Source organism: Cydia amplana, chromosome 4, assembly GCF_948474715.1.
Source record: "Cydia amplana chromosome 4, ilCydAmpl1.1, whole genome shotgun sequence".
NCBI lineage: Eukaryota > Metazoa > Arthropoda > Insecta > Lepidoptera > Tortricidae > Cydia > Cydia amplana.
In genome coordinates this window covers 16,647,583-16,935,940 of record NC_086072.1, presented here as the reverse complement: position 1 = coordinate 16,935,940, position 288,358 = coordinate 16,647,583, and the positions used below count along the sequence as shown (strand labels likewise).

General features: G+C 36.3%; 5 protein-coding genes and 4 non-coding genes across 21 annotated transcripts in view; 2 read left to right on the top strand and 7 right to left on the bottom strand.

Moving 5' to 3' along the window:
- LOC134647325 (myocyte-specific enhancer factor 2) overlaps positions 1 to 78,006 on the top strand; it is an 80,800-nt gene extending 2,794 nt beyond the window's left edge. Inside the window, exons 2-10 of one of the 11 annotated variants that reach the window (XM_063501631.1) lie at positions 19,754 to 19,897; positions 46,337 to 46,467; positions 62,764 to 62,901; positions 65,849 to 65,914; positions 66,614 to 66,917; positions 67,393 to 67,631; positions 68,270 to 68,394; positions 73,243 to 73,436; positions 73,794 to 78,006. In XM_063501631.1, the coding sequence (XP_063357701.1) occupies positions 46,414 to 46,467; positions 62,764 to 62,901; positions 65,849 to 65,914; positions 66,614 to 66,917; positions 67,393 to 67,631; positions 68,270 to 68,394; positions 73,243 to 73,436; positions 73,794 to 73,924 (1,251 nt within the window). In that variant the 5' untranslated portion in view covers positions 19,754 to 19,897; positions 46,337 to 46,413 and the 3' untranslated portion in view covers positions 73,925 to 78,006. Of the gene's footprint in view, positions 1 to 19,753; positions 19,898 to 46,336; positions 46,468 to 62,763; positions 62,902 to 65,848; positions 65,915 to 66,613; positions 66,918 to 67,392; positions 67,632 to 68,269; positions 68,395 to 73,242; positions 73,437 to 73,793 lie in introns of those variants that run through there. The other 10 variants (XM_063501634.1, XM_063501632.1, XM_063501633.1 and 7 more) reach the window with 10 other exon arrangements.
- Positions 69,234 to 69,305, bottom strand: Trnah-gug (transfer RNA histidin (anticodon GUG)). The gene has a single exon. It is a non-coding gene; the product is annotated as a tRNA-His (tRNA).
- Trnah-gug (transfer RNA histidin (anticodon GUG)) lies at positions 70,021 to 70,092 on the bottom strand. Its single transcript has one exon. It is a non-coding gene; the product is annotated as a tRNA-His (tRNA).
- Positions 72,171 to 72,242, bottom strand: Trnah-gug (transfer RNA histidin (anticodon GUG)). Its single transcript has one exon. It is a non-coding gene; the product is annotated as a tRNA-His (tRNA).
- Positions 78,007 to 78,169: 163 nt separating the features above from the next.
- On the bottom strand, positions 78,170 to 89,290 carry LOC134647321 (ionotropic receptor 21a). The gene is made up of 9 exons (XM_063501625.1): positions 88,345 to 89,290; positions 87,845 to 88,041; positions 87,281 to 87,412; positions 85,307 to 85,468; positions 84,704 to 84,945; positions 82,719 to 82,859; positions 81,900 to 82,101; positions 80,949 to 81,147; positions 78,170 to 78,737 (listed from the first exon to the last, which is right to left on the bottom strand). Exons 1-9 carry the CDS (start codon positions 89,074 to 89,076, stop codon positions 78,174 to 78,176), a joined length of 2,571 nt encoding a protein of 856 aa, XP_063357695.1. The 5' UTR covers positions 89,077 to 89,290; the 3' UTR covers positions 78,170 to 78,173.
- A 2,049-nt stretch (positions 89,291 to 91,339) lies between these two features.
- On the bottom strand, positions 91,340 to 233,267 carry LOC134647320 (mucin-2). 3 transcript variants are annotated; one of them, XM_063501624.1, is made up of 17 exons: positions 233,110 to 233,267; positions 105,011 to 105,227; positions 104,533 to 104,758; positions 104,133 to 104,416; positions 101,308 to 104,049; positions 100,794 to 100,945; positions 99,912 to 100,063; positions 99,715 to 99,761; positions 99,320 to 99,490; positions 96,848 to 98,824; positions 96,094 to 96,192; positions 95,515 to 95,708; positions 94,376 to 94,601; positions 93,782 to 94,074; positions 93,120 to 93,264; positions 92,734 to 92,932; positions 91,348 to 92,367 (listed from the first exon to the last, which is right to left on the bottom strand). In XM_063501624.1, the coding sequence occupies exons 1-17, from the start codon at positions 233,150 to 233,152 to the stop codon at positions 92,209 to 92,211; spliced, it is 7,326 nt and encodes a 2,441-aa protein (XP_063357694.1). In that variant the 5' UTR covers positions 233,153 to 233,267; the 3' UTR covers positions 91,348 to 92,208. The 3 variants fall into 3 exon arrangements, with proteins under 3 accessions (XP_063357692.1, XP_063357694.1, XP_063357693.1); XM_063501623.1 differs by lacking the exon at positions 101,308 to 104,049 and having other exon boundaries at positions 91,352 to 92,367; XM_063501622.1 differs by lacking the exons at positions 99,320 to 99,490; positions 104,133 to 104,416; positions 104,533 to 104,758; positions 105,011 to 105,227; positions 233,110 to 233,267 and having other exon boundaries at positions 91,340 to 92,367; positions 101,308 to 103,884.
- Positions 118,738 to 118,810, bottom strand: Trnaa-agc (transfer RNA alanine (anticodon AGC)). The gene has a single exon. It is a non-coding gene; the product is annotated as a tRNA-Ala (tRNA).
- A 30,011-nt stretch (positions 233,268 to 263,278) lies between the features above and the next one.
- Positions 263,279 to 267,502, bottom strand: LOC134647537 (uncharacterized protein K02A2.6-like). Its single transcript, XM_063501889.1, has one exon. It carries the CDS (start codon positions 267,395 to 267,397, stop codon positions 263,279 to 263,281), a length of 4,119 nt encoding a protein of 1,372 aa, XP_063357959.1. The 5' UTR covers positions 267,398 to 267,502.
- A 17,928-nt stretch (positions 267,503 to 285,430) lies between these two features.
- LOC134647536 (PAS domain-containing serine/threonine-protein kinase) overlaps positions 285,431 to 288,358 on the top strand; it is a 25,981-nt gene continuing 23,053 nt past the window's right edge. The window contains exon 1 of the mRNA XM_063501888.1: positions 285,431 to 285,460. Within this exon, the coding sequence (XP_063357958.1) occupies positions 285,431 to 285,460 (30 nt within the window). The remainder of the gene's footprint in view (positions 285,461 to 288,358) is intronic.

Genomic DNA, 288,358 nt, shown 5'->3' with positions numbered 1-288,358 from the left:
CATTCAAAATAATTATGGCGAATGCCTCTTCAACACTACATTCCTTGAGAAATGATATGCTTCTTAATGTAGCGAAGAGATTCGTTTTTGCTATTGGCTTATCTACCTCAGGAATTGGTTTGGCCTTGGTGAATAAACAGATTTTGAAAACGATTGAAAATTGAGAAAAAAAATTGTAAGTAAAAGTATAAATTGAAAGTCATGAAACAAATGGCAGTTAAAACCGAAATGTTGTAAGTAAAGAATGAAAAATAAACAGAAACATGTAGTAACGAACCTGCTCGAGTGGTGGCAGACGCAAGATCAAGAGTCGCCCGGTCGTTTTTGCTCGACAACGATGCGTGTGAGCAACATTTGCGGAGTGTGTGTAAAAACGCTTTTAGAGTTCCGTAATTTTCGTAGAATCGGAACCAGCGCTGCTTAATTAGCGCTCTTTCGGCGGAAAAGAGGTAACGTTAGATAATTAATGAGACTATTATCAGAATTGCGCAACATTAAAAAACTGCACATTAATGGAACAGGTGCAGATCATTAAAAGCTAATTGAAGATCATGTGTCAAATGAAAGCCTGATGATAAAATCAAATAATGATCTTTGTGACGAGTATTTGTCGTGCGTGAAGTGACTAAACAATGTCTTGCTTGTCATGTGATTCTTGTTTAAATTGATCTGCTCCCGGATCGCGATGCTCCCGTGCAAATGTAGTACAATATATCAACACCTTACAGAATGGATTGACCGAACATTCAAATAGTAATGACCAGAAATATTACTGCAGAATTCGTCCCGTCAACCAAGATCGCGCTTGGAACTTTATGTCCGTGTGTGTTAGGGCTTTACTCTGTGGTCTCTTCACGTTCTTGTGGATGTGCGTGTTCACCATATTTTTTATTATTTTTGCCTTCGTTAATATCGTCCGCTTTATTACTAAGTGCTATTTTGTTGTTATTTTGTAAATTTATGTTTTGAACATAGCAAGAGCCAGGTGGTGTGTCGAAAACAGATTTTTGTTTTACGAGATAACCTGTTATACTCGTAAGTTAGCTTAAACTTGAATGAACTCTTTAAGGTCACGTAGTATGACTGTAATTTGTGCAACAAATATCAATATTCGTTGACAATAAAAGGAAAAAGAGTGCTTCATGCAACTAAAATCACATCCCTAACAATATGTAGTTTTTTTACTCAGATATTAAATGTTCATCACTTAATACAAACGGGACATTTGCAAAATAATTGCAAATCTTGATTCTAGCCTAGACACGAAAAGTGCAGGAAAAAGCACGTTAGAATTCACTTTAGAGAAGGAAGCGTTTAGATTCCACCGCTGTTCAACTAACGACTTTATTGATAGTGGTTAAAAGGTCCTAAGTTATTCCCCCGCGCCGCCGAGACTTATACCTCTATTGTTCGAGACAATCGTAATAAGAGTCACGAGTAGTTGCGTAATATCGTTGACAGTGTCGTTGTGTTCATCTGAACTAACTATATCATCAAACGTGATTTGTCTAGTTTACTTAGCTTTTTAAACAACAATAAAATGCGGTTCTTCGTTAACTTATTAATATAATAGTGAATTAAGGTAAAATGTTTTAATTACAAATTAAACTTCAAATGCAGCAAACTAGGACAAGAAACACTAACATGGCTTAATTTCTTTTTAACCGAACACAGAGGAATCCTATCGAATAACTTTGTATATAATAAAAAAAGTTATTATCATCTCTCATAATTTAATTCAAATAAAAACAAAGCGCTGAGTTAACGGAGGTTTTTTTACAGAATACAATTTCATAATAAAGACAGTTTCCTTCCACGGTATAACAGATAACTTAATCTTATTCTATAGTTCCTATTAAGTGTACTTCTTTGCTACAATTATTGGATTTACATAGATTCCAAGGAAAAATTATCATTGTAGTTCATGCTGAAATGTCGTTAAAATCAAGTTCACTTTCAACACCTTCACTACCTTCAGGCAAGCCATATCCTTCCTTGTCTCTTATCTATAGGTATTGGTATAAATCGTATATGATTCCAATAAGAATTTCAAAGGATTTTATTATTAAAAGTCAAAAAATCTAGTTACTATATATTGTCCTCCACATCGATTTCTCCTTTCATGAAAATTCCTTTCGATTTTTCCTTTCCTGATATCTTATATTTGAAAGTGCCATCACATTAAACTAAAATGGATCTGAAAACACGCGAAACAAAAAAAAATACATGTAAAAAGTATAAACAAATATTTAGAGAATAAAAACAACGCAACTTATGCGTATTATATATTCAAAATCTTCCGTCTGGCGTCGCTCCGAGCATTGTGCGATAGATGCGAGTGATGGATGAGCCGTTATCAACGCTGATAACCCCGCGCCCCTCCCTCGTGACACTCCTCACCCCTTGTCACCCTGGCGACGTGTTTTAGCGAAAGTGCAACTATTTGTTCGAGATCACTTGCAACATGTTGTATTTACCGTTGGGCGCCATTTTTATGCTGACCTGGATGAATCTTGAGAGCATATTTGGCTGAATCATTAACCCGCCTTTTACCATTAATCTATCATCAAAGTTGGGCGCTTGCCAAATTAGTTAGGTCTTGGTGACAGAAGTGTGAAAAGATCAGTCAGAACAGCTTAGAACCTTATCGAAATTTATTGGAACCTCGGTTCTAACAATTGAGCAGGTCTCGCTGAATAACAAAATGATCAATAGATTTGCATTCCATTTCCATTGCCAAGGAGTTGTATACTTGTCACGAATCGTGGGCACGCCGAACTTGCCAGACCGGCTGCAGTATTCAGATTTCGTCGAGATTGAAACTGATTCGATCGGATAGTGTCGTCCTTTACAAACATTAGCGGTGTGAAGAGAGTGGATGTGTAGCACTTGTAAGATTCAGATGTAGTGTGACAGTGGATAGCAAGGCAGAACTGGCACAGTCTTGCTTGTGTTGTGTCCCCTATTCATTAGTGAACTTGGCGCTTGTCGCGCGTTATCGCACGCGGCGGCTAATGGCTCCATATCAAATATTGACTGTTTCACTATCACGTTACGTCATCCAGAAGTCTACGCAGGCTGTCATTTAAAAAATGGGTATTTGAAATAAGAACCATTTATTTAGAAACAGCTACTCCCTAATGAAAAAAAGCGGCCAAGTGCGAGTCGGAATCGCCCATGAAGGGTTCCGTATTTAGGCGATTTATGACGTATTAAAAAAAAACTACTTGCTAGATCTCGTTCAAACCAATTTTCGGTGGAAGTTTACATGGTAATGTACATCATATATTTTTTTTAGTTTTATCATTCTCTTATTTTAGAAGTTACAGGGGGGGGGACACACATTTTACCACTTTGGAAGTGTCTCTCGCGCAAACTATTCAGTTTAGAAAAAAATGATATTAGAAACCTCAATATCATTTTTGAAGGCCTATCCATAGATACCCCACACGTATGGGTTTGATGAAAAAAAAAATTTTGAGTTTCAGTTCGAAGTATGGGGAACCCCAAAAATTTATTGTTTTTTTTCTATTTTTGTGTGAAAATCTTAATGCGGTTCACAGAATACATCTACTTACCAAGTTTCAACAGTATAGTTCTTATAGTTTCGGAGAAAAGTGGCTGTGACATACGGACGGACAGACGGACAGACGGACAGACGGACAGACAGACAGACATGACGAATCTATAAGGGTTCCGTTTTTTGCCATTTGGCTACGGAACCCTAAAAACGATTGTTTGAAAAAGGTACCCATATGAAAATACCTTGTAGAAGTATTACATTTTACCGTGTTACGTTTTCTGAACCCAGATTGCAAGGCAGAAATTTCCTAAGGTCATAAGCAAATATTATTACAGTATGATAACGCGACCCCGCATTGTCTGTTTGCTGCCTTGCCAACCGTAGATATATGATCGGTTTGTTGATTGCATACGGATGTTATGTTGTTATTGTTAAATGTTAACGAAATAACTTAATTCTCCAATAATACAATAATAATGTTTAAATATTTAAAAATTGTAGCAAATAATAACAAACTCATTACCTAAAGCTTACGAAGTTATCCGAAGGAAAATTTATTAATTGAGAAAGCAAAATTGAATTGGAGTTAAACAATAATCTTAGTTTCAGTTTATATTTCCAACTTCGCTTCAGGATGTTTGTAGAAATTCGAAATCTGCCCACGTTCGCCCGTGGGCGTAGGGATCCCGATGAATGAAGGAGTTTCGTCGATTTTCGGCAGGCTTCGTGCGTCTCCGGCACCCAAGGTCAGCGGTGGAGGGGGGCGACCCCATTTCCACGGAGATCGATGGGAGCGCCCTAGAATCACCCCCGGATTTGGTGTTTCAGTTTTGTTGAGCGTGCGTTTTCAATGTCAAGTGATTCACTGGGAGTTAGTCAACCCCGAGCCGGCTCGGGGTAGAGCTCAATTATGGACTGTTTCCGTGACGGAGGCCCGCTAATGGCGCCCCAACACGATCTCGCTCGAATCCAAGTCAAAAAGCTTGTGATTGCATGTAAAAGACACCAAACCTACTATATAGAGCAACGAACACATTGTGTACAAGTTTTGTAAAAGCATTCCTTTGAAAAGTAAGGAATTGCTACAAATCCTTCAGCATTGAGTGTTTCACATATTGTCGTTTACCTGATACGAGCTAAGGATAGGATGACTCACGTTAGAACGGGCCGTGTCCGGGCCGGAGCTTCCGGAGCTTCGTTTTCTATGGAAAGCATCACGTGATCACCTGTCATATGTCATAGAAAAGTAAGAGCCGGAAGCTCCGGCCCGGACACGGCCCGGTCGGCCCGGTCTAACGTGAGTCATACTTAAATGAACCTATACATCGTGAAATCTTCATGAGGTTTCGATATTTGTTGCGAAACAAATATTCGAGATCTTAATTATAATTCTGAATTCTTAATATCACTATATTCGAGTTCCATTCAGACTCATAATATGTTACCGTAAAAATAAAAACCTGAAATGTTATGGATAGATCTATTAACTAGTTGAACTTTTGTAAACGTTCAAGGCAAAATTTAGCAAAAAAATTAATTCCAAGAGTGCTTTTAAATTGCAAAATAACAAAGAAATGTTGCTTTATTATGCACATGAGATTGCTTGTGAATTTTAAAGCTATAAATAGCTCTGATCAATTTGTGTCATCTTCTAGCATTATATTAGGGAGGCTCAACGCTAGCGTAGCGGCATAAGAAGTTTGTGCAGCAAAGATGACAGAAGAATTTATAGTGGACTAAATAAATAGGTTCCATTTTTCCATAGTTTTCATTTTCTAGGTTTGAAATATTCTGGCACTATGTTTCATTCACTGATTGAAACAGAAAGTCGCTCATGAAATTACCAACGTCAATATAACTCCGTACTTACATAGGTACTTTAATATGCCAACCCAACGTAATAACGCAAGTTGCCGGGAAATTGTCGGTCTCCCACGGAGGTGGTGCTCGCACTAAATTATACATTGTGCTGTGCATTTCACTAAGTAATACAAGGAATCGTATTGCAAATTCAATTTAGAAATAGCTATTGTCATGTTCATTTATTTTAACACATTCAGTGCCGAAAACCCGACTACCTATCGGGTATTTTATGGTTTCGTTTCCAGGCCGGACGTCCCGATAGTCGGAATCGTGGTTTTACTACATCTTTATAAATTTGATGAATTTTTTGTAGCCTGGCGCGGATGTCTTGTTTGGGTGGGTGGCAATGAATATGTTAAGTTTAGTACAAATATTACTGAACATTTATGCGAAGGCAAACAAAACAGCACATGATTGAAACTGAATGTTAATTTATGATGAATATGGCAACTGATAGAATATGACGATCTTCCAGATATGAAAAAACCGGCCAAGTGCGAGTCAGACTCGCGCACGGAGGGTTCCGCACCATCAACAAAAAATAAAGCAAAACAAGCAAAAAAAACAAGCAAATAAACGGTCACCCATCCAAGTACTGACCCCGCCCGACGTTGCTTAACTTCGGTCAAAAATCACGTTTGTTGTATGGGAGCCCCACTTAAATCTTTATTTTATTCTGTTTTTAGTATTTGTTGTTATAGCGGCAACAGAAATATATCATCTGTGAAAATTTCAACTGTCTAGCTATCACGGTTCGTGAGATACAGCCTGGTGACAGACGGACAGACGAACGGACAGCGGTCTTAGTAATAGGGTCCCGTTTTTACCCTTTGGGTACGGAACCCTAAAAACGAGAACACAAACAATCGGAAAGAGATGATAACACATCAAATAATGATATTACTGTAACTATACTGTAATTTTGATCTTTACAATTACTGTATACCCGTGTCAGTCAACTTTAAGAATCAACCAATCCACGAGCCTGACACAACACTTGTATTAACACAGCGCTGACGTAGGTTACAATTAGATATGCCTTTAAGTAATCAATATTTTTCAATATCGTATGGAATATTAAACTTTTTTCTACATGAATAGAAACACATTTGTGTTTTAAAAATGTATGTCTTGTGCGATTTACAAAGACAATGCTTCATTTTATACCTATTTAAACATTAAAATCCAATGAGTAGAACATCGTTACGTTAAGTAACGGTAAAGATAATATATAGTCTAATCGCTTTGAATTGAATGAAAGTAAAAAGAAAATATTAAAATTTTATCAAATTTATCAAAACAACGAAACATGATTATCTTTGTACCGCACGAGTAGTCGAGTACCTACAGTGTACTATCTGTTGATACTAGCTATCTCTACATCACGCGGCTCCTATAGATTAATATTTACACGTTTTGGCAGGTTTATCATAAAAGTAAATAAATTTTAGCATCTGCTCTTGACTAAAACAATGACACGACAATTACGTATAATAACGAATATTATTCGTATTCAAGTATCAGAGGCCCTACCGGGAACCACGTTCGAAATACTGCCTCCCTGTCACACTTACCTACGAATTTACACGTGCGACAGAGAGGCAACACGTCGAACGTGGTTCGCGGTAGGCCCTCAGTCCTCATGCTACTGTATAAGACAAGTCGGTAACAAAGTTTATTTAATTTGAAATCCTCGCAACGCTCAAGACCCCACTTTCCGAACCACTCGCTACGCTCGTTGTTCAATTTGAAGTCTTTTAAAGGCAATCTTCGAAAATCATTCGAAATTACCTATAAGTAATTTTTAATTATATTCGTAATCGGTATACTACTGCAAAATGATCTATACAAAAAAAAGCTTACCTACGCCATGTTTGCAGATTGTAAACTATTTTTGGAAACGAGTACATTTAAAAAAGCGAAAGTAGATGAAATGTGTTTAAACCTATCTAAATACGTTGAAGACTAAGACTATAATAAGACAAAAATACATTCACATGCAAGTAATACAATAATTCAGGTCAATTATCCACAACAACTCGAACTCGCACTATAATTTCCAGGACGAGAAAATTCATGTAGGTACACTATTACTGTGAATTTGTAATAATAATTACAGGCACCGACGGAGGCGGCCATTAAAATTGGATGAAACCTTAATGTCCCGGACAACGAAGTTATTATGACTTATTCAAGTTAATGTTTTACACGTCAGACGGGCCGTTCCTTCGACCTTGACCATGTCTTGACAAATTCAAAGGGAGACCTTCAACTTTATGACTTGGAGGTAGAAAGGCTTCTCAACGTTTACAGAACGCATGGACGTAGTTAGCCCGTGTTACTTATGAAGCGACGTATATATGGATTTGTAAAGTTATAAGTGAGTTATAATGTTAAATTGATTGCCTTAATGGTCTTGTGATTCTCCGAGCTGTACCGATTCTTTGGCCTTTAACAAGTCAGGGAAAATCAATGATAGTAAAGTACATAACTCTATTTTCCCCTCCATTTCAGCTTTTTCAAAAATGCTTTCGTATTGTCCAGGTTCCCGGCTGTTCTTGTCTACAGGTCGCATTTTTCAACCGATGCTCTTTAAATTTTGTGAGGGTTCGATAATAAGCTATACTTATGGAATTCTTTTTTTTTGGGGCCTTATGATTTTGCGAGGTCTAGAGCTCATAGAATCACTAGTTATAATTAAGTCAAAAGTTACTTTTATAAAACCTATAGTTTTGGTATTGGTACTAATGGTCTCTAAGTGTTAATGCAACCAGGCACGTCATCAGAATTACAATAATGGTCACCACGCCCATATCCAAGCGATCAACTTAACATATACACCTGCATGGCTAATGGTTTGATCGGCGGACGCTTCCTCCTCGCGCCACTTGCGAAACGGTCACATTGTCTTAACACATCCTCAACCTTGGCTCACTAACTATATGAAGCAAATTTAATATAATCAAAATGTTAATCGAATAAATTTGATAGCTAGTTTCCGCTAAATGCGACCTTAGGGGCTGACCGTGGAAAATTCACGAATCACCATGCTTTAAAGCCGGTTGACTGGATTCGTAATGTCCTCATTAACATTTGTATCTGTTTAGAGTTCGGTATACAACTACATTGAAGTTAAGCTGGTGTAGAATTCGCATTTTATTTGGGTTGATAAATTATTCATTCTAATTACTCGCCCACATGCCCGTACCTATTGTTTACTTTGAATTTCATTGAATCTCAGAAATTTCAATGCCCGTGGACGTTTCATAGCTGCATGAAAAGATGCAGGTCATCATTCAAAAAGTCCGCAATGCACTGCAGCACTCCATCGTTTCTACTTGCAGTTGATTACTTCATTTGATACACGGCACATTGAACAAAATGGTCCTTGAGATAATTCCTTGCAGTGTACCGAGCAATCAGAATCCCGCACTACGCAGAGTTTTATAACGTAACTAGTTGAGACTACATCTTGTTCTTGTATAAGGTCATTCAAAGCAAAAACACTGCCATAATGGCATAATTTAAGTTTTTCCGGAAACATAACACTTTTGCTACAAAAGTCATGTACGACAACATTTATTACATAAAATTAAAATTCAAAACCAGATACCTGACTTAAAGAACAAAAACAACCAGTCTGGGTATGAATTAATGCAAAATAATGAATAATCAAATGTGTTTTGGCCGGTCGAGCCCGAACAAGGTCAGGCGCTAGTTACTACGAAAGACTACAATTGTGTGTAGTAAGCGTTTGTCAACGAATTCGTACTTCACAAGTGAGCGTCACTAACCATTAGATAAGAGCGAAGCGATAGCTAATTCACATTAGCATTCATTAAGAGTACAGTGGTACGAGGGTGTTACAATTACATTACGTAACCCTCACGATGCAGTGGCGCCGACAGATAGCTCTCGACAAATATCAGTCTTTATTTTTGTTAATTAAAACGTTCTTGACGCTCTTAATGCCGTCTTGTAATTGTTGGCACTATATTGAATTTTGGAATGTAGAACGGTTATTTATAACTTGAGATGAGTCGTATGAGGTTCCTGGAAAGTCTGCTACCACATGATTGATTGTATTGTCTATTTGATTCCGGATTGTAAAGGCGAAATTGGGAGTCTTCTTATATTGCGGAGATTTAATGAAGTTCTTACTTTGGGTATATTCTTGTTCTCTTTTGTCTATATTTATGAACCTTTCAATCACACGCAATAGAAATTATCGGTGAAATCAATTTTAAAGAAAGATCAAAGCTACCCATTTGTGTACCTACGTGTCGCACTTGTACTGTTTAAAGTGAAGCCTCGTCTGTGCTGATCTCTACTTATACATTTTCTGCAACGCTTCACACGTCGAACAAACTGACATGTAAATAGGTACTTTAAATATTCAAATCTATAACAATAAAATGTTTTACCAAAGCTAATAGATCGTCAGTGTTTACCCATCCGTTAATACTATAACTATAATGAAGGTCATAGATAATTACGTACTTATAGCTTCTTCATTCTAACCAATGTTTGAACTACATGTACTTTTCCCAATTATCAAAAAAAAATATTACGCCAGATTCAATTGACACGTCAATACAACTTTTACCGAAAATCCACTTCTCGATTTGCGGAAACGTTAGTTTTTACACAGCTTCACGGTCAATGTCGACAGCCCGGCCTTGTGGCTCACTCGACCACGGCGCGCGGTTACCGCCGAATGTACCTGCTTATGTAACAGAGGGCCTACCGCGAACTACGTTCGATGTGTTGCCTCTCTGTCGCTCTTGTAAATTCGTACGTAAGTGTGACAGGGAGGCAACACGTGGTTCGCGGTAGGCCCTCTGATTAGGTGATATTCTGAATATTTTCATCTTGTGCTTGTCACCTTTGCTTTGCATAGTACATTTATAGTAAACGTAGTTGACACATAATTAATACATGCAATGAGTTTGCTTCGTTTCATCGGAAAGCGAAAATCAGCTTACTTATATGAAAAATAAAAACAAATATTTTGCCAGACTATATATGTATTATAAATTATAATTCCTGTTATTATGGGACTTTTTGCACTAAATGAGTCCCAAGGACTAGCGAATCCAATAGTGTTATTCTCTTAACTGTCGTAGTACGACATAATGACATCATCTGTTGTATTATGAGGTCAGAAACAGTCATTCGTTTTGGTCATAACCACCGCGCTGTGTCGAGAGGTTTCCTTGTTTTGGTAAAAAAACACTAACAGTAGGTAAATGATTAAACGTAGTTCACGAGCGTCACTGTAAAAGATTCCTATTTTGCTTAAAAAACGATTTCCGCGTCTTCAGGGTACATTCCGCTTCAATAAGCGATTTGCGTCATTTGCGTTATCATTGCCATCGTGAAATTCTTTTTATCCTGTGCGAATATTGCTCTTGCTTATTTTATTTGACATCTTTGGTATTTTCTGTTTTCTTTGATTCTATGCAAAAATACCGTTAAAAAATACATACGTCAGAAAATAACAATAAGATGTATTTTGAAGGCGTTATTATTAAAACGCCCACGAATATATATTTACAGTACATATGGGGTTACTTTTCCGCACTAGTGCATAAAATAGCACTTTTCGTGCGTATGTCGAAACTTTAAAGTGCCATATGTACTGTAAAACGTTGTTCGATACACGTGCGAATAGGTAATTCGCAACTCGTGTCGATTTACCTATTCGCACGTGTTTTATCGCCACTCGTTTCGAATTTCCTCTTTTTCGCACTTGTATCGAAAATAACTATTATCCTGTGCGAATATTGTTCTTGCTTATTTTATTTACCATCCGGCATTTTCTTTTTTCTTTGATTCTATGCATAAATCTGTTAAAAAAATACATACGCCAGAAAATAACAATAAGATGTATTTTGGAGGCATTATTATTAAAACGCCCGCGAATATATATTTCTGAAACCAGCCACATTATGTAAGTAAAGTACGCCGGAAAGTAATTTCTCACATAAGCACCGAGTAAAATGATATATTAACTTATAAAGGAACACAAACGTCTAGAATCCAATATACAATGCAGATAACAGTACGTCAATAATAACAACCAATGCAAGTCAACGACACTTACGAACTAAACATTAGTTATCAAGTACCCATTACTCGCCGCTGTATTTTTAGCCTAGGCCAAACTAAAAATAGTACAGTTACGTATGTATTACTGAATTAATATTTCTAAAAACGGACCGTAGACGGCAGTGATAACGGGCGATACCGCGTGACGTATGTCCGCGCGTTAGATAGCTCGTTCAATGACTATCTATTGCTAACATTAATAACATTTTAATGATTTTATTAAATACATACTTGTAATTTGCGGTATATTAAAAAGTTATGGTGATGAGCAAAGTCGTTGTAGTTAACTGAGATATTAGGTATGAATTATATAGAAGGTTTGAAAAATGAATTTGATTTGAAATCTGAATATTGTAGTTCAACGGTGAATATTACAAACTTATATGTATATTACGAGTAGGTACTCGTATCTACCAAGCGGGGTAAAGGAAAACCCAGACGCAGCTTACTAGACCAAGTGAAAGAAAAAGTGGGGACCGTGTCGTATACGCGGCCAGAAAGTCAAAGAGCTGGCGCAAGATAGGGAATGCTGGAAGATACTCCACCGACAAGATAATAACTCTTAAGTTAATGATGATGACTCGTATCTGTTAATGACGTTGATTTTTTATTAGTTTGTAGAACCTAGTCATAGTAGGTACCTATTTAAGCTGCATATTTTATAAGTGTAGTGTGTACGCACCTACGCAGTACGCACGTACGAGGGGCGTTCAAAATATTCTCGGTATTGATATCTTACAACCTCTTCTAAAATTTCTTTCGTTACTGGCCGCTAAGGTTTATTCATTGACATTAAAAAAAAGTATAATTCGAACCGAGATGTTCTTTTGTTTTTCTGCAATTGCTGAACAAACATGAACATCATGTGGGAATTGACAATGTTAACTAAATTAGAACATCGATGCGTGATAAAATTCTTGACAAAACAGGGTAAAAATCAAAAAACCATAAAAGAGGAAATGGATTGTGTTTACCGTGAGTCTGCTCCTTCTTTATCTACCATTCAAAAGTGGTCAAGCGAGTTTAAACGTGGAAGGGAGAGTGTTGAAGACGACCCTAGACCTGGCCGGCCTGTAGTAGCTACTTCACAAGAAAATATTGATAAAGTGGAAAAACTTATATTGGAAGATGGTCGAGTGAAGGTAAAATCTATAGCACAAGTAACCAATCTCTCTATTGGTACCGTACATGATATTATCCATGACCATCTTAATATGTCAAAAGTAAGTGCAAGATGGGTTCCGCGAATGCTGACTCGGCTTCAAAAAGACATGCGTGTAGCTTGTTGTTCCGATTTTATTGACCTGTGCGGTGAAAATCCCGATGAGGTGCTGCAAAGAATAGTTACTGGAGATGAAACCTGGGTTCATCATTATGACCCAGAGAGTAAACAAGAGTCCATGCAGTGGCACATTAAGGGTTCAGCTCATCCCAAGAAGTTCAAGGTCATCCCTTCAGCTGGCAAGGTCATGGCCACGATATTTTGGGATTGTGAAGTAGTATTACTGATCGATTATAAAGAAAAAGGTGTAAATATCACAGGACAGTACTACGCTAACATTCTACGTCAATTAAAGGATGCAATCAAAGAAAAGAGGCGAGGAAAGTTAACCAAAGGTGTTATGCTTCTGCATGACAACGCCCCCGTCCATACTGCTCATATTGCCAAGGCAGCTATTGTTGAATGTGGGTTTGAAACTGTTACTCACCCACCGTATAGTCCGGACTTAGCCCCCAGCGACTTCTTTTTGTTCCCCAATCTTAAAAAGGATCTGCGTGGAAATAAATTTTCCGATGATGAAGCATTGAAGGCGGCAGTGGAGGAGCATTTTTACACCAAAGATAAAAAATATTTTTATGCAGGATTAAAAAAAATAATTGATCGATCTTTTAAGTGTATGAACATAGGGGGGAGTATATTGAAAAATAAAAATATCAAACTTTTCGTACTTGTTTGTTTTCATTCTCATACCGAGAATATTTTGAACACCCCTCGTACATGCGGTGGCATTCTTTTAATGGAAATATAATTGACTCCTCTACGTTTATGTTAAAAATAGGCTTGAGGGAGTTACGTTTATGAGTAGGTTGCTGTACTTAATGAAAACCGATAAGTTAACCTACCACCAATCATACAACATCACTGGCAACATTATTTAGGTCTGTCACTGTTTTATAATTTCCGGTTATAAAGTATTTTATACTCGGTACAATAAATCTAGTTTTTTACAATGAGTGGATCTAAATAGATAATTAATAAAACCATTATTCTGCTTGTTTCAATTCCTTTCTTCAAATCTTTAAGTTTACGAAAGACCAATATATAAATGACTATTTATTTTTTAGCTATATAATAAATCACCATAAATAAATAAAAGTCATTGGCAACATGTTATATTTAGACCAAGAAAAGTCTGCAACGATTTTGATAGCACACGCAGTGCAAGTGTGTATGACGTACCTATAAATAACACTTGCACTGAGTGTGCTATCACACTTTGCGTTGCAGACTTTTCTTGGTTTAACTCTAGTCTAATTGAAATTTAATTAAGATTTAGGTATATAATATATACCTACTTATCAATTACCTTTACTTCTTTCTAACATTGCCAGCAGCAAACACTTTGCATTTTTGTGATTTTTGATTTAATATGAAACTAATTATAAACGTATGCTAAGTATTTGTATAATTTTATTAATTCATAAATTGTAGCTTAATGGTACATACCCGCAACTATTCAGATATTGAATCTCTCGTAAAAGTTAGTATTTATAATTAAATATGAATTCCAGTGGCTTCCCGGCTCCGGAGGTGTATATGCTCGGAGCAATTAAAATCGGCCACTATAAAACGGTTGTCTAACGGTGTTGGCGGGTCAAGCGTAAATCATCAAGAAAAACTAACAGTGAAATCATCGATACCTCAAACAAAACTTGCATATTATTACATGATAATTCCATAAGGAACAAGCTTTCTGATGGAAAGGTCCATTTATGCACATAAAGCATGAGGACCCTTCTCTGTTGGAAAGCCAGTCTAAGAATACCGTGTGTTCATGAAATAAACCTATTTGAACGGATTATATCGAGTTCACATCTCGACGTTTCAAACCCTTTACACATCACGTTTAATTTTAACATCAGGGTATATTTTAAATTCATTATACACGATTCATTATACCTGTTCAAATATGTACAAAATTTTATTTTACAGTAAAATTTGATCTTTAATCCAGCTTATTTCGCTAACTTTCAAAAGTATATAGTCCTATCCAGAAGAAAGCATGAAACTTGGCATGCATGCAGCTTATATAAATATGTAACAATAAAAATAGATGATACAACTTGTCAAGTGAATTCAGCTTTTTCACCAACTTTTGATGTTAAATACAAACCAAATTGGGTCGGTATGATTAATAAGTAAGACAATAGGTCAGCGAGCCTCACTTCAATTGAGCAGACTTACTCATAACGCTTATTTCGAGCAAGATTAAGCCAGTCTGAGAATAAAAATAGATTCGGGATTCCTGACCATTTAAACGGGGTTGGCAAGTCATTCAATATTAGTTTTCATCCACATATTACGTCACAGCAACACGGAGAGGGGGAGGGGGTCATGCCAATCGTATCACCTCTAGATTTCCTATTAAATTACATAGTCTATTCACACGTGAGAAACCAAACAATGGTCCACTGGTGTAAAGGATGACTCACGTTAGACCGGGCCGTGTCGGGCCGGAGCTTCCGGAGTTTCGTTTTCTATGGAAAGCATCACGTGATCACCTGTCATCTGTCACAGAAAAGTAAGCACTGGAAGCTCCGGCCCGGACACGGCTCGGTCTAACTTGAGTCATCCTTTACATCCAATAATCTAACCAGAAATAGACAAAGGGCTAAAAACTAATGAAAAAGAGAAATGTAATTTTCACCTCAGCAGCTCGAACAAACAAGGGTACTTTGCTACTTAAAAACAGTGAGCAAAATCGCATTTTGCTCACTGAGTGAGACAAAATGAGCAAAATGCGATTTTGCTCACTGTTTTTAAGTAGCAAATTACCCTTGTTCGAGCTTCTGAGGTGAAAACTTAATTGTTGGTATATCTTAAGAAAACATGAGTGATTAAGTGATGAAGAAGGAATACATTTTTCGGGTTCTTATGTTCCACTGTTATGTTCTCACTGCTGAGGTGAAAAGTTTTGTGAACTACACGAGATCAAAGTTATTTACATCTCGTGCGCTTTTGAGTCCCTTACTACGCTCAAGATTCTAAATTAGATTCACTCGCCACGCTCTGAATGAAGTGAATCTAGTATAGAATCTTTCTCTTGCACGGGACTCAAAATAAGCACTCGAAGAAATATCAAACTTTGATCTCTTGTTGTACAAATAACTATTTATTTACTTAATATAAATTCATCTGTAGTCGCCAAAACATGAAGTTGAGCGCTATCGCAACTCTTATACTACACAACGAGTAAACATGACCTAACGATTATCGGACGACACCACCCTATCCGGACCCGATAACCGCTCGGAACGGCACAATAAGTGCACATTTTAAACATACCAATTGTTTTCACGTTTATTTAAACATTTGTTTATAGATTGAGTTACCTACACACACCTGTAGAACTAAAATTGATGGGAAATCATTTTATTATATAATAAGTGGTATAAAATAAACTACAATTAAAATAACTAAGGTTAAAAATGCCTATCAAAATTTTGAGCCCTTGGTAGGGTGCCCATCACGCAGGCAGCGTTCCCGCGTTGGAATGCTATGGCCAATCTTTGAGCGAGAAAGCTGCCTGCGCGAGGGTCACCTGTAGCCTCCTAATGATGTTTCAAAATACGAAGAAGTTAAAATATGGTCAATTTAACATAACTAACAAAACCTCAGCTAATGGATTTAATTGAAAAGTAGGTATATCACACTTAATAAGCACAGTAAAGCAAAAAACCACAATAACATTCCTGTAACCGGGTAATTCGATGTACGTATCTTTAAAAATGCCTAACTACATAGTATAAAAAACAACGGGTTGCACTCCGGGAGTGCCGGCAGAAGTGAAAACTCAATGGCTAGTGCAAAATGCACTATGTATAATTGATGTTAACGCCATCTAGCGTTAGCGTTAATTACTTGAAACCCCTAAGCACATCACTGTTAGTACTCGAGTTATATTAATACCAGTTAGAGCGAAACCCACTAGATGCCATTTAAATCAATAAAGAAAAACTCAATGACATTACATGTAACAGTTTTTCGATCAGGTCACGTGTCCGTCTTACGGTCACGGTTACGGTTACGGTCACATTTCGAGTACCAACCCATTTTTAGTAAAGATAATTATTTCAGTGTACATAGGGACAAAATTCAGACAAAACAAATACATGTATCCATTTGTGTCATTCAAACTCATTTTTTTAACGTGCGTTGAAAAAGCTGCCGTGCGAATGGGGCCTTACGCTATCTGCAGCACTATGTATAATTGACCAAAACTTTAGTTCCGAAATTGCTGATGTTTAAAATTCGAAATTCAAATTTATAGCGCCTTGCAGACCTCGCATCCAAATATATTTGGTCATGGTATTATGAGTTTTATTCACCAGTACTAGAGTTCACTTTTATGTATTAGCGATTTCATCAAGATGTACCTTTATTGAATTATGTCATTGAGTTTTTCTTTATTGATTTAAATGCCATCTAAATGAGTGGTCATGTGGTCCTTACGGTCACGTGATCGCCTTACGCTGTCTCGAGTTTATCATTTTTTCCCCACCTCAAAAAGTGCCCAGCGCCGCTAAAGAAGTTTTCACTTCAACAAAGTCGCTTCCCGCTGTCTGTCTGTCCCTATGTATGCTTATATCTTTAAAACTACGCAACTGATTATGATGTGGTTTTTTCAATAGATAAAGTGATTGAAGAGGAGGGTAATGTATAATTTGTTAACCCGTGCGAAGCCGGGGCGGGTCACTAACAAAAAATAAAACACACTGTTCTAAATATCATATTCAATATTATTTGTATATCTACGCTATCAATGTAAGCTCGTTTTTTCATCATAACAATTTAACCTAAAACTTTAATACATTCTAAGCTTTCCTAAATAAATACCGTTTCCAATAGATCCTATTTAAGACTCATTCCTTAGCAGACCAGCCTAGGCAAATAAAGCAGTCAAGTACGTGACACGACCTGCCCTTCCCCACGTCACCCTCGGCCCTGTCTGCCTGGAAACAGGTCACGCATTTTATTTCACTTATGGCCACTTGCACCATTTACTAACCCGGGGTTAACCGGTTAAACCTGGAGTTACCATAGTTACCAGTACAATTTGACACTGGGTTAACGGTTTAACCGGTTAACCCCGGGTTAGTACAAGTGGCGCTTAGGCAGGTACAATTATTAAGTACCTAAGGGAGTTAAGCTAAAATGAAGTATGAAGAGAAACTAAAAATAACATAAGAAAAATAACAATAATCTGAGAATAGCGACAAGGTCAATAACTGTTAAGATAGTGGAAGATGTTCGCTACGCGAGATGTTTAATTAGCAATCTTAATTTGTAATAGTTAAGCGGAAAGTACTACACCCATACACCAGTCTACTATTAGGATCGAACATTATTATCTTAGGGCCGATGCAAGCGGACTGCAACCCAACTGCAATGGAACTGCACGCCGACGTTGCAGTTGGCGTGCAGTTCCCATACAAACTGCAGTCGCGGTGCAGTCCGTCTGTACCGGCCCTTTTACGCATTAAATACAGTCAGCATCAATAGTGGCGAATGAGACTACGCGTCAAATTTATCAACCGTTCTCTAATTACTTACAATTTAATAGATAATGTTGTATATAGGTATATGTAAAACATACAGGGTGGCAGATATATTATCATTTTATATAACATTTAACTATTGATGCTGACTGTACTTATAGTAAAACTTCTATGTACTGAAACATCTTTTTCCATCAAAGTTTTTCCTCCCGTATTCGAAAGGAAGTTTCGGAGAACAAATCCTTTAAAAATATAACTAGAACACGCTCAAACTCAAAAGTCAACTTAACGCCAAAGTTTCAGTCTGTGTAGTTTAGAATTTTAACAGACAAGCGCATATATGTAACAATAAAAGTAATAAGCCCCATTTTTTTCGCCTAACCTGTTCGCAGGGTCGCGTGTTAGGGAAACTGCCTCCACTCACGATATAAACCTAGAGATAACTTGCTCAGCGCAAGGCTTCAAGCCATATAGTTTCTACGGTAACAAGCATTTTGGTGAAACTCGCCTCCATTTACATACATAACACATGTACCCTACCTACCTTTGAGTATAATCTGCATAGCAATCTTTTACGCATCAAGCCTTGTTGTTGTCTTGCCTTTGTATAGTTTTCTAGCAATCAATAATAAGTATACTTTTTTCGGATGATACATAACTCCATATTTATTAATTACGATAATTCTATGCTGTGTTTTCTTTATTTAAAATATCTCTTATATTTCGTCATGGTATAATAATATACTCCGCCTGGTACTCTCTTCCGAGATTCGCGAATGACCTAACTGTCACTTGCCTACGTCATCATGCTGTTTACAGGTTCTCAAACTTTAAAATGTGGGAGAATTTTAACCAACGGTGAAAATTATTTTAACGGCATTAATTTTAAGTTATTCATGTAGAAACATAGTAAAATAAAACAAATCTATACTGCCCTTTTCACTCCTACTCTTATAGTTCCGAATATAACAGCCAACCATTTTCGTAACAAAACATTAATTACCAAGCTTACGACGTGAAAAGTTTGGAAAACACTGCGACTGCTGACACTGAGCGAGAAGGAAATAACAATTAACACGCGTTCGACAAGGATGACGGTCAGGGACAAAATGGCGGATTGTCAAATGTGACAGCGCTATCCTGTGTTGCCAGTAGTGTAAACAGAATTACCCGAACGTCTGAAATTTATTTCGTGAATCGGAAGATATTGCTAACGAATAATTAAAAATGACGTGTTATTGTAAAATTTAAGATAAAATACATATAATTGAAAATTATAAAATTATAAAGAAATATTTTAACTTATAAACCATAGATATAATGTACCCATGTAACATGTTATGTTGAAATAAAGTGGCAATGTTATTATGACGTAGGCAAGTGACACTCTGGGAAGAGAAGACCATGTTTTATTAGACCATGTATTTCGTTTTAATAATACTACGCACTAGATTTACAATCGTATCTTTGTTTCAGGTATGTTCTGATCCAATCGACGAAGTAACCCGGCCAAATCCGCAAGCCACTTGTCGGATACCGTATCGGAAAGGACCAAAGCCATCAACATTTAGGCGGGTTGTAACAAATTTGGCAAAGCCGGTTGATGACGTCACGAGCTGCGTGAGTATTGCTTGGTACAATACTTGTTTGTGCGTGTAACATTGTTCATTAAGTGACCCGTTAACATAAGCAAGTGATGTGCAAAGGTTATGATAATTATGATAAACAAAGAATGTTCTTAACTTTTATGCTTTTACACATGCAGAACGATGCATTATATTTTTGCCAAATGTGTGCCATTATTGGTAGCACGATGTGATTATAAATAGATGACAATCAATAATATCACAGAGCCTAACCTACCTGCTTATATGTATGTAGTCATAAAATAATAATCAAAAAGAATGTTTTGATGAAGAAGTAAACAAAATATTTTGTTTACTTCTTCTAACTATTTAGTTAGTGCGATTTAACTTTTTTTGCTCCGCGTAGGTACACAATGATTAAAAGAGATAAAAAGCAATTTGCATCTATATTACATGATTACGGTTTGATTCTTGATGATCAACAAGCATAACTTATTTCCAATCATTGTTAGAATCCCAATAAATTGTTCCTCATCAAGAACTCCTTAGCGTAAAAAGATTTTTATATTACCACGATTCCTTGAATCACCTCGCGTGACTCCACTTGCTTCTGATTGATTGAATTTCAAATCAAATAAACATCAAATGTCATATATACATTGTCTCTGCCCTAACTTGAGTACCTATATTCGACGAATCGAATGATTTTCGAAATATTTTTTCATAATCCTGTGAGGTGATTGAATTTGCAAAGTGTTTGACTTTGGAAGTTTCTAGTTATGGACAATTACTTATGGTAATCTTCGAAGTTCGAAACAAGTTTAGGTATTTGTCCATTTTCGTTTTTTTTATCATCTTCTTGCTTAGTATTAAGACTATTAAGTATTAACGCCATCATCTCAGGCTGTAACTCATAAACCGTGATAGTTGAAATTTTCACAGATAATGTATTTCTGTTGTCGCTATAACAACAAACACTAAAAACAAAATAAAATGAATATTTAGTGGGGGGGATATAACAAACGTGTTTGTTTAAAAAAAAAACTTGCAGCCATTACTAATACTTCAACTCGTTTGTATATCAACGATCGATATTATCTCATCAACAAATTACTATAGTAAGGAAACGTAAACAATTTGTATAGATGTCACTATCGTTAAGGTGATGTCAAAGCTTGTTTGCTAGTGCGTGGGTCTCCATGATATCATTAGGTATGCATTGGGCAACGTATCTATTCGATTCCATCGTTAAATCGTCTTGCAATTCAATGCGTTTCGAACGCTGTATTATCATATTGTAAATTATATTATTTATATGTGCGTTGAGTTCATCTGGTTTTATGTGCACTATTCGTTAAATTTGCAATGAAACTTTAAATATTACCTATCCAAATTTAAACAACTGTTATAAGAGACATAATGTGAAAAATATATATATTACAAAATTATTCATAGATACAAAGTGACTCGTTAAATATTACCTTTTGGTCTTGAAAATACATATATTATAGGTATAGTTTCGGGAAATTTCGAGAAAATTATTAAATGTTGTAAACAAACGTACAACAGTAAAACAAACGATTGAATATTTTATTTACTTGTCCCAAAGAAAATTTCGTTATGTTCGTATCGTTCGTATTAAAAAAATCAAACTTGTAAAGGAGTAAACGCGTTTTATATCCTAGTATAATAAAGAGGCACTTAAACTCATACTAAACATCAGCAACAAACTTTATGGGCTGAGTGAAAATGCAATTATTCTATGCGATAAAGGATTGAAAGTAATAATTTCCCTTGAGCGAAGCCTATCATCGAAAGGAAATATTTTGACATGTATTGTGCAAAACAATAATATAAACAGATACAATAACATTCGGGAAGTAATTATAAGATTTCTAATAGGCTAGGATTTAATACATAAATACACTATTTTAAACGCTTTCTAAACGAAAAACAAGATTTATGTTAGACCTCCCCCTTGATTAATATTAAGCTTGCGCGCGAGTTGATTACTCGTTAATCCAACGCAGTATGCAGACGTCAGGCGCCAGCGCGTCGCTGTCGCTTAACATGTCCACCGTATGTACATTTGAAACCCCATTCAAATATGTACCTTGTTCTCTTAGAATAAAGTATATAATCCAACTAATTTCCACCTGCACCTAGGTGGATGTGACAAGCGCGGGAGATCGGGACTGGCAATTTAGTGTCGTTGCTACTGTGTGGTGAGAACCGGGCCCACTGGTAGCAGGGATGATACTGCTGTTATAGGTATTTATAATATAAAAGAGAATAGAGTTGAAACTCTAGGTCCATGGGGACCCAGCGCGCATAAGTTGTTCGCAGAAATCGCGAAGCGTCTGGTTGATGTAACTGGTGACCGAAGAGCTGGCGGCTACCTCGCACAACGTATCAGCATTGCGATACAGCGAGGAAATGTCGCCAGCATCCTTGGTACAATGCCTCAAGGGCCTATTTTAGATTTAAGCTAGTTTTTAATTTATTTTAGTAATACACAGTATATATCTTGTTTGTAAATAAAAGAGAATTAGATTTTATGAAAATGTATGATGCTATAAAAACTGATAAAACAAATGTTTTTTTTAATTCGCAAATAATGTTTGCTCGAAATTTAAATGTATCTCTGTTTTTTTTTAACCGCGTGTATAATTTTCTTAATGGAAAATTTGTACAGATGTAGAGCATAATACTTTACCGTCGTGTTTTAACGGAAACGCACGAAAGTGCTATTTCAGTCAGTCTCAGTACAAAAACTACTGAGGTTGACTGAAATAGCATGATAAATACGAACGTTTCCGAGAAAATACGATGGCCAAGGATTATGCACTACATTTGTACATTTATATTTTTGATTTAGATCGACCGGTAAATGAGGTTTCTTTTTTATCCAGTAATATCATATTACATACACAAATGAGTACGTACCTATTGTTAATTAAATTTACATATCGAATATTAGTTTCTAAATTTTAATCTACGTTATCGTAAATGATAATGTACATACATGGCACATCAACTACACATCTTTCTAGTTGTTACTATATAATCGTACCCCTGTGGTTTTGAAACGCAAACCATGAGCTAGGCTGCAAACCTGTTCACAAGCAATTAAGTGACACTACATACTATTTATAATATCTTATAGGTAGGTACTTCTTTCTATATGGGGTTCATTTTATCTTTTGTCACTTTATTAATCAAAGTGATAAGAGGCCGAAAAAGGGATAAATTGAATATTAAATTCGACAAAAGTTAAGCGATAGGTACCTAACTTTCGCGTCTAGGATAGTGACAGGTGCAACTAAGCCGTTTATGGTATCCAGTATCCCAATGCGTGCGGAATGCACAAAAAGCTACTTTATAACCCACGAAATAAGGCCGAATAAAGCGCACTGAAACGTTGAGCTTGCGTTCCCAGGAGATCGTCGCGTACTGCACGCCTGTTTTTTTGTTTTTTTAAAGACTCGTCTACAATGAGGCGATTCTGGTTTTGCAAGGCGACTCGCTATGTCGATATTCGATACAGCTTTTCGATTTAATATTAACCGATTACACGGCGTTTATCACGCTAGGTTTATAAAATGTGTTTAAAAAATACTGGCGTTAATTTAATTTAAAAAACGCAGACGCGTTCTACCGTGTATAGTTTTAAGCACATATACTCGTACGTGTGGAAGAGGATTTCCTATAATTATTTATTACGTCTACATTATCTATTTTAAATTGCTCTTTTATGTAGATAAAACTCCTATCGATTATTACATACATATATTACTGATCCTGGCAAATTAAATTAATCGCTCTCCGTTAATATTACAATATTACATATTTATGAATTATTTCAAAGCATTTAGTTTTAATTGTTTTATAATATTTGAAGCATAATAGTTCCGCATGTTGGCCCATTAATTCATATACATATAACATTAGAATTAACATTAACTTACCGTCTTTGGGCAAATACTTTATTTAAAAACTTTACCATGGCCAGCTCTATCGTAAACCTAATTCTTTTGCAGTACTCCAATAGTAAAGGGCCACATTCATATTGCCATGGTTGTCCCTAGTGATGCTTTTAAAACCTGCGGTTTTGCAAAAGCCTGAAGCGATGATTAAAAAGTGTAAACGCCCTCGAGACTAGGACAGCTTCTTGCGGCCTTGGTGGCGGCCATTTTTTGCCCGGTCAATGTTACCAACACGGCTACATGCGCGTTTTTACGCAAGCCTATATGGCTGACAGAAATGATAATTCGACTTCGAGGATTCGCACGGAGAATTTATCTTAACTACTGTTTAGTCTTGCAAGATAAGCGAACGGACAACTCTAGATAGTTCGTTATCACTGAAGATATAATTCTACTAACCGCGTTATTTTCTTTTGATAACATTGCAATTAATGGTAAGGTATTATAATTACATCACTAGTTTGTAAGTAAATAGTCGCTTTATGGCCTTAAGTTCAATGAATTCTATATACGACCCAAATTATCTAAATAATATGGTGTTTTACTCGTAGATAATTCTTTTTTATCACTGCAAAAATATCAAAATCTGTAAGTTTGCACGGTATCGATAATGATAAGGATACGCTGCTCGCTCTTCCGAGGTGTTTATTAGGTATACATATTGATTTACATGGATTTGGCAGCAGCGCCGTTTCCCAATATTTGTTATCTGTATCACAGTCGAGAGGGCTCAGTAATCCTCCTCCTACTCAGGACGCCACGTAACCGATCCATAAACGAATTTCGCCAGTAGAGCGTTAAGATTAAGCGAGATTTAGTTGCTGCTAATCCGGAATTGATCACTCTCTTAGCGTAGTTACCAGATTAAATCCAAATATCGATTGCCTGCTTCCTTATTCATCTTAGTACTACAATCAGAAGCCCCTATTCAATCTTCTTTTCGTCCACGACACATCGTTAGCACCATTCAAGGACAGAAACGATAACAACCACAAGGGCGTAGCCGTGCTACCCGTAAGGACGTCACTCCAGGAAATTATACCTTAAGATCCAGTGGTACGTGCCATAGTTGGTCGGAGTGCGGGCGCGACTCTCACGCGGCAGATTGAATAAACTGCTTGACACAGATTCGCGTTTCGGGTCAGACGGGTGCCCGTGCCCAGTAAACAAATGCCCGTTACAACATCTTGCGATTGGGAGAAAGAATTCGGCCTTTGTTCTCCTGTTCGTGACGCAATACTTGAGATTTATTAGTTCGGATTTGCGGCCTGTTTAACTACTGCAGTACCTACCACACTGACATTAATGTACATATTAACATTGTCTCCTTCGACACAATGCTATAAAGCTAAATGAGTTTAGTTATATACGTTCAAGAAGACTACCAAATTACAAATTAATTACAAATTACAAATCTACCACAACACTTAACACTCCAACAATTTATTGGCCGTAAATCAATAATTTAAAACATTTAATAGGTAAGCTCCAAAACCCATTGATCGGGCCCGGTTAGTGGCGAGGTCGAGTGAGCTATCACTGTATGTAATTAGGAATAAATTAGTAACGAGTGATGGTACATGAACGATATAGGTTAGTACATGTGTCTACAGTCAAGGTGAACGATGTTGCTGTGGAGAATTTAAAAAAATTAACGTTAAAGGATCGTTAAGGCATTTTACAGTTTTAAACCAGTTTAAAACTAGTGTTGCCTACCGATGCTATCGCGGTTAGCGTTGGCGCCATCTTGAGTTTCCATTAGCATGTGAAGAGGCGCTCCATCGGGTTACACTTTAACGTTGTAATCTCCAACAAAGAACTGACCTGACATCTTCTTATCTCCCACTTGCAACGGCACTCAATTCAAGCCAAAACATTTTTTATCACTACGCTTTAAGATACACATTTGAATGCGGCTGGTTGACATGAATACGCATATTGGTTATTCAGAATCTGATATGTTCTTTCAATAGAGACAGAAAACTATAGTTTAAATGAATAAAGCGCTGTGTGAAAACAATGGCTTTCTCAAAAGAAATGATTTTCTTTAGTCCTGTCAGCTGTAATATTTTCCTGCTACAGTTGACACATTGCATTAAGTCTCGATGCGCAGTTTTCTTATAATCTGTTGGAGGAGTACTATTCATTTATTTGTTCCTCAGAAATAATTACACTAATCTCCACAGATTATGACGTATAAGTAGGTAGGTATAGTTATCTATATCCTTCTCTTATATTTATTTGCATGTTATTAAACAACCAAAGTACACAATATAAAAATAAATAACTCCATCGTTTTAAAAAAAACACTGTCGTATATAGTACGTAGTAGTATAAGTAGAAATAGTATTATACTCAATCACGAAACGAAATATCAATAATGAATGAAACACTTATATTAACTACGAATGCATCTGCATTATTGTATTTATAAACCTTAATAACAATAAGTAAATGAAGTTTAAAATTTGGCAACTCATCACATTCAGCTATGAAGTTCTATTACCTATTCCAACAAATAAAACATGTGATTGGAACTATTGCCTTTCTGACGGCTTGAAAAATTCTCTAGAGTACACTGTAATTATTGTATGTGATGCCTGTGTGATCAAAGCAGGAGAACCGTCTAAAATAAAAAGTACAAATTATAGGGCACATTGGGTTCCAAACAAAAGAATGATGTTTTATGCAAGAAGTTAAGGCTTTTACAAATGTCGCAGCAATTTCGATATCACTACAGAAAAAGTAAAGCTGAGTTGTTTCTTATTTACAAAGAAGATGGTGAGTGACACTCTACTTCCACTACACTGTAATATCATTAATAAGTAGCCTCTTTTATACACGTATTTTTTTACTAATTCTATTGTTGCAGTGTCATTAAATTGTCAAATACCTAACTTTGAAATCTGAACGCTGTAAGTAGGCGAAAATTGACGTGCGACATTTGATTCCATACTATGTTACTTTTAAATTAATAAAACTCTATCTCTATGCCAATGTATAAACTCAGTCGCTAAACCAGAATTAGGTACGGCCTGATTCGAACTTTAAGATAGAAGACGTTTCTTCAAACAAAAACGTCACTTTGACACTGACACATCTAATCCAAATCGTTTCTAGATCTATTAATTGACGTTTCTTAAAGTTCGAATCGGGCAGTAGGTAGTATTTTATTTAGTCGTAAAAAGATAGATTTAGATATCTAATTGTACAGTTACATTTTTTAAAGATGTCCAAATTTCAGAAAGAGCTTGTATTAAAATGAAATTCGGACGCCGTAATAAATTCCTACGATGTATATGAAATAATATTGTTGTAAATTTCTAACGTTGAAAATTAATGCCTTTATCATGATTCGTTATGAGTAATTTGAAAAGTAATTATAACTTGTTAAGGATGTGTTACACGTGTTTCGAGTTGTCAGAGCCAACAAGCTGGTACTAATTAATTAAATCATTACGGTGTTATTACTACGATCCTCGAATTATCACTCGAGTGCGAAAGATCACGTACACAAAATATAGAAATCGATAATATAATAAACGAATTTTCTTTATTTACAAACATAAACATATAAAAACAGAAATAATACCTACAAAATTAAAATTAACTAAAACTATCTACCTATATACACATATTTACAAATAAAAAATGGGAGCTAGCTCGGCGCCGGATAGAAGGGTGTCCAGAAGGCTGGTGGCGTTGCCGCGCTGAATGGCGATGCCGATTCGTTGCGCAAGGAAGTAACCAGAGGGGCTACCGCAAAAACCGTTTTTCGCAAATTGCGGGGATCTTTCTCTTTTACTCCAATGAAGGCGTAATTAGAGTGACTGAGAAAAATGCCCGCAATTTGCGAACTTCTATTTTCGCGGTTATAGCCCAGCCCTCTGGTCACCCGTAGCCATAGACTAGGAATCCTCTAGACTGAGTTTAGTGCAATTATTTCATGAAACCGATGCTGCCAAAAATACGGGGGTGCGGGGGGATGAGGTGAGCGAATCCCGTGCCGTGATTGGTCCGTTCTAAGACACGGACCGATCACGGCACGGGATTGACTCGAAGATGGAGTAAAACTACCGTATAAGTGGCAGAGGGGGTAGCGTTACTATGCTCAGTCTAGAGGATGTCTTGTCTGTGCCCGTAGCATCAGTGAGACGCGTCGCTAGCTCCTTAAAAATGTAGTGTGCTAAACGAATTGAAAGTTCTTGATGCAACAATATAAAGAGAGACTTCTACAGCATGTGGCCTGTAACACGGGCGAATAATTAAAACGTAGATTCTACTCCTCAAACAATAAAACTTTTGTTTAACAACTTTTTGAAATTATGTAGTCTTAAGATTGTCCCTTTTTCAAACAAACTAAATAATATTTTCAATGTACTTTAAATTCCGTCTAATTGACATTGCCTGACAGTCTTGTCACCGTACAGGCATACTTAATCAATTTCGTAATACATTGCGTGTCGAATAAATTTTAAAATGTTTTAAAATCCAAACCACAAGTTATTTTTAAAAGTCGCTGAACAAACATTGCCTAGTTTGAGGAGTAGAATCTACGTTTTAATTTTTCGCCCGTGTTACAGGCCACACACTGTATAAGGACTTAAGTATAGACCTCTCGTACAACTCTTATAAGTACTAAAATGAAATTCCTTTTTTCTTAGTAAAACTTGAGTTCGTGGTAGTATTTTATTATGATTTCCTGTACTCTTTACCGACTTCTAGTAAACTAACCGCACTTATATTTCAGGTCAATATAATAAGTTCAGAACGGTGAACATAAAAGTTTTGAGACCTTGTTTAAAATATAAGGGCGTTCAAATGGGGCGGGTGTCAAGCCGGCATTTTTTGAAAATTCGAAAATTTGAAATAAAACAGCACACATACTCATATGGGTAAATATACAAATAATAAATAGGAGTGCAAGAAACTTTTGTAACGTTTGTATTTTCCGTGATCATACTGATCATTTTTAATTAGTAGGTAACAAAATATAATTTCTATAATCTTTCTCTTTGCCAACAATTCAAAAGAACTTATCGGCTTTTTGGTGTCAGATAATTTTTTCTTCTCGTCTGTAGTAATTTGATGAAGATTACTGCCAGCTTTTCAATTTCCTTTAGAAAATCCGATTATCTACAGGAATAAACTTTTAATTCTGTCTAATTATCTTTACCTTTATAATCTCTCTGTTAACCGATATTTTTAATAAATATTTTTATTAAAAATAACGGTACGCCTACCGGCCTAATATTTTTTAGTATATATGTATTTTATTTAGTTTTTGTACTTACATATTGTATTTATATTTGACTATAAAATTAATATTATAAATTAGGTAAGTAATCCAATATCAAAAACGAATAGTGACGACAGTCTAATAATATTTATATTATATTTTTAGTCTTTCGGGTCGGACGGACTCCATAGCTCAGAAATCGGACATACTGTGTCAAGGGCGATGATGATACGACACCTATGGCGAATGGTTTCTATGACTACCGTGTTTGTTTGCTACACAATTTGTATTACACACTTGCGAATAATTCATTTTAAAAGTTTAAAGCCTAAACAAATGGCAATTACAATCTTGACATGAAATTTTAAAAGCAAATATCCATCTGGCTTACGGCCATGATTGAAGATAGTATATACTTACACCTAGGTTCTTAGTAATATTTTTAGTTTTACACTAAAACATAATTCTAATTGTTGCTTTTCGTTTTTTTCACTTGACCAGTGCCTGCCAGCGCTGTGGATAACAACTTAAAGAAGTGGTAGACATACGAGTAGGATCTTTATATGGAATTTTCTTACAAAGATTCCCATTTTAACTACTAGTACAGTCCCTCACGCCGTTGCTTACGGGGTCCGTAACTTCAGTTGGAGTGAAATACAAATGGATAAATTCAGTTTAATTACAATCGTACGATCGTCGTTTTAAATGTGTGCTCAACACATGCAAGTTTCGTTTATGTTGACGGACGCACACATTTGCCGTTTTCATTATCAGCGTTGGGCCGTGGCTGCCTGGATGACGTCATGCTCAATTGTCATCTCTGTCACGGCTAACAGCCGGCACTCGGTCACCGAACGGTTGGTTCCTTAGTGCGTAATCTGCTTCTGTTTTAATTTTAAATTTTAACGTTATCAAACTTATTACAGTAAAAGCAATCTATTTTTGAAAATAAAGTTTTAACAATTTTTTTAAATTATTCTGCCTCGAATACCAAGTTTACATAACATTTGTAAGTGTACAATTCGTTTTTTTTCTTCAGAATGTTTTCAGCGCCACTTCAAAAGCAACGTGCTTCAAACTAAGAATGGCTTTGTACAAATAATGATCCACTTTCGTTTTCATTGAACTTGAACATAACCACGCTCGCACTGATGTCATGTTCGCGCGTTACGCGATTTTGAATCGTAAGCTCGTGGAGTTTTTACACACTTTTCTCAATTTTCCCGTGACATGTGGTTGACATTTCTCATTTCTGCGAACTCAAGGACGACCCTCGATTCGGGTCTGAGGTCTTTCTCTGCGGGAAGTGACGCGGTCGTCGCTCGGCCCTGAGACCTTGCCCCCCTCCCCCCTCCCACAGTGACGTCACGAACGCCATCTTGCTAGGACAAGAATTCGTTGCCTAGCAACGGAACGCGCTACCCACCTCGATGAAGTTGTTTTGTAATTTTTAAAGGAAAATTTGAAATATGTTGAGTTTTTAAATTAATTTACGTAAAAGAGTTTTAAAGGTGCGACCATTTTTGAGATGATTGAAATCGAAAAAGCATGTTATTCATAGAGAGACCAAGATAAGTCTGCAACGATATTGATAGCACGTCACGCAGTGCAAGTGTTTTTATACGTCATTGAAATTATTCATAGAAGTTTGAAGTTTAAATTAACACTTGCACTGCGTATGCTATCAAAGTCGTTGCAGACTTGGTCTAACGACATTTTTCACAAAAAACTTGTAACAATGCCATTTTTTTAACAATATGTCTAACTATGATCCCACACCAACTAGTAAGAACTTAGTTCTGAGGCAAAGTTTCATAAATGGCGGAAAACACCCAGAAAATACTAATAATAACATAGTATTCGTACTTAATTAAATGTTGAACTTGTGGACCAAAGACTTATATCGATATGAAGGATATGAACCGTGATTACCTTTTGTATTGTACAAAAGGTAATCACGGTTCATATCCCGGTCGATATAAGTCTAGTGAAACTAACCGTGAATCATTGTGAACCATAGTTTTAGTATTAGGTGTTTTTACGGTAGGTAGTCGAAAAGATACTGTACTAGTCACGTACTGGTTATCAAGGAATAAGTCAAGTGTAAACCGAATCTGTTAAAAGCGTGATGTGCAAATATTTTATCAATAAGTACCATTGTGATAATTTTTATCTCTATTATAGTTATCATTTAGACCTACGTATGTCCGCGTCAGAGCGCATTTACAATTCGACGAACTAAATAATAAGATTCAAATATAATTCTGATGTGAATGTACAGTCACCACACGGGATTGCTACGCCATTTAGGGTCCTAGCTAAATTGGTTATTCCATACTTACGCTATGGAAGTTCCAATTTAGCTAGAACCCTAAATGGCGTAACAATCACGGAGCGTGACTGTACGTACGAATTGGCCTGTGTGTCGATTGCCACATTAAACATTACAGTCAGTTTAAATCCTATAGGCACCATGTTGTCACCAGTTTTATTAGCTTGTGACATTTATATCAGACCTTTTAAATAATTAGAATCTCTTTCCTACACAGGAGAAACATAATTAAAAAAGCACGTAATTAATGTAGTGTATTTGAAATACATTCTGGAGCCCCAAAGGCCAATTCTTATCATTAACATATTATTAAGGTTTTGATCTAGTTTTGACACGGCATCTCGCTCAAGCTCATTAATAATGACACCAAAATAGCTAACAATTTTATTTTTTGCATGAGTGCGTATAAAGTACACAATTATTTATAAGAAATCAATGACAGTGTCACAGTGTGATATTTTTAAACATCTAATCGGCTGAAATTGCTTGTAAATATAAAAAGTAATAGGTACATACATAGGTACATCGGCACATTCTGCATGCTCAATCAATTTCAGGATACTTGTGAGTTTGTTAATTAATCTGACACGAGTTTCAGTTGCAGTGCCGGGTGTTTACTGTTAGATTAAATAAGAAGAAGAAAGCTGATTAAGAAACTCATGTATAATGTTAAGACATATAAACAAATGAAAAGGTACTTACAATCGTTCGTAATTTAAAATATAATTACCTAATAAAGTTACGATTTTACAACAAAAAAAAACATAAAACTTTATAAACCTCAATTGATTAATTTACACTACACATACACAGGAAGTCATTACATATACGATTGATAGCAAATTACTTAATAACCCCATAAAAATCTTTAATATTTCAAATGTTTTAGTGAAAATGTCTCGGCTACAGTGACTTGGAATGCTCAGATTGACAGTAATATGAATATAATATAAAAGTGAGACAGTTGTTATAAATATCATCTATTTGCCAAAAGTTCTTCTCTACCATTAGGAATATATCAAACAACTCAGAACTCATATCGTTATCTACATTAATTACAAAATTACGACCAAGTTTAAAACAAAAGTAATTACGGAACTCAATTACTGTGAGCTATGGAACTAACTTATTATTTATTTTTTGTGGAAACGTTTTCCAATAAAAGTCTACATTGACTTTGTTAGTTTTTAGTTCATGGACGTAACAATCATCGTACCAATGTTATTTAAAACAGTAACTAATTTTAGTTATAGGAATGTTATACATACGCGCCTATAACTATTTATATTATAATGGTAATCATACGTTGAAATTAATAGCCCGGGATGACCATTATAGTTTATTGTCTAAATACTAAACTAATCGGCTACCTATGAAAATAAAGGTTTAAAACTATTGAAATGTTATCGAATGTTATTTAATAGTTACATCCGTATCCGTCTCCATTTAATAGTTACAACATGCTGCAATACACCTACACCTAAAAATAAACTAATACCTACTTAAAACTAAAATGTACGTTTAAAAAATCTGCACCTAATAGTCGAGTTTTAGTGTTTATACTTGTGTATGCGTTTTTAAATACAACTGAAGAACAAAAAGGTAGTACAGCAAAATAAAGCTTCGTCATATTGTCAAAATGTCATATTTCCTAATAATATACTCAATATTCAAAGTGTCCATTTAACAACCCTTTCAGGCTTTCATTTTATCATTAGCACACCAATACAAAACTAAAGTTTCAAGAGTTCATGGGAAAGCTAGCAGTTGCTATAATTATAGCTTACATCGCCTCAATAAACCTTTCTTGCACATCGTGTAACACAGTATTGTATCGTAGGTTTTTTTCTGGTACAGTTAAAAAGGCTACCTATTAACATTGTTTTTGTAGAGTTCCGTAAGCGATAATTTGCTGTCAAATATGATTTTTACATAGGTACATTTTTATCGCTGACTGCACATTACACACCCAAAGTATTTGACATGTCAAAAAAGAAAACCAAAACAAAATAACTTAATATAAATTCTTTTTTTAAAAAAGGGAACCGCCTTCAAAAAACCAACTCACTGAAAAGCATAAAATAATTGTTATATGGCACCCCTATACATGTCCAGTCCCTATATCCCGTCGTAAAGCAAATTTCTGCCAATAAGTAATTAATACCTAATAATAAGAAAATTAATAATCATCCGGGTAATTACTTCGTTTTTGAAGTCGGTGCCAAACCAAAATTTTAGAGAACCGATATTTTAGACAACGAAGAACGCTGCACGTACTTGCATTATAAATACATACTTAGTTTACTCATTAATTTAGTTCTTGTAGGTACTACATACTCGTATTTTTTTTTCTGATTGGTAGCAAAGAATGTTTTTGTTGGTTTGGCACCGCCTTCAAAAACGAAGTAATTACCCGGATGATTATTAATTTTCTTATTATTAGGTATTAATTACTTTTTGGCAGAAATTTGCTTTACGACGGGATATAGGGACTGGACATGTATAGGGGTGCCATATAACAATTATTTTATGCTTTTCAGTGAGTTGGTTTTTTGAAGGCGGTTCCCTTTTTTAAAAAAAGAATTTATATTAAGTTATTTTGTTTTGGTTTTCTTTTTGTTTATTTTTAAGTTTTTTATTATTTTTTACTTTTTAGTGATAGGTCAATCATTTATTTTAGGTTTTGGGCTAAAATACTAGTTTGTTAGGCTTAGTTTTAGTGTAATTTAGTATTAAGTTATTTTGTTTTGGTTTTCTTTTTGTTTATTTTTAATTTGTTTATTCTTTTTTATTTATTTAATTTTATTTTTAATTTTTAGTGATAGGTACTTCATTTATTTTAGGTTTTGGGCTAAAATACTTGTTAGTTAGGATCTCCATTTAGTTTTGGGCTAGTAAGTAACTACCTACCTACTAATGTTGCTGAACTGATGGCCTAACTCGATGATAATCGCGACAAAACATAAGATGACGTTTCGGTGCTAAACGATTTGTATTAATATTGCTCCCACTCCCACTGCCACTCCCACTTCCAGTCCCAGTCCCAGTCCCACTCCCATTCCCAGTCCGAGTCCAACTCCGACTCCTACTGCCACTATTTTATCTAAATCGGATTCAGCAACTTAAATTTGATGGTAGGTATACCGATAGCATTGCCACCTACCGGATCCAATTGGTTTTTCTAACCATCCATGTACTGTACACTAAAACTTTCTCCAGAATGTAACAAACACTTTTCCGAAAATGGCATCAAAATCGGTTCAGTCAAACACGAGATAATCACGAAGAAACATACATACAAACATACGGGTCAAACGGAGAACTTCCTTTTTTTAAAGGCGGTTAAAAATAGTTGATCGACCCACCTAGTGGAACTCTGCAACATAGGCACATGACGATAAGTCGGCTAACCAAAACAAAGTGTGCCTATGTTGCACCAAATCTGAGTTCCACTAGGTACAGCCAGGGTTCACCATCAGTTCTATCTAGGGTACTGCTCTCCCAAGTGCTCATCAAGATGTGACGGATGACCAAAATAGCGTGGGCCTATGTTGCACCAAACCTGAGTTCCACTAGGTACATCCAGGGTTCAGCATCAGCTCTATCTTGGGTATTGCTCTCCCAAGTGCTCATCAAGGCGTGTCGGATGACCAAAACAGCGTGGGACTATATTGCACCAAACCTGAGTTCCACTAGGTACAGCCAGGGTTCAGCATCAGCTCTATCTTGGGTACTGCTCTTCCATGTGCTTATCAAGACGCGTCGGATGACCAAAACAGCGTGGGCCTATGTTGCACCAAACCTGAGTTCCACTAGGTACATCCAGGGTTTAGCATCAGCTCTATCTTGGGTACTGCTCTCCCAAGTGCTCATCAAGACGCGTCGGATGACCAAAACAGCGTGGGCGTATGTTGCACTAAACCTGAGTTCCACTAGGTACATCCTGAGTTCCACTAGATACATCCAGAGTTCAGCATCAGCTCCATCTTGGGTACTACTCTCCCAAGTGCTCATCAAGATGTGACAGATGACCAAAATAGCGTGGGCCTATGTTGCACCAAACCTGAGTTCCACTAGGTACAGCCAGGGTTCAGCATCAACTCTATCTTGGGTACTGCTCTTCCAAGTGCTCATCATGACGCGTCGGATGACCAAAACAGCGTGGGCCTATGTTGCACCAAACCTGAGTTCCACTAGGTACATCCAGGGTTCAGCATCAGCTCTATCTTGGGTACTGCTCTCTCAAGTGCTCATCAATGCGTGTCGGATGACCAAAACAGCGTGGGCCTATATTGCACCAAACCTGAGTTCCACTAGGTACAACCAGGGTTCAGCATCAGCTCTATTTTGGGTACTGCTCTTCCAAGTGCTCATCAAGACGCGTCGGATGACCAAAACAGCGTGGCCCTATGTTGCACCAAACCTGAGTTCCACTAGGTACATCCAGGGTTCAGCATCAGCTCTATCTTGGGTACTGCTCTTCCAAGTGCTCATCAAGACGCGTCGGATGACCAAAACAGCGTGGGCCTATGTTGCACCAAACCTGAGTTCCACTAGGTACTTCCAGGGTTCAGCATCAGCTCTATCTTGGGTACTGCTCTCCCAATTGCTCATCAAGGCGTGTCGGATGACCAAAGCAGCGTGGGCCTATGTTGCACCAAACCTGAGTTCCACTAGGTACAGCCAGGGTTCAGCATCAGCTCAGATCTATGTATACTAAAACCTTCTCCAGAATGTAACAAACACTTTTCTGAAAACCGCATCAAAATCGGTTCAGCCAAACGCGAGATAATCGCGAACAAATATACATACATACATACATACATACATGCATACATACATACATACATACATACATACATACGGGTCAAACTGAGAACCTCCTTTTTTTTTGAAGGCGGTTAAAAAGGCACATAAGCCCAAGCTTGATAGATTACCTTAATATGCTGCTGTCGAGTTCTATTATCGACCTTCTTCCTGGCTTGATCGTTAGACTATAAGCTCAATAGTACCAAATTAATGTCCCTTTTGTCTTCTGAGCTACCTATACTGGTGGTATGGTTATTGAATGTAGGTTACTTAGTTGTAAATGAGTTAATAAAAGTTAAAAAGTGTAAACTAGTTTCGTCACGACCGTTTTCTTTAAGATTACAAACATTTTTGTCGACAAAATTTGGATGATTTAAGAAAAAATAAAATTATGTCGTGTGGTATGAAAATATTCATAGGAACTGACCAGTAAGTAATGATTTTGATGTAAAAGAACATTTAGGGATGGAACTACTTACGCATACTTACCGAAGTCAGATAACTGAAGGTCAAAAAATATGGTTATTAGCACACGGTCGTCACAACATGTGGCACAACATTTGATTACGGTAGGTAAGTAACAAAAGACGGAAATCCCTAATAATGGATATTAAAAACGCGAAAGTAATTCTATCTGTCTGTATGTTTATGTTTCTATTATCTCTTTACCGATTTAGACGAAAGATAGTTTGAATCCCGGGGAAGGACATAGGATAGTCCTTTATCACAGAAATCCTCATTTTACGCACTCAAGATCGCAGACAGGAGTTAGGTACCTTACTAAATCATTTCAACCTAAATTGTTCTCACGGGGGTAAAACAGACCAGTGACTCCGCTTGAAGTATAGTTCCCGAAGGAACGTGAAATCTTTTATGCACTTGAATACGACACGCACTTGTCAGTTCTTCATTATTCAGTGATTCACTAAGTGCACCTTTATGCTAGGCCTCTATAGAGTTTAAATTCATTTACCTCACACGTGATTCCCTTATCCAGCTATCTATTCTTCATGAATCAGATTTTCATGTTGACTTTAGTCTATGAATACAATTTCTAGGGTTCTTAATATATTTGAGTATATTGATTCGTATTTTATCGGTTGTGTTCTAGAAAATACTACGTTTATAACCGTGGATATTATATCCGTATCTAAATACGAAGTATCTAAATTTAGCACCAGATATCTGGGCACAAACTTAATAGGTATAAACTGAATTCATTAAATTAATTGAAGCTTCTGAACAGACTAAGCGGGAAAATGGAATCAAGTTCCGAGCAAGATGAAATAAACATCAATTAGCTTCCCAGGATTTCCACGTGTTCGCACACAGGCGGAAACACACAGACGCCTACGGAAACTACTACAGAGACAGGATACACAGACGGAAACCGACAGAAACGCCTACGAGACTACTACATGCAGCGGAGACAACCCTGCGGCAGAGTTGCCAGGCGGCCGAAAATATGTAGATCTATTAATTTTCCGGCGGCCTAGGAAAGCCTGTTTATTTCCTCAGAAGCTGTAGGATGAAGTGCTCAACTATAATAAATCAGGCAAGCTTGGTGAGAGTAAAGATCTTCGTTAATTGGAGCTTTAAGCACTGAAAGATAAAAACAATAAACTTTAATGAAACATTCTAAACTGAGCTACAAATATTTAGAGGGACGATATACAGAATGTCACATCCTTTTTAAACATTAAATATCCTAGAACTTTTATCAACGTCATCTGGTAACACTGTATACAGAAAACCTTCACAGGGTCGCAAAGTCTGCGTTTGTGTGCCGCCCACGCAATAACAGGGATGGCACGCTCCGGATATGTTCCGATAATTAGGGCCCGATCCGGATTTTGAACTAGACATCTATTAGATGTCTATTAGACATCACCAAGACATCTATTAGACATCACCAAGATACGACAACGTTATGTTTAAGATCTTGCCTGTCAAATTTGACATTTCTGCGATTCTGGAGATACTCTTGAACGATTTCCACAAGATATTATTACGATATTTTAACGTAAAAGTGACATTTGTTGCCCGAATTGAGCTGCAAAAGAGTACTAGTTGAAATCTAAACTACAACGTATCTAGTACATATCGTATCGTTCTCTAGTCTATAACGGATCTTGTTTTCCGAATACCGCAGTTAGTTGTAAAACATTTCAGTTTTAGAGTTGATGCCTAAGGACCTGATAATAACTGGTTCGAGAATTGTTTTGGAAATATTTTGTTTGGTGAAATATGCGCTTATAAGTTGGAGAAGTGAAGCAACACGTGGCCCTGCATCTAAGAACACTCCTCATTACCTACAATTGACTGTCATGATGATCAGACAGCGGTACCTTAGTCCGAACATTGACCGGGCGTGAAATAGCGTGCACCAAAATAGCTAAGGACACATATATATATAGTAGTCTTTAATTAACGAAAGAATAAACAATTACAGGTGTATTTTGAATAAGTACACGACGTTCTTACTTTATATCTATTTCCTTTTTTACCTAACACGAACTAAGCATGGCATGTCTCGGGCTTGAAACTAAGTAGCCGGTATTATTATTAATAGGACACGTATATAAATACGTGTTCATATATTTACTAGATATTTTATTAATAATTGGTATATTCTGTCTGTCAATTTATACATCTACAATAATTTACCCGTCATTGAAAGTGAAACGAACCCTAAACATATGATATTTGTCATACAATGCACCGTTAACTCTCACTGCAGGCAAGGCTGTGTGCACCCCCCTTGCCTCCCTGTGCCTCCCTTCCGACGCAAGGTCACATAACTGCGAGCTCGACTAGTCGGCAAACTAGTCGACCAGTCGGCAAACTTGTCGGCCAGAGAGAGTCGAGTGCCGGGAATTTTCTGGAAACGCAAGTTTGTTTTGACAAATAAATGAAATGAGTTTAATTCATGAGTACGTTTGGTGTTTTTATTTTTGGCAGACTACAAGCTGGGCATTCTGGGCAAGCTAGGAAAACACCCGCTTGAGGTAAAACGCATTTATGCTGAAATTTTTGTTTTGTCTGTGAACATAATATTACATATGAGATTTTCTTGAGTACAATATCGATCTATTTTATTATTTCGCGCCCAGGTTCTATTTATTTCGATGAATTAATCGAAGTTGTTCAATATGTTATTTGGGTATAGGTAAATATTTACATGTTTATATTTACAGGTATATTCAAATTGTTTATTTTAAAAAGGAACATCGGCCACATAATAAATTACATACCTACCTAAACTAACTGTAAACTAAACAAACTAAACTGTGTGTGTGTGTGTAAACTGTTCACAAAACGCTCGAAAAAAATAATTACCCACTGTAAGATATTGTCCCCACCTAAGTACGTTACGCTATCGAGGAGTTTATCTGTAAGATAAGCTCGCGAAAATAAACAAAAGCTCAATTTGTCTTATCATGAGCCTTCGGACAAACAGAATTGAGTTTCCGAATTTACTCTCAATTCCAAAGAGTACTAACACCCGCACGGCCTAAATTGAACCTTAGCATACCCTTTAAAAAGTCTGAAATCTTTCGGTCTTTACTATGTTGCTTTTTGAGTCTAAGAACGTGATGAACTTAGCGATATAGATGTCATACTGTTTAATTGTTTATCCGTTTCTGCGGTCCTATCAATAATACATATATTATTTATATCCGTAAAAAGAGTTTTTACATTTTTATTGTTTGACGGTATCTATTATGTCTTGTTTGTATATTGATAGCTCCACTTCGTATGTTAATGGTAGACTGGACGAAAACCAGTTGATATAAGTACTACTCAGAGATTAAAGTTTGGTACGGAGAACTAAAATCTACGAGTATTATCCAAACATGGCTCGTCAGTTTCCAATTCCCAACTGGAACTTTATTCATATACCTAAGTCAAATATTTAATAGTACAATATTCATTAAAGCCAACCAACTCAATCGAGCAAATCATTTGTTAACTCTACGAAAACTCCGGAACATTACGTTTGAATCAAAGGTAGCCACTTGCGAATCTGAGCGCGTTTAACGCTGGAGTGCGACCATGCATATTGCGTAGGCGAGCGTAGAGGGTTGTAAGTTCCAACGTATTAACGCATTACTACAGCCCTGACCAGTTTAAGCTGAGATCTCGAGACTATACCAACTACACGGAATCATAGAACATATTTTTACTGGTTCACCTGAAGCATATCGAGAGAGCGAATGAAATAACAGGACAGCCTACGCCTCGTCCAGAGTAAAGCTTTGATTATCGGAAAATGTACCGAACATCCCTTTTTAATGTCATTTATTTACGGGTAGGAGAGCAGGGATTGAGTTAGTAGCCCGCCATGCCAACCTATAAGTGCATGTCACTTTCGGGAAAAAATGTTACCGCAGAATTATTATAACAAATGCAACTATGCATTGGAATATCTCCACACTCATTTATGTCAATTAATAAATTATGGTAAGATAGATTTATAAAATATTAAAAATATGATTTACTATTTGGAGCCAAGTATGTAGGTAAACTTTTGCTGTAGAAGAACAAATGTTCAAGCGAAAAAGAGTTTTTCATGTGATTTGGTAAAATAAAATTCTATAGGTATATAATTTGTATTTTATAATTATTTTATTTCCAACAAGACAATAAACTTATAAGTAAATAAAATTTTGAAATATTTTACTGTGACTTACAACAACTTAATTTGGCGCCCTAAAAATTTTTTTTTAAATATTCACTTAACCTTTTGGACGCCAATGACCGATATATACGCACCGCAGGTCCAACGCCAAAGACGTATTAATCGGTCATAGACCACAGAGCAACATAGACCTAGGTGCATATGCATAAAGTTCAATTTCAGTTTTGACACTTCGGTGACGTGGCGTCTGAGAGACGGCTTTTGTGTTTGACACGGCGTCGAAAAGGTTAACAAAAAGAAATTGTCTTTTAAAATGTCGATTGCTTCTTAACGCTTTATCCTCTATTATAACACTGTCTGAAAAAGACTACGTAAGTAATGTAACTCCCAAAAAGTAAACATTATTAGAACTTGCAGTGAAAACTGTTTTCCAGAGAATTAGGTCAAGAAAAAGTTCACCCACATCCACACGCTGAAACGCTCGACAATCTCGACATGCACGTAGTTTCATGTTTCCGCGTGCCTGAAAGTGTTAGTGCAAACGATTTGCATAACTATGCCTGTATTGGTTTGCCAGAAAGAGAGTGTAAAACTCCCTTTTTAATATTTATACATATACCTACCTACCTACAGCAACACCTACCTACGCTCCATGCTTTTATTTAGATTTTTTCAAACATGTGTTTTTGCTGGGAACAAATATCAAAAGGTTACATTTTGCACACCCTACTCGTATTCTAGGATACGTATTATGTATTTATAACTACATGCATTTGTCAGCATATAAGTCATAAACTGTTTGTAGAACCTATTATTGTGTAGAATTTCAGTTAATTTACTATGTAATACTGGGAAATAACGCTTGAATTCATCCCATCGGTTATTTATTATTATATATCGTAAAATGGGGTGAGTAGGGTTCGCGCGGAGAGTTGGGTTATGAATGGGGAGAGAAGGGATGAAAGGGGGGTGAGATGGGTTTTTAAGGCTACTGCTACAAAAATAATATCCATAATAATATAAAGTATTCCAAATTAAAATGGAGCTATAGTAATATTCATAATAAAAAAAAATCGATCCAACAATCTTCCAAAATCACCTTTGTATGAAAACCCAACTCACCCCAAATACGAGGGACTATGGGGTGTGGTGGGTTTTCCTGTTCATCGTCAAATTTATGAAATGGAACTACCCAAAATAAAATAAAAACTAAAATACGAACGTCCGGAACACTTATTATATGTACTTATACACCATTCAGTTTGCATAAGTAAAAATAAAATGTTATCGAGGTTTGAATGTCAGTTTTGCACCTACTCACCCCATTTTACGGCACATTAAGGAAATTAAATATTCATAATAATCATAATCAGAGTAGAATTATAGACAAAAGTACAATAGGAGAAATTATATATTGGCTACCTTTCAAATAAAACACTATTATTATACTTGTTAATTGAGTTTTGCGTTTAAACATCTCGTGTTGTTTGCAACATTGCATTACCTTTTTTTTGATAAGAGCGTCAGTTTTACTACTTATTCCACAATGTTGTTTAATTTACCTGTTAACTCAATTTATCTAACTAATTCAGCCATCATAAAAAGTTACAGTTCGCCATTTAAAATTCTATGCCACTACGTAGCATTTACGCATTAGCAGCTTATCGCAGAACACAGTGAATCCATGAATATAGGGTGTCAGGACATGAGTTCCTATTCCTTACCTAGCAGGAAAATAAAACGCTTATGAAAACCAGTATATCTTAAGACCTCAAGCTTTGTAGCAACTATATTTCACTACACACGCTTGTGCTGGTTTTCTCGTGCCTAATGATGACGTTCAGATGGCAACTACAACTGCTTTACTGTTGCGACATTACTGTAGTCACTGTCCATTTCCTTGACAAAATGATTGACGGATTGAACGTCCTAATCGCGGCCATAATGCCTCTGCGATATCACTAATTTTATCAAGAAAATTGACAGTGACAGCGCCTTCGTCAAATCCACAGCGATAATGTTACTACAGTAAAGGTAACAGTCCATTTCCAACGACAGCTGCACTACTGTTCATTTTACTATGGAAATTGACAGTAACAGTGACGCGTTCAGTACCAGTAGTGCAGCTGCGGTCAGAAATGGAATGTTACCCTTATAGCCAATTTAGACTCTCGCGCGAGCCACGAGACGAGCCGCGAGCCGCGCCACGAGACGCGAGTCCACCGCTTACACTCGCGTTCGGCTTGTCATTCGGTTATAAACCTTATGCCGTGCCGTTAGTGTTTAAATTATATAAGCTCGACGAGCTTGCGAGCCACGAGACGAGCCGCGAGACCACTGCTTACACTCGCGTCTCGTGGTGCGGCTCGCGGCTCGTCTCGTGGCTCGCGCGAGAGTTTAAACCGGCTATTATGCATCTCCAATATCCGAATGTCACCTTTGACTCGGCTAGGCATGAAAATGAGCCCCTATTTAAAATGCGTCCATAAGCACCATAGCTCCAACATGCCACTTACGCTAACAGGCGGCCTAGCCAAGGTGACAATAGCTTGCGCTTCGCATCGCTTTGTGTCTCTACGTGCCAATCGCTAACGCTCCGTAGCGAACGAGATGCAACTGTCACTGTCACACTAATATGGAAGAGTGATAGAGAGACACAAAGCGATTCGATGGTGATGCGCCAGCGATTGTCACCTTGGCTAGGCCGCCTGGACTGGACCCGTAGACAACATGCCAATCGCTAACGCTCCGTAGTGAATGAAACGCAAGTGTAACCGTCACACTAATAAGGAAGAGTGATAGAGAATCACAAAGCGATTAGATGGCGAAGCGCAATCGATTGTCACCTTGGCTAGGCCGCCTGGACTGTTACGACTAATCACGCATCTGGTCATTACGGCGTATCGTTCCATATAAACACCGTGCAGACCTGTGGTTTGCATCACATATGAATACGATATTGTCTGAAACGCGGTTTGTTGTGGCATTAAGTGAAGTCTCAGACTTTCATGGGGCTTGGATAATGTATAGGTAGAAAAAGTTATTACGATTTAAGACAAAATGATAAATAACTTTTTAATGATTTAGCAAACAGTAACAAAATGTTTCTTTATATTTAAGTATTCATCTATTATAGATATATATTGTCATTGTCCAAGTATACCCACAACATAAACCATATTGAGCTTAAAGTGGGGCTTAGTCAATATTTATTTATTTATTAAAGTGCCCGGTTTCTGACTGTACATAACTCTCTCCGTTAAACGAAGCCAACAACATCATACCCTTTTTACTCATGGCTCAATAATTTATTTCTTGTAAGGGTAACAAAAGCGTAACACCGTGTAAGCGAAGTAAATGTGCGTAAAAATCTTTGTTAGAACAGAGGTGTTAGCTGAAAAACGAACGAGCTTAATTAAGCGAGTCTTTTTAGTATTAAAAAAAGCTAGCAAAGTTACCATGAAAGTGTTTACGCACAGGACAGGTATTTAGGTCGGAGAAAAAACATAAAGGTGAGAAAAACTATTCGTTTAGGGCATTTTCTAGCAAACGGGCACATAACAGCCCGTATGGGTACCTACGACGTACGGGTGAGAGTTGGATCGGCGTAACACAACATAGATATACATATGTGAATATATTTGTGGATATGGCACGCTAGATAAATTGCTGTTATTCCCAGCGCTTACCCTATCGGCACCATTATATAATATTATGGGCCTTGCTCGAGATCCATAATAAGTATATGCATAATAGTAAAACGCACGTCATTTTAACACTGCACTAAAATCAGAAAGTAATAAATAATTGAAGGGATGTTTACAAAAACAACATATAACTGACTACACTGGTTGACACCTGAAACGATTAACAATGTTATTAAAAAAGTGTCAACCGCTCTAAGCAGTTATGTTGTTTTTGTAAACATCCCTTCAATTACTCTCATAGAATTATAACTCTACGCATAATATATTCTAGAAAAAAACAAACGAACAAAAACCTTTATTTACTTACCAGATTGGTTATGCAATTGCTTGCGCGATTAAGAAACCGCTCGTCCCATAACATCGACATCTCCCGAACAATTTAGGAAACAAATTTTATTACTCGATAACACTTATAATAATAATAATAATGGGTTAGCACTGATTCGCTAGCACGTTATTATTTCGCGGATTAGCAAAGTACATACCTAATATTTTTGTTTTAACTTAAGGGCCCACTGATGACCAGTGCGCCGGACGATATCGGCCGGTCAGCTATTCGGAGCTGTCACCTGTGCGTTTAACTGACAGGCCGATATCGCCCGGCGGACTGATCATCCCCCTTTACACTTAAACCGGTTTGCCTGACATGATGCGCTCAGTAGAGGTTAGGAATAGCAGCCGAGATTTGCATAATGACCCCAGTATCAGCATTTTAGTATGGCACGACCTCGTTTTTACCTAATCGCACCAGTTTTCCTACTAACAAAGGATAGACACCAGATTTATGGCGCGCCAGCAGATGAGGTTTTTCCTAATGATAACGTCAACAACGTAGTAGTATTTGTAATTTCCTATCTAAAATATTGTATATAACGCAAAATAAATTTGAACATGAACACCAAGTAGTTAAAATCTAAACTATGAATAAACACTTTTTAAATTCATCCTAATAATTTAAAGCAAATCTTACAGTGCTCAAAAATAATCTTAAAGAAAGGCACGACCAAGTTTGACTAGAAAACCTCCAAGTAACATCATATTTTCGTATAACACATACACAGACTTCCATATTTCCAAACAGAGTTACCCTTTTTCAGTGCACTACAAGTTAGATTATAATCTAAATAACTGTAGCACTCTGTATAGTTTCATACAGAAAATAATAAAACTTATTTATTACGGCTGCTAATTTAACAAATGGTTTCGTTACACTTGTTTAATGAGAGAAATATGCTAATACACTTAAAATTTACTACAAAGAGCGCCTAATATGCTTTATTTTGACTACATAAGCTACTTTTAAACTTGAATTCGTTCCACTTGTTGTTTCTATTATTAAACCTTAATGACCAAAATAAAATGTATAAGATTCTTTACTAATAATATTTTAGCACTGCAGGTATGTTGACCGCAAACTAATGACATCTAAATTTGTCACACAATTACGCAATTCAAATATTTTCATTCACTTATCTCTGTTACATACCTATACAGACTACAATTTTCCTGCCATTTGACGTACACACTTTCAGGAGCTACGTATATATTTCGTATCATTGCGGAAACGTCATACTGTACGATGATCATATTGTACGAAATCTTCCTCATACAACCATTACTTTACCAGCCGTGAAACATAATACACGTATAATCCTTTTAAAAACCTGCAACGCAAAGTAAGACACCATAATTTTTTTTTTCATCGTTGAGAATTTTACTTTATTACTTAGGCTTACGGTTTGTTTTGGATTGTTGCAGAAAGCTGTTGACGTCCGCATAGCCAGCCCGGTTCGCTCTCGCCCCGCTCCTTCACCCCCTCCAAGATTGCTGCCACCATGGGTCGGAAGAAAATACAAATATCGCGGATCACAGATGAACGGAATCGGCAGGTTAGTACCTAAAAGTCAATAACCTAACTTAATTATGAGTATGTACTTCAATTTGAACTTAATTTACATGTGGCAAGGTTGTTTTTAAGTGCGCAAGGATTACGTTTTTTCAAAGGGATGCGTAAATAAACGCCTTATTTATACAGTTATACCTACTCAATGACTATACAACACGACGAATAACGACAAATGACCTTAACTCCAGCGCAGTGTCCAGTACGGCTACCATCAGTTTGTCAGTGACATAAACGCCGTCGAGAACGTAATTTACTTTCTATACATCTCGCTCGCACTCGCATATTAGTGCAAACGGGATGTATAGAAAGTAAATTACGTTCTCGACGGCGTTTATGTCAGTGACAAACTGATGGTAACCGTACTGATGTGGCGTATCAACTGCCGCTGCAAAACATCATACAAACTCGCCACATTTCTCAATCATTCAAAATTCAAACCTGAATCATGCAGAAAAAGATTCCTCTTCCAACACCCCAGCATGCCCCAGCTGAAGTTACGAGAATGCAAAAATTACTCCCGTGCAAAACATTATCAGAAAGGACAACGACCGCTCCCGCTGCTAATTTATTAATTATACGTTACGGCCAGCTTAATGTGACCCTAGAATAAGAATATGCAGGACTTGTGAGGGTTTCAGTTGTAATGGTTTGTAACAAGAGACCAGCAGCTGAGGCGAAAGTAGCCAAGGTCAATTATCTCCATGCAATGATTCCTTTGACATTGAATTAGAATGCCTACCTGCTAATACTAGGTTTTGTTGTCGTTTTTATTTGGTTTAACTTCACTTTCAAGGACGTTGGCATTACATTCAACGGATTTTGAATTAGCATAAAAACAATATTCATTTGTTCAAATTGCTATAACCAAAAACTAATCTAAATCACCATATGAGAAAACAAAAGAAAATAGATGATTGGATTGAAATATAAATTAATAAAAACAATGTAGTTATATTTAAACATAAAATAATATCAAACGAGTACTCTCAATTTACAACTAATAGCAATATTCCATTATAGTTAGGCTTGAGTTAGGTCAAATGATAATTATATTGACTCAGACAGTGCAATCATACATCTACATTGTTGTCATTAACCCAAAAGGTTACATTGACTATAACGATATGAAATATTCAATAGTGAAATTGTGGACACTCATGCAATTGAAGAATGCATTTACGTATTATTCATGACAGTGACCTAAAGCAAACTTCCATATTTACGTAAATTAGAATTAATGTACCTATGTTCCAAATAAACTAATGGAATTACGTTTTTGTAACAACTACAAATACATTCTGATTTAGTTTAGATCGTTATCTTTTTATTAGATTTATCTACATTTTCTTACCTATTGTTTAAAATAATAAAAAAACATACATCTAATTGTAGAACCCTTTTACAAAATGTCACGGCATGGACTAACCTATTAGGACTCGCAATCGCCATTTTGAGTAGCGTGACTTTATATTTAGTTCCCAAAAGTATAGCAGATGTCTCTAGTAGTGTCAAATGTTGCAATAAGTGTGATTCTGTATCAATGCCATGTGACGGGTTGGAATGACAACTATCGTCATGCTCTCGTCTTGCCTCAATGTTGATAATATATTTCGTGAGATGGCGCTTCGACCATACCCCGTACTGAATTCGTTTCATTTGACGCATTTTTTTTGGATGTTTGATATTAAAAAAATATAAATATATTCATTCATATAAAATATAAATATAATAGCATTAGCGATGTCTTACTAATTTTAATAACTCGTAATACATTTTTCTGTCACATAATATTAATGTTACCGACGCGCGGTAACACGATACATTACATTTATAGTACATTATTGCAGAGGCCGGGAAAGAGCAATTCGTGGATGAGTTTCGATTCGATTCGACAAAGAAGACGAATCCACGAATTGCTATTCCTGCCGAGGCATATATAGTGCTTTTCTCCAAACATGCGAGGAAATAAGCTCAAATAATAATTATTTAAGCATCAAGCATCACTCAAATCGAACCTTCACATCAAGAATGTCAAAAACAATTCCCCTCTAATTAATTTTTAAAAGTTAAAGGCACAAACTTATTCGGCCATTCAGTACCATTCAATATTCGTTCATTCAATATAATTGTGCAATATAGTTGGTCAAACCAATTTGTCAGTTAGTAAGAACCAGGAAAACTATACCCATCCTATTCTTTTGGGTGCTAGTACTAGAGTAAGACAAAGATAGTATGATTCTCTCTGTCTATGTTTGAAATGAGATAGTCCTTTGACAAACTATAAAAGCTTTAATATTAACACGGATTTAGATCCTTAAAAAATATATAAAAATAATCTTTGATTTTATTAAGCAGTATTCGCACGATCAGACACGAGCACAACGGTCTTGTAAGAACGAGACATGAAAGGCTTACTATCTCACTCTATCCTATAGCTTGAAATGATAGCTGATCGGGTCGTGTAGACGCGGCTCGCGGCTATAATAATTGGCTGTTTACGTTTTTTATTTTTAAAAAGTAAAAAACACTACAGTAATAAGTTATTACTGTAGTGTTTTTTTACTTCCCGTCCGCTAGAAAAGGACAGCGATAGTTTGATTTTTTTAAATTAGAGTTTGACAATAACGAAGATCTTCCCGTACTATTTTTGCTACAATAAGGTGAACATTTCCGAGCATATTGGAGAAAAGTATTTTTACCTATTTGTAATATATTTGATAAAGTTCTATTTTTTTATTGACATATTTATTTACACTGGGTACCATGACAACCTCAAATATTATACTCAACATATGTAACAAGTGCGAGTTGGACTCGCGCACGGAGGGTTCCGCACCATCAACGCGGCCAAGTGCGAGTCGGACTCGCCCATGAAGGGTTCCGTATTTAGGCGATTTATGACGTATTAAAAAAAAAACTACTTGCTAGATCTCGTTCAAACCAATTTTCGGTGGAAGTTTACATGGTAATGTACATCATATATTTTTTTTAGTTTTATCATTCTCTTATTTTAGAAGTTAGGGGGGGGGGGGGGACACACATTTTACCACTTTGGAAGTGTCTCTCGCGCAAACTATTCAGTTTAGAAAAAAATGATATTAGGAACCTCAATATCATTTTTGAAGACCTATCCATAGATACCCCATACGTATGGGTTTGATGAAAAAAAAATTTTTGAGTTTCAGTTCGAAGTATGGGGAACCCCAAAAATTAATTGTTATTTTTCTATTTTTGTGTGAAAATCTTAATGCGGTTCACAGAATACATCTACTTACCAAGTTTCAACAGTATAGTTCTTATAGTTTCGGAGAAAAGTGGCTGTGACATACGGACGGACAAACAGACGGACAGACAGACAGACATGACGAATCTATAAGGGTTCCGTTTTTTGCCATTTGGCTACGGAACCCTAAAAATAGAGCAAAACAAGCAAAAAACGGTCACCCATCCAAGTACTGACCCCGCCCGACGTTGCTTAACTTCGGTCAAAAATCACGTTTGTTGTATGGGAGCCCCACTTAAATCTTTATTTTATTCTGTTTTTAGTATTTGTTGTTATAGCGGCAACAGAAATACATCATCTGTGAAAATTTCAACTGTCTAGCTATCACGGTTCGTGAGATACAGCCTGGTGACAGACGGACGGACGGACAGCGGAGTCTTAGTAATAGGGTCCCGTTTTTACCCTTTGGGTACGGAACCCTAAAAAGGTAAGTAATGCATAAAGGCGTATCCAGACTAGTCAATTTTTCGCCAGTCTGATAAAATTCTCCGATCGAATCAGGCCGAGCGGACGCAAATACCAATTTGATTCCCCGATCAAATAAGCAGGTGCGGACACAAAAATGCCAATTTTCACAGTAATTATCTATGGAATGCAAATTGGTGATTTAATTTGTGTACCTACGTGTGGATGCTAAATGAGATTGGCCAATTAGTGGGTATCCAGACGGGACTGATCAAATCAGTCGATTTGTTCAGGAAAATATTTGGCCAATCTTATCTTGCCTAGCGTCCACACGTACAGAAATTAAATCACCAATTTGCATTCTACTATGAAATTTGTCATTTTTGTGTCCGCACCTGCTGATGTGATCGGGGAATCAAATTGGTATTTGCGTCCGCACGGCCTGATTCGACACGAGAATTTGATCAGATTGTAAAAAGTACGTACAGATCCTAGCATTCCATAGATACTAGCTTCGAAAATTGGCATTTTTGTGTCCGCACCTCCTGATTTGATCGGGCAATCGAATCAGTGAGCCAAATTGCCGTTTGCGTCCGCACCTCCTGATTCGATTCCCTTCCCTTCCAGATTGGTGAAAAATTGACTAATCTGGATACGCCTTTACGTATTTGACGTATCAAAGATATCTTTGAAAAATCGAATATAGGTATAGATCAGTAAATAGGAACAAAAAAAACTATACTCATCCTTTTCTTTTGGGTGATAGTACTAGTGTAAGACAAAGATAGTATGACTCTCTGTCCTAGCGAGCGCAACTTTGAGATATTCTGTCAGAAAACTTTCAAACGTGAAGTAAGTAAACATCGTAATAATTTCAATGAAATCTAATGATATTACAGTATAATTATTCGACATATTTGGACGACGGCTGTATTGACAATTACATTAGCATTGTGGTTTTCAGTTAAAATGAACGTGCTTCTGACGGGAACAGGGTTTTTCGTGCCATAACCCATGAAATTTGGTCGTTACCGGCACGTACTGGAGGTGCAAGACATCTGGCAAGGCGACAGGAGCTACATAATCAAAGCCCGAGTGGTTCGTCAAGCCTCTGTGACGGCGACAGCGTATAAGACAGCCTTAATTCGTAATATCAATCGTCATGTTACTAGAGTAACATGCGATTGTTTATAACAAAAGTGGCAAATTCAAGCAGCATTGCAGCACTAATTTACTACATCAATCATGAAGAGAGTTCCACCTAAACCAGCCAGGAACAAAAATGGGGCAAGCCAAGTGTTCGACAATTTACGAACGAAAAGTATTCCAAAGGGAGATACTTCCACGAAATGTATCCTACATCAAAGAAACACAAGTGTGAACCTTTTCAGTTCGATGTCACAGATTTAAAGGAAGATTGTGCCTTGAAACGTGTACTGGAAGTTGCTGAAATAAATTGTACAGAAGATATTGAAATTTCCGTTAGCAAGGTTGTCGGAAAATTTAGTAGAACAGACTGATAAAAAAAAAGAAGAATGTGTTACATGTCTTGAAAACTTTAGTATTTTTAGAAAAGAGTTTGATGTGTACAAAAGTGAAGCTAGACTAAAAAGTCATAGAAAAATTTTTTTTAGTCATAGAAAAAACATTAGAAAAACTTTTATGAAGCAAATGTTGCGTTGGCAGATAAAGACATTTTTAAATTCTGTAGTGACACAATAGAACAATCAATGTCTGAAGAGTGGTACTCGGCGAGGAGACTAAGAATTTCTTGTGTCGGAGTGATTGTTAGCAAAGATCAGCCTTGGTTGTGCACTAGTGTAGATGGTGTTGTTATATGCGATGAATGTGTCAGTGTTAGTAGAAGTTAAATGTCCTGTATGTTGTAAAAACCACCTATTGCAGATTTTGATAAACAAAAATGTAATGTCATAATGTGCAATATTCGCAGTTTGTGAATGATCAACCAGAATTAAAAAGAAGCAAACCATATTAACTTATACCCAAATCCAAGTGCAAATGTATGTCACTGGTATGACTATGTATGATCTCTTTATATATTCACCAAAAGGTAGTTGTATAGTAAGAGTAGACAGAGACAAAGACTTTATTAAAGCAGCAATTTTAATAAGTGAATAATTTTACTTCGCTCATTATCTACGGCTCTTGTATTCTACAAGAACAAACCAAACTTTGAGTGAGAAAAACCAGCCAAAGCGTAGTTTTACAGAAAAAATATAATCAATACAATGTTAGGTAATTAACTTTTCAAATAGTAGTATGTAGTAGTAGTATTAAGTAAAATAATATGTTTAAATGTTGTTAACTCAAAATGTTTATTACTGTTTTTTTTATATGTATAGTAAAGCTGAATATTGCAGTATCACGCTTTGTGAAAATTTGCAATACGCATACCTAGCTGGAAGGCCTGTAAGTAAGGAACTCAACATTTTTATATCTTAGAATCCTAGCATACCTAAATATTAACCTGACCTTATTTGATTGTTTTTGTTTTGTTTTAATAATCTTTAGCTTTAGACTATGTTTGATTCTGATGTATGTATTGTCCCTACCACATAAGCGTTTTGGCATCCTTAGCTGTAAGTTTATGCATGTGACTGAAATAAAGGAATATGACTAATGGTATGTACAGTAGAGTTCATAAATATGTATGCATTTCTTAACCTTAATCCATTGTACTTGACTTGACTGTACATTAGACTTATAAAAATGTTGATCAGTCCAGTGCTTGGACATATTAAACCCTAACCTGACTGACACATTTTCATAGGTCCACGGGCCCATGTTATAAATATGTGGTGGTCAATGCCTGTGGTTCCTTATGCTCCATGTGCATAAGGGTCCTTCAGGCATGAAAAGTCACATAATATTTACAGGTTTTATGTGTGAAATAAAAACAAATTTAAATAAAAATGCAATGTTTTAATAGCTTTTTAAATAATGTAAATATTGTAAAAATAACTGTTGTTTTATTTGTTTGAAAATATAGGTGGTTGCAGGTTTACTAGTACCCAACAATTAACCTTTTAACCGTCAGCAATTTTTGATCGAGCGTGCTCGTGTCACCACCGACAGTAATTGTACCACGCAGAGTAAGGTTGGCATAGTTACGGGAGTTATAAATGTGCTGTAAAAACCAAATCAGATCTTTATCTTATTCATCAGACTGTGGCGAGATGAGCTGGATATGTAATGTCTTATATATCAGACTCTGGCGGTTAAAGGGTTAAACATGTAATATATCATCAATATGATAAAATAACATACTAGAACAAATTAAATTATTTTTAGAAAATATTTTAATTTGTTATTATTTTGAGTAGTCACACTACTATATAAATTATAAACTGAAATAAATGTCATATACTCAGAAAAAGTGACCCTAGCCTCTAGTGCCCCAGGCTGGAATCGAACCAGCGTCCTCTGCTATCGCGGCAGGTGCCTGTTACCTCTCGATCTCGGTCGGTGGTCTCTGTTTTTTTCTGAGTATATGACATTTATTTCAGTTTATGATAAAATACATTTACAGGAATTTTATGTAGTATCTGATAAATTATTAAGTGCTGCATTATTCTTTCGACATGAATTCTGACTCGAGCTATTTTATAAGTTGCATCGGTCACTTCCCTTGTAAATTCACCTTTATTCTGGAGAAAAGGTGGCATAATAATAGTCTATAGGTAAATTAAACAAAAGTCGTCTCCTTCACGATTTTCGTCGACATCTCTTCTAAATACCTAAAACTGGTATGGATGTGTTCCTCGTGGTCTGTAGAATACGAATTGACCGGTTTTAGTTTATGGAGGGGGGGACGTGTCGAAAAAAAGGGGGGATAGTGGGCGGCCGACCAGCATTGATATGTTCACATCTTGAGTCCTAGGGAGCGTTCAAGTATTACGTAACGAATTTGGGGGTGGGGGGGTTCTTGTAAAACGTTACGATGCGTTACAAAGGCGGGAGGGGGGGTTTAAACTACGCGTTACGTAACATTGTTTTTTAACCCTTCAGAACTTTTCGCCACTTTACGGTACTTTACGCAACATAATTGTGGCCTTTAGGGGGGTTACAGAAAAACGTTACGGCGCGTTACATGGGGGGGAGGGGGGGTCAAAAATGTCCAAAAATTGCGTTACGTAATACTTGAACGCTCTCCTATGGGACCGATCGGTTCGTGTGAGATGTCGTTTGAAAGAGTATTAAACGTGGTATTATTGTTTCATAATAACCGTAGTCATAACTGTAGTCGTTTACAAAATATTGTAAAATATATGATTTTTTACCGTGCATGGATGGCATAAGTACTGACAAAACATGCGTCTAACTCAATAAATTATAACTTTACCGCAATTTTTTTTACATGTTTCGGTGGCTGCCATTCCTCAACCCACCAACGGAGCGGCAGCTGACGTCCACGAGGATTCATCATACGTAGCCGTTAATTGGTCATGGAAACCTGTTCGTGGCTCGCGGTCTATAAGTTTTAATGGTGTATGATATTATATAACCAAGTCATAACGTAGCGGCAGCTGACGTCCACGAGGGCTCATCATATATGGCCGTTAACCAGTATACGAGTTTTCACCCGGGAGGCGATGACTGACGAAATTTGCGCCTGGCTCGGGGTCTATTATGTTTTTGGTAAGCTAATGAAATGTCTCGTATATTTTGTAATAAAATAATTGCGGTATAGTTGTAATTTATTGAGTTAGACGCATAGTTAATCATTTCATTACTTATGCCATCCATGCACGGTAAAAACTCAAATATTTTAAAATATTTTGTAATTGACTACAGTTATTATGAAACAATAATAGCACATTTAATACTCTTTCAAACGACACCTCACACGAACCGATCGGTCGCATAGGACTCAAGATGTGAACAAATGTGCTATTATCATCTTTGAAAAGGGACTTTATTGCCGATGGCGCTTACGACACTGACATCGATAAGCAAAAAACGTAGTAGTTTAAAATTGGGGATTCTGGCACATGTTTAGTTGTTTTGATTCCCAATTTAGCAATTAAGTTTCTTTGAATACTGGAACATTCAATGTTGCTGTCTATCCAATGCGGAGGTAAATTTATGTTATGTGACGCTGATGAACTGATGAAGTCATGTTGTGTTAGAAAACTTAAATTGGATTTAAAGGTCCCTTTGTAGTTTTTTATAATTAACTCTTAAACGGTGGCCTGTAGCAAAAATGTTCTGATACATAAGTAATCTTCATAAAATTTTCTACATTAAATATTCTATACGCTTTTTCGCTAGGATCAATATTTAAAAAAATATTTAAGGGAGAAAGTTAATTATAATCAATTGTTAATATTTTTTGTAAATAACTCGTAAACGGTGGCCTGTAGCGAAAAATGTTCTGATACATAAGTAATCTACATAAAATTTTCTACATTAAATATTCTGTACACTTTTTCGCTGGGATCAATATTTAAAAAAATATAAAAGGGAGAAAGTTAATTATAATCAATTGTTAATATTTTTTGTTAATAACTCGTAAACGGTGGCCTGTAGTAAAAAATGTTTTGAAACATAAGTAATCTACATCCAATTTTCTACATTAAATATTGTATAAAAAATTCGGTAGGTTCAATATTTAAAAAAATATTTAAGGGAGAAAGTTAATGGGGAAGTTAGTGCACTGAGTTGTCCCTTTTGTCCCAGGCGATGCCGCTTGACACAATTGTTCCTTGGATCATACTTAATTGATCTGAAGTCTTAACCTGGATATTAACTTTTGGCTTCCCCCCAAAAAGGGAGAGGAGAAAAGTGGTTCCGGCTGTACACTGCGCTCTGTTTGATATAAAACCGCAATCCGATGATTGATTGACATAATTGTTCTCCCAGAAGCAGGTTCGTGGGGTATTTGTCTTTGGTACGGTCGTATAGAGGGCGGCTGGGTCACCTCCATAAAATTCCGACTTTTGGTCTACCGCTTCCGGTCAGAAAAATGTTTGACGGCCCGGCCAAACGGTCGGATTTAGGTGGGAGGTGCTCGACCAAATGTCATATTTTACCCTGGCAGATTTTGACGCCGCCATTTTTTTTTTCAAAATGGCCGACTTTATTTTTTTATTTTTTCAAGTTTGTCCTAGCGCGCCGAAATTTTGGTCACGAAAAGTCGGGGTCCCCTAGATTCCTATGAAAAATTTTTTTTTTGTAAAATGTTTATTTGCGGAAAAACTGGGCACTTTTATTTTGTATGGTAACTTTTAAACGATGGATGATAGGTGGGGGGTGCTCGACCAAATAACATAGAGGGCCTCGAGGGAAATAAAACTGCATTGAAAAAAAATCAAACTGGCCGACTTTTTTTTTTTTAAATTTCAAGTTGCTCCGAGCGCACCGAGATTTGGCATGGCAGGAGGCCTACGGCCTTCGGCCCGCCGTTTCGCTTGTCTAAGCCACTTTTACTATTGGGTCGTGTTTAAGCTCCAACTTCCCCCTCTCGTGTAACGCTTCGGGTCTTCGGCCCTACGCGGAGCTCGGCCTTCGGCCTTCGCGAACCTCGACGCTTCGCCAACGCTCGCTTATCAAGACAGTTGACTTGGTAGAACGCTTGGAAGCGCTGCATTCACGCAGCTCGGTTTTCGGCCTCGCTTTAAATTACTGGGGGTTGTACGCTTGGGAGTCGGTGTGAAGGCTCCGGGCCTTTGGCCCTCCGCCGGGGTCGGCCTTCGGCCTCCCAGCCTGAAGCTCGCCCTTCGGGCTCGCTTAACACAGTTTTTGTATAGGATTTTGCTTGGTTCGTCATTCCCGCAGCTTGGCCTTCGGCCTCGCCTAAAATTACTGGGGGTAGGCCACGCTTGGACACTCGGGGTGAAGCTCCAGGCCTAACGGCCCTCCGCGGGGTCGGCCTTCGGCCTCCCAGCCTGAAGCTCGCCCTACGGGCTCGCTTAACCTACTTGGAAATTTGACTTTTGCCCGTGTCCGCCGCCATGTTGGACTTTTCCAAATAAATTTTTCACATAGTATTCTTGGGCCCCCAGGCTTGTCGCATCCAAATCTCAGCGCGCTCGGACTAACTTAAAAAAAAAAAGGCCATTTTGAAAATTTTTAAATGCAGTTCCATTTTTCTCGAGGCCCTCTATGACATTTGGTCGAGCACCCCCCACCCATCTCGCACCGTTTAAAAGCTGCCATACAAAATAAAAATTACCATTTTTTCCGTCATCTTGGGTTTTATAAAAAAAAAAAAAAATTTTATAGGAATCTAGAGGCCTCTATCTCCTGCCATGCCAAATCTCGGAGCGCTCGGACCAACTTGAAAAAATTAAAAAAAAGTCGGCCATTTTGAATTTTTTTCAATGCAGTTTTATTTCCCTCGAGGCCCTCTATGACATTTGGTCGAGCACCCCCCACCTATCACGCACCGTTTAAAAGTTACCATACAAAATAAAAGTGCCCAGTTTTTCCGCAATTAAAACATTTTACAAATAATCTAGGGGACCCCAAGTTTCCGTGACCAAAATTTCAGCGCGCTAGGACAAACTTGAAAAAATAAAAAATAAAAGTCTGCCATTTTGACAAAAAAATGGCGGCGTCAAAAACTGCCAGGGTACCTCTATGACATTTGGTCGAGCACCCCCCCCACCTAGGTCCGACCGTTTGGCCGGGCCGTCAAACATTTTTCTGACCGGAAGCGGTAGACCAAAAGTCGGAATTTTCTGGAGGTCACCCAGCCGCTCTCTATACGACCGTACCAAAGACAAATACCCCACGAACCTCCTGGGAGAACAATTATGTCAATCAATCATCGGATTGCGGCTTTATATCAAACAGAGCGCAGTGTACAGCCGGAACCACTTTTCTCCTCTCCCTTTTTGGGGGTAAGCCAAAAGTTAATATCCAGGTTAAGGCTTCACATCAATTAAGTATGATCAAAGGAACAATTGTGTCAAGCGGCATCGCCTGGGACAAAAGGGACAACTCAGTGCACTAACTTCCCCATTAACTTTCTCCCTTAAATATTTTTTTTAAACATTGAACCTACCGAATTTTTTTATAGAATATTTAATGTAGAAAATTGGATGTAGATTACTTATGTTTCGGAACATTTTTTGCTACAGGCCACCGTTTACGAGTTATTAACAAAAAATATTAACAATTGATTATAATTAACTTTCTCACTTAAATATTTTTTTAAATACTGATCCCAGCGAAAAAGTGTACAGAATATTTAATGTAGAAAATTTTATGTAGATTACTTATGTATCAGAACAGTTTTTGCTACAGGCCACCGTTTACGAGTTATTTACAAAAAATATTAACAATTGATTATAATTAACTTTCTCCCTTAAATATTTTTTTAAATATTGATCCCAGCGAAAAAGTGTACAGAATATTTAATGTAGAAAATTTTATGTAGATTACTTATGTATCAGAACATTTTTTGCTACAGGCCATCGTTTACGAGTTATTTACAAAAAATATTAACAATTGATTATAATTAACTTTCTCCCATAAATATTTTTTTAAATATTGATCCCAGCGAAAAAGTGTACAGAATATTTAATGTAGAAAATTTTATGTAGATTACTTATGTATCAGAACATGTTTTGCTACAGGCCACCGTTTACGAGTTATTTACAAAATTATTAACAATTGATTATAATTGACTTTCTCCCATAAATATTTTTTTAAATATTGAACCTACCGAATTTTTTTATAGAATATTTAATGTAGAAAATTGGATGTAGATTACTTATGTTTCAAACCATTTTTTGCTACAGGCCACCGTTTACGAGTTATTAACAAAAAATTGATTGATTAATTGTTTGATTATAATTAAGTTTCTCCCTTTTATATTTTTTTAAATATTGATCCCAGCGAAAAAGTGTACAGAATATTTAATGTAGAAAATTTTATGTAGATTACTTATGTATCAGAACATTTTTTGCTACAGGCCACCGTTTACAAAAAATATTAACAATTGATTATAATTAACTTTTTCCCTTAAATATTTTTTTAAATATTGATCCTAGCGAAAAAGCGTATAGAATATTTAATGTAGAAAATTTTATGAAGATTACTTATGTATCAGATCATTTTTGCTACAGGTCACCGTTTAAGCGTGCAACTTCATGTGATGTTGAATAAAACTTTTCTATGTCTATGTCTAAGAGTTATTTATAAAAAACTACAAAGGGACCTTTAAATCCGATTTAAGTTTTCTAACACAACATGACTGATCAGTCCATCAGCGTCACATAACATAAATTGACCTCCGCATTGGATAGACAGCAACATTGAATGTTCCAGTATTCAAAGAAACTTAATTGCTAAATTGGGAATCAAAACAACTAAACATGTGCCAGAATCCCCAATTTTAAACTACTACGTTTTTTGCTTATCGATGTCAGTGTCGTAAGCGCCATCGGCAATAAGCTCCCTTTTCATAGATAATAGCACAAATATCAATGATGGTCGGCCGACATCTTTGCCCCCCCCCCCTTTTTTCGACCCGTCCCCCCCTCCATAAACCAAAACCGGTCAATTCGTATTCTAGAGATCACGAGGAACACATCCATACCAGTTTTAGGTATTTAGAAGAGATGTCGACGACTTTTCTCAAAACAGGCCGGTTTCCTCCAGTCTAAAAAAACAATTTCTTTTCCACTTTCATCAATTACATTCTTTATTGCCGGAAATCCCTTATCAGCCAAGACAATATCCCAATTTTTTAAGTAGTCTACTAATCCTGACTCGTTATTTGGGAGACACTTTTTCTTCCACCACATTCTTTTGACTTGAACGATATGAAGCCTCCCTGGAGTAATACCAATAAGCACTTTTGAGGTAAAACCCTTTTTATAGTGTGAGTAGCAATACACACGATTAGCAAAACTTGATGGTACTTCTATACTTGCTCTGTAGGTACTATAGGCAACTCTGTACTCTAGTGTTACTATACTCCGGACGGAAGCATTCTAGCCAAAAAACCAAATTTGATGTAACAGCTGCTACTTCTTCAACATACGGGCAGAATATTCTTGACACTGTTGTTCTATGAATACCGAACAAAACACTGAGTGCTGAAAATGTGACACCAAGTTTTATTTTCATCAAGAAAAGTAGAAGTCTATCTTTTTCGCTCACCATATAATTTATTTGTGTAGTTTTTAATAAAAAGTTGAAGTTGTTAAGAGTAACACCTGCAAGATCTACAAGCTGCGGCCGATTGCATAACAAATTACAACTTGCTACAACTAATATTACAAGCGGAACTCCTTTTCTAATTTAACTTATTAAATAAGGAGTTCCGGTTGTATTATTAGTTGTAGTTTGTTATGCAATCGGCCCCTGTTCGTTGGTTTTAATAAATTAAAATCCAGCAAAATATTTACTGTCAGTTATGGTGGCTAGATCCAGAGAAATACTTTTAGCAGTATTACAGACTTCGAGTTTTGTTATTTTAAAATGCTTAATAATCTTCGTACACTGGTACTGATATCTACATATTTCTGTTTGAACTTCGGCATCACGTTTTTTTACCATAAAATATGTACCTGTTGCACGTAAACGTCTTTCCTGGATTTTGTACACACAGGTGTACATACATATTTCTGTTTGAACTTCGGCATCACGTTTTTTTACCATAAAATATGTACCTGTTGCACGTAAACGTCTTTCCTGGATTTTGTACACCTGTATACAGGTCCACTTGACATTCACTATCAATATTTTGAAGTCACACTAACACTATTTTCCAGCAATTCAAAGTCACTTGTATTAGTTGTATTAATAGCACTAACAGCTTCTATTTTTTCGCGTTTCTTCGTTCCATATAACGTTGGAACCTCGATATTGCCGCATTTTCGTCAATCCGTCTTGATTTGTCTCGATTCTTGGAACATAGCTGGGACTGGCTTGTTCATCACTTTCATCAGCCTTTCTACCAACAATAAAGTAAGCACTGCAAATTCTGTCGTCCGGTTTTGAGTGCCATCGGGACTATAACAAAATAATTCACCGTTAAAACTTGATACGTTTACAACATAAATCAAATTTTTGCGTATTTAAGGAAGGTATGATTTTAGAGGTTAGGTTAGGTGACTTACTTTTTTTCTCCTTACGGCAATTATCCATTTATTGCGTGTTCTTGTTTCCACACTACTTTTGGAAATCTATAAAATTTGCAGTCACTATTTCTGCTAGTGTTTACACAATTAACGACAACACATCTTGCTGTGAAGACCATTTTTATCTAAAACATATACATTTGATTGCTATCTGTGACAAAAAACGAAAGTCAGCCCTAATTATAATAATAACAACTAACTCACACAATGACACGTGTACAGATGCGCTGTTCACACATAGAAACGCAAATGATGCGGTAGTATACTCGGTCAACCAGATCTTGACAGTAGAAAAAGGCGGCAAATTTGAAAAATGTAGTCCCATAGAAAATTTGAATTTCGCGCCTTTTTTTACTGACAAGATTTGGTTGACCAGCTACCTAATATTAAAATTATTGCGCCATCTATCCATTCGTTTAAGAAAAACTAAGAACTACACCTTAACAACTACAACGTCTACAACTCTTCTAGTGGCAGCGCCCTCTTGCGGAATGGGCTACACAACCTACAGCCCGCTGAATGACCGACGCCATCTAAGTCTAATACAAAAAAAATGTTTTCTTCCGGGGTACGCTACTCAAAATGGCGATTGCGAGTCCTAATAGGTTAGTCCATGGTCACGGGAATCGGTTGAGAGATGACGTAAAGGTTCAGCTTGACATACGAAAGGAGTTTTGCCCAAATAGAAACAGGAGGCCTACCGCGAAAACCGAAATTTGCAAATTGCGGGGACCTTTCTCTCATTACGACATAATTAGAGTGACAGAGAAAAATGCCCGCAATTGACGAACTTATTGTCGCGGATAAGGTGACAGTCCATTTCCAACCGCAGCTGCACTACTGTTCATTTTACTATGGAAATTGACAGTAACAGCGACGCGTTCAGTACCAGTAGTCCAGCTGCGGTCAGAAATGGAATGTTACCCTTAATAAGCCCAGAGACGCTTTACGCTCGCTCGCTTAGTTGATAGTTTGTAAGTACCTATGTCTTCTTCCTTTTCTTCCTCACGTTATCCCGGCATTTTGCCACGGCTCATGGGAGCCTGGGGTCCGCTTGACAACTGATTGTCCACTTGAAAAATTGACGTAGCCTTTAGTTTTTGCGAAAGCGACTGCCATCTGACCTTCTAACCCAAAGGGGAAACTAGGCCTTATTGGGATTAGTCCGGTTTCCTCACGATGTTTTCCTTCACCGAAAAGCAACTGGTAAATATCAAATCATATTTCGTAGCTACATAAGTTCCGAAAACTCATTGGTGGAGTCTGTGCGGTCGAAGAAAAGAGTCGTGGAATGTAGGGGAGCCCATACATTCTACGACTCTTCTCTTTCCGCACAGACCCTACGAGCCGGGGTTTGAACCCGCGACCTCTGGATTGAAAGTCGCACGCTCTTACCGCTAGGCAACCAGCGAATATTTGGGCACTTTTTGCAAAAAAATTACCCAAAAGTAATGCGTATTGTTTATAATTCCAGGTTACGTTCAACAAGCGCAAGTTCGGAGTAATGAAGAAGGCGTACGAGCTGAGTGTGCTCTGCGACTGCGAGATTGCTCTCATCATCTTCAGCTCTAACAACAAACTCTACCAATATGCAAGCACGGATATGGATAAGGTAAGCAACATCTTAGGCTGGTTTTAGTGTCACGCGGACCGTCCGTGCGGATCGCTCCGCACCGGACCAATATGTATTAAGTTCAGGGAGCGCTTTAGAGTGGCTTTCTCATACAATTTGGCAATCCGCACGGACGGTCCGCGTGACACTAAAACCAGCCTTATGATTCGTGTCTAGTTACTAGATAGTTTGTCTTTTCTTTACACGTGCCATGTTCATTTTATACCATATACCAATAATTATAATGCCTTATTCAGGGGACTGCGTAGTAAATATTACTTTTGCTAACTCGTATACATTCAAGGCTATCATAAAGAATTACAATAAGTAGTTATAAATAATTTAAATACCTAACATGTAATTTAGTTGAGCTTTCTTGTCCAAGTTCTTAACCTTTAAGGCATAGAAACGTCTATCGTATATTTTTGCTGCAAAGTATTTTGGTGCTTCTGAATGTTCTGACGTTTGTCAATAAATTTTATAAAATAAAAATACTTGTTTTGTGCTACTATTTACACGTTAATATTTAAAATTGTTCAATCTTTTGGATTAGCAAATGACATACGAAAATATACGCGAAACTTGAAAAAAAAACACATTAGGTAGGTAGATGTTTTGCATTCCGCAACAAAATCTTGTTTTAGTTCAAATGTTACAAATCATCTACATTCAGCATTAAGTACTAAGCATCTTACCGTAAAACTTGACAACGCCATGCTAGAACATATACCTACAAAACGTTTAATTATCAAAAATGTAAAATGCTACGAACTATATTATTGCTACAATCTAGCGACACCTATTAGCGATCTTTGGTATATTTTATCAGCCTGTTTAGGCAGCCACCTACTTATTTATTTGCTAAAAACAAAACGGGTTTCGAGTTCTTGTTCTGGTTTTTACTCAAGGCTGCGTTTAGGTATCTTCTAGATATAATTAATTATGAGTTGAAGAAGGTCATGGATTACTTTGTACCTAACTATAGTATATCAACTCAATCCAACGTACAAACAACCACCTTATATTGTATAGTTTTCTTTAATTTGCTTATAAATTAAAGCATTTTTAATTTGCTTATAAAAAACACAGCAAATTGTCAATAAAAATCCACATTTAAGGGTCGATTTTTATTTTGATGACGATTTTTTGTTTCATTACTTACATATGGATAAAATTTGGGTGGTTTGAAAAGCTTCTCATTCTGGGTGGAATAAATTATGAAATTACTATTTTGGGTGAAAAAACATTAAGCATTATATACCTATTCCGTTGATTTACGGAAAAAAGCGGCCCTCAAAGAGTATATAGTCATGTTATTATTTTAACAGTACGAATTCGTAGTAGAGAAATATATTATTAAGTACTCTTGGCCTTCTTACAATATTAAAGGATACTTTGTTACATATTGTACAATTTCGATAAAAAATTCAATTATTTAATCATTGAAAACATATGTCTGGGCACGTGTCATTCACATGGTTAGCAGATTGTAGGTTATATCTCAATCGAGTTAGAAACTAAATTGTACATTATGTAACCGGATGGATTGCTTGAATTATATTTAATTGTCATGGTGGTATTGATTTTCAAGCTGTTCAAACTGAGTTACGAACGTCGGATATAACGACAATCTAATAGGTATAATGAATAAAGTATAATATTGATTAAATATACCATCCTTATGTTGATAAATGACGGTGTAATACATACTTTTATGTATAAAGCAATTAGTAATTTATAAATGTAGGATATTGACTGTAAAATGTAGGTACATGAATTTAGCCTTCTTAATATGGAATATGCAAAATATTTAATCATATCGTACACTGTACGTTCATGAAAAAGGTAAACAACACACACACACACACACACACAACAACTCACAACACAACTTCAAGGGCGCTTAGAAAAATAAAACATACTGGGTAATTTTATCTTTCTTAGCATTAATTTTTTTTTTAATTCCATTCAGAGATCTAACGATAGTAAATGTTACCATACTGAATTGGCCTATCTATCAGCTTAGCACACAAAAAAAAATCAAGCATCTACCGCAATAATTCACGTCACCATAAATAAAAATCTCATCGTACTCGGCGATAGGTGAAAAATTAAAAAAAAACATATCTCCGAAAATACGAAAAATCGCGGAACATACATGGGGGTGATTCAGATAGCCCTCTAGGTCCTCTACCTCCCAGCTTCAGTATATCACTACTTCTTGGGACACCTTGTATATACCTACCTACTGAATTTTAATCAAAACATTTTTTTTTTTATATGTAACATTCACATTAATCTTGCTTCTTGACAACTTTATGTCAAAAGACTTTTTAAAAACTTATAAAACATAAATCATAGAAACGAAAAACATAGTTTGATTCGAAAATACACTCCTTTTTCTATTTTTGTTCATACCAATTGTGGTAGACCAACATTTAAATTTAAAATAGATGCGTTTGCGTCACGCGCCTGTAATGGAAAAGAACTCCAGTCTACTCTTAATCCATAATGTCACTTGAAGTAGGTACCTATATGTCTAAAATCACCATAAAATTTGTTAATAAAAACAAGTTATGTTTAGCTCGTGCCCGCACACCATAAACTTATGTGACCCCATTGTATTGTAATTGCAGTGTTATATTATTTGCTGAGATGAGAATCTCAGCTGACAGTGTATTGATTTTAATTTTCGTCACCATCAAGATAACCTCATCTTAAAGATTTTATTATTTTGAAAAAATGTACACTAGTTCCGTTAGTTTATTCGATTATGTTTATTGTTTACATAAACATCCATAGATTTATTCCTTATGAATTTCTATAACTGTCCCTTTATAAAATTACGGAATCTCAATTATCAAGTGATATTTTTTATTCCGAGTTCCTTAAATACATTTTGCAACTTACTTCAGATAAGTTTACTCACAGTGTATTTATTTTTCAGGTCCTACTAAAATACACTGAATACAACGAGCCCCACGAATCGCTGACCAACCGGAACATCATCGAGGTACATAAAGTACGGCGTCATCTGTGTGCCAGTGATCGCAATGCAATGTCCATGCAAAATGACTTACCCCTTAACCGCGTGCTTATACTTACACAAACCTAATGCAATTAATACACCAGTAGAATCCCCAGTAGACCGACCATATGTACCGTAATATCTTAATCCCCCAACGTGTTTAAAGGGTATCACCGAAAGATTATAGCCACTAGATAAACACCGAGTCGAGCAGCATGCGCGTAACATCCTGTTAAACCCCAACCAGACACCAAGTTTATACATACTAACATTTTATAACATGACTAGATACCCAAAATATTTATGTTATTTTTTCCTTGTACAGCATGGGTTTTATAAATATTGTTGTGTTTACTGGAGCTAACCGGCCGCTACCTGGCTCGAGGGTGAAGTCAGTTGCATCATTGCATTCGACACTACACACAAATGTACGCTAAAAAGTTTCACAAATTTACGTAGTAATACCGCTTTTTAGACTATTGAAGCACTTTTTGATTTTAACCCTCCACTACATACAATATTAGTAACAGTATTTTTTTAAAGATTTTTTCAGATATAACATTAATTATGAAGACTAATAGTGTGTAACGAGGGTGTCTTTAATGCATGGCTTATTTAATCAGTTAGCAGAATTATATTTTTGGCTCGTCAAGCCACCTGAGCTGGTTTCGCTGACACTTGCAGGCACTAACGAAGAAAGAGCATAAGAACGGAGTAATGTCACCGGACAGTCCCGAAGTTCCCGAATCTGAATACAACCTGACCCCCCGGACCGAAGCCAAATACTCGAAGATCGATGAGGAATTCCAGATCATGATGCAAAGGAACCAGTTGAACGGAAGTCGTGTCGGAGTTGGTGTTACCGGAAGCAACTACAATCTGCCTGTAAGCGTGCCAGTCGGGAGTTACGAACAGTCTCTGTTGCAAGCTAGTCCTCAAATGCATACGTCTATCAGTCCACGGCCATCGTCTTCGGAAACCGATTCAGGTAAATATTACTTACACTATAATGTTCAAACCGTTTCTATATACGAGTAGCTTTCATTATATTATTGCTATGATGACACAAGTCAGCTAGGGAAATGAAATATTATGTCAAATCAAAGTGTTTTGAGGGTGACATGCGCTTCATCAAAGTGAGGCCATAGCCGCTAATAGCCATGATGAAAATCATTTATCGACAGGTAAACGCCAATCGAAAAATAAAAACACATTGGGATGACAGATGCGATGAAGTCACGTCATCATTTCCATATGCATTAGGTACCTATATAAGTAACGATTGGCGTTTCTTTAAACGATTTTCGCTTGACTAGGCCCCCAACATGTACTTCAATTAATGTCATGTTCTTTAATGTCATTGGTTTCTCGGAAATTAGTAGGTATGATAGTAAATCAATGTCATCGGTACTTGATTGAAAATTATTTGTTCTCTCAACTTAACCATCGCTTGTTTCTTCCAGTATATCCAAGCGGCGGAATGCTCGAGATGTCAAACGGCTACCCAGGCTCAGGGTCCCCGCTGGGGGCGGGCTGCACCCCCTCCCCGTCGCCGGGGCCCGCGCCCTCCCCCCACCGGCACCCGCACAAGCCGCACGCGCACGCGCCGCCGCCTCACCACTCGCCGCGGCATAATAACTTGCGCGTCGTCATACCTAACTCGATGCCACCGCCCCAGGATGATATATCATACTCTAGCGAAGTGAGTATCTACGTCATCCCCCGAGACAGGGTTATCCTGTATATTCAGTCCACTGTACCCGCAGCCTCAAATTTCAGGAAAGTGAGGAATCTAACCTTCCTATTGAGGGCATCGGTTCCTGATAAAAAAAAATTATCACTTTAAAGTAATCCGTTACTAAACTTATTAGTAAATCGTTTGCAGTTTGCATCGGATTCAGAATAAGAATAATTTATTCTTATCATATGATTAACTGGTAACAAACACGCAGTCTCAAAAAGAGCATTCATCAAAAATATCTTAACGCATCCTTTGCAAATTAAAATGTATGTGGCAGGTACCAAAAAATATTAATAAATACTGCATCTAACGTACACTAGTGGCTCTGTGACCTGTAGACGTAGATACATGGCTTAAAAATCTATTTAATTATTGAACCTGCTCACAAAATTTCATGAAAATCGGTTGAGAATTGCGACCTCTAGAGTAGAACGGATGTGTGTCCGGATGGACATAAGTATAGCATTTTTGCCCAAGCTGAAACGCAGACCTTCGCTAACGCTCCATTAAAAATAACAACCAAAGCCCCATGACCACCACTCTGCCAAGAATGTTTGAATAAGAAGATTATAAAACTCATATGCTGTTACTCTTTTCAGACACCACTCAGCTATTCAGGACTCGGAAACTTCGGACCACAGGACTTCAGCATGACCTCGGACATGGGAATCGGACTATCGTGGGGCGCGCACCAGTTACAGACACTACAGCACAACAGGTACATGTCTGTGCCCAATTTTCATTCCTAATTATTCGCTTGTTAACAATCATACAACGACCACAAAGAAATTTTGCGTCATTGATTTATAATAATCTAGCAAATGCTTTGAATTGTTCAGTGTCATGAATTCACCATTTTTACAAGCTTTTAGTCACTTTAAACTGTCCTGGGGCCCGTATCTCAAAAGCTTGTAACTTTTAATACAAGCGGATGTCACTTTTTGACAGCCTTCCACTTCCACTTGTATTACAAGTTACAAGCTTTTGAGAAACGGGCCCCTGGTGTCTGTATTAAATCAAATCTTGAAGCTAAACTAGACCTAATTGAGCTGAATCTATAAACCTACATAATTATGTAAGTATGTCAACTGGGTGACAGTGCAATATTATGGTACTATGAATTGATCTGATGATGAAGACCCTAGGTGGACATAAGAACTCTGGGATAGAACAACGCGACCTTATTGTGTTAGCTAGAATTGTCTTGGTGAATATTAGTGAGCTGTTGAAAGAAAAGTACACTCAGTGAAAAACGCTTGTATCAAAGATGGAATTTTTGACAAAAACTTGTTCATTTTAAAATATTTCTATGTGGTCCATGTAGTATAAAGGTTTTCTTTAATCATTGAATCCAGCCAGCTAGAACGTATTTATTAAAACTGCTTGCTATGATTATTAACTTTTCGTAGACGATTTTGACGGTTTTACCTATTGTATTCGAATGTATCAGGTGCGGTTGGTACTTACCGTGTTTTTAAAACTGATAATAACATTATCGCATTCAAATGCACAAGGATTATTTATACAAAATAAAAATGTTCTCCGCCGCGACAGTGACATCACTGCCGTGACCAGGATTCGAACCTGGGTTACTACGGCCACAACGTAGGGTCCTAACCACTAGACGATCACGGCTACCGGAGCTGTTGCTGAACCTGCGAATTGAAGGCTTTCATTTGTAACATTGCTCTTGTTCTTGAAATAAAAATATTCGAAGTGACCATAGGCATGAAATACATATGCTTTTTCATTTCTGTGGCAATATGCACCAGTATTTATTGAACTGCCAACAGCCAGATATTGCACTAAATAGAGACGAGTGGAGGAAGAGGGGGGGGAGGCCTTTGCCCAGCAGTGGGACACAGTGGGCTCTGAATAAATAATAATAATAATAATTTATTGAACTGCTTAGTCCAGTTCATTTCTTACAAAATTGACCGTGCAAGGCGGAAGATAGTGAAAAACTTAAAATGGTCACTTGCACTTGCCGAATTACACGCAAACTTTCCTTTTTATTGGCTTCGCTTGGTTGCTTACTACGTTCAATACAAAATGTAGGTGCAGTTAGTTTTTTGTGTAAAAATTCAGAGATGGCGTTATTAAACAACCAAATGCTATTTGTCAAATAGTCTATGATCGTCATTTTTATACAAGACCATTCGATTTTTTCTTGCTTAAGCTAAGCTACTCTAGATACCAAATATGCAAAATTAGTACATTTCCTAAGCATGACTCATATCATATGCTATGCTATGGGTAGGATATACTAAATAGTTATTTTTATTATTTTCTAGTATTTAATCACTGATCAATAACAAAAAATAGAACTCCGCCGCGACAGTGACATCACTGCCGTGACCAGGATTCGAACCTGGGTTACTACGGCCACAACGTAGGGTCCTAACCACTAGACGATCACGGCTACCGGAGCAGTTGACGGTGGTAACGAAATTATTGGTCACTTCATAAAAGTGAATGGCTTTTTTTAATGGGCACTTACTCTTGCGCCGCTGTATGGCAGTATTAATTAACATTTCAAGATGGCGGGCCTGTGTTTTGCCTGCTATGTATAGCCTGTCCGATTTCTAAGATTAAGTTCGCCATAGATTTACTATGGCGTACTTGGTCTTAGAAAAGCGGATAGACTATAAATAAGTAAATGGTGAATGGCGCTTTTCGTAACTGTAATTATTGTGTCATTTTGATGCCATTCATACGAAAACGGAGGATAAAGTTACAAATCTTGTAACTGTATCACGTTGACCCGGTTATTACAGATGAAAAAAAAATAGAAATACAGTGATTACTATACATATGTATATGAATATGTGTATGAATATTCAGATTAAAAAAAAATAGAACTGACCAGGATTCGAACCTGGGTTACTACGGCCACAACGTAGGGTCCTAACCACTAGACGATCACGGCTACCGGAGCAGTTGCTTTAGCTGCAAATCGAACGTTTACATTCGCAGGTTACCATCCTTAAAAGAATAATGCTCAAAATAACTAAAAGCAAAAGTTACGTACTTACGCCTTTTCTCATCTGTGCAAAAGTCACCAGTAATACTGAACTGCCTCACCCCCCTCTTTTCTACCAAATGTAGGTGATGAAGGGAAAGGCTGTCTTAAAGAAATTAAAGTGGTCACTTGCCGAATTGCACTAAAACCGGAGCACTTTCATTTTTATTCGTTTCGCTCGATTGCTCACAACGTTCGATGCAGATGCTGGAGCTGTTAGCATTTTAAGTTACAATTCAGAGATGGCGTGGTTAACTAAAACCAGTGTAAAATTATTATATTTTAATGCTATTATTATACTTAATTATTTTTAAAGTAGGTATACCTACACAGAAACAAAATAACTGCTCGAGTAAAGGTATATAAGCAGTGAATCAGCAGGCAATAGTGTAATACGATACGATATGATCTTTATTGATAAAAAATAAATTTACAGTACATATGGCACTCCCTTAGAAAATATATCTCTGCCGCGACAGTGCCATCTGCCCCTCTCACTTTATATAAGTGACGATAAAGGGGGTTATGACTACTTATGACAGTCGCAGAAGGTATGATCACTTTGCTGCTTTGCGCTAGTTCGGTCTTGCGACAAACCAGTTTCAATAGCAAGCTGATTGTATCATGATTCATGACACTTGTACTTATTGAATGCCAAGATCATCTAGTGATTAGCCTATGAGTAGGTATATTAGATAGTCAAGAATCTAAACACGGGTCATACGTCACCAGGGCCGGATCTAGGGTAGAGCGAGTGGAGCGGCCGCTCTAGGCGCCGGATGGCAAGGGGGGCGCCAAAATGGCAAAAAAAGTTTTAAAAGACGCGAATGTGGCGAGGGGGGGGGAGGAAAATACGCTTAAAAACTTCAACGAAGGGCGCCAAAACCCGATTTCGCTCTACCCTGATCAAGGGCTCGGGCCTGCACTGTACGTCACAACAGCGTTTTTTATTTACTGAAGGAATAAATATATAACATTGTATCAAAATATAAAAAAGGTACATATGTATCTAAAGAAATTAGTTCCTTGAATAGTCAAATCACCCAAATCTTTATGAAACGTCAAAGCTATTTGCTGTTAGGGAGTTTTTAGGTAAACAATGACATCATCTTAAGGTCATGCCAGTAATTATCAAGTATTGATAACAATTACGTAGCAATTTTATGGGATTACCAAACTAGTTTTACGTGGTTTCTTCCCATAGTTGTGGATCTAAAGAAATTAGTTCCTTAAAAAATTAAATCACCCAAATCTTTATGAAATGTCAAAGCTACTTGCTGTTAGGGAGTTTTTAGGAAAACAATGACATCATCTTAAGGTCATGCCAGTAATTATCAAGTATTGACAATAATTACGTAGCAATTTTATTGGATTAGCAAACTAGTTTACGTGGTTTCTTCCCAAAGTTGTGGTTTACAAATTACTTAAATAGTTTTTTTTTGTATAAAAATATATCTCCGCCGCGACAGTGACATCACTGCCGTGACCAGGATTCGAACCTGGGTTACTACGGCCACAACGTAGGGTCCTAACCACTAGACGATCACGGCTACCGGAGCGGTTGAGATACCCGACGAAAACAACGCTTGCATTCACACAATTAACTTTATCGGCCAACTTCGATAAAGCTTCCCTGCCCCCCTCACTTATATAAGAACACGGCGTCAAAGGGGGTCACGAGAGCGGCTGAAGGTGTTACCAAATTACAATGTAGATCACTTTCGCTGTAAACGGTTGCGCATGAGTGCCCTCGTGATAATTGCACGCCCACATGCAAAGGTTATCAGTAAATGCGGGCCAATTTGTATCGTCGTTCGATTGTTCCAATTAAAAAAGTCTTTACAGAAAAACAAATTGGGTCATGAGGGTTGAACCGCCGGAATCGTCTTTGAAAACATGCTACTTGGTTCTTTTATCAATTGACGCTTATTTAATATGCATGGTGTAAAACACATGTTACCTTACATACATTTCTTTTCAATTACTTATTTGTGTTAAAAATTAAAGTAAAATGTTATAAAAGCTTGACACACCATTTATCAAACTGACCTATTTACTTGAATGTAATGTGAATTAAATATCGAAGGGAAGTTCACATTTTATTGTTATCTGAATGTACTGTCACTGTTTTGATTAGGTAGTATTTTGAGAATAACTTTTTTTTTTTTGTTAATAACGCTACTAACTTCAATTCAAAATTGGCATCACTGTCAACAAATTTTAACGATGGCATAGTTGATTTGATTACCTATGTGATTTATGTGGTTTATTTCAAAGTTGTAGAATAAATTACCCTAGAACTACTTACCTAATAAAAATTCCCATTATAAGAGCATTTTATCTTATATGCAAATTTTTGGAGAACTATAAATTCAATTATTAATATTACCAGTCTTAAAACTTTACTCGTACCTCGACTCAGTGCTGAAATTTATAAGAGGAATGACAAAATTTCTAATGTGTTTTGCTTTTCAACTGATAGCATTTTTCCTTCCTTTTAAATTGTATGTAAATGTAACTCTATAACTCATGTTATTCTTCTATCTACAGTAGCAGCTTGCCAGTGATCGGCGGAGGGGGCACCCCGCCGCCCGCAGCGTCGCCTAGCAACGTGAAGATCAAGGCCGAGCCCGTGTCGCCCCCCCGCGCGCCCGACCACCTCCACCGCGCCCCGCCGGCGCCCGCGCCGCAGCCCGCCCACCTCTCTGGAGTCATTGATGGTGTGTACTCTAAACCTAATAGAGGTAACTTGCAATTAACTATTTCGATCATCGCTTTATCATCGCTTGATGCATCGGTTGGGAAATTCATTATTGCTGCACATTCAAATGTTTTGCTAATAATGACATTTTTAATTTGTATCCCCAGTAGTTTCAAGAATATGCACCTTAATATTATTTTAAGCATTAAAATTAAAAATCATAATAATCTTTTATAAGTCCATGCTGCGTTTTAGTATCTGCGCATTACTTCATTAAAATAATTCAAAAATAACTCGAGAATATTAGCTTAAAAATACCAATTTTATAACATACCATTATTTTAACATAGGTATATTTAAACTAATTCCAAATGACTAACCATGACGTTTAATTCAACAGGTCTTTCGTACATTCCAGGTTCAGTGACGTCAAGTAACATGGGCTCACCGGGTCAGGACATGCGACACGTGCCGCTGGACTACGAGCAGCCCCACACCAAGCGGCCGCGGATCGAAGGCTGGGCCACATAGCCCGCCTACGAGGCCTTCGGGTCATACTCGAGGCCGTTACACCCGCACTGCTAGGCCGTCGGCCTCCACCGCCACCACGAGCTTCGGACCGTCCGCCGTAGATCGTACTCTTGGTGCTCGATTGTGCTAACCTTCCAAAAGTCTGGATACAAGGTGCAAGAAACAAAGGTACTCTCAATTTTGGCACGGTCCACATTGTACGCGGTACGAATAAATCTCATATCAAACGAATTTTATCAAGTTCAAATCGTTGAGATTTCATATTGTTACGATTTCTATAGGAATCGATGTGTAAAAGATAATTAAATGTTCAATCACAACCCTTATAGTTAATGTAATTCATAATGCACGAAGCGAGTACACACATAATTGTTAAGATTTGGACAGCGTTCGGACACATCGCGGCTTGCCTATTGTATTAATAGTGGGTTTGAACGTCGTATTTTTTGTACTTAGCGACCAAAGAATTAAAATGTAAGTCTCAGATTTGCATAATTTCTTGACCGCATGTTTCCGAACGAAGTTCAAGCGTTGAAGCATAGCTGCAACCTTTCAATGTTATACCGATCAATGTTACATGTAAGTACGTATAGATAGATTCTATTCCCCTGTACATAAATAACATTAAATGTGCAATCCGTGCCATTGTCTGTCTAGCTTAAAATTAGTCAATTTAAAATCAGTGACTTTATAATAGGATCAGAAAGTAATTGAAGAGTGGAGGAACTAAAAGCGGTACGTGGAGTGTAGTGCGCGATAAGACAATTAGTGTATTAGTGAGTGGAACACTAAATCGACTGTTGACTTTTTGTGTTAGTGTTTTAAAAAGTTTTTTGTGCCATTTTAAAATTATTATAATAGTGTGACATCCGAACTTTGAATCTTGTAAATTAAGTAAGCGTAGTGTCATCACAGAAGATAATAACTTGTATATTGTAAAATCTACTTTATCTATTGAGATATTTATACATGGAAAACATAATGATATTTACATAATATGTATACACGTCCCGTTAGGAACGAATGTTACGTAAGTAGGTAATGTTAGCTAGAGTCGAGTATATAAAGGTACCACACAAAGCTTTAAAATTTCTTATGAATACACTCGCACTTTTAAGCACTTGTAATTAAACAAACACAGTAAATATATGGATATAACACAGATTTGTATCACTTCTAGTGACATACGCATCGTATTTTTAAAGTGTTTATTTTCGAACCACAAAAGTATTTTGTTTTTCTCAGACAAGTTTTCTAAACATTTTTATCAGAATTTTATTCTTTGTGCGGGTTTATAATTTTCAGACCAAAATTTTATCGAGTCAATTTTATGAACTTATCATAACCATTATAATATAATTAATATACTGTAGTTGATGTTTTGATTCCATGCAAAAAAGATAAAAGTTATTGGTTATTGTTATTAGAATTATGAATACAAAATTCAGCGAACTCCAATTGATTTTTAGACTAAATTATTTTTAAATGTTAAATAATTCGTCATAAATAAATGTTCGAACAAGTGTTTAATTTTGATATTCATTGTTCACAATTAGGTACTCTTTTGTATGGAATTTAAATATTTACTATCTACTTGTTATGTATATTGAAATTGTAATGGGTATCGTCAGTGACTAAAGGAAACAGCAAGGTTGTTGTTAGTACATGTTTTCTTTTGTTAATGTGATCTGAAGTTTTTTTATGCTACTTAATATAATTTAACAAATTGTAGTAGTACGTAGTAGCTATGAACAAATGGAGAAGGATAAACGGACCTTTGATGTTATAGATGAGAACACAATTATAATTAATGGATAATATTAAGCTACTGGTTTCACTGAACTAAATATTTTGGTACAGCACTTTATTACACAGTCCGCCCTATTGTAGATAGATGTTACTAAATGTGTCGGGTGGGTGAAATAATCGTTGATCTTTATAATCGTCCATCGACTCCTGACCTAGCCTAGAATCATCGCCACGCCTCCCCCCTCGCCTCTAACTGTCCAGGGATCCTGCGCCTCCTCCGACCCCCTGAATCGTCTCACTGTAGTTGCCTTACTCACAGTGCCTAAATGTACCACATTTTTACCATTTTGTACCAAATTTGTATAATACGATAGCATTTATGCTTCAATATTTTTCACATCCCGGTAATTGTAAGTCTTTTAAGAAAAATGTTGAATTTTATGACTGTAGTGTAAAGATCGGTGTTCGATGTACGTACCCTCCGATGTACATAGAGCTCTCGGTCGCTGTTGGACTATCGCTAACCTACCTTATTGACACAGTCAAACTGTTATCGAAGATAAAGTGACGTTGTGATTGTAACTGTATAAAATACTGTAAGTAACGACCCACACTACAACATTGATATTAACGATCCTTAGAGTAATCCTTCAAATCACAATAACAAAATGTTAATGTGTAGTTGTTAAATTTGTACAGGGATGTAATCAGTTTTGACGTTCTAAAGTCTGAACACATAAGAAATGTATTTTCGCATTGTAAAATAATATACACGATTAGTATTTAACGAAGTAATATTTTAATACCGGAGCATAATGAATGTTGACCTGTAGGTAAGGACATTCGTGTACGCCTCGTGTAGGTATTGTTAGTGTTGTCGACGTGGTAAGAACACTGTTGCTCTCCTCTTCAGCCAGATTCTAAATTGTGTTGGTCGAATTGAACTCTGGATCGTTCGTTCCTAATTCGTTCCTTTCTCTGATGTTGATGTGCTTTGTTGGTTAAAATTTGCTCAATCAATTGATGGTGAAGCTAAATTTTCATAAAAAAATCTGTCTTTGTTATCCAACCCTTGACGTTAAGGCGTTTGTGTTGTTGTATTCCCGAGTGTGTGATTTATACATGTTACTGCAAATTTTATTGTAGTACTTAAATATTTGTTGCATTCTCGAAATTCAGGAGAATTAGTTATATCACTACTATGATACAGAAGTCACGCACTGTGGTGTTACCTAAATACCTATCATAATAATTGATGCACTGAACAAATTGTCCAATGATGATTATAACGTATATTAAAAGTATGCAATACAGTCTGATGCTGTCTTAGTGGTTATATTTGCACAAATAGAAATTATTATTTTGGTTAGCTCGATGGTAATGGCATATTAGTGAAGTTACATTGTTTATTTAAGGTAGACCACAAATCGTAAGGTTTGCCTGGCACGTCGCCCCCTGCCATCGAGGTAACCGACGTAATGTTTCGAACGAAGCTGGTATTGGGAGCATTATTTTCCGGGTTGTGAGGTTGCTATCGGAAATGCGTGCAAGATTAATTGTTAATTAAATATTATATTATAGTATTCCTCTGAACGCACAACCTTGTTGCGCATTATTGTAAATGGTTTGCTTGGTTTGTTTTGTAGATGTACCTACTTTTATGTATGTTTTACTTGTATAATCAACTGTGTGCCAATAGCAAAGAGCTTTCTTTTCAGTTAACATATAGGATGTTCATTGCATTTAAAGAGAATGTAGTCATAAGTATAAAGTACGTATTCGAGATCAGGTTCTGGTTTCGCGGCAGTAGATATAATGGTCCTTAAGTTTCCGACGTCTTTGCTATTGCTTCACAGCTAGTGACAGCCCAGATAGGATATAGGAATATAATACATATCCTTAATAAATACTCAGTCGATTTCACATTAAGTCCTCCTTAACATCAGTTGTGCAATACATATGTATCAAAATGCTTAGGTAGGTATTAGGTATACTTTCGTTTGAATTTACAAAATAATGCAAACTCTGTTGTATTTTATCGATATTTTTACTGATAATGGGAGGGTGGTCTTGAATTTCTAGACTGCCCTCGGGGATTTAAGTCATAGTTGTATAATTATTTTAAGATAAGGCCGGGCCAAATATTGCATTAATTTAGGTCTTACGGCGCCTTTATTTCTGTGTTGGGGCAGCCACCTCTGCCTTTGTATAAATCGTACGATGATAAACAACTCAGTGGAAGAATGAGATATTAATGTTTGTCGACAGTGTTAGAAAATTGTTATAAATTATTTTGATGACTGTTTGAAGGATAATAAAGAGTTGGATGTCAATTAACTGTTTAATTTATTATTACTATCCAGTTTAGGCTATATTTTACTAAACAAGAATAGGTACTCCAAAAACAAAATCTACCCAAATAATTAGTACTTAATAGTATTGTATTACCTTTATTTTAGTTTTGGTCAATTTAAGCCCAACTTGTTACATAATCTACTAGCTAATGGTCAGATAAATGATCACCGAAAGCTCCCTTGGAAGCAGTGGCCTCCCTTTGATTAGCCGTCAAAGGAACTGTTCCAGATTTAATTCTTCGTCTCTTTTCATCCTTTTCAAAAATCTCTTGAACTTCTCTATCAATGTCAACAGAGCTCGATCGTCTTGAATCCCAACAATCAGTGGAACCATGAAAATTGTTGTGGATTAAAATACTCTCCTCAGTAACATTTATAATAGCTCCTTCCAAACTATCTCTAGAGTCTTCACTGTCGGGTCTCGGATTAAGACGGAATCTGCTCTCAGCACTATCCGAAATTATTTTTATTTCTGAATCAACGTCAGATTTCGGTGTGGGTATCAGATGCTCTCTGGAGTGAGCACTAGAGGGTGCATCTTCCTTCTTTTGTGGTCGGCATTTTCGGGAACAGCCACCCATCCATTCGGAGATCAATGCGGCAGCTGCGAGGAGGAAACCAGCGGCCAGAAGGAGAAACATTCCCTGGGTGTCTGCTAAAGTTAGTCCCTTTTCTGTTATTGCCCCTAGCTTCAACGTACCTGACCCTGCCTGCAGAAATAAAAAAATAAAATAAGATTAAAAGAGAATATGTAGGAATTCGTTTAAGGTCAGATCTATTACTGACAGAAAATTCAGCGGCAATGCAAATTAAATTTACCTAATCTTTATAAAAAATATGAACTCTTGTAGCTAAAAATCTAAGGATTATTCTGATTGTAATAATAGGTTAGTTAGGAATATCATCTGGATTACGGATATGATCCGTCAGCTGTTAACAGTGTCATTTCTTCAACTAAAGCTGACCGATCAAATTCATAACCTGTTATTGCAATTAGATTAAGCCCCAATAGTTAACAAATTAAAAAAATATTGTTTTAAATTCTGGTGCGAAGTTAAGACATCCGTTCAATTCAAATACAAGTTCTAACCTAACCTAACTTAACTAGCATAACAATTTAAATTGATGGGGAAAACATGTCTTAATAACCTACTTCCACCGAATACTAAACTTCTTCAACTTCTTCAACTTCTTCAACATTTATTCAGCAAATAGGCCACAAGGGCACTTTTACACGTCAACATTGAATTTACATACAAGCAAAATAATAATAATTATACATCAACAATTATTAAATACAACTACAACTACCAAATCAAACTAACGTAATACAATTACTTAGAGATGTATAAGGTCTCTTAATGTCGAATTACATAAAAAAACTATAATAATAATATTAAAATAAAAACAAAACAGATACATGGAAAAAAAATCTAAACTTATTTAGAGTTGTAAATGTCTCTAAGTGTCAGAACTAAAAAATAACATAGTTTATCAAATTATCCTTAGAGATGTATAGGGTCTCCAAGAGTCACAATCCTGTATGATTAACACATTACGAGAAAAAAAAAACATACGAGAACCGAATGAGGCGTCTCACTGCAATTAAATTAAAACATAAAGTTACTAAATATATTCGTGTTAGCTTAAACAGACCCGTCTCCACAAACAGCACCCGTTCACGAGTACGACGCGTATCTCAGCCATCGCCTCCCTCAACCTTCATTCGGGAAAGTGGCGACCCGATCAACGACGCCACCGTAAGCAAAGACTTTTAAGCGAGCATGACATGTTCAAGCTACCGGCCTATATTAATATTAAAATAGTGATAACACTTAGCTGTGAGACACAGCATTTTGTGCTCGTATGTTACATAAAAGACGGTATAGCTTCACATAATTACTAGCCTAAATTGACTTAGAGATGTAAAGGTCTCTAAGTGTCCGAATCATTAAAAATATAAGTATGTACAATAAAATAAAAATATTAAAATGAATAAATACTTAGGGATGTAAAGGTCTCCAAGTGTCAGAATCATTAAAAATAAAATAAATAATTACTTAGAGATGTATATGGTCTCCAAGTGTCCAAAACTAAAATTAAATTAAACAATATAATCAAGCGAGAACATGATTGTCTCATGTGTCAATTCGACTGGACACTAGCATATTTAATTTACAATGAAAAAACAATATTTATTGAACTCTTATCATACTATCGAAATCAAGCTATAGGCTTAAAGGCATCTCTATCGTGTATAAAATCATTTACAGTGTAGTACGCCTTACTTAACAAGGAGCGCTTAATGTGTGACTTAAATTTGGTAAGTGGTAAATTCGCTATGTCAGTAGGGACTTTGTTATAAAAACGTGTACAGTTCCCGACGAAAGACATACTAACCTTACGGAGGCGGTGGGCGGGCACAGCAAGTTTATGTTTGTTTCTAGTGTTATAGTTATGGATGTCACTGTTAAGCTTGAATAGCTTGAATTCGTGGATGTTTTTCCGAACATACATAATATTCTCAAGTATGTATTGAGATGCAATGGTAAGAATGTTAACCTCTTTGAATTTCTCTCTCAGAGATACTCGAGCGCCCAGTCCATAGATGGAACGTACAGCTCGTTTTTGCAGCACAAATATTGTCTGAATGTCTGCCGCTTTTCCCCACAACAGAATTCCATACGACATAACACTATGGAAATAACTAAAGTATACCAGCCTGGCCGTCTCTACGTTTGTTAGCTGTCTGATTCTCCTCACTGCATAGGCTGCTGAACTGAGTTTGCCGGCTAGAGTGGCTATATGTGCATGCCATTGCAGTTTTGAGTCTAAAGTGACTCCCAGGAACCGCGTCTATTTGTCTTAAATATACCTACCACATACCTATAGATTAGTCATGTTGATTGTAATTTACTTACAGATAAATATTTCCCCGATGGCGTTCGCTGCATTTCCCACTTCACCTCATTCTCAATCTTGTCAATTAGACCACTCTGCACTATTCTTGCGATATCACCGCTAAGCTTGGATGAGTATAGGGAGTTATTAGGAAACGTCAAAGATACTCCAAACGGTACGAAGCATTCATTGGAAATATGAAGCTGGGCCTTTTTGCTTCTGAAAAGCCAACGATACTGCGATTTAATAATTGTAGCTACCTAGTTAATTCACGGTCCTGCTTACGGAAAAACAGAACTCTGATATTTTCTGATAAATTTAGAAAGTTATACAGGTAGTAATACATTCTAACACATAGGTAATGATAATATTATTGTTGTTATGTCCAAAGATTTCACTACATACCTAATGCAACGCGATTTGCGCACCAACGAACTGGTTCACTCCGTCTTTACGAAGTATAACTATATGTTGTTGTTGTCTATCCTAGGGCACCCCGGAGGTACATAGGGCCTCCACAAGATCCTTCTACGCCTTCCTGTCTTGAGCAACCGTCTTGGCCTCGTTCCAGCTCAGTCCTACGGCTGTCAGTTCGTTCTTTACGCTGCGCCTCCAGGTGTGCACAGGGCGTTTGCCGGGTCGCTTCCCGCCCTGAGGCCGTCACTCGAACGGGATACTGGCGTTGTTCGCAGATCCTCTTCGCAGGGTAAGTCCGATCCATCTCCACTTCCGCCACGCTACTTCTTGGGCGATCGGAGGTTGTCGGCACATACTCCACAAATCCTCATTTTTAATAGTCTTCGGCCAGAATATGCGGAGGATCGACCGGAGGGACTTATTGACAAACACTTGTAGCTTGTGTGTCAGCCCCTTTGTCACTCTCCACGTCTCACAGCCGAAGAGCAGCACGGACTTGACGATGGACTATATGCCTACTTAAAAGTTAATGGTTATGTGATATGTCAACTTACTTTTTGGTTTTAGTAAAATTTGACTGAATGATGTATTCCAGTTCTGCCCTAGATCCTAAAAAGGCAAAAGGCAGCAAGAAGAATGTTTTGGTTGTATTCCTGATTCCCGAAGGTACGTCGCCGACTAGTTGCAGTTTTTTGAGCAGTTTATTTGTTTTAGGGTCCGAGGAATTGAGGAACCATCTTTCCCAACCGCCGCGATCTTAAATGACACGAATTAAAACTTAGGACATTATTGAGGAAGTTTTTTGTTTATATTGTTACTTATGCTTCACTGTATTATAATCTGACATTTAATAAATAAAGTAATTACAAAAGAAAGCCAAGTTAGTTGCCAAGCGGACCCCAGGCTCCCAGAGCCGTGGCAAAATGCCGGGACAACGCGAGGAAGTTGATGATGACAAAAGAAAATAAAGCGAGTGAAGGTATTGTATGTGTAACTTCTAGGTACTCGTATCTACTTATTTTCCTTGTATTATATATTTTAACAACTAAAACCATTATTAGGTATACCATTCATAGTTCAGATATATAATATAATATATGTTGCTTGAATGCCATGCTTCATGTTATTTCAGCATGTCATTTTAAAATGAGAGCTTGTTTACTCATGATGTTTTCCTTTACCGAAAAGCTATTAACTAGTTAGACCGGTCACCGCTGAAAGTCTAAAACAAGTTGAACTGACAATTTGGCTAACAGCACAAGCAACCGTTAGTTATAGAGCGCATGGCCGGTCGTCGCAGGCATCCTTGAAGCCAACAGCAGTGGGCATCCTACAACTAATATTACGAAAATAAATAAAACTCTAAGTATTACCTAAAGTTCCAACTCGATAAAATCCATCCAATAATTGTTGAATGCTATCTACCGTCTCCGGAAACACGGGCAAGGTGACGAAGGCTATAATGGAACCGGTGTAGCAACTTGTGATGATTATTGTGAACAACCAGTACCAACCTGAAATTGATTCGTAACTTACAAACGTGGTTCATTCGTAAACATAATTTACCTAGGGATTAAAAAGAAATAGGCACCATTTTGGTATTGCATATATTATGTGCTTCACAGCTTGGAATCCCGGTTACGGGTCTTCGGCGTTCAAAGGGTTTACTGGAGATGAAAGGGGTAAGAGATGAGCAATAATATAATATTATAAATAGGGAAAATGTGGGACAGTTTATAAGTAAAAACACATAGATTAGAAACATATAGTATATACATCGCTGATTCTAGTCTAGATCACGACAAAGTCATAATTTGCAGCCATTTTTACATTGCACAGCGATTGTTCACCCGACCTACTCAGAATCTTATTTCAACGTCCATTAAATACTTTCACGTCGAAGTAATAGATTGTATAATTTGTAACCACGGATTTAGAGTTAATAAACTGGATCGAGTACATTGACCAAAAAGTGTGTCCACATGAGAAGTCAAACTAGAGCCCTGCATCTCGTTCTAATTAGGGTGACCATAAGACATCTGTATGTGGGATATTAGGATAACATGGAATATATCAGTAGGGTGTGTCATTTTCTAAATAAAGTGAAATTTTAAGTGGTCAGGTTTTTTTTCATTTGTAGTCGGCCTCTTTCGCACTCACTCATGGTATGTTCATAAAGGTAGGCTTCCCTTTTGTCCACTTCAGTTTTTTTTTAAGTGTAAGCGTCATTGAAGATCCGTTTAGCAAATATGACGTTTTTTTTAATGTTGGTGCCTTTTTTCTATTGACGGAAATGTGTCCTACCTGTAAAGTTTCGATGTCATATATAAACAGTTTGACACACCTAACAAAATATTATGTATAAATGAGAGTCTGTAATGTTTAAGGAGTTAAGCACTTTGGTTGTAAATTTTGGCAATTGAAGGGATGTTTACAAAAACAACATACCTGACTACACTGGTTGACACCTGAAACGATTAACAATGTTCTTAAAAAAGTGTCAACCGGTCTAAGCAGTTATGTTGTTTTTGTAAACATCCCTTCAATTATTCTACAACAAATCTTAAATTAAACATGCCGAAATAAAGACATAAGGTACCTATTATGTTAAACTTACTTTTACATTACCTACGTTAATAATAAGAATTCCGTGAGACCGATTCAAAACGTGCCGACATCATAGTCACCCTAATGAGTTTGACAATGTTGTCTTGTATTTTTATAGTAAAATGTAATAATTGTGGTTTTCTTGTGAAACAATATTCCACAATTAGCAATTATTTCACTCCAACAACCTTTAACACAACATTTCTTCACAATTTTGAAGAAATTTCGCATTCACGTGTTTTGAAGAAATGTCATCAAGTTGGGGATACCAATTAATATTTAAAGTTACTACAACTTCTACCATACTAAAATTTAGTTTTTTTTGCTGTGTATGCGCTTGGTTTAATCAGTTAATAATATTGGCATCATAATTATTTACAAATTACTTAAAAGATATCAGAACTGTAGTCTGAATATAGCACTAAAATTCTATAAGAAGGTAATTAAATTCAGTAGTTTATTGATATAATTTCTACCACAATGGTATCTTTTTAACATTGGCAACATGTGCGAGTGAGACACAGGGCTCGGGTTTTTCTATCTCAAGTGGACCGTTTTCTCTAGTCTGGTACGAACAACTTTCTGTCTCGGTGATAAGGTTCAAATTAGTATGGCAAAAAAAGTGACAACTCGCTCCAGTTTAAAAAATATAACTTCATGTTTGTAACCTACTAAAGCAGCTAAATTCCAGTATCAAGTTTTACGATTACTTTAGCACTAATTCTCTTTACTGCTTTTGCTGTGGTCTTACCGATCAATAGCCTCGTTGTTATCTTCGTAGTTTTGCTCCAAGAGTTCTTCCCAACAAAAGTGAAACAGTTGGTAAATGTCCCAAAAACATACCAAAACATATTCTCAACTTCACCGCTGTTGTGTAACAAGTGTCTTAAAGTATGTTTGTCTGAGAACGCTAAAGGGAAGATGCCAAAGAGGTATGTTAATGTAAGTGCCAGCCAGACAGTCCAGTGAAAAGGACCTAAAATGGCTCGATATCTGTAAAAAAATATACGATGTAGGTAATTCAAGTTCTTAAAAGGCACTTTTCCCAAAACCACGGAGTACAATGTTTTGGGGGCAATTCTTTATAAAATCAATAAGTTCTACTAATCTCAGAAATCAGTAGACTCTGACCACGCTAAATTTGCAGAAACTTGGCAGTAAGAATGTATCCCTTGTCATATCCCTTAAGCTCCATAATTAACGTACCACTTGTAAAGAAAATTTAGAGTGGTCCAACTCTGAGGATTCCCTTCAAGTGATTTTTCCTGGTTATACAAGTCTTGAAAATCTCCATTCCTAGAATAAACATATAATTTTATTTTAAAGAAACTTCAGAAAAAATTGTTTTTGATACCTTGGTAGGGCTGTGGACATGAGGGTGACAAAGACGGCGCAATCAGATGAATGAAAAAAGCTCATATCCGTATCTCTGATTCGGTCACTTGTCAGATAAATACCAGCAACCCCTATGTCAGCTCTGCCACCTGTGATTTCTTTCAGCACTGACTCACCAGGTCTAGAAATATGAGGAGGTAGTTTTCATTTATAATTTGTGACACAATATGGTAAACCTTAAATGATATACCTGAGGGCGTTTTCACTTAACTACTTATATCATGACAAAAGCTGATGGTCAATATCAAAACATGACTTAAACACAACTTAAGGTGCTGTGAGTTCAGGTCCCCTAGTCAACATGCCAATCGCTAACGCTCCGTAGCGAACGAAATGCAACTGTCACTGTCACACTAATATGGAAGAGTGATAGAGAGACACAAAGCGATTCGATGGCGAAGCGATAGAGATTGTCACTTTGGCTAGGCCGCCATATTCTTCACACACACACATCTGTGTATCTATAGTATCTACTTCAAATGGAATGTAAAATAGAGGTGTGGTATATGCACTGACTTAATATAAAAGAAATAGACACACAAAGCAGAACAAAAACGTCAAGAAATGTGGATCCCAATGACGTTTCGCACCATTTGCATTGATGATAAAAACGCTTACGTAAATTTTGAGTCAAGATAAATGTTTCGTACAGAAAAGAGCTTAATGTCGTAAGCATTAAGTGTCAAATTTGCATACATAAGTACCAACACTGTTAAAAAATTTAGTCCGATGGCACTAAACGTAACGTATTTACGTCAAGCAACGTCAAACGAGAATAATGAACGAATGGAGTCACTTTGGTACACTTGAATAGGTATTACTGTACAGAAAAACCAATTGAAGTAATAAATAAAACAAATTTAATTTAATCGGGAGTTTAAATAAAATTAATTCGTGGTTCAAATTGAAACAAATTAAATTTTTAATAAGTAAGTATACGTCTTTAAATACTAATTTCGTTGAAAAAAATTCAACTTATTAAATAAAATAACTGTGTATTTTAGATCTACATTTACTCATCGCACGGGTGCACGGGGACATTTAGGTACTGATTGGATTTTTTTTTATAAAGTCCATATTTTATAAAAAAAATCGGGTTGGTCCCACTAGTTACCACCAAGTTCATATCAGTGGTAACTACTAGGATTTTTTTTTCCCACCTTTTACCACTGGTAACTACTGCGAAAAATAATTCCCACTAGTTACCACCAAAGCGAGTTGGTGGAAATAACCCAAAAAAATCCTGTGGTTGTCACTGTGTTCAGACAGGTTTAGCATTTACAGTTAGTCGGTATAAGCCCTTATTGGTTGTCGGAAACAGGGAAATGGGCCGATCACACAAGTGCCGTCTTGCTTTGTTTAAAACTGCATCACCCCTATCTCTTGCTATAATTAAATAGCAGTCCACTTTGCACGTCGCATAGGTTTTCTTGGAAATCTTGAATTTAAACATAATATTATTCCTTACGAATTCCATATAAAAATAAAAATAAATATTGACCTCACATCGACTCATTAGATTTTTGTTCCTTGACATCCCTTCTTTGGTAAGCAAATTAATTTATTCAAAACCATAAAATTACCACCAAATTACATAAATTATGTAATGCTATCCAAAGAACTAACCGAAAGAAATACATTCCATCCTTTTTCCTTGTTTTATCATTGTTATTTTTATATATTTTAACGGCACATTTCGTAATTGTTGACAACTTCACATTTGAGCGTTTCAAACAAGACTAAACGAAAAAGTAACGCGTGATCTGTTTCAACGTTACTTTTGTGGGGCCATTTTTTGCGGCTGATTGGGTATCCAGTTCTTTATTCTATATCAATGGGTATATGGAAATAAAGTGATGAAGCTGATGAATGAATGAAATAATTTAAAATGATGACAAATTGAGAGCGCAAAATTCTAATGCTGTATTCATACCCCAAATGTGGTTCTTGAGGTTCCTTTATTTCTATGGAAAAGTTATTTCTTTGAGACAACAATGTGAGGAGCCTTATTTCAATTCCATCCCACACGACTCTTGGGTTGCCACCATCGGCATCCGTTTTTATACTGTATGATAAAACAGACATCATTAGGGATTTGTAGTTGATTTGTAGGCTCTAGAGACATTTATAGAGGAATAAGTAGTAAAACCGATATAATTAGTCAAACCAAATTTTTTGTAAATAAGAACAAAAAAAAACTATACTCATCACTTTCTTTTGGGTACTAGTACTAGTTAGTGTAAGACAAATAAGTTAGTATGATTCTCTCTGTCTATGTTTAAAATGAGACACTCCTTTGACAAACTATATTTTATTGAAACTATACGAGTATAAAACCTTATTTTAGTAGGTAACTATCAACAAAAAAAAACTTTTAGTTGTCACTTCAAGCAAGACTTGCTGCAAGGTAAATTATTTTATTACTTAAACTTAGAATTTTTGTTAAGTAAGCAATATGAAAATTTACGCGCATAAGTTTAGATAATAGGGATCTTACGTTCGGAAGACATAAGGCGGTTGGTTAGCAGCAGCGACCACAAATCTGTGCCCCGCATAGCCCTCTGTCATCTTGCGGGGGAACAGATTGACCTGCCTGGAGAACTTGCCGTGGGACCACGAGTTTAACACTACGGGTCGACTGGCTCCGAGACCGTCGGTGTACAGCTTGTGGGTGTATAAAATGTAAGGCGCTTCCTAGATAAGTAACGGTAAGTTTTACAAAAACATTATTCCTTTTTCAATCATATTAAAAAAATATTGTTTGTCATGTAATACCTACAACTACATTTAAGCATAAATTACTCCTACTTTTAGATATCGGTAATTTAGCGAGTAGGATTACTTTTGGCGAGCTATTTCTCTAGTACCTGTACCTACATAATTGGATTGGATATAGACCGATTAATTGCCTACTATTAGAAGCAAAATTAACCGCGATATCGGGCCTTTACACCAACAATCTTATATTAACGTGAAAAAAAATATGTTCGTACTTACTAGTGCATCATCATCGCCATCTTTAAAACTCTGCCCAATGACAATTAAATTGATAAATAACCTAGATTGTGGCCCAGCTAGGAACTCCTGCACGGCCCATTGCGAGGACCTGGCAATTATGACCACTTTGCTTTCCGCCTGCTTCCCCAGTATCTTAGCACTATTCGTCACGTCAGACAAGAAAGCAATAAAATGGAGACACTCTTTTGTAGCACGTACAAGTTTAGGTTCTGCTAATTCATTGTCCTCATTAATGTACCCATGGACATATGCTATCGGGAAATCTTTAAACAAGTTCTGAAACAAATAACTTTCCTTTGACTTTACTTGACTGTCATAAAGAATTATAGGGATACAGTCATTTAGATAAGTTAACGTTATATTGTGTATAAGACTTATCAAAGAAGGGGTTTGATCGTAGGCCAAACTTTCGTTGATAATGCGTTCGTTCCATAATTCTTCTCTGGTCTTTGGATTTCCATGAAATACTGGGTCTACTGCTCTCTTTTGAGTTTTGTTTTTTGTTAACTCTGGATCGTATTTGTTATTAAATTTTCTCCATTGTGCTTCTCTTTTATACATATCATGCTTATGTTTATAAGGCTCCGACTTTAATTCAGAAACTAACTCTCCTGCAAATGAAGAAGCTTGCGAAGGATAATACTCGATTTCTTGACTTATGACGTAATGGAGTAAAATAGAATTAAAGAACGCGATTGCCAAAAACCTCATTGTGCTTTGTTCCGGTGGTTCTGAAAGTATAGGGTGTCGATGAAGCGCTTTTTATAGGGCTTTGTTTTTTGATGGGCCTTGGTCAACAAAATGTCATCAGGCAGGTGTTATGATTGGAATTGAATTTTTGATGTTTCGGCCCTTGGCAGTCACGGTCTGTGACCGTGACATAATAGAAAGTAGCTAATTAATATTTTGTGAGTATCGGGCCTTTACAGACTATTGTTTTTTTTGCTCAAGATATATAATATATAATATCGATTTGAACTTTATGAAAGTGCTGAACGGGACAATACCTACTGTGTTTGTGTGGTTGTGTATTTAACATTTGTATGTATGTATCAGTATGTATATGTCGTAGTCAGATCGTATAATCCGCCGTATTACATTACGGCTAGCCGTATTACATTACGGCTAGCCGTTTTACAAAACAGGGGCGTTTTGAAATGCGGCGGTTCGACGATTAGCCGGATTGTCATTGCGATACGTTCTTCAATAAGGCGGCCTACGTTTAGCCGCATCGTATCTACTATTTAGATTGTAAAAGTGACCAGTTCTTTCGGTCGCCTACGTAACCGGAGTTTGTCAATGTTTGCAATTTAATTTATTTTTACCATTGTCCCACCACACTACATGTGTTTCTTTTCCAAAACATTTCCTTCACAACTTAAATAGACGGAGCCCCGCAAGCGGGGCTCCTATTTCTGGGCGGTTTGCCCTTCGGGCATCTGAAGCTACCTAACGAACCTAACCTACTTACCTACCTACGCTTTTTTCCCCAAAGTGTAATGTTTTCACGGACGTTTCACTAAATCAATAGGTAGGTAGGTTAGGTTTGTTAGGTAGCTTCAGATGCCCGAAGGGCAAACCGCTCAGAAATAGGAGCCCCGCGAAGCGGGGCTCCGTCTAGTTAAGTTGCGAAGGAAATGTTTTTTGAAAAGAAACAGTCCGACGAACTCCAGATTTGATGGACACCCCAGCATTTTTCATAGTTTGTTGTTGTTATGTCAGGCAGCGCCACGAGTGTTAAAAATGGGAACTAAAAACTGTCAAAGCGGCGGCTAATGACTCGCTGTATTACATTACAGCTAGCCGTGTTGAAGAACGTATGGCGCCGAATACATTCCGGCGGATTTTCATTCAGCCGCATTCAATCCGGCTAATCGTCAAACCGCCGCATTTCAAAACGCCCCTGTTTTGTAAAACGGCTAGCCGTAATGTAATACGGCGGATTATACAATCCGACTGCGACATATACACAGGGCGAGTCATATGGGTAAAATAAAAAGACAATATATTTATTTCAGTTTATTAAACAGCACTGGTCGCAATTTATAGCTCAGGCACACAGCTAACCTTTATGTAAACACATCGAAATAAAAAAAACTACCTCAGCTCAAATTGCACCATAAATGACCTCAGTGCTTAAAATCCTGTCCAAAACGCTCTGTATAGCCGAAAATACAAAATTCTTACAATACATTTCAAAGTGAAACTACCAATTTTAAATACTAAACCTATATTTACAAAATTAGGACTTAAATACTTAATAGGTACCTATCTAGATTTAAATAGATTCGTAGCAAGCGCTTCTTATTTACTTTAGTCTACAGCAGAATTAATATGAGACCAAAGCACTATCTCTAATTTATTTAATTTAACTTTATAGAAATAGCTTCGATCATCGAAAAAAAAGCGTTTGTTCTATTCTGCCTCATGAATCTCATGATTGACCAAATATACCTATAGGTATATGAGTTTATTTTAAAATAAAACTTTGATGTCTGCAGAACTTGGGACAAACTTAACCTTAAATATTATTACGTAGCAGTTCATGCAAGCTATTTGTAATTAATTTGTAAATATTAAATCGACATCATTATTTTATCATGTACTGTATATATTGGCATCAACTTGATTTAAATAGAGCATAAACATTAAACATTAATAAATCGAAGCAAAACGCATAAATTATTTTGTTCGTTTCAGGAAATTTCGATTTCAATCAGAAAATATGACCCTTATCAGAAACTCATACGGACTTAAACCTAAACATAGCGTTCTTAAGTAGCAGTCGAATAGACATGTGCTTCATCACTGTACAGCGATGTAGTCAGACATCTATCTAACACCGGAAATTTCCTATAAGATGTTTATTTTTAATTCAAACTTTATTGTTCGTTGTTGAAGTACATCAATCGGCTATTTTGTTTGATTTAAACATTGAAATATATGTATATGAGACGTCAGTTATATTCGTGATATATTTTGCAGTGTAAGAACGCTAATACACAAGTACCGACTAAACTAACTCTATATTTACAAATTTATATTAAAAGGCAGTGTCTACCACAAAGCTGGCAAGATTAGAAAATATGATTTTCTAAATTTTAATATGGCTCTCATATATAAAAATGAAAATGGTAATCTGTACCAGAATGTCGTTCAAATACTGAAAACTAAACATTGATTATCACTCTTTCTTATTTAAATTAAGGTACATTATAATCTAGGCCTCTTCTAGTCATTCAAAGAGTATTTCAGTATTATTAACTAGTACATACGAACACAAAATAGGAAAATAATATTGCAATAATGATTGCACTAAAATTGTTACAATATAAAATAAGTGTGACAATAATTATGATAAAATCGTTGATAACTTCACTCCAAATGATTGAAAACACTTAATATCACAGTTCCCAATACAACGATTGTTGTTGTTATGAAGGATAAACAAAATTGAACTAATGCAATCGAATCACATTCCGGCACGCGGTAGAAGTTTAACTCTAACATTAACATTTGCTTTGTGACCATCGAAATCTAAATGGCACTCTATTGGTGACAAAACAATTTTCACTGCAAGATACAGAGTTTGATCCTTACCGCTATACAATTTAAGCATACAACAGTATTGCTTAAGTAGCGTTTAATAAATTGACTGGTCTTATCCTTAGGATCAAGTTAGATATTGCCGCTGTTCTATGAGGTTTTCATTGACATATCATTAACGTTCGATTTTAACGTTTTGACATTCAATACGATCTAAGATTTTTTGATCCTCATAATCCTGCGGCTAACGTAATAGACAGTTTCGACCGCGTGACCGATTCTAGAGTAATTTGTTGTTTATTCCTCAATATCGTTGTCGATACGAGAGGATTTGATGCCGGTCTTGCCTGTCCAGGGGTAGATCTCGGGACAGGGCTGACACGTCCTCATGTACCGGACGCCGGATTTATGCCAAAGATTGCACACTTTAGGGTTGTTGCACTTCTTGGGACGATCCTGGAAAAAAACAGTAAATCTTTTATTTATTGTCACTTTCAATAAAATATAAGCTGCAACATGAGGCGCGTCTTGCTTGCACACGGGCGAATGATAATAAAATGACATGATTTTGATATCAAAATTTAAGTTCGAATTGGTCTCAAGGTCTCATAGTTTATCCTGTAGCATTAATCTTTAAAGTGTTGATTTGTCGTATTGTTTTAACCTACGCTAAACAATACGCCATACTAAATATACCTACAAGTATCGGCTTTTAAACCTTTTTAACCAATTGAGACATGACATAAAGGGTTGGATAAAAATTAAAACATACCAGCATATACCAAATGAAAAAATATACCCTGTAATAAAAACGATACGTACTTGGTAGTTGCATTGGAAAGGCTGGAAGTTGTTGATCCTGTTGATGGGCGTGGGGTCTCGCACCCACTGCAGCGCCTGCCAGTTGGTCACGATCCACACGTCCTGCATGCGGTTGATGAAGTCCAGGAACATGATGAAGCCCTCCTTGTGGTGGGGCTGCGTGAACCACGCCGCGTGGTAGAAGAGACCGAAGGGTGCCCTGGAAATTTTTAATTTAAATTGTTTACCAAGGTCACACAGTCATAATTTCTTGTAGGTATAGGCATTAAAAGCAACAGTTATAATGATGAGTAATTTTGGTCTGGCATAAGGTATTAATTACTGCCTTAAATAATAATTATCATTATGATCATAAGTTACAGACATTCAATTTGATCTTGACGTACCTGTTTGTAGTGTAATGTCTGTCAAAGTTCTTCAAAAGCATTTTATAGACTCCTTCAGCTTCAGGAGGATTAGCACAGGCATCACCCATAGAGCAACGGCCACCATTCAAATCTTGCCACATCACCATAGGTACTTCCCAGACGCCTATAGAGTAAATAAAATATTAATTTAATAACTTATACCAATTTTTACATGATTATGTAAAAATAAGGTTTTTGTCAAAAAGAGGCCGACTGTAATTTTTTTTTACCAGTTAACGTCTCCAAATTTTATGAGATTGCGTTGTTTTATCATAGATTTTAAGGCCATCTTCTCTAATGTACGGTACAGCAGGATGGTATTATAATATGGCATTGTCACGGTACTCTACGCCAAATTTTATCTCTATCGGCTACCAACAAGTGGTCAAATAATGGCTTGCAAATTTTCAAGATAACAATATATACCTACTTATATCCTTAATTTTCTAGTTCCTTTTAAAAGAATAAAATCAAATAATGGAATAAAAGAAGGTTCCAAATTCAAAACTGCAAAAATGACTCTGGATCTTAGGATAAGTATAATATTATTATTATCTATATAGTTACAGTTGATAGGTGCGAACGTTGATGATCCTTAAATATATATCAACATATTTAGGTGACAACGCGAATAATCTCACCTGGATATGATTTTGTAGGGCAAGGCGGGATCATGCAGTCGTGGAACAGTTTGTAGTCAAGAGTATAAGGCCAGCTAGGTGGTCTGTTTTCATAGACAGGCATCGAGGAATCGTACGTGAAGTTAGAATCGTACAACATCTTGAACATCTTGTTTCCTCCGACAGAGAGGAACGGAGCTCTCATTCCTCGGACATCCTCTAATTTCACACCACCGTATGCTGCTAAAATCTCTCTCTGTCCACCCACTTCTCTGTTCCATTTCTTTTGGGAGAATTGCTCTCCAAAACTATGACTGAAAAGTTTAACATGTAATATTAGTTACTGTTTTTCTTTATGGACTAGAAAACATTAGAAGTTAAAAATAAATAAAAAAATATTAAATTAAGTTAAATAGGTAGGTAGTAGAAAGGTAATATTAAATCAATTTCGAGAATTTTATGTTTGAGATAGTCTAATCTAATAGATACATAATTCCAAGTTATAAAAGAATTATTGAAAGACGGAAAAGGAGTTTGTATAAATTATAGTAAAATTTGTTTGTTTGATGAAGTGCGCTGAATCCTGTTTATGTGCAGTATTCTTCAAGGACTTACGAAATTGTGTGAGAAGCCATCTCATGTCCAGCAGAATAAAGATTTTGTACTTGGCTGTAATCGGTCCATTCGTGGGAGACATAAAATGTGGCTGAGATCGGACAACCGTTGGGGTTCACGCGACCCTTTTCGAAGAGGTCTTGATAAAGGACCTTGTTGAGGTCGTTCACGGAGTCATCGAATGTCAGAAGAACGATCTGGGGCACCGTCTCCACCTCTAGGTCGCCTGTTGTTTTGGGATGTTGGTAGTGGTCGTGCGTGTGGTGATTGGGTGTGTGAGTGAGTGCCAGGAAGAGGAAGAATACGAGACAAGGTATGGTAAGGATGGTCAGAATAAGAAGGAAAGAGAAGAAAACTCATGTTAATAAATTGTTGAAATACTGTTGAATTTTACATATTATAATAAAAATTGATACATAGATGGTCATGAATAATTGAATACGTTGTTAGTGGTATAGCCCAATAGGAAACATTGGATAGATCCACTACTGCTATTTTTCAGGTAGACTTACGATATCGTATGGGAGGCAAATTCGTGACCATCTGCATAAAGATTCTGAACTTGACTATAATCAGTCCATTCATGGGACACGTAGAATGTGGCAGATATAGGGCAGCCGTTAGGGTTGACTCTTCCATTTTGGAAGAGTTCTTCGTAGTATATTTTATTGAGATCATTTACTGCATCGTCGAACGTAATCAATACCATTTGCGGGGTTTCGTTGACAGGTATATTTCCTATATTATAAACATATTTAGTTTTAATTACGACACTGGTAAGAATAAAAATTGTATGCATATAATGCAATATACTATTAATCTAACCACAATAAGTTTGCAGTGCTTTATATTAAGTAAATATAATGTTTTCGAGATTTCTTTAAGAATCATTGCAGAGGTATACAATAAATCAAATTCTGCAATATGCTCCGTAAAAGTTAATAATTTACGAGTACAAGAAACACTTGGGGTCGGTATTTAATGTTAATGGTTGACGTTAAACAAACAACCTTACTATACGAGTGGACTTAACTGCAATAGAAATGCACTTCAAGAATAAATCATCATGTCATTCATGTCTTTGGCAAATATTGGATTTCATTGTCAACTTTAAATCCTTTAAATAATTATATTCGTACCAGGTATATCCTTTCCACCGCAGTAGCAGTCAGGTAGCAGGCACACGTCCTTCCTACACTTAGCTGCAGTCTTGTCCGGAGTCGGCTGCGGGTACACAGGCGCTGGTCTCCTCGGGGGATTCGTGTAGACGTCCACGAACTCTGTCGCCTTTGACACGATGGCAGTTGATGGCTTTAAAGTAGGGCGGCTGCGACTGCTCAGAAAAAGCGAAAGTTAGTAAAGTAGGCCAACAGTTAATTTACAACTAATTATCATTATATTTATTAACAATATATATTATATATAAATATACATAGAAAACACTATTTATTAACTAATATAAAATATGAGACGAAGCTGGCTAGTATAACTAAATAAAGTTGGCTGAAAACTATTCTACGTTGATATGCCGCGTAAAAACAGTATAATACGGAGATGCCATATTTGTAGAAAATTTAACAAGTAACAAAAAAAATATGATGGTGAAACATTAGGTATCAAGTTATTTGAGTGCAGTTTTTAAATACTATGCAATCAACTAAAAATGTGAAGAAGACTAAAAGCATAATGAATTCGGTATTTTCATTTGGCTTTCTAACGTTGGTGGGGTTCCTCTGTTGGACTGTGGCTGATCCAAGGTGGAGTAGTGAGCGGACCCTCTACCGCGGGTACTGCTGGGGCTTGGGCTGGGACTGGGTCTGAAATACATAAAAGTGTCATGTGAAAAGCTCGAAAGGATAGCCTTGGTTAGTACGCGTGGTTTTAAAGATGAAGCGTTTGGTCCTGATTGCAGACCAAATCAACTGTTTAGTTTATAGCCATCAGCATGTTTATGATAATATAAAAATATTCATTATTACAACAGTTGATTCTTGCTTTATTTTGTCGCTTTAACATGAAAAGAAAAGTATGAGTTAAAATGTAAGATAAATTCACATGCAAGTACCATATTATTTCCAGTGTCATATGGGTGCTCTTACAAACTACATGATGGGTTTGCTATGTGGTGCATGATAAGTTGATAAGTAGAGGTATAAACTACATTGAGGAACTTTCTACATATTATTTTACTACATCTAAAAATACATATTTTATTATGGACCATGGAGGAAAGGAATGGTCGCGTCAGGAGTTAACAATTCATAAATATTTAACTCAACCGACTTTAAGTCCCCCAATGGAAGAATGTTAAGCGATAGAATTTAGCTGTAGGTGCCATTAAACGAAATGTCTTCATGCTAGTTATACCGCGAGGCTGAAAGTAAGAACGTATAGATAGAAGTCGAAGCCTCCACCTTCCGTAAGTAAATTATATGAGAAATAGGCTGTTTAGGCTCTGGCCGGCGATTGTACCTCTGGTATTTGATTTCGTTGCATTTTGGATTCGGTTGCAGACTGTTGTCTGAAGAGCATTTCGTCGATTGGTAACTCCTGCGCCCAACTCCCGGGTTTGTCGCAGCTAACTTTATTGCGGGATTCACTCGAGAGGCACGAGTGGGGAAGGATAAACTCTTTTTCGTCGGCGTCACGTCAACTTTGTAAGTAGTGGTCGATTTTGTACTACTTGTTGTCGAAGCTATTTCGTTTAGGACTGAAGCTTGTCTGTAACGCTCTGTCTCAGTCGTTGTCTTAGTTGGTTCGGTCGATTTGGTCAGTTTTGTTACCTCATTGTCAATGTTATTATTGAAAGTACTGTCAATTTTTGTCAACTCTGTGGAAGGTTCTTCGATAATCTTAAGAAATTTGCGGGAATTTTCCGGCTGTGGTTTAACAGTTTTTTGTGTGTTTTCTGTTACATAATTGTTAAAACTGTTGAATTTAGAATCAGAATATTCTGTGTTGGGAATGTTGCGTAACACATTGTTACTTGGAGTTTGCAACATTGGCGTCGGCGTAGTTTCAGCATATTCAGCAAAAATTGAAGAAGCAGGCGTAATTGTAGTGGAGGTTCCTCTGTTTGAAATTGATTGACTAGGAGTCGATACGAAATCTCTTTGAGTATAATTGGGAGTATCAATAGTTGTAGGGCTAAATCTCGTAGTCGGTTGCTCTGTTATAATATGCACACGTTGAATATGATGGCGGGCAGGCTTCTCATCTATGTATTTCAGCATTTTCTTTTGGAAACCTATGTTTACGACTTTTTCTTCTTGAGGCGCAACGGTGTTCACTATCTGTTTTACTCTCTCCGTACTTGACGCTCCACCGAAATTGCTCAGAAAAGCTTTTATGACAGATTTTACTTTACCACTGAATACTTCGGTAGTTTGATCAGAGACTTCGTCATCATCGACTTTATAACTATAATATGCAGGTTTAGAACTAAGTAATTCTTGAGGCTTAGCAGTTGAACTCAAAATGACTTTCTGTGTTGTGGTATATCTAGTTGTCGAAGCAGTACTGGTTGTAAAGTCAATTGCTTCATTGTTTTCCTCATTGTTTCTGAGATTGTTTAGGGTTCTGTACGGTGAAACAACAGGTTTATTCCATTGTTCACTATGTGTTTCGTATTGTTCCCAATCCGGCAAATCTCTATTTATGGGAGTAGTTGATTGAGTCTGAGTATTTTTAACATTTCGAAGTCCGGTTTCAATCAATGCTTCCGTGTCAATTGTATTTTCAGTAGAGCTTTCTTTCTGGTCGTTGCTGTAAGTAAAAGGAGCTGGGGCCGGTCGTTTGATAACGGTTTTGAGGTAATATTTAGTAGTGGTTGTTGGCGGTGTCGCATAATCTTCTCTAGAATATTGGTATGAAGTTTTTGGCCTACTTTGGGGTCTAGAATAAACAGGTATATCCTCTTCAATACTAGAACGACGCAGTGAACTCTCTGATGATCCAACATTGTCCTCATCAATGAGTGATTCTACTGGTTTTTGAACATTTTCTAACTCATCGTGTCTTGTTTCTGTTACTTGTTGTTTTGTTTTTTCTTCGGGCGTGATATGCTTTCGACTATTATGGTAATTATCAAAAGGCCGGGTCAGAACTGTCAATGTGTAGGGATTATTAGTATTATTGGGGTTTCGCCTAATCGAGAACCCAGTAGTTAGGGAAACAACCTTTTTATTTTCATTAGAAGAGGTTTTCACCACTTCCACCGGAATATTATTGTTTTTGTTAGTCACTCGAGGAGAATGTCTATGGGTCAGTTTTTCAGATGGTAAGTTTTCTTTCAACCTATGAGTATTATCAGTCTTTTCAAAGGGCTTAGCAAAGGATGAAAGGTTTATTATAGGGTTTGAAATGGGAACTGTCATAGGGGACCCGTCAGAAGGGTTTTGGTCTGAGGAATTATTAGGATTGAGGTTAAGGTTCTCATCTGTGGATGATCTGTTGAATACAAACCAAAAGAAAACTTTCTAATTTAAGCTCTTAAATATTTCCTATAAATACTTAATATAAAAGTACGATAAAGAAGCCTAAATGACGTTTTCTTATTGGATAGTACAGTTTAGTCAAATTAAATAGCGGAAAGAGGGTGGAAATATTAAAAAAATTATAATAGTCGGGGATAAAGGATAAAAGATACCACAAAAGCTTAACAAAACTGTAGCACGTTACAGCCAGCTTTCATAAGCAGAATGTAGGAAGAGCCAAGATGTGAAATGTATGTACATGTTAACAAAATGTTTGTGAAACCTTTAAACTGAATTTTGTTCAAAATTTATAAATGATTATTAGTATGTTAGTTGTTACATAATAAAATCAGTTTAAAGATGATGATTTTAAATTTGAAACTGAAATGAATTTACCGATGTTAATGAGTTTAAAAATGTATGGAACAAGCTTGGATGAGTTCGTTGTTGACGATTCCTTTTGTAGTACCTTGGAGAGTATCTAGACGGGGTCATTGCTTCGGTGAAGGGTGCAGTAGTAGGGCGATATGTTGTGGTTGTGCTAGTGCTTGTCGTAGGAGTAGTGCTAATAGAGGTAGCTTCGTAAATCGTCGTCTTCACACTGCTAGGGTGTTCGTAACCCAATTCGTTACCTTCGCCCCTGAATCATTCGCAATCACGGTTAAGAATTGATGTTATTTAGTAACTACATGTTAAATGGCGTTATTCATAAACGCGCTATAAGCCTCAATTAGCTATTAATCGTGTCTTAATCTGTCACGTCTGTTTGACTTACATATTTGTAAGAAAGGAATAAAACACAAATTAACGAATTGAGGCTTATAAAAAAAAACAGTTATATTTAGAAGTCGCTTGACATCTTACCTTGTTGATTGACGGACCGGTGCTTGGTATTGATTCTGGTTGTTTATCTGAAAAATTAAATTTTACCTGTGTTGATAGGCGTTGCAGTCAACATTATCAAATTGCTTAAATATTACTAGTACTTAAAAATAGTCAATTTCTTCAAAAACAAAATTATAGAATTTAGCCTGCGAACAAACGATGTTGTGTTTTCTTACCTGTCCTTGGATAAGTGTGTCATCATAGTCGTCAGCGGACGGTCTCTGCGTATACTGCACGGGCTCAGGTCTCCTGGCCGGGGGCGGGGTGCCGCGGTAGGTTTGCTGCACTGCAGGGCGGAGCGAGGCCGTGTTATATTGCTGAACATAATCTGCCGACACCGCACCAACCGCCCGTTAGTTACCTTACCCAGTGTCCGTTGAGTCTGGCTTAATTTGTAATAGTGATGAAAGAATTGCCAATGCCGATGCTATTTAGAGTGTATATTAGGGTATGGGGAGTCCACCTCAATGATTTGGATGTATCAAACCAGAAATACCAAAAATTGTATTGTCGTAGGTGCTTTGAGGAGGGGTACAGATTTGAATAGTTTATCAGAAGGAGTATGAAGTAATAAACTCGTGTCCATGAGAGATGCTATGGTCAACAAATGAAAATACATAATGATTATGCTCGTAAACAGGTGATGATCTGATGATGAAGTGATTTAATTTGATAATTAGATTTGTGGAATTAGGATGTCACTTTTAAAATGTTTATCGTGTTTCTATACAACCGAATTAGGTCTGTGTTGACTCTTGTGCAAAACTTTCAAAATGCAGTGCAAAGCACACAATTGCCGTGAATTTCAGCAAGTGTACATGTGAAATCACACATATTAGTGAATATAGTGAATTACAAAACGATTGAACCATTTTGATTCCCATCCCAAAATTATCAGTATAAACATATCTCAAGTTAACAATATCTCAGTACATGATGTACTAAAACATGCAATTTCAGGTTAAACTCTGATCATGTGCATATTTATGCTTTGTAAACATTACTTAAATCATCATTTATAACTTATACGAATCTAATAATTATGCTTCATAACATACCTGTGTCTTTATATAATTCACCATCTTCATCGTAAACGGCGTAGTATGGATCAAATTGGTCAGGAGAGTAATTTTGAGTTCCATTATACAGCATTTTAGGACGTGGGCTGGCGGTGTATGTGGCTGGAGTTACGTTGTTAACAGGTTCCAAGCTAGAAATAAAATTTGTTCCAACATCCTAATATTTCATAGAAACAATATCAATCAAATTAATTCCTTTAGTACTTTCAGTCCAAGTTTTAGTCCACGTCCAGTCAATGTTAGTAAAATCATTAAATTGTGTAAGTGTGGTCACAAATCAGTCTGTATATTCTTTACAATCTGTTTATGCGTATTTGAGCGCAGAAACAAGAGCAAAAGGGGAAAATAATTGTTATTTATTTAGAACAGCCGTCATTTTAACTACTTATAAGAAAGTTCAAATCAATGGTTAATGGACAGCCTAATATAAAAATAGTGCATAGGAATTATGTACAAAGTGGTCAAGTATAGGGTTCTCTGTTGTCAGTCGTACCTGTTTGTCTTGTCATCGTGTCTAGTCTTAGTAAATCGAGTCTCCTGGTTATGATTGTCACGAGGAGTAGTCATCTTCGTCTGGGCTACCAGGTTGTGGTGTCGTATCCTGCCTCTATTCTGCTTGTTGTCTTCAGTTCGAGTAGTTTCTTTTACGGTAGTGGGTATAGCCAGCCTATGCCTAACTGTGTATGGTCTTAGAGTAGTCTGATTTAAATATTTTGGAGGTCTAGCAGTAAAAGGTCCAGGTTTTTTTATGTGGAACGTCTTATTCCTAGGTGAATGGTGAATGATTTCATAGTTTGATACTTCAGGGCGCATCAATACTGTTGGTGCAGGCGTTACAAAATCTACCATGACCGGAACGGGTATTTTAGTCTTTTGTCGCTCTTTGTGAGGAGCTTTTGTAACAACGGAAACATCATTATGGTTTTTAGTGGCTGATTCTGTTTTATAATTAGACGGTTGACGATAATTTGGTCGTTGGGGAGTAATATGAACTGTTCGTTCATCTTCATCACTTTCGTAACTCTCAGTGTCATCATATTCTTGATAATTTTGAGCCATCGGTGGTCTTTGTGGTTTTATCTCGGAACTGGGCATGTAAATTGATTTGACTGGCGGTTCATAATATTGCTCATCTTCATCGTCGTAGTAATAGTCGGCCATTTCGGGAGATGGTTTGGGAATCGGTCTTCGCTTTGCTGGTTGTTTCGGTATAGAAGTGACTGTATCTTTGGTAGTAATTGCGTTATTTTGATTTACTGTAGATTGCACCGATGGTCTTAATGTTTGTGCAAATAAGTTTTCAAGCTTTGGAAGATTTGAGAACGATGTTGGTCTTGGAGTTGAATGTAAATAAAATTCTGTCGATGGATGGTTCCAGTAATGTTGAAGAGCTGCCAGTTGTTCATTAGCTAAAGTTGTTAATGGTTTTAATGTTGATTGTTTGAAAGATAAATATGCATTATGAGGCTTAATTGATGATACAAGATATGGCTTTACAGTTGAAATAAAATATGGACGACCAGGTTTTTCTTGTTTTATCAAATATTGTAACTTAGGTGTAGAAAGTAATATCTTAGGCGCTCCTGTTCCCGTTTGTAGTAAATATGGCCTCTGGGTTATAGAATACACTTGCTGAGTTGCCCCTTTATGCTGTGTTTGGTTTAAATTAGGTATCTGTGTCGAATTTATAGGTTTGTTAAAGTTATAATTTATTGGTAAAATGCGTTCATCTCTAAAATTTGGCGGTTTCAGTTTAGGCAATGCAGCGTCTAATGGTATACCAGCGCTCTGTTGTACATCCTGGTTGTGGTCATTATTTAATCTAACTGTCTGCTGATGATGAAGCAGGGGTCTAAAATTCAACTGCTGTGATTGTTCAGGTTGTTTCGTTGTAGGCACCTTTGAATAAATTTGACTAGAACCAACAGACGCGCTGGGGAGATTAATTGAGCTAAATGGTCGAGGCGTACTCATACCCTGATAATTTAATGTGGATGATCTTATTCCAGAATTTTCTGATACAGAGGTAGGCCGTTCAGATGGTCTCGCGATTAATGCAGCATTTTGATTCACTTTTGGCTTCGGCGTTGTGACACCTACAGCTTCATAATGCTCATCCCTAAGTTTTTCTAAGAATGCATCAAAATCGAAATTGGGATTTGCAAATGGATTTTCAATGTCAGCATATTTATTTTTGGGATGTGTAAATTCGTAAGGTGGTTCGGGAAAATCAAATTTATAGTAACTTTTTTCCTCCTCATCATCTTTTTCTGAAGAGCTTTCTTCTGAAGACTCCTCGTCATCATTTTCATTTGAAGTGTCTTCATCATTATATTTTTCTTGTTCAGGTCTATTATAGGCATCAGGTCGATTTGATTCGCCTTTAAATGATTGTGATGGGCTTCTCTGTGCTTTGTTATATGGTGAAATGGTTGAAACTGGTTTACCAGTGACTACCGTACTTGGCAAAAGAGATGAGTCATGCACTATATTATGACTATTATGGTTATTAGTATAAAACGACTGAGCAGGATAGCGGTTAGTGTTTTGATTATTTTGTTTTGGAGCATTATTATAAAATCCTCCGGCCAATGCTGCAAAGGGGTTTTCACTATTTTTCAGCGCTGATATAGGTGGGCTTTTTGTAATAATGTGAGTCGCAGAATTCATAGGATTATGGGGTAACCTTTGACTGAATGGATCAGAAGGACTAGCCTTAAATGGCCTCTGAGATTGTGTGTTATCATTTTGGTACGCGAAAGGATTTGCAGTAGAATATATATTGTTAACGGCTGTGTAAGGTTTGCTGGACGCATCATACAAATTATTTTTATGAAGTCCGTTTAATGATGACTGGTGCCTTATATTTTGGTTACTAACATGAGGAGGTAAATCGATAAATTTGATAGGTTTTGAATTGGGCCAGCTTTTTACTGCAGTTTTAAAACCATTTTTTAAATAATATCTAATTTGTCTTTTTCCTCTTTCACTATCTTCATGTAAATCTTCTTCGTCATCCTCTTCTGTTGGATCCATTTCTATATATTCCATTATTTCATCACTATCACTCCTTTCGGAGATTTTATCTGTATTACTGTTAGAACTGTCGTTGGTAACTTCTCTTTTACTCCTTATGATAGGTTTTTCAATAACGTTATTTCTGTCTATCTCGTTCGTTACAATGTCTAACTGTTCGTCAAGAAGAGAGTCAGTAACGTTGTCACTTGTGTCCTCACTGAAATAATTATATGTCAAATTAGTGTATTTACCTACACTGTCAAAGATTTCTCCGTCTTTTAATACGCTGCAAATACTTACCGATAGGTCTGAGGTGCTTGAGTAGCGGTAGCTGTTCTTCTTTCTTCAACTTGTGTGCCAAAAGAGAAGGACCCTATTTTACCATTGTTTTGTGAAATAGATGCAGGAATAATATTATTGTTAATATTTCTTCCAGTGCTGGCGACTTGCGAAACATAACCGTCCCTGTCTTTCTGCACTTGTCCAATGGTTGATGGCTGTCCTCGATAAACACGTTGTTGTCTGTCGCTTTCGATTTCTTCAACTGGTGGTAGATCATCCTCAACATCAGCGTATAATTGTTGCTGTAAAATGAAATTATGCGATTTGATTCAAGATTCACAGTACCTATACCTAATTTATTTATCAGTTTTCTTCAGCTGTGTGCCTACAACATAGGATGTTGAATATCTCAACTGACCTTTTCGTATTCATCTCGGTTGAACTTGGGTTGTCCTCTAGAGGTAACGATAGGGTTGGGCTGCACCCGAGGAGGCGGCGGCGGGTTGCGGCGCGGCGGGGGTGGGGGCGGGGGGTCGCGTTCCCGCTCGCTGATGCGTTCGAGGTCGTCGGAGACCAGGGCTGCGCCGGTGCCGGTGGCGTCGCAGCCAACGTTGCGCGGCCAATCGCATGTTTGGAGCTCGTGGCTGGAATGGATTATACTCTGTAGGGTATCTCTGATTTACGATCTTAATGTTTAATTGCAAACTTTACAAAGTTTGGTGGTTGAAGTTGTTAGATACGGATAAAACATAAATTAACTAAAAGAGGAAAGTAAAGTTTTATGAGTACGAAGGCAAGAGCAAGGGTGAATTTGATGTGAACAGTGAATAGGTACGTGGAAAGAGCTGTTGAACTCTTAAATGAAACATGGATAGCTTAATGAAGAGTATTTTTACCTGTACATAAGGCCACCAGTGCAAGACTCAAGTAGAGCGCCGCCAAATACGCATACGTAGTATAAAGTGCAGTCGTTAGGGTGTGGGTAATATCCGAACTCTTCAGGGCAGTCGAAGTCGGCATCCCGTTTGATGTCAGCGGCGACAGGAACGCTTCTGATTGGTCCAGAGCGCCTGCTGTCGTGCCGTGAGCGATCTGATTGGGCCGCTAGGCATTCTGAAAATGAAAAGATACAATAATTAAAATTTATAGATATTACAATAAATATAATATATAAATATAACTCATATTTATTTATTAAGACATATAAAATTACAAAGAAAACTAAAAACAATGTGATCATGTAACTCATATTACAAATATGAATGTCTATTACTTAACACGAAACAAATGGCTTCAGTTTAGGTATATATTCAATTGGACGGGATGCGATTTGATACGCAGGGTTGGAAGCCTGTACGGGACGGTCCAAGGTTAGTGCACTTTCAGATGTTATGCCTGTAGCCACACTACTGTTTGTTTTTCGGGGGTAAAAATGTTAATTTCTAATCATCTGCACTCAAACAAGAACTGTAGTAAATCAAGACATCTAATAGCGGCAGTTTTAATTATTAAAACAGACGTGCCTCTATGTAAGGTCATTTTGCAATAAACTTGTATGTGGTCGATTCCCACGTTATTAAGCTGTCACACAGTTTTTTGATTAAATTCTTCACGTACAATCAATTCAACTCCATCTAGGGATTCTGGTATTCAGTGCTTGATTAAAAAAATATCTTAGAACGAGCGACAATCTATTTCAAATCAATTAGTAAATTATAATAGATTTTGTGCTTTAATATTTTTGTTTTGTTTCTATATTGGACAAACAGGGTACAGTCAGCAGCAGAAGTTGCTAAGCGGGCGAGGTGTTCAAAATTACCTTGACACGCTCTTATTCTCTTAAAAATTAAGTCGCGTCAAGATCATTTTGAACACCTGCCCCACATAGCAACTTCTGCTGCTGACTGTACCTAATCTAATACTTTCTTGAAATGAGTTCTTATTGGCTAAAATTACTTTGTCGGTTTGACATTCGCACTTTTACTTAGTATACTTATATAACCTTAAAATTAACTAAGGACTTAAAAATTCAACAATGTAGGTAGGCACTTGTGGTTCTAGCGACTATAACATTTTATCGTTACCAATTATATTAAAAGACGTCTATTTGGTAAACCAATGAGTAGGTATATATCAACAGTACACTATTATAGTAGTGCAACTATATACGAACGGTTCTAGCGACTATAACATTTTATCGTTACCAATTATATTAAAAGACGTCTATTTGGTAAACCAATGAGTATATATCAACAGTACACTATTATAGTAGTGCAACTATATACGAACACGAAGTATGCGCCTTGCGAAATTATCGTCCTTGTGCGCCAAAGTGCATTGTTGCTTACTAGGAGTTGTACTCGTAGATAAAATAATCTGTGTCGAGTTATCTAGATTTAAACAGTAAAAGGCTGGGCTCGCAGAATGCAGGCTTTGTTGTAATTAAATATGGTAATTTGAGATCAAGATGTTTAGTAGATTTTGCAGTTAAAATTAACAGGAAAAGACGCATATCATTTTAGTTTCTTTGTAAAAAAAACAATATGTTTTTTTATACTCAATGTATATTATACTCAATGTAGTAAATAATAATCGTTAGAGTGAGCCTTAATTTGGATGTTAAAGGTAGCTACCATAAAAAAAAAACATAAATTAAATTTAGAATAACAAGCAGCGAAAAATGTGTTAAACTAACAATGTTAGCAAAATCTCACTAAGCAATCTTCCAAAGTTTGTTCATTCAACTTTGGCTCATGGCGCAATATTAAAATTTTGCTCCGATTCCCAAAACTGTTGTCATTATCTCTTTACGCATTCACGTCAAGTATCACAGCATCAGACATTAAGAGATTTATCTCGTTGAGCTCTTTCTGTCACGTTTGCATTGCCATCACGAGCCAGTGTGGGATTTGGCACAAATACTAACGGGGCTTAAGGTCTGGTTGTAGTCATACGTGTCACCCGCAGAGTTCCCATATATATGGAGGCACATCACGTTATGATAGGTCACATAAATTTGTATAAAAATTGCATGAATTGAAGAAAAAAACACAAACGCTTTGTATTACGAAGATTCTCTGAGTACCTATTTTATATGAATACTATTTACCCACGTACGGTTTACAATATAACTTAAAATTACAAAATTAAAAATGTACACATCAAGACCCTGGCTTGACCATAAATTATTTGATCTCCAGTATCTAGTTTGATTCCTTGATTCGTTTATTAGTATTTTTACCATTATTATGTACCTAATATGCACTTCAGTACACACTACACACGCGATGTGCTATGGTTGCACATATCGTCTTTACGCATCATGCGTCAGTGTCGCTCTTACACATATTATTTATTTATTATTTATTTAATACCACAAGAACGGTTACAGTATACCAATTACACCAATACCAATTACACTTGCTACTATACAATTATATCAATAGAATTATAGTTTATCAACCACATCAAGACATCATTAAAAATTATACAAATATAACAACTATAACAATAAACTCTGGCATATTACAACTATTACAAGTATTACATTCATCATCTATTTTATCACACGTTCATTCACTCTCACAATAAACGAGGCACCTGGACATTAGTTTAGGCCACTTATCCATGAAAATATCCACTTGTGGATTCGTGCGCAGGAGCCCGTTGAGTGAGTTGATCATGTCGCACAGCGGCGAGTTGCGACGCGCAGCGGTCGCGCGCGGTCCTGTACCGTCCCACAGCTGTAGGTATGGTCGCCGGCGAGAGTTATTCGGAGGCACAACTATACAGTTGAGGACATATGTCATAAAGTGACGATAACGACGACAGACGATAAAACTGCGACCAATCGATCATCATAGATCCGGCAGTAGATATTATTAATATGTTTATCCATGACCTAACTAGATATGGGTTTATCTAGTAACGCTCTATCATACTAGATTAGGTTAGTTACGTATCGTAGGTTAGATTCTCAAAATAAATAGCATCGTTGCGTGATTGATTTATTTGTCCCGATGTAAACAAGATAACTTCTCTGCGGCTATTTCTACAATTGTAAATGTAATTGCATCAATGTTACTTTAATTCGTAACATGACTTATTTTACTTTCCATTCGGTATTTGTATGAACCGCAATCTCGTAAATCAGACAAGCAATAACTTTACTTTCTCACGTTTAATTACTTTTATCGAGGGCTTTGACTTGTTACATCACTTTAATCTTCACAGCTTTTTCAAGTTTGAAAACCGCATTACATTTCCTAATACGTTCTTTGTTAAGTGTTTCACGATTGAAATGTGAATGTAAATAAAAATGGCTGTTTATATACTTTGAAGTAAATACACGATATATACATATACATCTACAGTTACAATCAAACATCGGGCAGGGATATACATATGAAAACCATGAAGTCATTTCAAATTTCAAGCCGGAAAAATAATTAACAAGTTCTATGTACCTATCTATTTTTAAATATTTGGACTTAACTCTTCCGACTCCCATCATTATGGAACGCATAGATCTAAATATCTAGTTCCAAAATGTCTCGCGCGACGCGATGCTACATCATTTCGACCAACAAGACATAAGTACTAGGGCTTGCAAATATTCGAAACTTTCAGATATTCGAATATTCGACTTTTTCTGACGACGTATTCGAATATTCGAATAATTATTCGAATATTATAAATAATAAGAAAAGGAACGAGAAATCGGTTTATTATCGTTTTATTCAAAAGCTTTTTTCACATATTGCTAAAACTAAGGATATTTGGCAGAAATCCACTTAATTGACTAGATTTTATCATCCTACTATGAGATGCACATTTATAAAAACAAGTAAAACGCCAAAATTAGACGTATTTAATATTTCTAGATAAAACTTATTATAAATGCGTCGTTGTGTGAAATAATATAACTTTAACCATCCAAACACCTAGGTATGTAAGATATTTTTTTTAGTAGGTAATTATTTTCCGATTCAAATTAACTTGCAATCACTCAGAGGCCTGTAAAAAGGCCTTTAATTTCATTGTATTTTGAATCTTTATTGACTTTATTTGTTTTGGCAAGTTATTATTCCTAATGGTCGGCTAATTATATAATATTGGAATATTTAAGGGAAAAATTTAGTTGAATACTGGGTGGATTATTCGTCAGCTAAAGGTGCATGGCTAGATTACCAAGTTGGGCAGGTTTGGTATGATTAAATTTGAGAATTGCGATAAGTGGCAAGGTTTAGACTTCAAAAATTCGCTTAACGTACGCTTGTACTGAATAAACAGAATGACCCTTTAACTTAAAACTTACGCACCGTAAAAATAACAAACATTTTGATTTGGTTTTCTTTTAAATTGAGTTAGGTTTCACTGTATTCACGAAGTCTATCGAGAGGAATACAGTAAAAATATTATTTTCTTTCGTATTTGTGTACCTACCGTTCCTCATTCACTGTAAATACCCGGAAAACACACAGAAACTGTAACTACAGCGGATGACATAGCTTTTTTTATAGTAATAAAAAATATTCGAATATTCGAAACCTGAGCGGCCGAATATTCGAATATCAAAACAGGTCGAATACTCGACAAATTCGAATATTCGAATATTCGAATTGCAAGCCCTAATAAGTACACAGAATGTTATTGTTGCAAGTAGCTTAACATTAACCTACTTAAGGTATTAATTAAAAGTTCTACCAATGGTTTATTATAAGATACAGATCTACAATTAATAAATGCAATTATTAATAATTAAGAAATAAAATTCCTACATTTAATTATCAATGCATATCTCACTAGATATTACTTCTTAAGGTCCTTACACATGTTGCAACAAAACCTTGTCAGAACTAACATGAGAACATTAGCACCATTAAACAACAACAATGGTAACTAACTACCGACCAAGCATGCGTTTCCCACAACGCTCAATACGAACTAAAAGCTATAAAGTTCGATGATGTACTTACTTGAAACAATTGAAAATGACCTTTAGCATGATGCATTAGAGATAATAATGGGTTATGCGATATAAATTTCGCGGTGTACGCAAGTAATACAACGTAGGTCAGTGATTGAATGTGGCACTTTGTTTACAGATAGTTAGCGGTACGTCCAGATGAAGAAGGAAGTGCAGAAAGGGTAATGTAAGTTGTGACTTCTGTAATTTTGTAAAATTGTTTTGTTAAAGCATAATGTTTCAATGTAAACTGTACATGTGGGCTAAGGATATTGTAGGCAACAGTTTTCCATAATTAAGTTGAATATTTCTACTTTATTTTTGTTTTTGTAGAGTTTGGGGTAACTTCTTTAGAATTAGGTATAGGTAGCTAATCGCTAATAGATCCTAGTAATCTGATATGTTTAGTTTTTTGAGAAAATTTTAATATATTTATTATCCTTACATTTCACATACCTAATTTAAGATGACATGTATAAAAAAACATCGAAACAATGATTTCATAAATGGTTGCAATGCTGTCGTAAATACGAATCATTAATTTTCCTAAACAAAATTCGCAACAATTGCCCTACATTAAACAAGATTGACATTTAACACTAGATAAATGCCACTCGTAATTCACTATACCCCCGTTTTTATCAATAGACCATACAAACTTATTTAAACCTTCTCCATAGAGCTGCTTTATACATTCTCAAGCTTAAAAACATAGCAAGTAGAATAACTGAAGTGCATTATAAAAGTGGTCGGTCAATAATTTTGTCTGTCTCTGAAATAAAGTAAATAATACAATTTTCATTCTTAAAACCATAGGCATAAGGTTTAAATTAGCTAATGTGTGATGAGGTGTAGCCAGTAATGATCGTGTCGACACTCGGCCGTCATGGAACGTGCCGCGGGCTGCGCGCCCGCCGGTGGCCTAGCACCCTTGTAACAGTTTAATTCGACATGACATATTTAGGTATATGTTCCATATTAAGTACCCTAATTATAATTTAGGGTTTCTTAACCTATTTAATGCTAATCACGACACATAATTGTCCTTTGGTTATATGGCTGCCGAATGAAACATACCAAAAATACAACAGTCTGTTAACTCAGCTTTACAGTGACTACATAAATATTTTGCTCTAAATGTAATAAATAATTAACGTATGGTCCGAATCCAGTATTAATGGTGCAGGATATTACTAGTAATCGAATCAACACCATTCCTTCCACCCATTATCGACAGGACACGCCAACACCAAAAGCACCCATCCGAGCCAAATCAGTAACATCCTGAGTTGCATCGAAACCTAGAGCCGGAACACACGCCCTGAAGTTCAAGCAACTAGGCATTATCGAAATCGGCCCAGTTGCCGCAACCGCCGGTGTATCTACCTCGTTAATCAATCGACTGATTCCTTGATCGGTGTTGCAAATGGCTGTACTACGCCAATTATTCATCAGGCTGTGTGGGAATATCGAGATGATTTGTGATGAAACGTTTGATGGAGAGCATAATGATATAAGCCGGCCGGCTTATCCATAACATTATTTAATATATTTTGAAAAGGTCACTTTCAAGCCCTATATCAAATAGATAAAGATGACAAGCACTAAACGAAAGCACAGAAAATATTTGCATAAAGTGCAGTTCGTATCTTTGTAACAAAACTTTGAATCTTTGTCCTTTTTTAAAACAATATGCTTCTAAAGTACCATTCCGTGTTGAGAAACATAAAAATAGGTCTCAAGAAATTTTATACGCAGGATATGGCGGCACTTTGCGATAAATTTGCATTCTAAACCAATTTCGAAACAGACCGACGCCCACCAGACCTATGAATTCCTATAAAATGGAGCTAAAAAACGAGGTACGTACACAGTCTCGACTTTTAATTGGACCAGAAAAGTTGGTACAGGGTTAAAATAGAAGAAAAAAGATTCTTATGTTAATTTATTAACCTACTATGCTAGTAGCTATAAGTAGCAGTATATAAGTAGCAGTCGTAGCCGCTGCAAATCCCTGCCTTGTTAATGATTTAATTAGTCTATTTCGGCAAACCAAATAGGCAAATGGATAGGTACATTTATTTTGCACACCATTAAGGAAGAGCGAACAATCTCATATTATGTTATGTAAAAGAATTTCATCATTTGAGATTAAAATACAACGTAGTTCTTAAACAATTGATAAGTTCACCTTCAGCACAAGGATACTCCCAAGCGCTGTAATGTAACCTCCCTTTGCGTCAAGACCATCCCACCAAATAAGAGTAAAACACTAAAACATCAAAGATACAAGATATAAGCAAAACTTCAATCCGTAATCGGAATAATGCAACAAGAGCAAACAGACAGACTATTACAAGCAATTCAAGTCAATGCAATGAAGTCCGTAGATGTAGATCCTTACGTGGGTAGTAATGGTCCAGGATAGTCGTGGGTGGACCCAGGATATCGGGTAGGTGCACGGACAACACGGATGATTTATTGTATCTTTAATCTTACAATTGTAATGTCGCATAAATAAGAGGGGACGGCGTGGCTTTGAAAACCATCGGGCATTTTCTCAAGTCTAGATGGCCGGTGCCGTGTAGGCTGTATTGTCAATGACGCCGCTGATTGACAGCTGAGTTAACAATACCTGACGAAATATAAACATGCTTAATGAAATGACAGATCGTGTATATGGTATGAATGCTTGACCTTACTTTTTAATTCGATTTCAGATTTAGGTTATTGTGTATGCATTCAAATCAACGATACACGAGTCAACAGATTGTGATATCAAAATCAATCAAGCTTTAAAAACAATATATACTAAATTGATTTCTAAACTACATTTTAGCAATCGAAACACTGCAAATTAACATTGGCAATCCAATTTTGATAACTCATTATTTCAAAACTCATAAAAGACGTTAACAATTGGCCATACATGTTTACGGGCCATGCTCTCAATTAAGCAACCATAGTTATAGTTGCTCTCAAACAATGCCAAATCGTGCCCTGCCCTTTGTGTGACCTTTCGCTATACTGAACAGAACGGCTCCACCTATACAGGGTGTCTTTTCAACACCTGGACATACACCGAGAGCAATGTAGGTCATGCCTAACAACTTTTACCACAGAACCGACGCAAATATCTCTAAAAAAAGGATTGCTTCACCATAGAAAACTTTGAAACCTGATCAGCCGAAACGTATCTAAATATTTTTTTTAGCGATTTCGACGTTCGGCCCGTAGTAAAAGTTGTATAGTATGATACATATTCAACTCGCAATGTAGGTACTCGTAGCTAGACGTTGAAACACCCTATAATAAGAACTGGCCAGTCGTGGTCTGAACAATCGTTATGATATATCGAAGGCCTTGGACCTCTCACTAAATTCATTACGATTGTTAACGTAGGCTTTGGGATCGTTACATTTGACATGCGAAAATGTGCGCCTTAATTTATTTAGAGCGTAATGCGATTTATTTAACTTGTGGTTAAGTGCTATTGTGGGGCGATTGTTTAATATAGATAAATTATGTGTAGGCACAGAATAAATAATAGTACTAGGTACAGAAGACTCACTCTCTAACAAAACGCGTCTGTTACGATGAGCACAGATATGGCCGCTAGGTGGCGACAGCGCCACGCGCGGCTTATGGCCTTCCCCAAAATTGGGGTCGAACGGATGTACTTTTAGCTACCTGTAGCAAAGCGACGAAATCGCGGAGTGAGACACGCCTGGTGTAGGTAGATACAATTGGAATGCGAAAATCATTTACTATCAAGTATAAAACGTATTACCTATTTAATTAAAATAGTAACTGTTTCAATTAAGTATAAGCTAATACTAGCTAGTAATTAACTATACCTACCTATAAGTTATTGTTTTATCCTCTAGTTAGAAGTATCCTTGAATTTGGTTCCTAGCATAGTTTGGTCACCTCAGTACAAAGTCCACATTGACCGTTTGATACAAAACATTTTCTTGAAATCTTTAGCTTACAGAACAGGTACATACTTTGAAAATTCAGCATTAGCGGCAAAGCACTTTTGTGTCCATTCTCTCCTTAATCGTAAAAATTACTTAGATATTATGTTATGTTTCTGTTTAAAATTCTTAAAGGTAACATCAACTGTCCTGATCTCCTAAAATTAGTGACGTTTGGTTGTCCCCGTCTCCCCTTACGACCTAGATCTTTATTCCATGTGAGCTTTTCTCGTAAGAACTATGCTAGACATACCCTTTTCAGACGAGTCCCCAGTTTCTATAATAAACATTTGTTCTATATTGATCCTTTTAATAATTCCTTGTCTAGTCTAAAAATGCTTGTGAGACGTAATCTCTTTTAGTACCTCATTCCTAACTGTATCAATACATTTTGACATATATTATTACTGCACACTCAGGGCCATTGGGGATGGGTCTGTTTGTGTGGCAATTACTACACAGCGTGGCCCGTTTTCATTGTTCCTTGATTGTGTGCTTAGTTATGTATTCTTAAATTACTTACTACGTTGTTTTTACCTACCTTTTTATTTTATTAATATTGTGTTTAATGAACCTCCAGGTCTGTTTATATCACCTCTCAGTTTCTGTACATTGTGTACTACATATGTAATATGTTTATTATGACTGTTTGTGACAAAGTATAAGGTGACCGTCGAAAATTTAGCACGAAGGACAGCACCAATCTTTATTACCTATTATAGTACTCTAGTTGTCTTAGGTACTTATATTGATTATGATTACAAATGTAAATAATATAAGGCAACTAGAAAAAACTTGCCTTTTGGTCGCAAAGAAATTTGCAATGTGCATTACATTTCTCAAGTAAACATAGTTAGTTAGTTATGTACCTAGAATCAGTCCCGCGGAAGGCTATATGGACTGGTACAATAAATTGGAATTATCGTCAATAAAACAGGAATGCTGTAAATTGCTCCGAATGGTCGGCAAATTCTATTACGCTTACATTATGGCAATTCCGTTACGTAAAGGCGTAAAACACTGCATGTTGCAGATACATGGGTAGATATAGAATCATGTTTCATTGAGCCGTGAAATTAATAGATTTACAAATTATTAAAGGTAGGGTATTATATATGCAATATATATATTATGTAAATTAAGTATGAACAAACAAATCCAAAAACATTTTTTTATGTTACTCTTACTGTCTCCTCCATATATTGTTTACGTCGATATAAATCGTGTTGATTTTTTAACAAACAAATCCAATAGACACATATGACATGTGTCTCGAGATCATCTTTCACACTACTAGTGTCGAGCTAGAGATAGAGACATTTTAGCATTTCATTTTAGTGAAGCGGTTAGTGTGTACTTAGTGATATTAAAAAAAATATGAGCAGATCTTGAACGTGTTCGTTACATGATGGACAAAACTTTGTAAGAACTGTTAAGGTCGAGTTTGTCTATCGTTAACTTAAGTCACAAGAAATGTTTAGAAATTTTATATATGTACCTGTCACTATGTAAGTTGTAATTTAGAATTTTTAATAATTGCGACACTATAATAGTTTAGGCTATTAGGTAAATTGTGTAGGATGTGTACAGCAACACAGCCGCAGGCCGCTCTACGATGCTCAAAATCTCGGGTCTAATTAATAGTATAGTGGCCATTATTTTTCGAATATGATGCGTATAATAACCCGAGGCAAGTACTAAATGTTTTTGTAATTGACTCGCGCAATTTAATTTACTGTAGATTATATAAAATAATTTTAAAAGTTAAAACATGTTATTTGGACTTTCAAATCTGCTCGATAACTTTGTTTGAAGCAAGAGTACGAAAGAAAGTATCTTATTTGACTCACACAGAGACAAGGATCTTAATGAACGTGGGATGACATTTGAGACGTGATGTTATAATGCATAATCCTATATTTTGATATTTGCATCATGATATTATGGAGATCTCAGAGAATAAGTTTAAGCTAATGTGTTTGGATTTAAAGAACATAAATATGTCGAATACATTCTCCGTATGTAGGTATACGTTACGTTTATGATTGAAAAACGGCAAGATTGTTTATTAGCATCACATCACGTATTATTTAGCAGTAGGAATACTGGACTTTTAGCACGATCTATTTATCATATACCTAATTATTATATTTTTCAAAATGACGTACTTCCCTATTTAGTAGCAAACCTAAAGATATTAAAAACCTTTCAAATTGCTGGCAAACGAAATGAGAAATTACTTTACTAGTTTAGTAACAACAAGGAAGTACTTGTAATGTCTACTTGACAAATAAAATTGTCATTAATAATAGTCTATACTTCCGTTGTCATACTTTGAAACAAAGAATATATTTCGTCGATCGTTGCACTATATTACCACACGGCTTTCCCCACCACCGCCCTATAATTTATGCCCAAGTTATAAACACTAAGCGTGCGATGTACATAATATATGATATATTAAAAAAAACCATGCACTAATGATAATGAGCAATATTAACGACAATTTGACATTTGTAAAAGAAATACAAATCACATCACGATCTTACGAATCACATACGTAAATAAAATATGGTTTAGATAGAACCCCAGGAAGTTGGATCAATAACAGATCGAAGTAGTCCATACATTAAACCTACCAAAAAAAATCTAGAGGAGTGCGAGTCGGACTCGCCCACCGACGGTTCCGTACTTTTGAGTATTTGTTGTTATAGCGGCCACAGAAATACATCATCTGTGAAAATTTCAACTGTCTGTCTGTCTATTACGGTTCATGAGATACAGCCTGGTGACAGACAGACAGACGGACAGTGGAGTCTTAGTAATAGGGGCCCGTTTTTACCCTATGAATTAGATATCAAATTCTCAAATAAATATACAGTCGATCGCTCATAGCTTAAGGCACGCGTTAGTTCTGTCACGGTGGGCTGCGCTACCGTAATCGTAGTATTTTCACTTTTTTTCTATACACGACTTTAAGATATGCCTGCTCGGTTACGAAATACGGCCTCAAGGTTGCCGCCTTGCCGGGACACTCCTGACAAAAATTAACATCGCCAAATAAAAGAAAAATACGACGCATTCATTATCCATTGCGAAAGCATAAAAATGAGACTCGATGACCAGTATGTTTTGCATGTTGACTTGAAAGATATGTACAAATATGATTCTTACTCATTGTCAGTCAATTAAAACATGTACCCAAAGAATCTGAATTGATCTGAACATGATGGTTGTCATTGTGACGTGTTCTCTTGACTTATAAAGTTATATTATAAAGAGTAAAACCATCAGCTATTCTAATAGCTAGTACATGGTACTTAAATGCATTTACATAAGTACATATATTACTTTTGCCTCATGTTGCGGGACATAATAACTTCTTAGCGTTGATTTATTCTTTAAAATACTTAATTTTAAATTATAATAACATTGTTTGCGCCTACTATTACACATTTAAAATAATTCTGTCTTATCCTCTAGCGTCAAGAGGCCTATAAAAGGTCTCCCGTTCCATTCTAATTTGAATCTTTATTTGGACGAATCAAAATTGAATTTGTATTATAACACTTTAAACTCTCGCGTTTTGTACACATATTTAATTTCACAAACGAGTCTACCGCGATATAATTCGGAATCGGTCAGAATTTAAGGTAAAAACAATGAAATTATATCGCGGTAGACCCGTTTGTGAAATCAAATATGTGCATTTGTATTGGCAAGTTTTGATGTCTGGGCGGCTAGAGGATATACATATGTTTGTTATAATGCTCCATCGCATATTAATGTCAACATTAAACGTGATTGATCTAATCCGGTTTATATTCATTTGCACCATATGTAGAGCACTTGCGTATGAACGACCTTGGCATTTCGCCCAAGTATATATTATTATATCAATTTCCTGTGCGAAATTATTTCACGAGGACAAGGTATTTATGTGCCAATGAATAAAAAAAACCGGCCAAGTGCGAGTCGGACTCGCGCACGGAGGGTTCCGCACCATCAACAAAAAATAGAGCAAAACAAGCAAAAAAAAACAAGCAAAAAAACGGTTACCCATCCAAGTACTGACCCCGCCCGACGTTGCTTAACTTCGGTCAAAAATCACGTTTGTTGTATGGGAGCCCCACTTAAATCTTTATATTATTCTGTTTTTAGTATTTGTTGTTATAGCGGCAACAGAAATACATCATCTGTGAAAATTTCAGTTGTCTATCTATCTATCACGGTTCGTGAGATACAGCCTGGTGACAGACGGACGGACGGACGGACGGACGGACAGCGGAGTCTTAGTAATAGGGTCCCGTTTTTACCCTTTGCGTACGGAACCCTAAAAACCACTTGACGTCAAGAGGACTGGTATCCAGGATGTAGGACAAAGAACTATAAAGACAATATCGTGGGTGGTCGTGGCAACTTGTTTCAATCAACTTGATTCAAAGTTCAAGTTGAAAGTAAGCAAGTACGAGTGCGGTGGTAAAGGCTTTGTACTTTGTTATGGTTCCTACTAGAAGTGATTATTTTGTTTTTATATTGAAGGTGACTTACTTACCTACACAGAAAAGTACTGGTTTTCTTCACCACCTTATTTTCAGGTTAAGAAAATTGAGATTAGGGGGCTCGGGTCTTAGTGGGTTAATCTTATGATTAATTAATCAATAGTGGAAACATTCACTGTCTTGAGTGGGACTTGAACCCACGACCACTGGATCGCTAGCTCAGTGCTCTGTCAACTGAGCTACCAAGACCTTACCCAATACAGCGAATATTTCCAGATTTCCACCTTATATGTCTTGGTTGGTCTTGGGACTTGAACCCCAGTCCCACCCAAAACAGTGAATTATTCCACTTTTAATTTGTTTCTAAGCTTAATAGCATCGTTCGCAAACGTTTCTGCTTGATATAAAATTAATTTTATGATTGTTTTTTGTAATCGCTGGATAAAAATTCAAATCATCATCATTAAATATAAGTATATAAAAATTCTTCTATACTTAAACTAAAAATCCTATATTCATACTAGATATGAGCGCCGCGCCGGCGCGCCGCCGCCGCCGACAAAATTTTCGCGCCGCCGCCGCCGACGCTGCGCTATCGGCGTGGCATCGGCGTGACCTTGGTAGTTACTACTACTTTCAGAATCAGATAATATATTTTTAATCGAGTTTAGATCATTAACGGCGCCACTTCGAATAGTTTATAGGCATTCAAAAGTTATTTTAGGCCCATATAATTCAAAAATATCGAAGGCAAAGTCAAACTATCTATCTAGTAACCGCGCTACTAGTCTTGGGGAAACGAAATTATTTAATATCAATTTTAACATCAATATGCTTGTAATAAACATACTGATTTCCTTCCATTTTTATTGTGGAACGTTCCACATTACATTTTATAGATTGTATATATACACTAGACATGTCAATCACAATGAAAAAATTTACTGTGATCAACTCTGGCTAACGTGAGACTCGAACCCACATCTTTGGATTACCGATCCAATGCATAACTAATTTTGCCAGCTAACCATCCGTCATTTACCACAAATTTAACCATTGCAAGCATGGTTAAACGTCTTTAAAAGGTATAAAATGGGGTTAATTTTGAGATATTAAGCGTTTCCACGTCCAAATGTCCGGCCGTTGGCTTCGTACGGAAGGGCGTCAGAATCGGATCTCAATTAAACTTGGCCACTGTTGAAATTTCAAGCTTTGCTCTCTCGCAGCTTAATCTTCGGCCTTGCATCGCTCGCATGGAATTAGGCCGCTATCTGAACCTGCAAGTTTTTGGCCCTGTTTGGAGCTCAATTTTCGGCCTGTTTTAAAACGCTTTAGCATTGGTCCTTATCCGATCTTGGCTTCATTTCAGCTCAGCCTTTGGCGTCGCACGAATGCGCCCGCAGGAAAGCTCCAGATCTCTAACACTATGGCTTCAGTCTTTATCGGCCTGCACCCTCGCCCTGCTCTCTTGCAGCTCGGCCTCGCACAGAAGCGCGCCGCAATCGGCGCTGCAGGCGTTCAGCCGTCAGCCAAGCTTACACTTGGCGTTCGATTCTTAGCTGTATGCTTACCTGCAGCTCATCCTCTGGCCTCGCATTGGGAGGTGTCGAAATCAAGTCTTCGGTGTTACATGGAGCTCGGCGTTGGGCCTCACTTTTTGACATAAATCGGTTTTGTTGGGTCGATATTGGTTAATGACGGAGCTCGTTTTTTTGGACTGTCGACAAGACGTTTCCCTGATACAGTCAATCCGCAATTTTTAACTTAGCATAAAAGATAAGGGCCTCGCTAAGATCTTCCGGCCAAAGCCATGATTAAGACCGCCTCTGATGCCGCGCGATACCGCTTATCCACAGTTTATACGATATCAATTTTTTTCGTACTATTGTTCAATAAATTATCCTTGAAAATAAAAAATGCATTTATTTCATAACTTTCTTACATCAAAATCATGTTTTTTCGGTAAAATTTTGGTTTGAATTCTTTTTTCATTAATCGAAGGTGTTTCAAGGCCACGCCGCCGATTCGCCGCCGCCGCCGACCAATTTTGACCGGCGCGCCGCCGCCGGCTGTATGCCTATCGGCGCTCATATCTAAATTTCATACCTAGAAGCAATTTGGCAGACAAACAAACTATATATTCAGTTTAAGAAAAAGTTTCAGTAGGTAAGAGTTTTTATTTATTTAAATATTATAATTACCAAAACTTTGTTCATAAACTTCTTTTTTGAAATTTTTGTTTTGTGTACTCCATTGAAAGTATAAATCGTGGCAAACCAAGCGAAGCTAACTTCATTGTAGGTACCCAACATTACAAAATGTCTAGTATCTTGAGATACGCGTGGCTACCGGATCAATGCATCCAATGCAAACTTCAATGATGTCATTATATGTACAATATGTAAGGTGGCCACTCATAATTTAAATGGCATTTAAATCAATAAAGAAAACTCAATGTTATTTGACATTTATGTTGCGGACTCCTTTTCAAGACTCTTTACCTATGTTCAAATAATTTGACGTTGTCATGGCAGTATGTAAATAAACATGTCAATGAAAAAGTGTAATCTTATTTGAGAATGATAATAATATAGAATAAATAAATAGAATACCTCCGCTAAACTTCATGTATCGTGTTACCGGACGTCGGTAACATAGTGAGGTGAGTTTTCACTTCTATCGGCACTCCCGGAGTGCAACCGTTGTTGCTTTTTTTTGTTAAACGCTGTAATTTACAACTTTGATACAATACATTGATGGAACCGCAACGACAAATAGAAAAGATGCACCTATGTACAAGTTCTAATGATACTAACCTAAATTCGGTTAATTTGACCTACTGACATTCAAATATTTATTTAATTATAACATGATAACCATTGATCTATGAAGCAATTGTGACGTAACAAATACACCTAGACCTGTAACCTTACGATGACCTTCACGAAGGTTCCGTGACGAATCAGCCAATAAGTAACGTAATGTGTTGCGTGTGCATTTGATAACAAAGAAAGTTTCATTACATGAAGCATTTTCGTGGACAGCGGAGCGTGACCTATGGGTGTGGGTCAGACGATTCTACGTACGGCAATGGTGTCTTACAGAGAAAATACTTCAAACTACCTGCTATAAGCAATAGGTAATGAGGTATACATTTAATATTCCGCCCAACTTCGAGATCCGCTTTTCTATGATTTATGGTAGGCACTATTGCCGTTGTACCTCTTAAGATATCAAATGAGGATAAATACCTCTTTGGTAAACGTTAGTTTTCTTAAGTTGTATACTAAAGACTGGTGGTAGAAAGTTAATATAAAATTGCTTTCTCGCACATATTTAAGTTCACCTTATTGATACGCCCTTAGATTCTCCCTTCATACCCAGAGAAATGGATGTGATTTAAACAAAGACACGACATGTGATATCCAATACCTTGACAAAACAAGCCAAAAATTGTTTAGAAATCTCCAGCTGAATGTAAAGATATACTTAAATATCCTGATTGAAGGCCTTGCGTTTTCCTAATAATTTAAGTAAACTTGCAAAAAATGTTGTTTAATTCTTAGCGTAAATCATTATCTTCAGATTTGTAAAGAATTACATAAATTAAATGGGTACCTAATTAGCTGCATGATACGAAATAATTTACCAGTTTTCGCAACGTTCCTATTTTTACGTAAGCTCCCTAACGCCAAAATTACTCCGCGGCAAAGACGCCCTAATGTAGTTTTTTCAACAGTCAATTGTTTTCTATCACTGTATTTAATTTTCATTATTCCAACTCCGTACCTACATCAGCTAATAAAATTTAAAATGTATAGTGGGCGCAATCGTAAGATGAATTTGAATGGTATTATCAGCGCAGTGTGACAACCCAACGTGAAAGCTTAAATTTGAGAGATTCCTCCACTTTACGCGAAGTGAGTAGATTATTAATTAGCCCGATCATTAATGACGTGCGCGTGGGTTGCGCCAGCGGCAGCGGCCTTCTGCCACGCCTGCGCGTGCGCAACGGTGGGAACTGAATACGCATCTAGATTGTGGGAAACTGTGACGGCAATGTCATGATTGACCCTTAATGTCTTTATTAAAGGTTAGTGGTGACTACCTTTCTATTTGAGCACTTAGATTTATACTTAATGTCCATATTTTGACGAAATGTTTTTTAAATTGTGATTTCTGATTAAGTGCTTGTCCAGTGATTAATGGGCCAAAAAGTTGCGTAAACAGATACTTAAATTTAAATAAAAAATAAATTATTTTTCTTCAATTTCATATAACCTAAAAAAAATGTTACAAAACTTGGCGTATTTTATCAACAATATCTGGGAGACCGAGCTTTGCTCGGAAAACATATTAAAACTCATAAATGCGCGTTTTCCGAGAGATAAGACCTAGCTAAATCGATTTTTCGCCCCTGAAAACCCCCATATAGTAAATTTCATCGAAATCGTTAGAGCCGTTTCCGAGATCCCCGAAATATATATAAATAAATAAATAATCAAGAATTGCTCGTTTAAAGGTATTACAAGAATTGCTCGTATAAAGATATTAGATAGATAATAAGTGTAACAAAGTAAGGGGGTGCTGCTTCTTCTAGCTAGAGTTTGAATTTTTCCCATACAAAACGTGAACCACCCTAATATGCATACTTAATAGGTAATAGATGGCTGAAAGTAAATCATACATATTTTGATTGGATAGTAGGTACCTATATGTTGTGTAATACTTTTTTATAGTGTAATATCTAAACTATCTAAAGTACCTACCTAACTAACCTGAGTCAATCGTTGAAAAAGAAATGTACTTCTAGCTGGATACTTAGACAATAATCTCACCTTTAATCGTTTATCAAATTACTACGCAAGCACTTGATTAGAACAAGCATTCGATTAGCTTACTCTCATTACAACTAATCCTTTATTTCCGCTCCTGACAGACACCGTACGGGACAACGCAAATTAACCTGCCACGGTTGCCGTGTTGCAAGATCTGAGTCGCAGGCGCAACAATTGTCATTTCAAACACGGGCGAAGACTTAGCTAAACCAGTAGAATTGTACTCTACAATTACAAGTAGAACTTACGGAGTAGTAGGTCAGGTTATTTTGGTTAGGGTAACCAACGGGAGTAGACGGACAAAGCCGACGACAGACAGTGACACCGTGGTCGTGACTGTCGCAACAGCGCGCGGTGGTCTAAGGTAGGGCATGCGGAATTTGAGACATTTGGTCTAGGAACTATGAATGTCTAGGTATATGAATAGGAACTATGGCAATGGTAGGTTATTAGAATACACGGGGACTTCTCAGAGTTACCGTACAGGCAAAACTTTATCGCTGAAATGAAGTAGTGAAGGAGCACTATTAACTAAAAAAAAAAACATTTTACATACCTTCTCAGTTTATGACTGATACTATGATTTATGAATCGTGAATGACAAAGCAAATTTTTCAAATTTGACGAAGACCCACAAATAAAATAATTAGCAGAACATGGACTAGGTACTATTTGAAAAATGCAAAAGGCAATGCCATTTTGCTAGTTATTCGGGAATCGTAAACATATATACTAATGGCCGTTTTAGTTAGTTTTTTTTTATAATATGATAAGCTTATAACTTGAACCATAAAAATGTTTAGGTACTTACCTTAGAGAATGGATCAATATCTATAATATATCTATTAAGTAAGTCGTATCGTGTGATTACTACAAACGATTACTCGATTTAAATGCAAAGCGTTTTAAAATCCAGTTTTAACTCAATGAGAGATGTGATTGTCTCGATAATTTAAATCACGATATTTGATTGCGTAGTTACAAAACACTTTCGGTTTCTTTGTGAAACCGATTTTTTAAGTAGGTAAGTAGTAGACTGGTGGTAGCCTAGATAAATAGAATGGTTTCACTTTTTCGTTAAACGCCTGATTATGTACCTGAAATGAAAAAACAGTTGGTTAGTAAGCTCTGTTTATAAATAAATAAAAACGTACCTAATTGCCTCTCATCTACTTAGTCAAACATTATAGACGTAATTTTATATATGTAGATGAAAAGGGGGCTTCTTAATATTGTTTGAGCTACTATTTATTTGTGTATTACAAATAAATATTTGTTCCTGAGTTATGGATGTTTTCTATGTACTTTAGTAAGATATATAGATATTATAATGTCGTTGTATAGTAAACACAACATTGCGCTCACTGTGGAACTAGGTAGATTTGTGTAAAATTGTCGCATAATATTTTCATTATTCATTTAATGCAATTCACATCGCAGCAATTAAAAAACTGTAAATTAACCTTATTTTCTTATCATTCTAAAACTGCAACTAAAGCGATGAATAAAACCTCACTATATCCGGCTATATTAAGCCAACGCGGAAAACAAATAAGTACCTACATATTGCGAGCACAACACACATACAACAGAAAATAGGTTGCAAAACGGCGACTTATATCATAGTTTGATAACAATACATGTGTCGGCAGTTATACCAATTAGAACACCGCTCGGAGGCAAGCGGCCGCAGTCGTGAGTCGTGACATGACTCCGTACGCAGAGAAATGTGTATCACTTTCAACTTATGTAAAAAAGCTTAGATTGAGTGCATGCCAACCTTTTTGTTCTGCATTCTTTGTTAAAGCTACTGGTCACGGGACTTCAAGTAGATAAAGTAAGATTCTTGGAAAACTTTATACAATAAAGTTAGGTACGCACGTTCCCTCAATACTGTTGTAATTGAAAATTAAAAAGTTTTCTAATATTCCACATAATTTTTAATATTATTTACACATATAATCTTGGTTACCGCGACAGATATTAAATATTAATGATATAAAACGATTTAAACGCGATATCAACCATTTTATTTTATTTGTAAATCAATTCAATTTTATGTATAGACTGTCCATACCGTCGCTATTCGAAGTATAAGTAGGTATGTATTATCTTGGACCAATATTAAAGTGTATTTGATGTTTTTTTAATTTACTAAGTATATCTTACTTTGTCTCTAGCCAGTTTTTTTAATGTGTTAAAAAATATGAAATCTAGCAAAAAATCCGATTGACTCCATCAATTTACATATTACCTAAACTAGACCGACATTCGCTCTAAAAGGTTTAGAACTCCTGACACATGCCTTCCTACTACATTTCCGCCGCTATTCAATTCACTCACGACCTTGCTGTGTGCAAACACCGGCGCCGGCGCAACCGATCGGCGAAAGGGTTGCGACGAATTTCAATTTATGAATGACACAAGCGATTGATTAAAGTTTTTATTGTCTTCAAAGTATGTGCCAGCAAAAAGTGACTTGGGAAACAGTTTTTTTGGCTTTTACCATGGCATTTTTCGTGGCAAGAAATGCAGGCGTCACGATACCATTGTATATGTGCCAGTGGCAAACTCACAACCGAGTAATCCAGGGCTATAGCCGCGAAAATCGAAGTTCGCATATTGCGGGCATTTTTCTCTGTCACTTTAATTACGCCTTCATTAGAGTAAAAGAGAAAGATCCACGCAACTTGTGAATTTCGGTTGTCGCGGTAGCCAAACATGCCAGGGATATCTACATGCAAAGTCTTATATTTAAGATTATACTTACAAGTGTTTGTAATAACGCAATACTCAACAGTCAATAAAAAGTGATTTTATTTATTGAATTATAAATGAGTGCTACAAATAGGTATAACAGCTGTTTAGAAAAAAAAAACTCGCTGTCGTCAAGGTGTTGCTCTTTCTGGTACTGGATAAGTTTATTTTCAACATGCCATGCGCCATTCTAACACATCTTGCAATTAACTGAACTTACAACACGCGGCCTGACCTGTTACCTAAACATGTCTCCAATCTTCATCATAAGTTCCATACTAACTCTTGACACATCGACTTAAGTCTGCCACCAGTCATCCTATTTCGTGAATAAATGCCACGTCAATCAGCTAGGAAGGAAGTTGCGCCTGATCATTGCGCAATGCAGCGGTCGGCAACCTTTTAGCCAAGGGCCACATTGTAGTTAACGAAGTTGACGCGGGCCGCATTTTGTTAATATTTATGACTAGACTAGGCATAGCCAATATTACATACAAAATATCCAGGGAGGCTCGCGGGCCGCAAGTGACAGGTTCACGGGCCGCATGCGGCCCGCGGGCCGCGGGTTGCCGACCGCTGGCGCAATGCATCGACAGCTGATCGGTCAATCGGTGGACGTGCGGGTTTATAATACTTGGACATTGTTGGGCAGACAGCTAGATAATGTCATATAAGTAATGCATACGTTTCGTAGATATGTAAGTGTCATGAATACCTACTCGGTAACAGTGGCGGCGCGTCAAACATATCCATAGGCAAGCCGGGGCTAATTTGGCTTACATATTTCCTTTACAACTCTGCTTAAACGTCCAAAAACAAGCAAGCCGGTGGGAATCGGCTTTTATGGACGTGCCGCCACTGCTAGGTAACTAAGACGATAAAGATTAGACTTTAGAAATTGGCCGGTGTGTGGCTTGCGTCAGTAGCAACTGCAGTATGGATAAAATAGATTGGCCATTAAAGTTTAATGTAATTTGTTCGTTAACAGCGTTTATGAAATTGGACACTGATATTATACAATAAGTATTTATCTATTGAAACTATATTTAAAATAAAATAAAATATATTATTTTAACTTTTGCACTTAAATAAGTAAGCAGTTTAAATAAGTAACAGGTTTCAGTGTCAGTTAAAATTGTTTGATCGTCATAATGTAATTGAATATTTATTTTTATTTAATGTTAATAGAATGGGACATTGCTATAGGTATTTTATATGATGAATTTTTTTAATGAATAGAAATTACCGTAAGTAATTTATATGTATAGCAGGACTGAGTGCATCCGCTGCACAATTTCCTTTATGTGTAGGTTATTATCAAAATAGTTAATCATGGTTTTACCTACCTACTTAAATTCAAATAATTACTCAAATCTAAAGTCCTAATTTAATTGACAATTATATATTTATACTAGATTACTCCTACACCTAAAACCTAATTAAATTGAGAATCCATTATGCGAAAATACCTATTCCTATACGAGTTATAATTCCCATAGCACACGGGATGTAACCAGAGTTACTAAGCTTGATCAAACTATAAGCTCGGCGCGCCACTAGCAATTTATAGTCGGCGTAACGTAAGTATTGATATTTGACAGTTATGAATCGAATCTTTTATTTATATGAAGCTAAGATCTACCATTTAACTGTTAGCTTTATATGTATAAGGAACAATTCGTAACTGTATAAAATCAACCCTTACGTTGCTCCGACTATATGAACAATTTAGCGAAGCGTAACCGACCGTACAGAAATACCATTCTAATTCGCTGTCAGGCTGTCATCGTGACGGGACCTGCCGACGTGAATTGTGCAAGTTATCCGGCATGTGGCTTTACTATGGACCCACTATATAATATCAAGATGTAGGTTTTTGATAATAACTTAAGATACAATCTGCCAAAATTTTCAAAGTACCTATGTTTGAACCAGGGATCGGATACCGGTATTTTTTGTATGGTAGTAAAAAAGGTATTTTTTCCGCCTGTTCCACCTATCCCTACCGGGTTGTCTCCACTAATAGGGATGCATGGATTTTTTTCCATCTTTCCCCACTGGTAGGGATAGGTGGAACCTATTTAGACGCTCCTATTTTTAGTGGGGATAGGTGGAAATATCATCTCTTCTAAACATGAAGTGTTCTTGAGTGTCTAGATATGATACAAAAATATGATACGATAGATATGATACTTTCACGCCTCGTACAAGAAAAAATGTGCCCCAAAAACTCAATTCCAGACCGTCTCATTTCTGTATTGACTTTAAAAAATTTTTATGAACGTTACGCTCTGGGAACAAAAATCATACAACATTTTGGGTCACCTTTTTCATGTTGAAAGTACAAATGACTCTGAGTAAAATGAGCTTCATATGGCAATATTTTGGAGAATGGTTATTTCGAAGTTTTTGCAAAAACCGGTTCCGAGCTCTGGTTTGAACTGATATGAAGATTTATAATGACGTACCTAGTTACTTAATTACCATGTTTACACTTTTTACTATTCAAACAGTCAAATACAAAAATAACAAGCAGAAAAAATAGTCCGCTTAGTAGTTAATTAGGAAAAAGTGATCGTATTAACATTATAGACAGTAGTTATGTAATATTTATGGACCATTAATAACGCGTTATATTGTGTGTTTGAAACGCATTACGGAGATTAATTAATGATTTATTAGCGAAGCTCTAAATTTTTTAATTGGGGGATTTGTTGATAGTGCCTATAAAAGTGGTGCAAATACTTCAACCGAAACTAGACCTCCAAGCAGCCCTTTGCAACCTTATGCGGTAGGATAGATAAAGAGATCATTATTATCCAAGGTATTAAAAGGACCTAATCAGGGCTATAACCGCGAAAATCGAAGTTCGCAAATTGCGGGCATCTTTCTCTGTCGCTCTTTTAATTACGCCTTCCTTGGAGTAAAAGAGAAAGATGCCCGCAATTTGCGAATTTCGGTTTTCGCGGTAGCCCCTCAGAAACACAAAATATGAAACTAGGTAGGTACTTATAGTTTGACTTCTAGTTTTACAGTGTCACATGATTTCGGACACCCAAAAGGGCAACAAAAGCTAGATACGTGATACTAAAAACATGAATAGTACTTTGTTACATATTAAATAATCGTTTATCAAAGTATCTACTTAATACATCATAGTCAGCTAATCGTGAACGATTAACGGGCGACTGTTGAGCAATTTCGACACCGTCGTATCCGGTAAACCACGGCAGCCACTTCACACTTGCAACCTTAAATGGTGGTTAATATCATTTACCCGAGACAGACGTTATTAGTGCAAATGTGGTTCTAATAGTGGTGATTGTCTAGTAATTTACTATTGTCATGAGTCTGGTTAGGCTGGTATAATAGATTGTGGAAGTATACCTACTATATAGTTCGTTTTTTTTACATTAGAAATAAGGTAAACAATCTTGACGTGTCTTTTTATTGAAAACACGTTTTAAAAATAAATAATTGCAAATATGTAACAATTATGAATCTAATACGATCATTTATATTCATCTGCTTTCATAAGTAATAGTTACTGATTTTTAAAAAACGTTTTTCAATTAAAAGACGTGTCAAGATCGCTTACCTTCTTTCTAATGCTAAAAAAAACGAACTATAGCTGAAATAAAAGTTCGTGTTATGAAATACCTTTTGAAAACATACATAGCACTTATTTTGTTGGTAGGTAAATATTTAGAATTAACCATCAGTTTTAGACATAATAACCCAACTGCAAAAGTGCATAGTTACTTTATGAATGAGTTCCATTATTAATGTGTACATGCAATTTTGCAGCTCTCTACATTCTCTTCTGTACTCTCAAACTTAAAAGCTTACACGCATAATGCTTCGCATGCAGCAAGCAGACACCTCATACATCAGAAATGTTACATTATGGCTTAGCTGCGTAGGTACATTATGTCGGACAGGCGTTAAATAAACACAACGCCCCATAATTTTCAGCGCGGTTACATTTATGAAGATTTGTGTCCTATTCATACATATTAAATTAGTAAGTATTCGTTTTACATATAGGTACATACAATGTAAATTATTAAAATTAACACTCGCAGCTAGTGCTGAGATACTTGATATAAGAGAGATATTCAATATACATTTACATGTGTGATTACGTAATAAGCAAAATCTGTATTTATTTTCTGCTTTAGACAGTCATCATTTGCTTGATATACGAGGGGTATTCAAAATATTCTCGGTATGAGAATGAAAACAAACAAGTACGAAAAGTTTGATATTTTTATTTTTCAATATACTCCCCCCCTATGTTCATACACTTAAAAGATCGATCAATTATTTTTTTTAATCCCTCGTAAAAATATTTTTTATCTTTCGTGTAAAAATGCTCCTCCACTGCCGCCTTCAATGCTTCATCGTCAGAAAATTTATTTCCACGCAGATCCTTTTTAAGATTGGGGAGCAAAAAGAAGTCGCTGGGGGCTAAGTCCGGACTATACGGTGGGTGAGTAACAGTTTTAAACCCACGTTCAACAATAGCTGCCTTGGCAATATGAGCAGTATGGACGGGGGCGTTGTCATGCAGAAGCAGAATACCTTTGGTTAACTTTCCTCGCCTCTTTTCTTTAATTACATCCTTTAATTGACGTAGAATGTTAGCGTAGTACTGTCCTGTGATATTTACACCTTTTTCTTTATAATCGATTAGTAATACTCCTTCACAATCCCAAAATATCGTGGCCATGACCTTGCCAGCTGAAGGGATGACCTTCAACTTCTTGGGATGAGCTGAACCCTTAATGTGCCACTGCATGGACTCTTGTTTACTCTCTGGGTCATAATGATGAACCCAGGTTTCATCTCCAGTAACTATTCTTTGCAGCACCTCATCAGGATTTTCACCGCACAGGTCAATAAAATCGGAACAACAAGCTACACGCATGTCTTTTTGAAGCCGAGTCAGCATTCGCGGAACCCATCTTGCACTTACTTTTGACATATTAAGATGGTCATGTATAATATCATGTACGGTACCAATAGAGAGATTGGTTACTTGTGCTATAGATTTTACCTTCACTCGACCATCTTCCAATATAAGTTTTTCCACTTTATCAATATTTTCTTGTGAAGTAGCTACTACAGGCCGGCCAGGTCTAGGGTCATCTTCAATACTCTCCCTTCCGCGTTTAAACTCGCTTGACCACTTTTGAATGGTAGATAAAGAAGGAGCAGACTCACGGTAAACACAATCCATTTCCTCTTTTATGGTTTTTTGATTTTTACCCTGTTTTGTCAAGAATTTTATCACGCATCGATGTTCTAATTTAGTTAACATTGTCAATTCGCACAGGATGTTCATGTTTGTTCAGCAATTGCAGAAAAACAAAAGACTATCTCGGTTCGAATTATACTTTTTTTTAATGTCAATGAATAAACCTTAGCGGCCAGTAACGAAAGAAATTTTAGAAGAGGTCGTAAGATATCAATACCGAGAATATTTTGAACGCCCCTCGTAGGTGTGTATAACTATTCGTTTGAAATTTAATTTATTAATTATAAATACTCCTTTAAAAAACGTCTACGAACAAACCTTTATTGAAGTGATTATTTAATTAAAGTCATACATTCCTCTGTAGGCAGAGGTCAGCATCCTCAAAAATTAAAGTAATCAAAAAAAGTAAATATCTCCAAGGCATCGAATTGTTAAAAATCGTTTACTTTTATATTATTTGGTTCCTGTACAATTAAAATTAATTTTGGTAGCACTTTGATCAGTAATTTTATATTAATCGACCATCGTACGAATTTATGTTAATGTTATGAATGTTGTAATGAAGGTTGTCCTTATTAAGAGCATCAATATGCGTTTCGTTTCCTGCACTATTCCGTATTTGTAGCTGTTCAAGATGTTATTTTTTAAATTGCCGTAATTACTAGTTATCCTTAAAACTTAATGGAAACTGCGTATTTATTAATGAGAATTTATTGCCAGTTTAAAAGACATATAGTGTATAACATGTTATTTATAATGTTCATAATTACACTACAAATCGAAGTGCTATGTTTTAATAGATCCAGGGGCAAATGTATTCAATTGGTTAATAAAATCTTACAATATAGGCTTAATCATTAATTTTGAGATGAGGTTCAATTAATACAGGGATGAGATCAGCAGTAACTCATACTTGGGAAAACATTTCTTATGCACAAAATACGAACAATAGGTAAGTATATTATTGTTCGTAAATCGTAATGTCCTAATAGTTAAATACTTATGTATACTGTAACTAAAATTCACTCGTACATATTAACATTTAAAAGGTTTACTTAATAAGTCTTAATTAGAGGTAAGTAATAAATACCATACATTAATTACCATTTTTTTTTTATCCAGTTGTTTATAGTCTGCATTTATGTAAATATTACACTAGTTATATTTCATATTAGGTATTTCTAAATTCTATCAAAGTTCACGTGACCAAATCCAGTGAAACGCTAGTTTGTGAATTAAAGCCTAAACACCGAGGTAAATTACTAATAATTCATGCAATTACAAGAGATGCAATGACTGCGTTTTCGCTAGTTACCGAGTAGGTCAAGAACGGAGATTAGTTACTTCGTGAGTTAACACTTAGGGGCCTGAGCAAAGAATCTCTCCGCGGGAGCGAAACGAACGACAATGAATTTGTTGACATAGCCTCCTGAGACCCAGAGGCGTTTGTTTTGTTTTTTTAATTTGGAACCCTTAGTTACTCAATGAAAGTTAAAAATATTTTGAAAGATGTACAAAAATTTGTACGCAGGGACTTAGGAGGATTGCTATGGATTCTTAATATCTTGTTAAGGCCCACTTGCACCATCCATCAGTAACCCGGGGTTTAGCGGTTTAACCGTTAACCTAGTGCCTAATTGTATTTGTAACCATGGTAACTCTGTTTAACCGGTTAACCCCGGGTTAGTGATATGGTGCAAGTGGGCCTAAGTTGGTGGTAATACCGTCATTAATATTTATGTATGCGATTGTGAACGGAACCGAACATAATGAATTCTACAATATAATATTGAATTATCTTACTTAACTCGCAGAATACAATAGGCAAGCGAGTGGCATTTTCTTATATACTTTTTAGGGTTCCGTAGCTAAATGGCAAAAAACGGAACCCTTATGGATTCGTCATGTCTGTCTGTCTGTCCGTCTGTCCGTCTGTCTGTCCGTCCGTATGTCACAGCCACTGTCTCCGAAACTATAAGAACTATACTGTTGAAACTTGGTAAGTAGATGTATTCTGTGAACCGCATTAAGATTTTCATACAAGAATAGAAAAAAAACAATAATTTTTTGGGGTTCCCCATACTTCGAACTGAAACTCAAAAATTTTTTTTTCATCAAACCCATACGTGTCGGGTATCTATGAATAGGTCTTCAAAAATGATATTGAGGTTTCTAATATCATTTTTTTCTAAACTGAATAGTTTGCGCGAGAGACACTTCCAAAGTGGTAAAATGTGTGCCCCCCCCCCCTGTAACTTCTAAAATAAGAGAATGATAAAACTAAAAAAAATATACGATGTACATTACCATGTAAACTTCCACCGAAAATTGGTTTGAACGAGATCTAGTAAGTAGTTTTTTTTTAATACGTCATAAATCGCCTAAATACGGAACCCTTCATGGGCGAGTCCGACTCGCACTTGGCCGCTTTTTCAAAACATATAATATATTTTTGTTAGTTTTTTTTTAATGTCAACTTTTATTGTTTAAAATTCTAAAAGTAATAAAACAAATAATAAAAAGCCTTAAAATAAAAATTACAAACTAAAATTAATAACTAAGCTTAAAAACTAAGCATAAATATAGTATTTAAGTGATGTTACAGAATATCCGGTTCGAATTTCAAATAGTATAATTTTCTAAGCTTTATTCAAAAATCTTTTAATGCCCTCGCGGTACATCGCAAATAGGAACTTTAAATACGTTTCTCGGTTTTCCTGTAAAACACAGGAACCATTTTTTATTATATCTTGCATAACTGTTCCAAAACCACAATTTAAAACCTATTTCACGTGAAATAGTATAAAAAACGCCAATAATAGCGACAGTTTGCGCTCACAACTCTAATAGTTACTAGAGTTACTCTATCACACACAACTACTGTACGTAAGTGTTTAGTCAAGGATATGACACACGGATTTAGCTGAACCTTGATAGCTTGAGGAGATAAACCTTGGCGCCCGGACCTAGTCATTGTCACCGCAGATATTTAGGTTAGCACGAATGTATAATATGTATATGACATACATCGTTAAATCAAGGCTTTATTTGCGGTTTTAGTTGTGATCTCAATTATCGTTGAGAGTTAATTAAACCACTGGGTTGTTATCATGCGATCAAATGACATGAGTTTATAATGATTTTGTTCCTTGATTGAAAGTGTGAGTTTAGTCCCATATAATGTAACGTGTGGTAACGTTGTACACAGTGTAGGTATTTGAGCGACTCGTTGGCGAAAGCGAAAATATAGGTACTAAAATATTACTATATACTTTTATTATTATACATTTTTTCACAATACACATTTCAGCTTTAAGAAATTACCTATTCAATTCATACTCGTTAGTACGTCTTGGCCTTTTGCGTTGTAAGAACATAAACCAAATAACATTATTAATTGAGTAAACATCCGTTTTCTAACTAGTAGTTGTGAGTAAGTCGCGTGACAAGCTTCTAAACAATGGCCGCAAAAGGCATGCGTGTGGGTAGGCCATAGTTCACCGCAGAATCGCAGTTTTACACAATCACAGGTTTTCACTTACTTGCTTCATCAACTAAGATATTCCTCAGTTTACAACTTTACACGTGTCGGTTAACTTTACCTGTAACAAAAAATTCAACACATAAGCATCAATTGAATAGTACATAATTCGCAGCATTGAATTGAATTAATTGATATATCAACAGCTCATGTGCCAGCCACAAATGAACAATCTATCGTCTCTGATATTTATCCAAGGCAACAAATGAGCTTTAACGAATGATTTTCGGTAATGTTTACGATAACTAAACCTAAACTAAAATTAATTATGAATTTATGATTGGATTTTTATGTATGCGTCAGAAAATACTCTTATATTAGAATCACTCGGTTGATAAATACAATTAATTTTGAAACATAATTCCGTTTCCATGTTCTCCTTTAAATTAGCTAACAAATTTACGACAAAAGGTACATAATAGACCATAAACTGTAACATTAAGCTTGCATTTTAGTGAGATACAATTATTTTATACTACCTGAGAACTAGAACATCACAAAATAAGATTATGAAAAGTTACATAAAACAAAGCGGTCATGGACTAAGATTTGTTCTTATAGAATTTCCCACAGAACTAAAGAAAAACTACAGGATATTTTGTTGACTTTTCATGTCTCTGTCATAAAATGGAACAAATGGTAAACGTCGGTAAGCAACTATTGATTTATCGACGTTAAGATTTTACCACGAAGTCCTAATTCTACAACTCATTAGTAGGATTAAGTGCAGCATGCTCAACACCTGAAGTAAATTATAGGCATAGCAAACGTGCTAACAAATAGCCAAATCACGAGCGGGCCTAGTAAATTACTGTACGCTTACGAATCTGGAGCGAATAGGCAGTGTACTCGTATTGATGTATTCTCTTTGCATACTTAGTGAAACCATCGGTGAAACCAATGTAACTATAACTTCTAGATTAGTAACTACCAAAAACTACTAATATTTGTTTATAATTATCAGAAACTAAAATGACAGGACATACCTATAGGGTCAATTGGGCCAAGCGTCCGTGCTATGATCGCGCCCGTAATGTATAAACAACAAAAAAATCGTATGGCCTAATTTTGATACCACATGAGATATCAATTACTTGATAATCAACCGTCAAACAACGAATGTATCCCACAGTCGCAGTCGTGCAGGAAGCCCAATATAGTGGCTCGCCTTGCGTTAGACTCGCCCGTACCAAGTGAGCTGTCGGAATAGCCCCCTAATCATTAATCATTGGATATTTCGCACTCGCGTCGGAATAGGGAGGATAACTAGATGCCCGAGGTGATACATAAGGCGCCAATTAAAGAGCATTCAAACATACTTGTCAGTTTGTTTAGTTTAAATTCCTTTTACGATTTCAATTCCTGCTTATATGGCTGACGTCCGAGTTAAGCAAAAGCATGTGAAATGTCGCCCTTGCCCTTATAAATTATGTACAAAACGAATATAAGTGGCTTATAAAGCTTAAGCTATCATATTTTGGAATTATTCTTTGTGAGGTTATTAGTTTATTTTGGCGTAAAGTTAATTAGTTCTTTACGAGTGTTAAGTTTTTCAAGATATTTTCGCGAATGCATTATGTGATAATCCTTTAGTAATAAGGTACAGAAAGTTATGGGAAAGCTTTTAATAATTATCTTGAAAACCAAAAGTATTAATTTATCTTTATTTAAATAATCATGACTATACAAATTAACTAAGTCTGAAATTACTCTACATTCCATATCTGAGCATTCATATTTTTTGATCAATTTCACTTTTTCCTATATTTTATTTTAATTTGATGATTTTATTTGGCCATGGTGGTATGTGTAATTGTAATTGGTAATATAGCGCGTTCATTTCTAACATCAGGGGACATATTAATGAAATTACCAAACTAAAATGGAGTTGGGCAGGACATGTTGCTAGGCAGAGTGATGGCCGGTGGACTAAAATGTTAACAGAATGGTGGCCGTTTTCGGATGACAGAAGCGCCTGGCGTCCGTTGGCTCGTTGGGTGGATGACATCCGGACGATTGCGGGTCACTTCTGGATGAGATTAGCTCAGGACCGGGACAAGTGGCGTACTGGAAGAGAGGCCTATGCTCAGCAGTGGACGATGAAGGGCTGATATAATGATGATGATGATGATGATTAATGAAATAAGACATGGAGTAAAATGAATATTACTTCCACATAATTTTCGTAAGGAAATCATATTTGATGCTGACTACAGTTAGATACCATTAACAAAACACTAATCAAAGTGTTCGTGCATGAAACCATTCGGTTCCGGTTCTGGACTTGGGTTAAATAAGACATTTATCATGAATGACCTAATACGCTAGGTAGGTACCTATGCTTCGGTTGGCTAGGCCAGAGAGGAAGAAGTAGTACCTATGATTTTTAGTTTTTTAGATTATATTTATTATAAGTATGTATGTTAGTCTGTAAGATATATACCTATACCTATCTTTGGGACTTTGTTGCCTGATAGTAAGTAAATGATTTTTGACACAAATCATAAACCTTTATTTGAGCTTTGCTGTAGTCGGGTAAATATACTAATTTAGTAGAATAATTACCTAGTACATAAAATAAGAAAGACAACTATTACAGACTTTTAGGTTGCAGCCGTATTCGAACAATAAGATACGTCAAATATTAGATATTGAAACGATCTGGATCAGATATGTCAGTGTCAAAGAAGTGTCAAGTGAGGTTTTTGTTTGAAGAAACGTCACTTTTGACACTTGTTTGGCTGGCAGGATGGCTGTTAGAACCTGTCCTTATTCAACTAATGGCCTGATGAAATGAATTTCCACTTATTTATTGCCATTTTGTAAGGCACATTAACCGATTGCTAAACTATTAATAAACTGCGTATTTACGATTTAACATTTTATGCTAGACTGCCCATATACTTAATGGTATTATGAAGAAACAGTTAAACAATAATAACACTTTATTATGTTCGTTAATTTATAGCCATTTTTATCGAAATGTCCCATCGCGTATTTTTTTTATTTCCCGCAATCGTAAAATTACGTTGTTATAAATAATTAGGTACTATAATTACTGTTACGCACAATTCATGAAATGCATAGGTATAAAGTAACAATTCAATATGATATTATATGTATTATTAGGTAATAGAATGAAAAGCTCTTATATAATTATTATGCAGTTGGTTTGCAATACTATTGTGTGAGGTTCATTTTTAGTGTGAAATGAGTATCTATTTTATAAAATCCCTTTCCTGTCCTTATGAGTCATTAGGTATTAAGGACTTGGTAAAAATATTATGCAGGATTGCAGGTATGCGCGTGGGGAAGCCACTGTCGACAACAACCCAATACAAGCAAGAGAGTCAGTGACCTCGCAATTGTGCTACTAAAAGCTAAAAGTATCCTACTAATGCGAACTTACATCGACATTGTGAGATGATAAAATAAAACTGAATCTACATATTAATTACGTACCTATTTGGTATTATTTCAAGCAGAATTTTTATGACTATTATTTATAATATACTTATAACTAGATTATATATAAGTCGTCGTCTAATACCTACAACACAAGCCTTATTAAGCTACTATGGGACTATGTCGATCTGTGTAAAACTTTCCTATTTTTATAATGTTATAAAATGTTAATGAAAGTCCTCGCAATAATAAAAACGAATTTATCATCAACTTCCCTTCCCTTCCCTTCATAGGTACAGGTACATAGTTGCAGTGATCAAAATTATTAGCTGCGCTATAATACAAACTTGTCTAATCGGTTTAGAATTAGTAATATTAGGAATTTCCGAGTTTCCGTACTTACTTAAGATCATGATTAATAGGCAGAAGACACAGACAAGACATCCTCTAGACTGAGCATAGTAACGTTACCCCTCTGCCACTATATACGGTAGTTTTACTCCATCTTCGAGTCAAAGTATCAGAATCCCGTGCCGTGATTGGTCCGTGTCTTTGAACGGACCAATCACGGCACGGGATTCGCTCACCTCGTTCCCCCGCACCCCCGTATTTTTGGCAGCATCGGTTTCATGAAATAATTGCTCTAAACTCCGTCTAGAGGGTTCCTAGTCTATGGCAGAAGATTAACCCAAAGGTCAAGATTCCTACATTTAGAAAAGTAAATGCGCTGCCAATAAAATTTTGCTTAAACATTACTAAGTATCAGTATCACCACCTTCAAAATTCCCACCTAACAACATTAAGGTAAACCTTCACTTATAATAAACACAGATTACTTATTTAGATGCTTAATGTAGATGCTCCAAAAGATTAATATAGAATAGCGATGGAATTCGTAATAAATCGCGATTAAGTGCCGAAACAGAGGCTCTTTATTTTAATTATAGTTTCGGATGTTAACGAGATTTTACAGAGCAATATTATGCAACCTTCGTGATGGACTAGATGAAAAAAGTGTTAATATTGTGACGTAACGGTACACCAAACATCCGAACACTCTGTTATCCAAAAACATTCCTTAAAATCAATCTAATAACGACTGTTATTGAACGAAGCATGAACAGAATGTGAGATCCGCACAATGCAAAGATACGATATAATTGCCGAAATTGAAGGCTATATCAAATTGCAAGATAATTTGATAACAAGTAGGCCAAACAGTTTTAAACAAATTAAAAAAAATAAACTTCAGTCCTATGTATACTGTAACAATAAAGCGTGGTCTTGATATTGCATACCTACGTTATTGTTTATTTTCAGTGTTTAAAAGTTAAAAGGTCATTATCTGGAGTTTCTGAGGACTATACGAGTCAAAGAAAGTGACAGGTGTGACTTGGCTACCATTGTAGTAAAACATCTGGCTGGCTCATCTGTAGTAAAACAAAGAAAAATAACTATAAAGTAGCTAACCTGCCATTTAGATGACTTTGACGACTTTAACGTCAACCTCTTTTTGTATCACCATTAAATTAACTAAACAAGTGACTGTGAAATATTGCGATCTCCGGACACAACTGCTACTGACTAATTTACTAGTAAGCTACCGTTGGTTAACTTGGATTATTTAATCATAATCATAACATCGTTTATTGCCCCATGGTAAAGAGTTCTTACAAAAAAAAATACAAAGTATTAGTGTCTCATGGACCCTAGAGGGGTGTTGCAAATGTTTCCTTAAGCTAAGTATGAACAAAATAAACAAAATTACTTATGTATCTTTGGAACAAAAACAAGCCTTAAAATTAAAGGTACCTATGTCAAAATTATTTATATTACCTGTTAAAACTATCATTAAGGAATTCTGTGACTGAGTAGTAGGCTTTCTCTGTAAGGAACGATTTAAATTTTTTGCGTATATTGCTTTCCTCTGCCTTTATATATTTGGGGATTGATTATAATATAGGTATTTAGGTAGAGGGCTTTTTCGGTATATTTCTAGGTTTGGGACGGGTAATTCAAGCTTATATTTTAGTCTTTTATATTATTATATTTAGTGATATATCCTTGCTATAATACTACCTATATTTACTACTAATATCCGGTGTAACGTGCCTAAACTTTTTCTGCAGCAGGGACATTGAAATTGATCAAGGCATTTCTTGGATAAATAGCCCGCGAAATATACAGTTGAGCATTCTTCTATAGTTAGCGTAGAAGATTGTTGGCCAGCACTTTGGCTTGTTTTTCGCGTATATTCGACTGCTTACTGCTGCTGCATCTTTTGAACTTGAAGAAGTTAGAGCTTCGTTGTTTTCTTTGTCCTCTTCCTGTGTTAAGTGTTCAGTGGGGTCCTCTAGAATACTATTTTCAATAAATGTATCGTCATCTCTCAGGCAATTTGTTATCATAGGCGTTTTCATTAGGCCGTTTACTACATTACTCCTGAAAATAGTTCGTAAAACGCTTGCACTGGGATTTTTATTAAAACCTGCTCTTGATCGGTATATTGCAAATAGATTTTCTAATACATCCTGGTTTAAACGTGCCGTCGTAATATATTTTACATCACCTGACGATTCTTCATTAATCATTTGGATCGCTGTCTCAATTGATTGGACAAACCCATCAAAACATGATGGTCTTGATAAAATACTGTTGTCATTCTTCATTTAAATTTTTTTTACAGAATATGTATGCCTAACTTCATACATATTCAACACCTAGCTCTATTAGCTGTCTCACATTTCATTTTTTAAGTAAAATTATTTACTTACAATGAAATGTGCTTATTATTCAATGAATCAAGTTAAACAGTAAAAAAATATTAAATATTCGCTGACCAGAAAAAAATACAGGACTTACTGATCTTACTCGGCTAGTTCGAACGTCCAAAATATTGACATCCTATATAATAGTTTACACGATAAGAGATGACACTTGCGCGAAGTATCACTGGATACTGACCTACTGGGACTTTTGCATCAGTACAAAAAACAGCTCCGAGCATTTTCTAGATGAGCGGTATGCGCTGACTGACCGCGGAAGTGTGAGGGACAAGTGCTTTCCAACAATTCCTCGGCACTCACGTGTGGAGTGTAGTTTACTTCAAAGTGCTCTAATTTTAAAGACGGCTTACGACAGTTTACATAAGAACCCTTTCGCGATTTACGCCCTGCGATAGTCCGAGTTACGTGTATTATCTAAACCCATTAAAGCCTACTTGCCGTTATACGGCGACGATAAACCATTTCGACGTGTTCTGCCGCACGCGCCGCTATCTGTCTTTTTGTGGTCCAAGTTAGAAGAGAATACTACCAAAAGACGAAGATCATAAGTCATGATAGCTTGTGCTAATGCAAACATTGTGATTCTTTGGTTTAAGCCATTTTGGTGGAAATATTCGAACAATCCGCTCCAATGTGCATAACTACTGTATGTAGCATTGGCAGTGAGTTTTTTAATGTTACTTTGATGTTCGGTACGTTTATCGTTGTACGTCTTGGGCCCAAATAACATTACCCGCTACCTCTTGTAAACTAAATATAAATTTTCATACTCAGTAGTTTTCTGCATCTGGAAGGCTGTGTTTTGCCTTATTAACTAGATCAGTTTGCAAAGCGGTTACGTGTGTACTTGCGTAAGGAGATTTAGCTCGATCCGCCACACGACGGAAATTTGCTATTGTCGATAGGTTCCCCTCCAAGTGCCTGTTTAAATCATGTTACATGGCTGAATAAATGGTGAAGGGGTATTTAATAACAATATTAGAGCAAAGTAGTAAAGCCGTTAACTTTAAAATGGACGGTAATGAATGTAGCCTCAAGTGTAACTGTCGCAAACCGAATAGCTAACCTAACCTAACGTTCCTGGAGGCCAATTTTTGAATTTCCATCGCTCGATTTCGTGTTCTCCCTTTAATAATATCTCCACTACTACGCATTTCAATTCTATACTAGTAGAATTGAAAACGAGTGGCCAATACCACAAGATTTCCGATTTCTATCGCTCGTATTTCAAAAATAGCATTTCGCCATTTCCCACAGATTTTCGAGTGACGAAATGCGCTCGAAATTCAGAAGTAAAAAGCCTAGCACAGATGAAAATCATTTGCGCTACGACAACGAAACGCTGTCTCTTTATCGCACTAATATGGAAGAGTGATATAGAGACACAAAGTGTTTCGTTGTTTTCAAGTTTCTTTTATTTTCAATTAAACGGCTATAAGGTAAGTGATACTTTACACTTAATTATTACATCACTTTCCCAACCTATTGTTGATTGTTCCTAATTTACTAACAATAGGGCAGAGAACGGATGAATGGTTTTCGATACTTTTGTTCAAACCCGAAATTTAGATTGTCTAAGCATTATAGTTACAACATCAGGACGGAAATTGAATTCTTCGAAGAATTGGGAATTTTCTTGAGAAAACTAAGAGTGGTTTGTAGTTGCTATTATACCTTGATTAAGGTATAGCCAGGGCAGAAGTACCTAAGTAGGCTAGGTATCATCGCGTAGGCGTCACCGCATCCGGACACCCTCTAAGCGCCACTTGCACCATCCCACTAACCCGGGGTTAACCGGTTGAACCTGGAGTTACCATGGTTACCAGTACAATTTGCAACGGGTTAGTGGGATGTTGCAAGTGGCCCGTAGGGGCTTTATGTTTAAAACAATTTTAAACGGCTCTGTTGTCAAGCAAGTAAAAAAAGCGGCCAAGTGCGAGTCGGACTCGCCCATGAAGGGTTCCGTATTTAGGCGATTTATGACGTATTAAAAAAAACTACTTACTAGATCTCGTTCAAACCAATTTTCGGTGGAAGTTTACATGGTAATGTACATCGTATATTTTTTTTAGTTTTATCATTCTCTTATTTTAGAAGTTACAGGGGGGGGGACACACATTTTACCACTTTGGAAGTGTCTCTCGCGCAAACTATTCAGTTTAGAAAAAAATGATATTAGAAACCTCAATATCATTTTTGAAGACCTATCCATAGATACCCCACACGTATAGGTTTGATGAAAACAAAATTTTTGAGTTTCAGTTCGAAGTATGGGGAACCCCGAAAATTTATTGTTTTTTTCTATTTTTGTGTGAAAATCTTAATGCGGTTCACAGAATACATCTACTTACCAAGTTTCAACAGTATAGTTCTTATAGTTTCGGAGAAAAGTGGCTGTGACATACGGACGGACAGACAGACGGACAGACGGACAGACAGACAGACAGACAGACATGACGAATCTATAAGGGTTCCGTTTTTTGCCATTTGGCTACGGAACCCTAAAAAGTTGAGCATTTTTAGCAGAAACCTTTGCTGCTGGCTGCTTCCAAATATTTCAGTTGAACGATACTTTTTTTTGTTTTTTTTTTGTATAACTAGAAATTTACACGAATACATATTGAAATAACACAACTCATGATTCGTTTGTATAATATCATCTTTGTACATCCTACATGCCACACTAACCTTATTAGCAATAAACCGCCTTTTGAACTTATCACGTACGCACCTAATTATGAAAGACGTAGACTAGACGCCTACAAGTGACAGTGTCATATGTCATATCACAACATTTCCTAACTCCCCGCCCCCGAGATTAAACCGTAAAAATATCGCGCAGATGTAGTTCACCGATAAGTTTGTAGAGTGGAAATATTTTAGCCAGTATATTAACTACGCGATCTTAAAACCGAATGCTTTTTTATTTTGTTACCTGATTTAGGAATTTTGTCTATTAGGGGGAAAGCGCCCACAAGGTTTTTAATTAATGTAGCCGCAGGTTAGTGCAATTGACGCGTGACCCGAGGGCTGGGTCATATTTAGCACAGCGGATCAGCATTGCCATACAACGTGGTAATGCTGCTAATAGACGGCGATTGGGGCAGATTTTCTATTTGTATTCTATTTTTAATTTAGTTTTAATTTTAATTAGTGTATATTACAATGTTATGTATAGTAAAGACGAACAATTTTTAAATAAATAAATACTTAATGTTAACAATGCTGCAGAATTCCATATTCATTAATAAGATGGCCAAGCAATTTTGCGGCACATTCTTCATAGATGTTGGTAAAATTAAGAATAATAAAACTGGAAAAAACTTTAGCAAACAGGAATAATATTTCTAATTTCATAACGGGAGAGAGCAACTTGCTATTTTCAGTAATTAGCCTCCGGTACATACATAAGTACCTAAGGAACTGTATGAAGTTAAAAATATTTTTATGAATAATTTATTTTATTAAATACAGCAACTTAACTTACTTTTATAAAATACTTTGTGTATTGTACTGGTACGTCACTGAGTACTTAGTGTGTGTCTGTCTAGTACTCGCATAACTTGCGCAAACGCACGCCACCTAATGAGATTATGTAAAATGCAGCCTCAGCCATGCACGTGTTTTACTTGGATTGATTTAGTAGCTAAATCGATCCACTATAAATTGATAAAGCTATTGGATTCGAGACCACCTGTAGCTTAACTTGCCTTTAGCAATTTTACTGTAATACGTTTTAATCATTCTGAATGTAGCTTAATAAACTTCAAACTTCAAATATTTTATTGCCACAAAAAAAACTTACTAACTAATACATATGTACTTAATAATTAATCTATCGTTACAAATATTGTGGGGCAATAGGTTTCAGTCTCAGCATGTGCTGTGCCGGAGGCTCAGCGCTGGTTTTCAGACCGAGCCTTTGAGTTCGTACGTATAAGCGGTACGTATTCATAATACGGAACTATGTCTGGCACAATTTGTTATAAGGGGACGTTCAATATTCTATGATTATAAAATATACATTTTTCTTTAATTTTGGAAGATAAAATAATGGAGAGAATGATACAAAACACATATTGTTTTGCGGTTGTCCAGGTTGCAATGTGTCCTGGTTTTTATTTACTTACTCTGCTAAAGATGTTTTAAATCGTCTTAATTAATTTAATCGCCAATTATTGATTATTAACTAATTTATTAATGACCAGGATACCTAAAATACAGAATGTATTATGTAATAGTTTTTGGAATGTTTACTTTTATTTAAAATAATAATAATTGCGCTAGTCGTACGTTTATGTTTATCCGTCTCCATATAGCCTCAATGATTTATAACTCAAGATAGGTTATAGGCGTTCCAAAATTGAAGCGCTTTCCTTGTGACAAATTGTACAAGTTGCCTTTAGTCGCGGCTGGAAAAGCGAAAAATATGCACGTAACGAGCTCCCGCACACCGAAAGAGAAAGAGACGAGCTTATGTTTAACAACGAGTGTGACAAAGATGGATGGAATGAGAAAATTAATCAAAAGTAACAGATGTCTTCGTAGGCACAGAAATAAATATGGAAGTATTTTTTGTGCTCATCAAGTATGAGTATAACCTATCTATGGTTATATAATATCATTGTATAGCCTGGCAAAAAATACTTGAATAGCATATTTGGCGAGCCCCTAATGCTTAAAATTCATTAATCAATTAAACTTGTCCGATTTGGTTGTCAATGAGCCGGATAATAATTTTAAGAAAATATAAGTAGGTAAAGTCCTAAAATGGAAGGTTCCCTGACACGTTCAGTAAAATATTATTAAAAAAACTGGAATAAAAAAAAACACTAAACAGTTCACAGACGCTTAGGATTTTCCTCTTTATCTGATTGTTATTATTTTATTTATTTACAGAAACGTGAGGTACGTTTGTAAATAGGAAGTTATTCTCAAGCAAAATAACAGTTGGCACTACATAATTTATCTTCTTGGCGGTAAAAACGACTAGGTTTTACCGCACAATTAAATAAATGTGGAACTCATATTGACCAAAAATATGAATGATTGCCTGATGGCAAACCATATACAAACTGACGCTATAAAGTAACGCCACTTTATGAATGAATTTTATTGAATTTTATTCACAATGTGTCCATGGACTTTTGCAGCTCGCTGTACTAGGCAAGGCATGTTGTAGCTTTTGTAGCGTGCGCGTGCGCCAAGATTCATCACATTATCGTGGCAATATCAAATATTCAGCGAAACCGGGAACTGGCAAAATTATTATGGAAAATATTGCAACCTTGCGTAGTTTCAATATTAATTAACATAAATTCCAGATAAATTCATATTGCCTAAGGCCTACTTTAATTGCCATTTTAATATTCTTAAATGCAAATAGTATTAGTTTTCAATGATATAAAATGCATAATTATTCATTAACAAGATATAGTAGAATGACTACCACATATTTACATTGCTGGTTTTGTCTTGGTTCGCATTAGATTTCTGATAGGTTGTTGGCCAATCGAATTTGACCAACTTTGAATTTAAATGATGTAATTAACATTTTCCTTATCGTTGGGCATATAATAAATAAATATAATAAATAAACATTAATGGACATTTTTACACAAATTGACTAAGCCCCACGGTAAGCTCAAGAAGGGTTGTGTTGAGGGTACTCAGACAACGATAGATATAATATACAAATACTTAAATACATAGAAAACAACCATGACTCAGGAACTGTGCTCATCACACAAATAAATGCCCTTACTGGGATTAGAACCCAGGACCGCGGCTTCACAGGCAGGGTCACTACCCACCAGGCCAGACCGGTCGGTATACCTACTTACTGGATGACATATTGCTACTAACTGTAATAAAAAAATCTTGGTAGGTACACTTTAAATTACTTAATTCGTATCGTATCGAGTGATAATGTGTAGAAGCACTACCTAACCCGTTTTCGTTTCTCGTGAGTAGATGTGTAGGTAGTTTGTTGTGTAGTAATAAATTTACAATTTTTCATGCCACATTTGATAGGTAATTAACACTTTGGCTAGGGCAATTAGAGTAACTCGAAAGAGTCGTAAGTAAGGTAAGTATGCTTAATTACTTATCGCGCATTATTTTCATGGGGTCTTACAACCCCATGTTTAAACATACCTACAATGTATCTCTTAATAAAGTCGTGGTCGCGAAGAGTCGTGGAATGTATTGGGTATTGTATGTATGATTCCACGACTCTTCTCTTTCCGAACAGAATCTATGAGTAAAGAGTTATTGATTTGACTGAACTACCGACCGAACTGAAGTAAGCGATGCTGTACGGCGTCATAATATATTGTTTTGTGGTTATTTATTGGATGGCCAATCGTCAACTTTTGACAACCTAAATTACCAAATAAAGTACCTACAGAGTTGGACCTATCAATGCAGATTCACGACCATTTATGTCGCTCACTACTTCACTAGTCTAAATCGACGAAATGTACGAGTAAAATTTATTTCACAACGGCAATCCAGTACATTCATATTTCCACCACAGCGTCTATTTGACTGGATAAATATGCATATAGACATCAATGTAATGCGCAAATTGTAATACGAAATTGTTTCCTAAAATTGCTCTGTCTCAGTAATAGGCACACTCGCCGCAAAATTTAAATAACCCTTCTGTACGAGTTTTGTAGTTTGATTTTGAGGTTTCTTAAAAGAAGCACAGAGTCGATATTTCCGTGGACTAATTTATCCTTCATTTTGCGGGTTCACCTTGTTAATAAAAATACGAATGACCAAAGAACTCCTACAAAGTTACGCCATTTTAACATTAGCCACTTTGAACACCATGTAAACCTGATGTAAACCTACTTAAGCACTCACGACCGGTGACCTAACTGTCATTAGATTATGAAATGTTATAATTTTGGAGCACGTTTGATAGTTTTTGGTATTTTTCGCAACCGATTAGTTTTGCAATGCAAGGCTAAACAAAGTTACTGGGGTTTTTTGCGCGCGTACTAGATCTTGTGGTATTGACAATTAAGTATAAATTTCTTTAACTCAAACATACTATAGTTGTTGTACCCGTGAAGGTTCTTTAACAATTGTGTGAAGGAATTGATGTGTGTTTTTGTTGAACAACACGATAGAAGGACTAATTTGCAAAGTAAAGCTCAATTTGGTAACTGCGAGAATTCACGTAAACGATACAAATTACTCAATACGACCCTTCAACATCCTTCGCGTAACTAAATTAAGTCATTAACACACTTGCCAACCGTACTGTACCGAAACAAACAAGCACCCTTATCACCCTGCAGACAGGGTCTAAAATCCAACAAAAATGTAAACATTCCTGATGCTATCAAAATAACTCCTATCGTCTGATCATTACGGTTGGTAATCGATCAGTTAAAATCACCGATTAGTTGCGAAATCTCAATGAATTCAAACAATATCGCATCAAACTATGACGCATGAAAGGACATGCGCCATTTTTCTTCTATGTCCGCAATCAACATTGCACTCACGTAGATGCATGTAGAGAAAGCAAATTGCGACAAACGGAAGGACGGACCGCACTGCATACGTGTCTTGGGATAATTTGCGTATCCCGAGTTACGAAAGTTACGAAACCGCGTGCTATTAACATGCGTTATGCCGTGTTACGTGCGTATCTTTTGAGGAAATTGTAAACAAACGCAATGTGCGTAATGCTGGGAACCATAATTCTGGATGTTAAATACTTATAGAGTAAGTTACGACAGGCGTGTCTCACTCCGCGATTTCGTCGCTTTGCTACAGGTAGCTAAAAGTACATCCGTTCGGCCCCACTTTTGGGGAAAGCCATAAGCCGCGCGTCGCACTGTCGCCACCTAGCGGCCATATCTGTGCTGATCGTAACAGACGCGTTTTGTTAGAGAGTGAGTCTTCTGTACTTAGTACTATTATTTATTCTGTGGTTACGAGTATGAAATGTTTGCTGGTACCTATATAAATTGTATTTGGATTACTTCACTGTTATACCTTTACCATTTAATTTGAAGCCGTTTATTAATACTTAGCATCATCATCAATATTTAAGAGCTATGCTCTTGTCGGTGGAGTAATCGCCACTCTTCTCTTTTCTGGGAATACTTAGCATAAGCATTACAAATCTTGTGTAAAGCTATTAAAGGTAACTAGTTGCTAACTCAAATAAATTGTACTGAATGACTCTATTTTCTATGCTATATCGGTCTATAAAATTACGTCAACAACTCAAGAGGTTACCGCCCTTACCATCCTAACCTGGACCTGGAAGTCACGCAATCTTTTTTGATTCGTTGGCTTAATATTTATCTATCTAAATTGTCTTTTTTACGATGTTTTACTGGTCATCCTACATTTTGATAGGTAATGTTCACTACATTAATAGGTACCTGAGATATATATTTATTACGAGTAGTACTAACTATTGCTACAGATGCAATTATACCGTTTCGAAATACTAGGTTCTTTATTTTACCTCCACAACCGTTTTGTTACATAAAACGCATACAGTTATAGCCAACACTCATGATAAGTGTCTGTAAGGTCATTATTTTGGTATCTAGTTATCACATCTAGTCTGAGGTTCCTACTCACAAGAACTAGACTCCGTTTGGCTAATTGTTACATCGATATGTTACGCCTGTAGTTAATTTTACATGCTTCATCTTTAGAAAAATCACGATAAAAGCGACTCATATTTATTCGTAGTAATTTTTTAAAGTACGTAATAAGTAATTTTTTTAAAGAAATCCAAATCCAAAGTGTATTACAATGAAGCGAGTAAATCGCTTAGAACAGGCCAATTACAATAGTATTACGATTCGATGCGACCGTTTTATATTTATTTTATTGCAATTGGATATAGTAGGCCATCGTATAATGGACACTCGTAGATCTCAATAACATAATTATGACCTTCTTAAAAATATACCTAAAAATATTCTTACAGTTATTACTATTCCGTCAGTCAATTTTTTTATTCGACTCTCGGTCAAACGCCGGGAAATGGGAAAAAAATCTCCGTAATAATTCAATAAATACATAGATATACGATTTTTGCGACCGTGGGCTCGGCCAACGTAGGCCACCCACCGCGCGGCCGGCCTGTAGTTCTACCCACTGTAAACACATTTTATTTGACCCCGGTATACCCGAAAGAAATTAAATCAATAATAATGAAACTAAAAAATAAAGTAAGTCATGGAATAGACGAGCTGCCACCAATTATTTTCAAAAAATGTGTAGAAGAACTAACTTTCCCTTTACACTTTTTAATAAACCAATCTTTTAGTACAGGATTATATCCGGACCTTCTAAAAAAATCTTTAATTAAGCCAATACATAAAAAAGGTTCCAAAACTGACCCTAATAATTATCGCCCAGTGGCTCTCTTACCAACGACCTCAAAGATATTCGAATCCGCAATGAATAAACGCTTATACTCTTTTTGCGAAAAGTATAACATCTTCGATGACGCGCAAAACGGGTTCAGAAAAAACCGATCTACGACCTTAGCAGTATACAAATACGTTCAAGATATATTAACCACATTAAATGATAAAGAATACGCTATCGGAATATTGCTAGATATGTCCAAGGCCTATGACATGGTCCAACATGATATACTCTTAAACAAACTTTGGGGAATAGGGGTGAGGGGAATCACACATAAATGGTTCGTATCTTACCTAAAAAATAGACAACAATATGTAGAAATTGAAAATGTTGACTTGACAACAAGAGAAATTAAACGCTTTCGATCTGACGCACACTATATGACCCATTCCATCCCCCAGGGTGGAGTACTCGCATGTTTGTTATTCTTAATATATATTAACGACATTCCAAAAGCTATAAGAAACGACTATACCTGCGTTCTCTTCGCAGACGACGTATCTCTCCTTACTTCATGCAAAGACAGCACGAGCATCAACAATGAAATAACCCTAACACTAACTTCGCTGATAGAATGGATGGAAGACCACAATCTAAAATTAAACATATCCAAAACCAAAATCATTCAATTTAGGCCGCATCAAAAAAAACCCCTAGACATAAAAGTAACGCTTAACGGAGTGGACTTGGAATGCACAGAGACGGCAACACTGTTAGGGTTTGATATCGATACTAATATAAATTGGAAAAAGCATATCGCCAAAATAAAAACAAAATTGTCATCTTTTATTTATGCCTTGAAAGAGCTTAAGAGAACGACGGATTTTCAGTCCGCGCTTACCGCATACTACGCGTATACCTACTCGTGGCTTAAATATGGTATAATACTATGGGGAAATAGTACAGATGTGAAAGACTTATTTATACTTCAAAAAAAATGTATAAGAATATTAGCTAATATATACTGCCCAGAAAGCTGCTTACCGTATTTTAGGGAATACAAACTTCTCACGCTGACCTCTATATATATCTTGGAAATGGGTAAATTTGTTAGAGAAAACTCAAACCTATTTACCTATATCGAAGATCAGCCGCGACGATATGAATCCCGATTTAAAAATAACCTGGTAGCAATAACAGACTCTAAATTAAAATTATACAGCTCAAGTCCGTACGCTATGGCCATAAAAGTGTACAACAGAATAGATAACAGCATAAAAGCAGAAAAATGTAACAAAACCTTTTTGACTAGACTTAAAACTTATTTGATTGACAAATGCTACTACAATTTAGAAGATTTTTTTACTGACCCGTCCGTTTAGCAACACCACTAATTTTGTGCACTAATATTAAATTCGACCATTATTTGTAAGTAAGGTTAAAATGAATCAATTTGTTGACATACTGCATTAACCCACTTTTACTACATTAAATCTACATTCTGATTACTATATACTCATTAACTAGACATTACTTAATAATTAAATCGTTGCCTATTTGTATTGAATACACATATTGACAATTAATTGACTTATATACTTACTTTTATATTATACACATAGATTTAAGATTAGATCCTAAGCATGTATGTTTGCTATGCCCTCCCAGGGTCCATGTGGAACTACCCAAACATTGTAATATCTATAAAAATACCATGGTTGCAATAAATAAATATGAATATGAATATGAATATGGATATTTTGACTATGTTATAAATAAACTAACTTTCAAACCGAAAAGAACTTCAAGCGAGCGTTAAAAACAAGTTGAAAAGGGCAAAAACAATTTTCATTATTTTTTCTCACTATAGAAAACGACTAACCCTAAATTACATCACTGGATTACGTGCACCAAAAAATCGGATAAAGTTATTATCCAGCTGAGCACCTAATCTGAACATAATTAGTTAACCTTTACTTCACGCTGCTATATCGAATAATTGATTTATTCGGCATCTGCTGTCTGACGTCTGACCGTCGGTTTCCGCTCCATTTACTATAGAATTCAAATCACGACGTCTTAATCAGCGACATCTAGTACGACAATAGTGAAAGTCGTGGTTCGCGGTGAATATCGATCGAGTTATCCTGCGCGGCGTGGATCAATTGATGTTATGCAACTCCTTTTGTTGCCCCAGTTCTGGCTACTTAAAGGTTGTCAGCACCATTGAATGGTGTAGATAAGGAATATAATAGAGATATGATCTGGCTGGTTGTTTATTACCTACAGTCAATGCATTGCGATATCAACGATTACATATTATAGGCATGCTTTAGGGCATGATCGGTTACACATTTGAGTTCCACTATCATAATATCATCTAGGTGCCAAGACTGCCAAGTAAGGGCTGATTTGGTCAGCGCGCGAACTCGCATTCGATTTTAGTTACATTGCGAACTATTGGTTACGTTCAATTCAACCGACCGATCAAAACCCGCAATGTAATAAAACTCGCATGCGAGTTCTCGCATCGTCTAAATGGACCCTAAATCTCAATAGTAGCAAAGAGCAATGAAGACATCCATATAAAGTAACCCGTTTTTAATGCTCGTGGGCATAAGGAACTTAATAAACTATTTTATGTGGTTCAGATAGTAATGTCAGCTATGCCATTTTTAGAAATATTCCAACACTATAACAACGCTCGGTTTTCATTACTTCCTCGGAAACCTTTAGCAACAGACCCTATCGGCGCGGGCGCAATCAATGCTTACAAACCGAGCACGCGCGAGGTTGCACTTAAATATCTAATTATTCCGTTCTACTTTTGATTTCATTTTCTAGATTTACAAAGTAGATTTTTGTGATGTAGACTAACTTGGCTACGTAAAATGAGGATAGCGGTTCGAATTTTAACTAGTGTTAAATGTATGGTCTCAGTTGGCATAAAACTAAAAATATGACAAGAAAAGTTAAGGATGACTGACGCTGGACCGGGCCGGAGCCGGTCCGGAGCTTCCGGCGCCTCGTTTTCTATGGAAAGCACCACGTGATTACCGATCAGCCGTCATAGAAAATTGTCGGACGCCTCGGCCCGGACGCGGCCCGGTCCAGCATTTTTTTTTTCTATTTATTATTTAGGGACTTAAATCAGTTACATGAATAAGCCAGCCCCATTGTACCTTATACTAGTATTCTTACATGTCTACTTATGGGATAGTATTGTACCGTTTGAAAAAATCTATAACAAATAAAAAAAATCTTTTTAGCCTCTTCTGAGGTCGGTACAGTTAGGATACTCTGAAAAGCACCTATATCTAATCTATTTACCTTGAGGGTAGTTAGTAACGATTGTCTATCGCTTTCATTCCGTGCACATTCCATCAAAATACGCTGCACATCTTCAACAGAACCGCTAACTTGGCAATTTGGGGATGCTTCTTTTTTCATCAAGTAAGCAATTTTTTTTTGACGGGATATGCCCGGAACGCAATCTTAAACCTATCTTAATTAACTTAAATTACTGTTAGTAAAGAAGAGGAGGTTCCGTTTGCATCGTCTTGTACCACACTCCTTTTTCTTTCGAACGTTCATCAAAATATTCTTTCCAGACAGAATGAAGCCCGGTCCAGCATGAATCATCCTTTATACAAGAGAACTAGAGACAAGAATTAAAAAAATAGACATAGGTACAAGCTGAGACGAATACAGTCAATAACAAATTTAAACCCATAGTTATGTATGAACGAGCGACACTATTTATTTGTAAATGATACCTATATCAAACTCGCATAATCAGTTTGTATTAACAGTGACAGTAAAAAAGGTATTTGAAATATTTTAGAGACTACATCCTTAACAAACGTACATCGTAAAAGTAAGATCAGTCTCACTATCTAAACGGTCAAGATCTCACAGAACTGGATTGCCATGGCACTGACCATGGGCGAAAGCTGGAACCTTGTCAAGATGACATATCGGTCGAGACAAATTTACATATTCATAGGGTTTTATTAATATTAATAACAGAAATTAGAATTTGCAATGGTTATTAGAGCTGAAGAAGTTATGTTTCTTGCGGAAATTGAATTTCCTTGAAATACTTATTGGTAAACTGTTGGTTTCGTATTTTGCAATAATTAATTAATATTATAGTACATTTGCCGTGTGGTGGCCGGCTTTAGAATAGCGCCAACCCTCACATGGGATAAGGGTGTCGTACGAGGCGACTAAGTCCACAAACGAAGCAAAAAGCCGTTTCGTCACAGGGGAGATGGACCTCTTAGCATTGGCTTGCAGTCCATCTAGGAGAAGGATACTCCAAAATTAAATCCCGGTATGGAGTTACCGTAAGGCGCGAGTAGCGTCCAACCTGAAATAAGCGGCAGATTCCTGCAGCCGACCTGCCTCCACACGTATTGGCTCGCCTTTCCTGTGGGTTAAGACAGTGAAGCCGAGAGGGTAATGCAGGTGCTGGACATCCCTGCGTTTCTTTAATTCCGTCCCAGGCGGTGTTAAGTCTGGAGAGGTCATTGTCTCTCCGATTTGCACCATAAATCGTCTGCAATAGACGCAAAGGCCAATTGAGTACATCAGCCTACTAATAATATGTTATGTACTAATAAACTATTTAAACAGATAAAAATTAGGCGATTTAATATACCTACCAAGATTTGCCTGCCTATAATGGGCACAGTTATCGGCGTGACAGAAAATGTTACAATTTAACACCACACAATAGAAAGAGACCAACAATGGTATTTACGCTCTCACATAGATAACCATAATTAGATGTAGTCATGCAGGGGTTTATCATATTAGTGCATATGTGTTTTGGCTATGATACATTCACAAATACTACATAATTACAGGTATTTTTAATCCCATTTGCCCAGGCGCCTAATTTGAGGTCTGTTTTTTTAACAAACGCAACATGCGCAAATATTTACTTTATTTTGCGCTCTCTAATAGTTGATTAATCACTTTGTAAGAAAGAATTCAAACCGCATACTATTAGGTAGTAATAAGAATCCAAAGAAAACCAAAACTGGTCGAAAACGATCGGTTACAACATACAGTAATCATTAGTTACAATTAAGCACCGTTGTTTATATTAAGCAATAGATAGGCCTAGACTTGTTAGGTGAAAATGGTTGCTATTACCGGCAAATAAGGCGCATGTAATTATACGTAACAGTTGCGCACTTGTATCCTAGTAGCTCGACACGTAATATTTTATTACGTTGCTCGCATGCGTACAACTAAAATGATACAATTTGTATAGAAACATTGTAATGCTATAGGTAAAAGTAATGCCCTTTATTTATACATTTGCGTACTGAAATTCAAATATAGAACGTCTATTTATGTACAGACACATAATATATGTAATACCCATCTAAATAATATTACTATCCGCTTCTGTAGATAAGGGAAGATTTTAATGTATTTGGGCTACTACTAGACTCGTATAGAAATATTGATATAATTCAATAAATATAGGTAAATTTAAATTTATAATTATGTAGGTTACTAATTATTATCAATGTATCAAGAGTTGACCAAAAATTAGACGCATATTTTACGGTAAACGCGCACGGCCTTGAAACGGCACCCCTGTAATCCAGCCGGTGCGGCAACCATTTTCACCGCCGTCGAAACCCGGCCAGTAGAAAAGCGGTGCGAGGCCAGGCCACTATCGCTTTCACGGAATGGACTAGTACGAGTACTTGCTTAGTTAAACGCCATGTGTTGAGCGTTTTTGCGTTTTCGATTTCGTTAACAGAAAGCGAGTTGCTCTTGCTTTATTTTGGAAACTTGCCGTCAATAATTTTACCGATTTTACTTTTGTTATTTATCGTGTTTATTAGACAGTAGGGTCTAATTATGTTTTTGTCTCATTTTCCTTCGTAATTTATACTCCTTGATGAATGTAGGGAGGTACGATCTAGCTGGCTAGCTGACATTGGGCAAGAGTGACAGAGCTATTAGGTACTTAAACAGTGAGTTATATCTACAGCTCTGTATCCGTACAGTCTGTTCTCCTCAAGTGAGACAACGGTTATGTTCGAAATAATAAAATAAATATAAATATATAAACATATTAAGTATATCTATGAACATACATACATATTAAGTATAGATATTGTCCCAATTTAATCGTTCATGTCCTAAAATAGACATTAAGTATCCCGAATAAGCTTCAAAACTCCGTACCTAAATAATTTACTTGGACATATTAAGTATTTCACTTCTTACCGATGCGTCGCGATGTCCAATCAGTAATAAGACTTCCTTACTGCATAGAAACTAGTAACGTTAACGCGAAAGTATTTCTCGTATGATAATACGATGCGTTACTCCACAAACCTTCACACTCGAGCGGTTCGTGTTGAAAGAAAGAATGCAAATCAACTCGATACTATCGACCCTATAGTAATAGCATGCATTAGTTTGATGCATTCCGATGGTGTGATAGTGTAAATAAATGAACCTAATAAAACCTCTTACAAGACGGGCCAACGATGTGGTAATAGCTAATTGCAGGGAATCAGATAATTTAGGAAGTCTTTAATATAGAAGAGAACAGCTTTGGATTTCTTCGGCTGATATAATTAATAAAATCTCTAAACGTAGAACATATTATGTATGAACAATCTGATGCAGTCTTAGTAATAGTTGATGTTACTATACTTACACGTATAGTCCTGTACTGTATATATAATTGGTAGAAACTTAACCATTACATACAAGGTGTAAACAAAAATAGTGGGGATCCGTTTAAGGGCATATTAAATTTGGTATCGTATTCCGATTAGGAAAAAGTAGAAGAAAAACTTTTCGTATATACCTATGTTAGTAACGGAAATAACATAATATACACCAACATCCTTTATTACCTCAAATAATTACCTAAATACATTAATAACCTTCCGAATTCCTTGCCGGCGTCTATATTTCCGAGCTCATATAACCCGGCAACCTTCAAATCAAGGGTGAACAGGCACCTTCTGGGCAGACTCGCTCCATCGTAGGCCACGTCTTCGTCTCGGCTAGTCTGTGGCCACAAGTAAGCCCATTTTTAATAAAAAAAAAAACAAACAAAAATAATAAAACTCTCTTAAAACCTGAGTACTGTCAAGTAACCGCAAAGGGCTAGTGGTCAAACAAGACGTGCAGGTAAACGCATAAAGTTGAATGACCAGATTCAGCCTGGCAAATGCACCAGAAAGGTCAACTAGGGTCAAAGTGTTCTTTAGAAATAGTACTAGGTAAGAAGAAAACATGAGGTGTTTAGCATACTTAGCTTAGCATAGCTTCTCCATGTAGGGGTCTAAATTAAATGCAAGATTCAACTTTACTCCTATGACACTATGACATCGACTGCCACGCTACAAATGCCGTTTCTTTTAGATACATTTCAATTGATACACATGAAATGTATAATCCTTTACCATCGTATTTTCACGGAAACGTACGGACATGTCATGTTGTTTCAGTCACTCTCCGTACAAAAAGTACTGACGTTTGTAATATTTTCAAAATTGCACCTCATAAAAGTGTTTGATAAAAATCTTATGTTTACTTCTGTCCTTTCTGTGGAACAATTTCTACTGTTAACAAAACCTTGTTTCCATACTGAAAATGTAACGTACTTATATAAAAAAATTGTTTTTGTTTCGTAGTGTAATAGCATTTTTACACTGCTTCTAGCAATTTAAGCCTCAAGATCAAACCCTGTATTGTGCTGCAATAGAGTGCTGGCAATGTAAGAATACATTGCTCGACTCCATTGAACTTACGACATCTCCCGCGACGAAATGTAAATGACACCTCATCACTTAGCTTCTGTAAACAAACGACAACTTGACATGAACCTAATCCCCTAATAATACCGTTAGAACAAAAAGCCAATCGAATTATCGTTAGGTGTCAGGTTGTCGATCATGCGAACGCGGGTTCAACGATCGGTGATAAATGGTCTGCGGTGCAATTGCATCAGCTGCGGTCGGCCATCATGCTCGCATGGTGATTTGGCTACGATTCTCATGGTAATAACCATCGTAAGATATCATTATTACAACATCCATGGGCCTGGTAAGAACTGACTTCGTGAAAACAAATATTTACATTAACAGCCCAGAATATTTTTGTAAATATTTTTAGGACGTGTACAGTCAGTGTAAGACTTACGTATCTTCGTTTATTGTTAATAAATTGCACATTTACATCATTTAAGTCTTCAATCAATATATCGTGTTAACCATGTTTGGGTGAACAGCTGCGAGGTCATTTTGTAACCACATTATAAAATCGATGAAATCTAAACTGGCTTTTATAGGTTTTACTCACTTTCAATTTCAAGGTTTAATGCAAAACCACTTGAAATCAACATTGGTAATTTCTTGAAAATCGTCTCTGTCCTTATGACCCCAGTAAAATTGACAGTTAAAAGACTTCAAATAATAAAATACTGTACGGTGATAAAAATACGAGAAATAGCTTTGATTCGATATATTTTTTAATTTCAATATGTATTATATTATAGTTAATTCACACTGAAGTATCCATTTAGGAGCCCCATAACATGTCTGAGAAAAGTAGGTCAGCAGATTTACCAGAAAACTTCTTGTCAATAATTTGACCGAATTGTTCAACCTAAAGATGGAATGAGTCATCCACATTGTTATTCTAATTGTACTCGTCAAACTAACAGGCTTTGACAGCTTGCAATAGTGTCTGACAAGGTCAAGGCAGCAGAGCTCCTTCCCGACACGCCGCCAGGCTCGCAGTCATGACCTCTGATTTCTTTAATCAGCATGCATTGTCTCCTGCCAGTTCCAATGAGACTGACATCTCGTTAACTTGATTTGTGGTTACCAATTATAAGTGGATTGAATGTTGCGACATCTGTGAAATTGGTTGGGTGGTTACCAACTGGTGATTACCTCGCATTGTCTGGTATGTGGTTGCATTATTGCCCGTGGCTGATACCGTTTTAGCTAAACTGATTCAAATTACAAAAAGTGTTTGGATACAAATGATGAAATATGGAATTTCCAAGAGTCTCAGAATTTTATTAGTTTCTTTAATATCTTGGTAAATTTCTTTGTCAACATTAATCCAGTATCTGATGCAAGATCGAGCAGACGCACCCCGAAATGGAGGCCGTTTGCCTTTTATAGATCTTTTTATATGTGTAACACCAACCAAAATGATCGAAAACCAACCTAAGGCGACGCTGGGCTAAGAAAATCCTTTTAGGAAGATGTGGAAAGATTAAACAGAGGTAAGCTCATAGGTATGCGCATAAGCACGCAGTAAATGAAATTCCGGTACCATGAAGATCGCCCTGAGACCGTCATTTAAAATTTCATTATGCGTTGCACCATCGCCATCACACTAACTTGGGTAGACACTAGAAATTTTCAATTAAGCTATTACATACGGGTACATTAGACACGTTCCACGTGTGCAGGTCGTGTGATCGGGATCAATTATTGATGTGCTGTGGTCAATATTCCCATTTTAAGGAAAATCTTCCGCAATATTACCGATAAGTATTAATGATGCTTATGCTCCAAATTTTTATTACTCTAGGTAGGCACATTTTCTTTTTCATACTTACCCTCTTTTATTTACAAAGTTATATCTAGATCTCCTTCAATTTACTTATGTCCATGGTATAATAATATACTTATTAGACCATGCTTATGTCTTTCCTTTTTGTTTTGTGCTACATGGTGGGTAGCACAAATTTGGTAATCACACCAACGCATCAGTGGACTTCCTAGTGGGCGCTTATAGAAAAACAATAAAACAAGTGTTTCTGTTTACAATTCAGTCTAATTCAAAGATAATCAGTCATCACGAAGTCGAACATGTCTTCGACTTAAAAATTCGTAAGTAGCCCGTTTTAATACATTTTATATGTCTGTCTCACGGAAGTTTAGTTATTAGATTTAATAGTCCGCTAATATTGCTACTTCAAGGGAATATCGCCGGCAACAATAAATAACATTGTCGGGAAAAGCATGTTTCTGGGCACATCACTAGGGCTTATCACGACGATCTTGAAGTCGCGGTCGGTCAACCTTTGAGAGCACCGGACGCGCCGGCGCATCGATGGAGTGAAAGTAGCGATTACAGCAATCGACTTATTAGGTAGCCTGATGTACCTAATAATCGATTAGGTTTTTTGTTTCGATCTATTGTTATGTGTAAATTTAATACCTGAAATAATAGTGGGTGCGACGATTATAACAGAACATTGATTATCTTGTAGTTGTAGCTACTGTGTAAATTGTTTACATCAGGTAATTAGTCATGAAGTCGCAATGTAAACAAATAAAACGATATACTTCAATAAACTGTAATTGTTAATACATAATTTAAATAATTTTACACTTGAAGCACAGAATAAATAATATTACTAAGTCTTGAAGCGCGAAAGATAATTAATACAAATTGTTGCTGTGGTTAGGTAAACAAATTACTATTATAAATATTTGAGTGCCTTAGATTCATGATTCACGTGATTTACTTAAACGATAATGATTTTAAAAACCTATTACTTTATACATCCTAGTAAGCAATCCATATCTTACAGAAAGTCCATATCTTACAGAAAGAAATATGGCAAACACTCGCATGTAATGCAGATATAACTTTAACTTACGTAACTAAAGCTATAAACTATGTCACATCTCCAAGATAAATAAATACACCAAGTATTATTCAATAAAAAGTCTTATAAATCATCCTTCTGCTGACAAATTCGAACATAAAGAATTGCAAGCGCAGATTATCAGTTGTAAATTCAAGTCGAGTACCAGAACAAAAACATGCTGCATACAACATCCGTTACATTTTGCGTACCTACGTGCACAAGGCTCTTGCTGCTGATATATAAGGAATACTAACTATCTTTAACAACGGGATTTTACAAAGTTTTCAGACGACCTCAAAATAAACGGCACTAAAAAATCACCAAACACTTTATAACGGTGATGCAAAAGGAAACAAATATTTAAAGAATATAGGTTAAATAGCGATGAATAATGCAGGATTGGATACGCAAGAAATGAAATACGTACGTTCGTAACCGGTCAGTATTTCTGGGATAATAATTTAAAGACTCATTGCAATTCTGAACAGAATTGCAGCAGACACGTATGAATGCTGTTCCGAAGTGGGACGTGATTTCGATCGAAATATATGTAAAATTTAAATTTTCAAACAGCTAGTAACAGCTACGTAGCTGCTGACTTCAGCTTACCTACCTACCTATATACCTAGCCCCAGAATCTAAATATATGAAGCATGGAAGAATAATAATGAGCATCCAAATTCAATTCATTTCCCTGTCACATCGCTGTTTCCTTTAATTTGCACCAGTGCCGTGTCAAGTACAGGAGGTATGCTGGATGGATCGGCAGAATCAGATGTCATTGAGATAGAACTTACGATTGTTCACGCTATGGACGCCGCTAACAATGGTGATGGAGGCATTGTGCTGTCCGATTGAAGAATACCAGGGGAAGCTAAGGCCATGCATCTAAACCTTGGACGGGTGAATAGCGACGAATGGACGCACCGTGTCCTGATCGATGCTTTTAACACACAATAGCAGCTCAAATCGGCTGTCGGAAGAATTAATTGCTCTAAAACAAGCTTGGGTAAAATTGGAAGTGGAAACAAACTTATTTCCTCTCGCAGACAATGGGTACTTAGTTATCACGATGATGTTGTATAACGAGAGCAGTATTCTTTTAAGACTGATCTGATGAGATAAAAATTTGATCCGCAATTTAACGCTTCAATTGTGACTAGGCATTAGATAATCCAGCCTTTGTTTTTAGACGTTTAGTAACTTATCTAAAACAATGACACTAATCAATGAAAATTGAGATGTAATTGTTTTCAAGTTGTCATTCGATTTTACGATACAATAAAGATGAGGCAATAAATTTAACGATCGTCTTGATCAATGATGCTCTATTAGAGCAATTAAGTTAATTGTAAATCTATTCCATGGCATTATTCAACTAAAATATAATTGCAATGTAACTACACTAAGTAATGCTTAAACAATACCAGTTTGAGAATTTTCATAAATCTAGATCTCTGTCCAGCTAGTTACATCTGGTCTTTTTGCGACTAGATTAATAGACTGCGATATTTAAATGGTAAAAAACGGACCACACTCTCAATATAATCTAAAAACATCTCAAGGCAAAACGTTTGATATTATATTCTTATTACGACCTTCGCCCGCCTACTTTCAAGTATCTAGAACAATAATTCACTGGGTCGCAAAAACGATGTAGGAAATATTCCACGCGTAGGCAACGACAACAATTTACAATAAAAAATAATATCTTAAGAATATCAACGTACTTGCTGGTACAGTTCTGATGACACCTAAGAGTTAAGCAATCAAAACAATAATGCGGACTATAATCGATCAATTTCTGATCAATATGCAGTTAATCCGGTCAACAAATCTAAGGTCTATGAAAAATTGTTTTGTAGAAAGAGAATTTACATATAAAGTTACACCTTTGAGAATGAGTGATCATTCTGATCTCAAGTTAAAGGTCGCAACTTGCAACAAATGGAGTTCTGATTATGAATAATGATGTTCGCTGCAATCATTTTTTGCACTTGCATTCCTGACAAACTCATTCGTAATATCAAGTTCTTTGTTTTGTAAATATCTTGTTACTCGATGCGCTTTAAAATTACGATTACCTCTGAAATGGATTTGCCCTTGATAAAGAATATTGAAAATGATGTTTGCTTTTAGAGGAAATTGCATGCGAAATTGTTTTATGCTTGCAATCATCCTCCATTTCAAAAGATAACTATAGGTCAGTAAAATAGTCATTATTGTTTTATTGTAACAAGATTGGCAATTGCCTTTGCATCAAGTCTGTAACTTTGTAGACAGACTTCCTCATTCCCTCGTCTGTCTTAAAAACGTTTGTCTTCTATTCTACAATTCAAAGATAATCATTTATCGTTACAGAGATGTACCATAATTATATTTTGTGCATATCACATCATGAAACAAACTGAATGTTACCTTTTAAACGTATTTTGATGGTACTTTCTTTTTTTCCCGTAAGTATAATAAGATCCAACTAGCTAGATAATATAAACACATAGTTAAAAAGTAAAGTCAATAAAAACATGTTCAAATACTGTTTGTTCAATCAACAGCTCTGGTGGGGACTGCAATTCTCTTGTACCAAAGAGACTACGTTCAAGACTTATTGTTCCTACGGATGCTTTTTTCTTCAGCGTCCCCAAGACTTGTATCCCAAAATCAGCAATCGTTTATTCGCCCCTAGCTCAAGGTCACTCGCTATCTCCACAAAGGCCAACCAATACCTCTCTTATACAACCGTCAAGTTCAATGGCGTCGGATGTCGCGAACGAAGGTGAAAGTTCTCGGCCCCGCTTACGTCAGACATAGGTAATACCCGCGACACACGGATCGATCGATACGAAGAACACGACACGGTAGCAACGATGTGGTAATGAATTTGCCCTAATCGAGTTCCTTTCGCAGCTGGCATTGAAATAATAACCTTGAAATCCTTTTGGTCAATTACAAGTTTATATTGTTTATACCAAAAATAGAACAATTGAGTTACAAGATTAGACAATGTAAAAGATTACATTCTTTTCTTTAAAGTTAACACAAGTTCTGCTGATAATCTGATGTGGCTCCCATCAGCTATTTTACAGGAAAATTTAGGTCAGACATATACGAGTTCTTTATGTATAATTATGTTTCGCAGAATCGATCATTATTTTTCCAAATTACACTCCTAATTGCTTGGGATTTTCCCGAATCAATTATGCACTATTTACAATTAACGACAATACAGTCAATTTTGTGACAAACTGGTTCAAAGTCGAAGCCGGCTTTGATCGTAGCATGTCAAATTTACTATGATTTCGGCTTCGATAGACGAAAAGCATACACGATAAGGAACCAGTAGGTAGGTATAGTTGTTTATTTTAATTTTAATATAAATAGTTTGCATATATCTAGGTAATAGCTCCACTACCTATACCTGAAACTTTCCGTAAAACATGACCGTGACCCGTTTTCTCTTTAATGACTTAATTTTAATACATTCTTGATAGTATTTATTTTTATATTTATTAATATATCTAAATAATACCTAGTATAGGTACATCATTTTAAACCTTCTGTCACGTACCATGACTTAAGATTTAGGATTAATCAATTAGCACTTAGCAGTCTGTTGATGTAACATATTATAAGAGTTTGTAATATTTGTCCAATTTTACAAAATGGTTCCCTTCTACATGAAACCAAAGCAAGTTCCGCCTCAGTAAGACTATCCCGTGCACACAGCCGCAACACGATCACGGAGAAAGAAGCGGTCGGGTGACTTATTTGTATACGATTTTCTACGCCGCTTGCGTCGGTCATGAACTTGTTTCAGAGTGTTACAGCATCGTTAGAAACCTTACGCTTCATTACACGCAGATATATCTTGTTTGTTTAACAGCAATAAATACCCGTAATATAATATGAAACTTTAGAGATGCAGCCGGCCACTCTCTTCTCTGACAGGTTTACGAGTATGTTGAAACTGAACTTTCTGTTGCTAAGATTATCTGCTGGTTTCTGTTAAACTTGTACTTTATGACAGCATTAAGAATTATTTAATAAAATAAAGAATCAAATAAACTATTTAGTTGCACTTTTTCTGCCTTAAAAGTCTACAGAGCTATGTGTTGGTCTAATTAGTATTCTTAACAACGGCTGCTCGTTGTAAACAAGGCGTGATTCCCAAATACCTATTTATGACCCAATTGTGGTTAATTTTATCACTGGGTTTTACGAAAGCGATGACTCCATACAAAAACCAAATTCCGTACCTGAGAGGCATAACACTGTAAGTCCATTTTTTGTGATTTTCGGTTTTTTACAGTATCGTATATAATTTCTGATGCTCCATCGATCCATATAACTATATTTATCGAAAACACTACCAATTCCAAGTTTTTCAAATGCATTTTACTGTATGTGGATAACCCTCTGGGAAACATTTTGATGTAAGTGAAATACAGTAAAATGCTACTAGGTTCATTTTAAGGTATGTCCAGAGAGTTTACGGTTCTGAGTGCACATACACTATAATGCTAGGCATATTGTAAGGCATTTTACTGTATGTCCTGACTAAAATTAAAATTTCCAAATTATAATCAGTTTAATTTGATTAGAATGGTCATTTGCATTTAAACGGACTTGTTATTGTTATAACAATGATATTACAGTATTTTCAATCACGTTAAGGATCTTTAATATTACTGTAACTCCTCGAATTTGAAATAAGCTTAGAAGCAGAATACTGTATGTGGGGTAGTTTTTCTAGTTTTATTGAAAAATATATCTTTTAGGTACAAAATCATAACTCGAAAGTAACACATAATAATGTCAAATATATTTACTGTTGATTAATTTAAAAAACTGACAAAAACCTCTTGTGTGTCATTTTATGTTGTTCGAAAATCCTTGTAACACAAATGTTGACACAAAATCGCTTCTCCTGTAAAATTACTAAAATGGCACTTACAGTGTTATGCCTCTCAGGTACGGAATTATTAATAGTTATGCTGTTCCGCATTTCTTATTAGTAAGTATTTTAAATACCGACTCATTTTTATTACACACTAGCGACCTGCCCCGGCATCGCACGAGTTAATGCTAGCTAGCTAGTGACTATATAGCTTCTGCCCGTGACTTCGTCTGCGTGGGATGATGAAGATTATGATTGATATAAATAATCCTATGTCCTTATTCGGACCTCAAACTATCTCCATACCGACGGCCTGATTCTAATTTTATTAATGGTCAAAAAATACTAGCAAGGATTAATAATGCCAACTTAAAGCCAAAATGTCAAAGAACAGTTAACTTACTGGCTATTAGAGGTAAAAGACGATTGCACAAACATTTTGTGCAAGATACTTCTCAATAGCAAACAAAAGCTTCGAAACAACCTTGTACATTGTTATGTAAATTAAGTATTTATGAAATACATATTTATTCCTTAAAGGATGTTGTGAGGATAAGAGTATTACATGTTATCTTCGTAATCTAGTCATTTATACGTTACTAAATATCATTAATGTTATAAATCAACGTCAGACTTGCTTACTAGAACAAATTAAATTATTTTCAGAAAATATTTTAATTTGTTATTATTTCGAGTAGTCATACCACAGAACATATTAAAGAGGTTAGAACGGCTATCGCGCGCCTCTCCTCTCCACATTTCCACATTTCTCGCGCAACGGTAGTAAAAACTTGTGTGCCTGGTGAATGGATACGCCTCCTTTAGACAGATTTGATGTCTGGATTCTTAATCTGAACGTTATTGTGGCGCAAAAGGCATGTTTTTTATATATTTTTCCGGTCAGCGCGGGCGAGTACTAGCATGCGAGCTGCGAGCGTTTGCTCATAACCGGCGGCGACACGTACCCTGCTCGCATCGCCATTCTACTTGTTCTGTGAGTCATACACTCCTATATAAATTACTAGCTGTTGCCAGCGACTTCGTACGCGTGGATTTGTATATTGGTGGTTATATATTCTACATTAGCTTAGAACATTATGCAGCAAGAGATTGCGGTAGGACGGTTAATCATTTGTTAATTATTAATATTATACAAAGCATGAGACTTTGTCTTTCACAAACTACGAAGTTTCAAGCCCCTAACTGAATAAAATTGTCCTCGATATAATCCCTCTAAACCCCCTTAGGCCCACTTGCACCAACCCACTAACCCGGGGTTAAGCGGTTAAACCGTTAACTTAGTGTCAAATTGTACTGGTAACCATGGTAACTCCAGGTTTAACCGGTTAACCCTGGGTTAGTAGAATGGTGCAAGTCGCGCTTAGAAGATTTTCATGTCCTCTATTTAATAAAACCTACTACCTAACTACCTATTTACGAAGTTTGAAGTTCCTAGCTTTAAATAAAATTTGAACCCTATACAAACTTTCAACCCCTTTTTAACCATTTTAGGGGATGAATTGTTTAAAAGCTGAAATTATTTTTCTTGTATTCTAATAATATGCCTTCATATATATGCCTTTATACAACGATTCAAGTTCCGCACTCAAAAAAATGTTTGGCCTCCATACAAATTTTCAAACCCTTTTTCACCACCTCGAGGGATGAATTATCAAAATCTCTGAAATTCGTTTTCTTCTCTTTTGATAAAATACATTTTTACGAAGTTTCAAGTTTGTACCTTTAAATAAAATTTGAACCCTATACAAACTTTCATCCCCCTTTCGACCCTTTAAGAGATGAATTTTTATAAACGCTGAAATTACTTTTCTCGTACCTATTTTAATAATATACCATTTTACAAAGATTCAAGCCCCGCACTCACAAAAATGTTTGATCTCCATACAAAATGTTAACCCTTTTTCACCACCTTAAGGGATGAATTTTCAAAAACACTAAATGAGTTTTCTTGTCTTTTAATAAAATACCTTTTTTACGAAGTCTCGAGTTCCTAGCTTAAAATAAAATATACATATAACAAAATCCCTGATTCTATTAAAGACGTTGAAACTTATAATATATTTCGAAATAAACTCAAATCATGGTTAATTGCTAAATCATTTTATTCTTATCAAGAATTTATGGCATCTGACAATAGTGATACGACTGAGAATTAAATGAATTATTATTATAAATGAATTGACACTATTATTATTATTTTAATTGATAATGTATTGTAATGTCATCGGAAATATATTTGGATTATTCAGTGTAGAAATCAAAATTATGTTATGTTATGTTTTAAGGTAATTTTAAGTATTTAGTTTTTAAGATTATCATGCTATACCCTATTCAGGGTCCATGCTGTTACAATTTAAATGACTTAACAATTACCATGGATTGCAGTAAATAAGTGAAATGAAATGAAATGAAAATTTGAACCCCATACAAACTTTCAACTCCTTTTTAACCCTTTTAAAGGATGATTTTTTTTAAACGCTTAAATAACATTTCTAGTATTCCAATAATATGCCTCTGCACAAAGATTCAAGCCCCGCACTCACAAAAATGTTTGATCTCCATACAAACTTTCAACCCCTTTTTCACCACCTTGAGATATGAATTTTCAAAAACGCTGAAATTAGTTTATTGCCCGTTTAAAATAATACCTTTTTACGAAGTTTCAAGTTCCAAGATTAAAATAAAATTATAACCCCATACAAACTTTCAACCCCTTTTTAACCCTGTTAGGGGATGAATTTTACAAAACGCTGAAATAACTTTTCCTGTCTTCTAATAATATCCCCAAATAGAAAGATTCAAGTCGCGCGTTCGAAAAAATGTTTGATATCCATACAAACTTCCAACCCCTTTTTCACCACCTTAGGGGATGAATTTTCAAAAACGCTGAAATTAGTTTTCTTGTATCTTAATTTAATACCTTTTTGCAAAGTTTCAAATTCCTAGCTTAAAATAAAATTTGCACCCATGCCTTTCTAAGAAGTTTCAAAGCATTTGTAATGGATTCAAACTTTCAACCCCTTTTTAACCCTGTTGCGGGATGAATATTACAAAACGCTGAAATTACTTTTCCTGTATTTTAATAATATACCGAAATACAAAGATTCAAGTCCCGCATTCGATAAAATGTTTGATATCCATACAAACTTTCAACCCCTTTTTCACCACCTTAGGGGATGAATATTCAAAAACGCTGAAATTAGTTTTCTTGTATTTTAATAACATATATTTTTACGAAGTTTCAAGTTCCTAACTTAAAATAAAATTTGAACTTCATACAAACATTGAACCCCTTTTTAACCCTGTTAGGGGATGAATTTTACAAAACGCTGTAATAACTTTTCCTGTCTTCTAATAATATCCCCAAATACAAAGATTCAAGTCCTGCACTCTCAAAAATATTTGATCTCCGTACAAAGTTTCACCCCCTTTTTTACCACCTCGGGGGATGAATTTTTAAAAACGCTGAAATTAGTTTTCTTGTATCTTAATTGAATACCTTTTTACGAAGTTTCAAGGTCCTAGCTTAAAATAAAATTTGCACCCCAGGGCAAAGTTTCATTCCCATTTTTACCCCCTTAGGGGTTGAATTACCTAAAACGTCGCAAATACTTTTTTTTTTGTCATCGGCTATTATGCCTTTCTAAGAAGTTTCAAAGCATTTGTAATAGATTCAAACTTTCAACCCCTTTTTAACCCTGTTAGGGGATGAATTTTCAAAAACACTGAAATTACTTTTCCCGTCTTATAATAATATCCCCATATAAAAAGTGTCAAGTCCAACACTCACAAAAATATTTGATCTCCATACAAACTTTCAACCCCTTTTTCACCACCTTGGGGGATGAATTTTCGAAAACGCAGAAATTAGTTTTCTTGTTTTTTAATATAGTAAATTTTTACAAAGTTTCAAATTCCTAGCTTAAAATAAAACTTGCACCCCATACAACTTTTCATCCCCTTTTTAACCCCCTTAGGGGTTGAATTTTTCAAAATCGCTTCTTATCTCTTGTACACTTTATAAATTCAACCTAGTGTGCAAATTTCAACTTTCTAGCTTTTGTAGTTTCGGCTCTGCGTTGATGAATCAGTCAGTCAGTCAGTCAGTCAGTCAGTCAGGACACTTGCATTTATATATATAGATATATATAGATAAACTGAAATAAATGTCATACTAAGAAAAAGTGATCCAAGCCTCTAGTGCCCCAGGCTGGAATCGAACCAGCGTCGTCCTCTGCTATCGCGGCAGGTGCCTGTTACCTCTCGGCCACCGGGGGACAGCGGCATAGGTCGATTTTTTCCAAGTATAAGTTTAGTAGTAAGTTTTTTTTTCTTAGTATATGACATTTATTTCAGTCAGACTTGCTTTTAATGCTAACTAATACTTCATCGGGTTGCTACAGCATAAAATGTAGTTTCTTATATCGCAGTACTTATACTTCAAGTGCTAATAAAAAATATATCAAAGTATTTACAAGGCTGCAGTCATTAGCAAAATAGGTGTCCAGTTAGAAACGAGGCGACGATTTAATGTTGAATTCGGCCGAAGGAATGTACTCATAAAAACCGATACTGACAAAAAATATTTCAAGATATTATAACAGAAATATCAATCATGCTACCTCAAATGTACTTGAAGCACTTTGATCAATCTGTTATTTTAATTAAATTACTTACAGATAAATTGATCTAATTTATTAATAATGTGATTAACGGCAAGGATTATTTAGCAGTTCTAGAGAATCATATTCAAAATATAAAAATATTGAGATTTTTTATTAGAAATACCTACGTTAAAATAGTTGACTTCATGACTTTCATGGGATTCAAATATTACAAGCAACACGAGTAGGTACATTGCCTACATTATTCCTATAAGACAATGAAACATTACCTTCAATCGTTTACGGTAAAACAAAAAAAGCGGCCAAGTGCGAGTCGGACTCGCCCATGAAGGGTTCCGTATTTAGGCGATTTATGACGTATAAAAAAAAAACTACTTACTAGATCTCGTTCAAACCAATTTTCGGTGGAAGTTTACATGGTAATGTACATCATATATTTTTTTTAGTTTTATCATTCTCTTATTTTAGAAGTTACAGGGGGGGGGACACACATTTTACCACTTTGGAAGTGTCTCTCGCGCAAACTATTCAGTTTAGAAAAAAATGATATTAGAAACCTCAATATCATTTTTGAAGACCTATCCATAGATACCCCACACGTATGGGTTTGATGAAAAAAAAATTTTTGAGTTTCAGTTCGAAGTATGGGGAACCCCAAAAATTTATTGTTTTTTTTCTATTTTTGTGTGAAAATCTTAATGCGGTTCACAGAATACATCTACTTACCAAGTTTCAACAGTATAGTTCTTATAGTTTCGGAGAAAAGTGGCTGTGACATACGGACGGACAGACAGACGGACAGACGGACAGACGGACAGACGGACAGACAGACAGACAGACAGACAGACAGACAGACATGACGAATCTATAAGGGTTCCGTTTTTGCCATTTGGCTACGGAACCCTAAAAATGGTTTGTAATTTTTCCCCTTTACACGGAACTTATGAATGAGCAATAACCGACCAAGTTTTGCGACAATTAATGTCTTTGTAGCTCTTTTGTCGATAAACTGTAGGTAATTACGGTAGAAAGACTAGTTAGGTAGTCATTAATTAATATAAAAAAAAGTTTTGTTATGAATCAAGATATGAACCATTATTTGCGGTTATTGTGAAAACTTACTAGTTTCATTTCGTGCTTAAATAATGTAATATTTTCAGTTAATATAAAATTTATTTGCAGATGTCTTAGTGGGCCACTCATTTGCCACGGTAGGAAGGTCTATCGTGACTGACAGCACCCGGCCATAGCACCCACCGGATTACGTATTATGTAATATGCGAGTGGACCTACGTAAGTGTTAGTTAAGTGCTGGGCTACCTAATGTGGCGGCTACATGAATAGACAAGCGGTTAAGAAATCCGGAGAGATATGTCAATTATCGACTTTGTTTCCAAAGGACTCGAATTTATCTTGTCCGCCATCTTGGCACACATGTGCGATATTTGACTTTTATATGGACCGCAAGACAGCTCGTGAGATAGTAACAATATAGCATTTTTTCTAAAAAGTGGCGATGTCATAGCGAATTACAAATTATGTTTTGCTACGACCTAATTATTGATATCATAACCTTTACGAAGCTGTGAGCTTAAAAAAAGCAGAACACAGCTCCCAATAGTATCCACGCAAATGTAATCGCGTAGGTACTCTTTAAGTGCTTAAATATACCGAGTGTAATTAAAATCGCTCGCAGCATGTTCACGGGCCTAGTTGACCACTGGTATTATATTAAATACGCGGAAATAACCCGCGACGGCCTTGCGTGCGAAGGTCGGTTCCTTGCACTCTCCTTTCACCAGCAAGAAGTATGCAGATTACTGGTGCAGATACAGATTAAGGAGGCGAGTTTAAGCGTCATGAAAATATTTTGATTACCTGGACTTGGAGTTCCAATCGACTCCTATTAGGTCGTGACCTAGCCATTTTAAGTGTTATAAGGATTCTATCAAAATTTGTCTCATAATGTTAAAGATAAATGTAGTAGATACGATTAAATATGGTAAATCAATATATATTTTCTCCCTTATAATAAAACGCAATAAGATCATACTAGTGATACCCTATGGCACATTATGGTAATTTTAGACCAACTATCGAAGTATTTGCATAATCATATCAATGGCTTATTAGCATAATGGTTCAGCAAACATACAATGTAGAAACATTGTAGGAAATGTAATATAGATTAGTGAGGGTTACCCACTTTTTAAAGCTAGACCTAAACAGCTTTTGGCTTTGGAATACAAAGATTAGATCCTTAATGAAAAAGAAGTCGATGAACATTTTTGAGGCACCTGACGTTTTATTAGATGTAATATGGATTATTCGACGTTCATGCCAATATATCGTTTCTTCCTATTCGCAATTCTGCACAATCTGAATTCCACACAATAGTCTTTCACCACATTCGCTATTGTGTCGGTCATTATATATATACATATAATAAGGGGAACTCCGACAAGATTTTTTTAGAGATTTGCATACTTAGATTATGTTTGCGTGTCCGAAGAATTCCGTAGGTTTGTCTCAATGATCAATTTAAAATGTCTACCTAAGTATATATTTTACTCTAGATTTTGTTTTAAACAGAATATTTATAGATTTTGCTTCTCTAGACCAACTTGATTTAAATACATTCCACTAGTTACGTTTTCAACTTCCTCTATACTTCCGTCCCAATCCTATAAGCCAAAGCACCAAGACCCACATTCTTATATCTCTCGATATTTTTCCACAGTACCTTCCGCGTGACTATCATCAACCAGAAACAGCACAAGCGTCTATGTAACCTTAAGGTTGTTAGTACGTTTTTAGTAATGCTTAAGGCGTGGTCGAAGGACAACCACTCCGTTCACTCACGGTTGGCAAACTGGATTAGAGCTAGATAAGCTTGTCACGCCTGGGAAATTGAACGCAGTTCGTAGTTACGATTATAATCCAGATTAAGTACTTGGGTTGGCTACTGTAATGTTCCAGTTATGAGTCACGGGGTTGGGTTAATGTGAAATATTTAATTGTGAATTGTGATTTTGATTTACCATTATTTTGGGAATTTAAACTCGATTAAATGTAAAATTTTTCCTAACTTATTGGGACTAAAGCCATTTTGTGAAAAATAAATTTCAGTTTTGTGTAGAGGCTAGGATGTCTTACAAAATCACTCGCTTGCACCTATAGCAATCTATAGGTACCTACCCATCTCTTTGTTTTCATCTTTTCACCAAAAGTGTCACATCCCATTCCACCTACCGCCACACTTTTCTACCAAGGGCGTTGATCTACACACGAATAGCCCATTCGTGACCACTGTTGTGTCGAAACCATGTCCGCGACAATTACCTGAAACCAAACGAGACGATTAACATTTCGCTGAGGTGTCATTCAAATAGCTTACCGAACATACGTAAATCAAAGATTCGGGCGAACCAGTTTATGATCGATCTCCGATTACGCATACATTTTCCTGATCTCCAAGTCAATTTACGCTGGTTTGCCTAAAAACTTGAGTTACCTATCGGCGCTCGCGCAACTTATGAGACAGACGCATGACATTTGACGAAGTGGGGCGCGCTCTGCATGCGCCGCGCGCGCCCTTGCGACAGTCACGTGTACCTTAGTACTAATGTTTGTTTTAAATATATACAAGAAGTATATACGTAATGTCAAAAAACGTACAGCTCTTTTAGAGGTACGTGGTTACCGTACTTCAATATAAGAATAGGATTAATAAGTTAGAGAAGGGCTGACTGCTAATGAGCGATATATGTGTTTGGAACAAGTTTAATAGACCTAACATAAACTTTGCATGATTTACAACAAATCGAAAGTTGCTTTTCAATTTTTGAGTTGTCCAAAGTTGCGCATTTAATTTGAATAGTTAAGCTAAATTCAACTTGCATAAAAATAAAGTAGATAAAAAAACACCGAAATTATACACTACTGTTTTTAAAATTGTCGTGACCTATCATCAATACATTAAGTTTTTTAATTAAAAATGTCACTGAAATGCCAAGTATTAAAGCCTGCCAAAACAATATTGATCTGCCCATACCTACAGTACTTAATTGCAGCCATTTAAAAATTCCAGAAGCCAGTATGGCTGACGAAATATGACGGTAATGGAATGAAACAATGGAGAAAATTAAACGTCAACTAATACGTCACAAGAGTTTCCCGCGCATGCTCACGATTTTATTTTGTTGCACAATCAAGCGAAATCGAACCTTGGGATTAGGCAAATTAGAAACGTTTTACGTTGCCTTGGTGCTTATGAAATACGCGGTAATTTGCTCCTAGTTTAAATGCACACGTTTCGGTAAGTGAAACACGTAGTACGTAATCGATTTTCCGCATATAATAAATTAGTGATTATCTCGATCATTTTGATTTGAATGTTACTTGGTGTTCATCCTGATATTGTTTATTTCAGTAGATCATTCGCTGGGAACTATAATTGATTATTTTTATACCTAAAGATAAACTATTTTGAAAACTCTTGGTATCTATCCAAAATTGCCTGTCTAAAGTTTAAATTTAATATTCTAATCCATATCGAAATACAGCGCAACGAACTTATGCATGACATAATTCTGAAACAAAAACCCACATCGCAAAGCCTAGCGACAAAAAGCCGTCATTTATCGTGACAGTCTCCACAGCAGGCGGGCCAAACAAATAGAACCTACTTAATTTAATCCGAAACGCTTTAGCTCAAGTGATAATATCAATCTAATATCAACCATAGTTAGTATATCATTAAGTCTACAATTAAAAGAACTGTTTGTTTTACTTCTTGATCTTTTATTTTTAATAAAATAGAACCTAAATACGATTGCATAACTTGACGGTAATAGAAGTTCTAGTTAGCGAACCGGTCGCGGCGACCTTGCGACGTGGGTGGCCGAACTGTCATCCGCATTGAGGCGATAGTCGAGAAATTGATAAACTGACTGCAAGGTTAACACTTCCGGGCTACTTCCGACGGAAGTTGGTTTCTATATTGTGCTCCTTTGTTTTGCCAGTTTTGGCAGTTTATTTATTCTAATATTTCATGTATGATCTCGTTTTTGTCGAAGGATGTTCCACTAATGAAATATTTTGTGATTCGATACCGATTCTACATGCATATCTCATCTTAAGTTTGACAAACGTGATCGAATTTTAATAATTCGATCTGTTTCCGATATGATACTGATAGATCCCAAAAGTGACATTTACAGACTTTTGACACTTACAGATCAGTATCATATCGGCAAAGGTTTTCTAAGACGAATTAACAAAGATTGCAAGGTTATCCCTTCCGGCTTCCGCCGTAATTCGATCTCGTTCTGACTGCACACCATAACTTCAAATGACCTAGACATATCTCGTGGTCCTCCAATAGGTAATTGTTATGGAGCTTGAGGACAAACTGGTTTACGACTGGAGACTGGATTATGTTGGGGATTGCATAAAAAAAAAACGGTCAAGTGCGAGTCGGACTCGCGCACGGAGGGTTCCGCACCATCAACAAAAAATAGAGCAAAACAAGCAAAAAACGGTCACCCATCCAAGTACTGACCCCGGGCCCCGCCCGACGTTGCTTAACTTCGGTCAAAAATCACGTTTGTTGTATGGGAGCCCCACTTAAATCTTTATTTTATTCTGTTTTTAGTATTTGTTGTTATAGCGGCAACAGAAATACATCATCTGTGAAAATTTCAACTGTCTAGCTATCACGGTTTGTGAGATACAGCCTGGTGACAGACGGACGGACGGACGGACAGCGGAGTCTTAGTAATAGGGTCCCGTTTTTACCCTTTGGGTACGGAACCCTAAAAATAGGACGCGTCATAAATAATCGTAAGGTGGAAATGTGCAATTGTTTGTTAATTACAGTTATCAAGGTTTGATATTATAGCATAGGTAATAATAAATAATAATAATAAAATGTTTATTTTCTAATGAATATTCACAAAAGTGACCTGTTTACTGACCTCCACACTAGGCAACGCCTGTCCTGTGGAGGAGCTTGACAATTTAGAATAGGTTATTGGGTATTCATGGTGTGTTATTTTTAATGCAAGGTAATTTCCTTAACTTTTATTTCCACGAAATAACTCACTCGATTGAAGATATTGAGCCTCAGTGACGACGGTTTTTTTGTCGGATTTCGAGAGTATTTACGAGGAACACAGCGTGAGAAATTTCCCAATATCGAAGATAACAACGAGAATTCGGCGCCGAAAATAAAGGTGGATTGGCCATTACGCTTCGAAGAGACCCTGAAATATTCTAAGGCCGACCGAGACTGGGATCTCTAAAATAATCGAAAATCTCAAAACTATTGTTGTAGATATGGAGGCTATTGGGAAAACCTAAAGTACTTCTAAACCCATGCGCGAAGCTTACCACCAATCTGGATTGCAACACTTTATGATGAATGCCCTCTGCCTCATCCTGGGGATACAGGACTTTAAGTCAAATCAGTTAAACCATATTTTTATTTTAAAACGATTCTAGGTACAACCTATCGTGAAAGTAGAAACATTCTTAGGATTTATTTTCGACACTGTAGCAAGCTCATTCAGTGCTACTCTTCTTATTTGGCGTACCATTCAAGAATTTAAACTTGGAAGTGATTTCAACAAATCACAATAGCGCAGTTCTATGTCGAAACTAGGTATCGCCACTTACTTTCACATACCTTGTACTGCACAAATTATTACAAAATAGAATATCCGTAGCACTATTACAGCAATCCCTTTTCTATAAACAAGGAAAGCTAGAAAATTACGTAAGTTTAGTCAGCCCATATCTAATCGATATCACTTTCTACCGGTTGTCTAATACCTTAAGACATTAAAGGAACTATTTCTAGCATAAAATGTATGACAGACTGTAATTAATCACAAATGTTATGCATACGCGTGGCATGTAACAATTACCCACTTTCAATAAGAAATGAAATGATCATAGTGATCTCGCAATCACATTGTTATGCTAATATGATCCGGATGAACTTTTTTTATCGAGCACCTGTGTTTCCGCAGGTAGCGATTATGTTGCAGTTTCCTACTATCGTTTTTTTATAAGACGTAGGTGGTAAATCACCTTATGGTAAGCAAATACTGCAGACTTCCAGATATACTTCTCTCTTTTCATGGTGGTGAGTTCATCAGGTTCTTTCCATTCTCTCTGTCCACAACATCGTCTTAATATATGTAGGTACGGAACAGGGGCTTATCCTTTAATTGATTGATATTTAGATGTTAATACAGAATGTGGAATGTTTAAATAAAACCGAACAGTATTTTAGTCAAGACTTAGGCCAGGCCATACATTCAATGATTTTATTACCTTATTTGCTACTACAATGAAACATGATATTTTTACGAGTGGTTGCTTCCACCAACACAACTAAGTTACAATAAATGCAGAATGTATGTTGGGTGTGATAAGTATAGTATAAGTTCCAAAGGTTTAAATCAGTCAAGTGACATGTTTAATGTAACGTAAGCTGATTAACCGTATTTTTCCTACTTTGTTACTCTTAAACGCAGCCTTGCTCGAGTTGCAACATGGAGCGTGTTTAGATGAAAACTGGCCCTGTGTCGTGATCTCTTAATGTGCTTGGCAAACACGCATGTGAAACGGGTGAACGAGTTTCTGGTTAAAATTGTAATCATAAATTATGGTGTACCACCTACAACTACATATATACGAGTAGGTAAATAGCTATAGCTAGCTACAAACTTTTAGGCTACGTTTCATTCTAGTTACCTTTGCTGCTCATCAGTCAACTTAGTTGAACACCTTCTCACGTTACGAGCACTTCTTCTACGTCTTTCGTTCTCTACTTGACTGGCTCTGTGGTAATTCACGGAATAAATAAATTTACACATTAGGGCAATGTGCTCAACATTAATATCAGTTTTTTTGTTCGGTAGTTATGCTTCATTCAATCTTACATCTATCGAATGTTACCAAGCAGCTGTCCTGTAACTAAACGAAGTAGATTAATATTTGAACCGCGCCGACAGCGCAAACCATGCGCGTCATGCATTAATCTAAAATTCAACTAGTTTTTCTCAACAATTAATTTGGAGCAAGGCCGTGTAGCAACTTGTGTGGTAAACTTTATCGTAATGTTAATTGTTTTCAAAGGTATGCGATTTGCTAAAACTTGTTGTTAAATACTCACGTGTTCGAAGTGTTTATAGTAAGTAAAGTTGGGGTTTCACCACTGTCAATGAAATTTGCGTCTTAGTACTCAATCGTTCGTTACATTATACACAAGGTAAATAATTCTAAAACGTGTTTTTTAAGTACATATAGTCGTTGTTATGCCGACTGTATTTAAACTAATACTTTAAAACATAAGGACATGCACGCTAATAAACGATCGAAGACGAGTCAGATAAATTAGAATCATCTTTTTCGCGCTTTGTGTGATGTGTGTATTCGGGGTATGACTTGTCACTGCTATTTTAGAGTAGGGAGATTGGTAACAAAACAGTAGCAAATAGGTAATTTCCTTCCTTACATGTATTTATAGAGATAAGATGTATTTACAGAGACACATTTAGGGACGGAAACTATAAGGTGTAAAAAGTTAAACTAAATCCAACTTAGGAATACAAATACCGCTATTAAATTTTTTCTATCGTTTGTCCATAGACATTACAATTATTATGTCTTAAAACAAGTTAATTCTTTTAAATCCTAATTTATAAAGCAAATTGTTGTATATGTAGACATAAAATTAAATCTGCGACATAAATAGATATAGAATGGAACTAACATACAGTGTGTAAGTCAAATACGGGCAATAAATTAAACCAGATATAGAATTTACCCCTCTTATCATTAATTAAGATGTTTTTTTAAGTTACACTTAATTATGACATGACCCCGTGATTAATTTTTTCCACATGTACCGAGCAGCAATGTACTGTAAACATTAAGAAACAGAAGATGATAATGACATTACGAGATACGAGCTTTTCATAGTAACTGCCAACAAGCGTTGACAGTTACTTTAAAAAGCTCGTATCCCGTAACGTGTGTGGTGTATTACATTGCGGGCCGAATTATTTTGTATGGTTAAAATTTTCAATGCATTTCTAAGTAAAATCTATCTCAATATACTTTTTAGGTCCTATGCTAACCACCGTTTAAATATTCGCCCGTATTGGATTTACACACTGTATATATACATACAAATATAAACACACACTAATTTCCGTAATTATAATAAACTGTATACAAAACTCGAATGGCTTATTTCCATTAGCTGCAGAAAATCGAAAACACCCATAAATAGTAAACTCAGTAAGTTAGTAACTTCTTTGGCAGTCCTTACCTAACGTCCATGACGCAAGTCAAATTAGACTAATTAGGGCTCCGATGGCTTCTGCAAGACTAAATTGTGAGCAGAGAAGCGCCTACTCATGTTCGGTTAATTTGGATTTACTCTTGTTTATGCAGAATAACAAGTAACTTCTCACTTAAATAACTTAATTACTTGAGCAAAGATATCACAGCATTGCACTTACACTTATTTTGATTACGTAATTTCAAAGCGCAAATAGGACAGGATTGCTAAATACCAAACTTGGTGATTTTGACTTCGGTTATCGCGAAAGTTACTCATAAAATAAAACTATTTAAACGGATTATGTCGCGTATAATAAAATTTAAAATACATCCCGACGTTTCGAATGTTTCGATCGATGTACAGGATTCAAACGCTGTACAGTATTCGAACGAAACGTCGGGATGTATTTTAAACTCATTATAAGCGATATAATCCGTTTACATAGTTTTATTTCTGCAATAAGGTGCCTTTTTCTTTTTAAACATACTTTGTCAAACATAAAGAGCGCCAATAAAAATCGTATTTTTATATTCCTCTAATTTATCGGCCATTTCGAAAGCAATGATTACCTTTGATTAGATCATTCACAGTAATTTACTTAACGCCGGTCTATAATACATACTGATCCCTGCGGTTATCTCGCTACGTCGACCATTAAATCGCTTTTCACAAGCGGCACTTGCAGCGGAACCGCGGAAGTATCAGATCTGATGCGAGTGAAAATACATTCCAATCAATAATTATAAGATCTACAAGACGTTTAATGTATACGGTGGTATGCTGAACGTATCTATTTACAGAATTTGTGATTTATTTTGCTCTGAGAGTATTACTTGAATGAACGAGTGGGTTCAGTATAAATAATTGGTCTCGGTTTTCAGAATGCGCTAAACATCCTCTTGAATTTGTCGCATTTTGACGATATTTTGGACAGCGCTGGACGATGGGGATGATGCACAATCTTACAAATAACCCTAGTAAGTCAAAATCTAATGTGTTACGTGCATTGACGTATATCTTACGCGTCAGGTTACCCCGCCTGGCTTGATCATACTTTAAAATTACACTTTAGGGGGGTGCAGCATATTTTTTGGTAGGGCATCTTTTTGTTTAGTTTTTTACACAGTGTACACTTGTAAATCATATAGTTACTCGTAGTATCTATTTAAATATATTTCACGTCAAGATTTTCCAACATTCTGAACCTGGATAGGGATCTCCGTTCTATCATCTCGCTATGTTGACCATAAATAGTGTTTCTCAAGCGGCACCACGCAGCGGAACCGCGGAAGTATCTGATGCGAGTGAAAATGCATTCCTGATGGTACAATTATAAGATTTATATCCAAGATAATCGTCTACTGGATGCGGCAGAAGGCTGGATGCAGTTAAAGTACTGAAAAGGTAAATAATACAAATGTATAGGAGGACCTCTAAAAGCGAAAGGTTTTCGAATCGATAGGGTTGTCGTCTAAATTTGCGCGACATATTTAGGTATGACTACGCGTCGTCATGCATCATGATGGCTGAAAGAGTATGAATAGGTACACAGCGTATAATGACATTGACAACTGTTGGGATTCTCGAAGGATACCAACCCTTGATTTTTCTTTGGCGGTCACTTCCACACCAGAGATCTCATATTTAATTATATTAAAAGTGTGTAGTCAAATCTGTGCGTAAGTGCGCCACTTGACATCAACTGAAACAGTGTTGATAGTATGGGACATAGCCTTATTTAACTCGGAGTAAAAGTTCATGCCACATTTATTCGTTGTGAAGAAGCTTCGCAGTTTATTTTGAGTTGCTTTGTGCTGCGGCTTGTACTTTAGCCTTATCTTATGTACGTTATTCTTTAAGTCGCTGGTCGGTCTAGTCTCAGGACTAGACCGACCAGCTCAGGCACCATACATTGTCAAATGAAGCGGAGTGCCCAATTGTTAATGTTTAATAATACTCATATAACCACATACCTAACTAAATCATTATGCATATTAAACATAAATAATAGTTACGTTTCGTAATAAGTGAGTTTTTTAATCGATCTTGAACATCAATAAAACTATATTACCCAAGACAATTTGTAACCAGCATTAAGTAATTAAGGCATCTGAACTCAAGCCATTAAGAGCTATATTTAACTGTGCTGCTAATCGTAGTTGGTTCTTAACATGGTAAAGAGATATTACTAACGATACAATCAAAATGTAATTGATTTTAATACGACCATTTCCGGATTAAAAAACAAATTAAGAGTTATTTTTGTCACACCTATAAATAAATGACAGTGTGATGGAAGTGTCAATGTCAAGTGTAATTAAAAACTTTACTAAAGACTATCGAATTCACGAACTATTCACGTGGTGCATGTTATGTATCAAAATACGATAGGAGAGTAATACACTAATGAAATAAGTCAACTCATCATTCTTCCTCGCGTTGTCCCGGCATTTTGCCACGGCTCATGGGAGCCTGGGGTCCGCTTGGCAACTAATCCCAGTAATTGGCGTAGGCACTAGTTTTTACGAAAGCGACTGCCATCTGACCTTCCAACCCAGAGGGTAAACTAGGCCCGTTTAGGGATTAGTCCGGTTTCCTCACGATGTTTTCCTTCACCGAAAAGCGACTGGTAAATATCAAATGATATTTCGTACATAAGTTCCGAAAAACTCATTGGTACGAGCCGGGGTTCGAACCCGCGACCTCCTGATTGCAAGTCGCACGCTCTTACCGCTAGGCCACCATCTTAGTCGCGAGATCTTAGAGCAAATTTCTGCCGCGAATCTTTCTTTGCAATGAACTACCGAGGTTTTCTTAACAATCTAGCATGGATTTTTTAAGAAAAGAAGGTACGGCTTTAAAGTGCTGGGAGTGCGCATTTCACGACACTGGAGTTGCAAGTTGTGTTTTTTGCCATCGTCATGAATAAAAAATCTAATATTTGAGTTTTAGTACCTACGTTCACCATGCTTCACACAAGCGAACTAGTTAAAACAGTAGTCTTACAGTATCTTGTATAGGCTCACACAAAAGCCATCGAAACGTCATAGAGCCGTGCCTATTTAATAGTTTAAGAAACTACTTTTTTAGGGTTCCGTACCCAAAGGGTAAAAACGGGACCCTATTACTAAGACTCCGCTGTCTGTCCGTCCGTCCGTCCGTCCGTCTGTCACCAGGCTGTATCTCACGAAGCGTGATAGCTAGACAGTTGAAATTTTCACAGGTGATGCATTTCTGTTGCCGCTATAACAACAAATACTAAAAACAGAATAAAATAAAGATTTAAGTGGGGCTCCCATACAACAAACGTGATTTTTGACCGAAGTTAAGCAACGTCGGGCGGGGTCAGTACTTGGATGGGTGACCGTTTTTTTGCTTGTTTTGCTCTATTTTTTGTTGATGGTGCGGAACCCTCCGTGTGCGAGTCCGACTCGCACTTGGCCGGTTTTTTGTTATTTTTTATCTGCAACCAATTAGGAACGATAAATTTTATTTCCGTAGAATAATACGTTTCATGAATGATGCTTGTCCACGCACGTTGTAACGCACCAGCGAACACCCAACTTAAATGAACAGTCTCTTCTAGTAGCTCTTCTCAGAACACGGCTATTATTAACTTGATAAACAATGCGTGGCTCGCGGGATACGACGCGGAAGAGTAGCCGCGCAGCGCAGGTGAAATAGAAAATACGGGAAAACGCTGGAAAAGTGAAGGGGGAAAGCCTAAATTGTTTACATAGGTACTTCTCCTGTAAAATATTTCGTATATTTTTTTCGGATAGAGCTAAGAAAACATTAGAGCTGACCATGAAAATGATCTACTTAAATAAACTCCTAAACCAGAACGAAATTGGTTTCACCAAAATAGGATATTCATCACTGCTTTTCAATGTTCTGGGATTATACCTACGGCTTAAGATAGTCAGTCCTTTAAATTAACTTTTTGTGATTTGCAACCGTTCTAATTTTATAATTAAGTACAAACACCGATTTTACATTACCCGTTATTATTGAAATAACATCTAAAGTCCAGCTGTTATGCAAACGAGACATATACAGGAAACCTTTCGTCACAGTGCGGATAAGTTGACTGGCTCGGATTAAAGTATAGTCTGTCGTTACAGGTAAATCACGCCAATTTGAACCCTAATAACACCGCAATAAGTTTCACTTGGCTGTAGAAGTTGCCGGCCCATATCGGTGGCGCGGGAGTTGATGTCGACACGGCGGTTCGCGTAAACGACAAACGTTAGAAGAATAGGGAATGTGGAGTAATGTCGGTAATGCACTGTGGTTAGCTGCAACGTGGATTGTGTAAGTATATCTGATTGATTATTGGATTGTTTATGATTGTATAGGGTTCACTAAAGAAACAAAACTTACACTTTTAATGTAATGCCATGCAAGTAACAGATTTTTATTAAAGTTGAAGATGCAAGAATCATGTGGTTTCTATATATGGACTTAAAAGATATAGTGTGTTCCTCTCTTTTTATTTAAATATTTATGCTGATTAAAATGCTTGATTTATTATAACTTGATCCGAAAATAAAACTTGTATTTTTTGTAATCACTAACATAGTATAAAACAAAGTCACTTCCCGCTGTCTGTCTGTCTGTCTGTCTGTATGTATGCCTAGATCATAACAACCACGCAACGGATTTTGATGAGGTTTTTTTTTTTAATAAATAGAGTAATTCAAGACAAATGTATATAATTTGTTAACCCGTGCGAAGCCGGGGTCGCTAGTTATCATTAACGTAAGATTCAAACATATAAATTAGGAACCTAACAAGCCTCCTAAAATGAAAATAATAATGATGTCGATACCTAAATAAAACTAAAACAGCAAGGCTATTGACACGCGATCTGATTGCTATCAGGCCATCTGCCATTGTCCCGCGAATACATTGTGTTTATAATGTAGCATATTGATATACTAAAAAAGCGGCCAAGTGCGAGTCGGACTCGCCCATGAAGGGTTCCGTATTTAGGCGATTTATGACGTATAAAAAAAAACTACTTACTAGATCTCGTTCAAACCAATTTTCGGTGGAAGTTTACATGGTAATGTACATCATATATTTTTTTTAGTTTTATCATTCTCTTATTTTAGAAGTTACAGGGGGGGGGGACACACATTTTACTACTTTGGAAGTGTCTTTCGCGCAAATTATTCAGTTTAGAAAAAAATGATATTAGAAACCTCAATATCATTTTTGAAGACCTATCCATAGATACCCCACACGTATGGGTTTGATGAAAAAAAAATTTTTGAGATTCAGTTCGAAGTATGGGGAACCCCAAAAATTTATTGTTTTTTTTTCTATGTTTGTGTGAAAATCTTAATGCGGTTCACAGAATACATCTACTTACCAAGTTTCAACAGTATAGTTCTTATAGTTTCGGAGAAAAGTGGCTGTGACATACGGACGGACAGACAGACGGACAGACAGACAGACAGACAGACAGACAGACAGACATGACGAATCTATAAGGGTTCCGTTTTTTGCCATTTGGCTACGGAACCCTAAAAACCACATCATGTTAGAGTCTGTGCGGAAAGAAAAGAGTCGTGGAATGTATGGAGCCCAATACATTCCACAATTCTTCTCTTTCCGAACAGACTCTATCCGACGTATATAACCTCTACGGAATCTCGGCTTTAGGTATATAACCTCTACGGAATTTGTTAAGGTTAGTGACCGAAATATTCCTTTAAGGAAAGATATACATGTTTTTCTTTCTTTAAATTTTTTTGTAGGATTTTGTATGACACATGTTTAACGACACTTATTTATGAACCCTGTCTGTTTTAGATTCGATTATATGCAAAATTATCTTATTATAACTTACTAGCGACCCGGCTTCGCACGGGTTAACAGATTATGCACAAACCTTCCTCTTGAATCAATCTAACTATTAAAAAAAACCGCATCAAAATCCGTTGCGTAGTTTTTAAGATCTAAGCATACATAGGGACAGACAGACAGCGGGAAGCGACTTTGTTTTATACTATGTAGTGAAGTTGTAAGTGGCACCCCTGTTGAAAGTCGTCAGAAGCTGTTGAAGCTCAACACAATCCCCAGACAGGTTAAGACGACAGGTGGGTACCAACGTAAGCGCCTGCTATAGTTAGATTATTACATAAACTATCTAATATTGCTCAAGCACTTGTAGTGCTCATAAATAAAGTTACATTTTTGTTAATAGATGTTACTTTATTAGTCACTAGTGAGCATCGATAATATAGGTACCTAACTAACACCTTTAGAAGGAAGGAAAAATGCTGCTGTAAAGGATATATTATAAATGCAGTTTAAAAAACTCAAGCTCTGTTTTGAAATTATATAAATTCTATTTATACCTATGCTTCTATAAAGAAAATTCAATGACGCATAATATATTCGTACAGTACTAAGTAAAGTATGTATTTATACAAAAAGTATAGAAGAAGTCCTTAAGGAACGACTACAAAAGGAATTTATATTTCAGGATGTAATTTAGGACGTCAACTGAACATACATACGTAAATGTTACTTGCAAAGCCAAGCTTTATTCGATACATCGACAAGCCAAGCCAGGCCATTGGCGGTGCTCGAATACAGGTGACAAGCATTTCAGCATGTTCCAGTATTACATAAACCTTGCCTAAGTAGATCGCTATCTGCCTGTAAGGCTTAAACGCGTGGCAGCTCGTTTAATTATACAGTAAAATAACCTTTTGTCGGTGTTGCATTATGCAGTTGCACTGATTTGGGTGCAACAAAGGCCAGTAAGTGCTTTAAGGTCTTAAGTTGCTAGTGGTTATATGGATAACATGGTCAGAGGGCCTACCGCGAACCACGTTCGACGTGTTGCCTCTTTGTCGCACTTGTAAATTGGTACGTAAGTGTGACAGGGAGGCAACACGTCGAACGTGGTTCGCGGTAGGCCCTCAGTAGTTTAATGTCATCCGTTCAGCCTTTGATTATATTAAGTAGGTACTAGCGACCCGCCCCGGCTTCGCATGGGTTAACAAATATACCTTTCTCTTGAATCACTCTATCTATTAAAAACACCGCATCAAAATCCGCTGAGTAGTTTTAAAGATCTCAGCATACATAGGGACAGACAGACAGCGGGAAGCGACTTTGTTTTATACTATGCAGTGAAGTACTAACTAATGTATGAATTAAGTACTTATGTAGGTACATTTTTGAAAGATGATCCAAAATAAGCACTTTTGGGAAACCTTAAATAATGTTTGTCTGATCATGCATATTCACGAATACAAAGTTGCATGCAATGTGGAAAGAAAACGCTAGCTCAAAAAGTTTATTAAGGATACACATAAAAAATCTACCGGTCGAAACAACAATAAAAACCCAGGTTACATAGTAAAAAATATCCGCTGCTACTTATGCCTTAACTGCGATCCTTGAAACCGCAGAAATCCGAATGAACCAACAAGCGAGCCAGGAAATGGTCAGCGGGATACAATTTCGCAACAGCCGTTCAACAATTCTCGATAGCCGTTACAGTTTGTTGTGACATAACTAGGGTGAAATAGCGAGAACATTGTCGAAATACCTGCTACAATGTAGGCCTTTTTGAGCAAAACAGATTAGAGTAAAATAACAGTACATAAGATAATGATTGGGTTATATTTTAAAGTAAAACTTAGTTTTTATTGTAGCTTAAAAAATGGATTAAACAAAAATGATATAATGAAGTTACTTGAAACGTTATTTGAGAAAAAGAACAAATTCAACTGACACCGAATTATTAACAGTTTTTATTAATGCATCATCCAATGTTTTAATTAACCGCCTTCAAAAAAAAGGAGGTTCTCAGTTTGACCCGTATGTATGTATGTATGTATGTATGTATGTATATTTGTTCGCGATTATCTCGCGTTTGGCTGAACCGATTTTAATGCGGTTTTCAGAAAAGTGTTTCTTACATTCTGGAGAAGGTTTTAGTATACATAGATCTGAGCTGATGCTGAACCCTGGCTGTACCTAGTGGAACTCAGGTTTGGTGCAACATAGGCTCACGCTGTTTTGGTCATCCGACACGCCTTGATGAGCACTTGGGAGAGCAGTACCCAAGATAGAGCTGATGCTGAACCCTGGATGTACCTAGTGGAACTCGGGATGTACCTAGTGGAACTCAGGTTTGTTGCAACATAGGCCCACGCTATTTTGGTCATCCGTCTCATCTTTATGAGCACTTGGGAGAGCAGTACCCAAGATAGAGCTGATGCTGAACCCTGGCTGTACCTAGTGGAACTCAGGTTTGCTGCAACATAGGCCAACGCTATTTTGGCCATCCGTCACATCTTGATGAGCACTTGGGAGAGCAGTACCAAAGATAGAGCTGATGCACCAAACCACCCTGGCTGGCAGGGTTCACCCTGGCTGGCAGGGTTCACCCTGGCTGTACCTAGTGGAACACAAGTTTGGTGCAACATAGGCCCACGCTATTTTGGCCATCCGTCACATCTTGATGAGCACTTGGGAGAGCAGTACCCAAGATAGAGCTAATGCTGAACCCTGGCTGTACATAGTGGAACTCAGGTTTGGTGCAACATAGGCCCACGCTATTTTGGTCATCCGTCACATCTTGATGAGCACTTGGGAGAGCAGTACCCAAGATAGAGCTGATGCTGAACCCTGGCTGTACCTAGTGGAACTCAGGTTTGGTGCAACATAGGCCCACGCTATTTTGGTCATCCGTCACATCTTGATGAGCACTTGGGAGAGCAGTACCCAAGATAGAGCTGATGCTGAACCCTTGCTGTACCTAGTGGAACTCAGGTTTGGTGCAACATAGGCCCACGCTATTTTGGTAATCTGTCACATCTTGATGAGCACTTGGGAGAGCAGTACCCAAGATAGAGCTGATGCTGAACCCTTGCTGTACCTAGTGGAACTCAGGTTTGGTGCAACATAGGCCCACGCTGATTTGGTAATCTGTCACATCTTGATGAGCACTTGGGAGAGCAGTACCCAAGATAGAGCTGATGCTGAACCCTTGCTGTACCTAGTGGAACTCAGGTTTGGTGCAACATAGGCCCACGCTATTTTGGTAATCTGTCACATCTTGATGAGCACTAGGGAGAGCAGTACCCAAGATAGAGCTGATGCTGAACCCTTGCTGTACCTAGTGGAACTTAGGTTTGGTGCAACATAGGCACACTTTGTTTTGGTTAACCGACTTGTCGTCGTGTGCCTATGTAGCAGAGTTCCACTAGGTGGGTCGATGAACTTTTTTCTAACTGCCTTTAAAAAAAGGACGTTCTCAGTTTGACCCGTATGTATGTACGTATGTATGTGTGTATGTTTGTTCGTGATTATCTCGCGTTTGGCTGAACCGATTTTGATGCGGTTTTCAGAAAAGTGTTTGTTACATTCTGGAGAAAGTTTTAGTGTACAGTATATGGATGGTTTGGAAAAACCAATTGGACCCGGTAGGTGGCCATGCTATCGGTATACCTACCAACAAATTTATGTTGCTAAAACGGATTTAGGTTGTGTCGCGATTATCATCGAGTTAGGCCATCACCAACATTAGTAGACTAAATGGAGAGCCTAACAAACTAGTATTTTAGCCCAAAATCTAAAATAAATGAAGTACCTACCTATCACTAAAAAGTAAAAAATAAAATAAAATAAATAAAAAATAATTAAAAAATTAAAAATAAACAAAAATAAAACCAAAATAAAATAACTTAATATAATATCTTTTTTAAAAAAAGGGAACCGCCTTCAAAAAACCAACCCACTGAAAAGTACAAAATAATTTTTATATGGCACCCCTTTACGTGTCCAGTCCCTATCCCACGGTGTAAAGCAAATTTTTGCCAAAAAGTAATTCTTCTTCTTCTTCTTCTACCTAAGCCTTTTCCCATTATCTGGGGTCGGCTCTCCTTGTCCTCTTTCTCCACACAGGACGATTTTGTGCAGTTCCGGCATCAATATTTGTGTTTTTCAGGTCATTTTGGACCGTTGTCAGCCAAGTAGCAGGGCGTCTTCCACGGCCCCGTTTCGTCATTGGTAGATCCAATGCCACTCGCACCATGTGATCAGAAGGCCGTCTGAGTACGTGGCCGTACCAGCGTAGTCGCTTTTCCTTTAGCTTTTCTTCAATAGGAGCGATTTTAAAACTGCCTCTCACGTATTCGTTGCGGATCCTATCCCTCCGGGTGACTCCAGCTGACCAGCGAAGTATGCGCATCTCTGTTGTATGCAGTTTTTGAACGTGTTGTTTTGTTGATGCCCAGCATTCAGTTCCATAAAGTATGGCGGGTCGTACTGCGGTTTTATATAATTTACCCTTTATTTTTAAAGGCATTCTGTTATCACACATAACACCGGTCAACTGCCTCCACTTCATCCAGCCTACTGTGGTTCTATGGGTTACGTCTCTATCAATTTTACCATCGTTGCTGATTATCGACCCCAAGTATTTAAATTCTTTCACTGTAGATAGTGGGACATCATTTATGTAGAGCTTGATTGAGTTGGGATCTGTTGTACCGTTAAATAAACATGACATGTGTTCTGTTTTCTTACGGCTTACTCTCAAACCATTTTCCTCTAATGATTTAGTCCAAAGGTCTAGTTGATTTTGGAGGTCTTTGACACTATCTGATATTAGGGCGACGTCATCCGCATACAAGATGTTCCATGGCACTGGTTTTTGGTGAGCTCTTGTTAGGTAATCTATGGTGACGTTAAATAATAAAGGACTTAATATTGACCCTTGGTGCACTCCGTTGCATATTTCAAACTTTTCACAAGTTCCCGCTGGGCAAACTATCTGGGTGGTGACATTGGTATACATATCTTGAATTAATGCTATATACTGTTCAGGTACTTCATGGAATCTCAATGCTTCCCAGATAAGTTCGCGCGGGACATGATCGAAGGCCTTTTCTAGATCTATAAAGACCATATGCAAATTAGTGTTGTTGGCCTTAGCTTTTTCCACCAATATTCGAATGGCCTGAATCGCGTCGGAAGTGCTCCTTCCAGCAACAAAGCCACATTGATTTTGAGTCAGCTGTACGATATCTTTTCGTCTGTTATTTAATATGCGTTCCCACGTTTTGAACGTATGTGACATCAGTTTAATAGCTCTAAAATTGTTGCAATCCCTAATGTCTCCTTTCCCTTTATAAAATGGGACTAAGAAACTGTTACGCCAGGCCTCTGGTATGGGAAGATTTTCTACCATCAATTTATTAAAGAGTATGCACAACCAGGACAGTCCAGTGCTTCCAAGCCTTTTCCAAATCTCCGCTGGGATTTCGTCGGGGCCGACGGCTTTATTGTTTTTCATATGTTTTACGGCTAATTTGACCTCTTCCAATGTGACAGGAGGAAGTGGTCCGATAACAGTTCGTGGAGTATTTATGGTCACGGTTCTTGGATGTGAGACATTAAGTAAATGTTTATAATATTCGGCCCATCTAGTTTTGATATCTTTATCAGAAGTAAGTAAATTATTATTATTACTTTTAATGTATTTAACGTTATTGAAGTCTTTAGTATTATTATGCCTAATTTTTGCAATTCTATGTATATCTAATTCGGTTTTAGCTGACTCTAGTTCTTCGTACATATCTCTATCGGATTCCGCTTTAGCTATTGCAACTTGCACTTTTGCCCTCTTCTTCGACTCTTTGTATTGGTTACGATCACAGTCATTTCGGGAGATCTGCCAGGCTTTAAAGCGTTCTTTCTTCTCTGCTATGGCGGCCTTAACACTGTCGTCTCGCCACCACCGAGTGTCTCTAAAGGGTCCCTTCCTGGATTTAGTTCTTCCTAAATGTGTCTCAGCGGCTGTAATGCAGAAAGATTGAAAATCCTTCCATATTTCGTTTGGTGAGGTGAGGTTTGCCAAAAAGTAATTAATACCTAATAATAAGAAAATTAATAATCATCCGGGTAATTACTTAGTATTTGAAGGCGGTGCCAAACCAACAAAAACAGTCTACTACCAATCAGAAAAACAATACGAGTACGTAGTACCTACAAGAACTAAATTAATGAGTAAACTAACTATGTCTTTATAATGCAAGTAAGTGCAGCGTTCTTCGTTGTCTAAAATATCGGATCTCAAAAATTTTGGTTTGGCATCGACTTCAAAAACTAAGTAATTACCCGGATGATTATTAATTTTCTTATTATTAGGTATTAATTACTTTTTGGCAAAAATTTGCTTTACACCGTGGGATAGGGACTGGACACGTAAAGGGGTGCCATATAAAAATTATTTTGTACTTTTCAGTGGGTTGGTTTTTTGAAGGCGGTTCCCTTTTTTTAAAAAAGATATTATATTAAGTTATTTTATTTTGGTTTTATTTTTGTTTATTTTTAATTTTTAAATTTGATAGTTTTAATGACACGTGTTACCAAAGTAACTAAATATAAGAAAGTTAAGTAAGATACAATAGCGAATTAATGTTAACTTTTCTATATAGGTAGGTACTTAATGCTATGTGATAATGAAACAAGACGACCCCCAGTCTTAATTATGTAATTCCATATTTCTCATTTAAAATCCCAAGGCTCGAGAACCTAGTCATCTTAAATTACTCCAAAGAAACAAATCAGGCATAGCTTTTATGCATATTTCGCAAGTATCTTTCTCAATTCGAACCGATATATCAGGTGTCACCAACCGATACCATACCCGTTTAAACTGGAGCAAGTGCAATACGGGAACGGGTTTAGGTTCACAATCTCTGAAACTGGTTGATAAAGGCTTGCATAACACCTGCCTATTAAAATTCCTAGCGATTTAATCATCTCTTGTTCTATAATGGGTAATTTCTTGTGTTGTGTGCCTACTGTGCATTGTATAATGTATATCGTATGTTTCCGGTCATAAAGTCAAGTCAACTCAAATACCTATGTAAGGCCTACTCGTATTGAGGTACAATACAATGCAACCCTACAATACCAAAAGGTTATGTAATACAATTTCTCCTCAAAATAGCATCAACATCGTTCAGTTTTAAATAGGAAGTGATAAGTATCAAAATGCCTCAGCAAGCTAGTGATGAAACGTCACACATTTATTACCCTAATAGTTCGAGTGATCGTTCTCTATAATCATTTGAAAGCGTTAAGTACGAATATTGTTTAAAAGTCTATTGTTCTCATTGGAATATAATGATGATTGATTAGTTGATGTTTCTTTATATCTTGGCTTTTATTTGCAAATAGGCTGTCCTCGTTAATGCGGTACCTACCTAACTAGAAAGAGAAAAGAAAGCTTTTTCATTTATCTTTAAGTAGTTTGGCGTTATTTAAATTTAAACCACATGATAAAAGTAAGTAGCGGGAACAGATTTATTTACATACTTATAAGTAACGTTTAATGTCGTTTTTGTACTAATTTGTGTTAGGTATATTAAATCGATAAAATAGGTATTACAAAATGGGGTCACAGAGTTGTTGACAATTCAATGGACTAACTACTAAGTTTAAGACGTATATTGACTAGTATACAGGCAAAAGCAGGCGTGTTATAATTTAAATAGCTTATCACACATGGTACGATATGATAAAGCATTAACGTCTCTTTTGACACCGAGCGTTAGTACCTACAACCCTGAGCGCTGCCGATGCTATATATCATAATATATACATATATACATATATATACATATATATATATATATATATATATATATATATATATATATATATATATATATATATATACAAAGGTAGTGCACGAAAAACGAGATCATAGTACGTCTGAGAGAGACCTGAAGATTTTATATGTCAAACACCACATGAGGTCTTAGTTTTCAGGCAATCTTTCAGTGTAAGATTATTTTTAATGTACCTACTTAAAATTGTATGACATCGTTGATGTCGCCACTTCTAAAAATTGACATTACAGTGGGCATGAGCTGTCTGTCATTAATACATGTCACATCAAACGCGTATACCTACACGCTACACAATTGAATATAAATTAAAACATATCGATACCCAGCTATCGTTGATTGTGTTATGCCAAACCTCCATGGCGGCGATTTAAAATGTAAATGCGCCGTCAAGCTCACAAGCGCATTGTTCGATCATCGTTACCTGTAACAAAATAAATACATCAATAATGTTGCAACGTTATCAAACCTGTAGTAATCAATATTCGGTAATGCTCAAGTCGCTAAGGTAAATTATTAAATCGATTACATTATTTGCTCAGAATCAAGATATTAAATTGGATAATTAAATATTAGGTACTTCTTCTTACGTGTTCTTTAAACAATGTAGGTATGTATTATATCAAGGAATAAGGTAAGGTATGGTACTAAGGTGACCAAAAGGCTTCCTCGCTGATTTTCTTAGTTAAAACCAAGTATTTTCTTTAAATTTTTATCAAATCTTTTCTGCGCCAATCTACCTAATCTATGTAATAATCTCGAAGACAAGAAGACCTTACCTTAGTCACACTAAAAAAGTACGCGTAAAATACATCGGTTTTATCGCAGTACTCAACCAGGTTCGTACCTCGTTGGGTACCATAGAGAGTTAAGTAACCAGAATGAATGCCCCAAAAATTGGTCATTCATGTATGTATTTTAGATTTTAATAATCTTGTTAACATCTGTCCAATGATCTAAGTATCGTTTACAAGCCATATCACGTGAAGTGTGTCGCCAAACCCGCGGTTTGCCAGACCAGAACCATAGACTAGGAATCCTCTAGACGGAGTTTAGAGCAATTATTTCATGAAACCGATGCTGCCAAAAATACTGGGGTGCGGGGGACGAGGTGAGCGAATGCCGTGCCGTGATTGGTCCGTTAAAAGACACGGACCAATCACGGCACGGGATTCTGACACTTTGACTCGAAGATGGAGTAAAACTACCGTATATTTGTGGCAGAGGGGGTAGCGTTATTATGCTCAGTCTAGAGGATGTCTTGTCTGTGGCCAGAACACGTTTGGGCGGCATTTTACGCGCGGGTCAAGGGCCCGAGAATTTACATTTTATGTAATCAGCCACAATTAACACTTACTTTGTAGATTGATTCGACTTTGACATTGAGGGCACGTGGATGAACTCTTGTGTTTTGAAGAGGAATCTAGTTGTACGAGTACATACGTAATATTTAATAGTGTACAAACATGCAGCTTCTTGTTAGCAGAAAACTATAATTTTCATAGAAATAAAATTGATACAAGAGTATTTTGTCTTCATTTTACGACGTCATCAGCGCCACTAGACAATACCGTATGTGGCTTTCCCTTGCAGAAGGGTCCTTATGCTTCAAGAAATTCTGTAAAAAGGTCCTTATTGCTCATGAAGCATAAGGACCCTTTTCTACTGGAAAGCCACATATACGAGTATTACGAGTACTATTCTTTGATTAGTTTTCTGTTCCAGAACACGTTTAATTGGGTGTGCTGATAGCCTTCATAACATAGATTTAATTGATTGAGATGTGAAACTTACAGTATAAGATTGCGACGAGCTAAGCATTCGATTGGGATTCTATTTTTACTGCAGGCACTTAATAATACCACCAACAAAACTTTGTATTTCACCATTTTTCCAACATGTATTTATCCGCATGCACGTTGTGCAAACCCCATTGGTCAACAAACGCATCACACCCGTCAGTTTCGAACACTGACACACACCGGCGGCCCGATTCACGGTCCAAATCGATTACACCCTTAATCTCGACTCGATTCGTTCCCCTCGGCCATCGACAATCGACTCCCACACTTACGTCACTGGTCGTTGAACTACTTTTGACCATTATTCGCTCACAGATGAATGAGACAATTCCGTGACCCCGATTTTGTAATGTTTAATCGATTAATTAATTACGTTCTAGTTACGTTTACGGTTGATCTAATTGAATTTGTATTAATCTTGTTATTTGATTACGAAATTGTTTATGGGCGAAATTGATAGGATTTAATATTGGAAACTTTGTTATTACAGGTGCTTACCTACTAACAAATTTTACGTACCATGTATAGTACGGCCCTTCTGAGGTGAACTTTTCGCTTCAAACCTTAATCTTTCAAACAAAGGCCATTGTCTCTATTATCGCAAAACCGCTAGCTCCAGACTTAGCACGTGCCAGTACAACATTCATTTTGAAAAACAACCGGTATCGTCATAGTATTAAGGTTCAAATTTAATGTCACTGATATTCTAGATATTACGTTTTGGTAGTGTAGGACGATAGACCGCCCCGAAGCGATACGGCACTCATATTATTTTAATACTTAGTGTGGTGTTAAAAATGAAACGTGGTTATTTATTATATTGTTTTATTTACATTATTAGCTTGCGGTGGTAAATGTAATAATTTACAAAGATGCAGCTGCAAGCATTGTTATTTTTTCTTATCTTAAAAATACTGTGAAATTAACACCTCTGATGTGATGCCGACGCATAGTGACAATAAAAACACTGATAAGGATTTGCGACCTGACCACTATTGTTTTCCATACCTAAATACAATAGGTTTATGAGAAGAGCGGTGTCCAAGATCCGTGTGCATGAGAAGTGGGGCACATTATTTTATCATTTAGCGATTCTAAATCAGGCTTTAGTCGGTTTCTAATATCGTAACCGTGTGCTTCGTGTTATTTATATAAGTACTCTGCCCGATATTGTTAAAAACTTGACGACCTGCTTACGTGACCCTGGATTATGATTGCATACTGTTTGGATTTTTGTGCGACAGAGAGAGTTGAATAACGACTAATTTAGCTGTCTTTTTCTTGCTATCCCAACTTTATTTGCAACAAAAATCATTTTCACTTGTAATATATTATTTTTGATTGTTGAAACTTATTAATGTTAAATTTACATTATTACCTTAGATTTTGTTATATAACAAATATACAACGCTTTATCATAAATAACCGTGTTGTACTGGCGCGTGCTAAGTCTGGAGCTAGTGGCTTTGCGATAATAGAGACAATGGCCTTTGTTTGGAAGATTAAGGTTTGAAGCGAAAAGTTCACCTCAGAAGGGCCATACTATAGGTATGTATTTACGATAATAAAGACTTTAATATATTATCATCAGATTAAATCTAATATAAGAGATAATAAAAACGAATGTAAATAACTAGCAAATCCACTATCCATACTTTCCACCTACGACTGATAGATATGGACATAGAAAGACAAACCAGGATTTTGTAATGTTTGTTTAACTAGATATTCGTATCAGCATCAGCATTATCGGAATAATTTGGCAGATAAATAAGCCATCATGACAGGTATTATATAATGTTGGTACAAATTCCAATCTATATTTGTTCAACAAACAAGCAAAATCGACGGGCGGTCGAATAAAGTGATCCCAATCAATCATTTAAATAAAATAGAGTAACTCTCTTAATCTCGTATCTTCTAAGACAACCTTACAGCAAAAGTAATCTTACGATGTAGAAAATAATGTTCATAATTGAAAGCAGCGGGATCGAAAGCTATAAGGTTGGGAAACCGAATAATCAGATAAATGATCGATCTTGATACTTGAAGCGGAAGTGCGCATCGTTACTGCACTAAACAAGATCGTGACTCGGACATTCAGAGCTCGAAATGAATGTGTAAACAGACAAATTGTGAAGTGTGAAAATGTTTAGGGCCATTAAAAATTTAATTTATTGCTTAATACTAAAAAGTGCTTAATATATAATAATTTTCTCCGGATATATGCACATTATTTAAAAGAAAGCCTGTGCTTATTGGTGACCTCAAATTATTAGCCTTTTTGTAAAAAATGATAAGGTCCCCAGTGTTTATACAATTTTGATTTACAATTGGAATGGCGAATATTGTAAAAAAATTTAAAACACGTTCCCAAAATACCAATCCATCTTGTTTTTTGTAGAACGTACAAAACTATTCTTCTAAGTGAAACAATAATTATGGAGAATAAAAACTTCATCTGAATGTTCAATACCTAGACATTGAGATTGAATTATACATATGTACATTCCAATAAAGCAATAAAGTGCAATTAATGTTCTATAAATAAAGGTTATTGTTGTCTTTAGATAAGAGCAGAGAGAGAGTAATTTGCGAGAAAGTGCTCCTCTCAGGATCATAGCTACGGAGCAGGTTTTTACTTGAACAGGTGAATTTATTGGACACGAACACACCTTTCTTAGAAATCCAAAGTACCTATTCATCTAAATAATTTATATTATTTTAAAAAACCAAGAACAGACACTAGTTAAATCATAATAAAATAATTAACGACCAATTCATAAAATAAATCTACAGTAGGTACTTTACTAAGTAGCGCCTTTTTTATACTCGGAAGATCACAATTTAATTAGAAAAAAAAAACATAAATTTTAAATTGGCTATCTACCAAGTTTATTAGAAAATAATTTTACTGTCATATTAGCAAACACGGGATTGCCCACCGCAAAATGCAAATCTAACTTTGGCACAGTCACGTAACATGCACCTATTAACAGTGGCATTGGCAAAGAAGTTTCAAAACCACTCCGTTCGCACAATTTCCAATTCTATGTCGCCCGCTGACAGTTCTAATTTGTCTGATATGTTGTGGTATTTATTCAAATGATGTGTACAAAATGATTAATGCGGCGGTGGGGTCACGGTTGAATGATAACACGGGTCTTACTTAAAAATTGTGTTTTTGGTAGAATAACGCCACAAGAATGCTGGCTGTTATACACTTTTATAACGTTTTAATTATATGCGTTAATGAGCGTTTTCCAAAAAAAGTGTACATTTCATTCATGTCTTCAAAATATTGACTTCTTGGGCTCATTTTACTCAGAATCATTTGTACATTCACGCCTCATACATAAAAAAATGTGTCCAAAAATTTCCTTTCCTGATCGTCACATTCTTGTATGAATTTTTTTTATTTGTATGAACGTGACGCACTGGAAAAAAAATTTTTCATACAAAATTTTGGGACACATTTTTTCATGTATGAGGCGTGAATGTACAAATGATTCTGAGTAAAATGAGCCCAAGAAGTCAATATTTTGAAGACATGAATGAAATGTACACTTTTTTTGGAAAACGCTCTAATATGTTTTTCTACTCCCATGCTTTTATCTGTCATTTAAAGGGTCGTGCACACACCTTTAAAACCTCAAGTCAAGACAAGTGTCTTGACAACTATAAGGTAGGGTAAGACTTCTTTAGTCTATTCCCCAAAAAAGCATTTGTGCATACACGCAGTATGTTTTTAGCACTTTTTCAATACTTCGTGTACTGATACTTAATAAATATTGAATGAAATACATTGTTGCCAACCTTATTTTAAATGACAATTAAGTGAACCATAGACATCTTTTTTTTAATTTCATTCATTCTTTTTCCGCCCGTACCCTCCATTTTTGCTACTTCTTGAATGAAAAATATTTGTTAAATTTACAATTTTATATCAAAGTGCTTGGTTGTACAAAAAGTATTGTATGCAACGTTGTTTAACTGAGTCAAAAAATACTGGTGGCGTCTTTATTAACAATTTTCGGCTTCGCCTCAAATTGTTACTCAAGCCACTCGCCTTTTTTGACCTCTCTTAAACAACGGTTGCATAAAATACCATTATTACGAGAAATATGTAATAGAGTATTCGATCACATCTCATGGATAACATTGTGATTTGACCTTGCTTATTGATACGTATTTTGTGACACGAACCTTTGAAACCTTTCGTTTTTCCACTAAATGGTTGATTTTACCTGTCAGTGCAGTGTCTATTAAAATGTAGGAGATAAACTCTCGTCGGTGTTCTTTCCGTATTTTCTTTTCAATGCAAGTTCCTTCACCTCCTGGTACAACTACGTCTATCGGTTTCTTTATTGCATACATGTAACTTTTCCTGCCACCATTTTAAAAATGTTGGTTCTTGATAAGTCACTTCATTGACTTTAACAATAACAATGTAAGATACCTAACTTAAAAATAAATAGCTTCAGTTCAGCACACAATCAAACAAACAATCCAGTCTAGTCAACAATTCCCAAAACCGAGATCATAATCTTTTACGCAACAGTTTTCACTGTATTGTCAACCTAGAAAGCTACAGTGTGAGATGTAATACGAAAATTAATCTGGTATTACATGAACGGATGCATCCTGGAACAATAAAATTTCACTGTAAAATTAAGACATGGGATCGCGTGTCTAACTTATAGGCTAAGTTATCAGGTAACTTTCAAGGATCATAATACGTCGATGTAGAGGCTATTATAGCTTGACACGTGAAGCTAATAAGTTGGTAAGTTATGTCTGTCATGATGAATAAAATGTGGTCGGATGTGGCAGTTGATGGCTGTGAGAAGTTGGAAGAAGCTCTTCTTCCGTTGTGCGAAACTCGAGAGTTAAGTATATGTACGCAGACCGCTATTGTTCAGTTTCGCCGTACGAATGTCGGATATTTAAAAAAAAGTAAGATTATACATTTCGAAAAGTTATTAACCCATAGCTAGATAAATAAGTATATCTACGGCTGTACTAACGCTGTTGTAGTAAGTACTTGAATTAATAATGTGAATGATATCAAACAATATCAAAGTACATATTACGATCTTGGCACTTTCCTAACCCGAGCAAGTCTCCCAGACTCTCCCTAAAGCACCACTAAGCATCGAGCAGATATTATCATCAACATCAAAATAGGAATGTTTATTACCATCTGCACAGTGTAGTGTCGAGTATGTTGAGCAGCGAGAGATCGTGGAATACCGTCTCAAAATTCTGCGAAGTGGTGCTGCAGAGAAAAGAGGTAGCGGAACGGGAGCGCGAGGAGCAAGCAAATGCGCACCCGCTCCGGCGTAGACGGGTTGGCAGAAGGCGATTACAATATATCAATCGCCTACTCCCCCAATAGGGCCTGTGGGTTGGGGATCCACAATATAGGGCCTTGTCGAAGGCTGGGGGAAGGGTCGGTGCGTTGCCGATCCTTTCCTCGTTTGGAGCGAGGGTGCCCCCGGTATACTAACCGGGGCAGCCGGGGGGACGACACGGTGGAATGGTCTGCGAACTCGTGGCGTCCCCCAATAACGGTAATGCGGGCAACGCCGCAGGGGATTTTAGTGGGTATTCTCTTCCCCTCCCTCTGCCAAGCAGAGGGAGTTACGGGAGGAGCGAGTCCCACATACCACCCCCCCAATGGGCTTCCCCAGTCCGGGGGTGAGATGTCTAAATGCATTTACCCCTGCGTCAAAAAACAAAAAGAAAACCAAAACAAAATAACTTAATATAAATTCTTTTTTTAAAAAAGGGAACCGCCTTCAAAAAACCAACCCACTGAAAAGCATAAAATAATTGTTATATGGCACCCCTATACATGTCCAGTCCCTATATCCCGTCGTAAAGCAAATTTCTGCCAATAAGTAATTAATACCTAATAATAAGAAAATTAATAATCATCCGGGTAATTACTTCGTTTTTGAAGTCGGTGCCAAACCAAAATTTTAGAGAACCGATATTTTAGACAACGAAGAACGCTGCACGTACTTGCATTATAAATACATACTTAGTTTACTCATTAATTTAGTTCTTGTAGGTACTACATACTCGTATTTTTTTTTCTGATTGGTAGCAAAGAATGTTTTTGTTGGTTTGGCACCGCCTTCAAAAACGAAGTAATTACCCGGATGATTATTAATTTTCTTATTATTAGGTATTAATTACTTTTTGGCAGAAATTTGCTTTACGACGGGATATAGGGACTGGACATGTATAGGGGTGCCATATAACAATTATTTTATGCTTTTCAGTGAGTTGGTTTTTTGAAGGCGGTTCCCTTTTTTAAAAAAAGAATTTATATTAAGTTATTTTGTTTTGGTTTTCTTTTTGTTTATTTTTAAGTTTTTTATTATTTTTTACTTTTTAGTGATAGGTCAATCATTTATTTTAGGTTTTGGGCTAAAATACTAGTTTGTTAGGCTTAGTTTTAGTGTAATTTAGTATTAAGTTATTTTGTTTTGGTTTTCTTTTTGTTTATTTTTAATTTGTTTATTCTTTTTTATTTATTTAATTTTATTTTTAATTTTTAGTGATAGGTACTTCATTTATTTTAGGTTTTGGGCTAAAATACTTGTTTGTTAGGATCTCCATTTAGTTTTGGGCTAGTAAGTAACTACCTACCTACTAATGTTGCTGAACTGATGGCCTAACTCGATGATAATCGCGACAAAACATAAGATGACGTTTCGGTGCTAAACGATTTGTATTAATATTGCTCCCACTCCCACTGCCACTCCCACTTCCAGTCCCAGTCCCAGTCCCACTCCCATTCCCAGTCCGAGTCCAACTCCGACTCCTACTGCCACTATTTTATCTAAATCGGATTCAGCAACTTAAATTTGATGGTAGGTATACCGATAGCATTGCCACCTACCGGATCCAATTGGTTTTTCTAACCATCCATGTACTGTACACTAAAACTTTCTCCAGAATGTAACAAACACTTTTCCGAAAATGGCATCAAAATCGGTTCAGTCAAACACGAGATAATCACGAAGAAACATACATACAAACATACGGGTCAAACGGAGAACTTCCTTTTTTTAAAGGCGGTTAAAAATAGTTGATCGACCCACCTAGTGGAACTCTGCAACATAGGCACATGACGATAAGTCGGCTAACCAAAACAAAGTGTGCCTATGTTGCACCAAATCTGAGTTCCACTAGGTACAGCCAGGGTTCACCATCAGTTCTATCTAGGGTACTGCTCTCCCAAGTGCTCATCAAGATGTGACGGATGACCAAAATAGCGTGGGCCTATGTTGCACCAAACCTGAGTTCCACTAGGTACATCCAGGGTTCAGCATCAGCTCTATCTTGGGTATTGCTCTCCCAAGTGCTCATCAAGGCGTGTCGGATGACCAAAACAGCGTGGGACTATATTGCACCAAACCTGAGTTCCACTAGGTACAGCCAGGGTTCAGCATCAGCTCTATCTTGGGTACTGCTCTTCCATGTGCTTATCAAGACGCGTCGGATGACCAAAACAGCGTGGGCCTATGTTGCACCAAACCTGAGTTCCACTAGGTACATCCAGGGTTTAGCATCAGCTCTATCTTGGGTACTGCTCTCCCAAGTGCTCATCAAGACGCGTCGGATGACCAAAACAGCGTGGGCGTATGTTGCACTAAACCTGAGTTCCACTAGGTACATCCTGAGTTCCACTAGATACATCCAGAGTTCAGCATCAGCTCCATCTTGGGTACTACTTTCCCAAGTGCTCATCAAGATGTGACAGATGACCAAAATAGCGTGGGCCTATGTTGCACCAAACCTGAGTTCCACTAGGTACAGCCAGGGTTCAGCATCAACTCTATCTTGGGTACTGCTCTTCCAAGTGCTCATCATGACGCGTCGGATGACCAAAACAGCGTGGGCCTATGTTGCACCAAACCTGAGTTCCACTAGGTACATCCAGGGTTCAGCATCAGCTCTATCTTGGGTACTGCTCTCTCAAGTGCTCATCAATGCGTGTCGGATGACCAAAACAGCGTGGGCCTATATTGCACCAAACCTGAGTTCCACTAGGTACAACCAGGGTTCAGCATCAGCTCTATTTTGGGTACTGCTCTTCCAAGTGCTCATCAAGACGCGTCGGATGACCAAAACAGCGTGGCCCTATGTTGCACCAAACCTGAGTTCCACTAGGTACATCCAGGGTTCAGCATCAGCTCTATCTTGGGTACTGCTCTTCCAAGTGCTCATCAAGACGCGTCGGATGACCAAAACAGCGTGGGCCTATGTTGCACCAAACCTGAGTTCCACTAGGTACTTCCAGGGTTCAGCATCAGCTCTATCTTGGGTACTGCTCTCCCAATTGCTCATCAAGGCGTGTCGGATGACCAAAGCAGCGTGGGCCTATGTTGCACCAAACCTGAGTTCCACTAGGTACAGCCAGGGTTCAGCATCAGCTCAGATCTATGTATACTAAAACCTTCTCCAGAATGTAACAAACACTTTTCTGAAAACCGCATCAAAATCGGTTCAGCCAAACGCGAGATAATCGCGAACAAATATACATACATACATACATACATACATGCATACATACATACATACATACATACATACATACATACGGGTCAAACTGAGAACCTCCTTTTTTTTTGAAGGCGGTTAAAAAGGAATGTTTATTACCATAATGTCTGAAAAATTCATTAGATGTCTCGCTTTAAAGGTTGAGATAGTTCTTAACTTCAAAAACGTTTCTTAGTTTCAGCTATAAAAACAAAGGTAGAAAACAGGATTCTTGGAAAGTTACATTCTAATGTCACTCTCTAGATGAGTGTTAAATTTTTAAGGCAGTAAAGCGTTCCCACATTGAAGGTGGGGCTCGCCTAGATGGCTGGGCACTGCGCAATGAATTTACATACACGAATGCCCTCGCTTCAAGCTCCGGGGTATATTACTCGTCTACAAATTAACTGTCATGTAGTAAACCTTATTGCAAATATATAAAGTCTATACTGGGTCAAATAAGAACGTCCCTAGTAGTACATACCACGCTTTAAGTGCCGGATTAGAACAGTTTACTAGTGTTTATAACATAATCGGCGTTTAAACTGTAGTATAATTAAATATTTCAATCGTTAGACGGATTTATAAGTTGAATAATTTCTGGCACGAGTATACATATAATAACTAGTAGTTGATATTAATAAACGTGTAAAATTACTAGCAATAATTGTAGGTACACAAAGCCAGGCATAGATACAAAAATAACTATGAAAATATTAATTATACTTATATATATTTAACAAGCTTTACACTTATTACACAGTCTTGTTAAATTGTGTACGGTAATCACAGTTTTTATATGTATGTTTATATGTAGGCGAGGAAACATTGTGACACATTTTATGGTAATCATGAGATATAAAAGTGTAGATTGTTCCGAATTGTAGATAGTAATGTAAGAGCGACATTTCGCTGTTTTCAACCGCAACTCCACTTATATTACAAACACGAAAGTAACTCTGTATATCTCTTCCCACTACATATGGGTAAAATGCTGAATCGATTTAAATGAAATTTGGTATTAAGATGGTTTGTCCCGGGAAATCCGTATAGGATTATACCTTATAGGACAGTTTTTATCACTGAATTCATCATTTTACTTCGACGAAATCGCAGAAACTACATACTGCCGTATTCGAACTTCAAGATATTCACAAGAGACGACACGTACTAGATCCATTCTAGATACGTTATAGTTTAGATTTCAACTAGTTCTCTTTTGCAGCGCAATTCGGGCAACCAATGTTACTTTTACGATAGATCATGTTATAGATATCTATTAGATGTGAATTAGATCTCTAAGTAGAAATCGTTCAAGAGTATCTCCAGAATCGCGGAAATGTCAAATTTGACAGGTTACATCTTAAACATATCGTTATAGTATCTTGGCGAAGTCTAAAAGATATCTAATAGATGTCTATTACTACTATGTCTAAAATCCGAATCGGGCCCATAGTAGGTTTATTATTCACTCTGCTCGTTTTATTTTCCTTACAACAACCACGCCACCCACCACTCTCTTTCAGTTTGTTTGCAAACATGTACGCTCCTGAGCCGCGTATTTCAACACGTCTGGTTCAGCATTCAGCACGCATGTCAATTAGACAGGCGGTTATAAATTGCTTCATTAGCTCTCGGTGCAGCGGGCGTGAAGGTTTCTCGTTAAGAGAGAAAAACTGTAACCCTCAGCGCATCCTGCAGTTTCTCCTGTTTAAGCTTAAACAGTAAGAGAACGAGTTTATTAAACGACTGGAAAAAATGTATTGAATTTTCCATTCTAATCGGTTTTATCCTCGGCAGAATGGTCGAGATTTTATGATATGTATGTAACATTAACTAGTCAGTTTATGGAAATTCATTATGAAGATTTGGCTGATAGGACTGATACAGACGGACTGCCACCCGACTGCAATTTGTATGGGAACTACACGACGACTGCACACCAACTGCAGCGTCAGTGTGCAGTATCCATACGAGTTGCAGTCGGGTTGCAGTCCGTCTGTACCTATATGGGTTTTATTGTGTTTAATAAGGTGAAAATTCCATTGGTACTTAAACTTGTCTTATTCCTTAACTAAGCTATAAGCTTCTACCTTCGACGGCTTCGACTAGAGAACAACCGCGGTAGCAACAGCAACTCTAAATCCGTATCGGGTGGAATTAATTGTTAATAACCATCTATTTAAGTAAAGTAAGTATAAATGGACCTAGCTCATCTAAAAATAGCGGTTTCATTTATTTACTTCATTCAAAAATCGAATTTAATAATCGCTGTTTCCTATCATTGAAACCAAATCACTAATTAACAACCCTGATGATGATACTTACATAATTTAAACACGTAATCCAGCTCAATGAAACTTTAATTCGATTGTCTTAAGTGTACGTATCAAACACGAGATGATAATTATGCTTTTGTTTAAGTGAGGTTGCGCAATCTTGTTAATATTGTATAATGCCATTCATTTTTACGCGTACGAGGCGAATGCACTTTAGTGCTCGACAAAATCGAGGAAATTCTTGAATGCATTTACATCGTCATATGCACTTATATGCATTTAAAAAAACATTTATTTCGGACTGTAAAAATCCATAGGTACTTATCACACTAAAACTTATAGGTAACTAAATTACATTAAAATTAAATCATGTCACCCTCCTCCCCCGCTAAACTTATTTTCTATGACTTAATTTCATGTTAAATTCGAAAATAAATCTAACACACTTCTTGCAAATGTGACGGAATAACGCTTGAAGATTACTCTCATACATATGACGAAAGCTTAGATGTGGACAAACCTGCTAGCCATGCCATTTGACCTAATCAAGGAAATTGTACAGTTTGATATGTTTTCACACATATGTATAGTTTATTTTAGTAAAAACAAAAGTTTAAGTCTGACATAAGTTTATAATTTTTTAGTCAATGGTTTAGTGCAATACGTGATAAATAAGTTTTACAAATATGTTATTAAATAAGTCATAAGTACATTATATTGTACACTTAATAAGTCCAATTGAAATAGGTAATATTTATTTGTAATTTCTGTTGATCTCAATTTAGTTTAACCAATGTTAGTTAAGTTTACGTGCTGACGCGATCGCTTGGACAGGTCTCCACGGAAGACCAGCGTCAAGATACCTGGAAGGTAACTTGACATTAAGCTGAGGGGAGACCTTTTCAGTGACGTTTATGTTTTATATTAATAAAAGAGTTGTATTAGATTTAAGCAAAGCGTCCTGAATAAATTTATTTTCTTCTTCTTCTTCTAATTACAAATGTGTATTAAAAAATAGCTATAAGTTTATAAATAGTATCACAGTTAAATGACAAAGACCAAAATAATGAAAGGTTGGCACATTTCAAACGTTTATGTAAATGACGCTTCACTAGATGATGTATGCTAATTTGAATGCGCACGCGTCTTCAAATCCGAAAAGTAGTAACCTACAACATGACGACTTGAAGACTTATTTTATCACTACTGTTATAGAAGTATCATGTAGTGTGTTATTCAAGTATGAAGCTTAACATTTAAAATTACAAATGTTATACGCATTGAGACGCATGATATGTACATATTATTATGTTTATTTGATTATTTTGAGACGAATTTCCTTTCTTTGTTTGTTTAATTTACAACATACACAGATATATTCTTATTCTTATTCTTATTCTTATTCTTATATACATAAAAGAGTTCAATAAACCTTAGAGACTCGGTAGATGTAAGAATTACGCCGGATACGTCTTTTAGAATGAACAAGGCAGTAATATCATGCACAGATAAACAACTTTGAAGCAACCTACGTGGCCTTTACGCCCACTCGCTCTTAATTTAGTAATCAGCAATGCTCCTAAGTATAGCGGTGACACAAATTAAAGTAAGTCCAACAATTCTTACATTTTAGTGAAATATATGTTAGTAAGCAAAGAGTCCTACTTTGTCGTTTGTCATAAGGACGCCTTGACATGTTATTCGTATAAAGATACCAGCAAATCTCGTCCTTATGGTAAGCGACAAAGTGGGACCCTTGACTAGACTTCGACACATATGAGAATACTTGAGAGCACACATCACGTATACATACATATACATATATCTGACATCGAATTTGGTGTAAGTACATATTACTTGTTGAGCACATTCGTATTAGAAAGGTTTAAATAAAACGTTACAAGTACAAAAGAGTCTTTACCTCTATGCAGTCGTTTAATAAGTCGTAATTTAAAGATTACATTGGGATGGTGACTGTAGCAGCGTTTCTGTTGCAGCATTACTGCTACCAAAGCGAGGAAGACAATATTTGAATCGACTGATCAGTTCCTCTGGTATTTATATATAACAACGCAACCACGTTGTGAGGCAAAATGATACACAGACCGCGTTGATGTCTAATGAAAGCCAACGGCGCGCGGCGAAACGATTTTATAGACTGGAATAAAAGTTTGTTGTTACGAACTGATTGTCTACTTATTATCACTAGGTAATTATAAGTTTTATGTCACTAATTACCTTATTAATTTTATATCGGTCGTAAAGTACCGAAATCGCGAATAATAATACAAATTAATAATTATAAATTGTACCTATGTCAATACAGGGTTAAGCCTTTTAAGGGTTAAGCCTACTTTGATAAAGATGGCATTCTGGGGACCCTACCAAGCGACTACGACTTAGGCCAAATTTTTTAATTAATTATTGGTTTTGGAGTGTAGTTTTGTTTAGTGGTAGGTACCTACCTAATTGTAAAATATTTTATCTGGACTTCAGTCCGCTAATCGTATCCATCTGTCACTTTACTTCAAGTTCCGCGTCCAGGGGAAAGAAAGAGAAATTAGGGATGAATTTTAGCTTACTGACACAGACCGAATTCCACGCGAGCGGAGCCGCGGGCACAGCTAGTGGTTAAATATTTATAGGTCTATTGGTAAATATTTAACCATAATTTTAGCGTATTGACGTAGGTATGCACCTGTGCATTTGGCAGCCTTTTTTGATGACAAAGTGTTGACTTAGTTTTAAGCTAATTTATTCTCGCCAAAATAAGGAAGTATCCCAGCAAAACGCCGCAGAAACCGTTTCCCAGCGCACGTATCAATTAACACAAGGAAGCTCAAAGGGGAAATTTACTTTCGCTTCTAATATTACACATTTAAAGTAATGTGCACCTCTCACGGTCTTAGGTAAGGTGGACTATTAAATGATACTAGCAACCTGTCCATTGCCGATTATGATTTGTGTTTATAAACAGGGAAAGGATACTGAATTAGTATTGAGATTAGACAGTCATAGTAACTGCAAGAAGCTAACTTAGATACCTTTTTCCTGATAATAACTACTATTTATTTACACAAACGGGTCTAATTAAAGGTAAAAACAATGAAATTATATCGCGTTAGACCCGTTTGTGTAATTAAATATGTGTACAAAGCGCGAGAGTTTAAAGTGTTATAATAACTACTATTTATTAGCTGTTCGATTTAGTCTAAGCCTGGAAAACATCTACATCGTCCCTTACTTATAAATAAGGTACCTATGTAAAAACAGATTGACAATAGTTATTAGTACAACAAGTGATCAAAGTTTGTTATTTCTTCGAGTGCTTATTTTGAGCGCAAAAGCGCACGAGATGTAAATAACTTTGATCTCGTGTAGTACACAACATTTTTCACCTCAGCGCAGTGAGAACATACCTATTAGACAACTTGAAAAATGTAATCCTTCTTCATCACTTAATACGCACTCATGTTTTCTTAAGATATACAAACAATTAAGTTTAATTACCGCAATGGAACACAAAAATAAAACGTAATAATAAATCCCAGTAAAATAATATAGAAATAACAAACATTAACTGACACTTCAATCGCCAACTTTGACAACAAAAAAAATCTTTGTAAGATACGGTCCGAATTGCGGATACGTACTATTTGTCAACTATGGTAGAAATTCTTAAAAGTAAGATAATTAATTTTGCGTGATGATCTGTGTATTTTTTGAGTTCGTTATTTTAATTGTACAATAAAATACCTAAAATATAGTATTTTATCAGTTTTTATGAAATCTTAAACTTTATTTTTATTTATTAATTATTAAGAATTCATACTCGTACGTGGTTTGGAACGATGCGGTCTGAAGTTTTTCGGGGGTCTATTATAAACCGTGAATATACTGTTGAATGTCGTTTTAACTTTTTTTTGTCTGTCTCTTTTTGCTAACAGTGTGAAAGGGACAGAGATAATAGAACCCAAGTATTTCGAAGTTTTATTAGACCCCGCATGTTGAAATGACATTTGACTATAAAGGTCACTTGAATGTCATTTTGTCTCACTCAGTGAGCAAAATCGCATTTTGCTCACTGTTTTTAAGAATCAAAGTACCCTTGTTCGAGCTGCTGAGGTGAAAAATATATACTGACAAAATTATTTATTAATCATTCGGACATAATACAAAGAGCTACTCGAGGATAGAAATTCTACCTATCTTCTTAAAGCCATACCCATACCCAATATACCCATGCCCAATGACGGTGACGCCCTACCAAACCCGTCTACCTCTACCCTGCAGTAGTGCCATGTTCTTGTTGTTGCTCATTGCTGTTTTTAGAGTTCCGTACCCAAAGGGTAAAAAACGGGACCCTATTATTAAGAATTCGCTGTCCGTCCGTCCGTCCGTCTGTCCGTCCGTCCGTCCGTCTGTCACCAGGCTGTATCTCATGAACCGCGACAGCTAGACAGTTGAAATTTCCACAAATAATGTATCTTTGTTGCCGCTATAACAACAAATACTAAAAATAAAATAAAATAAATATTTAACGGGGCTTTCATACAACAAACACGATTTTTTTGCTCTATTTTTTGTTGATGGTGCGGAACCCTCCGTGCGCGAGTCCGACTCGCACTTGGCCGGTTTTTATTTATTTATAATTTTACATTTTTATAATTTAACGTTTTAACACCGAAGCTCAATGTTGTGACCACAAAGCGAACTTTAACCCAACTTTGCTTCCAAATTATACTAGATTAAATTTTGTGGTCCGCCCATAGACGGCAATAACCACCAACTTTTTACCAACCTGCTACTCTTGATACAACCTAACGACACTTTAGGTACAAATAAGGTAGGGATGGTTAAATCCGAAGGTCGTTCACCTGTCCCTTACCGGTTCTTGGCTGGGTTTCCTTTCCCGCTATAAATTTGAGGCTTGACAGAATCGCAATCCTACATGCCATCTCAGTTCGTGAACTTAAACACTAGAGGTATAGACTGTTTGTATGGATAGGAATCAGAAGGTGAAATCAGATCAGAGGCATGCGTCTCTTTTTTTATTTATTGGAATGCCTATTGCAAAGTATATTAAAAAGTAAAGAAAACCATATGTAGATAAAATAGATTCTCCGGGTACAAATACAATATCCTACCTATTAAGGAAGAAGCCTCATATTTTTTTGAATGAAGAATGATTCATGCATTGATAATGTGAAGACATAAATAAATATTTAGTAAAGTGTTCCTAAGACGGTTTCAACCAGAATACGAGGATCTGTGTAAGTAAACATTTGATGACAGCTTAAGGTTATGTTAATATTAAAATAGATAGTTAACTATTTCGAGAGATAAGCTTAAAATCTTCAATATAGGTACCTAATATTTTTGTGAATTTTATTATTGAAGGTTTGAAGGTCGTATCGGTCCGGAAATGCCGTAGGCGACAGTTCATTCCACTTTTCTTGTTTAATGCATGGTCTTATTTTTCAATAATTGTCTTATAATGTAGAGATATATAGCGAGTGGCACTAAATAATAGTACGTCAAAGTACATTCACACCGCCGTGGCGTGACAATAACGTGGTGTTACACACGCACCTGTCAACTAGAAACATCCGTAAAACTATTAGATTCATAATGATATAGATCCTATAATATGGAGATGATACTTATAGATTTATTATATTGATGTTATTGTATAGTCGCATGCAGTTATATATAAAATAAATGAAGTACCTATTGAAAGTCTTCTCTTTCTCTATTGTTGTCTTTACATAAAAAGTTACTACTTTTATATAATCTGAATGTCCAAACACATATACTGTACTCATCTAAACATGTATAGACAATTAATATATTCGTATCTACTATAGCCATAAATCCAATCCTTCTTTGATGAGTAAGCTGCCAGTTTCCTTAAACACCTACTGTTTTAGGGTGTATTAATTATAAAAGTAGGTAATACATCACATTGTCAAGTTCATACAAGGTTATCAGATTACGTTTACAGCAAAAACTTTTATATATGTTTACCAATAACTCACAACTTACAAGATTAATTGCATTTTTTCACAACGAAAATTCTATGTAACTTGGCAAACTTGAGATAATCTAAACAAAAAGAGTTACAAATTGACTTATTTAAGTTGTTGATGTAGAAGTCAAAACGTGATAAATGGTATAACCCTATGACAAAGCCTAAAATGGCGCTTGAGTGTACGAGTAAGGATTATATATAAGATCTTTTGGAATAAGAAAACAACTACACGTAACTTATTAGATGAGGTAAAGGACAGAGTTCAGGCGCTACCGCTCGTCTAAGCACTTGCTTACATCAATAGTAATTTTTTATTAATTACATCGTGAAAAACTTGCTTTCCGGGTATTCTTTTGTACAGTTTTTGTCATGTGTTATTAAAGTTTAAGTAGCTTTTGTGTTGAATTAATAAACATGATTATTTTTTATTTAATAGCGTTTAGTGCGGCAATTTGACGGGTGTAAACACGATTGGTTAGTTTGTGTATTTAGGTACATAGGTGGGATTAGAATAAATATAAACGCAACATCGCAACAATATAGAACTCGACTTGTAGCCCACGTAAGATACTTTTTCAATAGATAAATGTGTGTCTGAGTACCCACAACAAAGCCTTCTTGAACTTACTGTGGGACTTAAATAAGTAGTCAATCTGTGTAAGAATGTCCTATACATAATATTTATTTATAAATATGTTGAGATTCATGGTGAAATCTTTATGCGTTGTACACCTTTGCTGACTGAACACTACTTAACCCCCTCATTTATCAAAGTTAGCAACCCTCTGTTAAATTCTTTCTCTTCCTACCAAACACAAAACTTCCAAATGATGGAAAGGGACAAACGATAATCAATCTTCCCTGCCCGTATAATTATAAACATGTTATTTATCAGTTTTTATATTTTACAACAGTTGGCACATAAGCAGGCGACAGTAGTAAGACACATAGATATGACTAACGTATTTCTGTATAATATAATATAGTCCAAAAACGTAAAAAAATAAGTTTATAAGTTTTAAGGAAACTTTTACACTGTCAGGGATATGGCAAAATGTTTTTGCGGATGGATAATCGGACATAGTACAGTCGGTAGCATATTTACATGCGAAGATAATCTAACCTGTCGTGGCCGCGATTTGTATGAATTATGTATGATAAGCGATATTGAGTGCTGCGCTTCAGTGATTATACGGAAATTAATTTAGTCCGAACAAGTATTGCCGAATACTTTGTAAGAAAATTTAATTTGCCGATGAAAGCATTATAATTTCTACCGTCTTTTAATTCGAACTAATTAAATATAAATAAGTAAGTAAATATGTATGTCCCCTAAGTTTAAAAGTGGACTAGCTACGTTACGTACCAATTTGACCACTCAAATCGAACATCCCGGTGGGAAAAAAAATTGCTAAATATGCACATTCACATCTCAAATTCATGATTAGTCAGAGTAATGCGTTACGCGGATATCACACTGATGCGTATCTGAACGCCGCTCAGGTGTATAAGCGAGAGCGCTATGCATAGCGTCCATAGCGACATCCCGCTCGCACGCCGCAGCAAAGTGCAGATGCGCATCCAATGTGAATAAATGAAGATCGCCTAAACGGACGTTTTCGCTTTCAAACTGTTATTACTTAATAGCAAGTGCTTTACGCTGATTTTTTGCTGCTACCAATAGTGTCAAGTGCATCTCTATTCAGATCTAACAATAGCTGCGTTTCCAACCTTCTACCTGCCCCGCTTTAACCATTTAGGGCGTCGGCCTTGTGCAAATATAGATCAGATAGTTTGATTAATGGAACCACATTAAAAGTCAACCGGTTACTTTGTCTTGATATAAATAACGTTATGAAAGGTTATCATTTATTGTGGTTATTTATTTAGGTCATTCTATAGAGCTTTGCGTAGTATTTATTCGGAGTAGTTTAGAAAATATAGAAAATATTTTCGTATTTAGATAACTGAATAGTAGTTCTCCCTTGTCGCTAAATAACGCGGATGCAAAGACGCCATAGATAAAAAAAGCAACGCATTGCACTCCGGGAGTGCCGACAAAAGTGAAAACTCAATGACTAGTCCAAAATGTCTGCAGCACTATGTATAATTGATCCATCCTCCTTTCTATTGAAAAACTTTAGTTCCGAAATTGCTGGTCAGTGAGCTTGTTTAAAATTCGAAATTCAAATTTGTAGCGTTAATTGTTAGAAATTGTAAAGTTACCTTGCAGACCTCGCATCTAAATATATTTGGTCATGATATTTTGAGTTTTATTCACCAGTACTAGAGTTCACTTTTAGTAGCGATTTCATCAAGATGTAGCTTTATTGAATTATATTTGAGTGATATAAAGTTAGAATGTAACTGTAAGATCCTCGTATTTCAGCCCGTACAAGATCGTGATCGCCTCATCATGTGCCCAGCGCCGCTAAAGAAGTTTTCACTTCAAAAATCAGCATCAGTCATCACTACAATTTTCTTTACGCATTCTACGCATCAGAAGCATTCTTTGAAATAAAATGAATATTCTTTTGGGTAACGTAAAGGGTATATTTAGGTATCCTAAAATAATTTAGGATCAGAGAATCTTAGCATCTTTAGGCACCTTGGATGAAATCTGCGCTGTAGATTTAATGTTGGTCGTTGAATAAAAATCGGTAGATCTAATGAAAAATAATGTAGGTACCGGAAAACTATTTTATTTAATTACACTAATTATACACCAAAATAACAAAGACCGAGGGATACTCGTGTTCGGCGTGCAAATAAGACATCATAACAATTTACACACCTTGTTTTATTGCACCTCACAAATCTAGAAATAAGTGTGCTAACAACATTTTAAAATTTCACCAGTGTTGCCAATACAATGCAATAGCCTATTCTTGTGTGGTTCAGTTTAAATGACAATTGTTTCATTTTAACAGTCCCGTTTCTACTGGCGTGGCGTTACGTCAGCGAGGTAAATTGTGTTATTGTATTAAATAAGTCGTGATAGTACTTTAACTACCTCCAATAGACTACGAACTATATACACTCAAAAACTAGAGCGCTTAGCAAATATTTAAGCTCCGTGAATTGCATAACCTATATCACTCAGAAGCAGCCTACATTTTTATTATACAACTGTTAATAGTGTTATGGCGTTATTCATAAACGTCTGCTAAGTTAATCAGCTGATGATAGTCGTTTGTCCCTCTCTGTGTCATTACGACAGATAGGAACAAACGACGATCATCAACTGATTAAGTTAGCAGCCGTTTATGAATAACACTATTAATTAATATAATAAATTAACCTAAAATTATTTTTTTTGTACAATTTTACAGTTTACAACACTACAGCGGATGGCAGATGGGCACGCATATAGTGTTCTAATAAATATGTAAGTGAGCGAGGGTGAAGTATGACACGACAGACGACAAAAATGCAACCAACGTAACTCTACACATCGTAAACCAACTAAAAATTGCGGTTGCTTTCATGCCAAATAAACAATTAAGGTGTGTAATCTATGTGCAGTAACCACGAGCGCTTTTTATGCTCTGTCCTACAGGTAAGTGATCTGTAATAAATAAATTGTGGTAGTAATTGCTAGGACCAGCGTGGGCGACGAGCAGGTAGCGTTTGTCATGTAAATTCTGAAGGCTCGTTATATTTATCTTAGTTAATTTATTGCATAAGGAACTGAATGGTGAAATTGTTCAATATTGTGTAGCAATTTCAGGCAACAAGTGGCAAATACTTTGTAAGGTATTCATTTATCGAGAAAAATACAATTATCTTTATAAACCTGTCAGTTGTTGTGAGAAATATGATATCCATTTTGCTTAGGTAAAGGTTGCATTGCAGCGAGAGCTATATTGCTGTCGTTGCAACATTACTGTGGTGGTTAGAAGTTACAACGTTCCACCCGTCACTCAATTTTGATGCCCGCGTCAATACTGCAGCTGTAACGTTACAACAGAAACGCCACCGTTGTCGCCAACTGAGCCCGTACCACGAGTCACTGACAGTGTCAAAACTGACATAAACGCCATCGAGAACGTAATTTACTTTCTATAGAGCTCGCTCGCAATATGCGAGTATGAGCGAGATGTATAGAAAGTAAATTACTTTCTCGATGGCGTTTATGTCAGTGCCAAACTGATGGTAGCCGTACTGAATGTCACCTTGTGTTACGTCACGTTGTTTTTTTTTTCGTGAAGACGCTTGATTCATAATGTATACAACTATACATTTTCCCTAACTTAATGTCTTATTAATACATACTTAAAACTAATCTGCATTTCACGTTCCAATCAGCCTCAATCAATTCGAATAATCGGCTGGAACAGGGCCATTAAGTCCTCCATTACAGTAAATTATTATTCACTGGTTCGTTTTCCACAACTGATGCTTTATATTTCGTACTTATTTGCATTTACGATCTCGAATTTAACTAAAGTAAACTACGCATCACTGGTCCTTTATAGAATAATACTGTTCTTGGGCCCTATTTTTGTTATAATCGTGCAAATATATTTTTCATGTACGAGTAAAAATTCCATTGATACTGTTACCGAGATTAAGCTCAGATTATTAAAGTACCAAGTAAAAGCATGGGATCCCTTGTTACAGAATAACCGTGAATAAGTTACGTGAGTAAAGTATAATATTGTCGCATTCGCCTTTGTCTCACCGCGCTCTACCGCTTTCTCAGAGCCAGGAAGCGAGTTATCTCACTAGTGCACTTTTTTTACCGTATATAGATGCACTTATCGGAAGGAACGGTAACCGTTACCTCACGGATAGGGAAACATTGATTCATATTAATAGTTTATTGTCTTACGTTGCATTAATTAATAATATGCGCGTATACTTACCTACTTACTTGCAGCACATATTATATTATTCGTAAAATATAAGATGTTTTTGCCAATTCGCTTAGAATTAACTGTAAAATATTGACTTAGCAAATGTGCATTTATAGTAGTTTATGCAACAGTGATATAATAAGGGTTCTTAAAATTCAAGGGTCGAAGTTACAAAACGAGACGTAGTCGAGTTTTGTAAAAAAAGACCCGAGAATTTTAAGAACCAATTATGAGCTGTTGCATACATTACTTTTTCTATGACAGCTGCAGCAAAAAAAAAAAAAAAAAAAAAAAAAAAAAAAAAAAAAAAAAAAAAAAAAAAGAGTTATTATTAAAAACAAGAGTTATTATTAAAAAAAAAGAGTTATTATTAAAAAAAAGAGTTATTATTAAAAAAAAAGAGTTATTATTTAAAAAAAAAATGAGTTATTATTTAAAAAAAAAATGAGTTATTATTGTAAATGAAAACATACCTCTTTCAATCAAGATGATCGGAACTTGTATCTTTAAAAAAAATAAAGCAGTTGTATTATACTCATAAGATGACTGCTAGCAGTCATCTTATGAGCCTATAGACAAAGCATTCAAATGACATTGCTTTAGATATCACTGTCAGTCATTTAATTGACACATTTAAGTGCTGGAGTAGAAAAAAGATATTACCAAACACAATCAAATATTATCTGAGGTACATCTTATTTAAGTCCTTGGGTATCATCGTAAACTACTCAACAAATTCTCGTCACACAGTAACCGGTTAGTATGTACTTATGACTCAAGCAGTATTACATAAACTGATGATCGATTCCTATGAGCATTCTGTTAATAGGTACATGGAATTAACACTTGCTCGTAATAAGCTTTGAATGCCAATTTTATTGACACTTAAATACGATGTCGCAAGCGTTAAGAGAGAAGGAGGGAGAGAGGGGGTAGGTATATCAAACTAGTGGCACACGGCGCGATTCGGGAAATGAATTAGAGATTCACTAGATATGAAATAGTAAAGATATGTGACGTTCCACGGCAAAAGGTACCTTATGGGGGTTGGCGCTGACGCTATTATTAACGCCGCTCCATTATTATTGCGGCCGCCATAAGGTACCTTTTGCCGTGGAACGACACATATCTTTACTATTTCATATCTAGTGAATCTCTAATTCATTTCCCGAATCGCGCCGACAGAGTTATTGAAGAGTTGTAAAGTTTAAGACAAAATGGTGCCCCGAGTTTGAGGGCCGCCATATGTTTTGTTGTAGCTGAATTGTCAACTATTTACATATTGAACTTGGCTCTCATTTCACATTTATGTTTTTGTTGGGATATACATACATATAGCTTTACGAATTGTAATATATTTATGGTTATGGTTTATCTGATGAAACAAACTTTTAACGAGTGTAACAATTATATTTTTGGTAAAGCACTTAATCTTACGTGTATCAAACCGAAGACAATATTGTTTTAACGAATAGTAATTAAGCAGAGATGATTATTTATTTTTCAAGGTACGCCATTAATTGACCATCGACGATTTAAGACTAAATAATGCCGATGATGGTAATAATCATTAACGCGTTAATTGCAACATTTTCCTTGACAATAATGATCTGTAGTTATGATGGCTTCAGCGATCAACAGACGAATTTTAAAGTTCTGTCTTTATTATAATAATGTATTATTCTCTTACGGTATGCGCTAATAACCGTGAGCGAGCGTATCAAAACCATAACAGATCTGCCTTAGTAGCACGGTCGCATTTTTATCGTTTGTCACCATGCCTGTCACGTTCTAACAAGTATGTAAGTGCGAAAGTGACGGGCATAGTGATAGTCGATAAAAATGGAACCATGCTGAGCCCGCTGAACACCATTCCAGCTTTTAGGGACAGGGGTTTTATTTTCAAGAAAAAAGTGGTTCAGCATGACCATTTTAATCATTTTTTTACATTATCAGTATAGTTAAATAATTATTTCATTATGTTTTAAAAATGTAATTCATTTTCTTATTTAAAACCTAAACGTCGAAGTTAGAATGTCACATCTATCGTATGCTGTAACCGTACAACGGATCTATGCAAGTGGTTATGCACAGCCTTGCCTTATTTGGCTGAGCATGTTATCTAGTCCACTAAGTGAGTTACTGTGTAGATTTCTTTAGGCAGCATTTTAAAACACTTGACATGTACCTTATAGTAGGCGTAAAGTACTTTATAATTCTGTGAAGATTTCTTTTGAACACAACTATTTAAATTTTAGTCACACGACCTTTAAAACCTTTCATATTCGTTATTTTATAGATGTAGTAAATTTACATTGGTAGATAAAGACCATTAAGTGTTGATTGACTTGTGCATGGCGTAGGGTTCCTTGCACAATTCAAAATTAACATGCGTTAATATTCCGTGACAACTGCATTTATTTATGGGTACCCACAGACAAGACATCCTCTAGACTGAGCATAGTAACGCTACCCCCTCTGCCACTATATGCGGTAGTCTTACTCCATCTTCGAGTCAAAGTGTCAGAATCCCGTGCCGTGATTGGTCCGTGTCTTTGAACGGGCCAATCACGGCACAGGATTCGCTCACCTCGTCCCCCCGCACCCCCGTATTTTTGGCAGCATCGGTTTCATGAAATAATTGCTCTAAACTCCGTCTAGAGGATTCCTAGTCTATGTGGGTACCTAATTTGGTTATTAATTTTGAAGCTGCATATATACTTGAGTGATATGTGCGTCATTTTAGCTAGTCCTAAGTTTGACAACAACTTAACTGGTTTTTCTTCTTTGCACATCCAAATGTGAAGTTTTATTAATATCCCCTGCATACATATATTACCAAACCTTTTTTTAGGATTTTATATGACGACGTGATTAAATCTAATGTTAGCTCATAAACCTTGCAAAACGTTAACTATCGAAGATGCGTTACAAAACCGATGCGCGTTAATGACATACTTGTAATGTGCTATTAAGTGATATCTAAAGATGAATTAACGTTCACCTTTGCATGGGAAAATTGCTATGTTACTAAATGTTTTTTGCAATATCAAGTGTCTTTGGAGAAATAATAATATTAGTTACATATAATTTTGACATTTACTCCTAAAAGCAATGAAATCGGGGGAGGGGGGAAGGAACTTTGTCATTGTACCTATAAAGTTTCCCGTAGAAATAAGAAAATCTTGCGGTAAGCAAGAAGTACAGTCAGTATCAATAGTAGCAGATGAAACATCGCGCCAAAAGTATCTGCCACTTTGGAATACTTTTAAAAATATAGATAAATATCCACAGTTCGTAATCAAAAGTATTTGTCATAGTACTCATAGTATAATTTTATTGTGCTACATAGGTATGCGCTACTCACCCAAAAGGGTATTTAGGTATTGTCGGTTATCAATAAGGCGCTATTTCCTTAAAGCTTTAATTTGAAATCAACCTTATCGACAACCGACAATGTGGTACCTTTTGATTGAAAAGTGAAAACGTCACATATAGAGACATAACTGGTTTTGTTAAGTAATTAAAGAGATATACTTTTCACGCGTAATCTGATCCTTTTGATGCTGACTTTACATAGGAACATAGACAGATTCTTTAAACTTCGTATATTGTATACAGTGTAATGTAACTAAGACAAACGTAAGGTTGATTTTTTTTATTAAATGAAACTTATCGACACCTCCGAAACATGAAATATGCTGACACAATGTTGATGCAACAAAGTAGCATTTTTAAAGCATCATTCTCTGTCATTTTCTACCTCAAGTTTTGGTGTTGTCGGTCCTTTGAACGTTACCTTAAGTATGTTCAAAACCCATCAGATAATAATGAAAGCAGACTGGAATCAGTGAATGTTGAAGTTATTGCAAAAATTACCTGAAACAAAAACAACAATAATTATACTTAAGTTTCTTAAATATTGTAAATAAATAAGCACTATGGGAATGGCATAGCATTTACTGTCAATTACATGGCTATTGCGTGGGCGGAGACACACCAGAAATATTATATAGTGAGAAGTCATTAATGATACAGATTATGCATGCAAACAGATGTTAACAATCTTCGATGACTAACAATGCCTTCTATAAAATCCTAGCGTAATCTTCTAACGACAGAGCTGAATCTACCACGATATTTCTGCCAACGTAATAGTCCTTACTACGCTGTCAATAGGTTTATTTTTAGTTGAAATCTGTTCAAGATAAGTTGGTTAGTGATGACCACATTTCTTATGGGAAAAGGTTGACTGCAACTGGCTAAATCATAGACAGGGGTCTGTGAGAAGACACTCGTAACGCCGTGAGATAATGAAACAAAGACTAATACTTAGCACAATCGCTTGCACATGCCCGGTGCAACGTCTAATTGAAGACTCGCTTTCGGTCCACGTAACCCACTTTTGTGTTAATTAAAAAGGTTGCCAACTTCTGACTAGTTGACGATTTTATATCAAAACTTTTCCCATTCTATTGTTGACTGGCATATCTGCAAAATGTCTTACCGGTATAATCGATTTTAAATCTTATACCATCAGAAATGTAGCTCATATTTAGGAGTTACTTAGTATGACGCGTAAGAAATTTCATTGATACGATTAATACTGTAAAATTACAAGTCAAACCGGATCTAATGGTAAGTGTGAATTTTCAACTAACACACAAATAACTAAATATATAATAAATATTAGAATGCGATTCGTAGTAAAACCGCAACTGAGGAACCAGTTATTTATTCCATTTTGTTGAAAGCCTTCGACAGTTTTAAGGTGATCAAGATATATCTTCGGTGCGACGCGTGCTACGGTAGCAATTTAATTATTCTATTTTATATTGGACACGGAGCACATTCCGATTTAAAAAGCATATAAATCTATGTACCTACTCGTATATCTCTCTTACACTAATATATTGTTGAAAAACGGACTGAGACTGTAATCAAGTTATGATGTTGTTGTCACATTATTTATATCTATTAACGCCTCACGGATACATGGAATGATGTTTTAGGAATATACCTATTCGATTTAGGAGAAACTACATTCAATCTAAATACAAAGTCGTAACTACAATTTTCGTTTAATTTGTTTATGAATGATCGGCAATGGGAAAAATAATAATATAATAGTAAATGTAGATGTAATACAAATTGTTTTAGCCTTAATAAAAAAAATAGGGATGAATAATATGATAATTGATAAAATTCTTGTTGGTACGTCGTTTTCCGGTAAAATATTTATCGTTTCACAACCTTTTTTGTATAATCTGCGTTTGACGAAACAATTTAATAAGTAGTGCATATTCATGTGTAATATAATACTTTTGACCATAACAGATGAAACCTTCTTAAACCACCAGTCGGATTGGAGAAACGCGCGCAAACACACACATAGTTACACAAACGTAATAAACGTATAATTAGTGAGTATGTGTGGGTGACTCTCGTTTCTGCAAAGCGATAGATATCGAGTATGTTTTGATGTGTATTATGTACAGAATGACAAAAGAGCCTGAAAGATAAAACTTTTTACCTTATATTTTTCTTGATGAGAATTTGCTCTGAAACTTATTTAGTGGTTCTGGACACATAACTTGATCTATTTAAGTTAAGATTCTTTTAATTTATTATTTATGGTGAATTACCTTCAATACAAAGCGTTTTTAAAATACTAGGTTGGACCACTGACCTAAAACTTATTTGTAAATATGTATTCCAAGCGTAGATACGAGTATCACTTTCAACTAATCCAAACGTGCAACTGCAACGAAATTAATCAGCCGGCCTGTGAACTTTCTTTCTAATGCTTAAAATGAAATTTTGAAAGCACCAAAGTCCATTACTGATGATATTATAAACGGAGGGTTATCATTAAACGATATGAGTAGAGGCAAGATTTATTAGTGGGTGGGACTAATAAGCTTTTTAAATGTCGGTGATGCTTATAAATCGAGTGAATCGGTTGATTGGCAATGTGGTAGGTAAGTTTGGATGTTAATTCTCATAGTATGATTTACTACTGGCATTAGATTAGAGAACCGTATTATTTTATCGGCTTTAATACAAGAAAATTGTTATCAAGTTCAAGACAATAGTAATTGGATTTAATTGTATATACATTTTGATTAATTTAAGAGTCATAAATAATCCTCACAGATGGCTTTTATACACGTATTTAGGATCAAATAAAACAGTTGATCTGAGAAATAGTAAAAACAAAATTACAAAGTCAACAGCTGTATTCAAATCTCGATGGAAAAGACACTGACAGTGAAAGGTATCCATTAGCCTATGTTTATGAGGGTTATATGCAAATGTTTCATACAATCTCTTACCTCCTTTTTTAAAACTGTTTGGAAGTTAAAGGCGGTCAAAGTTGTTTATAAGCGTTTTATAGTTAACCTAAATTTTTTCTTTGCATCACTTCAATACTTGTATAAACTTATACTGATTATTACATCGATTCGTTTTTAATGAGATTCAAATCGAATCAAATACAATTATTGATTTTTGGTAGCGCTCTAGTGGTAATTCGATGATAAAACAACGCAATATTTTAGGTCAACCAATAAGGAAAACGGTCGTGTTTTGAAAAACTTAACTTTTTTATTACATACGAGTACCTACAGCATATTATAAGCGGTCATCCAACACTGTTTTCAGTGAATATAATGTGGTCACTGAACAAACACTCTAATGCCAAAAATTATACCAGCGCTCTCTGGCGAGTTAAATATCTAGGAACTGCTACTGCATACTGATATAGGTATCTAATGTTCACTAAATCCTTTGTATTTGCATCGCGGGTTAAGTAAAAAACTGAACTATTTGAACTACTCGGCGCAAAAGTAATTTCCCCTTCAAAATGTCAGCACATCATCACAGATCGGCAAAACGGTGCGTTATGTGATATGATATAATTAGAATTCGAGTGATTGCGCAACCGGCGAGAAATGCGAAAGTTACCGCCATTTCTCCGATACACACGAAATGCGCGCGCGACGATTTCTCGCTGACTTTGCATAAAGGTTGCGGCAAATCGGCCGTGTTTGAGCGAATGTGAGTATCACTTTTACACGTAGATTAGAAGGCCTCAACATCACATTACAATGTTAGAAATATTTTTCAAATCGTTTGTATGTAAATACATTATTTGATAACCAAAGCAAATAAATTGTGCATACATATATATTTTATACATTATCTAATCACATTTTTTTTAATATTTCTTAGTACATATTTATACAAAAGTACCAAATGCCTATCAAATATTTTACTACTTGAGAGTTTTGAAGGTCTCTTTTAATATATAGCCTGACCAGTAATATATGATAATTGTCAAGAGGGCGCTGTTATTCTCATGTATAGGGTGACAATTCAGTGTAGTATGAAAAAATTAGTTCCAGTGAAATTCCGCAACATGGCGCACCCTCAATAGATCCTGGTTCACCTATAATAACGGTAAAAATATTTATCTACCCAAATATCATAAACCCTCCATGATGCGTCCAAGAACCACACATTATGACCACCATAAAAATATACTGTTTTGTTAGAACCAATTTCTTATCTGTAACAATGTTATTATTGCTAAATAATAACATCGATTTCGATAATATTATGCATTCAAATTTCGAACATCTTTGAAAAACAAAGAAATTTGATTTGACCTCTATTCTAATATCAGTCGAGATGACGTTTAGTTCGAAATGAATTGTTAATTTTCAAACAAATTTGACAAATGTCGCACGTAAGTAAGATATCGAACGATATGATAGTTGGGGCCGACTCTAGTTTGTCTCTGAATTAAAAAAAAAAACTATGACAGCTGCCAGAAAACTTTTCAATACTGCCATTACAGGTTAAAATTTGTTTTGTTGCATAAAATTGTTCAATTTGTTGAATTTAAACCATAAAATGAGCGATCAAGATGATATAGATATTTCGGCAACGCCTCCTGATATCCGTGACAAAGCAACTAACGTTATAAATGACTTATTACCAGCTAAGTCAAGGAAACAATACAAAGGAACATACTTCTCTCCGAGCTGGGCAAGTGAATTATAATAATTGCACCATCCAAACTGTAGGTAAATAATTATTATTGTTCTAAATCAATTTCTTCATTTTCGCATTTGTTTTCTGTTTTATTTTACTAATAATTGTTGTTAGTGGCCCTGAACACCGCGATGCCGGTCATAATATGCGGCTCCTGAATGCATCATGAAGGCTTATGATATGTGGGTAGATAAAGTAGTGTATGTAACTGTACATAATTAGGCATTAAAACACTCGTGTGATCCTTTTAAGAAACTCACTTCGTTCGTTTCTTAAACCCACACTCGTGTTTAATGCCCTTCATTATGTACAGTCACATAAACTACTATTATGAAATCGTTACTATGTAAATATCGTTAGATTATTTGATTAATCAGGGCTAAAACCGACGAACATAATAAAATAATCTAATACCTATTTAAATATGATTTTCAAGTATTTATACAAAAGTAATGTCTATCAAACAATTAATGGTTTCTAACATCAGAATTCTCATAAAGTGTAAATAATCGGCACAAGAGAGCTGATGATGTGAACATTTAACAAAGCAGTCATTGCTCATTAGCGAGTGTTATGTGTGCTTATACACATAACACTCGCTAATGAGCAATGACTCTTTGTGAGAACTATTTTCGTATAGTGATAGGTTATATATAATATTATGTATATGTAATTATATTTTTCCTTATGATGTCACTGCCAATATTGAAACGTAACCTTAAATACCTACTAGGTAGATGGATAATTACTTTTAAGAAATATGTAAACAGGAAAATTATGAAGTTTCGTTTTTTTCTGTGGTTGCGGCGTCCATCAGCAGCAATTCGATAGGTACTCATAACGCATACCTAATTCTTTAGAATTGTTAGAAGTCATAAAGAAAAATGAATAAGAAATATTGTTTATTATTTTATCTATTTATATGAAATAAATAAGTGTAAATAGTGCCTAATAAATAAATAAAAATAAGTAGTGCGTAGTAAATGCTTTCTATAAATATGGTGTGTGTCAAACCTAAGACCACACGATAAGGAGATCGGGCCTACTGTGATGTCGAACACTCATTAAATATATATCATATAGGTACTAGATCATGTGCCAAGTTGATTGTTTTCTTGATATTTGGCTATAAAGTTATAGGTATTTAGAACGATTGTTGAATAAAGGTTATTACTTATTGTTATTAAATCGAATGACATCTTACATTTACAAACTTAGTATCAATTAAAAATTGCGCAATTGTCAAACTAACGAGCCCAATAGTACACCCGCCAACGAATAATGCAAAGAAAGTACGCGTGACCGTGAAAGCGCGCTCGGATTCGCCAACAATAAAAACAATAAGTAAAAAATGTTCCGTGACTCGGTTTGCGTCGGACGATGTAAGTGAGGTGATGTAACGATCAAAATTATAACTTTGTGCATAACAATGTGTTTAGTGCGCCCGGTTGACTGCGTTTGCGTTTTGTTGCGACAAAAAAATGCAAATGAAGCAATTTTGGAACATGATACTGGCAGTCGTATTGTATTGGTGATACCTATCAGAACTTCGTAATACTCTAGTTCCTATTAAAAAATAATTTGATAGATTTGTAAACAACAGTGTAACTAATAATCTGAGTAATAGATTAGATATTAGACAGTTGAGGTAGGTCAAGGAGCGCTCTTCTTTAATGAAAATAGATACCTACATATCTACATATAAAAGATATAGGGTTGGGAAACTTTATCAACTTTATAGCTACACTAGATTATTTATACAGTTATTACAAATAAGATCAGTTTTTTCTTCACCTTTCGCATAGCACGCTTAAATATTAAAACAAATGTAAATAGGTTATTTCCAAAGCTTCGCATATGAATTTCACAGCCTAACCGTGATAACTACAATAGTAAAGAAGTTTTAAATGAAAAATTACATGACTAATAAACGAATGCAAAACTGTATAATAAGCTGGATAGAGTCTATAAAAACAACTGAATTAGCAAATTTTGCGTTCTTACTCCAAAATCAAAGCCAATATTTTGAAACAATGACTCTAGTCCCCACAAATATTATCGTTGCCACACTCGATCACCTTGCAAATAAGTAAATTAGCTAACACTGAAGTAGTTGTGCAAACTCTGACCTCTTACATAACCGCGCAAGTTAAAGACGATGACCCGCGGATTTTTTTATTTTCAGATAAACAATTGAATGTGTTTGTCACTCGTGTGTATTCACTGGATTCTTGTTGTGTCATTCTCATTTTCATTTGTATAGCAACCTTTGCTTTGTCAGCTTTTCCCTGACTTTAAAACAAGCGAGTAAAAAGTGCAAACTTATTATACGATTATACATTCTGTGGGTCTAGCCAAGATGACAATCGTTGATAGAAAACGACAACCGAAACTTAAATTATGTATGGAAATAGTCACGTGACTTTTCATAGCATCTCAGGATGACAGATATAGTAAGGTATGTTGGTAGTAATATTACCGATAGTCGTGGATCAGTTTTAGGAACCACTTTCATGACAGTGCACAAAATGCAAGGTTTACGAGTAGTCAAAAGGTTTTTTAAAGGTTTTTTTTTGCATTTTTTAAACCTATTTTTATAATATGAATATGTTTATAACAATAGAATTTACCAGTGTCATTTTATTATTAGGTAGGTATTTAAAATCAAGGCTTAATACTAATAGGTAGGTACACCTACGTAAACGTTATATGACACAATCCTTGTTGCGAAAGACAAAACCAAAATTATCGATTATGTTCGTATTGTGTAAGCAATTAGGTTTTTCGGAAATTATGCATTAATACAGTTATGAAATAAACGCATCGCTTTATTGCCAATAATGAGTTTGCACCGTAAGCCAGTCAAGCTGTTTTTTTTATCTCAGACGTATGTTATTATTGAGGTGTGCAATAAAGAGTATTTGTGTTTTATTGTATTGTATATTTTATTTTCTGTATACAACTAACGAACTTTTTGTGAATTTCTATTATTTTTATGAAAAATAACATGTTAATTTTCAATGAGAAATAAATATTATCTATCTATTTAGATTATTATACAACCGGTATTAGGTATATTATGAATAAAAATAAGATATTACATTGAAATAACGTGAAGCTTTATGACCGTGACTACCATTTACATGTACAAGGATGTTGTTAATCCCTAGTGCGAAATAAAATAGATTCTGCATCATACTATAGAGAAAAAAATACATAGAGTCCTCACTCCATACATCAGTTTTAGTACCAAAAAGACTATTACTAGCATCGAGTAGCGGACTGCTACTTGACAATAGATGTAGCAGTACTGATAGTTCCGCTACTCGATGCTAGATGTAGACACTGAAATTAATAGTCTGAACTAATGTATGGAGTGAGCACTCTTGTCTTACTATATTTCTCTATGATCATACTATAATGTAAATTTGGTGTGATAATTTTCCATTTACATGTTTGCCCGTCAAATTATACTAATCTGACCACAACGCGACAAAATCAATCGTGCTTTATTACTACCTTGACCCAGTGATAAATTCAATTTCATTGTAATGTTGTTGAATTTTATGATTTGTTAAGAAAACGAAAGAGTTAGAATTTTGCGGCAAATAGGTAAATCGTATCAGAATTTATACTATTGTGCGGCATGGGTTTTTCAAACGCACTGGTTAAGGCGGGGTTATATGAAAAATGAAAACTATGGGTAATTGGGTATAAAAATGCACTCGTAAGTAAGTTTAAGTTTGTGTCTAGTAGTAGAAAGTGTCTAAATTTATTACTTAACTTTAATAAACAGTTCGAAAGATAATCAAGCTAATCTTAAAAAAAGGTAATTCATATCTAGAGTAATATTAAGCCAAATAATATTTATAATTTTATTAAAATATGGGGCATTATCTATGAAAAGGGACCTTATTGTCGATGGCGCTTACGCCGCCCAGCAACGCCCGGCATTGTATTTATATCGGAGCATCGTTAATAATGGCGTAAGCGCCATCGACAATAAGGTCCCTTTTCATAGATAATGTCACATATGAGTTATATTTAATTCCACTAGTAACATCACTGTCACGAGTGTTACAACTAACCCAAGGACCTCGTTAAAGCGAAGTTTACTTGGCTAATTAGTACTTTAGCACTAAGCACTGTTTAGAGGCACATTAGGCACTGCATATTCCGCACATTCCTAAGTTCCATAAGAGACCTAGACGCTTTGTTCCTAGGCGCAGGCGTGTGGAATACCTAATCAGCCCAACTGCAACGAACCTTGGCCGACATGCGGCTCAATAACTGAGACAGTTTTGTAAGATGCTTTGAGCTAGTCATGGGAATATTTTCTATGGAAATATAATCTGTAGACACTGTGTAGGTAGAACTTTTACGAAGTTTATTAAACTAAATATATCTGTGTTTGATAATTTATCTAATTATCGGTCATGTACGAAACAATAGCAAGCGACACAGCAGTGTATGATATTAAATTTCATTATTAAAGCCTTGCTTTTTATCTAAAACTCTCTTTATAATCATATCATAACTGGGAATATTTCATAGAATTTAACAGCTAAAATGCAATGCAATGCAGCAGATGGAGTTGTTATGTACAGGATCGGTACATAATGCGGTAATTTTGGTTGTCAAAAGTCCCATATATTGGTACCACAACAAAAAATTGTTGTGTTTTTGTTGTTTTTTGTTTGGACATATTTGTAACAGTATGTACATATTTCAATTACCACGAAACAAATATATGGGACGTGATTTTTCTTAGATCTTAAACAGTCAACTTTTCCAGTACTTATTAGGTACCTATTGATTATATTTAAATTATTATTTACTACACTGTGTTTCAAAGCTTTAAACTGCACACGTGTTTCATTCTTAACCAATATCGTTAAAGCAACGAAAGAGATATTACCTCTATAGAGGTATACAATATGTTTACTCAATACATTGTACTTATAGTGCAGTAAAATCTTAAACATAATTGATGTTAAGCTCATAACAAGAAATTTCCTGCTTTTGTAAAGAGTGGAAAGTGGCGGTCGAGTCAACAGTTGGCACTGATATAAAGAATATAAACACCGACTTACTGAAATTACATGGATATAAGAATAAATAATAGGTAGTTTGGAATGGATATGCTCAGCATAGCATTCCTATAAGAAAGAATTACGTTTTATAAACGCAAATTATTATGTATTATTTAAAGACAATGGATTATTACAAAAATGTTGAATTGAAATAAAGATAAATAAAGGTATGTTAAGAATTTAAAATACCTACTTGAATACTATTATGCGGGTTCGTATCTGGTGCAAAGGCTGGCCATCGCTATCCAACGTGGCAACGCGGCAAGCGTCATGGGCACCTTTGCACCCGGTACAACTCGCGGAGGTCTTTTAGATTAAAATATTTTATTATTTAGATATATTTAAGTTATTTTTGTATGATTTTTATATACCTTTTGTATAATAAATAAATTTTAGTCCACTACTGACCGACATTTACTTGAATACAGCTGTCACTTTTTACACAACTGGCCAAAAAAGGGTGCAGTGTTGTTTTTTGTGAATAAATAATCGGTGTCTATTCAATATAATTAATTGTGTTTTTGCTTACATGATTTGAATGGCAGAAGTCATTTCAGTATACTTTATTACTTTACTAAAAAATACTTAAATTTGACACCCGTCACTCTTATCATCCAAGACAAAAAGGATATACCTACTACAGTCTATTTTTTATTAACTAAAGACTAAAATGACATTTCATAATATGAACATAAAATAACATTTCATAATATGAAATGTCATTTTAGTCTACTGAATAAAAAAATAGACTTTACGTAAGCTCAGAGCATTAAATTTAGATTTATTACTACATACCTAAATGTAATATTAGCTCTCAGCCGAAGTTAAAAAGTTTTTTTTGCTTCAGCTATTAGTATTCAGATTTCATACAGCGTAAAAGCGCATTCTTACACACGTTATTAGCATAAAATGTGTTAATAAAAAGTATAATGCAGAAAATCCCTATTCACTACACTCACGAATCACACTACCGCGAAGTTTATCATGACTATACGACCATCCTTACTGAATGGTTACTTGCTTTGCATAACAGTACCGTGACAATCGTTGCATAGTGTGAAGTAACCCCTTTTGTCGTTTTTCGACAAATACTGTGTCTGTAAATCGTGGCTATTTTACGGGTTGCGTGTATTACTCTTATTCTATTGTGGTGCGAAAAATGCGATGAAATATTTATGCTATTGTATGTTTGGTATGTAATGTGTTACATTGTCGAGTTGAAAAAGATGTTGAACGTGTCAAATTTTTTAAACATGCTAGTTTTATAGATATGATATGATAATAGTTTTATAGGGATATGTTCGACTTTGTATGAATATGGTGTGTTATATTATGGCTCTCGAAATGTTATTTTAGTTATTAGTAGTAGTAGATAAGTAGAACTTTTAGGGTAGATTTTGCTTTTCTAGAAAATATGTATTTAGACCATAACACTGCCTTAATAAACGACTGTCTAGTTTTCCCTGTCATATTTCAGTAAACCATTAAAAATTACACATTCTCAATTCCAGCAAATAACTGGCACATAACACGACGTATCGCAAGAAGGAAAAGGCATGATTAATTTTCACCGACGCGTTCGCTGCGCACGCGACGACGTATGCGGTAAAAACAAAAGAGTGAGATTGCGAAAAAACATCGACGCCCAGTTGCGACGTACGAATTTTAAATTAAGGATACCGTTTGGAAACGAGGTATATTGTTGACCAAGAATATTTACTTAAATTATGTAAACTAGACACTAGACAGTTTAGGTTTTGGTATACAAAAGTCGATTAGCTGACCTATTACTAGATTCAATTATCCAGTGTGTCAAAATTGCGATTAAATGAAATTGGGTTCTTTTAAGGCTTGGTGTATTATTAGTTACAAAAAAGATATTTTTATATGCGACATATTTTTTTAGGATAACATAATATACTGAATGAGTGTATTATCAGTTTGGCCTATTAATTAAAATAACACTCCACGTGTCTGAGTAAAAACTACGTTTTTCCCAGAACATTCAATGAGGTCCGCACTATTGGTAAGATCTTGTTAGTATTGTTCTTAGCAATGAAAGTGAGTGATTATGCTCAATTAATGATTATCTTTGAACTGTGGATAGTGTGGATTTACTCTTTCTTTTATTTAATGGGGCTTACTGATTTATAATAACAAAGTTTGTTTTAATTGGTAATTGATTGATGAGTGTTAAATATATTATGAAAACGAAAACTTACATCAGTAGAAGAAAGTTATGAATATTGATTAGAAGTAATAGTAATATGTCATATTTATTTGCGTAGTAGAGTAGTTATTTGAATAAATTATAATTAGCATAAGCATATTACATTTATGTGTGAAAACTATTTTGATTAAGTGTTCCGCGGAGTGTAGGTTACTCTATATATTCTTACATTTACTAGTTTTAATTTTTCTTGTAATTGACTTTTTAAAGATTGTGCCATTATCTTTAAAAATTGTATTTTTAGCTACCTATAAAATTAATTATATTTACGAATTTCCTGAGAGTAAACATAATTATTATAAGTCTCATTACAAGTACCTATAATTAATATAACATACGCAGAAAATCTCATAAAATCACATCACATTTTCTCACTAGAAAATCCAATTTTCCGGAACGCTCGCTTCTCACGTTACAACCGCGTCGATAATATCGAAGCACATTTACCTGAAGCGACAGCGAGTACAAACACAACAGCGGGGAGCATCATTTTGTTCACTAAACTTTACTGTATACAATTTTCACTGCACTTCACGACCGACGCATGGTATGGCGCGCGGGCTCGGCGCGCGAGTGACGGTACGCGGCGCGCGCGCCGGTGGGGCGGAAGCGAAATGTCACGGACTTAGGGGGGAATTGGACTGATACGGTTTGATTGCCATTGTTTAAAGTACTTTGAAAATTGGACCTTAAATATTGAGACTTAGCTATGAATAACATGCACGTGAAAAACTACTGAAGTACTTTTTTTGCAAATTGATATACCTAAGTGTGCGGATTTAAGGGGGATTCTGACTGATATTTCTATAGTTCTTGTTCAAAAGTATCTGTCACAGTCTTATTGGTATATGGATGTATCCTTTTTTAGGGTTCCGTACCTCAAAAGGAAAAAACGGAACCCTAATAGGATCACTCGCGTGTCTGTCTGTCCATCCCTCTGTCACGGCCTATTTTCTCCGAAACTACCGAATAGAATAGAATAGAATAGAGAATAGAGAGCGTTTATTCGTGACCAAAAATAAGTAAAGAAAATAACAATACAAAATACTGGACCAAAAGTTGAAATTTGGCACACATATGTAAGTTTGTGACCCAATGATGGACGTGTAACGTAAATAAATGAATTTTAAATATAGAGGCCATTTTTGGGGGGTAAATGAGAAAATTAAAAAATAAAGTTTTTCAAACTATATCCTGTTACATATCAAATGAAAGAGCTCATTGTAATAATCACAAATATATTTTTTTAATAATTTTAGGATAAATAGTTTAGCAGTTATTCAACAAAATTGGCAAAAAACGACCATTCCCCCCCCCCCCCCTCCTTATCTCCGAAACTACTGGGTCTAAAATTTTGAAAAAAATACACAAAATAGGTCTTTACCTATAGATGACAGGAAACCCTATTAGAAATGTACAGTCAAGCGTGAGTCGGCCTTAATGTACGGAACCCTTGGAACGCGAGTCCGACTCGCACTAGGTCGGTTTTTTTGTTAAGTTACTCGTATGTATTAGAGAATGGTATATTTTGACGCATAGTTTGATCAGCTACTTTTGACGCTGACTGCACCTCAAGAATCCGCTCTTTTTAGTTCAGTGACCCCTGGAAGCGCGTCACTGCATCCTTTACCAAAACATCCCTTGACATTTAAACATCTCACATTTGTACTCTCGTATATTGGCAGTTTTATCTATAAAACCATAATAATGGCCAACAACATGCTTGGTGGTATTTCCTTGATATTTTAAGTATGGATTAAACGTTGATCTTAAGTATTTTCTTCTGGTCTGGCTCATTATAATGAGCATACTGATCATAAAGTTTATTGGAACTTTCCTGTACGATTTTTATGTTCATTATAATATTACTCTTTAAATTTCCTTAATACAAGCAAAATTCATTTATTTAATATACACATAACATCCCCATATATCATGTAACAATTAACAGATATAAAATTAGTGTTTTATGGTATGGTTATGGTAGCCTTCTGGGTACCCTACCGAGCGACCACGACCTACGCCATTTTTTTATTTATAAGTTTTTATTTTAAGTGTTTTTATTCAATAAATAATAATTCGTTATGAAAATAATAAATTGTTGTGAAAATATCATAGCAATATCTCCGTAGCGCGTTGCGCGCGTTGAGATCTAAAACAAGTGAAGTTCGAAGCAACATCAGGACCTCACTAGCGAGACATACAACAACACAAATACAACACTGCTTTATTGAATTCAAGTTTCAATTCAGTAATAAAAATTGTTGATCTTGTATCTACTATTATTTATCTGCCATCATCAAACGTCCAATGCTGAATATTTTGGTGTATTCCCATTTGTCGACGCCCCAAGTGACCGCGGCCAACGGCCATGCGTGAGGCGGGGAAATGAGGTTGATTTATATGAAAACAGCTATTCCCATCTGTGCCCGGCGGGAACAAATGGGAATACACCAAACTTTTTACACACTTGTTTAAGTATTTCGAGTTCGCACGAGCATAGAAGTACTGCAATAATTAATTTAATACAATTTCAGTCTAATCATATAACGGATAGTAAATGTATAAGTAAGTATAATTGATCTCCTGTAGTCACGATTCCAAATGAAATTTCGCATTCGATATTAAAATAGGTAGCTAAGGCTACGTCTTAGAACACGCGCAGATGGCGTGCCTATTTAAGGTCGGTTTATAGATCTACAGACACCGAGCACGCCAGACACGTGCCGTGGCGCCCGCGGCAGACTAAACTAGGTAATATTCTTCTAAACAGTGTGTCTGGCGGCGTCTGCGCGGTCGACCTTTAGGGATCAATTTATAGACAATCCACATTTGCGAGGCTCTCTTTTTGAAGTGAAAACTTCTTTAGCGGCGCTGGGCACTTTATGAGGTGGGGAAAAAATTATAAACTCGAGACAGCGTAAGGCGATCACGTGACCGTAAGGGGCATAAGGCAATCACGTGACCATAAGCCCCGTAAGGTGACCACTCATAATTTAAATGGCATTTAAATCAATAAAGAAAAACTCAATGTTATTTGACATTTATGTTGCGGACTCCTTTTCAAGACTCTTTACCTTATGTTCAAATAATTTGACGTTGTCATGGCAGTATGTAAATAAACATGTCAATTAAAAAGTGTGATCTTATTTGAGAATGATAATAATATATAATAAATAAATAGAATACCTTCGCTAAACGTATGTATCGTGTTACCGGGCGTCGGTAACATAGTGAGGTGAGTTTTCACTTCTATCGGCACTCTCGGAGTGCAACAGTGGTTGCTTGTTCTATTTAATACATCATCAATTCATAATGAAAAGTAGGTACTAAAGTCATCATCGTACATTCAGTACAATCAGCATCAATAGTAAGAGCGTATAAGTGCGTAAGAGTGTGGCGATAGTTTCGTAATGTAATGTTCTCTTTTATGTTGTTGTTGTTATGTTTTATGTATGTTGTCTTTTATTCTCTGTTATATCTCTTGTCATCGCTTGTTATATCTCTGTTATATCGGTTACATCTGTTTTTATTTTGTGTTTGTGCTCACGAATAAAATTATTTCTATTCTATTCTATTCTAATGTAAAGGACTGGGAAGTTATCGTGGATGTCGCTAGATGGCGTCACGTTAATACAATTCTACCCAATTACCAGGCACTGTTTTATCTTATCTTTTTAATTGTTCTTTTCTAAATGAGCCTGTACTCATTACCCGCTCCGCTGCCCGCCACCGCCGATGCAGCCTGCATTGCATCCATTGCATAACTGCCCAAAACCGAAGTAGGTTAGCACTTTCCATTTCGCACGGCGGTCCACTGCCCGAATTACTGACCCTCAATTTACCAATTACATTCGCAACCTTATTTTTATAGACACAGAACTTACTTTCTAATGGCGAGAAAACGGTTGACCCCCAATTGAAATAAATACCTGTACAACAAACCGTGTTACTACATTGGTAACCTTCGCTAGTTCTTATTATAAACGTGTTTATTTCTATTTTAAACTACAATAGCTAGCAATTAGGTCGGTTTTTGAATACGTACATGATTTTGAGATAGAAGTTTTACAAAGCTGTCTTAAATTCGCATTAAATGTATTATGTAATGTACTGATAATATTATTAAGTGATAATGAAGTTATGCTAGGTCGTGTGTTATCTTGATAATCATTGGCCTTAGCGTCTAATGCAGACGATTTATGGCGTAAAACCGGAGAAATATCCTATTACACCGCCTGGGATGAAATTAAGGAAACGCAGGGATGCCCAGCACCTGCATTACCCTCTCGGCTTCACTGTCTTATCCCACAGGAAAGGCGAGCCAATGCGTGTGAAGACAGGTCAGCTGCAGGAATCTGCCGCTTATTTCAGGTTGGACCCTATGCTCGCGCCTTACGGAAACTCCATTCCGGGTTTTATTTGGAGTAATAATAATAATAGATAATAATAATAGATGTTTGGTAATAGATGAGAATTACGTGTCACTATTTCTATAACCTTATAAGGAAGTAATTTAAGTACAACTAATTGAACAAGTGTAATAATATTTTAGCCAATCTGTAACTGCTTAGGAGATAAACAAATAATTATTATTTTTAAAGTAATCGAATGTTATATTACGAGTTATTCTTAACATTACGAACATCTTGAAAAAATCTAACAACTTAAACCTACCTATTGACCACATACCATCAGGGAAAAGTCGCGGTAATCGCGGTCACCCCACATTGGCGCTTAATATAATCCTATCTGCTGCATACAATTGTTTTAGATCTCGTGCAAGAACTAAGCCATAATCTGCAATTGTATGTTACCCATGATATTGTACGGAATCTGTTTAGTGTTGCTAATAAAGTAAAATAAAAAAATAAAAAATATCACTTTAATAAAATGAACATAAGTACCTATTTAGTATAAGAGCACAACCGCTCATTTTCCACATACATAACTTGAAATAAATGAAATAAAAAACCCCAACGCAGTGAAACAAATCAACCGATTTTGATAAAACATGTTCAAGAACCATGCAGAGCTAGAAAATCTGCTTTCAAAAAAAATACTGCATTGAAATCGGTTTACCCTTTTAAGAGCTACAGTGTCACAGACAGAAACACTTTGCGGTCAAACTTAATACACCTCTATACAACAATTGGGGTCCCGGAACAAATATGGATCGGCATTCAAACTTCACATATTAATCTCAATTTGTAAACGGCTAATTTGATAGTTAGATAATTTATAAGCTAATTTGTGTAAAGGGCAGCATTTTTATAACTAAACTAACTAATTTAATAACTAAACACCACCTTTTTAATATTTCACGAGATTACATGTAAAATTGGCTAACAGCAGTGTTGGCCGAAAGTTAATGCAAATTGAAAATGCTGGCCATTAACCATTATAAATTGAATCGTAAACTATAATCGTCCGATACGGTTTAAGGTTCAATTTATAATGGTTAATGGCCAACATTTTCAATCCGCATTAACTTTCGGCCAACACTGGGCCTAACTGAGTGCAACCAACCATTTATTATTTCAGTATTTAGAACTGCATTACGATATTCATCACATTTTATGCGATAAACTGCAATGGCATAATTCGATGGAAATTCCAAGGCGGTTATGACCTTACTAATTAGGAGACGTTATTGCACACGCGCCTTTTGCAAATTAATTACCGCCATAATATATGTATTATCGCGGTAGCCAAGTGCCGTGGCTCCAGGGCTCACAACATCGATTTATCAGTCAGTAATAAAAATTCACCTTTTTGTAATCTACATCGGTGGCAAAGAAGCATACGGCCCGCCGGATGGTAAGCAGTTTCCGTAGCCTATGGACGCCTGCAACTCCAGAGTTGTTACAAATAAGTTGGCGATAAGTTAAAAGCATTCTTCCCTGTTAAAATTTCTGGGGCGTTTCATGATTTCAATTTTAATTACAAAAACAAGCAACAACGGTTGCACTCCGGGAGTGCCGATAGAAGTGAAAACTCACCTCACTATGTTACCGACGCCCGGTAACACGATACATACGTTTAGCGGAGGTATTCTATTTATTAACAAGCTTTTATTATTTATTATTATCTTTATTTATTATATATTATTATATTAATATGTTTATTTATTATTATATTACTATCATTCTCAAATAAGATCACACTTTTTCATTGACATGTTTATTTACATACTGCCATGACAACGTCAAATTATTTGAACATAGGTCTATTGGAAAAGAGTCTTGAAAAGGAGTCCGCAACATAAATGTCAAATAACATTGAGTTTTTCTTTATTGATTTAAATGCAATTTGAATTATGAGTGGCCACCTTACGGGGCTTACGGTCACGTGATCGCCTTATGCTGTCTCGAGTTTATCATTTTTTCCCCACCTCAAAAAGTGCACAGCGCCGCTAAAGAAGATTTCACTTCAAAAAAACTACACAACTAACGAAAATAATGACAATAATTATAAACTGAAATAAATGTCTAAAAAAATCTGTGTGATGTCTGAAAATAATTTAATTTGTTCTAATACGCATGACAATAATTTATTTTCCTGGATGTTGTATTTAATGTACAATAAAATTGGAAGTGGAAATAGTCATCCATAGGTACTGGATGTAATTAAATTTACATTTAAAACCTAAAGAGAAACTGCAGCTAGCGCATATTTAGTATTTCCTTTATCGCAATTTTCCAATTACAGTTTTTAATTACTTAATTAATTTAATGGGAGAGTATGTTATGTGCATTTTCTTATATAATTCATATTGTGTAATAAGAATTACTTTAACGTAAATGAGACAAAGCTTAGTAAAAATATAGGTGTCTCATTCCATCATTTTTTTGGATCTTTATTTAGGGCATTATCCATGAAAAGGGACCTTATTGTCGAATAATCGATGGCGCTTACGCCGCACAGCGTCGCGCGGCATTGTTTTTATATTGGAGCATCGTTGATAATGGCGTAAGCGCCATCGACAATAAGGTCCCTTTTCATAGATAACGTCACATTTAAGCAAACAAAATTGCTTTTTCCTTGAGTGTTGACGCCGTGGCCGGTTAGAGGTTATAATTGTACAATGGATTTTATACATTAAGATAAGGCATAAATATTTAAATTTCAATGTAATCTTGGAAGTCATACGTTATAGCTGTTTACATTTCGTGAAATACCTACGTTCATTTGTCGCCCGCATACGACCTTGGTACTAGGAAGTGCTGCAAATTCTTACGCCCCATATTAGATACAGTTCTGTGACTATAGAGAGTTCGTAAATGTCAACAACCAGATTAATCCATTTTGAACTGTAGCTTATACTTCATAGAGTCATAAACATAATGATAATCATTTACTTAGATACTTATACGGTCAATTTATGTCCATTTATGTTGTCTAGCACAAATTAATACCTAGTATTTTATTAATATGTTGCGGTAATTGAAAATTAGTAAAAAATACACTGGTATTTTGCCCACTGGGGCACTTAGATTAAGGCAGGATATCCTAAATTGGTGGAAATCATAAGTAAATATAGGTGAGTAAATTAGAATTAATTATGAAAATTACGATGCATTTTTGCATTATTTCTCTCTCATACAAACATGCAACTACACATGTACCATTATCAGAACACAATCATCTCATCTCAGGGCCAGAGTCTCACACATTAGCTAGCTATTAACGAACTTAGTTAAGCAACTCTTATCACCCGGCCTCATCTAAAAATACCTTCAACCAGCATTATTACACTCTCAACTCTTTAGAAAAATAACAAGAATAAATAGCTCTTTTTACACTGGTTAACTGAGTACGTTTCCTATTATTTCTACAGTTCGTTAATCATTTAAGATAATTTACAATGTTACAAATAATATAATATTGTAATTGAAATCTTTTGTCGGGGTTTCGAAAATACGCTGTTGCGTTCGCGGAGGCACGAGTCTGCGTGTCGTGGCCTGCGACAGAAGGCTGTAATTAATGAAAGTTTTTGCTCAATGCAAATTAAGTGAAATATCATTTAATGCAATATAAACTTACCTATTCATTGGTGGTGGGTTCAAGGACGAAAATTTCAAATTGCAACGACGACAAATCACGATTTATTAAGGTTAAATCTACTGAAATAAATAACCATTAGAAGTAATCGACAAATTTGGGCTATATATACAGGGTGCTTCTTGTAACAGGAGCAATAAATTAAACTAAAGGCTCTACTCCTCAAACTGACCAACATTTGTTCAGCAACTTTTAAAAATTATTAATCGTTTAGACTTCCTCTTTTTCATACAAAATAAATATTGCCTTCAATGTACGCTGACATCAGTGTGTTTGACGTTGCTTGTCACGCTTTAAACATAACAAAATTTGCAATACATTGTGTCTTAGAATAAACTTTAAAGTGTAATAAAAATCAAAACATGAGTTATTTTCAAAAGTTGCTGAACAAATGTTGGTCGGTTGGATATATTGGTTGGTTGGATATATATATTAATTGCTCCTGATACAGGAAGCACCCTGTACATATATCGGTGTTGTCCTGCTGTTTCGCCTGCCTGCCTACCTTGCCTGTAATCGCTCAATCGTACCTTAAATATATTTTACATGAACCAGAATAATGACGACGTCGTTACTACGTCGATCAGCTGCATCAGCATATTAGCATTACTATCATAGAGCTAATGATAACCATTTGTTGTTACATAACAACTGCTAACCTGCACTTTGTATATTCGTAATCATAGCATGCTCACCGCTCATTCATTACCCTAATAAATTCATCGCACTTGCCAGAAACGCTATCTAGCATCACAGTCATACTTGACCAGCACCCAGTTACGGATGCCAACACCAGATAGCCTTCAAGACCTAAGGCCGCCTGGGAACCAATAATTGTTACCAACAGTACACTAGGCAACAATCCCTGTGTCCATTTTCAACCCTATTTTAATACAAATATGAGTAGATTATTTTTGTTGCAAGCTGTACTTGCCACCTGTTCTGATTTAGATATGAATAAATTATCATTGATAATTTGTATCACTTGAGGCCAGTCTAACTAATGATTGTATAACGATTATCCTGATATATATCTAGATGAATGTAAGACTATGTTGTGGAGCAATTGTTTCTTAATTGTTGTTCAACGTTGTAGATAGGCACATAATATTATAGCACGATGAAATATGTTACAGAATATATGTACGAGGTATGAAATCACCCACTTACTCGTAGTTCCAAGTGCCACTTATTCGACTTTTAACTTTTAAGCCAAAATTATTTAACATAATAGATATTATATTACGTATTATATTGAAACAACAACAAACTCTTTTGTGGACCATACCTACGGAAATAATTAATAACTTATAGAATTAAGAATGTCCCTCTAAGCTGTTGACAAATGGCACGATCTAATCACTATTGCACGCATCTAACTAAAAGACTAACACATCAACCAAGTGGAAGCCGTAAGATGGGTGTACTCGTCTCGTAGACAGGACAAGCCTAGACGCCAGCGTTAGCCCAGCCAGGCTATTAGCGCCATACTAAGTCAGGACCATTTCGAGGCTAAAATGTGTTAAAATGTATTTTTTACTTTCCTACTTTTTACCTTCATTTACTTCTCGCATGTATTTCATACTTTTTGCCACGAATAAATATGTTCTATTTCTATTTAAGATGGCGGTACGACACCCTTAACAACTGGTCGAAAGAAGCACAAAATCATGGCGATCAAGGAGAGATGCCTTTCTCTCTCATTTGAGCATCCCATGAAATAAGTTAAAATGACATTGGCATGCCAGCGAGTAGGCCATTCGCTCAATATCAAGACCACACGCCTGCAAAAATGCGGATATGCAAGGTGTTCGCAAAAAAAGCGGTAAGTTCGTGACTTTAGATTGCTATCAGATTAGATCGCTCGTCACTCATACTGTGACCCGTAAAACTACGTGCTTGAAATTGACATGGATACGATTTCATAGAGCAACACTTGTATGAAATGTCAGTAACAAATATCTCATTTAAATACTACTTGCTTCCTTCGAATTTTATTTTCTAGGTAAGATTTTATTGTGATCTAAAAATATTCGTAAATCAATTAACATTTGAAAAATAGAATTATACAAACCTTAATTGTACTTTATTATTAAGTACCTACCCTGGTTTCTTTAGTGATTTGCATTTCAAATTCATTTTTAGGGTTCCGTACCCAAAGGGTAAAAAGTGTAAAAACGGGACCCTATTACTAAGACTCTGCTGTCCGTCCGGCCGTCCGTCCGTCCGTCTGTCACCAGGCTGTATCTCACGAACCGTGATAGCTAGACAGTTGAAATTTTCACAGATGATTTATTTCTGTTGCCGCTATAACAACAAATACTAAAAACAGAATTAAATAAAGATTTAAGTGGGGCTCCCATACAACAAACGTAATTTTTGACCGAAGTTAAGCAACGTCGGGCGGGGTCAGTACTTGGATGGGTGACCGTTTTTTTGCTTGATTGCTCTATTTTTTTTTTGATGGTGCGAAACCCTCCGTGCGCGAGTCCGACTCGCACTTGGCCGGTTTTTAATAATTAAATAAAAAATAACAATCGTTTATTTCCGAAGAATATTGAATGAAATGAAATGAAATGAAAATGCTTTATTGCCACAAAAAAAGTACAAAATATAAACTAACTAACTTAAACTAACTATTCTAATAATATTAAGTATAAGTTATAATTATTTCTAAATGATGTGGCAAACGGTTTTGGCGTCAGCATGATGCTGAAAATGCCCACCCACATGGGTGACACTTCAGCGCTGTTTTTCAGCCAGAACCAAATTCCCTTCGCACCTCCACAAATCAATTATATGTAAACCGCGTTTTAACATCAACATGTCTTAAACTAAATTAAAGTGAACGAAAGAGTGGAAAATATAGTACTTTAACCAGGTGATTTAGCCAGATACTTATTTTATTTATCTTAGGTTCGCCGCTTCAGCCTGTTTGTTAAATAGTAATATTTTGCATTGTTTTTTAAAGGTGAGCAAGCAGCTTTTTTGCCTAATTGGAGGTGGTAAATTATTCCATATTTTTGAAGCGGCGTACCTGAAACTTCCCTTAAATCCTGCAGATTTATATCTCGGGATTATTAACTTCATCTTCATTGTATTTCTTTTAGGTCGACGAGTTTCAGTATTAAAGGATAATTTTTGAAAAAGGTAAATAGGTATTTTAGTGTATGCTACTTTATGTGTAAGGCAAGCCATGTGAAGCTCCCTTCTAGATTCCATATTTAGGATTTTTCTTTCAGCCAATATTGGGGAGATATGAGCTCTTTTTGGTACGTCAACACAGAACCGAATACATGCGTTCTGAACTCTTTGAATTGCTTTCTTGGTGTATTGGTACAACCTTGGTCCATATACAGTGTCACAGTAGTTAAACTGGGATAAAACCAAAAGTTCAGTGAGAATTATTCTTATTTTGTAAGACAAATATTTCCTTATATTCACTTGGATACAGTTTTTACTGACCTCCACACTAGGCAATGCCTGTCCCGTGGATGAAAGAAAGATAATATACCTAAATACAATAATGCTAGTAAAACGAGTAACAATTTTAAATTAAATTATTACAGAAAGTATTATTAGAGAGCTGAAATAGGTAGGTATTATACATTAGTTATTCATTTCCTTCCCGCATAGTCGAATTGACATCTACTGCTTTTACTGTAAGAAGAAAGGTCAATTAAGCGGTAGTAGGAAGTTGTGTAAGGTGATACAAACTCGGCCTCCAGACATTTGGCAGTGGAAAAATCTACTAAGGGAACTTTGCGATATAAGAAATTGATGAATGCTCGTGGATTTATAAACATTTTTTATATTATTATTCTGTTTCGTTGTCTAAGGGACAACAGTTTGTTAGAAGAATGGTTGTACCTTGGAATGGGGTTACTTTGAATCCTGGGTTTACTTTGATAAAAACTTTACTTCGTGTTCAAACTCGAATATTACGCTTTCTGAACGCTACCTGTGGATTGTTTTTTTACGGTTGGCGAGATTGAACGTCACTGTCAGTTAGTGATTTGTGTCCGTGGGATCAAGCATGTCGATCTATGGGAAAAAAATTAAAATATGCAAGTATCAGTTTTGTGTACTTTTAATAGCCTGTATAACTTCTAATGTACAATGTTCTATATAGCAAATACATAAATTTGATGTAATCCATTGAATCAGGCATGTATCGGCCTATAACATCGATTTTTGTTGCAAATCATAATCATGGCGGCCATTTTAGTATCTCGGTTTTTGTGGCATGGGGTGTATTGATCGCCTTTAAGGGTTTACTTTGACGACATATAGCTTTTTTAGATTATTTATATTGAAGGTTTTTTAACTGATTTTTGTATTATTGTTTTAGAATAATGCCTGAGCATATAGGAACTACTCTGAAAAAGTTTTAAACCGGACTGTGACAGAAGTGGTCGAAGGCAGGCCGTCGATACGCCAAGCATCCGTACATCATCGTATTGTTATTACATATTGTTAATAAATTTTAATAGGTTTTTATTGTTCAATTATGCTTCTTACCTTAAATAAGTAAAATATGAGACTGTTTTGCATTAAAGTTGATTTTTTCTAAGCTAACCTTTTTTCTCTTTGTCAAAGTAACCCCAAAGGCAATAAAATCCTTATAAATCCTAAACCTGCGAACGGATTTTTTTGTAATGTTTTGAAGTTTTAGTCCCTATAGGGGTTACTATCGAATTCCGTCGAAAAAAAAGGGGGGTATCAAAGTAACCCCAAATTAAGTTTAAAGCTGATCACCACTTTTGAATTTTTTCACATTAGTATTTAAAAAAATATTATTGGTGAAATCGATAGAGGAGCAAAAACCGATATTGTAATTTTTTTAATTTATTTTTAGATTCCATATTCGGGGAGATAAATAAATATTAATTTTGAAATTGATCATTGATTGATTGAACAATTCCACGGTATCACGTTCTACTAATATGCTTAGTAGACGGCAGATTATGGAAACAGCCACAAAAATGCATGTTTGGTAAATTTAAATACCTTATAATCCAGGTTTTAAGAGTTGTCCAGGGGAACGTAACCATGGCAACTAGTGAACTAAAAAGTTGACTCACGCTTCATAATCTTACATATCTTTAAAAAATCAAGATTTGACATAGTACATATATTAGAGTAGGTACTCTAAGAGTTTAAAACAGAGGAAATGAGAAAAGTAAACGTTTCTACGTGTCAGACGGGCTGTAGACTTCTTCACTGGGTATCAACGGATCTTATGTAATACGATGCGAGCGATATGTTTCAAAATAAAGTAAAAACCGAATAAAAGTTCACATTAAAATCAATTCTAAATCTATATGTGACACGCACGAGTAGGTCAGTTAGAATCGTTACCCCGGATCACTAAAGGGTCTTGACATGTCAATAGAATATCAAAGGACGGCCATGTCAACTTTGACTCTTTGTCGCATAACTTGTGTCACGTTTGCACGCACCACGCAATCCACGCATGCACAATATTGTCATAAAATGATGTGAAATGTGCCATGTAAACGTTATTCGAGAAAATTATTATTTAAAATGACAATTTATTATACTAAACAAGTAGATGTCGAGACCTTAAGTACTAAAAATCAGACCTTCTAACAGAAATGAACAGAACAGCATCTAGCTTCAATTTGCTATAGAAAAAATGCTCTACTCATTTTTGAAAGGGGAATAAGAATAAACGGCTATGAAATACCCTTCAATAAATCAAATTTGTAGCTAGAACGTAAAGATTTGCATATAGGGTATTTGACTACTAGTCAAATCAGGGCTATAACCGCGAAAATCTAAATTCGCAAATTGTGGGCAATTATCTCATTCACTCTAATTACGCCTTCATAAGTATAAAAGAGAAAGATCCCCGCAATTTGCGAATTTCGGTTTACGCGGTAGCCCCTCAGTTTCTTTTTTCGAACTGTCAAAACGATTTGCTACTAGAAGGAATTTATATATCTTCTGGTACTTTATTTCTTGAATATTAAATTCACCCATATTACTTAATTAGTAGGTATCGTATAATTATTTTAAATGGATACCAAGAATGACTAAAAATAGTTCAGTGTTTATTTTCTTGACACGTTTATTTTAGCCCAGTTACCGTGATACCCCCTATACCCCGCGGCAGACGGCCTTGCCATCAGCCTTGCCAACAACCATTGAACTTATCATTATCAACTATCACTCACTACACCTTACAAACTTATAATCACTGTTATGTCTAAAAACTGAACCGTAATACTTTGATTTTACGACTATTATGACCGCATAATAAAGTTTGTGACTTCGATTTTAAACCTTCCAACGTGGACAATTGGACAGTAAAGTATATTAATGTCGATACATACGTCGATACTGTATTTTTTACAAAACTAGCTCAGGGACCGATTTCCGTTTTAATTTTTTGTATCTACGTACATATATCCTAATTCATTTTTGATACGACATTATTTGTTAATCGGTCTTTTTTTCATAATGAATAAAAATTGTGAAAAGCTATTTTTATTGCGTCTATAATTAAGTTTTTAATTATAAAATCAACTTGCATTATGTTTGCTTCGAACTACTAAATAACTAATTAATTTTGGCGAAAAATTTACACTACGTTTCTAAGAAAGGAACATATTGAAAACGACAGGTGGATATCGTATTGTAATTTATTAACTCATCAATTTCTGTTTTTTAACTACAATATAGAAACGTAGTTTTAAAGTAGCTTGCAAATTGTCTCAACTATTACCAGTCATTTAACAGCAACTGCCTAACATTAACTCTACTTTAGTGTGATTACATCACACACTTTACAAATGACGTCAAATGCAAAGGAAATAATTATGTCCGACTAATCAGTTCTATTTCAAAATGTAGATATACCTAATATGCAAAATGACTACTTGCATAGCCAAACATGAAAATTTGCAAGCACGAATTCAGTTTGATATAATCTTCAGCCCTGTTTAAGACATTTACATAGCTCATTGTATTACTTATGTTTTTTTTTTATGATATAGGAGGCAAACGAGCAGACGGATCACCTGATGGTAAGCGATTACCGCCGCCCATGGACACCCGCAACACCAGAAGGGTTGCAAGCGCGTTGCCGGCCTTTAAGATGGGAGTACGCTCTTTTCTTGAAGGTTTGAAGGTCGCCACAGTTTAGCATGCACATGCAGGCACATGGTAATTTAGTTTTGCGACTTTCTTTTTAAATGGGTTCATTGACATTTTTCGCCGTCCTACTAAACGTAATTACAGTTACAGACGGGATAAATAGACTATCCAGTCAAGTTATTAGGCAAAATTTAGTATTTTCATCGTCACATCAATTTTACAAAGCCAATTATAATTGTAGGAAACATTAAAGGAAGGAATTTTAAAATATTTTAAAAACTTGCGAACCTGTTCTTTTTACCTTGCCACTGCCCTATATTGTCACACACAGACATCAAATATACCTACTCTTTGGTCATGCTCCTAAATGAGACGATGACTGATAGTGACAGCTCAAAACCACACAAGGTGCTATTATTGCCTTTAGCAGCTTGAGCCCACCCTTTGTTGTCTGTGATGGTCCCCAAATAGGGTGTAACTGAACGTACGTACAGTTACTTTAAAGATAGACTGGTGTGCAGAGAAGCCAGTAAGCCAAGTCTACCTTTTTACAAGATTTAATTAGCTTAAAATGTCAGTTTGTCGTTTAAAAACATTGTTGTTAAAATCTTGGTTTGTTGGCTAAGAAACTTTTTTATTTGATAAGTTAGCAAACAGTTCATCTAAATTCGCTCTATAAAGTCATCTACATATAGCTTGATAAGACTGAACTCATTAGACAATAGCTTTTTTACGATAAAACTTAAATGATTCAGAGAACAGACAACAAGTATCAATTTCATTGAATAGTGTACTTTCTTCGTCCTATCTGTTCTACTTGTTGTAAATCCCAGGCGCTACTTTAGCATAATTGGCTAATCTCGCAGATTCCGTTTTGGGTAAAATATCCATTTATTCTTACCGCAGGGGCATGTAATTAAACCTCGCCTTTACTGTCGACTTGTCATAGGGTAACAGCACCAGTGGCCAGCCAGGTACCAGTGGTCAGCCTTTTGAGTTGTTTATTGGTCATAAATATCTGGTATATTCATTTAAACAAATCGCAAGTACTCAAATAGGAGCTTTGATTCCTTATTGGTTAATACGTCACACGACAGGTGCGGTGAGGGAACGGGGGGAAGAAATATACTCGTTCATACAGGTGCTGTTTATCGACGAGTGCAATTGTGTCATGTCCGCCATATTTTTTACTGCACGTTGTGTTCTCTTAACAGGCAAGAAAAACTATGTTTTAATGTTAAAAGTTATTGTTTTTGTTAATGATTGGATTATTTATTAGTTTATCTATTAAATTGCATTATATTTGAATGAAAATATCAATAATTTACTTATATATTGTGGGGGCTGGCCACTGGATAACCCTTTTTTCCAAAGAATCCAGTGCCCAGCCACCCACGGCCGACCTTTGGGTTATTCGTTTATTTTATTATTTTCGAGCCAATGCGACCGTTAGGACCGTTAAATTTACATTTTCAAATTTAGTTAGGCATGCCCTAGTCAATTTAAAGTAAAACCCAGTAGTCAGCCGCATTTGAAATAACGTTTTAATGCGGCTGAGCACTGGGTTTCGCGAATCCAGTACTCAGCCATTGACCTTGCTTGGTACGTCGCCGCCAAAAATATGTCCACATTTTTAAACCCTATCTCATTGAAATAAGGTTCAAACGTGTATACATATTTTTGACGTTAACTATACATAACTTTCTTTTTGCTTTTTCCTGGTCGGTATATGACTTTGTTTATTAATGATAATTAGATCTGCATAGACTCGATTAATTATTTTTTACCGAATACCTACTAGGAACATAATTATATATTACCTGACCTCGTTAATTTTTGACGGATTAATTATTAGAAAATAAATATTGCGATTCCTAGTTTGCAAGAATAGTGTTAGTTAATTAAGTACCTATGGCCAACAAATTTCGTGTCATAAGAATTGTATATACCTATAAGAATTTTTTTTAATTAAATAAGTGAACAAGTAGGCAAGTAATACATACATGCAAAAATATTATAAACTAAAATTAAAAACTACAGCTAACTACAATAACAATAACTAAAATTATAAATAAAAAATAAATATTATAACATCGTTAATTTTGATATATGCAAAAAACTATAAACTTAAATTAAAAACTACAACTACAATAACGATAACAAAAATTATAAAGAAAAAATTAATTTTATAATATCGTTGATTTTGATATAAATATTAGTGATTTTGATCTAATTATTATGAATAGTTTATATAGGCTGAGTATTGGGTACACAGAGGCTGCTTACTGGATTTTGGAGGACTTTGGATTTTGACTACTGGAGAAAAGTGCCACTTTTTGTTTAAACTTAATTAGAGATATTATAAAGAGGATTGTTATTTTTTATTTATTTTGTTTTAAAACTATGATAAACAATTGATCTAACCATGTCATTTGTTTAATTATCCGACTAATCCTGTAGAAATGCCGAACGTTCAAACTTAAAAAAGTCGTTATAAGGCTGACTACTGGTGCCTTTACCCTATTACTTTGACAGCTTCTCTAGGCGAGCTTTCATAAGCTAGACTCATGCGCAGAACGTAACCCTATAGAAACACGAACACGAGCGGTTAGAATTTTCGAGCAAACCAGTGTAAGATGGACTTGGACTCGATATTGGTGTAAATATTAGACACAAAAAAATGCGATGTATTTTTTACCTATTTTCACCTAAACCTCTGAAACAATATTAGTGAATGAAGAAACGATTCAACTTTATGGTGCGGTTGACATCCATCGAGTTGTAATTTTTCAAATGTTTGGATTTTGACTTGTTTTTTTTTTGGATTTGTTTGTAACCTGTTGCATAGAACCAGGGCCGGATCTAGGGTAGAGCGAGTGGAGCGGCCGCTCTAGGCGCCGGATGGCAAGGGGGGCGCCAAAACGGCAAATGAAAAAAAAAAGTTTAAAAAAAACTTCAACGAAGGGCGCCAAAACCCGATTTCGCTCTACCCTGATCAAGGGCTCGGGCCGGCACTGCATATAACTGTTTTATTGCAGGTACACCTTCTGCCACCTTTTCCCTAATTTGATCTACGTAATGACTAGAGAAAAATGGGCAATATTTTACATGCCTATTACATGCATATCTCAAAACGCCTTCTAGTTTTTTTAATACATGAACGGCGATGGAGGCGATGCTCATCGTAGGTATTAGAAATAACAACCCAGGCTCTAATACGAAAAATTTATATTAATTAATCTATGCGGGTCCCAGCGCGCATAAGTTGTTCGCAGAAATCACGAAGCGTCTGGTTGACGTAACTGGTGACCGAAGAGCTGGCGGCTACCTCGCACAACGTATCAGCATTGCGATACAGCGAGGAAATGTCGCCAGCATCCTTGGTACAATGCCTCAAGGGCCTATTTTAGATTTAAGCTAGTTTTTAATTTCTTTTAGTAATACACTGTATATATCATGTTTGTAAATAAATGATTATTTCATTAATCTTAAGTAGCTAAATGAGGACATGATAAAGTAAAATATCGGCAGTTAAATTGTATACTAAGATTTCATACAAACTTGGTTAAATAACCCATAGCACTTTAACCTTTATGTGAAAGGAAATACCGCATACACCGACATACGTATACATTTTAAATTTGACACATAAGCGAATGTCACATATTTGTACGCAACCGCATTGGGCAAGCGAATTTGTATGTATTATTGACACCCATTGTAAACGGCTCGTTACGGTACATCTATGTACTGTCAGCAATACTATTCGCTTAGCACCTTTGCATACACACTTCTATGCAGGGGTTTTCTCTGCAGCTGACTGTACACTTGCGGACAAAAAATGTATGTAGCCGAAATCATTATATTTTCTGTACTAGCGACCCGCCCCGGCTTCGCACCAGTTACCAAATTATACATGAACCTTGCTCTTGAATCACACTATTTATTTTAAAAAAAACGCATCAAAATCCGTTACGTAGTTTTAAAGATCTAAGCATACTGTAGGGACAGACAGACAGCGGGAAGCGACTTTGTTTTATACTATGTACTATGTAGTGATGACAAAATAATTGGGCATATATAGTTTTGAGCGGGTATAAGGTGTCCTAGTTCTAGGATTTGAGAAATTTATAGGTTGATGCCCTTGTGTATTCTCATCTAGCTTCGCTTCTACCGATACCCACTGGGTCAGACACTTGAGTAAAAACAAGATGGCCGACAATTAAATCAATATCGACGACTAAGGGTCGGTTGCACCAAACTGTTTGTCATCGTTAAAGAGTTCGCTAAATTTTATTGTATGGAAAGTTTCATAGTAAACCGCCGCAGCGCGCCGGGTGATGTTGATCAGTCTGTCAAGTGCGGATGGTGCAACTAGCACTTAGTCGTTACGAAGATCCTAGAGATACCTTTCTTCAGCAGTCGCCCGGACGTCATTCGGCTGACCATGATGAAGTCTATGAATATGATAATCGTAAACAATCGATCTGCATCATCAGAAAATAATGATTTTGATTGTTATTCCATCTAAAAACATTATAGGTAATTACTATAACAAAACTTAATCTTAATTAGTCACTTGCACCATCCCACTAACCCGGAGTAAAGCGGTTAAACCGTTAACCTAGTGTTAAATTGTACAGGTAACCGGGCGTTTTTTTTTTTGTCCCCTAAACTTTTTTTCAAATTTGGGATTTTTTATTTTATTTCTACTCAGAATCACGAGCTCTTTCTATCCTAGTAGGAGAAAAAAAGTGTCCTAAGGAATTTATTTCCATTACGTCACCATTTTTCGTAGACTTTGTATGGCGGTCGCGGAATGTAAAGATCGAAAAATGTATGGAAATTATTGGTGATTAACCGGATAACCCCGGGTTAGTGTAATCGGGCAAGTGGGCCTAATTAATCTAAAAAATTAAGCCAGAGTTTAACCTTTAAATGTAACCACAAAGGCGACCTTGCACTTTTCCAATTTAATATATTGATGTCCTTTCATTGTCCATTAAGTACATTTAGATATGCCTACGCTGACCAATTACCACCAAACGATCGAAATCTAACATTGGGAAACAAGCAAAAATAGCCCTTAATGATTTAGGTTAGAGCTCAACAGGCAAATCAAAAAATAAATTGAGGAACTGAGCGATTTTCATTTACTGATATTACCTAAGTGCTATTAACTAGCCCCAATTATTTTCCGAAATATTTATGACTAGGTACTTAGGTAGTAATTATTACACTTAGAATAGATTATTGATTGTATTTTTTAGGCTTTAATTCCTGCCCATGTATCTTATCTAATAATAATTGCATATAATTTTGCAAACACGTGACGTGACCCAAATATGTATGTACAAGGACTGAATGCTCTATTACCCAGAAACTAGCTTAAACTTAGATAAAAATGGCATTTTAATTACGTATGTCTTTGTACTTTTATACTCTGCAATACTGATGTGCCTAAGGAAACTTTCCACTTTCCAATTTTAAATTTAAATTTCCCTTATTTCCTAGTGAAAGTTTCATGAAATTTCAGAGTATTTATAGAATATTATGGAAACTTTCCGCAACTTGCACATCTGTACTCTGCAACCTAATATTTGACTAACAATAAGTAAGTAGAAACTTTGAAGAAGAAACTAGAAAGATAATTGGATACTTTCCTCTCGTCTTCTTCCTCGCGTTCTCCCGGCATTTTACCACGGCTCATGGGAGCCTGGGGTCCGCTTGGCAACTAATCCCAGTAATTGGCGTGGGCACTAGTTTTTACGAAAGCGACTACCATCTGACCTTCCAACCCAGAGGGTAAACTAAGCCCGTATTGGGATTAGTCCGGTTTGCTCACGATGTTTTCCTTCACCGAAAAGCGACTGGTAAATATCAAATGATATTTCGTACATAAGTTCCGAAAAACTCATTGGTACGAGCCGGGGTTCGAACCCGCGACCTCCGGATCGCAAGTCGCACGCTCTTACCGCTAGGCCACCAGCGCTTCTGAGAAGAAACTAGAAAGATTGGATACTTTCCTCTACTTAAAATAAATTATTTCACACCGTGCACGAAATAAAGCACCAGATAATTATTAGAAAAAACATATATAGCAGTTATTTTTAAACACAATTTAATAAATCGGATGGAAGTATAAAAAGTACGTGAGTTGACCGTGACATCACTACACACATTTTCATATAAATTCCATATTAGTAAATCGTTTTGACAGTTCTTAAAAAAGAAGCTGATTTGACTAGTAGGAAAGTAGCCAATAGGGATGATGACACATGTTGAATTTTATAACAAAATCTAGTAAAATAGCAAACGAGCAATTTATCACAATAATGTGGATATTAAAATAAAATATTGAAAAATTACAAAATTACAGGACCTGAAAGTTTCAAAATTTAAGTTTTTTTTAACTTCCAAAAACGATAAAATAAAAGTAAGGGTACCATTCGATTCCTTACATTTCATCCAAAAAAATATTGTATAGCAACTATATACATAAACGCAATATTTCACCGACAAAAACGCAATTTTCTTGTTTTGTCCATACTACAAGATGGGCGATGACGTCACGGCCTCTGGCCGTTTTGTATAGGGCGTTTCGCGAGTGAAGTGCCACTGTCGGACTTTGACTACAATTTCTGACTTTTGTGTTACTTTAATGCAATGGGTCCCATATAGACATTTGATCCTAAAAACAAACCCGATCGATTGATACCATAAAAAAAATAGTCATGTAGCCTATTACCAAAGGGAAGTGCCTGCAATCTATGAAGGTCTGCACGCTGCTGAAACCTTTCGGTCGCCATAAAAAGTAGGTACAAAATTAAGTAGGTATTTATTTTATATGCATCCTTTTAGGCAAAATTACGAGATAGAATTCTGGATACCTTAATCGCTTTAATTTTGACGGAAAACGTGGTAACCTCAAATTCCGATTTATTGTAATAATCAGTGCACCTCTCTGACCAAAATATAATTAATCACTAAAACTCTCCTGATTTAATAATTGGATGTACCAATATTTCTCATCTTTCAGAGCATATGTTGTAGCAAACAACTTTTTTTTTTATTATTATTAAGACTTCAATCGTTTAACGTAAAAATATTTGTAACTTGTTTTTTTGGTCCACCCTGTGCCAGACCAGTACCTACAAATATACTGGTAATAATCAATGTTTTGCTAACCGGAACTTTTGAAACAACAACAATGCCGAATATTGTGATATTGACGTTATTGTTTGAACCCCAACAAATTGCAATTTATCCCAAGTTGTTGCGTTTCGAGCTAGTTTTGTAACCATTCGCAATAGCTACGGTGCGTTAACGTGAGGTGAGGTGTTGAGAAACAGAACAAAGCTTACTTTTACTATCATTCAGTATCCGAAGTAACTATAGGGTTTGTTTTTAATCCCTACGTATAAATAAGTAAATCAATTAATAGGTACGTAAATACAAGTCCCTAAAGCTTTATTTTAGGGTTGACTGCTAGTAACATGACACCATCTTACTAAGCGTTTTCAACACTGAAATCACTAAAATGGTTGTATAATGGGATTTCAGAGTTGGTCCCATAGTAAATATTGTTCAGTACGACATACCATACGAATCGTAAATAAAGATATTTTTCGTTAAGAATTTAATATTCAAAAGGTGAAACTAAAAAAAGTTATTGACCACGGAACACTTAAAATATATGTATATTTTTTTAAATATTTTAATAGGTAGGTAAAATTATTTCAACACAGGTACTTAATGGCCATAATAACCATACAGCATTAATGTTCTTTGGGGGTTTCTTGTCGACCGCCATCTTGGTGACATCGGGTGGTGATTAATTTCTTTGTTTTTGCCCATTAATGCTGTTTAAAGTGTAATACTGATAGCTTATTATACAGTAAACTAATATGGAAGTGTGCGGATAATGAAGAATTAATCTTGATACGAGTTTAATCACCATTCTGGCGTCAACGCCAGGTAGCCCCACGTGGCCCTTGTAAAGTCCAGTTATCGCCTTACAAGAGCTCATAATACAACCACCGAACAACGTCGTGCTCTACGAGCATATGGTATTTCTACCTCTAACCATGGCTGGCTAGAGCCCTAGAGGCCATGATTTTATAGTTTTATATACCGTACACTGGCTGAAGCTTATTAATTACAAATAATATTAATACGATCCCACGTGGGATCCACTTTGACGTTGGCGAAATCATCGACAGTATCGATGGAGCCATATTACCCAAAGATTGATTGATTGATAATGCTGTTAGCAACGGCAAGTTATAGTCTTTGATAGCTATGGAAATTGATTAGTTGACTCGATTTGTTTATTAGCAGAGAATTTTTAAATTAATGAATAATGAATGAATAATGAGCATTTACTGACACTTTTGGAATTGCTTAGTTAAATAAATATAAGTAATATCAAATATAATGCGACTTTTCTAGGAATGTAGGTGGATCATGCTCGTATTACTAGTAGAGTATGTGCGGAAAGAGAAGAGTCGTGGAATGTATTGGGCCCCATACATTTCACGACTCTTCTCTTTCCGAACAGACTCTATATAAAAATCCGGCCAAATGCGAGTCGACATATATTATGCTTACATTGTACTCATAGTACTCATTGTACTCATTGTCTTGTACAAACAATACAAAACATCTGTTCAGTGTTTTATACGATTAATTAGTAATTAATTTACATTATTATTTATTGTTTTAAAACAATAAATATCGATTCCTGGGATAAAGCGCCTCATAGAAAGAAAAACAAAAAACGGACTATGGAGACAGACGGCCCGATTAGTATTTTGTAATAGACATCTTTTAGATATCTTTTAGACCTCGCCAAGATACGATAACGATATGTTTAAGATCTAACCTGTCAAATTTGACATTTCCGCGATTCTGGAGATACTCTTGAACGATTTCCGCAAGATATTACTTAGAGATCTAATTCACATCTAATAGATATCTAACACGATCTATCGTAAAAGTGACATTGGTTGCCCGAATTGCGCTGCAAAAGAGAACTAGTTGAAATCTAAACTATAACGTATCTAGAATGGATCTAGTACGTGTCGTCTCTTGTGAATATCTTGAAGTTCGAATACGGCAGACAGTTTGTCATAACCACGATGAGGGGAAACCGCCTGTCTTTAGTGGCTAGTCTGACATGATCATGTGACCTGCATTAGTGCCCCGCCCAAACAGGGGTTGAAATTGCCAGCAACAAAAAAAAAGAAAACGGAAGCCGGTTGGCGCCCTGGATATTGTGGTTCATTTCTAAACTGAAAGAAAGAGAAATACATATACAGGGTGCTTCCTGTTACAGGAGCAATAAATTAAACTAAAGGCTGTACTCCTCAAACTGACCAACATTTGTTCAGCAACTTTTAAAAAATATGAATCCTTTAGACTTGCTCTTTTTCATACAAAATAAATATTGCCTTCAATGTACGCTGACATCAGTGTGTTTGACATTGCTTGTCACGCTTTAAACATAACGAAATTGCCAATACATTGCGTCTTATAATAAACTTTAAAGTGTAATAAAATTCAAAACATGAGTTATTTTTAAAAGTTGCTGAACAAATGTTGCTCAGTTCGAGGAGTACAGCCTACAGTTTAATTTATTGCTCCTGTTACAGGAAACGCCCTGTACATTTGTTTTCGTTAACTAAGTACTTGAAAATGTGAACTAGTTCGTGAAAATTGTTTTAGTTCACATAACATTAAACTCGTGAACTTTGACCGCTCGAGCCAAGTGCGAATAGCCTTTTAACGCAAACTATAATAGATAAATCTACGCATATCAAGGAGACTTAATCCTGCAAGAATCGACCGAATATAACATTTCTATTGTGCGATGAATAGTGCATACTACTTATATAAATTATAATATAAGTGATCCGTGAACATATGTAGTTTTGTACGGACAACAACAATTCCTCAAAACGTATCATCTCAATAGCTTAGTTTTTTTATTGGTACGAGTATTAGCTCAGAACTCCTCTATTTATTAAAAGGCAAATACAAAGCGAAGACAATATTAGGCAAATATGTTTTTTTTAAGATCTAATATCAGCGAAAATCAGCATTTATCATATTTCTCAAGTGACTTCTATCATATTTCTATAAGCTTCTATCAATTTTTGCTGTTAATAAGCGTTAATTCAAAATCGAATTTGTTAAATTACAGGCCTCTCCTAAAAAACTAAAGAAGATGATATATAAACCTATTATCATAGAAAAGACTCAATAATTTACATTAATGACTTGCTTAAACATTCAAATATCAAATGCAGTTGTTTAAACAACACAAATATTTGTTCATTAAGGTAAGATAATAGGTAAAAGATACAACAATAAGCATGTCAACATTCCTGTTAACCAGTTACGCTCATTGTCTAACATTGTCACTTCTCATCACACGTTGATTTAGATCTCAGTTCCAATTATTCCTGCGCTCAATGACTGACCTTTACCAATCTAATTTTAATACGGCTGTGGGAACACTTTGTATCGAATTATCTGGACATTTTGTATATATGTGTATACTTATTTACTACAATAATTTTACGTAGGCCTTCCCTTTCAAGCAAATCAAGTAACACACTATAGGAATCAGACGTAGAGTGGCATTTAATATTTTAATTAATGTCTTTGTAACGTTTCTCGATAAACGATTGTCATCTTTGCTATGACTAGTGGTTAAGAATCTGTCCAGTTTTTTAGCTACACTAAAATGTGCCGCCTTGGCATTTGGAGAACTAATTCAAGTTCCTTCTTAATGTCCGATGGGCGATATAATCTAATTTTAAGATTAGCTTGTCCTTGGTAAGACAATGATGGAAACTACTCACTGTTAATTAGCAAAGGTAAATTAATTTTTGTTCACTACCGGAATGCATATTGAAGTGTAGGTGCGGTCATAACACTTGTAAATAACAAACTCTAAAAGATCAAAGGTGATTTCCTGTATTATCGGTTGGTCATGCTTGTATTTACAAACCTGCCCACCATGAGGGCATAATATAATCGCGGCACGCCCGACTTTGATTACTATGTGATAGGGATAGCGAAACTGGCGGCCTAGCCAAGGTGACAATCGCTATCGCTTCACCATCGAATTCTCTATCACTCATCCATATTAGTGTGACAGTGACAGTTGCGTTTCGATCGCTACGGAGCGTAAGCAATGGCGTGTTGGCTACGCGGCCTGACCTCACAAACACTTAAACAGATACTCCGTACCTTAATAAATTTTTAATTAGGTAGTAAAAAATAGTCATGATCATGAATCTATGTAGTAGGTATGTAGGTATATGCTATGTAATAATATGAACAAATAAAAAATAACAGTACCTATTTAATCAAGCGTTACATTAGATTTTAGAACTATTAAAATGAAAGTATCGAACTACATATCTATAAATGAACTAGTTCTGTAAGGTGGGTAATTCGGTTTTTCAAGAAAATTTAGGTAACCTACATATAAGTAATACGTGCAATAAGGTACTTAAAACTCTTAACAAATTCAGCAATCATTGAGACATACCTTGTTTGTATCAGAGATTAAATAAAATGTGTATCGAATCTTACGCATTTTACCGTCACAGTCGTTTGGTTGCTTGAATATTTTGTAACTCAATTTTAACTGTGGAAAAATTGTCACGTTTTTGACATCAAAAGTTGGCGAAATGAAACCAGTTCACACCGATCGCGATCTGACAATCGCACTTAAACTATGCGTTCCAAACCTTAAAGTTAAACGCATGGTCTAATAAAACATGGTATTCCCTTCCCAGAGTGTCACAGGCCTACGTCACAATAACATTGCCACTTTATTTCAACATAACATGTTACATGGGTACATTATATCTATGGTTAATAAGTTAAAATATTTCTTTATAATTTTATAATTTTTATTTATATGTATTTTATGTTAAATTTTACAATAACACGTGATTTTTAATTTTTCGTTAGCAATATCTTCCGATTCACGAAAGAAATTTCAGACGTTCGGGTAATTCTGTTTACACTACTGGCAACACAGAGGATAGCGCTGTCACATTTGACAATCCGCCATTTTGTCCCTGACCGTCATCCTTAACGAACGTGTGTTAATCGTTATTTCCTTCTCGCTCAGTGTCAGCAGTCGCAGTGTTTTCCAAACTTTTCACGTCGTAATAAGCTTGGTAATAATAATAAGACTAAAAAAATCGTTAGTAATCAACTCCAGAAGTAATTATAACGAAAATTGCTTAAAGTGTCGAACACCGTTTATTGATTAACTGTGAATTAGTTTTTCAAACGTTTGTCTTGTATAGATAAATAAAGTTTAATTTAATACATTACATTTGTTTTATTTTACTATGTTTCTACATGAATAACTTAAAATTAATGCCGTTAAAATAATTTTCACCGTTGGTTAAAATTCTCCCACATTTTAAATTTTATGAACCTGTAAACAACATGATGACGTAGGCCTGTGTCAGTTAGGTCGTTCGCGAATCTCGGAAGAGAGTACCAGGCGGAATATATTATTATACCATGGTTAAACGTACGCACAGGGCACAGGCCTTTCAACGGTATGTGTTGAATTGTGTTGTAAAAAATAAAGCGGATATAATGAATGTTCTGTAAACGAGGGAGGAATTCCTTATAAGTATATCTAAACGAAACAAGGTGTTCGCTTAGATACTTAAGCTATATTTTTCTCACGTCATAGTCAGTATGATTTTATTTATTAAAATAAATAACTGATTTACAAGACCGAAGTGATCCCAAGTGTTCCGTGAACAAAGTATTGTACGGAACACTAAAAATGATACTTACACCTTTAACTGGCCATGAGGAGCATATTTCATTGCATAAAGTTTAAGAATCGAACGAATCAAATCATTGGAATATTATTTATTTATTTAATTATATATATAATGTATTTCTGACTAGGTATTTTGTATAGATACAGTAGGAATGTTACGTATATGAGATAGGTACCTGCTTACTGTATCTATCAGTTGTAAGATTACATACAAATACTATTGCGACCGCCGCTCAAATTACATAAATATGAAAAAAAAAATTAAACTTTAATTTGATATAAACGCCTTCAATATTATTATGTCACCAAACGTGCGCTACGGGTTACATTTCCTACTTATTTTATTTGTCTTCTATTACTTACTCAATAATCGGTAAATCGAGTTTAGAAAAACAAAAACTATCACTTCATTGGGGCATCGATTACGAGCGAATTACGTAAATCGATATCACGAATCGATGGGCATTCCCATTATCATTTGATTTACACAAAAGCTTTTTTATTCCTTTGTTTAAGTTTACTTAGATTGTGTCGGATTAGCTCCAGATTATACAAGGCGTTTTAAAAATCTGTCTTTTCGCTTGAGGCGATGTTGCAAATTGAGTAGAAAAGGGTAGGTAAAAATGTAATACCATGTAACTTTTCTAATGCACGTTTATGGTGTAAAACAAATCATTCCTAGGAATCCTAGGCAAATTGCGCTAGCTTACACATAAAAAAAAAATATTTCAGGCAAGCACCCATATAAAACAAACAAAGTGATATACAAACAATTACTTATAAAATGCAAAAAATGTTAAAAGTAAAAATAGGTAAAAGTAAAAAAATAAAATAATTTTGCAACTGATTGATAATGCCGATATACAGGTATACTTTATTAAATAACCTGCAATATTTTACGGTGTGAATATTTAGATCAAACTGAGCAAATTCTCCCATAGAAAATATCAACATCAGATCAAGCAAAATGTATGAGAAAGACAATTTCTTTTTCGTGATTTCGGAGTTGACCTCATTGTAAAAGTTACTCAGCTATACAGCAGCTATAGGTCATACGATATATTCACACTGTAAAATATAGCATTGCAGGTCATTAAAAAAAACATCCTGTAGATATATCTACTAGTATATATTTATGATGAAGACAAGAAGAGGTTTTGTTACTTTAACATCTTGTAAAGTAGGAATAATACAAAAATCTTTCAACAGATGCTTCCAAAAAACGAGCTTTCACTATTTGTCAAAGAATTTTTCACGAAACAGACTTCAAATTTTACGCTCGTGCGTCTAAAGTCTATAGGTAGTATTTTTTACAAATGCTCAGCCTATTTACTTGTATTTTTATCTGAACTCTTATAGTTCTGCTAGTTTCTGCCATAACTTGACCCCAGGATCCGTAAAACTTCTATACTGATCGAAAGCAATACGTAGGTACTTTTATTAAAATATACAACGGGACTTAATCGCGTATCTAAGTTTTAAGATTTACCTCCGACGTTTCGAGGACGGCGTTGTCCCCGTGGTCTCGGAGAAGACTGGCTTAAGTTGACATCAGCATCGTCTAACCGCGCGAGTTTTTCGAACTACCCGCACTTGGTCTTGTTTATCCGCTTGAACGTTTTGCGCACTAGGGATGTCACTCTGTCGACACACAACACTAACGATATTCGATTTATCGACTGTCGATATTCGTTTACGCTTACATTTACTAAGCTTGTGGAAAGCATTACCTCCAGATTGATGGGGTAGCCATGGGTAGCCCTGTAGCGCCGGTTTTGGCTAATATCTGGATGGAGCATATTGAAGCCAGTATAAACCTGCAGCCTTGGGCAGTGAAGTTGTGGAAGAGATATGTGGATGATGTTTTCTGTATTATGAAGGGTGGGAAGCAGGAGGTGGAGCAACTACTCCGATATCTAAATTCAATTCATCCGAAGACGAAATTTACATATGAATTAGAGTCACAGCGCAGTTTGCCGTTTCTGGACGTGAAAGTGATTGGTCGAGTGGACGGAACCCTAACTCACACAGTTTATAGGAAATCTACACACACTGACAGGTATTTGAACGCCCTTTCTCACCACCATCCCCGTCACTTACAATCAGTTGTTAGCTCGTTAGTCAACAGAGCACAAAATCTGTGTGACCCTGAATATTTAAAGAGCGAGATGTCGCATATTCAGGAGGTACTAAGGAGGAACGGGTACAAGGTAAAAAAGTGGCAACCCAGACGGAAGTCAAGAGGAAAACGTCCTGATGTCTCTATGAAATCCAGGAACATAGGAATTAGGAAGTCTAGGTATCAGCAGTACAAACACTATATGCGATTCATAGGAGGTTTAATTCAAGACTGACAAACTACAACTACCCTATACCTAAGTAACATAATCTAGGTGTACCCACATAGTATATACCAATATACATATATCACACCTCCCTTCTTAATCTCTAAACCTTAAAATAATGTATAAGAAATAATAAAGAATGAATTTATTTTGAGACAGCTTTTTATCGTAAGCAAATCTATATCTAATTGTAAACACCTTATTTTACAAACTATTATCTATGCTCCTCTCACATAAATTTAACCCATAGATATTAATCTATCTCTAGCTTACGGATTCGGTTCGGTAAAGGCCTGAGGTTCAGCGGGGATCGCCGCTGTGGCGGAGGAGACGGGCGTGGGGGAGGCACACAAGCCACATTTGTCTCACTAGTTTCATTACTTGTTACTTCTTCCTTTTGGGAAAGCTGCGAGTTTGCCTCGCCCACTTCCGTCTGCTGGCTGGAGCGTGCGACGTCGTCCCCAGCCCCTGGCGACCGCTCGGTAGTCTCGTTGAGCTCTTCGGGGCAAGGTACAGTCGATAATCTAGATCTCCGTCTGATTTGATCAACATGCCTAAGAACCGATCTACCGCTTCCGCTATCTAAGGTGTATCTCCGCGAACCTTCGGCCCCCAGCACAGTACCTCTAACCCATTTATCGTTACCGGTATAATCGCGAGCCCAAACCGCGTCCCCAGGACGGAAGTGACGTTGCGTACCGCCTGCGTTTTCGACCTGCCGCTGCTGAGCCGCACTAACCCGTTTCTCCAACGCACTCTCGCTGCGAAGCAAATCTAACCGTGAACGTAACGACCTCCGCTGTAAAAGCATGGCCGGACTCTCCCCTGTTGTGCTATGTATGCTATTCCTGTAAGCCATGAGATAAGTCTGCAGTGCCGCGTCGACATCGGTACGCTCTCTAATAGCCTTGCTAATCGCACGTTTACATAATTTGACAGCATTTTCCGCGGCCCCGTTCGATGCTGGATGGTATATTGGAGAGAAAGACTGTTTTATGCCATTAGCTGCAAGGAAATGTTTGAATTCATTACTTGTGAACGGCGGACCTTGGTCCGATACTAATTCTCTTGGCAACCCAAAACGCGCGAAAGTTGCTCTTAATTCTTTAATTACTGCCCCTGCGTTCGTCCTAGACATTTCGAATATTTCCAGCCACTTTGAACTCGAATCTATTAGTACTAAGAACGTTTTTCCCTGAAATGGACCCAAAAAGTCTATGTGTAGCCTACTCCAGACGTGGGTTGAGTATGGCCAAGGGCTTGGAGGTGCATGCGCCGGCGCCGGCGCCTCCGCGGCACATGTCTCACACTGCCTACACTGTGCTTCCACATCGGCGTCAATATTGGGCCACCACACGTAACTACGGGCTAAGGCCTTAGTCTTTACTATGCCCATATGACTAATGTGAAGCTGCTTGAGAACTGCTTCCCTCAAAATTGCTGGTACCACCACCCGGTAACCCCACATTAAGCAGCCTCGGTCTACATACATCTCGTTGCGCCTTAATAGGAAAGGTTTGATCTCTTCCTCTTGACACGATGTCGGCCAGCCCGACTGCACATAAGCCAACACCCTACTTAAAGTTACGTCACGTGACGTAGCCGACTTAACTTGCTCGTTAGTTACAGGTAAAAAATCTTCCACAAAATTAAGGTAAGTCACCTCATGATTTTGTTTCTGATCTTGACCTCCTTGCGGCAGCCTCGATAACGCATCAGCACAGTTTTTACTTGAAGGCACGTATTCAATATCGTAATTATATCCTGACAACAAAATCGCCCAGCGCTGCAAACGGGACGCCGCCATCACCGGAATGCCTACTTTATCACCAAAGATGTATGTGAGCGGCTTGTGATCTGTCCTCAATATAAATTTACGACCGTATAAATATTGGTGAAATTTCCGTATACCGTACACTAAGGCTAGCGCTTCCCTATCAATCTGCGCGTACGCACGCTCGGCCGAGGTAAGAGTACGCGACGCGTAAGCCACCGGTCGCTCGCCCTCTGGCGTGAGGTGTGATATAACACAACCTATCCCCACCCCGGATGCGTCTGATGTCAGAACTAACGGCAGAGAACCCGAATAGTGCACCAAAACTTCACTCGAAGTCAACACTTGTTTGACCTTGACGAACGCCTCCTGACAACTCGCGCTCCAAACAAATTTGGTTCCGGCCTTTAACAAATTATACAATGGTGTAAGCAACGTACTAACGTTTTTTATAAACTTCGCGTAATACATTATCATACCCACGAACGCTCGAACCTCCGACACGTTGCTGGGTGCCGGGGTATTCACGATGGCCCTAATCTTATCCGGACACGTGTGGACACCCTCCTTGCTAATGACATGCCCCAAATAATTGATCGATTCTTCAAAGAACGCGCACTTATCTTTTCTGACCCGCAAACCATGTGCCTGCAATCGCTCAAATACTTTATATAAGTTGTCGACGTGGGCTTCCGTATTACTACCCGTAATAATGACGTCATCCAGAAATACGCCCACGTGCGGCAGGTCAGCAAATAATTGTTCTAGATGTCTTTGGAATACGCCGGGGCTAGATGACAGGCCGTACACTAAGCGGTTGTACATAAATAACCCCTTGTGAGTATTTATTACCGTATATTTTCTAGATTCATCGAGCTCAAACTGTGCGTAGGCCTGCGAAAGATCAATCTTGCTGAAACGCTCCCCCCTATGTAAACGTGCCAATAAATCCTCCACCCTAGGTAGCGGATAACGGTCAACCTCTAAAACCCGGTTCAAAGTCATTTTAAAATCAGCGCAGATACGTATGTTACCGTCTTTTTTAACGACCGGCACGATAGGCGTGGCCCAGTCGGAGCGGTCGACGGGGGTGAGCACGCCGTCGCGCACCAGCTGCTCCAGCGCGCGCTCCACCGGCTCGCGCAGCGCGTACGCCAGGGGGCGCGCGCGCAGGAACACAGGCCGGGCATCCGCACGCAGGTGGATGCTGACCTTGCCGCCGGTGAACCGCCCCAGGCCGTCCGCAAACACTTCAGAGAATCTGGAACTGAAAGCACTATAATTAAACTGATTGTTAATTACATTATTTACCTCACAGTATTCCGTCACGGGAATTAAGTCTCTAATTATATTTAATTCATATAACCATTGTCGACCGAGCAACTTACTTTTGCCGTTTCGTATTACAAACAAATCCAAGTGCTTTTCTATACCCCTAAAACGCACTAACGGTCTTATCAGCCCTACCGGCTTAACCCACTCGCCCGTATAGTAACGCAAATATAAATTACATTTAATTAAATCTAACTTGCTAAATACAGCCAAATACATTTTTTCACTTATACATGAAACGGCACTGCCCGTGTCACACTCCATATCCATATCTGTACCTTGTACGTTTAATTTTAACATAATCGGTTTATATGCTAAAGCGGATAATTGATTTAAAGCCACAATAATTACCTCGTCACTGTCTTCACTGCACGCATTTTCCTCATACAAGACGGTGTCGGCAATGGCATGAACATCGTGATGCTCCGTCATATTGGGACACATACGCTTTAAATGCCCCTGTCTATTGCATACCCTGCATATATAACGAGCAAATTGGCATCCCGCCTTGTCGTGTGCCCCGCCGCACGCGCTGCACTGCTGGGCGCCGCGCGCCGGGCCCCTGCCTCGGCCGCCGCCGCCGCTGCTGCCAGCGCGGCCTTCACGGCCCGCGCGAGTTGCCGCCCGGCCCGCTCGCTGTCCCGCCTGGCCTCCCGCCCAGCGCGGTGTCATCGCTTTGCACTCCACTGTGCCTGCTCCACTCGACGGTCCCGCGCGACCCTCCACGAGAGCCGAGTCTTTTTCCGCCGCCTCCATACTAACCGCCAATTTATACGCTTTTGCAAAGTCCAAAGACTCCTCCGTAAATAACCGTTGGCGTATAGTCTCACTCTGTAGTCCACAAACCAGCTGGTCACGCAAACTGTCCTCTAACCAAGTTGTAAATTCACAGTCTTTTGACATTTGCTTTAACACGGCCACATACTCCGAAATAGACTCGTTCGCACTCTGCTTCCTATGCCTGAATTTAAAACGTTCAGCTAAAATACTTGGCTTAGGCTGTAAATGTTTTTCGAGTATAGACGTCACTTCTGCAAACGTTTTGGTAGATGGTTTGATGGGCGTGCATAAATTCACTAAAAGTTCGTAACACTCAGCTCCCATCACCGTAATTAACGTTGGCACATACATTGTTTGATCAATTTTATTCACTAAAAAGTATTGTTCTAAGCGATCTACATACAGCCTCCAATTATCCGTTCCCATTTTAAATTCCGGTATTTTACCGACCGCCATTGTTCGACCCGATGCCGTCGTCTCAGTCATTACAAAAAAATAACTCGCGTTATCAGTTCACTCGCGCACAACTATGCGTAGTTATAATCACACCCGTAACGGAGGTGGGTCCAGATTGTCTCGTCGCCACTATGAAATCCAGGAACATAGGAATTAGGAAGTCTAGGTATCAGCAGTACAAACGCTATATGCGATTCATAGGAGGTTTAATTCAAGACTGACAAACTACAACTACCCTATACCTAAGTAACATAATCTAGGTGTACCCACATAGTATATACCAATATACATATATCACAGTCTCCAGACAACCGGCATTTTTGCCGTATGTAAAAGGGGTAACCGATAAAGTTGGCACGGTACTTGGAAAGTACTCTATAAAGACGGTGTACACTCCTTTATTCAAAGTAGCAGGGAGCCTAAGGTCACCGCAGGACGTTATTCCGTATCAGTCACCTGGCGTTTACAAAATTGATTGCAGTTGTGGTAGTTCCTATATCGGCGAAACAAAGCGCACAATAGCAGAAAGAGTTAAGGAACATATTGCAGCTGTCAAAAATCGTCAGGTGAACAAGTCTGCCGTGACTGAGCATTTACTGGAGTCAGGACCAAACCACTGGATTGAGCTGCATAACCCTAAAATCCTGTCCACGGATCGTCATTTCTACAGCAGGAAAGTACGGGAAGCCATTGAAATCAAAAAACATAGTAATTTCAATCGGGACGAGGGTTTCAAGATCTCATCCACATGGAATCCAGTCATTAGTAAATGTAAGCGTAAACGAATATCGACAGTCGATAAATCGAATATCGTTAGTGTTGTGTGTCGACAGAGTGACATCCCTAGTGCGCAAAACGTTCAAGCGGATAAACAAGACCAAGTGCGGGTAGTTCGAAAAACTCGCGCGGTTAGACGATGCTGATGTCAACTTAAGCCAGTCTTCTCCGAGACCACGGGGACAACGCCGTCCTCGAAACGTCGGAGGTAAATCTTAAAACTTAGATACGCGATTAAGTCCCGTTGTATATTTTAATAATGTGTAAAAATCGTGAAAGTTTAAATCAGTCGTAGGTACTTTTGTATTTGAGCAACGAATTGTAAGCTTAAGGTTTTTCTTTACATTATTACATATGATATCTTGTTCTTAGAGGTTTGTTTAACAATTCGCCAAATAACGCATTCAGTAGGAGAAGAAAACATTAAGGATACACTACTAGTATTCTGATTGTAATAATAATAATATGAAGAAATATCAGAGTATATCCAACCTGTTATTACAATCAGAACACGCCTCCATCTTTCCGATTTTTAGGCGTTCATTGCCGCCTTAGAGACATTTCAAATACAAAACCGAAGCTTTCGGAAAAGAACAATCCTTCAAATATTACCAACGTTTGATAATACCCTATTCTTCGCGTTACCTAACACACGACTCGAATTACCACGAATATGGGAAACTACTGCATAATACCAAAAAACATATTTATTGACACAATAACAATGGAAATCTGAGACTGACGTTACTTTAGCAATGCACAGTGGTAACGTTTCCATTGTCATATTCGAAATATACTCGCGCACGACATAAATGCATACGATGTCGTACAATAACATTATTTATAAGTGTAATTATGTAAATATACTGCAAATACTTAAAGGTAAGAAAAATATCAATTTATACTACTTATACCTACTATGTACTTTTTCCAGTATGTCAATTAGTCCTGTAAATTAGTTATGTCAGTACAATTAATACTTAGTAGGACTAATATTAAGAATAGCACGAAAACGATTTTTCCCCCTTGTTAGACGGCTTTTTTTATTGTTGACATCGTCTTATCGAATGTTAGTTTTACTTTAGGAGCTAGCTTAAAGCTGTATCAGCTCAGTTCCTTTACGATGTAATTAGTAGTTGAGGAGTATTTTTTCAAAAGGGTTTATTTCTCTATTAAAACTATACAAAAATAAGCCTTTTACAAACACTCCTCAATTCTGGATTCACTCGATCGCGTTAACCAACGTACGTGAAATTAACGTAGTACAATGGAAATAGTGTAAATATACCTAATTACGTTCTAGTCTCATCTCACGCTGTATGGGCCATTGTTTTGGCTAATTTAACTCTGCAGTCTAACGTAATTGACCATGTGTGGGCCTTAATTTTTTTTAAACTGCGTGCAATTCCAAAATTCTAATTTTAACAGGTTGGCTAACAGTACTTGGATTGTCATTTAATTATTTAATTAACATTGAGTCAATTAACTCTAACATGTCAAATACAACAAGTCAACTTTATAATGGGCTGTTGAAAAGTAGGTAATTCATTATATTTTTTATTCTTGTTCGAATCAAGGTTAATATAATTTTACCTATGCGTGACATTGCAAACATAACAACAGAGGCCAATTATCGACCCCGCGATTATGCGAAAACTGCATAACAGAAACATAAGACAGTAATAAACGCTAACAAAATTATCCAACGAAAACATTTCACAACGTTCATTGAGCAGAAGGTTGATGTCGACACCCCATTTACACTCCCTTAACATTTAACACCCAATATTGTCACTTGTCGTCTAATTTCTATCATAGAATTCGCTCCTGACCTTTCTGGAATGACAATGAACGCCGTTTTGTAATACCTAGGCCGAAGTAACACAAGTTCAGTTGCAAAAATTAGCTTTAGGTTAGGCGGTATGACGCATATAAATAGCTTGCACAGATCTATTGATACATTTGACACGGGTTAAGCAATAACAGAATTAATTGAATTTATAAAAACAGTATGGAAACTTTTAAACTTTTTCTATAGCCTTCTTAATCAGACACGCCCACAAAAAATTCTTTTATCTCCGTTCTTGAACTCAAATTCGCTCGAATCCGGGGCACGCGTTGCAAAGACAATAGTCAATGTCGTTTGCAACACGACCATATCCGTCATATTTGCTATCGAATATCGACAAGCCGGGCCAATAATCGATACTAAATCGATGATTTAGGCACGCTTCTATTGAAATCGAAGGCTGAAAGGTTTTGTTCAAACCAATAATATCGTAACGAATGAACTGGAACCATGAGTATATCATTAGTGTCTAAAATATTGAAATAAACAATACGATACAGCTGACATGTTACAAAATATGCATTAGATTAATAGTCATCGACGCGTGGATTGAAAATTAACGATTTCAGACTATCGCATGGTTGTTCTTTTGTTATACTTATATTGTAGCTTTCAACGTTTATTGTTAGAGAATTTGCGTTGCTTATTTTGCAATGCGTTTACCCAGCTAGGTTTTTAGAATATTATATGCTTGACTGATGTTCTCAACGGTCATCATAATTGTTCATGAATATTTTAGGTAAATTATGTATGCCAGCAAAAGCAGAAAAAAAGCGGAAAAAGAAATATTATTTAAAACGATAATTATGTAAGTAGGTACGGGTCACTGTCTGCGGAAATGTCTTTAAAGAGTTACCCGTTTTTATTCATCTTAAACACTTAAATTCAGTTTTTGAAAGCACTAGATTCGTATATTGTATAAAAGTTGAAGCTATTCATAACTGTCTACCCAATCACTACTTATATTTATGCAAAAAGAAATCGTTATCGTATAATTGTAAAACTATTAGGATCCTCATTTAACATTTAACATTTCAGTTAAGTCGCGATTATTTCACCAGGTAGGCTTGAAACTCTCTTCGTACCTACTACGTGTATCATGCAAGGTCAAATTACTGACCCGCACTGTATCACGCCTGACCTCTGCTCTAAGGTTAATATGTTTTTAATGTAACTAATTACGGCTATTATAATATAATGATCAACCAGATTAAGACTGACGTGTGAGATAGTTCTTTTAGATATCTGAAGCATGCTTAATTTGTATTGTTATGCACATTTTTGCCTGATTTGACCCACGCCTCTACTATATACCTTGTGTCTAACTAGGTACTTACGTAATTAATTATATACCTGCGTATAGTCAGCATTAAAAGTAGCCTATAAGACTATGCGTCAAAAGTAGGTAGGTAGGTACCATTCTTTAATAGGGTAACAAAAAAATCTCTAGATAGAACAATAAGACTGCTATAAATGTAGAGATATTTTCTATTTGGCGCATTGTTTCATGTACTACTATTTATACTGACTATACACCCACCTGCAAAAAAGCTGTGGGCATTCATTAGGTAGCGATCGAAGCGCAATTGTCACTGTCGCACTAATATGGAAGAGTGATAGAGAGACACAAAGCGTTTCGTTGTCACAGCGGCAGCGATCGTCACCTTGGCTAGGCCGCCTATATCTTTCATAAAAGACGAATAGGACACGCAACTTTTAACGCGCACAGCTATTAGACATTTTACAGATATCAGTGACAAATATAACAATAATACCTAAAGTGTCATTCAATAGAACTTGCTAACTATGATGTGATTTTCACCTTGGCTAGGCAGTAGGCATCCAGTAACACTGGCGCAGTTTAATCCGAACGGTAGGTACCTTTAAAGGAAATAGGTTTGTCAATGTCGATACGGTTTAAATGACCACACAAATTGCTTCACCTGCATACCCTGTACAGTGTACTGATACACTTTGCGACCAGTTGCCCAACGGAGAAAGGGGAGGTTGTGCAACTAGCTCCTGCCTGCGGCGTTGGTCGGCGCGATCAAGGTGAACAATGCGTAAAAATATGGACAATTACATTATCAGGAAGGGACCCACTAAAAATTGTTGTTGAATTTATTTGGACCACCTTTTATTAACTTGCAATGAGCGTATGAAAGTATTTGTTGTTTCGAAATCATATTTCAACGACTGATTGCTATCCGATGGAGTTAAAATTTGGCATACTTATGATATGACTGTTGGACGCTAAGCTGACACCAGTAACTACTACTACTGCGTACTGCTGCAATTTTTTCTTACATTTTACACCTCTTTTACTGTTATTAACTCTAATCTATTACCACCTTATTCATAAAATTGTACAAACCTCTGTAAAAAACCTCTTTCTAACATACCAAAAATCACTCTTTAGTCTATCTACTGGCGTTATTCATAAACGTCTGCTAAGTTAATCAGCTGATGATCGTCGTTTGTCACTCTCTATGGCATAACGACAGATAGGGACAAACAACGATCATCAACTGATTAAGTTAGCAGCCGTTTATGATCGATTTTCAACAGCTAGGCGTTATTTATATACGCCTGTCAAACCAAACTTGACAGACGTTTATTAATAACGCCAATAGACACTTAGCCTTATACTACTTATTTATTCAACCCCGCATTCACTCTTTTTGTGATGTGAAACGAAATTCACATGTCCGTGTTTGAAATAGTTTAAATGTAACATACCCAATAAGTTTAACGGTACATTCATTTGTCGCATTTATTATACGAGAAGTTCCTTAATCCGCTTCTAATACGTCTCAAGGTTTACCAGCTGGCACAAAAGTATCCTGCAGCCAACCACAGTTTCTAATAATAATTGTACCTACTCTACTCTACAAGTAAACTTTGAGTTTTACAAACTTATACCCACCTATGTTAAAGCCCCCCAGGTGTGTTCTTGCGGAAGGATGCCCATAAGGCTGTCTACCTACATTCCAACCGTGAATGGTGATGCCAATTCTTCCTAGGAATTAGCCAGCCACCCAGGGTTACGGTGCTGGCAATGAGGGACAACTACTTTGTATAATATAGAAAAAATATGATGAACTACATATTTACTATCAGAAGACATAGTCATGTCCACCCTTCATCTTATCTATTTGATTTACCGAGCGAGCTAACAAAACAATTTGTTGGCTAAAAAAATATATTCCAAATGCCGAACGTCAGTAAACAATCGAAAATTTCATAAAGGTATTTCCTTTGTTAAAATAAACTAACATACAATACTGCAAGTCAGCCTACTCCAATTACCCGTAATCATTTCAGTACATGTAATAAGTATGTAATCGGTAATGCTATGGCCTTATTGCGGCACTTGCTGTGTCAACACTTAACCTGACCATGTGACCTTGTTTTGATATATAGGGTGTATCGACCCCTTTTTATCCGGTTTTCACTAGTTATATCCGGTTTTTAATTATTCGGTTCAGAACAATATTGCGAGTTGTGCTTTCGATGTAGACTTGATATTAATGTAAGGTAATTAATTTAAGTAAGTTAATGAATTCTAAATGAGGCCTCATTCAATGTGAAAATATTTTAAAGTAAATATGTAGGTAAATTGAACTTACGTAATATGTAAATTATGTAAACAAACGTTGCATTATATGTAATTGTGGAGTTAAATATAAAAAAAAAAAAAACAGAAATATATTTACACACGCCAGTTAGAATCTGTGTCGATATTGTGGAAATACAAACGCGAAAATAATACTTTTCCTCTTGCTTAGTAACTTTTAACGCAAAAACGGGTAAAATAATTGGATTTAAGAACCATGAGTAGCTATAATCTTACTCAATATTACATATATAATTAAAATATCTCCCCCCTATAACTCAAACATCCGACACATTTTTTAAGTTCCTTATTGAGTTGTATGTCAACTTTAATTGTAATAAAATACCTTAATCTTCATAAAAATGTCACCCATGTCTTGAAATATTACAAAGGAAATAAAATATATGTTTTGCAATTATTAACGATACAATCGGGAAGTGGTTTTAAAGAATCTCCTCGACAAAACATACATATTTAATGAAATGGGTGAAGAGAAACATTCATCCACAGATAATTGCTGCCCAAAACAATAATTCTCAAAATACATATATGTATTATGGTAACGGCATCAGTCATAAAAAAGCGGCCAAATGCGAGTCGGACTCGCCCATGAAGGGTTCCGTATTTAGGCGATTTATGACGTATTAAAAAAAAACTACTTACTAGATCTCGTTCAAACCAATTTTCGGTGGAAGTTTACACGGTAATGTACATCATATATTTTTTTTAGTTTTATCATTCTGTTATTTTAGAAGTTACAGGGGGGGGGACACACATTTTACCACTTTGGAAGTGTCTCTCGCGCAAACTATTCAGTTTAGAAAAAAATGATATTAGAAACCTCAATATCATTTTTGAAGACCTATCCATAGATACCCCACACGTATAGGTTTGATGAAAAAAAAAATTGAGTTTCTGTTCTAAGTATAGGGAACCCCAAAAATTTATTGTTTTTTTTCTATTTTTGTGTGAAAATCTTAATGCGGTTCACAGAATACATCTACTTACCAAGTTTCAACAGTATAGTTCTTATAGTTTCGGAGAAAAGTGACTGTGACATACACGGACAGACGGACAGACAGACAGACAGACAGACATGACGAATCTATAAGGGTTCCGTTTTTTGCCATTTGGCTACGGAACCCTAAAAATGAAGTAGGTATCTCCTTGGATATCACGGGCCTATAATCCCGGTTTTTTTATAGGCTTGCGTGGGGACACAGATCGAGATCGACACGTAGAGGCCCCTTGGAGAGCTTTTATGTCATGTAGAACGCCTGCTGGAACCCGTTCACAGGTGCAACAATAGACACCCATGAACCGGTCTCAGCAGGCATTGGGACTATTGTAGAAAAAGAGAACAGTATACCGGTCTATGGATTGAAGTTTGGGTGGACTATGAGACTGGGTTATTGAAGTAGGTATTATTATTATTTTTAACTGATATCTGTAAAATTTCTATAACTCGGCGCGTTAAAAATTGCGTTTCCTGTTCGTCTTTTATGAAAGATAAGATAGACCTTCAATTGGTTTTACCATACTTAATTAACAAATTAAAACTATTTTTTTCTACCCCTTTGCCTATGCACTTATTACGATTGTTATGATTTTTATTACTATATTAAATGGTGAATATATGTTTTTTTTTTCTCTAGTCATGAACAGTATGTCGCGATTTCTTTTAAAACAGACGAGATTTGGGAGTAAACGACATCTATGCTGACGGCATCGCGGGTAAATAATTAAAAACTGAGTCGTTTTATTGTATACCTTTCTAATATCTATAAAATAAATTATTACCTTAGCTTCACAAGCGATTGTACTCTTTACCTTGAATTTAACTATATCATACTAATGATTCGTATCATAATGATTAGTACACACGCGCATATAGATCATGATTATTAAAACTTTGTACAGTGAGCTACAAAAATATATACAATCACGAGGGACTACGGGAAATCATAATAAAAATTATTAGAATCAGATTAATTAAGTTACATATACACTGTAAAAAAACCTGCAATTAGGCCTTAAATACTATTTTACAACTCAATATTTACAGCATTTACTCTGACATGGTGACATCATACAGTGTCATGAAAAATATATAGCAACATTTATAAATACAATTCAGCGAGTTTATGTGGGTAAACATTATACTCGTATTATAGTAATCTTTAAAAAAACTAACTACCACAATACAACAGAGATGTATAAGTCTCTATGGTAAATTATACATCCAATTTGGAGATACAAAAGGGATAATTCATAGGCCCAGCCAAGATGACAATCGTTCGCAGAGAAACGAAGCTGTCTCTATCGCACTAATATAGAAGAGAGATAGAGAAACAATAGCATTTTGTTTCGTTTTCTGCAACCGATTGGACTAAGCCCCCGGGGGCCCAGGTACAAAATTTTGTAAATCCATACTATTATGCATTACCATAGTATTATATCCGACTGTACTTGTATATTACAATCATTGCGTGCAAGAATGTAGAACTGTAACATTTCGTAAGGCTGAAATCACTGCTGTTAACTATTGGTCTGACATTGGAATACAATTTTCTGCGGTTTTGGCAGTGAATTTTACCTACTGTTAGTACCACGTCGTTGGCAAACAAGCATACAGTCCGCCTGCTAGTAAGCGGTCACCGTAGCTTATGGACGCCTGCAACTCCAGGGGTGTTTTTGCTGAACCTTTAAAAACCTACACTCCCTTTTTGAAGAACCCCATGTAGTCCCTCGAGCCAAACTCAGCAATAAGCTCATTCCCATCATAATTTATGATAGTTTTATTTTTATTTCAATATTGCTTCAGGGTAGTGATTAAACCTTCTAAGTTCTAAGTTTAGAAATCTCGGAAAGTAAAAAAAACTGCATACCTACTGGGTTTTAAGTGTTTCAGAGCTTAACTGTCTAACCTGCAATTAGGTCGATTAACAAAACAATAATAATCTTACTGCCAGAATTTTGCACTTAACTCATCATCATATCATATAGATCATATTGTGGATACATAAGGTCCCCTAGGTGTGACATATAGGTAAATTCGATGGACAGTCGGATGGTAAAAGATGCTAAAAAGACGTGCATTTTATTGCACAGTAAAAGGGTACCTACAAAAGTCGAACTTAATGCCGAAGGCATTCTCTATCAGTTAACCCTCAGACACATGCTGGGTCAAACAGAAAACTATGTTCACGTCTTTTCTGTAGACATACACAAGAGTTAAGGGCTATAAAAGTTAATTTTCTTATGTAAGCCTTATCCACGTGAAAAGGTCCTCCTTTTATTTAGAGAACTATGATAAAATCATTACTTACATGCCCACAAGCTGTTAACTATTGCCTACAGGAGTGAAAACTAGTGTGTTTGCGCGAACTGTACTTTTCACGTGGATAAGGGTTAAATAAGAAAATTAACCTTTATAGCCCTTAACTCTTGTGTATGTCTACAGGAAAGACGTGAACACAGTTTTCTGTTTGACCTTTTGATAGTAGCAAAAGGTGTTTTTGCCAAACCCTCATTCATTGATGAGTATGATTAATGACCATCTGCCTACGCTACTTTCGATCGACCGTCACGTTCCGATTTCGCAGTTCCGACACCCATTTGTTTTTGACTCTTTTGAATTCTTCTTCTAAGTAGCACTTAATTAACGGTAGCAGTATTACGAGCTGATATAACTAAAAAGTAATTTTAATGTGATATGGATCATTTGTTATCTGCAATAAATAATTTAATTTATGTAGATTCCATAGTACGAGTTATAGAACTCTACTAGTTTAAAACAAAGTCACTCGGTCTGTATGTATCGACTGTGTTCATTCATTCATTTAAATACTTATATTGTAAACCACGCAACGTATTTCAAATAGTTTACATGTATTTAGGTATAATTTGTTTAGTTGTTGTGTAAATGTAGTAATAAAATAAAATAATTTTTATTCAAATTAAAGAAATAAAATAAATATTGTGTAAATTGGTTTATTTTCCCTGACAAATCAAATATTTTTTTATAATCAAAGGAGTCGATCTCTTTTGAACTGACCTGTAACATCTACTTAATACTAACATGTAATCATAATGAAAACGAAAACCCGCTTCGTTTCCTATACCGCGCTTCTATATTTCAAACAATAGTCACATTACACAGTCCAGTTATCTAAGACACAGCCGCTATTAATTGCTTTAGTATTATGCAAGAAGGAACAAAGAAGCCACAATTAAAAAAAGTTTAATCTATGCCTGGAGTCGATGAAGCGTTTAAATAAAAGTCTAGCTAGGCTTTACAGACGCTTAGAAAAGGCCTGGTTTTTGTTAGTTGGTCAATCTAACGATTTGTTAGCTAGTGACCTACATTTTAGTAACGCAATTGCGATTTCATTTTGAACAGTGGGGGATCAGTTAATCAACAGACAGTTAACATAGTATGTATAACATACTTACAGGTACCTAATAATCTTGTACCTATAGGTCAAAAATTATTTATAAATAAGGAATGCTGGCACCCAAATTATAACGACGAGAACCAAAATTACGAATCTATCACCCCCCATACAAACGGCAAAAAAGTCAGGAACCAAAGTATAACAAAAGGTAAAAGTACAACCTTAAAAATGACCTACAAAAAGAGTGTCTACAACATTGTGTTACTTGCTTAGTTTTTATTTTATTTTAGATGCGGCAGATGGAAGTGTCAGGTACTTTCAAAAATTACGTAATACCTAGTTAAATATCTTTTTAGCACGAGTCAAATGTCAAAAGTTCAGAGCTATGCCCTGTCGATCAGCAGACGCAATTTAGCCATATTTTATGCCACTATTCAGATCTGTATCAACCGTTTATCTGTTGGATCAAAAGTCAATCTTGCCCTAAATATTGTAATGTAACACAATCTATAAATTCTCTCATTTCGTCGATGTCAAGATTCATAGATTTCATCATTTCACGTTGTGTATTAATTCGTTTGCCACAGTAAATTTTTTTCGTCGGCGATGTTACAATATTTGCTTAAATTATTATATTTTTTTCTAAATTTAGATCAATGTATTTAAATTTATTTAGTTAATATTTCATAATGAGTATAATGACATTGTAAATTGTTTAGCTGCATCATTTTCATCGATTTATTTATTTCATGAGTCATTATTAATGACTACTGCGGGCTCAGTACGGTTCCATTTTTATCGACTATCACTATGCCCGTCACTTTCGCACTTACATACTTGTTAGAACGTGACAGGCATGGTGATAAACGATAAAAATGCGACCGTGCTACTAGGGCTGGAAAGGTCTATATATGTAGGTACCTATCTTTACTTCAAATGACTAGGCCCAACCGATATATTTATGAATATGATAGACTTTTCTAGTGTCTCGTTAAGATAGTCTATTAGATAACCTAAACCGGCCACAATCTGGCCATAAACAGTCACAAAATGCGGTGAATGTAATGTCACGCCAAAGGTTACGCGACTTCCCTTCGCCATACGTAAACCATGTAGTATGTCCGTTCTGAATAGTACCTACATTTTATAAAATGTTGCTCATATACCTAAGCTAATTATCCATCGATCCTAAAACTAAGGGGTTAGGTACTTTATAATACATAACTTCAGGTAAGTGTGCAAGTGTTATGACGGGATAAATACTTACTTCGTTATATTTTAGTTTATAGGTTTCGGTTTTTTGGTGTAAAAGCAAGATCGAGAACGTCACTTGAACGACCGGGAAAATCTGCATTGGTGCTTCGGATTCTCTCAACTTGGCAATCTGTTGCCGTATCATACACAGGTAACATAGGCTTTAATTCTTACTGAGCACCGTATGGAGGTAATTTATGTAAAAGCCTTAACAAGGTGAAAAGGTAAGTGTTTAAAAACTGGCTGACAGTGACTTTGACTGTCAAGCGTCGGTTTAGTTAGAACTATCTGACTATGTATTGCCTATTTTGTGTACTAATCTATTTACCTACCTAACTCTTAACAGAGATCATCTATTATTAGAGTCTGTTCGGAAAGAGAAGAGTTGTGGAATGTATTGGGCTCCATACATTCCACGACTCTTCTCTTTCCGGACAGACTCTAGTTACGGCTAACACTAATCAAAATTATGAGCCTATTAAAACAAATTGACATAAGCTTTCAAAGTGATGGTAATAATTTGATGGGAGTCCGTTGCATCCGGTGTAATCGACAGCTGATTCAAGCATCAGACGGAAGATTCTAAGGGAGACTATTCACTTAACAACAACTTGACAGCAATGTGCGAGCTGCGAGATTAAATGAACATGGCATGGATAATTACTTTAAGCGGAAACCTTACGCAAGGCTTGCATAAAGCGAGCAAACTACTTTTCAGCAAACTTTGAATGCACTAGATAGGTACCTAAGAGTACAAAGTAGAATATCCTAAAAACGGATATGGCACTATGTGGTTGGAAGGATAATTAACCAAGGTGACATTCGTTAAGCATCAACACCAATAAAAAAAGTAAATAATGTATGGGAATGACCAATTCAAGAAACATGATCTTTATTATTGAAATCTGTCAGTATTTTTTCTGTTGATATTAACTAATGTCACCTCAGTTAGATCCTGTCCTGTATGAACGGGCCTCTGAAGTTCTAACGCTCCAACATGCAAGCGTGATAGAGAGACAGATAACGAAATTTCGATTTTGATTTCGCGGGAGGCCCTCTGGACAAGTACTTTCTGCTTGAGCCTAGACTATTGTGACTGGGAGTAAACGCAGTGGCTCCAAATTCGAAGTCATTCCTGTAATAAAAAAAATACAGAAATTGCGAATTGATCTGCATTAGGAAAATGAGTCCACTCGGAATAGGAGAGGATCGGGTTGTCAAGAGGGCGTTTATGGGACGACCGACTGGTGGCCGTCCGGTGGGTCGGCCCAGGAATCGCTGGGAAGGCAGTGTGACGACGGATCTGCTCCAGCTTCGCGTCGGTAACTGGCAGGAAGTTGCGCAGGATCGGGACAGGTGGCACGCTCTCGTTTCGGAGGCCAAGATTCACTTTGGATCACTGAGCCAAAATAGTTAGTAATTAAAGTTGTAATCTAAATAAGAACCACCATAGGTTATTCCGAGAAATTCGAGACTTGTTAAATGCACATAGCTGATGAACAAGCCTCTTTAGAGCCGCTAAGTAGGTTGCTAAGTTATTAACTGTACAATTAATCTTCTTATGTATAGTAAAAGTCAAATTCGACCCACTTGCCGCCCGAATACGAACGCTTTCGCTAATCCTGCTGAGGCATTCTAATCGCTTGATCGACAAACAAGAAAAGAATTGAACTCTAGACTCGTAAATATTACATAGGATCAGGGACCGCCAATCGTTTATCCAGCGAACCATTATACTGGTTCGCTGGATAAACGATTGGCGTTAAGCTCAGCTGAGCCTAATGGTGACGGTATTATGATTTAACGGTAATACGATTACACTATTTTATTGTTTTCTATTGTTGATTTGATATTGCATAAGTGTTATTAGCAAAATTAGTAAATAATGTCACAGTTTACTCCTTCTATAACGTATAGTCACTATCTAGTCAGTTGCAAAATATCTACGCGAGATGCACTTGATATATACCTAATTGATAATGTATGGTACGCGGGACGTCTTTGTGAACCTCATAATTCATAATAAAAGCTTTAGTCCTACTGGATGCGTTAGGTGCTAATCTCTGGAATTTTCTTTAACTTTCTATGAAATACCCATAAATACTCGTAATATTCGGTCATTCTGTCTTAACGATGCCAATTTTGCAAAACCAAGCTAGACAATGGTACCTACTTTCGAATGTTACAACCTCGTTCATAAATAAAGAGTTGATAAATAAACCTAATGAAGCACCTACGCGTGTCGACTGCAAACATACGTGTATATCATTGCTAAAATACTAGAGCTCTATACGAAAGAACTTTTTGCCATCCCAGAGGCAGATCTCCGCCAAATTATCAATAAGTAAACAATACTCTATGTGCTTCGTGGCAAGGTTCAATATTAAACAGCAAAAACTATAAGAGATAGGTGCATGTTATAAACACATGATGAGCTAAGCAAGAATAGACACTAATATTCTCAATCATAAGAGCGGCAACTTTTTTTTTAACTAACGACCAATTGTACAGAAGAGTGAATTTTGTCTCCTGTTTTGTAGGTGTAATAGTAAGTTTGCACCTAGGTGATGCAGACTTTTTGTGATTATTTAATCTACATAGATAGATTTATGTTAACAGTGGTACCTATAGAAAACAAACGAAGTAAGGAAGTTGGTTTTTCAGTGAAGGAAAACATCGTGAGGAAACAAGACTAATCCCAATAAGGCCTAGTTTACCCTGTGGGTTGGAAGTTCAGATGGCAGTCGCTTTTGTAAATACCTACTAGTGCCTACGCCAATTGCCGGGATAAATGAATAAATAAATAAAATAATAATAATAAATGATTTTATTATTATTATTTGTATGTCTTTTCCAAATCTCGGGACCATGGGGTCCCGGACCTTTGGGAGGCGTACGTGGGGCCGAATCCAACAGCGCAGAGGCCCTTTAAGACACTTTAATCTGAAAGCAAGGGATACACGTGGCGGATACCATCCCCGAACGCACAATATGATACATCCGATGGTCCCCGCCAGGTGCAAAGACTATTGCAGTGCAGCACTTTTTTGCTGCGATGGGAACTAAGGTCATGGGCTATAAGATTTGAAAGTTGGATCGACTGGATAATGGGCTATGGAAGAGACTAGCGGACACCTGCCGTGACAATCAGTCTCAAAATTGTAAATGACAGGTGGTGACTCGCCAACTCTTTGAGTGGGCCCCGCAATGGCCGCACGCACAGTGCGACAACAGGGCAACACTTTGGAGTGGCTGTGAGGTTGTCGAGAGGTGAGTCTGCGGTAGCCAGATCCCGGTAATCCGTTCAGCAGGCCGCCGGCGTTATGACATTTTACACTTCCAACCTGGAGCATAGGTCCCGCTCTTGCAACTCCACTCTGGCCGGCCAATCAAGGCAAGCACAGAGGCGAGGGCCAGATGATAGGGCCCTCTGGAATAGGGGTCCGCGGTGTCGCCACTCACCGTCAGCTCGCCACAAGCTGCCCCCGCGGGCTTATTATTATAAACAGTGATCGGAATAGGCAGAGTATATTTACCTAAACTTGGTAGAACAAAGTCATGAAGTGGAGACTTCCTTGCGCTATTATTTTTTTCCGGGACTTCCCGGATTTTAAATTCGGTAAAATAAATAAAATCTCATAATGTATCCCCAATGTACGTAAAATTAAATAGTAACCACAACACTACAAGTTTGTACTTACTAGTTTACGAGTGATAATATAACATTATTGTATTTATATTATTTCAAACTTGTCCGTCTCTTTTACGCCAATACCAGCTGTGTTTAAGTGAAAGAGATAGAAATAACAGTATTACTATCTACTATGTTAATTGTACTTTCCATTGTTATCGTCTAAAAGACAAAGCAGATGTCGTTATCACTTATCGCTGTTACCTGTAACCCTTTTTATGCATTAAATAGAAAGTTGACATCTGGGCCCCTATTCGACATGTGCAACTGTCAAATTTCGCGTCATTTGAAATTCAACTGTTGAAGTTCATTTGAAGTTCATCAAGTGCTGAAGTTCATTTGGTACAAACAATAATTTAACAAAAAACAACTTTGTTTTATTATTACTTTAAGGTTTATAATGGTTTGGTTTGGTTGTCACCTAACTGTGGATTGCTAATGTCAAATTTTGACAAGTAATGATTCCAAATGTAGACTTTTTTCTCTATGACCTTCGGCTCCATCTTGGAGTTTTTGACGTGCGAGAGGGTAATTTATAGCAAAGAGTAAAACTTTTTTTTTTCAGTACGTAAGTTTACATGAATTAATGACATCTTGTGAGCGATAGACTAACGAATGCGCTGTAGGCGATGCGGCGGCGAGTAGTGGAACTTACGTGACAATTTCCATCAATCAAAAAGGGACTACATTGCTGATGGTCGATAAAGGCTATTAATAATTGAATTTTAACAGCAAGAATGCCTTATTGACAAGCGATCTTTTTGTTGAACCCACACCTACACGTCAAATAATGCTTGCTCCACACATTCTCCTATAAACGCTCAAAATCGTAAAAAAATGAAACAATTTACTCATCACCTCTCTCAACTCAAGCTGCCTATTTCTAAACCACGTTAATAAACCACAAGTTGTACCTTAACACATTTCGTAAACCACATATTCAGAAAAGTCCGTATTTTATTACTAAGTGGAACATGAATAGCTTGTATTACTTTTTTGGCATAAAAATAATCTAAATTAGTCAAAATATTTTGACTAAATATTGCGCTACTGCTACCTACTATATAGGTACCTACTACCTTAGTAACTTGGTAACTTTGTCAGTCACCAACTATTTTGATGCTACCTACAAAGAGCATCAAAATAGTTGGTGACTGACAGGTTAGGCTCCGGTCTTGGTAAGTAATATAATCAAATACAGTAGGTCATAAGACCTAACATTACTACCAAGACCTAAAAGTACCTATTGTTTAATATGTATCTACTCAGAGATGATTTTTAATTAAAGGAGATTAAATACATATATGTTATTCAACTACAAATAAAAAAATTAGATCTATTTCAGTTTACACATTTTTTTTCGTTTAATTTTAATAAAACATTAAAGTTTTTAAGCATTCAACTTTATTTAATTTTCTTCACTTTATTATTTTCTGATATTTAGGTAGGTATGGTGTTTCAGGTTGGTAACAGGAAATAAGAAAACCACACCTCTCCAAAAACTCTGCTGGTGATTCACGTCTGTAAGTTTAAATATGAAACATGATAAAAACACTTAAATTAAAAACTTAATGTCTGGGAGACCGAGTTTTGCTCTGGAAACATATAATAACCCAAAAATGCGCGTTTTCCCAGAGATAAAACCTAGCTAGATCGATTTTGCGCCCCCGTAAACCTCCATATAGCAAATTTCATCTAAATCCGTTTAGAGCCGTTCCCGAGATCCCCGAAATATATATACATATAAATAAATAAATAAATATACAAGAATTGCTCGTTTAAAGGTATTAAAAACTTATAAATAAATTATTAGCCCTAAATCCTGGTAGTGAGTGTAGTGACCTACCAAGTGCGGTAGGGTGCCCTTCTTTTTGACATTTAGTGGTATATGTATTGCTGTATGTTTATTGTCAAGTTTTTTTTAATTCTGGACAATTGTCATATATTCGTTTTCATGATAGATCTACACCAACGCAACTGCATGTCATGTTCTTGCGGTTTATTTTTATAACGCCAAGATCGAAATTTGACTGTTAACTCCATCTTGCGTCGAGTAGGGGAATCAAAAAACTATAGAAAATAGAAATGCAGTTTACTCTATGCCATAGAATCCCCTTTTAAATGTCATAAATCCAAACATGGCGGCCATACCAATAGACAACCAAGTCTAGCGATGAAATGATTTGTTTACATGAGATTCACTGACAGGTGACACACTTTACCTATTCGACAACCCATGATTGTTCAGATTCAAATGAACTTCAACATGCGACGTCAAAAGTGGCATGTCGAATAAGGCCCCAGTTTCTTACTATCCCTTGTCGAGTACGTACGGAAGTGTAGATACTGTGTTTTTTGGATATTTGACATTTACTTGTTTACTGGAATTTCTCCTGCTATACTTGATTACACACGACCTGAACTCGGACACCGATTTTGCTTTGATTGGATTTGGCGATTACTGGATACTGAAAACACCATGGATACTGCAAAACTACCAAGTTTCAAGGTAAGATAATGTATTTATTATTTAACATTTTTATCCTTTTCATTGTGTGTATAATCGAAAGTAAGAAAATAAAGGCTGAAATATAATTATGGTCACGAACTATGACTATTGATTTGAGTCACTTGCCTATGTTCATAATTTGGCCGTGTAATGTATTAAACCTAATACATACATACATTATTACAAGTGCGGGTAGTTTCAAAAACTCGTATAGCTAGAAAACGACCCCACGGACCCGAGTGCTCCAGAGAGTCGGTCAGGGTCTCCGTCTCCGGCGTGTCTTCGTCGGTCGGAGTGGACCCCAAGGGGACCCGTAGGACTCTCGGCTCTGGCTTACCTTCATTGGCCGTCCAGAGAGAGTTGTTAGAGCTATATGCTCCAGGGGTGGAAGTGAAATTTGCGTAAGCGCGAGTTGGCACAGTGGCTGTTTACAGCCACTGGGTAGAAAGCGGTGTACACCTCTCGACACCCCTGAGCCGCTCACACCGATGTTGCCCCTGGTCGTCTTTATGACGACAGTTTCAGGGGCCCATCTAGTCAGCGGCGAGTCACCACCTGCCTCGATAACGTGTGTTAGCATTGTTATGGCAGGTGTCCGGACTTCTTTACAATAGCCCAGTATCATTGTCCACCCAAACTTCAATCCATAGACCGATATACTGTTTACTTTTTCTACAATAGCCCCAATGCCTGCTGCGACCGGTTCATGAGTGTCTATTGTTGCACCTGTGAACGGGTTCCAGCAGGCGTTCTACATGACATCAAAGCTCTCCAAGGGGCCTCTACGTGTTGGATCTATATCCCCACGCAAGCCTATCAAAAGACCAGGATTTATAGGCCCGTGATCCCAAAAAAGGAGATACAAATAATAATAATAATTTTCTTTATTCAGACAATATACAGTCCACATTTGTTACTCAGCTACTTATAACTAGGTTAATTGTACTTACATACTACACTAGAAATATACAGGTAATTATTTTTACTTGTTTTTAACCCTTTACCGCATACGAAGCCAATTATGGCGGATATAATATTCAACTCTATTGACAGCTATTAAAGTTCAAAATTACTGAATTAGTTTTACTTGCAGTACGGGGTTAATTTAAATAATAAACATCCCCAGAATGGGGGTTTATTAGTGCAGACATCCAATGTCTTTGCAAAAGACTGTCTGGCCTATCCGCTAACATATTTAGAATGCTGTTGGAACTACCCTGGATTCTGCTTCTAATAGACACAATCTTTTTGCGCATTACAGCGTGGAAGTCCTCTACGTGGGCGTCAGCGAACATTCCAGATGCGCTGCAGAATTAGGGAGTCCCATCAGGACCCTAAACATGTTATTATAGAGGACTCGTAAGGCGTTGAGTGCTCTCTGAGTATAACTAACCCACAGGCCGCTGGTGTAAACGATTGACAGAAGGACTTGAACAGGGTTCTCTTTACTTCCCCTGTACAATGCGCGAACCTGCGAGCCAGCATAATCCCCCGAACAGCCAACGCCCTACGCTCCCTCTCAATATCACTAAGTAAGTACCTGCTACTTGTTATACGGTTAAGGTTATAAGCTGATTCAATTTAAAAAGAAGACGAGTAGAATTAACTCGAGTGAGTGTACTCGTAAATAATTACTTTAAATAATGGTCTTCAGTAAAATGAAAATTAGTTTAGGTCGCAAAGATTTGTGTCTTAAATTATACACGGTGGCTAAAAAATAATTGCATTCCCGTTGTCAGGGAGGTTTTGGGATTATAATACTGAGCAACTTTTACTATGGGACCAACCCAGAACCCGCGAAAAAAAAATTACCCTCCCATAGAAATAGGACCAGCCAAAATGTATAAAACAATTTTTTTTTTGTGATTTCGGGGTTGATCCCATAATTCCCATAGTAAAGCGGGTTTGCGCAGTATAATCCCAAAACCTTTCTGGCAACGGGAATGCAGTTATTTTTTAGCCATCCTGTATAGTGTATCGAGATCAAAGTAGAGATATAGTCTGAATAACAGACTCCGATCGGGTCATACGATCCTTGAACTGTCCCTTACATTTTGCCTGCTTGGACTTGGAATGGCGCCTTTGTCTAACTAAACCGTTAATTAGCCCTAATGGTACATTTTACCTTGTCAATTATCGTCTAGTTATATATTATTTAGTTTCAGACAAAGCAGAAACTACGATATACCGTGCCATTATCCGCGCTATTTGAAAATAAATGAGTTTAATTTTTAAAAAGGTCAAATATACTCTGGCAAACCCACTTTGTCAGTAGATAAAGTTGCAAAATTCAAGTTTTCTATGGGAGGAGGACAGCCCATGCCAAACTATAAGAACTAAATATGTGGGTTTGAATACCTCTATAGAGTTGTTGCTTGATAGATTGTTGAAGTGGTTTATCATTTAGGTAACATTAACATAATTTACGTCACCCTAGGCCCGTAAGTGGGGTTTTCTCACTTCCTGGCCAAGGCAAGACGTAAAACTTTAGACAAACCACGGGCGGCAATTCGTAAAGCCCCAGATCGCATATTTATGGCCCTCACCTTCGGTTCGGGCCACAACACCTGCGATCTAGAGCATTCACGAATTCACCTCCCTAGGTATGTAATGTACTATTGAATGTACCCTTGCTAAATGGTATGATTAATCTTATCGTTAGCACGACTTAATTCAATAACAACTTTACAAGACAAATCATTCAATCCCACGGTAGGTTGTTACAGAAAAGACAAGACAATTAATCTATCCAAAACAACCTTCAGCTAGCAATAATCACAAATCAGTCCCATATCCGTGAACAATACCGCCCTACAATCAAAATCAATGTCCTTCAAATATAATTACATTAACATTAGCGTATGTTTCAGTAGTGTTTCTACACTTACAAACAAAACC

Bases quoted from the DNA above. Each gene is read 5' to 3' on its own strand.
- LOC134647320 (XM_063501624.1), bottom strand. From the start codon at position 233,152: ATGATGCTCCCCGCTGTTGTGTTTGTACTCGCTGTCGCTTCAG. The intron at 96,193-96,847 runs GTACAATCGCCG...TATGTATTTCAG, and splicing joins AACGAAATCAAATACCAGAG to ACCCAGTCCCAGCCCAAGCC. The intron at 94,075-94,375 runs GTAAGTCCTTGA...TAAACTTTTCAG, and splicing joins ATGGCTTCTCACACAATTTC to TCATAGTTTTGGAGAGCAAT.
- LOC134647537 (XM_063501889.1), bottom strand. From the start codon at position 267,397: ATGACTGAGACGACGGCATCGGGTCGAACAATGGCGGTCGGTAAAATA.
- LOC134647321 (XM_063501625.1), bottom strand. From the start codon at position 89,076: ATGAGGTTTTTGGCAATCGCGTTCTTTAATTCTATTTTACTCCATTAC. The intron at 82,860-84,703 runs GTAAGACCACAG...AATCAATTTCAG, and splicing joins AACAACGAGGCTATTGATCG to GTTGGTACTGGTTGTTCACA. The intron at 78,738-80,948 runs GTAAGTAAATTA...TTATTTCTGCAG, and splicing joins CATCGGGGAAATATTTATCT to GCAGGGTCAGGTACGTTGAA.